This window comes from Mobula birostris, chromosome 3 (assembly GCF_030028105.1).
Source record: "Mobula birostris isolate sMobBir1 chromosome 3, sMobBir1.hap1, whole genome shotgun sequence".
Classification (NCBI taxonomy): Eukaryota; Metazoa; Chordata; class Chondrichthyes; order Myliobatiformes; family Myliobatidae; genus Mobula; species Mobula birostris.
Window position 1 is genome coordinate 69653390 of NC_092372.1, and position 251900 is coordinate 69905289.

The following is a 251900-nucleotide window of genomic DNA, read 5'->3' on the forward strand; positions in this document are numbered from 1 at the left end:
CAATTACTACATTAGAGGGCACTTCCTTATTTTATTTGGATTAAACAATTATATTCATCGCCTAGGAAAGGCATGTGATATTTCACTGAATGTTACAACTGCAAAAGGTTTAAGACTAGAGTCAAATTACTGGTACAATACAAAAATGTTATACATATGTGGTGGAGAATATATTGACGAATATATTGACTGGCTGCATCACAGCCTGGTATGGGAACACCAAAGTCTACGACCCAGTCCGCCCCCCCCCCCCCCCCGCCATTGAGCACAGCTACAGGAAGCGTTGTCGCCGGACAGCAGCATTTATAATCAGGGACCCCCACCACCAAATTTTCCCACAATCTATGGATTCATTTTCAAGGACTCTTCATTTCGTGTTCTCGATATTTATTGTTTTTTTTTGTACAGCTTGTCTTTTGCACACTGGTTCAACACTAGTTGGTGTGGTCTTTCATTGATTCTGATTATTCTAGCATATATTTGAAAATGAATCTCATTTGTATATGGCGACACAAATACTTTAATAATTTACATCGAGCTTTGAAAACACTTTTCTGAAACCGAAATATAGTGCCCGAATATTTCACTTGCCGGGTCTAAAAGGAACAACGTTTGAAACGAATTGCCTGGGCCTTAGGGCTCTATTCTTGCACTGTGTCACAACCTCTCGCTCCAGTTGCGGCGGCTTCCGCTGAAACTGAAACTGGGAAGAGCCAATCCCGATGGAAAACTCGGGGAGATTCTCCTGGTAAAGGTGGCTCTATTTTAATTTTGGAGGGAGGAGTGATGAATGAAAGTGGAAATGTTATTCTTTTTTAAGTATAAATCAAATTGCCGACTTTAACGCCTCTACTGAAGGAGGTGGAGTCGAGCATATGCGATAGGACACCGTAGGCCCAGAGAAAATCCAATTCCACCTCCGTTGCTCCGAGGTGTAGCAAATACACGTTTTCAGTTACCCAGAACCAGATGTCTGCAAAATACGGGGATGAAACAGAATATCAGATACAAGAGGAAAATAGTATTATCGCACATCACTAAACATCTGAAACTTAGTTACGTTGATATTTTACTTCAACAAATGTCATTGGCAATATTCTAAACAGAAAAAATATTGATTGTTCCATGCCTTATTGATTAAAACTAATGTCGAAATTTCTAAACTTCAGTCTATAGTTTTAGAATGAGAGTGGCTTGAAATCTAGAACCTTTGCTGTTTAAAGTAAAATCGGTATCTTTCGGTTAACTGCCACGAACAAATGGGGAAACAACCAGGGACGGACTTCAAAATATTTTACCTTTATATTTCGTACAGAAGGCCTTAACTCTATCATTTTATAACTGTAAAGAGAACTGGATAAAATGAGGCATGGCGGAGGAGGGGGGGAAGAGCAGTAAAATGAAATAGACGAATATGGTTCAGTAATCTAGCAGTGGCTGGTTCGTTGTTCATCCCTAACGCTGTTAAACAAGATTGCCTTAAGGTCTGTAACACCAGGACACATCTTTTACATTGTCACGTCGTAAATAAAGTTCGCAGAAAGAAAACAGGCCGTCTATTGTTTAAAAACAAAACGAATTTGCAAACAATTTTGAGACGAATTGAAAATATGAATTATGCTCATTATACTTTCAATTTTCAGCGTTATTTATCTGTTAGGCCATTGGAGGGAAATACGAACTGTCACACAAGTTACTTTGCTCAAAAAAAATGACAAAAAATCCATAAGAATGTGAGAAACACCAAAGAGATGTGTAAAATTGAGAAAGTGAAAATCGTTAAAGGGAAACCAGATTTCGAATCAATTACTTCTAGTTTAACCCAGTTTTCAGAACTAAGAATATTTTCAAATCCCAAGGGTAAATGGCAAATTTGACTAATAATAATGAAATTACCTGCAGTGTTTGGCTGCCTACGAACTAAACAATTTGCAATGTTAAAACCAATATACACTGATAATAACTGTCTGGAAAATATAGCTTGTAAATAGAAATTGTAAGGTGGGCGGCACATGACCTTGCAGAGGGTGGGGGTGGGGGTGGGGGTGGGGGTGGAAGAAACATGGGCCACGTGCAGACTAAACCGATTAAGTGTTATTAGTTTAATTAATTGGGCGCGGAATTTTGGGCCAATTTGCCTCTTCCTGTGCTTATTGTTCCATGATCCACAACAGTAGTAACTAAAACGACAGCAACTGCAAATATCCTTGTATCTGTATTCCATTACATTGCAAGATCGTTTTCTACCGTTTTCTGTACGAGGCTGTCTAAATTAGTCTAATATTTACATTTGTTCAATCTAAAGCTAAACCTTGTGATCTTTGTGTTGCGAACTTACCGCAATTTATAACCAATTAAGGTCTTTTCTCGCACTGTAATCGCCTCCTTAACGGATCGTTGAATAGTTGCCGTAAGTCAACGTTTCTGTATACCATTAGTCTGAGAGAATTTTTCGCATTTTAGATGACAATTAAGTACATTATTAACTAAAATCTAATACATTTAACATTACGAAGGCACATTTAAACTGTGATAGTGTGACTCCAACGCTGAACTTCTGCGTTCCAAACACAGACGCCAAATAACTTGGGGGGGGGGGGGTTGTTCGAATGAATTATTTTTACTGCCAATTCACTTATTTTCCGGAGTCACTACAGTGTCAGAGTTCATGAAAGCTCGGGAAGGTTTGTTACATGCAGAAAGCTTTGTCAAGTTCATCTGGTCACTGAAAAGGCTTAATGGTTCAAAAATTTAAATGGTTCACTCAATCTACTGCTATAATTCTTTATATACAATCCTGAACACTTGCCTTCAAATAAATGTAACTACGTCAAGTAAAGACGTCTAAAATGCCACATCATTGAAATAAAGAACTCTGATTCAACAACAATTCTCGCTATTTTGTAATAAACTGTACATGGGCCAAACAGCAGTCAGAACCATCTGGTGTTGTCACAAGCACCGCTTCTTACAGTAGCGGCCAGAAAAGGTGAAGTTTTCTTTCTGGTAATTCTCGAGGCTATATTTATACTTTTTAAACAGTTGTTTGCTTCATAATCAAGGCAACTCATAGATTCAAATTCCAATTCCCAACAGCGTTCAAAAAGGTGAGAAGTTGCAAAGATCATCAGTCGGAGAATTAATTGGGCAGCCGGTTTCCGATTAAACTGTGAAGTTCACAAATTTGAACATTCAAATACTCCACCGTAGTTTTTTTGTAAACGAAGAACGCGCCCTTTGAGGATTACTCCTCTCACAAATGAATAAAAGTGGATACTGTATTTAAAGCTTCAGAGCAAGAAATCTTAAAATATTCAGCAATAAAAAGCTTACAGCAACTAATAGGAACCCTAACAGAAAGATTACTCTTAGTCGAGAGTGTAACTGGTGCATCACTGGAAAGAGAGATTGAACAAAGAATCAGCTTACATTTTCCAAGCCATACCCGCTAGGACTTGAACCTGCAAGAGGCTTAATTATATAAACGAATATTGGTATGCTGTTTAAGAGGAAAATCGAAACAGCAGGCAGTTTCATTTTCTGGGGCATCTTTGTCCCCGTTGTAAAGGGATAGTTTTAGTCCTGCCTATTATCTTACTCTCCATTTCTTCCATTCACAATCATTTGTCTAAATTCTACAAAAGTCAATTATAGAAATAATCAATAAATATAACTGCCCATTACTTTTATACATCCCTTGCTAGACTTGCGGATAGTTCAAGTGTTAATATCAGCGAAGACTTTAGGACAAAATTACTTGCCAGTGGAAAATGAGAAACAACATCCTCTTATAAGAGGGCAGATAGAAAGTAGAACAAAAACATAAAATTAGAGTTAGAGCACTTAAAGGTTATCTTTGGCACCACTTTGCATAGTGGATGGTGGAAATCTGAAACTCCCTCCCAAAAAAAGTCACTAAAGTAGATCATTCATGTCATTTCAAAGTTCACCGATTTTGTTAGACAAGTATAAAACATGAAAAGGAATCAAGATACCCAACTAGAGTCTATTTCAGCCATGATTTAAAAGGACCAAAGGGATAGAAAGAAATTAATCCTGATAAGGACATGATGATGTCATTTGGGAGAACTAATAAGTGTACACAATGAATAGTCAAGGCTTGGGTAGTATTAAAGAAGAGGAACGTCCATTTAAAATTTCAAGGATCCCTAACAGTGGTGGCACAGGTAGGTAAGATGAAGCCATACAAGATATTTGCCTTCATTAACTGGGGTACAGAATACAAGAGCAGGGAGTTTATGGTACATTTATAAAAAATATTGTTTAGGTCACAGCTGGAGTACTATGAAGAGTTCTGATCACCACACTGTAGAAAGAATTTGAATGAACTGAAGGGCATGCAGAATAAATTATCAAGGTGATGCCTTGAATGGAGCATTTCAGTTACGAGCAGAGGCTTAGTTCCTTTGGCATGGAGGAGGCAGGGGGAGGAGTTCATAGAGGTATACAAAATTAAAAGTTGTTGGTAGAAAATTTATCCTATAGCACAGCTGACTACAACTAGAGGGTTTTAGTTCCTTAACAAAGGAAGAGTTTTTCTACCCAGTGTACTGCTAGAACCTGGAATGCACTGCCTGAGGCACGTGGACACAGAGACCCTCACAATATTTAAGCAATATTGAGATGAGCACTTGAATCACCAAGGCATGGAAGGCCACAGACCATGTTGCTGTAAATAAAATTAGCATAGAAGGTACAATGGTCAGCAAGAACAAACTGGCCAAAGGGGTAGTCTCTGTGATCCCAGACTTTAACATAGCTGCTCAAATGAATCTTTAGCAGCCAAACAGAGCAAAGGGGTGTTTGACTAAAGTGAAGATTTACAGGATGACACAGGAGTTGAAATTCAAATGTAATGTCAGATTTTCAGAGTTCCAGAGAATTAGTATAAATTGTCACCTATTACATTGAACAAGACTAACGGATCAAATCCCACGCCAGTTCAATTATTCCGATTGTATAGATTACAATCTGAAGTTTAGTGCTTACTTTTCACTTTCCCAATAACTATGTTTAAAAAGGTGCACTGTGCCTCACTTAAATAAGCAGAAATTCTTTTTAAAATTGGAATGACTACTGTTTCCAACAAGCACTAGTCGGCAAATAAAAATTCTTTCTGAAGATAGACACGTGCAACTTTAAAAAATTACAAGTTCTTCAATTCAACAAAATTGATACCTGTCTGAAATTCAGAAATTGATCATATTAAATAATCTCAATGTTAGTGGAAACTGGAGATGAAATATTTTAATACGAATAGAAAGCTTGGCTGTATATACAGGAACTATCCCATTACTGGAACTTTCAGAAATACTCAATAGAGTGCAGACAATCTGATCAATAACACACCTCTATTTCTAAGTGAACTTTAAATTATGTACAGCAAGAGAACAGCCACCATAGCTTCCAGAGAAAATGTCAATCACAAGCTGGGACTGCATATTGAAGCACCTGTTAAGTAAATCAAGGTGGCTACCACGTTACTTAACAGCTATAACCATAAAAAAAAACTTAGCATGTCAACACTTTTTGACTGTGTCATAGCAAAGACTTTTGGAAAACAATGCAACCATGGGAGAATAATCAAGTAATCTACTCATCATGAATATGCTTCAACCTTTGATTTGGCATCCTCAACGATTTAACTTTCAAAAATATCTCCACAGCACTCGTGTATTACTGCCACAATTAAAGAGTGACGCAGGCACTCACTAAATACCAAACTAAACAGAATCAGAAGTGCTCTGATCAGAAGGACTGGCTGCTAACAGCCATGACACATACAAAAAGTAGAAAACAACCATATTTTAAGATGTAGGCCACATTACATGTTTTTATCAAGAACAAATTGTTGCAGTTGAAAGCCTTGGTACTTTGTTAAACTGCACTAAAGCAGGTGTATTATGTCATCTTCGGGGATGAATGCAACTCAAACTCAGGATTCTTACAGTGCAGAGTAGGAAAAAAATTAAAAAGTATTTCACATTTCCCCTTTGTTTTAATTTACACAGATCTTTTGAGAGCTTTATTTACAGAGCATCGAATCCAGTCTTGTTTAAAGCAATTATCACATATTACAGTGATGTTTAAAATGGAATCTATGCAGAACCCAGTAAGAACAAAGGGCAGAGGTGCTTGTCAATGAATGGACATCAGAGCTATAGAAGCAATCCCAAATTCCTCAGTTACTGAGCAGTCGTTCTGTTGCACATTCCACATCCCAGGATTGTGAAGACAAGGCCACTATTACTGCATTCTGTAGAAGAAATACAATAGTCAAAAAATGAAGATGCCAGAGTAAAGATAATTTATTCTACACAAGGTATAATCATATATATCAGATCAACTACACACATTTGCACTCTATGTTAGATAATACTGCACAAAATTATACAGAATCCCATTACACAGCATGGTTAATTTACTCTGCTAATTCAGAGGAATACAAACTAAATATCAGAATGAAAATATATTCTGCAGAGGACACTTTTAAAACAATATTACACCACATTGTAACATAAAAATATGGTATTCTATCTTTTCATGCATATTAATTTGTAAAGCCACAAGAAGTCATTTCCAAATTGTATCAACTTTAACATCACATAATTACAAAATATGTATTGGTAATAGTAAAATCCCTAGTTTTCATGTTTCAGAGAATGAGAACCATGTTATGTTTACAAGTGGTACAATTCTAGCCATCACAGTAAACTCAAGTCTAAGATCATTTTGTTCTTTTTCCAATAAAAATAAAATCAAACATCTTTATTCTCAAGCAGCTCTTAAACAAAATGTTGAAGACCAAAAATAATGTTTGCATCACCCTTTTTCAACTAACACTGGAAATACTGTTCTAAAGGAGTACGTTTGAATCTAAACACCTTAAGAACTCAACTATTATGTCATAATAATGTTACTAACTCAAAGACCAAAGTACATCTGATTGCTGTAACACTGAGAGTACTTCTGAATGCAATGTATGCAAGTATTCCAGACCATACCTGAGCAACAATACAGAATGCTGAATCACAAATTGTATAATTGGGTTAACAGCATTAAGTTTTGTCAGAACAACAAAATGAGAACTACAGTAAGAATCAAGGTCAGCAAAGCAAACCAACACTTAAACAACACTTGGAAGATGTTGTACATGATCATCTTTCTCCCAACCACATTTGGAAGATAAACTTTCAGTGTCTTAGAATCCATCACAGTTCAGAAACCAGGCTTACAGCTCATCAGGTCTGTGCTAATCAAGCACCCATTTACACAACCCTACACTGAACCCATCATAGCTTGATTAAGTGCTGTATGACACCATGACTGAGCAATATAGGCCATGATAACACATATACACACCATTAAGCTACCTTCATCCTTATTCATACAATCAACAGCACAACTCTCCATTCCTTTATCTAATTATCTAGCTTCTCCTCAAATTTACAAAAATTTGGCAGAGTAATAGTTACATTTCTGGACCAATAACTCAGTGCCTGGGTTCAGGAACTTAAACAGGTAATATAAGAATTGTGTCTTCAGGGAATGGCAATTGCTCCTCCACTGTGAAAAGAATAGAGCTGGTAGCTCAAGTCTGACCAGCTACTGAGGACTGACCCACCCACAAATTAGCAGCAGAATTATGAACAACAATCACCTAGACCAGCAGTCCCCAACCACCGGGCCATGAGGAAACAATATGAGTGAGCTTCACCTTTCCTCATTCCCTGTCACGCACTGTTGAACTTGAACATAGGGTTGCCAACTGTCCCATATTTGCCGGGACATCCTGTATATTGGGCTAAATTGGTTTGTCCCATATGGGACCGCCCTTGTCCCGTATTCCCCCGCTAAGGTAGAGTGTTCCTATGAAACCTTTCATGCCGAAATGGCGTAAAGCGAAGAAGCAATTACCATTAATTTATATGGGAAAAAATTTTGAGCATTCCCACACCCAAAAAATAACCTAACAAGTCATACCAAATAACACATAAAACCGAAAATAAATAACACTAACATATAGTAACAGCAAGAATGATACGATACACAGCCTATATAAAGTAGAAATAATGTATGTACAGTATAGTCGGGAAGATGAAGGCAAAACTGATTTGTGGGGGGGGAAAATCGGCACATACGCGCATGTGCACACAGGTGCCCGCGCAAGGCTTCATGGTCATGGTAGTCTTTCGTGGTGTAAAGTGTCCCAGGATTTGACTTCTACTTTTGTCCCTTATTTGGGAGTGAGAAAGTTGGCAACCCTAACTGTAAAAGACATGTTGAGGTGAGTTTAACCAACACTCCCCCCCCCCCCCCCACTGGTCAGCCGGTCCACAAGAATATTGTCAATATTAAACCGGTCCGTGGTGCAAAAAAGGTTGGGGACCCCTGACCTAGACAAGCAGCAGCTGGGAGAGAAAAGGATGCTTTATGTTCAATCTCTCATTGCTGGAGTTGGAACTTCCCACCTGCTTCAAAAGGGAACCACCTGATGACATCTGCTCCTGGCTGAAGGCTACGGTTACCTTATGCACCCTAACAGGTGTATGTAACAAGTAATCTCTGGTATGTACCAGTGGCTTCCAGGAAAGACTGGATGGCAACCGGGCAAGATCAGTGACACTGGAGACAGGTGACCTCCAGGAAAGACTGGCAGGGGCTCACAAGGCTAGCAACCTTGTGGGCAACACTCGCAAGAGGGCACCACTCAAGCTACGATTGAAAAACGGAGAGCAATACCCCCAGAGTCTCCCGGGAGGGGGGTGGATGAGAGACTCAACAGGATGGTCATACCAGCAACGGCCAGGACAGGAAACATGACTACAAGGAAGCTAAAACAAACAACACTGACCGGAGAGGAATTCACAGTAAGGTGTCATTGCAGGAAAGTCTGCAAAAACATCAGAGGGCTCAAGATACACCAGAGCAGGTCTAGATGTGGATCAATGGTGACCCAAATGCAGCGCACAGATGTAGTGTCTGGTGAGACGAAGGAGAATTCCAGCCAGGAAGCACCCCACACCGCTGAAGATCTCTCCGCACTTGAGTCACCTCAGCACCAAACGACAGACCAAGTGAGTTCCTCTTCGGCTACCCCAATCCATTCGTCAAGGAAAGACAGGATCAATCAGCCGAGATTGTCAGATAATGTCGCCTGGATGCAGTTCGATGATGATCTAGACGGCATCCTGGAAGTTGCCTTAGCAGGTCCAGTACACAGAAAGATCGGCTCACTCACAGCCATAGCGTACAATCTAGTTAACGAATGATTTGGCCCAATGGAGTGGAGAAGCCAGCCTGAGTTACCGCAGCAACCAAATAGGAGGGAAATGGAAATTCCTCACTTGAGAGGCGCTTAACAAGACGTTTAAAACCAGCTCACTGGCCAAAAAAGGAAGCATCAAGGACTTAACCAGTATGCTGCGGGAAAAGCTGTGCAAACTCCGGAGGGCAGAACATCTATCACAGCAAAGAAGGAAGAAAGAGAAAAGGCAAGCGCAGTTTGTGAGAAATCCATTCAGCTTCACCAGGACTCTTCTTGGCTAACAAAGATCTGGTACACTATCCAGCTTGAAGCCAGAGGTAGAGGAGTTCCTGCGGGAGGCACACAGCCACCCACGGAGGGGTCAGGGACTAGGAACCAATCGGGCTGTGCATAGACTGGAAAAACCATCAATTGAGTTGAATGTAAAGGGGCCTAGATGGCAGGAAATCCAGGACATCATCTGGAAAGCTAAAGCATCAGCTGCCCCAGGCCCAAGTAGCATACCTTATAAGGTGTATAAGAAATGTGGGGTGTATGGGGCGTCAGGGAGGGGTAGCACCTCTGGTGGGGGGAACATGTCGTGTCCTTTTCAGGGCAGTTTGTCCACCTTTGGTCCCCACCTGGAACTCAGCTCTCACCTGTGGCTCCCCATAGCTGTTTGCATGCAATAGCGGCCACACCCCAGGCAACGGCTTCGACAAGCCGGCTAAACCAGGTGAGGGTAGCCGACGAGTCTCAAACCCTCAGTGAGATAGAGAGTTCTCTATCCCAGCATGTGAAGACAGACTCCGGCGAATTGAGCGGATGAGACACAGAAGACATCCTGGTCATCCACTGCGCCTAGTCCCGTCTCCAGCCGTCTCAACTCTTATCTTGCCACTGGATCCAGATGGGAATTGGGAAGAGAGAGTGAGGCTGACGCTGCGCAACTCTCTCTCAGTTAAATCCAAATCAAGCGCTAGTCTTGACACCATCAAGCCAGCTGGTGGCGCAGTGACATCAGCGCCGGACCCCAGGAGCGAAGGTTCCTGAGTTCAAATCCAGTCCAGCCGCTCCCAGGCATGCTTTCCATCCATGCCGGGTTGAGTGTCGAGTTAGCAACTCGACCTCGTAAAAAGTACTAATGGTGTCAAGGTCTTCATCGATGACGATGGACAAATCTTATAAGAAATGCCCAAAACTTCTTCGGAGGCTGCGGAAGGTCTTGAGAAAGGTCTGGGCCAAAGGTACGATTCCATCAAGTTGGAAATTGGTAGAGGGATGCTTTATTCCAAAGGAAGAGGATTCTTCCACAATTGCCCAGTTTAGGACAATTTCTCTCCTGGATGTGGAATGTAAGATTTTCTTTTCTGTGCTCGCAAGAAGGCTGACTTCTTACATGACGAAGAACCGCTATATCAACACATCCATCCAGAAAGGCGGTATTCCAGGCTTTTCGGGGTGCCTGGAGCACACCTCAATGACTAGCCATTTGAGCCATGAGGCCAAGCAGAAAAAAGGTGACCTAACAGTTGTCTGGTTAGACTTCGTGAACGCCTAGGGGTCTATTCCACATGACCTCATCCTAGAAGGACTCGACCACTACTACATCCCAGTGACTATTCGAGACATGATCACCAGCTACCTAGGAGGATTCAAACTCAGATTTACATCAGCCCATTTCACAACTAGTTGGCAGGACCTGCAGAAGGGGATTCCAACAGGGTGCACCATCTCCCCCGTCCTATTTATTATGGGAATGAACTTCCTAATATCAGTAGAAGATGTAACCTGTGGCCCGACACTGGAGTCGGGCATTGTTCAGCCGGCTCTACGGGGGTTCATCACGACATCACTATAACAACTGTGTCACATGTCCAAGCAAGATGGGTATTGGAAACCCCGGACAATGTAGCCACTTGGGCGAGGATGTCCTACAAGGCCAAGAAGTCCAGGTGCATGGTGATCAGAAAGGGCAAAGTTACTAGCAAGTTTAGCCTCCAAGTTCAGGGTGAGGTCATCCCTTCCATCGAAGATAACCCGTTAAAATGCTTAGGGAAGTGGTTTAATGTGTCACTGACAGATGGGGCCAATGTCACCAATGCTGTGAAGCAGACAGACGAATGGCTGAAGAAGATCGACAAATCCGGACTTCCTGGTAAATTCAAGACCTGGCTGTACCAATACGGCATTCTGCCCAGGCTTCTCTGGCTCTTCACACTTTATGAGTTCCCCATGACTGCCGTAGAGGGCATCGAGAGGAAAACCAACAAGCACCTGTGGAGATGGTTGGGAGTTCCCCCAAGCTTCCCTTCAGTGGGCCTCTATATTTGATCTGGGCAACTGCAGCTTCCCTTGTCATCTGTTGTGGAGGAATTTAAGGTGGCAAAATGCAGAGCCTTATTAAGCTTGAGAGATTCCAATGACATCTTGGTAAAGCAAGCAGGCTTTACAACCAGATCTGGGCGCAAGTGGGCAGCCAATGCAGCTGTGGAGGAGGCAGTATGTTCTCTGAAGCTGCAGATATCATCGGCCACTCCTGTGTTGGGCGGCAAGGCCTCGGCTCAGTTCACTTCCAGCAGTGGGGAAGTGCAAGCATAAGGAACAGGCGAAACATGATGCAGGCAGAAGTACGGATCGGTGAGGAAGAGAAGCGGATGTCACAGGCAGTGGAACAAGGGTCCCAGGGTGCCTGGACAAAATGGGATCTGCCCAAGCGCAAGATCTCATGGGCAGAGTTATGGAGACTGGAGCCCTTCCGTATTTCCTTCCTCTTGCGATCCGCGTATGACACCCTTCCTTCGCCATTACATCTGTACACATGGGGGTTGAGAGGGGACCCGAACTGTAAGCTCTGTGATCAAAAGGGGACACTGGCTCATATACAGTCCGGGTATAAAACAGCTCTAACTCAAGGATGGTATAGGTGGTGCCATGATAAGGTGCTTCTGGCTCTTGCTGACACACTAGAGCGGGAGAGATGCAACAAGAGGATGGCTGGCACAGATTTGAGGAAGGCCGTCACCTTCATCAAAGATGGAGCCAGGCCTTTCGTAACCAAACACCAAAGCATAATCTGCTGCTAACGGCCAGGTCCTAGGAGATGAGGGTCGATGTGGGAAGGAGGTTGCAGTTCCCGGATGTGGTGCACACAACCCTATGCCAGACACTGTACTGTGGTCAACCGAAGACAGGAAAATAATTCTGGTTGAGCTGACTGTGCCGTGGGAGGAAGGATGGGAAGAGGCCCACGAGAGAAAGGCCCTGAAGTACCAGCCCTTAGTGCAGGAGTGTAAAGACAAGGGATTGCAGGCATGGTTGTTCCCTGTGGAGATCGGCTGCAGAGGTTTCCCAGCCAAATCAACATGCCGGTTGTTGTCAGCTCTGGGCCTGGACGAAAGGAGCAAAAAACAAGCAGCTTGTAGGATGGGGGAAGAGGCAGAACGAGCCTCTTGTTGGATTTGGAGTAGGTGAGAGGATGGAAGCTGGAAGTCAGGAGCAGATGGGCAGTGATTTGGCCACCACTGCTGGCCGGCCCATCAACTGGAGAGTGTCATGGTTAAGGGTCAAAACACTCTGTGAAGGTTGGGAACCACCTGATGACATCTGCTCCTGGCTGAAGGCTACGGTTACCTTATAAGGTATCTGGAGAATGCACACTAACAGGTGTATGTAAGAAGTAACAAGTGCCTGGGTTCAGGAATTTAAACAGGTAATATAGGAATTGTCTTCAGGGAATGGCAAGGGCTCCTTCACTGTGAAAAGAATAGAGCTGGTAGCTCAAGTCTGACCAGCTACTGAGGACTGACCCACCTACAAATTAGCAGCAGAATTAAGAACAACAATCACCTAGACAAGCAGCAGCTGGGAGAGAAAAGGATGTTTTCTGTTCAATCTCTCATTGCTGGAGTTGGAACTTCCCACCTGCTTCAAAAGGGCAACAATTATACCAGTGCCCAAGAAGAGCAAGGCAAGTTGCCTTAAGGACTATCGTCCAGTAATACTTATGTTTACGGTGATGAAGTGCTTTGAGAGGTTGGTGATGGCTAGAATTAACTCCTGTCTCAGTAAGGACCTGGACCCACTGCAATTTGCCTATCACCACAATAGTTCCACAGTGGATGCGATCTCATTAGATTTTCACGCAGCTTGGATCACCTGGGCAATACTAATACTTACATCAGGCTGCTGTTTATTGACTACAGGTCAGCATCTAACACAATCATTCCTACAGTTCCGATCAAAAAGCTTCAAAACTGGGCCTCTGCAACTGAATCCTTGAGTTCCTAAGCGGAAGACCACAGGGATGTATGCTTAGCCCACTGTGCTACTCTCTCTACACCCATGATTACGTGGTTAGGCACTACTCTAATACCACCTATAAATTTGCTGACAATACAACCATCGTTAGCAGAATTTCAGATGGTGATGAGAGGATATACAAGAGTGAGATGTATCAGCTCATTGAGTGGTGTTGCAGCAACAAACTTTAGAAAGAAAAAGACGAGGGAATGCACAGTAGTCCACAAAGGGATCAGAAGTGGGAAGAGTGAGCAACTTCAAGTTCCTGGGTGTCAACATCTCTAAAGATCTATCCTGGACTCAACATATCAATGCGGCATGACAGTGGCTATGTTTCATTAAGAGTTTGAGGAGATTTGGTATATCACCAAAGACACTTACAAATTTCTACAGGTGTATCATGGACAGCATTCTAATTGGCTGCATTGCTGTCTAATATGGGGCGAGGGTGCTACTGCACAGCATTGAAATAAGCTGCAGAGAGTTGTAAACTTAGTCAGTTCCATCATGGCACTAGCCTCCATAATTAAGGACCCCCATCACCTAGGACATGGCCTCCTCACTGCTACCATCAGGAAGGAGCACACAATCAACAAATTAAGGAGAGTTTCTTCCCCTCTGCCATCTGATTTCTGAATGGACATTGAACCCATGAACACTATCTCACCATTTACATCATTATAAGTGGATCATCCTCACCTCAATGATTAATACAGGATAGTATGTTAGGAAATCGACCAAGAGTATCAAAAAAAAAGCCTAAAAATAAGGGCTAATGATGTAAAGCCAGATCTGGATAACATGCATCCTACAGACAATACTAAGCAAACCCAGAACCAAATGGATTAGGTCAAAGCTCTATGACTTGCCATATCTCGTCATAAATCATAATGGATGACTGAAACAACTGTTAGGAAAGATCTTCAATGGAGGAGCCCAAAAGACAAAAAGATAAAGCTGAATTGTCTGCAATCATGTTTAGATAGACATTTCCGTTTCCTCACGAGGTTCCCACAATTACAGATCCCAACATAATAAATTGTTACTGCACTAAGGCCAAACATCCAACTATCTTCAATCAGTGAGCTATTGAACCAAACACACTTCCATTTACGCAATCTCAAAACAGCAATAATGCGGGAATTTACCCTACAATGTGAAAAGTTGCTCCATTATGTCCACTAAAAGCAGGTAAAGGTAGTCTCAATGGTAAGAGTGATGGAAAATACTGCAGAGTTATTAAGTGTGTCAGCACAACAATAACCTGTTCACTGATGTCAAATTTGATACCAGCAAGACTAATGCTCCAGACAAGACTTGGGTCATACTCAAAACAAACATAGAAGAAAAGTCAAGTGACAGCAATATCAACATCATGCAGTGTTCCAGAGTATGACATCATGGAGTACTTATAAATTTGATGCAATAGGAGTCAGAACTTTAGACCGTGGAGAAGAAACTCTACAAGTTGGAGCCATACCTAACAGAAGGGAAATGGTTGTGTTTACAGACAACAAATTACATCAGCCCCTTCAAAGGCTCCTCAGAACAATAGCCGAATCAACCCTTTTTCTTCCTATGATGAGATGTGGGGCATTATATTTGGAAGCTGATGGAACATTAAACACTAATTATAATTTATAAAACAATGAGGCTACCTAAACGTTTCTGCATATAGCGCAATCTAGTTGACATTCCTTATTAGGTTGATAAAAACATTCACAGTGGACATAGCCACATCATTATTTCATCTAAACGTTTAACTGAATTCAAGTCACAGCTCCTGGCTCTACTTTGAGGCATTCAAAACTATTAATAGCTGCATATACATCTGTCTAATATCACCACAATTCAGACACTCCATAAGTGACCTAGGCTTTGAAGCCACAATGCTCACGACAAGCTGAAAAAAAACTATCCACAGTGCTTTCTCTGTTGTGGACTTCACTGCTGCGTGCCATTATTTCTTGTGGATTTTGTTATCCAGTAACTGTGACATCAAGCAGGCTACAACATGTGTAGCAGTTACTTAAAAATAAACCAAAACTGCTGAGAGACTAAGCTATATGTCATGCTTCCAAATAACAAATTTCCCAATCGATAAAGGTACATTTGATCCTTTATTACGAAAGTAACAAAGACGAACAATCTTGCAGTAATAAAAAACTAGCCAACTAAATGATCAATATCTTATAGCAATCTAAAGCAAGGTCTAATAGCAATATCAATATTAGTGTTCTATACGTATTTAAGCATTCCAATTAACAATCGAATAACAATCAATAGACTAAAAGACTAACGAAATGAGAATAGGCAATTTGGTTCTACCACACCCAGCTCAGGACAGAAAATAAATACAAAGCTCCTACAACATGGAAAGATTCACCCAGCAAACTAGAAACAAAAGCAATTCCCCAACTCTGAGATCTGCACGAAAATTATAAGGTTAAATGGACAAACTTAAACAAAAATAACAATTTTTAAGAAAACTTTTCTTGTACTGGAGCCTGAAGGTGTACTCAACGACTTAGAAACAGCTTCTTCTCTCTAACTCTGATACAGTCGACACAAAAGAATGTTTAAGAACCAACAAAATAGTTTCATAATTACACCATTAAAAACTCAAGTTACACCTAATTCAATGAGACATTTTCAGTTTGTTTATGACAAAAAAGTAGATCTGTTTGTAAATTATGAAGTTGCAATCAACTCATCAATTACATTGGAAATGGTTGAAATTCCACACTCCATTGATCAGCAATCCACTGACGGCATCTTCTGGATTGTACTTAATTCCACACTGTAGTATTCTAGAACTGTGTCGAAGTTCTTCCATTATCACAGCAGATGCTGATAATCACAGATCTCTGGCCACTAATTTGTAACAAAATTACAGCCAATTCTACATGCTGAAATTTGGCTGCTTAAAATGCCTTGTAAAACTACTTTGAATCATTAAATGCTGATGAAACTGTTTTAGAGTTTGACATACATGTAAGCAGATAAGAATTTAAGAATTTTACATAACTGATTAGTAGCACAGTGGCAGAAGTGTTCATATCAACACCCAAGAGAATAGACACAGACACCTAAGGCACAGATCAAGAAATGGGTTTCCAATCAACCCATCCACCAAACGGACTGATTTAAAAATATTTCAATTTGCTTAATAACGTTTTATTGTTTATATTTCAGATTCTTATGCAAATTCAGAATCACATTCACTAACCAGATCACATAAACATCTCATTTATAAATTTGCCAGAAGATTTCAAACCCATTATTGTCAACGAAATAAACGTACACACTTGGATCAATGGCATAATTTTAGTTCAAAACACAGGATTTTATCTATAGCTTACACAAATTATTTCAGAAACTAAGATGGTAAGTAGGGCATTTTAATCCTATACAAGAAAGAGAATTGTCTGCAGTTCATTATTATGATATTTATGCTAATTATTTATTTCGAAAAAGTGCTAACAACAAAGAGGCAGTGACCTCCTATTAGTTCTGCAGTGCCCACATGTTGAAGTTCATCACAGAGCCCATCCTTACTAACATTTTAAGTAGGAGTTGGCTGCTTGGCACCTCAAGTCCATTTCAGCATTTAAGATCATCGCTGACATTAATATAATCTAATCACCTCTTGCTTATCAAGAACCTGTCTACCTCTACCTTAAAACATTCAAAGACCCTATATTTTCTGCTCTTTGAGGAAGAGCTCCAAGGTTCCATGAAACTCCAAAGGAGAAAAAAAATCTTTGTCTTATCCACCTTAAGTGGAGGTCTCCTTGCTTTTAAACAGTAAACATGAGTTCCAATTTCACCTTCTCCACATCTCTGCTGCCAACACCCCTCAGGACCTTGTGCAGTACGTTTTAATTAAATTCTCACTTAGTCTTCTCAACTTTAGCAGATACAAGCCGAGCTTATTAAACCTCTCTTTACAAGCCAGTGCCATTTCAGGTATCAATCTAATAAATCCTCTCCGAACTGCTTTAAATGCTGAATGCAATTCTCCAGATGTAATCTTACCAAGAAAACCTTATATACTGAAGTATATTTTGCATTCAATTCCCCTAGTAATAAACAATAACCCTCTGTTAGGTTTCCTAATTATTTTCTGTTCCTGCATCCTAGACATTTGCAAATCATGCATGACAAATACACAAGATCCAAGATCCCCGAAGGTTGCAACATATATAAAAAGGGTATAAAGAAGTGATTCAAGGATACTTGCCTCTGTTAGTTGAGATACAAATAAAAATACATAGGAATCTTGGTGCAACTTTATAAAACACCGGTAAGACCACAGTTGTAGTGCTGTATGCAATTCTTCTCACTGAATCATAAGAGAGGCACGTCTGTACTTAAGTCTCAGAGAAGGTTCACCAAGGCTTTGACTGGGATGGAATGGTTCAGTTAAGAGGAGAGACTGGATAGGCTGAGTTTATATTCATTGGAGCAGATGGTACACAAAATAGCATAGAGAGATACACAAAAGAGAGATAGACAGACTTTTCCCGATGATAGAGGTGCACAAGGCCAGTGGGTTTGGGTTTAAGACAAATATTAAGTTTAGAAGGGATCAGAGGGTGGTTGCATTCTGGAGGGTACTAACTGAGCTGGGTGATGGGCACAGTTACTCATAACATTTAAGGAACACCTGCGTCACCAATGCATTGAAGACTATGGCCCAAATCCCCATTTTTATGGTCAGCATAGAAACAATGGGATCAATAGCCCGTTTCTGTGCTGCATGACTCTATACTCCCACCATTTAGGCTTCAGTCATTTTTCTTTATCAAGGTGGACAATTCTAATTTTCTCCAAATAAAACTTTACTTGCCAATTTTAACCCACTAACTTAACCTACCTATATCCCTTTGTAACTTCCTTACATGATCTTCACTAATCTTTCTACCTTTGCATTGTCAGTAAATTTAGCCAACATACTTTGTTTCTTTTGTGTGTAAATTGTAAGATTGAGGCCCAAACACTAATTGCAGTAGAATACTACTCGCTACACCTTGCTTTTTATGCCCACTACTTCTTGTTAACCAATCTTTCCACACTAATACAATATCCTTCATCGTAACCTTTATTTCCCACATTGCGTTAATGCTGTTATTATTAAAACCAACCAGCCTTTGCAACTTCATGTTGAAACTTAATCAAGAGACAGAAAACATTTCTTTTTCTTTAATACTTTTGGACAGACAATTTTTAATGTATCTCTGACGATACTTTTCAACACTTGTCCAAGCCAACCAAGATGCCAATATGCATTAGCCCTATCTGTCTGCATTAGTCCCATATTACTCTAGGCCTTTTCTATCCAGATAATGGAATAGATGGCTTTGTTGCCAAGTTTGCAGATGACATGAAGGTTGGCAGAGGGTCAGGTAGTGTTGAGGAAACAGGCAGGCTGCAGAAGGACTTACGACAGTTTAGGAAAACAGGCAAGAAAGTGGCAAATGCATGGTCATGCACTTTGGTAGTAGAAATAAATCTGTAATACTATTTTCTAAAAAGGGAAAAAAAAAATCCAAAAATCTGAGATGCTAAGGGACTTGACAGCCCTTATGCAGAACATCAAGGTTCCCTTGCGGGTTGAGTCGGTGGTGTAGAAGGTAAATGCAGTGTTAGCATTCATTTCAAGAGGTCTAGAATACAAGAGCAGGGATGTGATGCTGCAGCTTCATAAGGCACTGGTCAGGTCTCATATGGAGTATTGTGAACAGTTTTGGGCTCCTCATCTAAGAAAAGATGGGCTGGCATTGGAGAGGGTCCAGAGGAGCTTCACAAGGATGATTCCAGGAATGAAAGAGCTATCATTTGAGGGACATTTGATGGCTCTGGGTCTGTACTCACTGGAATTTAGATGGATGAGGGGGATCTCAATGAAACCTTTCGAATATTGAAAGGCCGAGACAGAGTAGATGTGGAAAGGATGTTTCCCATGTGGGGGAGTCTAGGACAAGAGGGCACAGTCTCAGGATAGAGGGATGTCTTTTTAAAACGAAGATGCAGAAAAATTTCTTTAGCCAGAGGGTAGCAAATTTGTGGGATTTATTACCACAGGCAGCTGTGGATCACTGGGTGTACTTAAAAGCAGAGAATGATAGGTTCTTGGTTAGACATGGCATCAAAGGTTACAGGGAGAAGGCCAGGGAGTTGGGCTGAGAAGGGGGAAAAGGATCAGCCACGATTGAATGTCTAAGCAGATTTGATGAGCCAAGTGGCCTAAATCTGCTCCTATGTCTTATATAGCAGGGGTGTCAAACTACCGGCACGCGAAGGGTCCAATCCGACCCGCCGGATGATTTGGGGGAAAAAAGTATATTCACGACCATTTATTATGTACCTGTACGGCAGCTGCTCTCTCTCCCACCGCTGTCTGTGCCGCCGGCAGCTTGTTGTGTGTACTTAGAAAACAATAGGCCACAGTTAACCACCCGCTGTGCATAAGCACCTACCACCCTGCACTGAAGACCACTAGGGCCCCACTTGCGTCGTCAAACACAGTATATACACACACAGAGTACTCAGGGAAGCAACACCTGTAGCAAGGCTGAGACTGTTTGCTGCTGTGGTTCAAAATACTTTCCAAGAAAAGAAAAGTTGACATCAAAGGTCGGATATTCAATGATAATTGGAAAGATCGTTTTTTCTTCTGTGAGGTCAACAGCAAACCTGTGTGTCTGATATGCTCGCAAGTGGCTGTGGCAAAAGAGTACAATATCAAACGACACTATGAGACATCACACGGAGAAAAATATGACAAGTAAGCAGGATGACTCAACGCATAAGGTAAACGAGCTTGAAGCAGCTCTGAAAAAAACAGCAATCAGTGTTCACCAAAAGTCGAGAGACTCATGATGGAGCTGTCAAGGCCAGCTATATTATTGCCAACAAAATAGCTGCTGCATTGAAGCCATACTCAGAGGGGGAATTCATCAAAGCATGCATGCTGACGGCGGCTGAGCTGGTGTGCCCTGAGAAGAGACAGGCTTCTGGTAATATCAGCTTGTCAAGAAATACTGTGGCAGAGAGAATCAGGGACCTTGCAGGAGATTTGAACAGTCAACTAAAAGACAAAGTGAAGTTGTTTATTGCCTTCTCTATTGCAATTGATGAGAGCACTGACGTGACTGATGTAGCTCAATTGGGAATATTTATTCGTGGTGTTGATGCGGTGTGATGCATCTTTGACCGTCACTGAGGAGTTTGTGGAGATGGTGCCCATGATAAACACCACAATGGCAAACGACGTTTTCTCCAGCCTCGTCAAGGCCCTGGACAGACTGGGAGTTGACTGGAGTCACGCTGTCAGTGTGGCAACAGATGGCGCACCATCCATGGTCGGGAAAAGGCAGGTCTTGTTGTGAAACTCAGAGAGAAAGTTCAGAGAATCCAGAGCAGGAATTCTGGAATTTTCATTGTATTATACACCAAGAGGCGTTATGTAGCAGGAGCCTGAAAATGGACAATGTCATGGATGTAGTAATCAAAACGGTTAATTTTATTAGAGCCAAGGGACTCAACCATTGGCAATTTGACACTTTTTTGTCCGAAAGTGATATTGGGCACGGCCTATCCTACCACACTGAAGTCCGCTGGTTGAGCAGGGGGGTTGTGCTCAAACGTTTTTTTCAATTACGTGTGGAAATTGAACTATTCATGAACGAGAAAGGGAAGCCAGTGGCAGAGTTGGATAACCCAGAGTGGCTTCATGATCTTGCTTTTTTGGTGGATATAACAGAGCACTTAAATGTGCTTAATGTTAACATGCAATGCCGCAACAAACTTGTGACGGAATACTACGACAGCGTTCGTGCCTTTCAAGTTAAGTTAGGCCCGTGGGAGATGCAACTATCCCAGAGCAACCCAGCTCATTTCCCCTCATTGCAGTCTGTGCGTGTCGCTCATGGGAATAATGACAACATGGACAGGTACAAGGACAAAATATCACAGCTGAAAAGAGAGTTTCAGAATTGTTTCCATGTCTTCACTCAGCACGAGAAGGAATTCTCACTATTTTGCTCGCCGTTTGCCGTCAACGCAGCATCAGATGTGCCGGAGGAACTCCAAATGGAACTAATTGAAATTCAGTGTAACACAGCTTTGAAATATAAATTTAAGACTTCTATCAATACCTGGGACCGATGTACCCCAAGATGACAAACTTTGCCTCAAAGATCCTTTGCGTAGTTGGGACAACATATCTCTGTGAGCAGGCGTTCTCCATAATGATCATTAACAAATCCAAACTGTGCTCGCAGCTGACACACAGACATCTAAATGACATTATGAAAATCACAACTGCCCAGAAACTGGTCCTTGATGTTGACAGGCTGGTTAAAGCCAAGAGATGTCAGGTGTCTGGAAGCAGCAAGTGAAAAATGAGTGACACTGTTTGATGCACTGCGACATGTAAGCAAAATGCATTGTGAAATATTGAGTGTCATAATATTATGATCCATTCATTTTCTGACTATTCCATTATTGTAAATGTGATCACTTCAATAAAAATTAGAGGCTAACTGTGTTCATTGTCTGAGTTTGATTGCTGGAAGCAGGCTAATAAAAATTAGGTGCAGTTGTATAGCCTACATTTACAATTTGTTTCATCAGGTCTACATTTTTGTCTGCTATTGTTTGATTTCAAATGGTTTATTAATGGAAAGGGTGTGGCTCCCAAAACAATCTTAGCCAAAATAGCATTGTTTTTTCTCTCTCTCATCACAACTTTCTTGTAGCCTATGACTGTAAGTTAATACCAATCATAAAAATAATGCTTGCTAGGCAATCTTCTTCATAAGAAACAGAATTCGTAAAGTGAAACACTTTGTAGTTATAGCAGAGACGGAGACAGATGAGCAGGTTGAAAAAACGAAGGCAACGAAAGCTGTGGGAGTTCGCGCGTGCACAACTGATCCAGCCCGCATGAAGTTGCATCTTGCCCAACCTGGCCCATGACCTAAAATGAGTTTGACACCCCTGTCTTATAGTCTTAACCATGGACTTATCCAAATGTCTTTTAAATGTTATAACTGTACCCACCACTGGTAGATCACTCCATATACCAAACACCCTCTGCATGAAAAGGTCTATTAGGTTTCTTAGAAACATAGAAAACCTACAGCACAACACAGGCCCTTCGGCCCACAAAGTTGTGCCGAACATGTCCCTACCTTAGAAATTACTAGGCTTACCTATAACCCTCTATTTTACTAAGCTCCATATACCTACTCTTAAAAGACCCTATCGTATCTGCCTCCACCACTGATGCCGGCAACCCATTCCACTCACTCACCACTCTCTGAGTAAAAAAGTTACCCGACATCTCCTCTGTACCTACTCCCCAGCACCTTAAACCTGTGTCCTCTTGTGGCAACCATTTCAGCCCTGAGAAAAAGCCTCTGACTATCCACATGATCAATGCCTCTCATCATCTTATAGACCTTTATCAGGTCACCTTTCATCTGCCGTCGCTCCAAGGAGAAAAGGCGAAGTTCACTCAACCTGTTTTCATAAGGCATGCTCCCCAATCCAGGCAACATCCCTGTAAATCTCCTCTGCACCCTTTCTATGGCTTCCACATCCTTCCTGTAGTAAGGCGACCAGAACTGAGCACAGTGCTCCAAGTCGGGTCTGACCAGGGTCCTATATAGCTGTAACATTACCTCTCGGCTCCGAAATTCAATTCCACGATCGATGAAGGCCAATACACTGTACACCTTCTTAACCACAGAGTCAACCTGCATAGCTGCTTTAAGCGTCCTATGGACTCAGACCCCAAGATCACTCTGATCCTCCACACTGCCAAGAGTCTTATCATTAATACTATATTCTGCCATCATATTTCACCTACCAAAATGAACCACTTCACACTTATCTGGGTTGAACTCCACCTGCCACTTCTCAGCCCAGTTTTGCATCCTATCAATGTCCCGCTATAACCTCTGACAGCCCTCCACACTATTATCCACAACACCCCCAACCTCCGTGTCATCAGCAAACTTACTAACCCATCCCTCCACTTCCTCATCCAGGTCATTTATAAAAATTACGAAGAGTAAGGGTCCCAGAACAGATCCCTGAGGCACCCTACTGGTGACTGACCTCCATGCAGAATATGACCCGTCTACAACCACTCTTTGCCTTCTGCGGGCAAGCCAGTTCTTTTAAATCTTTTTACTCTCATCTTAAATATATGCTACCTTTAGTCTCCCTAGTTCTAGGAAAAAAGATTGACCATCACTTTATCCAAGCCCTTCATGATTTTATCTCTCTACAAGGTCTATATAACAGGGAGACAAGAGCCCCAGCCTATCCAGCCTCTCCTTATAACTCAAATCCCACCCTCCCAGCCACCCCCAGTTCCAGTAATATCCTTGTGAATCTTTTCTGCAACATACTCCCAAACACACTCGATCACTTCTATACTATAATTTATTATACTATACTATGCCTACCTTACCATACCTGGACCACATTTCCAGATCACTTGGTTCTCCTCCTCCTACCTGCATACAGGCAGAGGCTAAAGAGCAAGGGTCTCAGAGATGAGGACAACAAAGAGGTGGTCACAGGAGCGGCTACACAATTGCTTTGAGTCAGTGCACTGAGCTGTGTTCAAGGTCTCAGAGGATGCGACATCGCTGACAACAAGGCTTTACTCACAGATTAGCTTAATGCCTTTCATGCTCGCTTCGACTATCAAAACATGGAGGGACTTTCACAAACTCCCATAGCCCCCAATGATCCTGTGATTTCAAACTCTGAGGCCGATGTGACAGAACCCTTCAGGAGGGTGAACCCATGGAAAGCAACTGGCCCAGTCACAGCACCCGGCCAGGTACTAAAGACCAGTGCTGATCAACTAGCTAGAGTGTTCATCGATACCTTTAACCTCTCGCTTCAGCAGTCTGGGGCACCAGCTTCAAGTTGGCTTCTTTTCTACTGGTGCCTGCTTCAATGATTTTCATCCAGCAGCACTTACATTACTGTGATGAAATGCTTTCAGAGGCTGGAGATGAAACACATCAACTCCTGCCTGAGAAGTGATTTGGATTTGCTCCAACTGCCTACCATCACAACAGGTCAACAGCCGATACCATTTCATTGGCTCTTCACTCAACCCTGGAGCATCTGAACAGCAAAGATGCATAAATCTGGATGCTCTTCATTGACTACAGCTCAGCATTCAATACGATCACCCACAAAGCTAATCAATAAGCTTCAAGACCTTGGTCTCAAAACCTCCTTGTGCATCTAGATCCTCGATTTCCTCACTTGGCAGATCACAGACAGTTCAGGTTGGCAACAACATCTCCTCCACAATCTCCATCAGCACAGGTGCACTACAAGGCTGTGTGCTTAGACCCCTCACAAACAAGAGAAAATATGCAATGCTGGAAATCCAAGCAACACACAAAATGCTGGAGGAACTCAGCAGGCCAGGCAGCATCTATGGAAAACAGTACAGTCAATGTTCCAAACAGAAACATTTCATCAGGTATGATGCTTTGCCCCCTGCTCTATTCATCTTATACTTACAACTGTGAGACTAAGCAAAGCTCCAATGCCATATTTACATTTGCTGACAACACCTAAATCATGGATGGTGATAAATCAGCATATAGAGGGAGACTGAAAATCTGGCTGAGTGATGCCACAACAACCTCTTACTCAATGTGGATGCTTACATCTTTGCTTTGTTCCAGGTGGTCTCAGGTGAGAACCATAGACCAACTAATAATTTGGAATTGGCTTATTGTCACATGTACTAAAATGTCAGTCACACCAAGGAGATAATCATTGACTTCAGGAGAAGGAAAATGGAGGTCCATGAGCCAGTCCTCATCAGGGGGAATCAGAGGTAGAGAAGATCAGCAACGTTATATTCCCTGGTATTATCATTTCAGACGAACTGCCCTGGGTCCAGTATATAAGTGCTATTACAAAAAAAGCACAGCAACACTTCTACTTTCTTAGAAGTTAGTGAAAATTTGGCACGTCAGCTAAAACTCTGATAAACTTCTACAGATGTGTGGTGGAGAGTACATTGACATGTTGTATTACGGCCTGGTATGGAAACACTAATGCTCTTGAATGGAAAAGCCTACAAAAAGTAGTGGATACATTCCAGTCCATCCCAAGTAAAGCCCTCCCCACCACCGAGTACATCCAGCTGTCGCAGGGGAGCAGCATCCATCATCGAGGACTGCCACCATTCAGGCCATGCAGTTGCCATCAGGAAGATGCTACAGGACCCACATCACCAGGTTCAGAAACAGCTATTACTCCTCAACAATCAGGCTCTTGAACCAGAGTAGATAACTTCACTCAACTTCAATCGCCACATCACTGAACTCTTTGCACAACCTATGGACTTAACTTTCACAGGCTCTTCATCTTCATGTTCTTGATATTTTTTACTTATTCATATTTTTCTCTTTCCTCCTTTTATATTTGCACAGCTTGTTGTATTTTGAACATTGCTTGAATGCCAGTTGGTGCAATCTTCCATTGATTATTATTCTATTATGGATTTATTGAGTATGTCTGCAAGAAAATGAATCTCAGGGTTGAAAATGGTGACATAATTTACTTGATAATAAATTTACTTTGAACTTTGCACTCTTTCCAGCATAATGATACCTTTCAGAAACCAGGCAGCTGGTACTGCACATAATACTCCATGGTCTCACCAATGACATGTACACTTGGAACATGATATCCCAGCTACTGTACTCAATGCTCTGACTGATTAAGGTAAGCATGCCAAGCACCTTCTTCACCAACCTGCCTGGCAGGGTACCATTTTCAGGAAACAATACAACTGTACCTCTAAGTATGTGACTTACAACACTCTCCATAGTCCTACCATTTACAAGTCCAAGTCCTGACTGATTTAACTGATCAAAATACCTCTCACTTGTCCGAGTTAAATTTCATTTGCTAGCTCTTTGCCCACTTTCCCATTTTATCTAGGTCATGTTGTAATCTTAAATAATCCTCATTGTCCACTACAACACCAGTGTTGATGTCATCAACAAACTTACAAGGTTTACAAAACTATTATCTAAATCATTAAAATACAGTAGATGACAGTTAACAATCGACTCAGCATCAATCCCTATGGCATACCATTATTACATGTCTGCCATGCGAGACTTTGTCAATGACACTGAAGTCCATGCAGTAATGTCTACCACCCTGCTCTTGTCAATCTTCATTGCCTCTACAAAAAAACTTGAATAAAACTCTTGAGATACGATTTCCCAACCATTAAGCCGTGCTGACCATTTCTAAACAGTCTTTACCTTTCCAAATGCTGATAGATCCTGTACCTCAGAATCCCCTCTAGTAAATTTTCCACCACTGACGTTATGTTCACTGGCATAGAGCTCCCTTGACCTTGCACCCCTTCTTAAATAAAGGCATAACACTAACCACCATCCAGTTTACCTCATACACATAGCTAAGGATGCAAATATCTTTGCCAGGGTCCCTGCAATTTCTTCACCAGCACACTATTCTCTGTAACTTCAGTCATCTACAAGGATCCTACCAATATGCACATCTTTCTCTAATCCCCCTCCCCACTCTCAGCTTTTCACAGGGATCACTCTCTACCTGACCTTTCCATTCATCCCTCCCCACTGATATCCCTCCTGGCACTTATCCTTGCAAGCGGAATAAGTGCTACAACAGCCCCTGCACCTCTTCCCTCACCAACATTCAGGACCCCAAACAGTCCTTCCAATACGTCACCTATGAGCCCATATCCAGTGCTCCCTTCTCTACATCCTTGAGACCAATGAAGATTGAGGACCTCTTTGTTGAGCACCTTTGCTCCATCTGCTACAAAAGGTGGGATTTCCCAATGTCCACCTGTTTCAATTTGGCTTCCCATTCCCATATGTCAGTCCATGGCCTCCACTACTGCCACAATTAGGCCACACTCAGGTTGGAGGAGCAACTTCTCATAATCCGTCTGGGTAGCCTCCAAACTGATGGCATGACCATCGATTTCGAGAACTTTTGGTAATTTCATTCTCTTCCCCCTTGTCTCTTTTTCTATCCCTATTCTGGATCCCACTTATCCATTCTCTTCTCCTCAGCTGTCCAACACCTCCCCCTGGTGCCCCTTCCTTCACTTTCATTGTCCAATCTCCTCTCCTATCAGATTCCTTCTTCTCCAGCCCTTTACCTCTTCCAGCTATCAACACCCAGGTTCTTATTACAATTCCCCTTCCCAACCCACGTACCTGTTAGAACTGTTAAGATGGGAAGCAGCTTCATCCCCTAGGCCATAAGACTACTGAACTCTCTGCCACCACCCAAGTCAAATCAGGCATGAAGCACCAGTAGTATTACACTTTTAACTTGTGTTACAAATATATCTTATTATTTGTTAATTTACTAGTGGTAATATTACTTTACATGTTAGGTGTGTGAGTTATACATACTGTGTTGTGCACCGTGGTCAGAGGAACGCTATTTCGTTTAGCAGTATACATGTGCAACACCATAAGGTCATTAGATATAGCTGGAGTATCAGACCACTTGGCCCATCAAGTCTGCTCCACCATTCAATCATGGCTGATTTATTATTCTTCTCAGACCCACTCTTCAGCCTTCTTGTAAGCTTTGATGTCCTAACTAACCAAGACCCTATCAAGCTCAGCTTTAAATATACTCAATGACTTAGCCTCCACAGGCATCCATTGCAATGAATATCACAGATTCACCAACCTCTGGCTAAAGACATTCTTTCTCATTTCTGCTCTAAGTCAACGTTCCTCTGTTCTTAGGCTGTGATCTCTGGTCCTTGGCTCACGTGATACAGGAAACATCCTCTCCACATTCACTCTATCTAAGCTTTTCAATACAGGTGTCCCCCACTTTCCGAACGTTCTCCTTACAACATTTCACTTTTACAAAAGAGCTACATTAGTACCTGTTTTCGTTTTCTGAAAGAGGATTTTCGCTTTTACGAAAAAAGACGCTCACTTTAAACTTGTGTTTACCCCGAGAAAGACTACCATGAAGCCTTGCACGGGCAGGTGTGTGCACATGCGTGACATGCCGATTTTTTTTTGACAAATCGATTTTGGCTCAAACTTCCCGATTCTGTTAAGTGAAACTACACTGTACATACATAATTTCTACTTTATGTAGGCTGTGTATTTATCATATCATTCCTGCTTTTACTATATGTTAGTGTTATTTTAGGTTTTATGTGCTATTTGGTATGATTTGGTAGGGTCTGGGGAGGCTCAAAAATTTTTCCCATATAAATTAATGGTAATTGCTTCTTTGCTTTACGCCATTTCGGCTTATGAACGGTTTCATAGGAACATTCTACCTTCGGATAGCGGTGGTAACCAGCTCAATAGGTTTCAATGAGATCCTCCCCACCCCAGTTCTGAACTCCAGCGAGCACATGCCCAGAGCCATCAAACACTCCTCATATGTTAATCATTTCATTTTTAGGATCATTCTCCTGAACGTCCTCTGGATCCTGTCCAATGCCTGCACATCTTTTCTTAGATAAGGGGCCCAAAACTGCTCACAATATTCTAAGTGTGGTCTGACCAATGCCTTATACAGCTTCAGCATCACATAAAGCCAGAGAGTCATGGAGAAGTTCAACACAGAAAAAGGCCCTATGGCCCATCTAATCAATGCCAAATTAATTTAACCTGCCTGCTCCCATCAACCTACACTAGGACCATGCTCCTTCATATCCATGTACCTATCCAAACTTCTCTTAAACGTTGAAATCAAGCTCAAGTACACCACTGTGCTGGCAGCTCATTCCACACTCTCATGACCCTCTGAGTGAAGTTTGCCATCATGTTCCTGTTAAAATTCCTCATCTTTCACCCTTAACCCATGACCTCTGGTTGTAGTCCCATCCAACCTCAGTGGAAAAAGCCTGCTTGCATATACCCTATCTATACCCCTCAAAATTTTGTATACCTCTATCAAGTCTCCTTTCAATCTTCTATGCTCTAAAGAATACAGTCCTAACCTATCCAATCTTTCCTTTCAACTCAGGTCCTCCAGACCTGGCAACATCCTTGTAAGTTTTCCCTGCACTCTTTCAACCTTGTTTACACCTTTCCTTTAGGTAGGTGACCAAACCTGCATATAATACTCCAAATAAGGTCTCATCAACATCTTATACAACTTCAATATAATATCCCATCTTCTTTACTCAATACATTGGCCAAAGTGCCAAAAGCTTGCTTTACAACCCTATCGACCTGTGATGCCACTTACAGTGAATTATATACCTGTATTTCTAGAACTGCTTTGTTCTACCACACTCTACAGTGCCTTACTTTTCACTGTGTAAGACCCACCTTGGTTGGTCCCTACTGAAGTACAAAACCTCATCTGACTGCATTAAATTCTATCCCTGATCTTATATTCTAATTGTTTCAAAATGAATGTTAATATTGCATTTGCCTTCACTGACTCAGCCTGCAAGTTAACCTTTAGGGAATACTGCACGTGGACTCCCAAGTCCCCTGCACGTCTTATTTTTGAATTTTCTCCCTGTTTAGAAAATAGTCTATACCTTTACTCCTTCTACCAAAGTGCATAACCATACACTTCCATACACCATATTCATCTACCACTCATTCTCCCATTCTGTCCAAGTCCATCTGCAGATTCCCCGTTTCCTTAACACTACCCGCCCCTCCAACTACATTTATATCATCTACAAAATTAGACACAAAGCCACCAATTCCATCATCCAAATTGTTGATATATAGCATGAAAAGAAGCAGTTCTAATACTGACCCCTGCAGAACACCACTGGTCACTGACAGCCAACCAGAATAGGCCCCCTTTATTACCACTCTTTGCCTCTTAACAGTCAGCCAAACTTCTACCGGTGCTAGTATTTATGCAGCAATACCTATCTTGTTAAGCAGTCTCATGTGAGACACCTTGTTGAAGGTTTTCTGAAAATCCAATTCAACAACATTCACTGATTCTCCTTTGTTTATCCTACCAGTTATTTCCCCAAAGAATTCCAACAGTTTTGTCACGCAAGATTTCCCCTTAAGGAAATCATGATGACTTTGGCCTACTTTATCATGCACCTCCAAGTACCCCAAAACTTAATAATAATTTCAACATCTTCTGAACTACTGAAATCAGGATAACTGGCCTATAATTTCTTCTGCATTCCTCCCTTCTTAAAGAGTAGAGTGACATTTGCAATTTTTTATTCCTCTAGGACCATTCTAGTGATTCTTGACAGATCATTGCTAGTGCCTCTGCAATCTCTTCAGCTACCTCTTTCAAAACTCTGGGATGTAGTACATCTGGTTCAAGTGACTTATCTACCTTCAAATCTTTCAGCTTCCCAAGCACCTTCTCCTTAGTAATAGTAACTACACTCACTTCTGCCCTCTTGACACTCTCCCATTTCCGGCATACAGCTAGTGTCTTCCACAGTGAAGACTGACACAAAATACTTATTACATTCCTCTGCCATTTCTTTGTCCCTCACTCCAGGGTCATTTTCCAGCATTCCAAAATTCACTCCCGCCTTCTACTCTGTATCTGAAAAATATTTTGGTATTCTCTTTGAAATTATTATCTCACCTTCATATTTCATATTTTCTCTCCTTATGGTTGTTATTTTTAGTTGCCTTCCGTTGGTTTTTAAAAGCTTCTCAATCCTCTAACTTACCACTAATTTTTGCTGTATTCATATGCCATCTCTTTTGCTTATATGCTGAATTTCACTTCCCTTTTTATCCACAGTTGCTGCATCCTCTCTTTAGAACATTTCTTCATCTTTGTGATGTATCTATTCCATGCATTCAAAATGCCCCCAGAAACTCCAGCCTTTTGGCCAGCTCCTCTCTCATGCGTATGTAATTCCCTTTACAGGTGTCCCCCGCTTTTCGAACGTTCGCTTTACGAAACCTCACTGTTACGAAAGACCTACATTAGTTCCCTGTTTTTGCTAACAGAAGGTGTTTTCACTGTTACGAAAAAAGCAGCGCGCAATAAAAGGCAGCACGCGGCCTGAGCAGCCGCTCTCCCCTGGATTTGGAAAGGCATTCTAGCTGGTATTGCTTAAACACGTGCCCGTGAGCAGCCGTTAGCAAGGTGAGTTCTAAGGTATCGGAAAAGCCTAAAAGAGCTCATAAGGGTGTTACACTTAGTGTAAAACTAGACATAATTAAGCATTTCGATCGTGGTGAACTAAGTAAGGACAAAGTGAGTTTGGCTGGTGGAAGCTGACGAAGATGATGTTGAAGAGGTTTTGGCATCTCATGACCAAGAACTGATAGATGAAGAGCTGATGCAATTGGAAGAGGAAAGGATAACAATTGAAACCAAATGCAGTAGCAAACGGACCGAAAGTGAAGTCATCCAGGAACTGAACGTGAAGCAACTGCGTGAGATTTTTGCTGCAATGATAAAAGTCCAACTTTAATTTTGAAAGGGTACGTCGGTTTAGGGCATGTTTGCAGGATGGTTTGAGTGCTTACAAAGAACTGTATGATAGAAAAATGCGCGAGGCTAAGCAGCCAAGCAAGCCTTCCACATCAGCCACAGCAGATGACGAACCTCGACCTTCGACATCGAGGCAGGCAGACATAGAGGAAGATGATCTGCCTACCCTCATGGAAACAGACCACACATCAGTGTCCCACCACCCCAACCCCCAGGCCGCGGACAGATAACGATCCACAAAGAATGCAGCGGTAGCCGGAACGCACCCAGCACATCTTTAAGAAAAAAAGCTGAAATAAACAAGCTAATTAATTAGGTGCCGCCCAGCACGTAAATGTCGGCCCAGATCAGAGACGATTGCTAATTGCGTCGCCTCTAATCTGGGCCGACATTTATGTGCCGGGCGGCACCTAATTAATTAGCTTCACGGATCGGTATCGGTTCGCTGCCCGGAGGGTGGGGGCCACTGCACCACCCCAACCTCCGACGACTCAGCCTAACAAACCATCAGTGTGCTCGGCGCTGTCTTCCCAATTTCAGTAAGTGATACTACACTGTACATACATTATTTATACTTTATATCGGCTGTGTATTTTTACATGTTATTTGGTATGATTTGGCAGCTTCATAGCTTAAAGGTTACTGGAGAGCGCTTGCGCCGTGTTTTTGCTGAGAGCGCTTGTGTGAGATTTTCACCATGGAGATCAGTGCAGCAATGATTGTAGAGAAGTATTTCTACTTTATATAGGCTGTGTATTCATCATATCATTCCTGCTTTTACTATATGTTACTATTATCTTAGGTTTTGTGTGTTACTTGGCATGATTTGGTAGGTTATTTTTGGGTCTGCAAACGCTCACAAATTTTTCCCATATAAATTAATGGTAATTGCTTTTTCGCTTTACGACATTCCGGCTTACAAACTGTTTCATAGGAACACTCTACCTTCGGATGGCGGGGGAAACCTGTATTCCACTGTAATACTGATACATCTAACTATCTTCTCCCTCTCAAACTGCAGGTGAATTCTATCATATTACGGTCACTGCTCCCAAGCGTTCCCTTACTTAAGCTCCCTAATCAATTCTGGTTCATTACACAACACCAGGTTCATAGTTATCTTTCCCCTAGTGGGCTCACCACAAGCTGCTCTAAAAAGTCATCTTGTAGGCATTCTACAAATTCCCTCTCTTGGGATCTAGTAACAACCAGATTTTCCCAATCTCCCTGCATATTGAAATCTCCCATGACTATTTTAACAAGCCTTATCCAAGCCTTTTCTACTTCCAGTTGAAATTTATACCCTACATTCTGGTTACTGCTTGAGTGTACAAGTTGAATGACAATAAACTTTCCCCCTCACTGGTTTCACCTATGATCTGCCAGCTTGTATTCCTTCACTTTCTTATGCTGGCATATGTCCCCTTCTTGTCCAATCCTGATGAATGGTCTGGCCCAAAATGGCAACTTTTATTCCCCCCCCCCTTAGATGCTGCCTGACTTACTGAGCTTCTCCAGCATTTTGTGTAATGCTCAAGATTTCCAGCATCTGCAGAATCTGTTGAGTTTATTTTTCCCTAGCTTCCTACAATGCCCTAGGATGCACTTGATCAAGCCCTGGAGATATATACAATTTTAAATGCCTTAAGACCGCCAGCAATGTTTTTGTAATATGGATATGTTCTGATACATCATTTCCCGTACTTCCTTAGCCTCCATGACCACCTTCACAGTAAATACAAATAAGAAATGTGTATTTAACATTTCCTGTTGCTCAGCACATATTGTTCCTTAAGGAGACATGTTCTCTCTGTTTATTCTTTTGCTCTTAATATACTTGTAGAATCTCTTAGCATTCTCCTCTACTTTATCTGGCAATGCTACATGTCTGCTTTTTGCCTTCTTGATTTCATTCTTAAATGTACTCCTACTTCTCTTCTACACCTCTAAATATTTGCTTGATCACAGCTGCCACTAACTGAAGCATATCTCCTTTTGCCTTCATAACCAGTGCCTCAATGATCCTCATGAACCAGGGCACCCTAATCCTGCCAGCCTTGGCTTTCACTCCAGCAGAAACTCTCCCTATCTCACTTTTAATATCCTTTGCAGGTAGAGGGACACTTACCAGATGACCCTCTATCTGCAAAGAGCCTCTCCCAAACAAACTTTGCAAGTTCCTATCTAATGCCTTCAAATTTTGCTTTGCCTAAATTTAAGACTTTAATCTCTGGACAAGTCTTATCGATGCCTGTAACTATCTTGAAAGTAGAACTATGATCACTGTTCCCAAAGTGCTCCGCGCTAAAACTTCAGTCAGTTGTGCCACTTCTCCCAATATAAGATCCGTTGCTACCCCTTCTTTAGTGCTGCCATCTAAACATCATTTAAAATAACTCTTCTGGACACATTTAACTTAATTCTACCCAATCCAAGCCCTTTGCATTATGGCTGACCACAGAGGGGGTCCATGTGATAAAGTTTAAGGGAATGGGGGATTCTCAGATTCCTGTAAACAATGGATTAAGTACTGACTATATCTGTGACTGCAGTGTGCTTGAATAATGTCTCACAGCTGCCTTCTTTGGAGCAAGATAAGGGTTAAAGTTCACCCAGATCCACGTAAGATGTCTCTGGGCTTTTCACACCTTTTGATTTTGACAAAAAGCAGTACCTGATGGAAATTAGACAGAACATTCCTTTCTTAATTAAAGCACAAATTTGACGGACGTTCTTATCTTTGTAATGAAGTTGTGGCTCCAGCAAACCAGGTAGGACATTCCTTTCTTTAATTAATGTGGCTGGAGTGTCTAACAAATGGATCGTACTTTTGTATCAATAGTCCATTGACTTGGCCGGAATGGTTATCAAACTGATTGTTTTTTGTATCAAAAGTCTATTGACTTTGCTGGAATGCTTATCAAATTGATTGTCCTTTTGTATTGCTGGCCTTATAACTTCTGACAATTCTGACATCAGACAGTGAACTTGTTTAACCGCCGGGGAGATGAGAAAGATTCTCTCCCTGATGTCGGGTCCAAGTTCACTGGCCGGCTGAGCTCTAAGAAATAAATGGGTGAAAAGAATCTTTTTGTGCTGTTGCTATTTGATCCAACAAAGTTACGTTTACACATGAGATTGATCCTGAGAATGAAAGGGTTAACATATGTGGAGCATTTGACGATTCTGGGCCTGTACTCTCTGGAATTTGGAAAAGGGGTGGAGGTGGGGTGGAATCTCACTGAAGCCGATTAAATATTGAAAGGCCTAGGTAGAGTGGATGTTAAGAGTGGATCTGTAGAGATTGTTCCTAAGAGTGGGGGAGTCTAGGTCCGCAGGTCACGGCCTTAGAATACAAGGATGTCCCTTTAAAACAGAGATGAAGAGGAACGTCTTTAGCCAGAGGTGGTGAATCTGTGGAATTCATTGCTACAGACAAGCCTATAGCACAAGTTGTTGAGTATATTTAAAGTGGTGGTTGACAGGTTCTGAATTAGTAAGGGTGCCAAAGGTTACAAGGAGAAGGCAGGAGAATAATAGGGTTGAAAGGGAATAATAAATCAGTCATGATCAAATGGTGGAGCAGACTCACTGGGCCAAATGGTCAAATTTTGCTGTTATGTCTTATGACTAATTCAATACAAGGGACGTTTTACTATAACAGAGTTAAGCACAGAAAACAATATTAAAATTCAGGCAGAGATTTTGAAATCAACATGTTGCAAGGTTGGATATAAGGGTTTGTTATGGAGAATCAGATGCAATTGGGTAATCCAAGTCCAGAAGTGACAAGACTAGTCAAGATTTCACTAGGAGAGATGCAAGTGTATGTACGTGTTTGCAGAGGTGAATGAAAATAGAGTTAGTGATAATTCAGCATGAATCATCTGAATGAAACAAATTGAACAGATTATAATTCTTGTTCTTTGCAATGCAGTTGTAATAGATTCAAGACTTTTCACTGCATAAGCACTTGAAAACTTGAAATAATAAAAATTGAAAAAATAAAACTTGAATAAGTGGTAAAAAGGTACAGCTACATAACAAACCTGCAACTAAAAGCTGACATAATTGCTTGTCTACAATGTCACCAAATGGCAGGATGTAAATTTAAGAGAAAGAAGGCAAGGATAGATCTATGGGATCCTGGAAGTGAAAGCATAGGCTAAAGAAGAACAGCCATGTTGGAGCTGCAGTGAAGGAACATGGATTGGTAGATATGTAAGCATACAGTATCAAGGAACTGGAAAGTGGGAACAAAACAGATTTACGCAAACATAATTCATCACTAAAGATATCAAGCAATTTGATGTACAAGCCAATTAATTAATAAGCACTAGAGGAGAATCACTAAAATAATAACTTTAAATGTGAATTTCCTTCCATCTAAGAGGAAAACGTATGTAACAGGATTTTTTTTAAAGAAACCACTGCCATCCTCTGGCCTAAATCAGGACACTAAGAAACAAGTATCCGCAGCATTATATTTCAAATTCAGTTTTCAATGCATTCTTTTCCCAGCACTTCATTTTGTTAAACACAGGCAATTCAACAGAGTCTGAGCCATATAAAATGTAGGCACATTACCAATGCAGAACTAGAATAAAACTGCTAAAATTAAATTATATGTGAGAAATTGCTTATAAATTAACTATTATTGCATATTGGTTCAAATTCCTTATATTACTCACTTTATCAAAGCCCATAGCACACAATTTGTCTACTTTTCTAGTGTACTCGGGGCTAGGAACGGGTGCTCCAGCATACACGTGCGCCCAGAGTCTGGCTGTCTGTTTGAACATCTCTGGATTTTGCTTGTACTGCAGAAAGAATGTAAACCATAAGTATACAGCTTAAATGAAGGTGGTAAGAAAATACATTACTGTTGCTATGATGAGGAGTTTAAAGATATAATGGATCAAAAAAATCAATCTGGTTCATACTTAATGATCATAACACCCTTCTCTGAAATCTACAAAAAGTTTAGGATCAAATTATTTACAGCCAAAAACTCATCCCATCAAGTACAAAAAAGCAGTCTATAAAGACAAAAAGAAAGAATCACATCAGAATGAAACAAAATGAAATGGCAAAAATATAATTGAACAATTTTCCACAAATTTTCAAGCAAATGAAGTTTCACTGCTAGACAATAAGAATTTCATTATTAATACTCAATTCCTGCTCAACTCCAGGGATAAGAATGTCCTCACTCCACAAACTCCAAGAAAAACGTGCTTCTAGAATTAAAATTTTATTTGAATGAATATAAAAGAAATAGCTTCACAAAACTTTTAAATTTAGCAGCAGATTGAAGCTATTATTTTTAAATATGTCAAATTGGAGTCCTCGAGCAACATCATTGGACAGGTTATGTGATTACTGCTTTTTGTGGGTACTTGCACTATGGAAATTGACTTTAGGACCCCCTACTCACTTCCAAAGTACTTCACTGTTAGCTAAGTATTTGAGACATACATGGGACAAAAAGGGCAGTGCAATAATGCAATTATTTGCAATTAATTAATAATTTTTAAAGTATTTTGTTATTCTGATGTGCCAGACTATATCAAACTAATCAAACAAATGTGCCTTTTTGTAACATTTAATGAATATTGATCAAAATTTTCACGTCCTTCATACTTCCAAAGACAAGTCATGCAGTTTCAGGTAATATGAATTAGCCATTCCTCACATAAGGCATAGTTAACTGAGTGGAGAAGGATCAGACCAGGAAGGAGAAGGAAAAGGATCAACAAAACTAAGCTTAATTTTATCTTGTCATTAGATTGCCAACATTGTATTCCAACAACAGGGAGAGATTGCAAATAGAATTTATTAATGCCTGTTGGAGGAAGGGTCACAAGCCCAACAAAGGAGCAGCATTTGCTCCATCAACAAGCCTTTTTAAATGTAGAGATTGTGCAAAATGATTTTTAAAAATATAAACTGGAATCTCTCAGTTTTACATTCCCAAAATCTGATCATTAAACTCTAAAGGCAATGTGCAAAATTATAGGAACAAATATATTAAACTTTTTTCTATGAGGGTATATTATTGCCCACTCCTATCAGGAAAGTGGATACATTTTGCCCATCCATCCTTAAAAACTCCGTCCTTCTCTATATAGAGGCTTTTTGGTCAATCTCTCAAATTTATATGTGCTTATCCCCAAGCAAAAGGAAAAATCTGGGCAAAAGGGCCAGTACATGTATGGTAATTGAAATGCAACATTTTATTCCTTTAAAAGTTCTTTTAGAAAGATCATTAATTTTGCGGTTATTATAGTCCGAGGGGTGAGTCAAGACCCAGGCTCATCATAAAGTGTACCCCAGAGATCAGACAGACAGCAGAGGATGTTGAATCCTCTCTCATTTTCAGCCATAATCTTTACTGCAGACTCTTGGCTTATGAGATAGATGGTTTTCTTTTCAGATATGCAAAGTCCAGTTCAAAAATGTTGGCAACCCTGCATGTCATCCACAATTTCTGGAACAAGGGGCAATGTTGATTAATCTGAGTTCAACCTTAATCTCAACAATAAAGTCAATTGCAACAGCTGCTGCCAGCAGGAATCATCCTGGTGTGCACTGCTCAAAGTCACCTTATTATAAAAGGCACTTCACATTAGAACAAGCATTTATTGCCTCACTGTGCAGAGGACTGTCCAGTGTACTGTCTGTCCTTGGGGGGCGGGGGGGGGGGCATGCCTTATTCTGATTGTTCAAAACCCTTCCATTGTGATTGGATAGTTTAGAAGCTGCAGCTGCTTTTCACATTGGATAACTGCCTGGTGTCCTGGGTATATAAAATAGCATGTGAAAGGGACTTGCTCCCTCTTTGTTCCCGGGATGAGTGCTCACATCATAAAGCTTACCACAGTGTGATACATGATATCAGAAGAATGAGAGGAGATCTTAGAGAAACAGATAAAATTATGAAAGGGATAGATAAGACAGAGGCCGGAAAGTTGTTTCCACTGGTAGGTGGACTAGAACTAGCGGACATAGCCTTAAGATTTGGGGGAGTAAACTTAGGACGGAGATGAAGAGGAACTGCTTTTCCCAAAGAGTTGTGAATCTGTGGAATTCTCTGCCCAATGAAACAGTGTTGCCTACCTCTGTAAAATAAACTTACGAGGAGGTTGGATAGATTTTTGCATAGCAGAGGAATTAAGGGTTATGGGGAAAAGGCAGATAGGTGGAGACGAGTCCATGGTCTGATCAGCCATGAACTTATTGAATGGCAGAGCAGGCCTGATGGGCCAGATGGCCTACTCCTGCTCCTATTTCTTATGTTCTTCCTTTAAGACGAGACAACTAGGAAAGTATGCTCTGCGCGCACTTTTAAATAAGTATGCTTATTGAGTATTCAGCTTTGTAGTGTCTGTAATTTTGGGAACATGAATGTTTGGTCGTATTTTTACTGTTTGTAAATAAATTATTAATATACCTATTCAAAGTCACTGCATTTCCTGTCTCATTTGCAGGACCCACAAACCTGATTGAACATTACACTTGGCGCTGTGAGCAGTGTCTGGCTTATTCAGCAAAAATGCATTTCTTTAAGAGGTTATTTAAAAGAGAGGACCCACTGTTTGAGAGATGCAGAGTCCCAGAGTGGACAGGTAATAGCGCAGGTTTTGGAAGTCTCACTAACTTACTAATAGGTTATGGAATGTTGGTAGTTAGGTCACAGCAGTTAAATTTCACTGGGGTTGAAATTGGACATCATATTGTTTCCATACTTAAATCGTTGGGTTTTCCCAGGAGGAAAGTTAGCCAGCAGGATGCTTTCTGGCTATTTGCAGCGATTGTAAGTCATCAGTATAAAACAATAGCAAGTCTTAAGAATGAGTTGGAAGATCTCAGCCAGTGCTGTATTATTCTGAGCAAATCACGACTGATGGCTCAGAGTAGGGCTACGAATTTCGGAGAAATGAATATATAAATAGCCTGTCGGCTAATGAAAGTACAGAATTTAGAGGCAGCTTGAAGGGCCAGTCGGGAACCTGATCCCGTTAAGGTTCGAGCCATTTTGAGACGGGGCGATGATCCTATCGTGAGGCTGGGAGATAGGGATGTTTGACTGGATGATGAAAATGAGGGAGAGAGAATACATGGACCCCTCAGTTTAATCCTCGAGGTGATCACCCTTGAGAGTCCAAAACAGTATGGGCCAGTCCAGTAATTACACTTTCCCACAGCTGCTGTGGGGGCTATCAATCTGCAGCTTCCTCCTCTCAGGAGGGGGAGGGGAGGAGGCTCAGGAATGTAGGGGAGATGTGTAATGGACAGCTCTGAGACAACAGCTTCTGTTGTGATATGTTATAACTGGATATATACCTGTACACTGCAGAATCAGAATCTGGTTTAATATCACCGGCATATGTCATGAAATTCATTGCTTTTGACAGCAGTACTTAATAGTTAAAACCTGTATATTACAGTAAGTATATATAAAAACATAGGTAGTGGCTCCATATGTCACTACTACAGGGCGTGAAGACCCTGCCTTACACGAGTCCTGGGCTCAGCTGGCTCCGGCTGACAGTACCCGGTATGGGCCCCTATCCAGGGTTACGGATTCCACTGCCTTGTGGGCATCTTCGGGAGAAGAGAAGGCTAAGGAGTAAATCTTACACAAATCTGGAGTGGAGCCCCTAAGGTGGTTGGATGACGTATCACATCACCTCCCAACAGTTCCTGCAGCCAAGCTGATGCCAAATGTACTGCTTCACATTCCTTTGGACCACATCCGAGAGGGGGATCTTGATGCCTGGGCAGCCCAGGATCTCCATATTCATCGCCCCAGTCTGCACCCCAAGGGGCGCACCCATTGTCTACTTAGACAGACTGAGCCGTTGTGTGAGACAACAGAGCTCAGAGAATTCTCAGTTGAGGATTTAGCGAGTTTAGGGGATAGGTACGGACAAAAGGCTGGGGAGTCTTTGGCTGTTTGGTTATTGGGAATATGGGATGAAGGGGATACCAGAGTGATTGTATCTGACAGAAAGCTGGGTACATTAGGGAGCCTATCATCCCAACATGCTATCAATAACACCCTGAGAACACTGCTTGCTTCCCCTGAGCATAATGTATCACTATGGATTCAGGTAACGGCAGCAGTTAAACTTAGGTATCTCACTCTTACTGAATGGAATTTAAAACCCCAAGCGGAGTGAAGCACAGTAGAGAAGGGTACTAAAGTTCTTTGCCAGTGGTCTCTTTTCACAGAAATATTCTGCTATAGTGGTATCCGACTAGAAGATACAAATTAACTTCTGGAATGGTAGGACACATGGTTATGGAGGCAGTTTTCCCAATAAAAGGGATAGTGCTGTCTTTAATGGCACCAGCTGTTGGTCATCCTATAAACACAGTGGTTCAATTATTACAAGGATTAGAGTATGTTGAAGAGGGTGCCCAGAGCCGGGTATAGAAGTGAGATAAGCAGACAGGGTGTGGGGATTCTGTATAACCCGTAAAGGGATGGCTTTAGCTGCTTAAAACTGGGGTTCCTGAGGAGCAAGCAAATGGGGTTCCTACCCCACCCCCACCGATGAACATGGAGGAAGTTCTATATGGAAAAGCAAAGAAGGGAGACTGTTGAGGGGGAAGGGTCCTTCTTCAAGTCCACTGCAGAAAAGCGTTCCTTTTTGTCCTCTGCCAAATTCCTTGCATTCCATTCAGGGTTCCCTGCAAAGGATATCGGCTAACGTTCGCCAGCAGTGGGAATTTGGGGGCAGTTAGTATATTTGTGCCTCGTAGTAGGAAGGGGGTCATTCAGCCTGCACCTCTTCCCTGTAAATAGAGCATGAATGATCTGAATGCGAAGAAATGTGAGGTGTGGCCACACGCATGTTTGCGTGTGCATTGTGTGTGGACTTTGCCTTTAAGAGTTGGGTCCCGCTCAGAAGGTTTTTTTTATTAGTTGTTCTTTGATAAGTATGCTGTTTCTCTGAGAAATTAACTGTCTGTTTTAAGTTTTTGCAGTTCCAAAGGAAGTTTTAAAGAAAAGGAGTACTGTCTGGGCTTTATGATTTGTGTTTTGTGTTTAATCTGTTACTTTGTTTCTTGTTTTCTAAATCTGTTATGTGTTTATTGTTTCTTAATATGTTACTTCGTTACTTGTTTCCCCATTTAGGGATGACTCATTTCATACTGGCCACGTAAAATTTGAGTTGAAATCTGTTAGAAATTTGTGCAACTTTATTCCCGATATGAGAATCCTACATTTCAAAGGGAATTGAGCATTTGGGGAGCAATTCTTGTAGTTGAGTTGTTTTTGTGTTTTATAAATATCTAGTGACTGATCAGGAGTGAGTGCATTTCTATATCCCTGCATTACAGAATGGCAAGTGCTGAATGCTGATTTGTGGTAAGAGATCCTGTGGATGACGTTTGAATTTGCACACTGAATCAGATTGCGGAGTTTGTGTGAAAATTCCTTACTACATCACAGATGTAGATATTGATCCCTCTGACAAAGATTGTGGGGGAATTATCAGGCTTCTTGGGTTTTGGTATTCTGTTTTAGGGGAGCTGGGAGGGAGCAGTCTTCCAGCCAAACCCTCACCCAGAGTATGGTAACAACCTTATTAGACATGAGCCTCAATAGCCCTGGTAGAGTGAGTGACCCTCAATGATTTCCCTACCTGACAGTGTTGGTGTAGGTGGTATGCTGAGTACAAGTATAAGGCGCACAGTGGATAGCAAGTGTGAACAGGAACAGTATCCTGGGATAGCTGTGTCTAAGCCAAATGGTGTTGTGAGGCTGGCCACTTAGAAGCTGTATGGCACTTACTGGATATGCAGTTTCTAGGCCTACCCGTTGTTCCCACAGGGTGGTGCAGTTGATAATGTGGTGCTGTATGTATGCCACCCCAGTGCCAAGAATGAGCACCTTACTCATGCTGGTTGGTAAGAGGGCTATTACAAAGGACGGATGTTTTAAACGATAGCTTTTCTCAGTATGGTACGGCCAGACTGCCCTGGGAACTGATTTTGATGACCTTGGATTACCTGCTCACAAAGGAAGGTGGCACCTGTACTGTTATTGGTCAAAAATGCTGCCCCTACATTCCTGCACCTAACATCACTCACCTGGTTGATCGTATCTAAGAGTTAGTGCATAAAATTAAGTGGGGACCAGCTCATTGGCTATTACACTCCAAGGTGGGGCTGGTGGCCTCTTGGGGCACAGGGAGGCTGGTGGACTACGGTGGTACACTGGGAGGTGACTACTGGGTTTATAGTACCGGGTATTGTACTCTTGTGATCTATGTATAACTTAGTTGGGTGTTCGTGAGAGTCAGACTAGTTTGAGGGTTGGATCACCATGTTTGCATCTTTCAAGGGGTGGGGTGTCCTGTGGGGGGGGGGGGGGGGCGGGGGCATGCCTAATTCTGATTGTTGGAAGTTTCTTCCGTTGTGATTGGATAGTTTAGAAGCTGCAGCTGCTTTTCCCATTGGATGACTGCCTGGTGTCTCGTTTCAAATATCCTGAGTATATAAAATAGCACGTGGAAGGGGCTTACTCTCTTCTTCCTTTGTTTAAAGCAAAGCCATTGGGGATTCTGCACGCACTTTCATCAAAGTATGGTTGTTGAATGTATGTATGTTTGTTGAGTATTCAGTAGTGTCTGTAACTTCGGGAACATGAATGGTTGAATTTTTACTGTTTGTAAATAAATTATTAATATACTTATTCAAAATCAGTGAATTTCCTGTCTCACTTGCCAGACCCGTGAACCTGATTCAACATTACACCGTCTTAAGGCTAATATTAGGCTGGAAGGTGGTGTATCAAAGGTTGAACCGACCGACTCCAAAGATAAGGAATTTTGTCTCAATAGGATTGATGGAGCAAAACAAGTTTGGAAGACTGAAGTGATCTCATTTAAACAAATTTGATGAAAGATGAAGCTTTAACAGTTTCCCTCTCCACAACTAGCTGGCCCGCCTGGTATTCCAGTGACTCCAGTTGAGTACAAAAGTCAGATCAGCTTAATGTTATTCCATGGCACAGCAGAATCAAGGAACCATGTGGCTTACTCTTGCTTCTCAATTTTCTCTAATTAAGTTAATAGGCATGGTATTGTGGAAACATAGCCTATTTTGCCTTTATTAAATTTTATTCAAGACATTTTGGTGAAGTAAATTAAATTTTAATTCGAACATTAAAAGTACAGAAACATGACCCAAATTTTCACATTTTCCATTGATATCAATAGGTAGAGGTGAATGGCAACTTATAACATGGGAAGTGTTCCCTCGATGTCATTAATAAAAGTGATGCTGCACTGTAATTCAATGTGTCGAAGTTACCTATTCTTGTATATTTGCTATTCTAGTTCTTTTGACTGATTCTTGGATAAGCTTTCATTGCATAATACTGGAACACTGGATAGTGAAGATGAATAAGAGCACTACTTAACTTCTTAATAAATCTGTCAATTAAAAAAAACATGTCATCTATTCACATTGGCTGTTGGCAAATATCTGCTAACCTGTTGTGCGACTACTGCATCTTGTGGATCATCTGGTTCAGCTGCTGCCAATAAGGCTTGTAACGATAACAAAACTGTCCGTAGAGTCATAGCAGCTGCCCTAGAGAAATGAGAATTTAAAAATTTGTTTGATGACTGAACAAAGTTTAAAGCTCCATTAATTTAAAATTCCTAGTTTCTATACAGTTCACTCAACAATTCCTGAACAATTCAATAGTCTTTAAAAATATTGAAAAGGACATTATTAAATAATTGATACTAGAAGGTTTCAGAGTACAAAAGGCTCAGCAACCTCTCTCTTAGCATAAACGATCAAGATATGCCACTCAAATAATGCCTACAATACATAGAAGAAAAACAGCGTTCATCTAATGTCTCTTTGTGCTGTTAAAGTGCATCTTCCTACATGGAAAAGCCAATGTTAAGGACAACTTCAATCTGCACAGTTGATCATAAAATATTGCACTAAACATCTTTCATTGTTGGAAAGCAGCCATTACTGCACATTTTAATAACATAGAGGAACAGGGAGCTTCACATTAAAAGTTAATCTGTTTTCTGCATCCCATATTAGGAAAGATATAAATGTCTACAGAGGGCAAAGAAGGGCTTTACTGAAGCACTTCCAGAAATGAAGGCCTTCAGTTGTGTGGATAGATGATGGAAACTAAACCAATTTCTGTGGGACAGAGGCAGCTGCAAGGTGATCTGCTGAATATATTAGTGTGCAGACAGAGCAGATAGAGAGAGAATATTCCCATTGATGGAAGGATCAAGAATTAGGAGACAATGAAGATGAATTTTATTTTTAAATCCAACAACTGGTTGAGATCTAGTATGCACTAGCCAAAGCAGCAATGGACAGAGATGTCACATGCCAGTGATAATAAACCTGATTCTGATTCTGAATCAACTGCAGTATTCAAATGGAAGTTGGATAAGTACCTTAAAGGAAAAGATTTGCAGGGCTGAAGGAAGAGGGCAGGTAAAGTTTTTATAAGAATGCTGTAAAAAGAATAAAATCAGACTGGCAATTAAAGGAAATGCAACAAATTCACACAAGTAATGAAATTTACTTCAGTAATTACTAATTAAAACCACCACCAAAGGGCTTGATGCCCCAATCAGTTGCAGTACCTTCAAATAAAGACTGAAATTTACTGCACGCTGCCCTGATAATTGCTTAGCTCCAGTTAAATATATTCCAAGTTATGAAAACACAAGTGGCAGCAATCAACTTTAAATATAAATAAAACACTCAATAGCAGCAAGTCTGAAAAAATGTCCAATTAAAAATGCCTTCAACTTCACTAAAGATATTTTTACTTTCCTCAGTAGTGAGGGATGTATCTACAAAAATCCAAAGTAACGCTGACCCAAAAAAACCACAAATTCAGTCCTTGGCTAGTGATACTTTGCTGCAATAGATGAACATCACAGGTCAGAGAAAAAGCCCCCCACTTGTGAACAAACAGGAAGAACTGGAAGGACAGAGGTAGGTGGAGGAAACTAACAAATATGCAAGGCAGACCTGATGGAAAAGTTAAAAATGTAAATAGTTCAACTGAGAAGAAAATTTTACAACTACCAGCTGTTCTGTGCCAGTTTCTATTTAGTGCCCCCAGAGACTTCTCCTATCCCTACATCTGCAAACTGAAATTCTTCTAACTTTTTTTTTGCATTTTACTCCATGCATTTAGTCATTTACTAGCATTTGTTTAAAATCCATTTTCCAGATTGGGATGTTAGGCAAGCAAGTTTATTGAACATCTCTATCTACCCGAGATGTGGATGACTGGCCCTCCTTTAGAATCACCAAATTCACTGTAGTGAAGCTACTGCCATAGAACTGAAATGGAGCTCTGGTCTTTATACATAGCAACAACAGCCAATCAAAAATACATTCCTAAGCCAAGGTAGTGACTAAAATGGGAGGTGTAGGTTTAAAGCCTGTAGATGGTTACATTGCCAGATGCCTGCTGTCTTTATCCCAGGTGGTAGAAGTCAAAGGCTGAGTAGTCTAGTTGAGTAGATAGCGCACAATGCAGCCATGGGGTGTCTGTGGACGGACGAACGTGCATGCCCACAGCGGCAGCACACACACCCCCCCCCCCCCCATCAAGAAGACTTTCCTGGAGAGTTGGTGAAAACACATTTCATCCAGACATAAGTAGTATATTCCAGCACACTCCTGGAAAAGTTTTAAGGTTCAGGAGGCAAGTCAAATGACACAGAACACCCATACTCTGATATGGTTCTTAAAGCCATAGCATCTATGTGGTTGTTAAAGATTACAGTCAACGGTGATTGATGTTGAGCACTCAGTAATGATAATGCTGTTGATCGTCAATAGCAAGTGATTTAAAATGGGCATTAATGTGATGTGTATGTTATTTACCACGTATCAACCACAGCTGAATATGACTTGGATCTTCCTGGATCTTCTGCTTCTGACCCCATGGAGTGAAGATTCATGACGATTTTCAAGATGGCGCCGGTATCTGGCGACTCTGCGCGTGCTCTCCCGAAAAACTGCCCTCTACACTATCCTATACCCGAGAAACCCTTCTAAACCTCCAATCTGCTACATCTAGCAAAATCAACAACACCCTGGCAAAGCTACTGACCCAGCTGGAGATCACCGCACCAGAATTGCTTCTTCAACTCCGGACCGTACCTGGACCCGACCAGCGAGGCCTGGTCCGAGGCCCACCACGTTCCCAGAGACCCGCGGTCTGCTACCGTGCCAGAGCACTTGGAGACATGGCCCATTCCGACCAGCACCTCTCCCGAGCAGATGACCACACAGAAGTGACATCGGAGACCTCAAGGTGCCCCAGATGCTTCCCCGGAGTGACCACCGTAAAGCCCCGTTGGTGGACACCCACAGCTGCCGGAAGTGAGGCCTCCAACGCCGACCTCAGAAATTGAACCTGAGGCTCAGCTGCAGCGGAGGCCTCTGCAACCGTGACTTAGCTCACGGACTTGTTTCAGCCAGGACCCCGACCCTCTGGGATTAAGTGTCGGCTTCGGGGCCTGACCCAATCGACAGCCCGGGCCCCCGGCAGCTAGAAGTGGCAGTGGAGCCTCCCCCTTCACTCAGCCCGACCTGGAGCACCCGACGACACGACCCGCCAATCGATCCCCGTGGGATGCGTCCACCAACCTCAAAGAGTTGACAACAACACACTGCATCAATGGAAACCTGGAAAGATGCACTATTTACTGAGGAAGCGTGGGAAAAGAGCTGGGCTGCTGGTCAGATTGAAGCTGAGGGGCTTCAGGGTCCTTATGCCCACCATCCTACTAGCTAATGTGTAAGCCATAGAGAACAACGTGGATGATCTTAAAGGGAGACTCACCTACTGCAGGGAGATGCAGAACTGCTGTGTATTCTGTTTCACCGAGACCTGGCTCTCCCCTGCCACCCCGACTGTGCCATCCGACCAGAGAGATTTTCGATCCATCGGATGGACCACATGGTGTCTTCGGGCAAGACGAGGGGAGGTGGTGTCCGCCTACTGATCAACACCGTGTGGTGCTCAGACACAGTGGCACTGACAAGCTCCTGCAGCCCGGACCTGGAACACCTGTCGGTGAAGTGTCGTCCCTACTATCTATCACGGGAATTCACCTCGGTCATACTGACAGCGGTCTACATTCCCCCCCAGGCGGACGTGGAGTATGCTCTGAACATACTGTATGGCAACATCAGTGAACTTGAGACCAGGTATCCAGAGGCTTTGCTCATTACAGCTGGGGACTTTAACCAAGCCAACCTCGGAAAGGCACTGCCAAAGTTACAACAACATGTCTCTTGCCCCACTAGAGGCCCGAATATATTTGACCACTTCTACACAGCAGTCAAGGATGTCTACCATTCCGTCCCACAACCTCACTTCTGAAAATCGGACCATCAGGCCGTACTCCTCCTCCCGGCTTACAAACAGAAACTGAAGCAGGAGATCACGGTGTCAAAAGTGGTGTCGCGTTGGACGGAGGAAACGGATGAGGTCCTCTGTGTCTGCATTGAATCGGTGGACTGGTTAGTATTCAAGGACTTGGCAGCTAAGCTCGATGAGTATGCCTCAGCTGTCACGGACTTTATCTGGAAATGCACAGAGGACTGTGTGTCTCGCAGGACGATCCGGGTATTCCCTAATCGGAAACCTTGGATGAATTATGAGGTCAAGTCCCTTTGAAAGGCTAGAGTTGCGGCTTTTAGGTTCGGGGATACCAGTCGCTACACGGAATCCAGGCGTGAACTTCGGAAAGCCATTAAGGGCGCCAAGAGGCAATATCCAGCCAAGTTGGAAGCCCAGACTAACCAGAGGGATGCCGGTAGACCATGGCAGGGTCTAAATGAGATCACTGGGTGCAGAGAAACGGCTGGGAATATCAATAACTGTGGCGCTTCTCTTCCTGACGAACTTAACGTATTCTACACAAGATTTGAACAGAAGAAGAGTGTCCGCTCCCTCCAGATGAACAGGACCTGGTGGCATCGAGATTCATCATCACTGAGGAGGACTTTAGAGGGCCTTCCTGAAGATAAATCCAAGGAAGGCGACGGGCCCAGATGGCGTCCCAGGATGGGTTCTCCAGGCCTGTACAAGCGAGCTAGCTGGAGTGTTTGCAGACATCTTCAACTACTCCTTGCTTCAGTCTAAGATCCCCTTGTGTTTTAAGAAGGCAACGATAATCCCGGTGCCGAAGAAGAGCAAGGTGGCATGCCTGAATGACTATTGACCTGTGGCTCTGACATCAATTGCTATGAAGTGCTTTGAGCGATTGGTTATGGCACACATCAACCACAGCCTAACGGTCAACCTCAACGCTTTGCAATTCGCCTACCGGAGCAACAGGTCAACGGCAGATGCCATTTCTCTGGCCCTACATTCCTCCTTAGAACACCTGGAGAATAAAGACGCATATGTAAGGCTCCTTTTCATTGACTACAGCTCTGCCTTTAGTACCATCATTCCAAATAAACTGATTCCTCAGCTCCGGAACCTGGGCCTTAGCACTCAGATCTGCAGCTGGACCTTCAACTTCCTCACAGACAGGACCCAGGCTGTGAAAATAGGGGACAAGCTCTCCTCTACAATCACTCTGAGCACCAGTGCCCCACAAGGCTGTGTACTCAGCCCCCTGCTGTATTCAATGTACACCCATGATTGTGTAGCCAAGTTTCCATCAAACTCAATACCATATCTCGGGTAATGATGTGTTTGAGTACAGAGAGGAAATTAAGAACCTGGTGGCATGGTGCGAAGACAATAACCTACCCTCAATGTCAGCAAGACGAAGGAATTGGTTGTTGACTTCAGAAGGAGTAGCGGACCGCACGACCCCATTTACATCGGTGGTGCGCAAGTGGAACAGGTCAAAAGCTTTAAGTTCCTCGGGGTCAATATCACAAATGACCTGACTTGGTCCAACCAAGCAGAGTCCACTGCCAAGAAGGGCCACCAGCGCCTTTACTTCCTGAGAAAGCTAAAGAAATTTGGCCTGTCCCCTAAAACCCTCACTAATTTTTACAAATGCACCATAGAAAGCATTCTTCTGGGGTGCATCACAACCTGGTATGGAAGTTGTCCTGTCCAAGACAGGAAGAAGCTGCAGAAGATCGTGAACACAGCCCAGCAAATTACACAAGCCAATCTTCCGTCCTTGGAGTCACTTTATAGCGCACGCTGTCGAAGCAGTGCTGCCAAGATAATCAAGGGCACGACCCACCCAGCCACACACTTTTCATTCCTCTTCTCTCCGGGAGAAGGCTCAGGAGCTTGAAGACTCGTACAGCCAGATTTGGGAACAGCTTCTTTCCAACTGTGATAAGACTGCTGAACGGATCCTGACCCGGATCTGAGCCATACCCTCCAAATATCCAGACCTGCCTCTCAGTTTTTTTGCACTACCTTACTTCCCCTTTTCTATTTTCTATTTATGATTTATAATTTAAATTTTTAACATTTACTATCGATTTGTACACCAGGGAGCGCGAAGCGCAGAATCAAATGTCACTGTGATGATTGTACGCTCTAGTATCAATTGTTTGACAACAATAAAGTATAAATAGAACACGCCATATCAAAGTGTTTTAACTTGTTATATGTAAAATCAAAGTTAGAATCAAAACTTTCCCATTCATTTCCATCAACACATTTTATTTTTCTACCTTACGTAGAGTTCAAGCATACAAGAACATAAAAAATAGGAGCAGGAGTAGGCCATCTGGCCCGTCCAGCCTGCTCCGCCATTCAACAACTTCATGGCTGATTTGACCGACCATGGACTCATCTCCACCTACTTGCCTTTTCCCCATAACCCTTAATTCCCCTACTATGCAAAAATCTACCCAGCCTTGTCTTAAATACAAACCCCATTTCCAGAAAAGTTGGGATATTTTCCAAAATGCAATGAAAAAAAACTGTGATATGTTAATTCACGTGAACAATTAACTGACAAAAGTACAAAGAAAAGATTTTCAATAGTTTTACTGACCAACTTAATTGTATTTTGTAAACATACACAAATTTAGAATTTGATGGCTGCAACACACTCAACAAAAATTGGGACAGAGGCATGTTTACCACTGTGTTACATCACCTTTCCTTTTAATAACACTTTTCAATCGTTTTGGAACTGAGGATACTAATTGTAGTAGATTTACAATTGGAAATTTTGTCCATTCTTGCTTGATATAAGACTTCAGCTGCTCAACAGTCCGTGGTCTCCGTTGTCTGATTCTCCTCTTCATGATGCGCCATACATTTTCAACAGGAGATAGATTTGGACTGGCAGCAGGCCAGTCAAACACATGCACTCTGTGTCTACAAAGCCACGATGGTGTAGCCCGTGCAGAATGTGGTTGGCATTGTCCTGCTGAAATAAGCATGGGCGTCCCGGGAAGAAACGTCACCTTGATGGCAACATATGTCTAAAATCCTAATATACGCCTCAGAGTCAATGGTAACCTTCACGTACATGCAACTCATCCATGCTGTAGGCACTGATGCACCCCCATACCATCACAGATGCTGGCTTTTGCACCTTTCGCTGATAACAATCTGGATGGTCGTTTTCATCTTTGGCACGGAGAACACTACGCCCGTTTTTTCTGAAAACTAGCTGAAATGTGGACTCATCTGACCACTGCACACGGTTCCACAGTCTTTCGGTCCATCTGAGATGAGCTCGGGCCCAGAGAACTCGCCGGCGTTTCTGCATGGAGTTGATGTATGGCTTCCTCCTTCCGCAATAGTTTCAAGTTGCATTTCTGGATGCAGCGATGGACTGTGTTGAGTGACAATGGTTTTCTGAAGTACTCCCGAGCCCAGGTGGCTATAATTGTCACAGTAGCATGACAGTTTCTTAGGCAGTGCCGCCTGAGGGCTCAAAGATCACGCGCATTCAACAGTGGTTTCCGACCTTGCCCTTTACGCACTGAGATCTCTCTGAATTCTCTGAATCTTTTCACAATATTATGTACAGTAGATGTTGAAAGACCTAAATTCTCTGCAATCTTGCATTGAGAAATGTTCCTTTTGAACTGATACTTGAATATTCTGTGTACTTTTCAATATTATTTTAACTCTGTCCCAACTTTTGTTGAGTGTGTTGCAGCCATCAAATTCTAAATTTGTGTATGTTTACAAAATACAATTAAGTTGGTCAGTAGAACTATTGAAAATCTTTTTTTTGTACTTTTGTCAGTTAAATAAAGGGTTATGCGAACTAACATATCACAGATTTTTGTTTTTATTGCATTTTGGAAAATATCTCAACTTTTCTGGAAATGGGGTTTGTATATTTACTAAGGTAGCCTCCACTGCGTCACTGGCAGAGAATTCCACAGGTTCACCATTCTTTGGGAAAAGCAGTTCCTCCTCCTCTCCATCCTAAATTCACTCCCCCCAAATCTTGAGGCTACGTCTCCTAGTTCTAGTCCCACTTACCAGTGGAAACAACTGTTCTGCCTCTATCTTATCTATTCCTTTCATAATTTTATATGTTTCTATAAGATCTCCTCTCATTCTTCGGATATCATGTATAACACTGTGGTAAGTTTTATGATGTGGGCACTCATCCTGGGAACAATGGTTGTGCAGCCCAAATTTATGTACAGTAAAACTCCAATAATCTGGTATTCAACTGTTCAGAAATCCAGATGGCTCAGCAACCCACACACCTTTAAATATTATTGGGTTCACAGAAAAATGTATTACATTACCATACAATGTGTTTAAAAAAATGTAAAATTGTGTTGAGGTAACATCCAATAGTCTGGAAGGTGCTGGATTACTGGAATTTCACAAATGGTTTAGAAAGGAAACCTGTCCCATGTGTTTAACAGATAGGTAGAAAATAAAAATGCAGTGAATAAAATATAATATCACTGAAATTTCAAAGGCTAATCCAAAGTAAGTAATAAGCATTAATGTTTTAAAGTGTAATTTAAAGAAAAGAAATTTTAAATTTAGAAATATAATTGTGGTCAATTGGCAAGTTACTAGATGTAAAGTTAGGAAAATTTGCACCAACAACATCTGGAAGCAAACAGCAAACTCCAAAAAACCAAAGATGTCAAACTTCAGTGTCAGAAAAATTGCAGATGTAGGAGGAGAAATAATGGTGGCACTTGAATCTATATGCACAAGGCAATTAGATTCAGAATGACACAAAACAGGCAAGTTTACTGAAACAACACACAAAAAGCTGGCAGAATTCAACAAGACTGGCAATATTTATAGAGAGAAATGGGCAGTGTATGTTTTGGGTTGAAACCCTTTCATCAAGTCTTAATCAGCGGAGTTTACTGAGAGCAGCGTCAAGAACAGGGATTACAGGCAGAATTTCTTGCACTCTTCTCAATTATATACAATCTACTCTACAAAGTCCTATCATCCAGATCTAACAGACCTGGTACACTTACATTTGACAACAAATCAGACATACAAATCTAGCGCACACCAAATGACTGCCAACAAGATCGATTTAAAAGTGATAGATTTTGTTACTTTGTCTTTCTTTCAGCCCTTTGATAATGCAAAGATAGAAGATGAATAAAAAAAACTGACAGAATAAAAGTCCAGTTTTCAAAGTAGAATATGCCTAACAATGCTCAGGGAAAATTATGTTCTGTCCTTGGTGGGGCAATATAACTCCCCTGTTCAGGATTTCAAACTCAAATTGTTACAAACATATTCTAATCTCAAATTTATAAGCGAATATATTAATACCAAAAAAGAACAAAAAATACACTATTAATTACTTCATAAAATACAACTTTAAAATGACTTGAAAATAGTCCCCAAGAGCACCAGTTAATTGTGAAGAAAATACTTCACAATTTTGTGATGGAGACTTCAAAATAAATAATACAACTCCCTAAAACCTACATGCACATTTACAACAAACAATAGACTACTGGCTAAAAATCTAGATTAATTGCAAAAATAAAGGCAGAGAAACTCACCACTGATCTTTCAGAATATCCAAACAAATGGCTCCCGTTACTGAACTAATATTTGGATGCCAAATTTTTGTGATAAACCGAACCTGCAAAATACAACCATTTTCATCAATATTTCATAGAAAGTGGAAAGATTAAATCTAATTCCTAATACATAATCATGAAAAACTGAAGAATTCTTTTCTGAGCACAGTTGAACTAATACCTACAATGCCAAATGTCTGCAATAATCCCAAATGACAATAATCAATATTCCTCATACTAAAGTTTCTAGGCTAAAGTTTCTGATCAACAATGCCAATATTTAAGACACCCTTACTTGATTCCCAAATATTTAAGGGTGGTTGAAAGCTCCTGAACAAAGAAACAATTGATACTGGCAACAAAAATTAAATTCTGCAATTAATATCCAATATACTCAGACATCCCAGCTCTCCCGGAAGTTCTAGGAGTCTCCCGCATATTAATAGTGGCTCCCTGATGCCCGCAAATTATATACAATATCACGGAAATCAATTTTTTTGAGAGCGAGTGAGAGAAAGCAAGAGAGAGCGCGAGCGACCACGAGAGAGAGAGCGAGAGCGTAAGCGTGCCATGGCAGAGTGTTCCAAAAAAAATAATACGTACGTCACCCCAGACTACACTAAAGTGTACCCCTGCCTAATAGGGGTCAAAATAATGACAGTGTTGCTCGCTGCACTGTTTGCAACAGTGACTTTTCTATTGCCCATGGTGGGTTAAGACTGTAAAAGACGTGTTCAGGTGAGTTTAACAGGTGTCATTCATTCATTAGCATAGCTAACGTTATTTAAACTAACTGGCCAGCTGCTAAGGAGCTACTCTATTGCAGACATCCCACCTCTCCCGGGAGTCTCCCACAAATTGATGATGCTACCTCCCTGAAATGAGTTTTTGCAGGGTGGGATGTCTGTATACTGAACTGGTCTCAGGTCATCAAGCTACAACAGCAATTGTTAATAAGTTATCAACAACCCTTAAACTTTTAAAATCCAGGTTATTTTTGGTACTGCAATTGACATGCAAGACTAAAATCGAAAATTACCAATAAAACTTAAAATATAAACTTTCCAAAACACAACTTCACTTATTAAATCCTTCTTTGGTTAAAAAATATTTTAATTTTTTAAATCCTAACACAATCATTTAAATATATTCGCCACACTACTTCCATTATTTGAAAATGAACAAAATTTGTCTTGTCATGAGAACACAAGGCAAGCTAGGACACTAGAAACAGAAAATCACAAAAGTATATGACTTAGATAAATCTATCTTGATAAACAAAGTTAATGAGGCAAGAAATTACACAGCATTACCAAACAGCAAGAGGATCCTAAAAATGTGTAAGTTTTATTGCTTCTACTTATTGTAATTAGCAAACACAAGGCTTTGGTGAAGAAGCAGATAGTAAGAAAAACAAAATTAACTGGGAAGTGTACAATTTTTCACTAAAGATGTATCAGTGGAATACTATTTTGCACTATATCTGAGTGTCAGTCCAATGGTCTCAGTATTTCCAGCAGAAAGCAAGCAAGGTTTCTGACCACTTGCAACAAAATGAAGCACCTCTTCCGAGTGGAAACAAACAGAAATTCAACATTCCCCCACCCCCACCAAGTTGTGACCATATGTTTTTAGATCTCTGTGACATTTAGTCATAGTCATACTTCATTACAGAACACACCAAACACCATTTCTGATTTACATTTATGATATATTGCATCATACAAAGAACACCTTATGGTTGAGATAATGGGCAAACAGCAGAGTGAATACAGAGACAAGAGCACATTAAAAATCTTAAAGGAATCAAACAAGAAAATAATAGAAGAGCAATACACACAAAATGCTGGAGGAACTCAGCTGACCAGGCTGCATCTATGGAAAAGAGTAAACAGTTGTCACTTCAGGCCAAGACCCTTCATCAGGGCTGGGGGAAAAAAGAGATTGGACTTCCCATTTCTTCTTTCCCCCAGTCCTGAAGAAGGGCCTCAGCCTGAAATGTCGACTGTTTGCTCTTTCCATAGATGTTGCCTGACCTGCTAGCAGAGGTGTGTATTACTTTGATTCCAGCATCTGCAGATTTTCTCTTGTTTGAAATAACAGAATGACCTTAGGATGTCCCAAAATATTTTATACCAATAAAGCATTTCTGGAACCATCGTAACACTACATCCTATTTCTACATCTCAAGATCCTATGAATAACAATTAAATGATCCGTTTTTAGCAATGTTAAGTATGGATGTATAAAAAAAATTAGCTAATCTACCAAAGGAATTCTCAAGGTCTTTTACACCCATCCTTTAAGTTCAAATAAATTTAATGTCTCATAAAAAGGAAGCAAGCCCTCAACACTTCTAATAACTTGTTAGCTTACATCTCAGTATGCATTTTTTAGACTACAACTATTACACTGATAGCAGCTATTTTCATGAGCAGAATGAGCACAAAACTATATTCTTTAAAAGCTGTTAGAAAATTTTAAAAACATAACATTCATTTGAAAATACAATAAGTGTTCAAGGATCAACAATGTTTAATACTAGCTATAAAAAGGCTAATCAAGACAATCAAGTTAAAAGTATAATTCTATACTACTTTCAAAATTACAAGTTCAGCAATTCTTCCCATTAACTTATCTACAACCATATAGCCATGTCTCACCTTTGGAGGATTAAATGGATATGTTTCTGGAATTTTAATTTCTAGTTGATATCGCCCTCCTGCATAAATACAAAGTAGATATATTGGAAAAAGATTTCACACTATACTATTTTCACCAACTTTAACAATGTACACAATTAAATGTAAACTGTAAATTGCCCCTGTTTTATATAATAATAGTAACCAAAATTGGTTTTTTTCCCCAAAATACCAATGGTTCAACCTGAAGTACTTTTTGGACTTTAAACAACAGAGATTAACTCAAGCCATTCAGAAATTCAGGATTAAAGATTACCCTATAAAAATACCCACATTCAGAACACAAATAAGAAGCACCCAGCTAGTACCAGTGGTGTCAACTTAAAACAATCTTGAATTCATGGAATGAATGCATCACACCCAAATACTGAACATAATTTGATCCTACTTATGGTTTTATTCAATACTGCAGTTATCATAGATTTATTAATCATCCTGAAAATAAATAATTGGCACAAGAATGAAATTAATATTAAGGAACACAAAACTCATAATCAAGTCTATTTGGTTTACATTTCATTTATAAGTATAAAATATTGTTTTTACTTGTATAGTTATTTTTCTATATACCAAATAATTCAACATGGAAAATATTGAGAATGATTTCAAGAATGGGATCTGTTTTAGTAATTATTCTGTAAATTTAACCAGTGGGGATGAATAACTATAGATAACAAATTCATTTTAACCCCTTTTACAAATGTAGCTTTCAGAAATACCACAAAATTTTAAGTTTATAAAGGTTAACATCTCTGATTATTGAGCTAATAGAGGAAAAAAAAATTCAAACACTCATGAAAGCGCTGCAAATCCACTAATCACAGGAAAAAAAGAAATATCATCATGGCTGCTTTTCAAATACAACTGCTTTAACAGGGGATACTTTTAAGAGCCACAACTAAATTGATACTACTGAAAATTGTCAGGTTTTAACACGGTAACAAACTATAGTATTAAACAATTACATTTTGTTCTTTTTTTTAAAAGAGCATTTCCCCATAAGAAATTTTAAACACTCATTAACAATTTGCATTTCAAAAAAGCTTCATACAGCATTTCCCAAAAGCATTTACTAAATTTAACAAATTCACACAAGATAAAGGACCAAGTTTTAGGTCAAATGTCTGTATGGGCAAAGTCTTAGAGAGCATCATAAAGGATGACAGAAAAATTATTTTTTAAAAATTGGGTTCTGGAAAACAAACTGAAAGAAAGAAATTAATAATTGGTCTAGAGCTCAACATTAAAGCAGCACAGTTTTGAGGTTACCAGGGTGAGAGCAAGCTCATGGAAAGACTGAACACAAGTACAAATATGAATAGGAGATTTAATATACATATGTACAATATTGAGGTCACTTGATACCTTGGCTATATTGAAACTTTAAAAATGATTCACTTTAGCATTCTATCTACTTTCCTTTGCAGATCTCAATCAATATGTTACCACTGCAATTAGACTGCATCAGGAAACAGGAAACAGGTGACACCAGGAATATGAAAAACACTGAAAATGCTGTAAAGGTGCAAGTCAGACAGCAGCTGCAAAGAAGGTTCAGGGCAATGATACTTCAGCTCTGGCAAATAGGCATAACCCAAAGTATTAACTTTTTTCTCTCTTCACTGATGCTGACCAGCCAGTTGGTTATTTCTACCATTCTGCTTTTATTTCACATACAATGTACCCTTTCTATTTCAAACAATGGTAAGCAAGATGAAGCTGGATAGAGGTAATTATTTGAGATTAATAGGCACTTGGAATGACATCCCTTGTGTTAAGTAAAATTCCAAAAGAGGATAAAAATTGAACTCTCACTGATTGTGGCGACTGGTGCACTGCAAAAATCAAAAACGTTTATCACTTGCAAGAAACATGAAAAGATAAAATGAGGTCAGGCAAATGACTAAAATTTATTGTATGAAACCTCTCCACTGACAATGAATTTTGGATTGGTATAAATAAAAAATGCTTTCACACAGAAGTAGATAGCACATATATAACTTTAGGTTAGAGAAATAAAATACCTAATACACAATTTCAAAAATCACAAACATGCAGAAATGCATGCCTCATGCGATCGCATAAAAGTCAGTTCATTCATAACCTGAGCCCCTGTATTAATGAATCACAGCAATCTAAAAGGTTTTAAAGCTGGAAAAGAAGTGGGGGAAAGAATCACAAAATCACAAATAGATGTATAAATAAAAGTTGTAAGGTTGAGAATTCTGACATTATCAGAACGCGAATTAGTTTAAGTCATAATGGGCGTGGAGTAAATTGGATAAAAAGCTGAATGTGAGGAAAGGCAGAGTCAAAGAGGTGACCATATATGCAAAATAGAAGATGAGACATGAGAGGGCATAAATGCAAGTTACAAGTAGCAAAGTAAAACAGAATAATGGTACAAAAGATGAACTCAAAAGCTCAAGTAAAGGAATAAGTACAGTAAAAATTAAATAATCCCGCACTTTGGTGGAGGTGGAAGCTAGATTTTCTAGACTAATAATTTATTCCACACTTTAAATTCATTTTTAAGTGTGTTACATATTATAGCAAATTTTCCAGCAAACCAAGTGAGTTTAAGCTGAGTGCATAAGCCAATGTTAAACCATCAGAATTCAAAACAATCAGATAGCTGATACCAGACTTTCATCATACAATGCCTATATAAAGTATTCACCCACTATGGAATTTTTCATGTTTTATTGTTTTACAACATTGAATTACACTGGATTTAATTCGGCTTTTTTTTACATTGATCAACAGAAAAAGACTCTTGTGTCAAAGTGAAAACAGATCTCTACAAAGTTATCTAAATTAATTACAAATATAAAACATAAAATAATTGACTTCATAAGTTTTCACCCCTTTCAAGTCAGTATTTAGAAGATTCACCTTTGGCACCAATTACAGCCTTGAGTCTGTGTGGATAGGTCTCTATCAACCTTGCATATCTGGACACAGCAATTTTTCCCCATTCTTCTTTGCAAAACTGCTCAAGCTTTGTCAGATTGCATGGGGGTTATGAGTGAACAGGCCATTTCAAGTTCAGCCACAAATTCTCAATTAGATTGAGGTCAGATTCTCACCTGGCCACTCTGGGACATTAACTTTGTTGTTTTTAAGCCATTCCTATGTAGCTTTTGGCTTTATGCTTGGGGTCAATGTTTTGCAGGAAAAGAAATCTTCTCGCAAGTTGCAGTTCTCTTGTAGACTGCATCAGGTTTTCCTCCAGGATTTCCCTGTATTTTGCTGTATTCATTTTACCCTCTACCTTCACAACTCTTCCGGGTCCTGCTGCAGTGAAGCAACCCCACAGCATGATGTAGCCACCACCACGCTTCAGGTGTGTTTATGATGGCCAAAAAGCTCAGTTTTGGTTTCATCAGACCATAGAACCTTCTACCAGCTGACTTCAGAGTCTCCCACGTGCCTTCTGGAAAACTAGCTGAGATTTCGTGAGTTTTTTTTCCAACAGTAGCTTTCACTTTGCTACTCACACATAAAGCTACAACCGGTGAAGCACCCAGACAACAGTTGTTGTGTGTGCAGTCTCTCCCATCTCAGCCACTGAAGCTTGTAACTCCTCCAGAGTTGTCAATGGTTTCTTGGTGGCCTCCCTCACTAGTCCCCTTCTTGCACACTCATTCAGATTTTGAGGACAGCCTGCTCCAGGCAGATTTACACTGTGCCATATTCTTTCCATTTCTTGATGATTGACCTAACTGTACTCCAAGAGACATTCAGCGACTTGGAAATTTTCTTGTATTTTCTTGAGCTTTTCAATAACCTTTTCACAGTTGCTTGGAGTGTTGTTTTGTCTTCATGGTGAGGTCTTTCAGGATACTGACTCGCCAGCAGATGGATAGAAACATAGAAAATAGGCGCAGGCATAGGCCACTCGGCCCTTCGAGCCTGCTCCGCCATTCAGTACGATCATGGCTGATCATCCAACTCAGAACCCTATACCTGTCTTCTCTCCATACCACCAATCCCTTTAGCCACAACGGCCTTATCTAACTCCCTCTTAAATATAGCCAATGAACTGGCCTCAACTGTTTCCTGTGGCAGAGAATTCCACAGATTCACCACTCTCTGTGTGAAGAAGTTTATCCTCATCTCGGTCCTAAAAGGCTTCCCCTTTATCCTCAAACTGTAACCCCTCGTTCTGGACTTCCCCAACATCGGGAACAATCTTCCTGCATCTAGCCTGTCCAATCCCTTTAGAATTTTATATGTTTCAATCAGATCCCCCCTCAATCTTCTAAATTCCAGAGAGTATAAGCCTAGTCGATCCAGTCTTTCATCATATGAAAGTCCTACCATCCCAGGAATCAATCTGGTGAACGTTCTTTGTACCCCCTCTATGGCAAGAATGCCTTTCCTCAGATTAGTGGACCAAAACTGCACACAATACTCTAGGTGTGGTCTCACCAAGGCCTTGTACAGCTGCAGTAGTACCTCCCTGCTCCTGTACTCGAATCCTCTTGCTATGAATGCCAGCATACCATTTGCCTTTTTCACCACCTGCTGTACCTGCATGCCCACTTTCAATGACTGGTGTACAATGACACCCAGGTCTCGTTGCACCTCCCCTTTTCCTAATCGGTCACCATTCAGATAATAATCTGTTTTCCTGTTCTTGCCACCAAAGTGGATAACCTCACATTTACCCACATTAAATTGCATCTGCCATGAATTTGCCCACTCACCTAACCTATCCAAGTCACCCTGCATCCTCTTAGCATCCTCCTCACAGCTAACACTGCCGCCCAGCTTCGTGTCATCTGCAAACATGGAGATGCTGCATTTAATTCCCTTGTCTAAGTCATTAATATATATTGTAAACAACTGTGGTCCCAGCACTGAGCCTTGCGGTACCCCACTTGTCACTGCCTGCCATTCTGAAAAGGTCCCGTTTATTCCCACTCTTTGCTTCCTGTCTGCCAACTAATTCTCTATCCACATCAATACCATACCCCCAATACCATGTGCTTTAAGTTTGCACACTAATCTCCTGTGTGGGACCTTGTCAAAAGCCTTTTGAAAATCCAAATATACCACATCCACTGGTTCTCCCCTATCCACTCTACTACTTACATCCTCAAAAAAATTCTATGAGATTCGTCAGACGTGATTTTCCTTTCACAAATCCATGCTGACTTTGTCCGATGATCTCACCGCTTTCCAAATATGCTGTTATCACATCTTTGATAACTGACTCTAGCATTTTCCCCACCACCGATGTCAGGCTTACCGGTCTATAATTTCCTGGTTTCTCTCTCCCTCCTTTTTTAAAAAGTGGGGTTACATTAGCCACCCTTCAATCCTCAGAAACTAATCCAGAATTTTTGAAAAATTATCACTAATGCGTCCACTATTTCTTGGGCTACTTCCTTAAGCACTCTGGGATGCAGACCATCCCCTGGGGATTTATCTGCCTTCAATCCCTTCAATTTACCTAACACCACTTCCCTACTAACATGTATTTCTCTCAGTTGCTCCATCTCACTAGACCCTTGGTCCCCTACTATTTCTGGAAGATTATTTATGTCCTCCTTAGTGAAGACAGAACCAAAGTAGTTATTCAATTGGTCTGCCATGTCCTTGTTCCCCATGATCAATTCACCTGTTTCTGACTGTAAGGGGCCTACATTTGTCTTAACCAATCTTTTTCTTTTCACATATCTATAAAAGCTTTTACAGTCAGTTTTTATGTTCCCTGCCAGCTTTCTCTCATAACCTTTTTTCCCTTTCCTAATTAAGCCCTTTGTCCTCCTCTGCTGGACTCTGAATTTCTCGCAGTCCTCAGGTGTACTGCTTTTTCTGGCTAATTTGTATGTTTCTTCTTTGGAATTGATACTATCCCTAATTTCCCTTGGCAGCCACAGGTGCACTACCTTCCCTGGTTTATTCTTTTGCCAAACTGGGATGAACAATTGTTGTAGTTCATCCATGCAATCTTTAAATGCTTGCTATTGCATATCCACCGTCAACCCTTTAAGTATCATTTGTCAGTCTATCTTCCAGATACAGGTGTATTTTTACTACAACACCTGGACTGCACACGGTGATCTCCATTTAACTAATTATGTAACTTCTAAAACCAAATGACTGCACCAGTGATGACTTGTGTGTCCTATCTAAGGAGGTGAATACTTATGCAATCAATTATTTTGTGTTTTATATTTGTAATTAATTTTGATCATTTTATAGAGATTTGTTTTCACTTTGACACAAAAGTGTTTTTTTCTGCTGATCAGTGTCAAAAAAAACCCAAATTAAATCAACTGTAATTCAATGTTAAAACATAGAAAATCCACAGCACAATACAGGCCCTTCAGCCCATAAAGCTGTGCCGACCATGTCCTTACCTTAGAAATTACCTAGGGTTACCCATAGCCGTTTATTGTTCTGAGCTCCATGTACCTGTCCAGGAGTCTCTTAAAAGACCCTATCGTATCTGCCTCCACCGCTGTCGTCAGCAGCACATTCCATGCACTCACCACTCTCTGCGTAAAAAACTTACTCCTGACATCGCCTCTGAACCTATGTTGTAAAACAATAAAACATGAAAATTTCCGGGGGGGGGGGGATACTTTTTATAGGCACTGTATGTGAACAAAAACTCACTTCTAACACAATGCTGTGAAAAATCAGGCTTGGCTTCAATTTCCTGGGACAGACCAAGAGAGGGCACAGGAGGGGCTGATCATAAGTTTTTTGGTATTCCAAACAGAATAAAACCCTAATGATCTAATATTGCTTAGAAATCCCAACAGCTCAGCATCTGGCACCCTGGGTGCTAATTCCCCCCTTCCCTACAACAGACCAAGGTCCCAGCTCCTGTCCTCTCATTAAACTGAATGGCACTCCATGTCTAAACTCTTTTGGAAATAAGTGAGCTCTCTCAGCCATCTCCTGAAACTCACCAGGTTGCATTTCCTGTCTTCCTTTGAAATTCTCTGGGATTCCATTTCTCAATCTGCCTAGAAATTTAGCAGGTTTGCAGGAATCTTTAATACACAATTATATATTATATTTTTTAATAAAAGTGAATTCAAGTGCTGGACTGGAAATTAAAATAACATCCAATAAGCTCGAAAATCTAGGTAGTACACACAAAATATGGGAGGAACTCAGCAGGCTAGGCAGATCAATGGAAAAAAGTAGTTGACGTTTCGCGCTGAGACCCTTTGGCAGGACTGCATCTAGCCGTTCAGTATTGAAATTCCAAGTGTGCAGGTGTAATGAAATCATATTGTGGTTAGAAAATTCTTTCTCACTCAAATCTGGATGCTGTAGAAATGATTGTGTCAAATGCTGAGCTGTAGTCAATAAACAGCAGCCTGACATAAGTATTAGTATTGTCCAGATAATCCAAAACTGCCTGCAGATCCAGTGAGATTGCATCACTGCAGACCTGTTGCAGCAACAGGTCCAGGTCCTTGTTCAGGCAGGAATTGATTCTAGCCATACAAGCCTCTCAAAGCACTTCATCACGGTAGATGTGAGTGCTACAGGACAATAGTCGCTAAGGCAGCTCTCCCTGCTCTTCTTAGGCACTGGTATGATTGTTACCCTTTTGAAGCAGCTGGGAACTTCCTAATGTAGCAATGAGAGATTGAAAATGTCTTTGAACACACCTGCCAGTTTGTTGGCACAGGTTTCAGAGCCCTACCAAAAAAGGATGATAGTACAGATGAATGAGTGGCTGAGGAAGCAGTGCAGAGGGGAGGGTTTCAGATTCTTGGATAACTGGAACCTTTTCTGGGTAGGGATGACTATACAAGAAGGATAGGTTACACCTAAACTGGAGGGGAATCAATATCCTGGCTGGGAGGTTCACTTGTGCTACTCAGGAGCGTTTAAAGTACTTTGATAGGGAACACACATAAAAGTTGCTGGTGAACACAGCAGGCCAGGCAGCATCTCTAGGAAGAGGTACAGTCGACGTTTCAGGCCGAGACCCTTCGTCAGGACTAACTGAAGCAAGAGTGAGTAAGGGATTTGAAAGTTGGAGGGGGAGGGGGAGATCCAAAATGATAGGAGAAGACAGGAGGGGGAGGGATGGAGCCAAGAGCTGGACAGGTGATAGGCAAAAGGGATACGAGAGGATCATGGGACAGGAGGTCTGGGAAGAAAGACAAGGGGGGGGGACCCAGAGGATGGGCAAGGGGTATATTCAGAGGGACAGAAGGAGAAAAAGGAGAGTGAGAGAAAGAATGTGTGTATAAAAATAAGTAACAGATGGGGTACGAGGGGGAGGTGGGGCATTAGCGGAAGTTAGAGAAGTCGATGTTCATGCCATCAGGTTGGAGGCTACCCAGACGGAATATAAGGTGTTGTTCCTCCAACCTGAGTGTGGTTTCATCTTTACAGTAGAGGAGGCCGTGGATAGACATGTCCATGCCATCAGGTTGGAGGCTACCCAGACGGAATATAAGGTGCTGTTCCTCCAACACCCAGACAGAATATAAGGTGTTGTTCCTCCAACTTTGATAGGGAGTTGGGAAACAGAGCATCAGGTCAGAAAGTGGAGGGATGGACAGGAAAGTAGACAGCAGAACCAGTACAAGCAGGTAGGTGCAAAGTAATAGATACAGTCGGATGGATAGTTTGAAGTGTTTGTATTATGGGTAAAGATAATGAACCCAGACCATGGATCAATACATGGAACTACGATGTTGTGGCATTACAGAGACTTAGTTGATAGGAACAGGAATGGGTGCTTAGTGTACTGGGGGTTCAATGCTTTTAGAAAAGATAGAGAGGGAGCTAAAAGAGGTGGAGGAGTTGCATTACTAATCAGGGACAATGTCATATCTGCACCCAGAGAGGTCATAATGAAGGGCTCGTCTACTGAGTCTGTAAGGGTAGAACTCAAAAATATGAAGGGTGCAATTACTCTGATGGGATTGTACTACAGATCCCCTAATGGCCACCAGGACATTGAGGAACAAATATGTAAAAAGATTAAGGAAAGGTGTAAAAACAAAAGGATTGCCATGGGGGACTTCAACCTCCCTCATATAAACTGACACCTTCTAAGTGCAAAAGGTTTAGATGGGGCAGAATTTGTTAAGTTCATCCAGGAGAGTGTCTTAAATCATTATGTAGATAGTCCAACAAAAGGTGAGCCTGGCCAGGTGACTTGACCTTTCAGTGGGTGAACTGTGACTACAGCTTCTAGGGTTTTAAGATAACTATAGATAAGGATTTGGATGGTGGGGTTGAGATCCGTCTCCATGGGGGAGGGGTGGTGGAGGGTGAAGTAAAGAATTGGGAAGTTGATTGGTGAAAGAGACACAGGGCTGGTGAAGGGGGAATCTAATAGAAGAGGACCAATGCCCATAGAAGAAAGAAAAGGGGGAGGAGCTCCAGAAGGTGGTGATGGGCAGGCAAGGAGATAAGGTGAGAGAGGGAAAAGGGGATGGGGAATGGTGGGTGGGGGGGGGGGGGGTGTTTGCATTACAGGAAGTCCGAAAAATTGATGTTCATGTCATCAGGTTGGAGGCTACCCAGAAGGAACACAAGGCATTGCTCCTCCAACCTGAGCATGGCCTCATCATGACAGTAGAGGCCATGGACTGAAATCCCCTCCACCACCACTCTCCTCCGTCTAGCAGAGCTTGTTCTCACTCTCAATAATTTCTCCTTTGGCTCCTCCCACTTCCTTCAAACAAAAGGTGTAGCTACGGGTACTTGCATGGTTCCCAGCTATGCCTGCCTTTTTGTCAGCTACGTGGAACAGTCCGTGTTCCAAGCCTAGACTGGTATCACTCACCCACTTTTCCTACGCTACATTGATGACTGCATTGCACCCAAGCTGAGCTCGTCAACTGCATCAACTTTGCTTCCAACTTACACCCTGCCCTCAAATTTACCTGGTCTATTTCTGACACCTCCCTCCCCTTTCTCGATCTCTCTTTTTTTCTATCTCTGGAGACAGCTTATGTCTATTATAAACCCATTGACTCTCACAGCTACCTGGACTATACCTCTTCCCACCCTGTTACTTTTAAAAATGCCATCCCCTTCTTTCAATTCCTCCATCTCCATCACATCTGTTCTCAGGATGAGGCTTTTCATTCCAGAACGAAGGAGATGTCCCCCTTCTTCAAAGAAAGGAGCTTCCCTTCCTCCACTATCAATGTTGCCCTCAACAACATCTCTCCCATTTCGCGTACGTCTGCCCTCACCCCATTCTCCTGCCCCCTCACCAGGGATAGGGTTCCTCTTGTCCTCACCTACCACCCCACCAGCTTCCATGCCCAGCACATAATTATCGATAACTTCCACCATCTCTAACAGGATCCCAACACCAAGCACATCTTCCCCTCCACCCCCCCCATAGGGATTTCTCCCTACGCAACTCCCTTGTCCATTCGTCTCTCTCTAGGCACTTATTTTTGCAAGTGGAATAAGTACTACACCTGCCCCTACACCTCCTCCCTCACTACCATTCAAGGGCCCAACCAGTCCTTCCAGGTGAGGCGACACTTCACCTGTGAGTCTGTTGGGGTTGCCTACAGTATTGGGTGCTCCCAGTGCCTCCTGTATATCGGTGAGACCCAACATAGATCGAGAGCCCAACTTTGCCGAGCACCTATACTCCGTCCGCCAGAAAATGCAGGATTTTCCAGTGGCCACACATTTTCATTCCACTTCCCATTCCCATTCCAACATGTCAATCCATGGCCTCCACCTTGTGATGAGGCCGCACTCAGGTTGGAGGAGCAACACCTTGTGTTCCATATAACCATACAACAATTACAGCATGGAAACATGCCATCTCGGCCCTTCTAGTCCATGCCAAACTCTTACTCTCACCTAGTCCCACTGACCTGCACTCGGCCCATAATCCTCCATTCCTTTCCTGGCCATATATCTATCTAATTTAACTTTAAATGACAACATCGAACCTGCCTCAACCACTTCTGCTGGAAGCTCGTTCCACACAGCTACCACTCTCTGAGTAAAGAAGTTTCCCCTCATGTTACCCCTAAACTTTTGCCCTTTAACTTTCAACTCATATCCTCTTGTTTGAATCTTCCCCACTCTCAACGGAAAAAGCCTACCCACATCAACTCTATCAATCCCCCTCATTATTTTAAACACCTCTACCAAGTCCCCCCTCAGCCTTCTACACTCCAAAGAATAAAGACCTAACTTGTTCAACCTTTCTCTGTAACTTAGGAGATGAAACCCAGGCAACATTTTAATAAACCTCCTCTGTACTCTCTCAAGTTTATTGACATCTTTCCTATAATTTGGTGACCAGAACTGTACACAATACTCCAAATTTGGCCTTACCAATGCCCTATACAATTTCAACATTACATCCCAACTCCTATACTCAATGCTCTGATAAATAAATGCCAGCAAACCAAAAGCTTTCTTCACCACCCTATCCACATGAGATTCCACCTTCAGGAAACTATGCACCATTATTCCTAGATCCCTCTGTTTTACAACATTCTTGAATGCCCTACCATTTACCATGTATATCCTATTTTGATTAGTCCTACCAAAATGTAGCACCTCATATTTTTCAACATTAAACTCCATCTGCCATCTTTCAGCCCACTCTTCTAACTGTCCTAAATGTCTCTGCAAGCTTTGTACACCTACCTCATCATCCACAACGCCACCTATCTTAGTATCATCTGCATACTTACTAATCCAATTTACCACCCCATCATCCAGATCATTAATATATATGACAAACAACTTTGGACCCAGTACATATCCCTGAGGCACATCGCTACACACTGCCCTCCAATCTGACACACAGTTATCCACCACTACTCTCTGGCGTCTCCCATCTAGCCACTGCTGAATCCATTTTACTACTTCCGTATTAATGCCTAACGATTGAACCTTCCTAACTAACCTTCCGTATGGAACCTTGTCAAAGGCCTTACTGAAGTCCATATAGACAACATCCACCGCTTTACCCTCGTCAACTTTCCTAGTAACCTCATCAAAAAATTCAATAAGATTTGTCAAACATGACCTTCCACGCACAAATCCATGTTGATTGTTCCTAATCAGACCCTGCCTATCCAGATAATTATATATACCATCTCTAAGAATACTTTCCATCAATTTACCCACCACTGACATCAAACTCACAGGCCGATAAGAACCCTTTTTAAACAATGGAACCACATAAGCAATACGCCAATCCATCTGGACAGCCTCCGAACTGATGGTATGAACATCGATTTCTCTAAATTCCTGTAATGCCACCTCCCCCTTCATCATTCCCCATCTCCTTTTTCCTCTCTCACCTATCTCCTTGCCTGTCCATTGCCTGCCTCTGGTGCTTCTCCCCCTTTTCTTCCTTCCATGGCCTTCTGTCCTTTCCCATTAGATTCCCCCTTCTCCTGCCATGTATCTCTTTCACCAATCAACTTCCCATCTCTTTACTTCACTCCTTCCCTACCCTACCCCCCCGTTTCACCAATCAACTTGTATTTCTTCCTCCACTCCACCCCCACCTTCTAACCCTATCTTTTTTCTCTCCAGTCCTGCTGAAGGGTCTCGGCCTGAAACGTTGATTGTACTCTTTATCATAGTTGCTGCCTGGCCTGCAGAGTTCTTCCAGCATTTTGTGTGTGTTACTTGGATTTCCAATGTCTGCAGATTTTCTCTTGTTTATATGTCTTATTGTTATTTTTAGTGTATTTCAGGTAGTGCGCTGTATTGCTGCCACAAAACAACAAATCTCACAACGTATGCCAAAATGTTAAGAGATCCAATTTGGATTCGGATTCTGCCGCATAAAATTTGTCAATCTACATCATTTGTCCAATAACCTTATATCTGTGGTTTTGGGCCCTTCCATTTACCAGGAGCAACTTCCCACTTATTGCCCCAAAACCCTTCATAATCTTAAACAAGTCTTAAATATCCTCTTTACGTTCCCATGAAATTATTGCCCAATGTGAAATACAGACCTATGAAAAATACTATAAAGCACTATGGATGAACGAGAAAACAAATAAAGTGTGGTGTGCAAATTCAAGTGAAGACCTGTGTTGAATCAATCAGGACAATCAGAGTCATGGAAACTCAGATGCATGAATACGAGCCTTTTCTATCCAACCTGTAATCTAGTCTATTAAGGTTAAACAGATGGGGATCATGTGTATAAAATCATACAATGCAACCTGGTTCCCAACACAAACCTGACAAAAATCAACTGTGTGTCAGGACTGGGTGAGCTTTGAACAAAAAAAATTCTTGCACTGGGATTGAACTAATCCAACTCTTCATAAATAAATCAGAACTGCATAATATAATTTCATGGTGATAGTTACTAATTCATTTAAGTGTTTTTTGAATGTTTCTTAATATCACAAACAGGTGGAAATATTACATTATGGCTAAGATGAAGGCACGATCCCTGTGAAAGGAGTTGGGGGGAGGGGGAGTGAACAGAAATTTGACTGTTTTTACCTGTTTACAGAAAGAGACAAATAAATGCACCAGAAAAAGAGAGGGGATAAGATCATGACTAACACTAGAACAAAGAATACTTCAAGTATATTATTAAAAGGGCACCATTGCCAATACCCATGTGGATGCCTCGAACAATTTTATTCATGTGTAAGAAACAAGGGGAAATCAAAGGAACTAGTACTCTGTAGAACAACATTCAGGCAATTAAGAGTAGACTATGATGGATTACTTAGGCTTGCATTCATGAAGGTAAAGTGTCAGATTTGCGTCTCGCATCTCCTGGGAAAAGATTAAGGTTAAATCCAGACATCTGGAATCAAAAAAGTAGCAGTGGCATCAGATCAGTTGTGGCACAGGTCAGAAAAATAGCTGCCCTAGTAAGAACACAAACACGAGGAAATCTGCAGATGCTGGAAATTAAAGCAACACACATCAAAGTTGCTGGTGAACGCAGCAGGCCTGACGAAGGGTCTCGGCCCGAAACGTTGACTGTACTTCTTCCTAGAGATGCTGCCTGGCCTGCTGCATTCACCAGCAACTTTGACGTGTGTTGCCCTAGTAAGAACTTTTGTGTAGGCAAATGAGAGATATTAGTGTATATGTTAGCTTGATAGGATGATGGTGCAGATAGTACATTTGTCTTGCAGTTCTAGTGACACATGTTCAGTTCTCACTTCTCCTGCTGTCAGCATATAGCTTGCACTCTCCCTGTGATTTCAGGCATTGACTACCGACGCTCCCATTTCCTCCCACACTCAAAGACATGTTGGTTGTTAGGTTAATTGGCAAAGTAAGATGCTCCTAACCTAAGTGGGTGGCAGCATAATGCAAACTGTTAATGGGTATATGTGAGAGAATAAGTTACAGAGATGTATAGAAGAATAGGATTGCTCAATGCTGGTGTAGAGTCAATGGGGCAGATATTTCCTTACGTCAAATGGAAATATAAAATTACAAAACTCACAACGCCCCATGTATATTTCTCTGTGCACATTAATGCATGATTTTCTCAGTGTGAATTTTTCCTGTGCACATCTAGTAGTACTATACATAAAATATGTATGCAAATTTCTTTCCAGTTAAATTTTGACATTGCATTCCTAATTTTTGGGGGTGAGGCAACTTAATAGGATTTTTTAAAACAATGTGTTTATTGTTTGTAGGCCCTATTAATGCAATAGATGTGACAATGTAACAGAGAGCACAATTTGTTTACAACACTAACCTCTCCTCTTAACTCACTTGGAAAATCAGAATTTCACTACTGACTGTCTGAACTGCTCTGATTAACCTGATCAATTCACAGAAATGCACAAGAGGCAAAAAGAGCCTGCTCAAATTGCACCCCCACAATGATATACGAGGACTAAAATAGAACCAAATTTCTTATAACACTGTGGGCAGAACACTACTCCTGTAGCAGATCTTCATTTCTACGGTTCTGATATTGTTCCAAAGAAAGGTTTTAAAAATCACTAGTTAATGAACAAATTATCAATACTTTGGCAACATAAGTTAAAAAATTGATGTGGGGCTCTAATTCAATCATGAGTAGGAAATCAGAAATAGAACTTTTTAACCCACTTTGTCCACGCCAGTTATGAACCCTATCTACATTCTTTCTCCTCTTACAGTTTTCCTATACAAGTACCTGTCCAAACACCTTTTAAATGTAATTGTATCTGCCTTCACTACCTCCTGTGGAAGCTCATTCCATATATTCATCATCCTCTGATTGAAAAACTTACTTCTCCAATATCTTTTAAAAAAATTTTCCCCCATCTTCCCTTAAATCTGTGCCCTCCAGCTTTCGATTCCTCTGCCCTGAAGATTATGACTATCAATCCTACCTCTGCTCCTAAATTTTATAAACCTCTCAGCATTCTATGTTCCAGTGAGAATAAAGCCAGCCTATTCAATCTCTCCATATAACTATAGCCATCCATTAATCCAAAATCCTGAAAAATGCTTTAGAGCTCTCTATTGCTATTATCTCCCTCTTGTAGTGGGGTCACCAGAACTCTACACGAATTGCAGTCTAACCAATAGTTCATATAACTACAACATGAAGTTCCAACTCTTATAATCATTACCTCAACTTGAAGACAATTGTACAAAATACCCTTTTCACTACGCAATCTACCTTTTTTTGCGACTTTTGCAGAGCTATGGACTTGCAAACAACCTTCACCAAAAAGGCCCATTCAATTTACAGAGGGAAGAGGAGTTAGAATTTTAAATGAAACATTAAAAACTAACCCTGTGGACAAAAATTAAGACCTGTCAATTGCAGCCTGAGAATTTACAGTGCAAGGTGTTGCCATTCAGCTCATAACAGCCCCTTCAATCTTTGTCCACTGTTCAATAAGGTTGTGGCATATCATGATCCCCATAGCTTCTACCTCCAAAACACTATCCTTCTCAACTTTGAATGTACTCAAGGGACATAGTGAATGAGCAGCCACAGCCCCTAAGTATCTGGTTTCTGAATCCCACTCCAATGAAATAGCCTTTATTAATCAAACACTTGTACCATAATACCGCAAAAAAGCACCTCCAGTTCACATGGCTCTGCTCTGCATATTTAACTTAATGTGCTAAAACTCAAGTTAAGTTTAGTACAGTTAACGAAGCAATTCTAAAATTCCACATTGAATTACTGCATTTGAATTTTATCCTTGAATCTTCAGTCTCTCAGTAGAAACACACTCCTATCTCCACCTCCATTACTGGAACACGACAGCTAGGTTCTACTCCTACTCCATTTTTCTACAGCTCTAGACTTACACCCTTTTTACCAAAGGAAACGCATCCTACAGTTCTTTCTGGATATTGCTGCAGAGAATGCATTTATTCCTTCCCACTGTTTCATTGCTCTTCACTTTCCCCAGTTAAACGGTTCCCTTTATCAGTAACAAGATCAGACTGTCCACTCTCCTGAACATATTTGTTCACATCCCAATACACACGCATTATACTTCATGCATTTGTTTAAGTTCAATTGCCAGGCTCATGTGACATTACATCCTAGATACCCTTATTTGTTTGACACAAATCACATCTGTTAGTATCTAACCATTGTCTAGATCCAGCATACTTGGCAATTTAACAGACAAGACTGCCACCTGGACCAAGCTACCACAGGTAAGCTGCCCTTCCAGATGCTCCTTACATCTGATGCTTGGACTCCAACTCAACTCCTGAACTGAAGAATCTCAAGAAACTGGGAGTAAGTGTTTGAAGACCTCATTGGTCTCCACAAACCCCAATAAACTAAAAACATCTATTCTGCAAGGTGCAGAAAATTTTGCTTTTGATTAGTTGTGGTTTCCTATTTACTTAACATTTAAGTTTGTTTTCAAATAATTTATCCACTAGAAGTTAATTAGCCAACTGTAACTTTCTTAAAGAATACAACAAACATTGGATAAAGTTTAAATACTTGCTGAAGTCTCCAGAAACCACAAGTAATGGAAACACCAAGTGGAACTTCCTTCCTCTATTTTCACCAAATTCCCAACTTTGGCATAGTGCTTTAGCTGCACGCTTTTAAAAGAGGAAATGATGGAATGGAGGTATGCAATATTTCTGAAGTTACTGTCAACTGAGTAAAATTGAACCTGCATGCAACAGGTTTCTCAGGCTACATGCACAACATGCCACTGTCTTAAAATATCTTACATTTATCTAATGTACATTATCTGGCACAGTCTGAGTTAGGCACAGAAATAGCTTACAGTTTGCAGATTGTTCTTTTCTCCTCATTGACCTTTCCACCTCACCCCTGACAGCCTTTCTCTAAACAGGGGTATAAAATTTGTCACTCTCCCAATTCTTAAGGGCAATCAGCATTTCCAAACAGTTTTGAAAATTTACAGTTAAATTACTCTTACTGCCACTGCTATTTCTCTGCCATAATCATTGACTATGTACTAACTGGGACTAAGTTTTTCTATTTTCTCTCTCACTTTTCCATTAGTTCAATATCTCCCAATAAACTATAATGTTATCTTTTAAATAATTTCATATAATTTAACAAACCTTTCACCTACAAATATTGATCCCAAGAAAAATTTATTTTCTAAACACAGAGTAACAGACAAAAGGCTTACAAACCTCATCTTAAACAAGGTACAACAACTTAGTTAATTTAATTTACCCTACCACATTCAGAGCTAAAATTTCACAGAATAACACTGTCACCTACCTTCATATGGTGTATCAGGAGGCCCTGCAATCTCCCCTCTCAATTCTGTAAAGTTTTCATCTACGAGTTCTACTTTTATTTGATTCTTGCTGGTCTTCAAAAGAAAACACAAAAAAAGAGTAAGTTCCAGAACACTAAAGTAACATTTTTAATCAAAGTTTTAAATAGCATCGAAGAAGGTCTTTCAGTCCAATTTGTCCATGTTGACCAAGCTGTCTACTTGAAGTAGTCCAATTTTCCTGCACCTGGCCCATATCCCATCGTTCCTATCCATGTACCAGTCTCAATGTCTTTTAAACATTGTCTACCACTAACTCAGGCAGCTCATTTCATATACCCATGACCTTCTATGAGTAAAACGTTGCCCCTCAGACCCCTTTAAAATTTTCCCCACACCCTTACTTTAACCCTATGCCATTGAATGTTAAGACTCCCCTAAACTAGGGAAAAGACTGACCAGTCACCTTACCTATGCCTCTCAATTTTATAAGCTACTATAAGTTCCTCAGCCTCCTACACTTCAAGTAAAAAAAAAATTCAGGTTATTCAGTCACTTCTCTAAAACTGGAACCTAAGCCCTCCAGTCCCTGTAAAATCATTATAAATCTTTTCTGCACCTTTTCCATCTTAATGACATCCTTCCTATACCAATTGACCAGAACTGCACACATCATTCCAAGTGTGGTCTCATAAATATCTTGCACAGATTTAACATGATGCCCCTGCTGATGCATCATAACAACTAACCTAATTTTAAACCACAATGAAATACATTCCTGAGAGAGGCAAGAGGGGAGATTGCTAGGGCTTTCACTATGATCTCCATCCTCTCTTGTCACAGGTGAGGTCTCAGTGGACTGGACAGCAGCCATAGTGGTTCCTTTAAGAACAGAAATTATAGATAATATAAGCTATAAGCCGTTGAGTCTCACAGTGTTAGGGATGTTATTAGAGACGTTTCTTATGAATAGGATTTACTAACATTTAGAAGAACATAGAATAATCAGAGACAGTTAATATGGCGTTGTGCAGGACAGGTTACATTGTACAAACATGGTTTTCCTTTGGAGGAGGTAGGTGACCAAGGTGATTGATGAGGGTAGCGATTGGGTCATCTACATGAACTTTACTAAGGCATTTGACAAGGTCCCTCATAATAGGCTGATCAGAAAGATTAAGATGGGTGGGATCCATAGTGCCTTGATAATTTGAGAATTAACTTCCCACAGAAGACAGAGGGACAGGTGTAATTCTGGCTGAAAGTTTGTGACCAGTGGCATTTTACAGGAATCAATGCTGAGACGCCTTGAATGAAAATACAGATGGGTTGATATATTGAATACTAGATTCAGATTTATTACATGTACATCAAAACATTGAATGAAATGTATTGTTTGCGTTAACAACCAACACACCCAAAGTTGTGCTAGAGCAGCCCGCAGGTGTCACCACACATTCCAGCACTAACATAGCATGCTTACAATCTTCAGCAGGCCAAACCAGGCAGTAATTAGAACATCCGAACAAAACAAGACAACAGCAAAACAAGCCGCTTTTCCACCCTTCCACCACTCCTCACACACACATAGGCAGGTCTCCAACCCCAGACTGGCTGCCTCTGGGACACCTGTCCTTGTTCTTGCACTCAGAGACATTGGCCTCCAAACTACAGTCCATGGCCTGGATTCGTCGCCTCAACCCTTGGGTTTCTACCTCCAGACTCACCAAGCCCTGGACTTCAACCTTCGGCTCTGCACTCCAGACCTCACTGACTTCTGGGTAATAACCTCAGGACCTGCTGGTTATGAGTTTGCCCTTTGGGTGTCAACCCCTCAGGCCTGCTCCACCATTCAATAAGATACTACATTTGATCTTAGCCAAACGGCTGAGAAGCAACCATTCTAGTTCAAATTACCCTGCATGTCCTCTTTAATCTTCTCCCTTCTCATCTTAAAGCTATGTCCTCTAATATCCAACACATTTTTACCCTGGGGTTAAAATTCTGGCCATCTGTCCCATCTATGCCTGGCATAATTTTATGACCTTTTATCTGATATCCCCTTAGTCGCTATACAAAAGATGGAATGGCAATGGGAAGTGCATAGAGAAGACTCAACCTGGAATGGAGTGGTAAAATAAGGAAAAGAGACTGGATAGACTGGGTTTGTTTTGAGCTCAAGGCAGAACTCGATATACAAAATTATGACAGCTATAGATATGGGGAAAATATGCTACCTAAAAAATCTAGAGGACATAGATTTAGGGGAACAACTTTAGAGATGATCTGAAGAACTTTTTCCACCTCGAGGATGGATGCAATTTGATTGGATGGTGATGTAGGTACTCTCAACATTTTAATTATCTAGATGAAACACCCTGGTTGACATTTTTACTGCTGTGCTGTAGATATTTCATTTTAGCAGTTATGTAAGAGCAGTCTGCTCGGCTTTCAGCCTGTTTGGATTATTGTTCCTGGCCTTGAAGTGGGCTGTGATTGATAAGCTAAGTAACTATCTATATGGTGCCAAGTTTGAGATGAGGATGGACAACAACCCATTAACTCATACCCTGACCTCAGCGAGATTGGATACCACAGGCCACTGGTGGCTGGTAGCATTGTCTGCCTATGATTTCAGCCTGAAGTACCGGCCAGGGAGTCAGAACATTGATGCCGATGCTTCGTCCCGATGTATGCACGAAAGACTGGACAGGGACGGAGAGTGGGATAGCGTTCCTGCCCTGGGAGTCAAAGCCATGTGCCAGTTTTCCATCATCGGGAAGGCAGAGAAAGGGATGGGCAGAATCGAATGGCTGATCATTTGGGAGCTTCTAATGGTGTCATTCCACAGGCTTACTGCAATCCAACTGCTCTGAAGACAAAGCAGTTGCCAGAATTGAGTCCTGGGGAAGTGGCAGCCGCTCAGCAAGATGGCCCATGCATAGGCACCGCTTGGTTAGCGATTGTGGAACAGGACATGGCCCAAGTGGACAAAATGAAACACTCTGCAGTGTCTCTGCTACTGAGAGAATGGCCCAGATTGGAGTGAGGAACCAGATCCTATACCGGGTCACGTCACCTCACCTCCAGACAGCCTCGGCATTCCCAGCTGGTTCTATCTGAGAAGTATTGGAGGATTGTGTTGAAGCCACTACATGATGACTCCAGTCATTTGGGGTTGGGAAGACCTATGGATTGTTCAGAGATCAGTTCTACTAGCCCCGAATGAAGCTGAAGGTCAAAGAGTACTGCAAGTCGTGCATTTGATATTTACAGAGGAAGACACTGCCTACAAGGGCCGCTCCATTATCCCACCTGCACAGTGTGAGGCCACTGGATCTGGTTGGCACGGATTTCCTATCAATAGAGCCTGATGCGCCGGCTGTGGTGCAACGACATCGGCGCCCAACCCGGGAGCAGAGGTTCCCGGGTTTGAAACCAGTCAGGTCTGCTCCCGAGTACGCTTTCCATCTGTGCCGGGTTGAGTGTTGAGATCGCAACTCGACCTCGTAAGATAAAGGGAAAAATACTGTGAAAATGTCTGTGTGAGGAGTGGCACACCACAGCCTCTCTCTCTCGCTCCATGCCTTGTAAAAAGCCATGAAAAAGACATCATCACGGACGCACACACGCAGACGCACACACAGACTCGCACGCACAAAGGCACATGCCAAAAAAAAAAAATCAATAGAGCCTGATGCCAGCAACATGGCGAATGTCTTGGTTATTATGGATCACACCAGATATACGCTAGCCTTCCCTACCAAAGACCAGAGGGTGCCCACCATGGCCAAAGTGTTATGGGAGAAGTATTTCATTTATTATGGCCTCCCCAGGTGGATGCTTAGCAATCAGGGATGGGATTTTGAGAGTAGGCTCATACATGAGTTACTGAGCATGCTTGGAATCGAGAAGTCAAGGACTACGCCTATTAATCGCAGGGTGATCCCCAGCCCAAGAGGTTCAATCAGACCTTCACAGAAATGCTCAGAACCTTAGAGATCAGTAAAAGCAACAAGTGGAGTCAACATATTGGACATCTGGTCCACTGCTACAACTGTACACAGAATGAAGCTACCGGGTACTCGCCGCGTTATCTGATTTGGACGCAAAGTGAGGCTGCCTGTTCACTTCTGTTTTGGGACTGGTGGGGAAGATCTACTATAGAAGGCTTACCTGAAGTATGTGCCTGATATGAGAAAGCAGCTGAAAAAGTCTTAAGAATGAGGTGAGGTCTTGGCTACCAAGCAGAATCAAGGAAAAAAAAAAGGAGGTATAATCAAAAGATTAGGTTCTCCCAACTAATGCCTGGAGACAGAGTCCTCAAAGAATTTGGGGCTACTTAGGAAGCATAAATTGCCTGACCACTGGGCGGCTATGTCCTTCGTAGTGGAGAATCAGATGCCAAACGTACCAGTTTTCTGGGTGAAACCAGAGGATGGGATGGCCCTGTCAAAATTTTCCGTCGGAACCACCTTCTACCTCTGGGACAAGAGGTGCGTGTTGACCCAGAGCCTGACCTGGACCCTACACCCTATACCTAGTAAGAGGTCTCTGCAGCAACGTGAGGGAACCGAAGGACCAGCAGCAGGAAGGATTAGACTGGACCCCAGCCCTGAATGTGATATGGACTTGGGAGGATGAGGAAATGGAGGTGTGGTATATGCTGCCCTTCTCAAACTCTCCAATAATTGAAGAGATTCCTAACCTTTCTCATGCTGAGACAGGTGAAATGGGGGGGAGGGGGGGCGACTAGCAGTGGACAATGAAGGCAGACTGGGCTCTAAAGTAACTGGGAATGAAACTGAGGTCAGCCAAGTGACAGAGGGATCTGAATTGCCAGATGGCACAGGTAATGGGTAGGGGAGGCCTTGCCATGTAGACAAGAAAGATCCCAAGGAGTATCTGAAACTGAAAAAGTAGATGACAGGATAAGGAGGTCTCAAAGAGTCAGGAGACCCCCAGATACACTGGCCTATGTCGCACTGGGGAAACAGAGTGTTGTGCCTATCCCCCTAGTGAAATATATCACTACCATTTACAAATGGATTGGAGGTCCTGACATCATGAATTTCCTTTGAAAACTGTGTTGCCTGGATTGGGGATAATAAATTAGTTCTAAGTCATGAGGACATGACTATTTTTCGTAGGGGTAGAGTATAACATCCTGGCTCACATTTTTACTGCTGTGCTGTAGGTATTTCATTTCACTAGTTCTGTAAGAGCAGTCTGTTCTGCTTTCAGTCTGTTTGGGTTACTGTTCAAGATAAAGGAGGCTGAGGAATGTGTGTCATCCAATTAGGATGGTGGAACTGGGAGAAGGTTCAAGAAAACACACGGGGGGGGAGGTTTTGTGAGGGGCACTAAGGTTGGTCTTGGGGTTTTTTTTTATTTGGCAGGAGATGAAGAGAGAAGAAGCTGAAAAGAACCAGTTGTAGGATTTGACCTGGTGGAGCAAGGTGCCGGGGTCTACTGAGGATCAGTGATTATGTATGATATTTGGAAGAGTTGAGCTCCAACTTGTGCACATTTGACTGTTTAATTTTAATAGGTCCTTTTTGGGTTTTTTTCTTTTCTTTACTAACCCTTTAGTTAAGATTCATAAATATAATTCCTTTAATCGTATGCAGTGTGCTGTCTGTTATTTCCTGGCACTGAGTTGTAATAGGGTAGCAAATTACACAGCATCCACACAAACCAGGGTTTAGGGTGGGAAAACCGTCTCAATCTCATGGGTTTGGTGGGACCAGAGTGTGTATTCCCTTGACTTAAGCAGCCAAGGAAACCAATGGGTTTCATTGACATTCATTTGAATCACCAATGGATATGGACCAAGTACTGATAAATGGGATTAGTACACATTGAAACTCAATGGTCAGGATGAACATGGTGAGCCTCAGGCTGTTTTGGTGTTTATGACTTTGATTCTAAAAACATGGTTTCAACATTACCTTCCTGCTGTGTTACCATACCTACTTATTTCTTCTCTGCTTTGAATATGTTCAATCATTGTCTTCACAGTTCTCTTGGGTAGAGAATTCAATACCCCCTCCAAGGAAAAGACAATCCCCTTTAATAGTCAGCCTTGTTTTCTGGAATTATGTCCCCTAGTTCTAGATACTCCTAGCAGAAGCACATGTTTCAAGGATAGAGAGGGTATGACAGGCCAATTGACAAACTAGTGCTTCTGTGTATTACGTTTCTAATATATCATAGATTTATACAGCACAGAATCAGGCTGACCAAAATGTCTTCCCGAGCTTGTGGCATCCTTTCAGCATCCACATCATCTTGCTCGTTTTTCGATATTCTGTAGGCCCAAGATGTTCAACTTTCTTTCATGTAACTCCTTTTGAATGATGTAGCTACTTGATGAACTTTCACTATACTGTCTCCAATGCAAGGATGCCCTTTCTTAAACATAACCAAAAGCTGAATTAGTATAAAATTTTGGTCAGGCTACATTTGGAACAAGGTATGCAGTTCTAGTTGCCCCATTATAGGAATGAAGTGGAAGCTTTGGACAGCACGCAAAAGAGGTTCACCAAGATGTTCAATCACAAACAAGAGAAAATCTGCAGATGCTGGAATTCCAGGTAACACACACAAAATGCTAGGACACACAGTCCTGCCAAAGGGTTCCGATCCGAAACATCAAATGTATTCTTTTCCATAGATGCTGCCTGGTCTGCTAAGTTCCTCCAGCATTTTCTGTGTGTTACTCACCAAGATGTTGCCTGGATTGGAGAGTATTAGCTATATGAAGTTAGACAAACTTAGGATTGTTCCCTTTGGAGTTTGGAAGATGGAGGAGAGACGATACAAGTTTATAAAAATGTAAGATGCATAGATAGGATAGACAGTCAGCCTTTATTCTCATAGGGCAGAGCTTTAAAGCGTGTGTGTGAAAGAGAGCGAGAGCCCCAGCACTACTTGGTGGGGGGGGGGGGCAGGGGAGTGAACAAGGGGGTGTGGTTGCACAGATACAATATTTACATTTAAGAGCATTTAGACAGGCACATCAACATGCAAGGAATGGAGGAAGATGGCTCATATTCAGGCACATGGAATTAGTTTAACTTTGCATCACAGTTGGCACGGCAATAAAAACCAAAGTTCCATTAAATTTCCTATCAATTGCTATCTTTGTACGTTTTCCAAACTGATATCTGATCCCTCATACCATTAAGTTTTACAATCTCATTCCAGTTAAAAAATATTTTTCCTCTCTTCCTTCCAAAGAGAATAGCCTCATATTTTTACCATATTATACTCAATCTGCTAACTTCTTGCTTACTCACTTAACCTATCTATAGCCCTTTGCATTTTCGTCGCAACTTGCCAAACCATCTATTTTTGTATCATCAACAATGTGGACACAGGATACTCAGTCCCTTCATTCCATTTATTAATATAGGTTAGAAACAGATGAGACTCCAGAATTAATTTGCGTGACTCCCCATTTGTTACTGATTGTCAAATTGAAAATGACTCATCCCAATTCTTTTGTGTTAGCTAGCTTCTCCTGCATCCATACTATTAATCCTTAAACTCATTTGCAAGTTTGTTGAACACAATTTCTTTTGCATAAAACCTATGGTAATGCATTCCACAGATTCATCACCCTCTGGCTAAAGAAAAAGGGTTGTTCTAAAGGAAGTTCCCTCTAACCTGACGTTTTACCCTCTGGTCGTTGACTCCTCAAAACAGGAAACATTCTCTCCAAATCCACTCAGTCTAAACCTTTCAAGATTCAATAGGTTTCAGTGAGATCCCCCTCATTCTCTAAACTCCAGTGAGTACAGGTCCAGTCATCAAATGCTCCTCATATGTTAACCATTTCATTCCAAGAATCATTCTCATTAACCTCCCCTGGGGACCCTTTTCAATGCCAGCACATCTTTTCTTCAATAGTGGGCCCAAACTGCTCACAATACTCCGAGGTCTGATCAATGCCTTATAAAATCTCAGCTCTTACATTTAGTCCTCTCAAAATAAATGCTAATATTGCATTTGACTTCCTTACCATCGACTCCATCTGCAGGTTAAGCTTCAGGGAATCCAACATGAGGACTCCTTTGCATTTCTGATTTCTAAATTTTCTTCCCATTTAGAGAAGTGCTAATCACACACTTCTTTCCACTGCATTCTATCTGCCACTTCTTTGCCCAGTCTCCTAATCTGTCTAAATCCTTCTAGAGATATCCTGTTTCCTCAACACTAGCTGCCCCTCCACCCATCTTCATATCATACACAACCTGGCCACAAGGCCTTCAATTCCGTCATTCAAATCATTGATATAAAATGTGAATAGAAGCAGTCCCAACACCAAGCCCTATGGATCACCATTGGTCACTGGCAGACAACCAGACTAGGCCCCTTTTATTCCCACACTTTGCCTCCTGCCATTCAACCAATGCTCTATCCATGCTAGAATTTTTCGTGCAATGCCATGGGCTCTTGCCTTGTTTAGTAGCCTCAAGTACAGCATCTTGTCAAAGGCCTTTTAAAAATTAAGGTAAATAACATACACCGACTCGTCTATCCAGCCTGTTTTTTCCCTCAAAAAAAATTCTAACAGATTAATCAGGCAAGATTTCCCTGAAGGAAATCATGCTGACATTGATCTATTTTATCATGACCCTCCAAGTATCCCAAAACCTCATCTTTAATAATGGACTCCAACATCTTACCAACCACTGAAGTCAGGCTAGCAGGCTGATAATTTCCTTTCTTTTGCCTCCTTCCCTCTTGAAGAGTGCAGTAATATTTGCAATTTTCTAGTCCTCCAGAACCATTCCAGAATCTGGTGATTCTTGAAAGACCACTACTAACGCCGCTATTATTACCATTATTGTTGGGATGTCCTATTATGAAGGCCAATTCAAAATAATTTATAATCTTTTATAATCTGATCCCAGCATCTGCAGATTATTTTGTGTTTATAATTTATAATCTGTCATTTTTCCATTTCCTATTATTATTTCCTCAAGATGATCCAACCTTTACTTTAACTACTCTCTGCCCTTTTACATAGCTACAGTTCTGTCTGTTTTTATTTTATTTACCAATGTAATCTCCCTCTTTATAAATCTTTGCAGCAGACTGAAAAAAGCATACAATCTTTAAGTTTCTTAGTTTGCCATTGAACTCCTGTCTCTGGAATAGAGTTTGGTTGAGATTTGTGAAATACAGCTCCTCCCGAAGTAATGGCAGTTTGCAAGTCAAAAACACAGCTGCGAATTGAGTTCCCTGATCTATTGTGCCAAACTATTATTCTGCCTAGTTCCATCCACCTGCACCTGGACCATGGTCCTCCATATCCCTCCCATCAAACTTCTTTTAAATGTTGAAGTGGACCCTGCATCCATCTCTTCCACTGGCAGCTTATTTCACACTCTTGTTACCCTGAATGAAGAAGTTCCCTCTTGTTAAACATTTCACCATTTACTCTTAACCCATGACCTCCAGTTCCAGTCTCATCCAACCTCAGTGGCCTGCTTGCATGTGCACAATCTATATCCCTCATAATTTTATATACCTTTCACAAATATCCTCTCATTCTCCTATATTCCAGCAAATAACTATTTAACCATTCACAATAACTCAGATCCTCAAGTTCTGGCAATATCCTTGTAAATATTCTTTGTACTTTTTCAATCTTTTTGATATTTGTCCTACTGGTAGGTGACCAGAACTGCACACAGGGAGTATTTTACTCAATAAAATACTAAAAAGATATTTGGAATTTACATTGTCTGATTTAGACAATTTGGCAATGCTGAATCACACACAAATAAAGTTATATGTGAACAAATAGTTCATGATAACTCAGCATCATATGGTTCTAACCATGCATTTTATCTAGTTTCTTCAAAGCAAGCTACTTAAGTTTTCAAAATCACAGAAAATATATACTGGACTTTATGCATTCAGCATTCCTACCATTTCTTGGTTTTGAGATTGTCACCCACAGCGTTTTATTTAAACACTGATGTCCTTCTAATCTTTTACTTGTATCTGAAAATGACTCTAGACTGAGAGGTCAGAATTCTAATAAAATAACAAATGCTAATTCCATTATTAATTTCCATAATTTAGCTTGCATAGTTAACATTTCAATAAACTAAATTTCCTATGAAAACTGAAGAACTCAAGCTTCGTTCACTCTGGTTTGGAAGTGTTCCAGTTTCTAATGAAGTGACTTGCCTCAACCTCTCCACTAGCTTGTTTTAATGGTTCACTGTTGAAATCACAGAATTAAGTTGGTCCTTCTATGCCCCAAATAATTCCACCCTTCTCTCTCAAATCAGTTGCCAAATTTGGACAAATAAATTAATTGAATTGGAAAGTGAAAAAGTAAAATAAACAATTGCAAAACTGCTCTGATCACCCACACTCAAAAGTAGACGTTAAAATAGGATAATACTTATCGGAGCTGCTGACCTACAAGCATTCAAACCTCTGCTTCCACAAGGGAATATATCAAGGACTAGTAATATCTACAAAACTAGCATATATTCATGAGCAAGGAGAGAAAAACAAAATACATGTAAACTCTCAGCAAGTTTTTTTAGAAAGTTCTTGAATGAACTAGGGAGATTACTTTAGAATAGGTTTTTGGAAGCACTTCATTGGTACACCCTATCCTCGTTATATGCGTCTTCAGACAATGCGGATTCAGTTATGCAAGGAACCTATTTCTACTAACTTCTCCTTATATGCGTCCAAAACTCTCAGTTATGCGAGGAGCACTGCTTTCCCGCCAATACAAGTCACGTGCGCACGCCTCACAGTCTCACTCCCGCCAGTCTCGCATTGGTTTTGGCAAGGTGTGGATGTGCGATCTTGCGATCTTAAACTTTTGTTGTTTTTACCTATGGTGCAGTGGTTTTGTGCTTGAAATATTTAACTATGCCTCCTAAGCGTCCAATGTCAAGTCCTGGGCCATCAGCCAAGCGGCAGAGAACCGCTTTAACACTTGAAAAAAAGTAGGAAATTATAAACAGGGCGACGTCAGGTGAAGATAACACGGCTCTGGGACGCTACCCTGCGTGGTTGCGGGCTATAAGAGCTGAGTTAGGCATCACACCAAAGCTAGTGTTTAATGCAGACGAGACCGGGCTTTTTTGGAAGAGTATGCCGAAATGCATTTACATAAGTAACGATGAAAAAACTGCGTCAGGTTTCAAGACAGCAAAGGATAGATTGACTTTGCTTATGTGTTCCAATGCCGAAGGAGACTGTAAGATGAAGCCTCTCTTAGTTTACCATTCACTAAACACCCGTGCTCTTAAGGGTTTGAGCAAGAAGCCTCTCAATGGAGCATGGAAATCAATTTGGGCGGAGTGTGTGCACACCCTCAAGGGGCTTCCTGCCTTCACTGCAGCTGTCCAGGGCTGTGTGGCCCTGGGCCATAAAGTTGGTGGGGAAGGATTCTCAGATCTCGAGACTGCTGACGTGGTAGAACTCCTGGATTCTCATGAAGAAAAATAAAGTGTGGATGACCTTCTGCGTGAACTCAGACTGAAGGTGATAACAATGAAGAAGAAAGTGTCGAGTTGCAGGTGAAGGATTTTATGGTGAAGCAACTGGCAGAATTTTTTAAGGCTGCGGAACACTTGGCACAAATGGCAACAGATATGGACCCAAGTTTAGAACGGAGTCAGCATTTCAGTCATTCCCTGCAGTCAACCCTTCTTCCTTACAAGCAAATTTATGCTGAAAAACAAAATGCTGCCAAGCAAACAACCCTCACTACTTTTTTCAAACCGGTGTCATCTCCTGCTGCCGGCAGTTCTGAGAGTTCTGTGAGTCTTCCTTCACCCTTTGCTGTCCTTGATGATCCTGACGACACACAACCATCCACCTCATCCATGTAAAGCTGCCCAACACCACAACAATCACTCATCTCCCGGAGCGAACACACCTGCCACTGTTGGTGAGTACTGCACACCCTAGGATGTTAACTTTCTATGATTTATTACATTGAATATTACCTTAAATTGATGAAATCTAATATGAATGTTGCCTTGTGGTACTGCTTTTGCGTTGTATTGGTATGAAAATGTGAATAAATTACAGACAAAACATACTTAGGAAGCCCTCCAGAACACATCCCTATTTTCTTCATTTAAATAATTATTCACATTATGCGTCGACTTCAAGGAACGTATCCCCTGCATTTAACGAGGATAGGGTGTATTGATAAAAATGGAAAACACGGGACCAAACTATTTAGCTCACTGGATTTGAAGGACATTTATCCAGCAATTTGCAAAACTGACTTGGATTTGTGGGGATTAATTTTGTTATGAGTGCATTGTTACATCACAACTACATAAAGATCATTCTAATGTTCCAAAATTTACAATAAACAAGTGGACTGACAACCAATAAGAAAACATTAAAGTTTTCCTAACTTGCCTTTTGGTCAAACAGCAATAATTCAGGTTTGACTGTTTACACAAGCAGTTCTGCACCAAACTGCCACTAGACTTTTTAATATATCTTTAATTTTGCTACAAGCTGAAGTGGTGATGCTAAATACAGTTTGTGAATGCAACTCAAAAAAAATCTGAAATCTAAGACTAAAATAGTTTCGGGGACAGTAAAACTGATCATCTGAACTTTGTGGTGTACCAGACCAGCAAATTTTCTGGACAATTTTGATGTTGCTCACACTACCCAATATATTTTTACATCACTTTTTTAAAAAAAATACCAAGCAACATAATAAATTTTTCAGTGAACCCACCAAGTTTTAAAGGAGTGCGGGAAACAGAACCCAGCGAGCTTCAGTTTATTGATCTAGATGTCACACGCAAGCACTCCAGACTCCAGCCCGAGTAACAAATGCACTCACATTCCTGTCCCTGACTGCATACCCACCCAACAAAGCCAACCTCATAATTACTTCAAAATGTAGGAATGAGGACTTCGTATACTAATGAATGTGCCAGATGCTGAATCAATCACAAGGATTTCCAAATAATCAGCTAATAGATTTGCAGGGTTTCATTGTGCTTTAAATATATGTTGTAAATAGTAGATGTGAAACATTTTAAAGTGCACAAATAGAAAGATACCCTTTTTGTTAACTACTTAGATTTCTTAAACGATGCAGAGCACCTGACAACCTCTGGAAACTTCCAACACTGATTAGCCTCTAACTGATCTCAGGACATGCTTAGCGCACCCTTTTCTCACACCTCTAAACCAATAAATTTTAAATTGAAGGCCAAGTTAGCAACAAAACATCACACCAAGGGGAATTATGTCATTTATATGCAAAATTAATCCAAAAATTATACAGTAGGATCCAAAACAATTTTATTACTTTACAAAATACAAGCAGCATTTTAAAATTGTGCTTAAAATAGATACAATAGTAGAAAATGGATGATAAAATAACTGCAAGCTAAATTAGTTTGAAAGTATCAGGTTATCCCTATAAATTCCAAAAACAATGAAATATTGCTGCCAATTTTGTGAAAGAAATCTATACCCCCACAAAAAGATTTAATCACAATAATTCAGAAAATAAGTTGGGTTCTTAAAAATTGTAAGACTCCAAAATTACAATATTCAATTCTCTGAAGGCCAACATTAAAAACAGCCAGCTGCAAATTCAAAAATCAGATCAGTAATAATACAAAATAAGAAAATATTAATTTAATAGCTGCATTAGTTTAAGCATACAAAAGTGTTCCAAGTGATAAAATAATTCTAATCCCAAATTTTAAAAACTTACAATTTATAATTTGTCCCGCAATCTCACTGAAAAAAATAAGGCACTTTAGGACTACAAGAAAGGCAAGATGCACAGTGGAGAGTATCCTGACTGGTTGCCATCATGGCCTGTTTTACAATACTAATGACCAAGAACAGAAAAGCCAACAAAAAGTAGTAGATACAACCCAGTACTTCACAGGATAAGCCCTCCCCAACAGTGAGCTGCCTACAAGGAGGGCTGCCATAAGAAAGCAGCATCCATCATCAAGAACCGCCACTATCTAAGCCATCTACTCTTCTCGCTGCTGCCATCAGAAAGGAGGTGAAGGAGCACTAGGTCCCACACATTATCCTTCGACCATCAGGCTTGTGAGCCAGCATGGATCACTTCATTCACCTCAATACTGAATTGATTCCATGAGCTATAGACTCACCGTCAAGGATTCTACAATTTATATTCTGAATACTATTTATTTATTATTACTATTTTTGCAGTTTATCTTCTTTTACACATTGGTTGTTTGCGTGTAGTTTTTATTGATTATTATTTTTGTTCTACTCTGAATGCCTACAAGAAAATGAATCTCAGGGTAATATATAATGACATACAAATACTTTGATAATAGATTTACTTTGAACTTTAAACGAGGTTCCCCTAGCAGACAAAAAGAATCCCATGGGCTTCTACAGATATAATTAAAAGCAAAACACCAAGAGACAATTGTTCCACTTGAAGATCAGCGTGGTCATCTATGCATGGGGCAAAGGAGATAGGGAAGATCTTAATCGTTTTTGCATCTGTATTTACTCAGGAGGCAGACAAAATCAGGAGAACTGAGGCATATTGGTATCATAGAAGAGGAGATGCTTGCTGTCTTGATGCAAGTTAGGGTGGTTAAGTTCCCAGGGCCTGACAAAATATCATTTTGACCTGTGAGAGGATAGTGCAGAAATTGCATGGGGTCCGGCAGAGGTATTTAAAACGTCCCTAGCCACAAGTGAGGTGGTGAATAACTGAAAGATAGTTGATGTTTTTTCCATTATTCAACAAAGGCTCTAAGAATAAGATAGGAAATTATAGGTTGACAAGCCTGACGTCAGCAGCAGGTAAATTATTGGAAGGTATACAAGTCTATGGACAGAGAAGGTCTGATTAGGGATAGTCAACACAGTTTTGTGTGTGGTAGGTCATGTCTAACTAATCTTAAGAGTTTTTTTTGAGGAGATTACCAGGAAAATTGATGAAGGAAAGGCAGTGGATATTATCTACATGGATTTAGCTAGGCCTTTGACAAGGTCCTGCATGAGAGGCTGGTCCAGAAGGTTCAAATGCTTGGCATTCAGGATGAAAAAGTAAATTGGATTTAATAATGACCTACAGGGATATTGGCAGTAAGTAGATGGTTGCCACTCTGACTGAAGGCCTGTGAATAGTGGTATGCCACAGGGCTCGGTGCTAGGTCCATTGCTGTTTGTCATTTATATTAATAGTTTGGATGATTATGCTGAATTTATTTATTAACATAAATAAATGATTATGCACTATGCACTGCATCAGCAAGTGAAAAAGAATCTAGTGCTTTCCTAGCATATATGACGAATAAACTCTTCTCAGGCTTTCAGCTGGGTACAGGTATCAATTTTAACCAACGTTTTGATGATAAACTCTGCCATCTTACTCAGAGATGATGCCTGGGCATGTCTAGTCCAGTGGTACTTATACCCCCACTGTCCGTCCCCCCGACTGGTTAGTCCTCACAGGGAATCCTGTAAACACTTATGTGGGTCAAAAATGGGCTGGATGGCTACCACTTACAGGATTCCCTGTGAATGCAGAGCAGTGTATATCGGCCAAAGTAGAAACAAGCCTCAAGGAGCACATGAGTTGTATGCTTTCGGGTTACCTGGAGAAATTGGCGATAGCAGAACATTGCATTCGCAATGGCCACAGGATTGGCTTTAACAACACAAAATAATTTGCTACTTCTCTGGCTTTTGGGACAGCTTAGTGAAGGAAGCCATTGAAATAAAATTACAGAAAAAGAATTTTAACAAAGATCAAGGTTTTGCTCTAAATACAAACTGGAATTTAATGTAAACAAGGTAGGACAGCAGAAACCTGACTGGATGAGGACTAACCAATCAGAAGAGATGGATAACGGGGGTATAAATACCACTGGACTAGACATGCCCAGACATCATCCCTGATGAAGATGGCAGAGTACGTCATCGAAATGTTGGTTAAAATTGATACCTGTACCTTGCTGGAAGCCTGAGAAGAGTTTATTCACCTGCATCAGCAAATTTGCTGATGACACCAAGACTGAGGGTGCAATGGATAGCGAGGAAGGCTCTCAAACCTTGGGAGTGGGATTTGGACCCGCTGAAAAATGGCAGATGGAATTGAATGCACGCATGTGTGAGATTTTGCACTTTGGGAGGACAAATCGGGGTATGATTACATGGTGCCTGGTAAGGCTCTGAGGAGTGTGTTAAAACAAGGGGATCTGGGAATACAGGCCCTAATTCCTTGAAAATGGTATGACAGGTAGATATGGTCAAAGAGAGAGCTTTTGGCACATTAGCATTCATAAATCATGTACAGGAGTTGGGATATCATGTTTAAATTGTATACAACATCGGTGGGGCCAAATGTGGGGTATTGAATGCAGTTTTAGTCATCTACCAACAGGACAGATATCAAGATCAGAAGAATTCAGAGAAAATTTACAAGAATTTTGCCAGGACTTGAGGACCTAAATTAAAGTTGAATTTGTTTGGACTTTATTCCCTGGAGCATGGGAGAATCAAGGCAGATTTGATAGAGGTATAACCAAATTGAGGGATATAGATAGAGTAATTAAAAACAGACTTTTCCCACTGATATTGGGTGAAACTAGAACTAGTCATAGCTTAAGGGTGAAAGGCGAAATATTTAAGGGATAACTGAGGAGGAATTTCTTTACTCAAAGGGTGGTGCAAGTCTGGATAAAGCTGCCGGCAGAAGTGGTGGATGTGAATTCAAGTGGAACATTTACACCATAAGATATAGGAGCAGAATTAAGTCATTTGGCCTATTGAGTCTGATCCACCATTCAATCATGGGCTGATCTAATTCTTCCAGTCATCCCCACACCCATGTCTTCACCCCATACCCTTTCATCCCCTGGCTAATCAAGAACCTATCTATCTCTGCCTTAAATACACCCAAAGACCTGACCTCCACAGCCACTCGTGGCAACAAATTCCACAGATTTACCACTTCCTGACGAAAGTAATTTCTCCGCATCTCAGTTCTAAATGGATGTCCTTCAATCCTGAAGTCGTGCTCTCTTGTCCTAGGATCCCCTACCATGAGAAATAATTTTGCCACATCTGTTCAGGTAATCATTCAGAATGTTTCTATGAGATCCCTCCCTCATTCTCCTGAACTCCAGGGAATACAGCCCAAGAGCTGCCAGACATTCTCATACAGTAACCCTTTTATTCCTCTCAGCCCCAATCTCCTGCCTTTTCCACATATCAATTCATATCCCGAATAATCAAGAATGTATCTACCTCTGCCTTAAATATACTCAATGATTTGGCCTCCACAGCCACCTGTGGCAATGAATTCCTGAGAGTCACTCCCCTCTGGCTAAAGAAATTCCTCCTCACCGCCGTTCTAAATGGACTTCCCTCTATGCTGAGGCTGTCCCCTCTGGTCTTAAGCTCCCCCCACCACAGGAAACATCCTCTCCAAATCCACTCTATCCAGCCTTTCAACATTCAACAGGTTTCAACGAGATTCCCCCCCGCCCCATTCTTCTGAATTCCAGTGACTAGAGGCCCAAAGTCATCAAATGCTTCTCATATAAGCCTTTCAATCCCAGAATCATTTTCGTGAACCTCCTTTGAACTCTCTCCAATGTCAGCATATCCTTTCTTGGATAAGGGGCCCAAAACTGCTCACAATACTCCAAGTGAGCCCTCACCAGTGTCTTATAAATCCTTAATATTATTACATCCTTGCTTTTATATTCTAATCTTTTCTAAATGAATGCTAACATTGTATTTGCCTTCCTCACCACTGACTCAGCCTTCAAATTAACCTTTAAGGAATCCTGCACAAGGACTCTCAAGTCCCTTTGCACCTCAGATTTTTGAATTTTCTCTCCATTTATAAAATAGCCTACACTTTTATTTCTTCTACCAGAGTGCATGACCATACACTTCCCGACACTGTATTCCATCTGCTACTTATTTTCCAATTCTCCTAATCCATCTAAGTCCTTCTGTAGCCTCTCCGCTTCTCCATGCCCCTCCGTGCATCTTCATATTGTCCACAAACTTGGCCTCAAAAGCATCTATTCCATCAACCACATCATTGATGTAAAATGTAAAAAGCGGTTCGAGCACAGACCCCTGTAGAACACGAGTCACAGACAGCCAACAAAAAAACGCTTCCTTTATTCCAGCTCTTTTTCCTCTTGCCAATGCTCTATCCATGCTTGTATCTTTCCTGTAAATACCTTGGCCTCTTATCGTGTTAAGCAGTCTCATGTATGGCACCTTGTCAAAGGCCTTCCGAAAATCCAAGTAAATAACATCCACTGATTCTCATATATCTGTCCTGTTCGTTATTTCTTCAAAGAATTCCAACAGATTTGTCAGGCAATATTTTCCCCTTAAGGAAGCCATGCTGACTTTGGCCTAATTTATTATGAGCCTCCAAGTGCCTCAAAACCACATTCTTAACCATCGACTCCAACATCAATCCAACCATTGAGGTCAGACTAACTGGCCTGAATTTCCTTTTTTGTGTCTCTCCCTTCCTGAAGAGCGGAGTAACATCTGTAATTGTCCAGTTCACCAGAACAAAGGCAGAATCTAGTGATTCTTGAAAGATCTACTAATGCCTCTACGATCTCTTCATCTACTTCTTTCAGAACGCTGGGTGTAGTCCATCTGGTCCAGGTGACTTATCTATTCTCCCTTTCAGCTTCCCAAGGACCTTGTCCCTAGTAATAGTAATTGCACTCACTTCTGCCCCCACTCTCGAACTTCCAGCTTACTGCTAGTACCCTCCACAGAGAAGACTGATGCAAAGTACGTATTCAGTTCATCCACCATTTCCTTGTCCCCCATTACTACCTCTCCAACGTCATTTCCTAATGGTCCAATGTCTACTCTTGTCTCTCTTTACTCTTTATATATCAGAAGAAACCATATGTATCCTCTTTAACATTATTGACTAGCTTACCTTCGTATTCCATCGTTTCCTTCTTTACGACGTTTTTACTTGGTTTTTTAAAGCTTCCAGTCCTCTAACGTCCCACTAATTTTTGCTCTATTATATGCCCTCTCTTTGGCTTTTGTGTTGACTTTGACTTCTCGTCAGCCATGGTTGCATCATTCTGCCTTTAAAAAACGCCGCCTTCTGCCAGATGTATCTATTCTGTGCCTTCCAAATTGCTCCCAGAAATCCCAGCCATTGCTGCTCTGCCGTCATCCCTGCTAGTGTTTTCTTCTAATCAATTTTGGCCAGGTCCTCCCTCGTGCTTCTATAATACCCTTTACTCCACTGTAATATGGATACACCTGACTTTAGCTTCTCATTCTCAAATTGCAGGGTGAATTCTATTATATTATGATCACTGCCTTGTTAGGGTTCCTTTACCTTAAACTCTATAATCAATTCTGGTTCGTTGCACAACACCCAATCCAGAATAGCTGATCCTCTCGTGGGCTCAACCACAAGCTACTCTAAAAAGCCATCTCACAGGCATTCTACAAACTCCCTCTCTTGGGATCCAGCCCGATTTTCCAAATCAACCTGCATATTGAAATCCCCCATGACTTTCGTAATATTGCTCTTTTGATGTGTGTTTTGTATCTCTCGTTGTAATTCATAAACCACATATTTACTACTGCTTGGAGATCTGTATACAACTCCCATCAGTGGCTTTCTAACTTTGCAATTTCTTAGCTGAACCCATGATGATTCTACACCTTCTGATCCTATGACAACTCTTTCTCATAATCTGATTTCATTTTTTTTTACCAGAGCTACCCCAACCCCTCTGCCTACCTGCCTGTCCTTTCAATACAATGTGTATCCTTGGATGTTAAGCTCCCAGCTATAATTTTCTTTCAGCCATGACTCAGTGATACCCACAACATCATACAGATTGATCTGTGCTACAAGTTCATCTACCTTATTTCATATACTGTGTGTATTCAAATATAACACCTTCAGTACCGCTTCATCATTCTTTTCAATTTTGTCCCCCTTTTACATTGCAGCTCATCCCGCTGACTACAACTTTGTCCTATCATCAGCCTGTCTTTTCCAGTAGTCTCACTACACATTGCCTGCTTGTAAATCAACTGACTTGTCCTCAGCCCTGTCACTCCGGTTCCCACCCCCTGCCAAATTAGTTTAAACCCTCCCAAACAGCTCTTGCAAACCTACCTGTAAGGATATTGGTCCCTCCTCAGTTCAGGTGCAACCAGCCCCTTTTGTACAGGTCGTACCTTCCCCAAAAAGGATCCCAATGATCCATTAATTTTAACCCCTGTCCCTTGCACCAGTTCCTCAGCCACGCACTCATCTGCCAAATCATCTTATTCTCACTATCACTGGTGCAAGGCACGGGCAGCAATCTAGAGATTACTACCCTAGAGGTCCTGCTTTTCAGTTTCTACTTAGCTGCCTAAAATCTCTCGTCAGGACTTCCTCACCTTGTCTACCTACGTCATTGGTGCCAATATGTACCAGGACTCCTGGCTACTCACCTTCCCCCTTTAGAATGCCGTGGACCCAATCCGAGACATCCTTGACCCTGGCACCAGAGAGGCAACATGCCATCCAGGTGTTTCTATCATGCCTGCAGAACCTTGTCTCTGTTCACCTGATTATGGAATCTCCCATCACTACTGTATCCTCCTCACCTCTCTTCTCTTCTGGAGGAATTTATGGTGGGGACTTATATGGGAGGCAGGGTTTGAAGGTCGGCACAATATTGTGGGCCGAAGAGCCTGTACTGTGCTGTACTATTCTAAGTTCTATGTTCTTCTGAGCCACAGCACCAAAGTGCCAGAGACCCAGTCATTGCGGCTCCCCCCCACCCCCCGGTAGGTCATCCCCCTCAACAGTATCCAAAGTGGTAAACTTATTATTTAGGGGAATGGCCACAGGGGTGCCCTGTACTAGCTGCCCATTTCCTTTCCTCCTCCTGATAGTCACGCAGTTACCTGCCTCCTGCAACCTAGGGGTGAATATCTCCCTGTAGCTCCTATCTATCAGAAGTTAGATAAGTACATGAATGGGAAGGCTATGGGAGGCGATGGTGAGGATTCAAGTTGATGTGATTAGCAGAATAACAATTCAGCACGAACTGGATGGACTAAAGCTCCTGTTTCTGTGCTGTAGTACTGAGTCCATGGGTCCAAAGGTGGAACAGGTCTCAGAAAGCAAGTCACTAAATGCAATGCTCATAAAAGACCCCTGAGCACTTTAGAATGATAGGTAACAAAATGAATCTAAGCAGATGGAAAACATGAGGGAAAAACTGAAGAGAGTTTAAGAACCTTCTGAGGTAGGAGTGAAAGTAAAGTGAAGTTAATGAAAAATTCTTAAAAGTGGTGGTAAAGTAGCTGAAAAGCAAATAAGCTTTAGGGGCTGCCCGTGGAGACATACAATTGAAATAAGAGTCACGGAGGACAAGTAAGAAGTACAGCACCAAAGTAGATAAATTTCTGTTCTAGAAGAAACACAGACCACTGACCCAGAGGCTCAAGTTCAAATACGATTACGACAGCTTGAGATTTAAATTTGGACATCTAAAGCCTTGATAACAGTAACATAGATTGTTGCTTAAAACCCATTTTGTTCACAAATGTCCTTCAGTGATGTCCTTAAGGCAGCACAGTAACACAGCAGTTGGTGGTGCTGTAGCACAGCTCCATCAGACCAGTTTCAATCCAGTTTGCTGTCTGCAAGAAGCTTGTCTGTTCTGTGACCACATGGTTATCTTTCAGGTGCTCTGGTTTCCTCTCTTACCCCAAAGACCTACTAGTATGTAATTAACTATTATTATTTGCCCTTAATGTAGGTAGCTGCCATACAAATCAGGAGGGAGTTAATGCGTATAACAAGGGAGAACAAGCTCCAGGGAAATACGGTGGCATGGAACTGGTGGGAGTGCTCCAAGATGGACCTTATAGCCCCCCGATACAGTGAAAAATCTATCATCCTTGTCTGGTCTCATCTACATTTGATTTCAGAACCACGAATGTCATAGACTTTAACTGACTCTTTAATTTACAGGCAATTAGGGTTGGAAAATACTCACTGACATTGTCAGAATGCACACATCCTATGAACTTTTTTTAAAGAAAACCTTGAGAGAAAAGGATATAACCTTAAATTCATTCCTGTATCACAAGGATACATCGGTGCTTGTCAAAGATGAGAGAACTTCAGATTTCTGATGTAGGATTATAAAATTATGATTTGTATAGTTAGGGGAGACATCCAGAATCTCTCCCCCCCCCCCCCCGGGTAGAGAAGTTAAATATTAGAGGGCAAACCTTAAGGTGAGAGGGGTAAACTTAAAGAGATTTGCAGAGCAGTTTGTTGTTTTTTTTTTTACACAGAGAGAGGTAGGTGACTGGAATGTGTGCCAGGTTGATAGTGGAAGTAAATAGTGGTGTTGAAGAGACTTTCAGAAAGCACCTGAATATGGTGGGATACGGATCATGTACAAGCAGAGGGATTAGTTTAGTTTGGCATCATGCTCGGTACAGGTATTGTGAGCCATGGGGCCTATTCCTAAGCTGTAGTGTTCTGTGTTCTAAATCAGGCTTGTTGGATGCACGTCAACTTCAACAGGGTTTGCAGTCCATCACTTTCTACATCATGAATGATGGCAATGCTCAACTACCAGGCGAGCTCAATATCTTATATGCTTCCTTTGAAAGGGAGAATAAAACCACACTTAGTGGACCCTTGCAGCATCTGGTGACCCTCTGATCTTTGTCTCGGAGACCGACATCAAGCTGTCTTTCAAGAGGGTGAATCCTCGCAAGGCAGCAGGGCCTGATGGAGTACCTGGTAAGGCTCTGAAAACCTGTCCCAACCAATTGCCATGGGTATTCAAAGACACCTTCAACCTCTTATCGCTACAATTAGAAGTTTCCACTTACTTCAAAAGGGCAATAATTAGAGCAGAATGTGTTGTCTTAACAACTATCGTCCAGTAGCACTCACATCTACGGTGATGAAATATTTTGAGAGATTGGTCATGGCTAGAATCAATACTTGTCTCAGGAAGGACCTGCACTCACTGTAACTTGCCTATCGCCACAATAGGTCTACAGCAGAAGTGATCTTAATGGCTCTCCATGTGGCCTTGGATACCTTGGACAATACCTATGTCAGGATGCTGTTTATTGACTATAGTTCAGCATTTAAAACCATTATTCTTGCAGTCCTGACTGAAAAGCTACAGAACCTGGGCCTCTGTACCTCCCTCTGCAACTGGATCCTCAACTTCCTAACCGGACGACTACAATCTGTGCAGATTGGAAATAACATCTCCACCTTGCTGACAATCAACACTGGCGCAGCACAGAGATGTGTGCTTAGCCCTCTGTTTTACTCTCTTTACGTCCTTGACCGCGTGGCCAGGCATAGCTCAAAGCCATGTATAAGTTTGCTGATGATACAACCATTGTTGGCAGAATTTCAGATAGTAACGAAAAGGTGTACAGGAGCGAGATATACCAGTTGGTTGAGTGGTGTCACAGCAACAAACTTGCACTCAACATCAGCAAGTCTAAAGAGCTGATTGTGGACTTCAGAAAGGGTAATACAAGAGAACATAAACCAATCCTCATAGAGCAATCAGAAATGGAGAGAGTGAGCAATTTCAAGTTCCTGGGTGTCAATATGTCAATATCTCTAAGGACCTAATCTGGATGCAACATATTGATGCAGCTAAAAAGAAGGCAAGACAGCGACTATACTTTATTCGGAGTTTGGTATAGTTCATCAACTACAACACTTGAAAACTTCTACAAACGCACCATGGAAAGCATTCTGACTGGTTGCATCACATCTGGTAAGGGGGTGGGGGGGGTGGCGTGCTACTGAACAAGATCGAAGTAAGTTGCAGAAACTTGTAAGATTAGTCAGCTTCATCACAGGTACTAACTAGCCTCCATAGTATCCAAGACATCTTCAAGGAGTGATGCCTTAGGAAGGCGGCATTCATCATAAAGGGTCTCCACCACCCAGGACATGCCCTCTTCTCATTGTTACCATCAGGAAAGAGGTACAGAAGCCTGAAGGCACACACTCAGCGATCCAGGAACAGCTTCTTCCCCTCTGCCATCCGATTTCTAAATGGACATTGATCCCATGAACACAACTTTCTTTTATTAGTTTTTTTGCACTACTTATTTTAACTCAACTATTTAATAGACACACGCACACGCACCATAATTCAGTATTTTTCTCTATATTTATCATGTACTGCTGCCGTAAAGTTAACAAATTTCATGACATATGCCAGTGATATTAAACCTGATTCTGATGGATGGACTTTAAGGGGCTTGATGTAAAAGCAATGCAAGGAATGTAATCAATATCATTTAAAAAAAATAAGTAGCATTAAATTTGGATGAGAGATTCAACTTCATGCCTCAAAATAAATTATTCCAAATATTGAACAGAACTACAGCAGATCACTATCCAAAATCTTAGTACTTTTTCTCAAGATGAAATACAACTACAATTGTCTCAAACAATATTTTGCTTCCACTGTTGGTTTCTAAAATTTCAATTACTTCATACTTGGAACAATGGGCAGACCTTATCGTAGAACATAGAATAGTACAGCACATTACAGGCCCTTCAGCCCACAATGTTGTGCTGACCCTCAAATCCTGCCTCCCACATAACCCCCCCCCTTAAATTCCTCCATTTACCTGCCTAGTAGTCTCTTAAACTTCACTAGTGTATCTGCATCCACCACTGACTAAGGCAGTGCATTCCACGCACCAACCACTCTCTGCGTGAAAAACCTTCCTCTAATATCCCCTCTGAACTTCCCACCCCTTACCTTAAAGCCATGTCCTCTTGTATTGAGCAGTGGTGCCCTGGGGAAGAGGAGCTGGCTATCCACTCTATCTATTCTTATTATCTTGTACACCTCTATCATGTCTCCTCTCATCCTCCTTCTCTCCAAAGAGTAAAGCCCTAGCTCCCTTAATCTCTGATCATAATCCATACTCTCTAAACCAGGCAGCATCCTGGTAAATCTCTATACCCTTTCCAATGCTTCCACATCCTTCCTATAGTGAGGCGACTAGAACTGGACACAGTCCTCCAAGTGTGGCCTAACCAGAGTTTTATAGAGCTGCATCATTACTTCGTGACTCTTAAACTCTATCCCTCGACTTATGAAAGTTAACACCCCATAAGCTTTCTTAACTACCCTATCTACCTGTGAGACAACTTTCAGGGATCTATGGACATGTACCCCCAGATCCCTCTGCTCTTCCACACTACAAAGTATCCTGCCATTTACTTTGTACTCTACCTTGGAGTTTGTCCTTCCAAAGTGTACCACCTCACACTTCTCCAGGTTGCACTCCATCTGTCCATTCTCAGCCCACTTCTGCATCCTATCAATGTCTCTCTGCAATCTTCGACAATCCTCTACACTATCTACAACACCACCAACCTTTGTGTCGTCTGCAAACTTGCCAACCCACTCTTTTACCCCTACATCCAGGTCGTTAATAAAAATCATGAAAAGTAGAGGTCCCAGAACCGACCCTTGTGGGACACCACTAGTCACAACCCTCCAATCTGAATGTACTTCCTCCACCATGACCCTCTGCCTTCTACAGGTAAGCCAATTCTGAATCCACCTGGCCAAACTTCCCTGGATCCCATGCCTTCTGACTTTCTGAATAAGCCTACCATGTGGAACCTTGTCAAATGCCTTACTAAAAGATCCATATAGATCACATCCACTGCACTACCCTCATCTATATGCCTGGTCACCTCCTCAAAGAACTCTATCAGGCTTGTTAGACACGATCTGCCCTTCACAAAGCCATGCTGACTGTCCCTGATCAAACCATGATTCTCTAAACGCCCATAGATCCTACCGCTAAGAATCTTTTCCCACAGCTTTCCCACCACAGACGTAAGGCTCACTGGTCTATAATTACCCAGACTATCCCTACTACCTTTTTTGAACAAGGGGACAACATTCGCCTCCCTTCAATCCTGCGGTACCATTCCCGTAGACAACGAGGACATAAAGATCCTAGCCAGAGGCTCAGCAATCTCTTCCCTCGCCTTGTGGAGTAGCCTGGGGAATATTCCATCAGGCCCCGGGGACTTACCCATCCTAATGTATTTTAACAACTCCAACACCTCCTCTCCCTTAATATCAACATGCTCCAGAACACCAACCTCACTCATATTGTCCTCACCGTCATCAAGTTCCCTCTCATTGGTGAATACCAAAGAGAAGTTTTCATTGAGGACCTCGCTCACTTCCACAGCCTCCAGCACATCTTCCCACCTTTATCTCTAATCGGTCCTACCTTCACTCCTGTCATCCTTTTGTTCTTCACATAATTGAAGAATGCCTTGGGGTTTTCCTTTACCCTACTCGCCAAGGCCTTCTAATGTCCCCTTCTTGCTCTCCGCAGCCCCTTCTTAAGCTCCTTTCTTGCTACCCTATATTCCTCAATAGACCCATCTGATCCTTGCTTCCTTAACCTCCTGTATGCTGCCTTCTTCCACCTGACTAGATTTTCCACATCACTTGTCATCCATGGTTCCTTCACCCTACCATTCTTTATCTTCCTCACCGGGACAAATTTATCCCTTACATCCTGCAAGAGATCGCTGAACATCGACCACATGTCCATAGTACATTCCCCTGCAAAAACATCATCCCAATTCACACCCGCAAGTTCTAGCCTTATACCCTCATAATTTGCCCTTCCCCAATTAAAAATTTTCCTGTCCTCTCTGATTCTACCCTTTTCCACGATAATGCTAAAAGCCAGGGCACGGTGGTCATTGTCCCCCAGATGCTCACCCACTGAGAGATCTGTGACCTGACCCAGTTCGTTATCCAATACTAGATCTAGTATGGCATTTCCCCTAATCGGCCTGTCTACATACACTTGTCCTGTCCTGTCCTGGACACACTTAACAAACTCTGCCCCATCTAAACCCTTGGAACTAATCAGGTGCCAATCAATATTAGGGAAGTTAAAGTCACCCATGATAACAACCCTGTTATTTTTGCACCTTTCCAAAATCTGCCTCCCAATCTGCTCCTCAGTATCTCTGCTGCTACCAGGGGGCCTATAGAATACTCCCAATAGATAACTGCTCCCTTCCTGTTCCTGACTTCCACCCATACTGACTGAAAAGAGGATCCTGCTACATTACCCACCCTTTCTGTAGCAGTAATAGTATCCCTGACCAGAAATGCCACCCCTCCTCCCTTCCCTCCCCCTCTATCCCTTTTAAAGCACTGAAATCCAGGAATATTGAGACTCCATTCCTGCCTTTGATATCTTATCAAAGCAGGACAATACTTTTACAATGACAAGAGACATGTGAAATTTAACTACGCAACATATCTCACACTTAACTGTTAATAAAGAGTTACACTCAATTCAGAGTCAAAGTTGGAAGAGCAAGGCCACTCCATTGCAGGCCAAAGTACAATTGCCAAATGTTGTACTGTCAGAGGTGACATTTTAAACAAGAAACTGAGTTAATGTTAATCAGGTTTATTATCTCTGACTTACCTCATGAAATTTGCTGTTTTGTAACAGTAGTAAAGTATAATACATAAAATATACTATAAATTCTAAGAAATATATAAAAGATCAAAGTACAAGAAAAGAGCAAAAAATAGTGAGGTAGCATTCATGGATTCATTGTCTGTTCAGAAATCTGATGGTGGAGAGGAAGAAGCTGATCCTAAAACATTGAATGTGGGTCTTCAGGCTTCTAGTTGATGGAGGACCTTAATGATGACGCCACCTTTTTGAGACATTGCCTTTTGAAGATGTCCTTAATAGCAATGAGGCTAATGCCAAGTTTACAATCCTCTGCAGCTTTTGCCGATCCTAAGCAGTAACCCCTCCATATCAGATGGTGATGCAACCAGTTAGAATGCTCTCCACCGTACATCTGTAGAAATCTGCTACAGTCTTTGGTGACATACCAAATCTCCAAACTCCTAACGTAATATAGCCACTGGCACGCCAATTTTCTTCATAATTGCATCTTCAGATGTTGACACTCAAGAACTTGAAATTGCTTACACTACTGACCCCTTGATGAGAACTGATGAGGGTTCCTTCGACTTCCCCTTCCTGAACTCCACAATCAATTCCTTGGTCTTACTGACATTGATTGTTGTTGTGACACCACTAAACCAGCTGATCTGTCTCACTCCTGTACACCGCCTGAGATTTTGCCAACAACAGCTGTGTCATTGGCAAATTTATAGATGGCATTTGCGCTGTGCCTAGCCACACAATCATGTGTGTAGAGAGTAGAACCGTGGGCTAAGCACGCATCCTTGAGTGCATTGATTTTGATTAACTTTGGTCTCCTAATGTGGTCCTGTCTGGTTGTTCCAGTTCAGACAGGCATAAAATGTCTCTACCTAAAACATTAACTGTTACCCTCTCCTTTAATGCTGCCTGATCTATTTCCAGCTTTTTCATTTTAATTTCAAATATCTATAGTATTTTTAGTTTTGAAAGGTAGAATATTACTATTCATAAAAGATAATGTACTGGTCAATATCTCCAAAACATATTAGCCACTTAATATTCATTTCATTTGTTGTTTGAGAAACTGAACAAAACTGTTATCATATTTCAAAACCTGGCTGAGCCACTGCAAAATAGGTTCAGATATATTCACTGTTAACAAGCTCAAAATTAATTTTGTGAAATCTTTCATTTAAAGACCCAGGTCTACATAATTGCGGTGACACACAAAGTAGTGATGCAAGCAAGGTATCAACCACTGAACTATAAAGGATTCAATACGTCATACTGTGCGTTAGCGTGGTAATAGTTCCCCAAAATGATTAGCTAGTTTATAATAAATAAGAACGCTGGTAAAACTTTGATAATCACTAAGATTCTACAATATGCATAAAGTACTGAAACCAACTTACAAGTAAAATCCGTCATAACTATCATAAAACTTTACGCAAGTTTTGTTTAATCGTGTAATTGAAATGCATTACCGTGCATTTTTAACTGAAGTTACCTATGAGGAAGTAAAAGTAATCGAAAGAATGCTACCATAGCAAAATAACCAAATATCATTCGTACTAACCCAACTGTTACTCAAGTAGATGATTATATTAATACACTTTCCTTTGTTTCGAACTGTAAAGACGACTATCAGCAAAAGGTACAAATAAAATCACACCTCCTAATCTCACCTACGATCAGTGGCACTAAATGTATAGACTTCACAAATTTTAATGGGGAGTCGTCACCATAGGTTAGTACCTCTCACTATGGTACAAGAATCCTACACACCTACAACCCCTAGCTACAACCTGAGTATTCAAGGCATCACCCGGCCGATCTTCCAAAATCCGGAATTTCACCGGCTTTACCGCGATTCATTTCGACCTGACCCTCCCCAGGATGCCGTTAAAGAGATGTGACGTTTCAGATGCATCTAAAAGGACCTGTGCTGAGCCGCGCAACCGCACCCTGAGCTTTCCCGAAACACCGCCGGCGCTTGTCCGTCACCCCGGTCCCGTGTCCATCACCATGAACCCACTCTCCCCACCCGCTTCCCGTCAGCAGCCGGTCAACGAAGAGAAGGTGAAACCAGATTAGGGCAGGGAGCATCGCGCAAATCTCACCTCTTCGCTCTTCAAGACCTCCTTGAACTCTCTTTTAATTCGCTGCACTGCAATATTGGCCATTTCGCGACACGCTGCTCGGCCTTGGCTCAGCCTTCCTTACAACATCAGACTATCAGCACGGCCAAAATGGCGGCGCTTCCGCGCAGGCGCACTGCAGCTGTATGTCGGTCCGCAAGAAGCGCTGCTCACAGATTGACTGCAAAATGTTGTAGCAGTTTTCCTGTTGTAATCTTCATTCACTAGACTTAGGCCGCCAGTAATACCGTCCAGTGTACACCTGGACAGGGCCAGATCTCCACCCCTCACCCACACCCGTGTCAAATGACAGCTGGTATAAGGGTATCTGTCATAATACTCATCCACTTACTCCCCGACTTGTTGATGTAGATCATATACAAGCTTATTGCAGCACAGAGGTTAAGATGTTACGTAGTGTAGGCCATATGCATCTGATGGCAGCCATTACTTACGATGATTCTTGTCTCGAATATTCATCGGAAAGAATTCAGCTTGTTAATCGCCAGGACCTGTTCAAATATCAATCTTCTGTGCTATTCTAAATTGATTGTCCTAGTAGGATAAATTATTTTACTGCGAGACTACGTTTTATTATATTGTCAGCAAAACGTTAAACTTTATTACATTCTAGTATTAATCATTTTACAACCATTTGAAGTACTATACTTCTGTGAATTCGAGATTTAAATTGACTTTTCCCAAACTTCAGCCTCTTATGACAAGGCAATCTGAATGTGCAATCGCTTTCCGTACCTTTATTTAGAAAGGGCACCCTAACTACCAGTTCAAAAGGAAACAGGAGTCACACCAGATGCTATTTTTAATCGTGGCTTCTGGTTAGCTTGATTTAAAAAAAAACAATGCTGTAAAATCTTGTAAATAGGATTACACTACATCATTAAATGGATACCTCCCACCAGAGCATGAAACCCCATGCTCTGGTGGGAAGGTCTTATAAAAAGACCCAAATTAGTATAACCAAAAATGTCAGGATGTCCAAATCACTTCATAGCCTATGAATTCAGCTTAATTCTCTGAATTATAAATTACCTTACTTAAATCAGACTTTATGCAAATAATCCACAATTCCAAAGCATTTAACCTAGCTATAAAAATAACTATAAATATCCCACTATATTTGTTAATGACAGCTCCACTGCTACTTTCAAGTTTGCTGATGACACCACTGTTGAAGGCCAAATCAAAGGTGGTGATGAATCAGCATATAGGAGGGAGATTGAAAACTTGGCTAAGTGGTGATACAACTACAACCTCTTCCTCAATTCTGCAATACCAAGGAGCTGATTATTGACTTCATTTGGAGGAAACCAGAGATCCATGAGCCAGTCTTCATTGGAGGATTAGAGGTGGAGACGGTCAGCAACTTTAAATTCCTGTGTTATCATTTCTGAAGGCCTGTCCTGGGCCCGACATATAAGTGTATTAACCAAGAAAGCATAGCAGCATCTCTACTTCCTTAGGAGTTTGTGAAGATTTGGTCTGACATCTAAAACGTTGACAAACCTCTATAGATGTGTGATGCAGAGTAAATTGATTGGCTGTATCACAGCCTGATATGAAATCACTAATGCCATTGAACAGAAAATCCTACAAAAAGGTAGTGGATACAGCCTAGTCACAGGTAAAGCCCTCCCTCTATGAACACAAAAACACATAATGTTGTCGCAGAAAAGCAGCATTCATCAAGAAGGAAACTCACCACCAAGGTCATGCTCTCTTCTCACTGCTGCCATCAGGAAGAAGGTACAAAAGTCTTAGGACCCTCACCACCAGGTTCAGGAATAGTTATTGGCCCTAACCATCAGGCTCTTAAACCAAAGGGGATAACTTCACTAAAGTTCACTTGCCCTTCACTGAACTGTTTCCACAAGCTATGAGCTCACTTTCAAGGGCTCTTCATCTCATATTCTCGATATTGTTTATTTATTATTATTCTTTCTTTTTGTATTTGCACAGCTTGTTGTCTTATGCACACTGGTTGAAAACCCATTTGGTGCCCATTGATTCTATTATGGTTATAATTCTATTATGGATTTACTGAGTATGCTCACAACAAAATGAATCTCTGGGCTGAATGTGATGACATATATGTACTTAAATAATAAATTTACTTTGAACTTTGACTGGTGACGATATATATTTCATTAGTTTAATTATAGTAGTGTTCCTATGACTATTCAATGAAGTGAAAGAATTTTTGCAGGGATGTATGCAGACCAATATGATATCCATAGCTATAGAAAATGGACATTTTTAACTTACCAAGAAACAAACCTATGGACAATTCTCAGGAACAGAACCCTTATGTAACATGTGAACTATCTGCAGTCAATATGGTAATGTAGAAAATAGCCAATTTATTTATATGAAACTCCTACTAAGAACAAGTGTGATAACAGCTAGATAACATGATTTTGTGTGTACAGAATTATAAACAATGGCAGTATACTCCTCTATTCATCTTCATAATAGTTCCACGAAACCTTTTATAGCTTCCTAAATAAATAGAAATAGCCCAGTTATCATAGAAGACTTAATTAAGTGATAATGGGCTCAAATCCAATAATGCACCCCAAAAATGGACCATGAAAACTGTCAAGTTATAGTAAAAGCTCAAATGGTTCATTAATACTTCTCAGGGGAGTGGCATTGGCATCATTACATGACGTGTAACTAATTTTTAATGTTCCATAACAATGCAGCAGCTTTAAAAACTTTTTTTTAAATAAAACATTGAACATTGCATTTGAATAATAAGTAGAAATGATTACTAAGATTCAGTGAATGGATACTATTTTAGTAATTCATGATTTAAGCTTACAAATTCAAATAACGTATCTTTTGAGATATAGACCAGTGAATGTGAAATAAATATTTTGTACATACTTAACATTCACTTCCTTTACAAAATACTCAAAGGACCACCACACAACCTAACATTAGTTTTTTTTAAATAATGGACCATTCACTTTACAATTCTGTTTGTATTTTTAGTAACACTTCATATTCAATGTCATGCAGTTTAGTCAGCGCACTTGATACATTTTTACAGATGTCCTTGAATTTAATCTCCTTCCCTAGAACATCCTGCATTGTCACACAATTTAGGAACAATTTTGGTCATTGTCTATGTTTATGTAAATGATTTTGAAATGGCACGTATCACCCACTTTCTGTGGAGCAAAATACATTTATATAGTGTTCTGATATATGCTCTGATGAAGGGCCTTAGCCCAAAATGTTAACTGTTTATTCATTTCCATAGATGCTGCCCGACCTGCTGAGTTCCTCCAGCATTTTGTGTGTGTTGCTTTGGATTTTCAGTTTATATAGTACGGCAGTATTTTTAGCATGTCCATGGAAGCAAGGTCATGACAGGCTTCAACCCATTTATCACTATATCAATAAGGTTTTAAATATAGGGTTGGACATCAATTTCAAAATATTTAAAGTAGAAAACATTATTTATTTCATTTGGGTTTCTTCAGAATTTAGTTAAGTTTTGATTGAAAACAATAATTAATCCTAGAGCTTAAAATTGTCCACATGTAACAGTTAGATTTTATGAACTTAAAGGTCAGTTTAATGCAAATACACTGGCAGCAAAGTATTACATTTTTACTTGGCTCAACACAGCAATTCCTGATGTTAAAATAATTAATCAAATTAACCCTTAACAGTGTCACATGAGGTCTGCTAGTTATAAAATATTTTTATAAGGATTTCTATTTTTACCTTTTACTTTTTGTCATGTTCGAAGATAACCAATCGGATCACAGACTTAAAACACCATGGAGCAGATGTTCAATAGGGATTTCCTCAATCTACATGAGCTTCCATTCAAAAGATAAACCTGAATATAAAAAAGCCAGTGCATGGAAAGAAATGAACTTGGCTGCTATTCTTCTGAGTTTACATAGATGAGGTGTACTTAATTTGCTTAAAATGAGTGATGGATTTGTGCAGAATAGATATTGTATATGTAGAAAAGTTATTACTTCTTGTATGAAAATGCAGAGAGAAAAAAACACAATATTAAAATTACAATGAGGCCACCTAGGAATGAGACAGGAATCACTTTTCCCCACAATATTATGTAAACCTTGTGCATTCTCAATCCATTTAAATCTTAAAGAATAAAATCAATAGATTTCTGTTCAGCAAGTGTGTTATAACCAGGTGAGCTGATCATGCTGAATGTAGAACATCACAAGGGAACAAGAATGTATTCTTGCTCCTATGTCAGTTTGTCATTTAGTTCATTAAATGCACCTATAAAACAAATGAATAACATTATTAAGATATAAAACAATGTTTAAAAATTAAAATACCTATTTGTAAAGTTATCAAATTTACATTAATTTCCCACAAAATTCCAACCATCTCTTTAGTGCTTAGACTGTATTCCCAGAGCTATCATATTTGCCCACACATTTCTAAATAATTTAACAAACATTAAATGAAGTAGTTACTGCTCTTAGAGTGCTCCAATATAATTTTTCAATACATACAGTATGCATTGTGGAATAATATTTCAAAATTTGTAGAGGACACCACTCAAAATCATGAGGTAAATTAACCTTCATATCAGATTGCAAAAGGACATAGATACCTTAGTAGAGTGGGTAGGGAATCAGCAGATGAAATTGCTGATAAAGTGCAAGTTGAGTAGGTAGTAAGAAATACAAGTGCAATGTTATAGAATATAAAAGCAAGGATGTAATGCTGAGGCTTTATAAGGCATTGATCAGATTACATCTGGAATATTGTGAACAGTTTTGGGCCACTTATTTAAGAAAGGATGTGTTGGCATTGTAGGGGGCCCAGAGGAGGTTTACAAGAATGATCCTAGGAATGAAAAGGTTAATGTCTGAGAAGTGTTTGATAGCTCAGGATATTTCCTATAGTAGAAGAGTCTTGGACCAGAGGACACAGCCTCAGAATAGATAAACATCCCCTTAGAGCAGAGATGAGGAAGAATTTCTACTGGTGAATCTGTGTAATTAATTGCCACAGATAGCTGTGAAGGCCAAGTCTATTTAAAGTGGAGTTTGATAGGTTCCTGATTAGTAAGGATGTCAAAGGTTTCAGGGAGAAGGCAGGAGAATAGGGTTGAGAAGAAAAACATACTATACATAACCAAGTACTGGAACAGACTCATCGAGCAAATGGCCTAATTGTGTTCTTGTGTCTCATGGAAATGTAATATATAGAAGCATTAGTAATCTTGGCAGAAAGAATAAAGAGACACAACATAGGTTGAATGGTGACTAATAGATATATATATATATAAACAGAACAGGTGTATATGTGCATATATCTTTGAAAATTCCACAACAGAATCAGTTTAGAAAACATAAAGTAAAAGGTATAGAACCTTGGTATATGTTAAAAATGTACAGGTCACAATTCTGGTCACTACATTTAAGGGTGAATTTGAAGGTCTTTGAGGTGGTGCAGAGAAGATTTACTAGTATGGTTGTAGTGAAGGCAGTTCTCAGCTAAATTGTCAAATAGAAGCTGGGGGTTGAGGTGTTAGGTAGAATTTTCTTTGAAGGATTTAGATAGACTAAGCAATGAGAAGCAGTTCTTGTATTGGATGGTTCAGGGATGCACCCCTAGTTTTAATATGATAGGCAGAAGATTCAGGGGAAATCTGAGAAATACTTTATTTTATGTAATGAAACATAGGAGGGCTCATGTCTCTGCTTAACATTCATGGAGACATTCAGTAGTTATGGATTTTCAGGTGCTCAAATAGATACTTTTTAAATGTGATGAGGGTTTTTCAAGTTGTATTGTCTAGACTCCCAGTACTTCGAGAGATAAAATAATCCTCAACCCTTTTATTATTACACCAATTAACTTCAATCTATGTCCTCTAGTTTTCAAACTCTCTGAGTAAAGTTCATTTTGTTCACTCTGGCTACACTCTTCATAACTTTGTACACTTCATTTACACTTTTCCCTGAATTTTCCTTGTTCCAAAGAAATAACCCCCAACCTATTCAAGTTCTCCCATCATAAGTTGCCAGTCCTGTCAATATTCTTAGACATCTTTTCTGCACTTCTGCAGTGCTATCACATTCTTCCTGTAATGAGGCGACCAGTTACTCACAGTACTCTAACATCTAATAAAGGGCATCCCATATGCTTTCTTAACCCCATACATATGGGAACTCTGAGGTGCAAGATATACTTGTTCCTCTACGTGTCTTACCTCCCAACCATTTTTTTAATATATATTCACTCATTTTCAGTACAGGAGACCATTTGGCCCATCATAACTACACCATTTCTTTGCCAGAACTCACTTAGTTCACATTACACTCGATTTCTCCATAGCCTATCAAATATTTTATCATGTATTTATCTAATTCACTTGTCACGATGGAAATTGCCTCCACCATATCTGCAGGCAGTGCATTCCTCCTCACCTGCCTATCACCTCCCCCGGTGCCCCTCCTCCTTCCCTTTCTCACATGATCCACTTTCCTCTCCAATCAGAGTCCTCCTTCTCTAGCCCTTTGCCTTTTCCACGTATCACTTCCCAGCTTCTTACTTCATCCCCCTCACCCACCCAACTAGTATCACCTTTCACTTTCAAACTTGCCTTCTTTCCCCTCCCCCTACTTATTCTGGCATCTTCCCCCTTCCTTTCCTGTCCTGATGAAGGGCCTCGGCCCAAAACTACAACTGTTTATTCATTTCTATAGATGCTGCCTGACCTGTTGAGTTTCTCCAGCATTTTTGTGTGTGTTGCTCTGGATTTCCAGCACCTGCAGGATCTCTTGTACTTATCAATAATGAAAATCAACATTGCTTTCAATGCACCAGCACAGCATTTTGTTGACTGGGGAAAAGGGTGTCCGAGGTCAAAATCTCAGATCTTAACATTGATCTCATGATCTATCGGTCAGCAGTAATTCTTGCTGTCCTATAAGCTTCTGGGAGCTATGCTACCTACAGCAAGTACTGAAAATATAGTTTACATTGTCTTTGTAAATTCACTGGAAGGATAAGGAAACTAATATCAATGCCTTTTCCCAAGCCAATATCTTCAGTACAGATACCCTATTTTTACTCGTTTCCACTGTTTGGCTCATCAGGCTCCGGCAAGGTAAGTTTCTTCTTCTTCCTCTGTAATTACATAGTACATTGAGGAAGGCTCCAGCGGCTGTGTTATTCTTTGAGTGAGATGTGGGAATTTTGGGAGACCTCCAGCCTTCCAGATAACCACATCTGCACCAGTTGCACTGAGTGGCAACTCCTCTGAGAATGAACTTGAACTGCAGCTTGATGAACTTCAGCTCATACAGGAAACTGAAGAGGTGATAGACGGGAGCTACAAGGAGGATGTTACCCCTAAGTTGCAGCAGGCAGGTACCTGGGTGACTGTCAGGAGAGGGAAAGGGAATAGGCAGCCAGTGCAGAGTACCCCAGTGGCTGTTGGTCTCAATAATAAATATACCATTTTGGATACCACTGGGGGAGATGACCTACCTGAGGGAAACTACAGCGGTCAGGTCTCTGGCACTGAGTCTGCCACTGTGGCTCAGAAGGGGTAGAAGAGGACTGCATAAGAGGATTCCATAGTTAGAGGAGTAGACACGAGTTTCTCTGGACATGATAGAGATACCCAGATGTTGCCTCCCAGGTGCCAGGGTCAGGGACGTCTCAGATCAGGTCCACAGCATTCTAAAGGAGGAGGGTGAGCATCCAAAATGCTTGGTACATATTGGCACTAATAATATAAGTAGGAAAAGAGAGGAGATCCTAAAGAGAGAATTTAGGGAGCTACATAGAAAGCTGAAAAGCAGGACTTCCAGGGTAGTAATCTCTGGTTTGCTGCCTGGGCCACGCACCAGTAAGGGTAATAGGATGACTTGGCAGATGAATGCATGGCTGAGGAACTGGTACAGGGGGCAGGGTTTCAGATTTCTAGATCATTGATATCTCTTCTGGGGAAGGTATGACCTGTAAACAAGGGACAGATAGTACCAATACCTTTGCAGACAGATTTGCCAGAACTGTTAAGAAGGGTTTAAACTAATTTTGGAAGGGGGTGGGATGATAGGGCTGAGGATGGGGCAGTTGGTATACAAGCAGAGGTATTGTGTAGTGAGACTGTCAATAAGGACAGGCAGATGATAGGGCAAAATTGCTGTCAGTGGAATGAGTTGCAGTGTAACAAGGACAATGATTTTGTTGGCATCACTGAGCTGTCGCTGAAAGAAGATTATAGTTGGGAGCTTAACATCACAAGGATACCTATTGTATCGATAATGCAAGCAGGTAGACAGAGGGGGTGCTGTGGCACTGTGGTAAAAATATGAAATCAAATCCTTAGAAAGAGGTGACATAGGATCGGAAAACGTAGAATCATTGTGAGTAGAGTTAAAGAACTCCTGATAGGAGTTATATACAAAGGCCTCCAAAAAGTACCCAGGATGTGGGGTAAAAGTTACAACTGGAGACAGAAAATGCATGTCAAAAGGACAATGTTACAATAGTCATGGGGATTTCAATATGCAGGTAGATTGGAAAAATCAGGTTAGTGTTGATTTTGGATCCCAAGAGAAAGAATTTGTAGAATACCTTCAAGTTAGCTTTCTTAAAGCATCATAGCCCACTAAGGGATCAGTTATTCTGGATTGGTTGTTCAGTAATGAACCAGATTTGATTAGGGATGTTAACTTAAAGGAGCCCTTAGGATTCAGTGATCATATGATAGACTTCACCTTGCAATTTGAGAGGGAGAAGCTGAAGTCAGAAATATCAGTATTACAGTAGAGTAAAGGGAATTACAGAGGCATGAGAGAGGAATGGCTAAAGTTGATTGGAAAGGGACACAAGCAGGATGACGACAGAGCAGCAATGGCTAGTTTCTGGGAGCAATTCGGAAGGTACAGGATAGATACATTCCAAAGATGGAGAAGTATTCTAAAGGCATGATGATGCAACCGTAGCTGAAAAGGGAAGTCAAAGGCAACACAAAATCAAGAGAAGCCGCATAATAGAGCAAAAATTAGTGAGAAGTTAGAGGATTGGGAAGTTTTTAAACACCAACAGAAGTCAGCTAAAAAATCCATAACCAGCAAAAAAGTTAAATATGAAGCTAGCCAATAATATCAATGAAGATACCAAAAATGTTTTTCAGATACATATAAAGAGTAAAAGAGAGGTGAGAGTCACTATTGAACTGCTGGAAAATGATGCTGAAGAGGTCGTAATGGGAGACAAGGAAATAGCAGATGAGCTGAGTAAGTATTTTGCACCAGCCTTCACTGTAGAAGACACTAGCTGTATGCAAGAAGTTTGAATGTCAGAGGTCAAAAGTGAGTGGAGTTGCTATTACTGTGCTTGGGAAGCCAAAAGGTCTGAAGGTAGATAAATCACCTGGACCAGATGGACTACACCCAGGGTTCTGAAAGAAGTAGATGAAGAGATTGTGGAGGCATTATTAATAATCTTTCAAGAATCATTAGATTCTGCCTTGGTTCCAGAGAATTAGCAAGTAGCAAATATTATTCCACTCTTCAAGAAGGAAGGGAAGCAGAAGCCAGGATCAGTTAGCCTGAACTCAGTGGTTGGGAAGATGTTGGAGTCGACTCCTTAGGATAAGGCTTCGGGGTACTAGGAGGCATATGATAAAATGGGTCAAAGTCAGCATAGTTTTCTTAAGGAAAAATCTTGCCTGACAAATCTGTAGGAATCTTTTGAGAAAATAACAAGCAGGATAGGCAAAGGAGAAATGGTGGATGTTGTGTACTTGGATTTTCAAAAGACCTCTGACAAAGTGCCAAACATGAGGCTGATTAGCAAGATAAGAGGCCATAGTATTACATGAAAGATACTAGCATGGATAGGGCATTGGCTGATTTTCAGGGGGCAAAGAATGGGAATAAAGTGAGCCTCTTCTGATTGGCTGCCAGTGACTGGAGGTGTTCCGTGGGAGTTGGTGTTGGGACTGCTTCATTTTACATTGTATGTCAATAATGGAATTGATTGCTTTGTGGCCAATTTTGTGGACGATGCAAAAATAGGTGGAGGGGCAGGCAGTGTAGAGGAAGCAGCAAGGCTGCAAGACTTAGACAGATTAGGAGAATGGGCAAAAATATGGCAGATGGAATACAGTGTTGGGAAGTATATGGTCATGCACTTTGGCAGAAGGAATAAAAGCAGACTAATTTCTAAACCGGGGGAAAATTCAAAAATCCGAGGTGCATTGGGACTTGGGAATCCTCATGCAGGGTTCTCTGAAGGTTAACTTGCAGGTTGAGCTGGTGGTGAGGAAGGCAAATGCAATGTTAGCATTCATTTTGAGAGGACTAAAATACAAAAACAAGGATGTAATGCTGAGGCTTTATAAGGCACTTTTGAGGCCTCACTTGGACTATTGTGAGCAGTTTTGGGCCCTTCATTAAGAAGAACGTGATGACATGAGAAAGAGTTCAAAGGAGGTTCACAAAAATGATTCCGGGATTGAAAGGCTTATCATATGAGGTGCATTTGATGGCTCTGCACCTGTACATCCTAGTATTTAGAAGAATGAGGTGGGATCTTATTGAAACTTATCAAATGTTGAAAGGCCTAGGTAGAGTGGATATGGAGAGGATGTTTCCTATAGTAGGGGAGTCTTGGACCAGAGAACACAAGCTCAGAATAGAGGAACATTCTTTTAGAATGGAGATGAAGAGGAATTTCCTTAACCAAAAGGTGGTGAATTTGTGGAATTTGTTGCCACAGGCATCTTTAGAGGCAGGTCATTGAGTGTACTTAAGGTGGATGTTGATCGATTCTTGATAAACCCGGGTGTGAAAAATTACGGGGAGAAGACGGATTAGGATTAAGAGGAAAATTGAATAGCCATGATCAAATGGAGGAGCAGAATCACTGGACCAAACAGCCTAATTCTGCATCTAGTCCGTGCATCAGCACACAGGATTCTGGAATTAACAGTAGAACACCACCATCTGACAAATTACACATCTACTTATCCCAGCTGTCAAGTCCTTGCAGTCCACATTGATGTTATTACTAATTTCAGAAGTCACAAAACTGGACATAGGTGACAAATGATCCCAAGGAACAGATAATATGATAAATATATTATAGCCAAAACCTAAAAAAAATACTGTATCAGAGCATAATTGGTATATTCTGGGGAAGGTGTGCAATAAAATTGCTGTGCCTATAGTCTGATGAAGTGTCCGACCAAAATGTTGACTGTTTACTTCCCTCCATAAGACCACCAGATATAGGAGTAAAATTAGGCCACTTGGCCCATTCAGGCTGCTCCACCATTCATCATGGCCGATCCAATTTTCCTCTCAGCCCTATCTCCTGTTTTCTTCCTGTATCCCTCACGCCCTGACCAACCAAGAATCTATCAATTTCTGCCTTGAGGATACATAAAGACTTGGCCTCCACAGCTGCCTGGGATAAGTAGTGGTGAATTCCACAGATTCACCACTCTCTGGCTAAAGAAATCCCTCTTCATCCCCTTTCTCAAAGGACACCCTGTATTCTGAGGCTGTGTCCTCTGGTCTTAGATTCTTCCACCATAGGAAACATCCTCTCCACATCCACTCTATCAAGACCTTTCACCATTCAATGGGTTTCAATGAGGTCACCCCTCATTCTTCTGAATTCTAGTGAACACAGGCCCAGAGCCATCAAACACTCTTCATGACAAGTCATTCAACCTTGGAATCATTTTTGTGAATCTCCTCCAAGCCCTCTCCAGTTTCAGCACATCCCTTCTAAGACACAGGGCCCAAAACTGCTCACAATAATCCAAATGAGATCTCACCAGTGCTTAAAAAATCAGAATCCGAGTCAGGTTTATTATCACCGGCATGTTTCCTGAAATTTGTTAACTCAGCAGCAAAAGTACAATATAAAAAGAAAAAAGTAATAATAGATCAATTATTTATGTAAATTAAATAGAATAAAAACAGTGCAAAACAGAAATATATATATTTTTTTAAACTGAGATAGTATTCATAGGTTCCATGTCCATTTGGGAATCATGTGGCAGAGGAGAAGACGCGGTTCCTGAATATTTGAGTGTGTGCCTTCAGGTTTCTGCATCTTCTTCCTGATGTAACAATGAGAACAGGTATGTCCTGAGTGATGAGGTAAGGGTCCTTAATAATGGACGTCACCTTTCTGAGGCACCAGTCCTTGAAGTTGTCTTGGATACTACAGAGGCTAGTACCCAAGATGGAGCTGACTAATTTCACAACACTCTGCAGTTTCTTTCGGTCCTATGCAGTAGCCACCCGCCCCCCCCCCCCCATACCAGACAGTGATGCAGCCTGTCAGAATAGTCTTCACAGTACATCTATACAAGTTTTTGAGTTTTAGATGACAAGCCAAATCACTTCAAACACCTAATGAAATATAGCCACTGTCTTGCCTTCTTTAGAGCTGCATCGATACGTTCAGACCAGGTTAGATCCTCAAAGGCTTGACACCCAGGAACTTGAAATTGCTCACTTGAAGAGTCTCAACATTACATCCTTGCTTTTATATTCTAGTCCTTTTCAAATGAATGCTAACATCACATTTGTCTCCCCCACCAAAGATTCAACCTGCAAATTAACCTTTAGTTGCACAAGGATATCCAACTCCCTTTACACCTCAGTTTTTTGTATTTTCTCTTCATTTAGAAAATTGTCTATCATTTCTTCTATCAAGAATGCATGATCATACACTTCCTGACACTGTATTCCATCTGCCATTTCTTTGCCCATATTCCTAATCTAAGTCCTTCTGTAACATCTGCTTCCTCAAAACTGCCTGTCCCTCCACCCATCTTCATATCAACTGCAAACTTCGCAACAAAGCCAAATCATTGACATATAATGTAAAAAGAATCAGTCCCAACACAGACCCCTGTGAACACCACTAATCCCTGGAAGCCAAATAGAAAAGGTTCCCTTTATTCCCACTCATTGTCTCCTGCTAGTCAGCCACTGCTTTATCCTTGCTAGAAACTACTCTGTAATACAATGAGTTTGTAGCTTGTTAAACAGCTTCATATGTGGCACCTTTTTAAAGGCCTTCTGAAAATCCAAGGATACATCAACCGATTCTCCTTTGTCTATCCTGCTGGTTATTTCTTCAAAGAATTCCAACAGATTTGTCAGGTAAGATTTTCCCTTGAGAAAATCATGCTAATCACAGCCTATTTTATCCAACCTGATGGCATGAACATTGACTTCTCTAACTTCTGCTAATGCCCCACCTCCCCCTCGTACCCCATTCGTTATTTTTATGCACACATTCTTTCTCTCACTCTCCTTTTTCTCCCTGTCCCTCTGACTATACCCCTTGCCCATCCTCTGGGTTCCCCCCCACCCCCCCGTCTTTCTCCCCGGACCTCCTGTCCCATGATCCTCTCATATTCCTTTTGCCTATCACCTGTCCAGCTCTTGGCTCCATCCCTCCCTCTCCCGTCTTCTCCTATCATTTTGGATCTCCCCCTCCCCCTCCCCCTCCCACTTTCAAATCTCTTACTCACTCTCCCTTCAGTTAGTCCTGACGAAAGGTCTCGGCCTGAAACGTCAACTGTACCTCCTCCTAGAGATGCTACCTGGCCTGCTGCGTTCACCAGCAACTTTGATGTGTGTTGCCTATTTTATCATGTGCCTCCAAGTATCCCGAGACCTCATCCTTAATAATCGACTCTAACATCTTCCCATTCACTGAAGTCAGGCTAACTGACTTATAGTTTCCTTTCTTCTGCCTCTCTCCCTTCCAGAAGAGTGGAGTGACATTTGCCATTTTCCAGTCTTCTGAACCATTCCAGAATCTAGGGATTCTTGAAAGATTATTATTAATGCCTCCACAATTTCCTCAGCCACCTTTTTCAAATAGTTGCCATTCACCAGCAACTTTGATGTGTGTTGCTTGAATTTCCAGCATCTGCAGAGTTCCTCGTGTTTTGGTCCAAGTGACCTTTCAGTTTTCCAAGAACCTTCTCTCTAGAAATGGTAATTTCACACACTTCATGACCCCTGACACTTGGAACTTCCACCACACTGCCAGTGTCTGTCACAGTGAAGAATGATCAAAATGTAAACACTGTCTGACCTGCTGAGCTCTTCCAGCATTTATATGCTGATAACGACTACAGAATGTTACAGCAGTTTATCGAGGACATCAGATTTTAACTTTATGTAGTACCAGTATCTGAATTAAATAGATAATGTTGGAAACACACAGCATCTGTGGAAAGAGAAACAGGATTATTATTTCAAATTGAAGAGTCTGTTTGACCTCCCGACTCTTCCGGCATTTTCATTTATTTTATTTCGAAAGTCATTAAAAGATAAGCGACAGCGCCAACGCAATTTGAGAAGGATGTTCATCCATTTCAGTTTATAAATGCATTCAGTATTGCAATCTGGTCAGCAATTGATTCGAATTTACCAAGTAAAAGTGTGCAAGATAATGTTAACGAAGGCACCCTCCTGACATTTTTCCCTCCCTCGAACCAACATATGCAATTTACTCGTTGGCTTTCTTTTGGGATATGTTGTGATCTACCTGCATTTCACACAAGTCTCGCTGTGCCTCCACATTCTAGTCTTTCCAGTCAGTACGCATTCCAGTTCTGACTTTCTTCCTAAATGTATGTAATAGCTCACTAGTCCGCATGTAAATTATTTCATCCACCGTTGCCCGCACCCCGCCGGCCGGCCGGCATCACGAGAGCCGCCAGCAGCTCGCGCCGCCTAGCGCTAACGGTCGCCTGTTCCACGAACTTCCGGCCACCTCGACGGCGCTGCTCGCACGCAACCTTTCTCGCGTCCGCACGTCACCGCTCCCCACCAGCATCCAACTGACGCCGCGCGCACCGGGCCAACCGAATACAGACACGACCTCGGCTTCGGGCGCCGGAACAACCCTCCCAAGATGGCGCCCCCTAACGGGTTGCACCGCGTCTTACTTCGCACGGGAAATGCTACCTGCGTATTCGATTGATCGCTCTAAATAAATCCTAGAAATTGCAAGGCCTATGAGTTGGATAATAAAATAACAACAATCCGGCCTCTCTCCCCTGACTGATGCATTCTCCCGTAAAGTAGCGCCGAATATTCGACTTCTATCTCCCAGTAAAACACCACGAGCGCTTGGTGCGCGCGCGTGCGCGCCGCCGAAGAAGGCCAGGTGGCAAAGATCCGGGTACTGCGGCCCCGCCTCCTTGTGACGTAGCGCGGTGTTTATTGTGTCAAAACAGTGGCGAGGTGCGACCGGGCGGGAGGAGCGGTGCGGGCTGTCTGTCTGTCGAGAACGGCAACACCAACACGGATACGGATACGGATACGGATACGGGTAAGGAAACGCGGGCCCGGAGCGCTGCAGTCTTATTCTGCCGGCCTGGGATTGCGCTACGGCCTGTGTCGCCCTGGGAAATCATTCAGCTCGGGGGAAAGGGATGAATTTTATCAAAGGACCCAGCTTTGTCAACAAATTGCCGTCATATCTGAAGGGATCCCCATTTTATGCTTGATTCCGGTGCCAGCGATACGAGCTGTAACGATATTGTGTTTTCTAAACGCGATCAAATAATTCAGGAGGAAAAGCTAAAGTCTCGTCTACTTCTATTTTCGACCTTTTTTCATTTCTATTCAGGTTGTTTTAGGATTTACATTTCTAAACTTAGCCGTATTGACAATGGATGACGGAAGTTTATATAATTAACATCATTTCGCAGATACCTTGATTTTAAAAGTGTGCCCCGGTTGTAGCTGTGTAATTAGTGTAAATTGACCAAAGCCATCAGTGTAAGTTGCCTTCCTTGCCGTTTTGTGTTTTCCCCCGATATAAAGCAATTAACAGATTCAGTTTAGAATGAAGGTTACATATGTTAAGTTCAAGATTTTGTATAAACCACGAGCTGTAAATTCTGTTTCTACAGCAATTAACCCACGAACCAAATGTGTGTCTTAGATTAGTGACATACTTAACTACAGTTCGTCATGTGCGTTCATGAGTCTGGTCACTTTTTGATCGTTAATAGTTGGAATTGTTTAAATAAAGATAACACTTCTATTATTATTGCACGAAATAGTAAAATCACAAATTTTAGAAAGTAAAGTTGAATAAGTACTGGTGAAAGTGATTCATTTCTATTTCGATTGTATGTCTGGTGCGGAAGCAGATTTAAAAATAGATGACTAGATATTTACTTACCTACCAGCTGTTTTGAAAGCTTCAGTGCACTATGCAAATGTCTTATTTTGCTTGTACTTCCTCAGCTGCAATTTTTCCACAAACCATTTAATATAGTTTTGTAAAAATGCGATGTGAGATAATTTTTAAATACACGTAAACCACTTTTTTCAGTTAGTATATAATTGGTTTTGTTTTATGCCGCCAAGTGTTAACACACCTTCTCCAGGTTCAAAAAAGTCCATAAGTTAAACACTATAGGAAAATGGAAAATCCAAGAGATGAAGGTATGCTGTGATAGTGTTGCCCAATAAAATAAATTACTTTGATAACGATTACTTGATTACCTGCATTAGTTGATATTGAAAGACCTAGATAGGTTGAATATAGTGGATAAGTCGAGGACCAGAGGGCACAGCCTCGGAATAGAGGGACATCCATTTAGGACAGAGATGAGGTATTTCTTTAGGCAGAGGGTAATGAATCTGTGGAACTCATGCTACAGACAGCTGTGAAGGCCAAGTCATTAAGGTGGAGGTTGATAGATTCTTTATTAATCAGGGCGTCAAAGATTATGGGGAGAAGGCATGAGAATGGGGTTGAGAAAAATAATGGGTTAGGCATGATGGAATGGCAGCAGATTTGATGGGCGGAATGGCAGCAGATTTGATGGGCAGAATGGCCTAATTCTGCCTGTATGTCTTCTAGTCTTATAATTCATTTTTACATTCCAAGCTACAGAATTTTGTTTGTCAAAATAGCCACAGATATTTCAGTGTAAGTCCTTATAACTAGTAATCTTCTGTCACATTAATTGTCAAGGCCAGAGAAGGAAAAACAAAATGCCAAGTGGTATTGATTCAGTGGCCATCTGAAACTAGTGATTTAGATAGCTTCCTTGTAATCAATATGGTGCTCCTTTCTCGTATGTTTAAATGTTGCAGCAAATCAATAGTGCAATTGCAGAGCATGAAAAAAAAACAAAGTGAACTTTTCAAAATCTCAAATTACACGTCATGCAAAAATAACAATGCTGTTGCATCCCTTATCACTGGAACCTGGCACAAGCTGAGTATCAGATCAATATTTGCATTTTGGTTCTATCCGTTCCACAATATTGAACCAATGAAGGTGAAGAACATAAACTGGTTGAATATTTAATAATTTGCAAAGAGATGAGCTGGTATCATGAGTTTCTATGTACACTGTATTTTTATGTACTTCAAAACATTTGTTGATGGAGAACCTACAAAGGGTTTTTAAAATTAGGTTATACTTTGAATAAGGACTGCCCCTGTTAAATATATTATAATTGTTTTCATTTGACAATTAACAGAGACTAGCTGGACAATCTTTATCCTATAATGGCGGAAGGAGGTTTTGACCCATGTGAATGCATCTGCTCACATGAATATGCTATGAGAAGGCTGATAAATTTGGTAAGAGCCTTATAATCAATTATTGCATAAACATTTCTCCATTATTTATATGAATGATTGAAGTTGAATATCACTTGTATATGGTATTGTAAAGCAGCAATGATGACTTGCGTTAATTGAGTTCTTTGACATAGCAAAATACCCCAAGACATGTCACAGGAGTTTACTTACAAACTTTTACAGTGAGCCAGGGAGATTTAGAGTTGTTCCAAAGAGGGACTAGAGGCTGAGGATGGATCTCAACAGCACAGCATTGATAGCAGAGGTCACGTTCACCAGTAATGGTGTGATTTGAATTTGGGTGATGAGGACCAACACCGGAATACTGAAGAATCTGAGGCTTGTAGCACTGGAGTAAAAGGCCAGAATTTTAAACTTTGCTCCTGTTAAACTTTGAATCAATGATATTTAGTGTTGTTAGGACAGGAGAATCTTGGATGATCATAAACTTACAGGACAAGAGAGGTGGAGTAGCCAAGTCTGAAGGTAATAGTCATGGATGAGAATTTTCAGAAACAAAAAGCTGAGGTAGGGACAGAATGTAAGTAACGTTGCGGAGCTGAAAGTAGTTGGTCTTGGTATTGGTGTAATTACGATACCTAGATTGGAAAGAGTTTGCTTCTTTGTATTTTGTATATGAGAAATGGGAAGTGACCAAGGCTAAAATATTTAAGAATTCCAAAAGCACTGATGTGGGTGCTGGAAGGCAAACTATTACAGGTGGTCCTCTGGAGGTACTATACATATAATTAACAAAAATAAGTATTGTAGCAAAAAACTAAAGGGGAATAGTGAAGTCAACCATATCAGAGGCTGAAGGTAAATTGGAAGACCTAGGATCACCTTTGTCACAATCACAAAAGATATTGTTAGTGCGATTGGTGAGACCTGTTTCAGTACTTTATAAAGAAAGAAACCTGAATAGGAAGACTCAAGTAAGGTTCGAACAACACCTTATATTCCGTCTGGGTAGCCTCCAACCTGATGGCATGAACATTGACTTCTCTAACTTCCGCTAATGCCCCACCTCCCCCTCGTACCCCATCCGTTATTTATATACACACATTCTTTCTCTCGCTCTCCTTTTTCTCCCTCTGTCCCTCTGACTATACCCCTTGCCCGTCCTCTGGGTCCCCCCCCGCTTTTCCTTCTCCCTGTGCCTCCTGTCCCATGATCCTCTCATATCCCTTTTGCCAATCACCTGTCCAGCTCATGGCTCCATCCCTCCCACTCCTGTCCTCTCCTATCATTTTGGATCTCCCCTCCCCCTCCCATTTTCAAATCTCTTACTAGCTCTTCCTTCAGTTAGTCCTGATGAAGGGTGTCGGCCCGAAACGTCGACTGTACCTCTTCCTAGAGATGCTGCCTGGCCTCCTGCATTCACCAGCAACTTTGATGTGTGTTGCTTGAATTTCCAGCATCTGCAGAATTCCTCGTGTTTGCGTGACCTGTTCTGTGAGGTGGTCTTGTCAAGCAAAAAATAGAGAAAAATAAACAATTTTATCTTAACATTGTTATCATTGCTGTCAATTCTCACTTGCATTTTAGATAAAATGGCAAGGTGTTTCTTCATTTACCTGTATATACTGAGCACAATAACTTCCACATCTCTGTCACCACCTCTTTCAAGAGCTCCGGGCTGTACCACTGGCATAAGACCACCTGGACAGCAGCACTATGTATGTCAAGCTGCTATTTATTGATTACATCAGATCAGTTAGCAGGCTCATTAGCAAAGAAATGATCTTCAGGTTTACAGGTTTTTTCTGGCAAGTTTCTAAGCCTTTTCTTGTATTTAAAGCTACCTCTAATTTATTTTAACCAATGGTTGGACATTTCCTGTTGTGTCTCTGGTGCCTTATGGAATTGTATATCGATTGCAAGTAATACACTGGACAATTTTTTTCAAAAGTGTTGCTTCCTTAAAATTTTGTTTTTGCTTAAAACTGAACACAAATATAATTTCAGACTACTTGTATCGTCTAAGAATTTGGAGAAATAAGAAATTAACATTTATTGAATATAATGCATTTTAATTGCATAACTGTACTGACGCCTTGCAAGTGTTCAACTGAACTAAAAATGTTTTGTTAATGATTTTTGTTTGTACTTGGTGTCTGAGGTTCCTTGCTTAAGTGTCCAACAATAATCAGCCAGCATTGATTGATCCCAGTCACCCTGATACCATTTCTCCATGACTGCTCGTCACTGACAGTGTCAAGATTTGCAGGGGAAAAGTCTAAATGGGAATGCAGAAAATGAATCTTCAGTGACATGTTGCACTTCAAGTTTTTGTATGCTTGAAGCATGTTGTCAACCAGCTGCACATAGTTTGGTGCTCTGTAGCTGCCAAGAAAATTTTCAACAACATCCTTGAATGCCTTCTATGTGATTTTTCTCCAGTCCAACTAGAAGTTCTTCAGATTGCCTGCCATTGATGATCTGTTTAATTTGGGGACCAACAAACATGCTTTCCTTGATTTCCATTAGTTATTCTGGGAAACATATGTCCCAAATATTGAAAGCCTTCATGGAAATTTATAGCCTTTCTCAAACCCATCCTGTCATGCAGAATTCACCCCATCTAAGCATGCCCAGGCATGCCTGGACAAAATAGAAAATGTTTCAGCTTACATCATGGGCAACATTTTAAATTGAGTTGAATTATGAATTGACGTAACAAATGTGTGTGATTTTGGTCTTAAAATGGTACTTGATAGGGAAATTTCATGGTGACTTTCATGATTATTCATTCAGGTGCCTTGCTGTTTGGCATGGGCGATCATGTCTCTCCATCCATCACGGTCCCTGACCCTCCGAATTGTAGTTGTTGCCTCCCCTGTTTCTAACCATGATGTTACTCCATCTATCATTTTCATTCTCTGTCTGCCTCTGCTTCTTTTTCCTTCCAGCTTTCCAGTTGTAACTAGATGTTCTAATGTCTCTCTTCGCATGATGTGTCCAAAGAATCTTGATTGCTGTTTTCTGAATTTTTTTTTTTAAGTAATGTACATTTTGTTTTCGTTCTCTGTAGAACTTCTTTGTTGATTATCCTGTCCATATATGATATGCATAGCATTCTTCTGAGGAACCACGGCTCTGCTGCATTGATTCTTTTTTCCATTGCATTTGTGATGGTCCATGACTCGCAGCCATACATCAATGTAGGAAGAATGTAGCAGCTGAAAGTTCTGAGGCGGATGTCAATTGCTATTTTCTTGTTCGTTAGGATGTTTCTCATTTCTGTAAATGCTGTTCTTGCCATTGCTATTCTTGCTTTTATGTCTGTTTCACATTTGCAATTAAATGTTACCCATGATCCAAGGTACTTGAAGTTGTGAACTTGTTTCAGGATTTCATTTCCCAATACGATCCTACAGTTTGGGATATCAGGTTTCTTCAATATTACCATTACTTCAGTTTTCTTTTTGTTTAAGGTTAGGCCAAGTCTTTCGCTCTCTGTTGATGGTAGATACTAGTTTCTGTAAATTTACTTCAGTTTGCTGTCGGTACTGTATCATTCGCATAGCGGAGGTTGTTGATATTGTATCCTCCTATACTTGTTCCAGATAGGTCTTGTATGGTTCTCATGATGCTTTCACTGTACAGGGAGAACAGGTCTGGTGATAGAACACAACCCTGTCTGACTCCTCGCTTTATTGGCTGATATTCACCAATCTCGTTGTCTATCCGTATGGCTGCACTTTGTTGCCAGTAGAGATTCCTGATTATTCTTAGATCTTTTCCATCGATATAAATATCTTTAAGCATTTTCATGATGACTTGGTGTTTCACTGTGTCAAAGGCTTTTGTGTAGTCAATGCAACAGAAGTATAGGTCTTCTTGTACTTCTATTGACCTTTCGATAATATTCCTGAGAATATAAGTGGCGTTTGATGTTCCCTTGCCTTCGACAAAGCCGCACTGTTCTTCACTGATCTATGGTTTAATTTTGTTTCTTATTCTGATGATTCTAAGTAGAATTTTTGTGAGGTGGCTCATTAAACTAATTGTTCTGTGTTGTCCACACTCTGTTGCATCTGGTTTCTTTGGCAGTGCAATGAATACTGTCTTTAAAAGATCTTCTGGTACTTTGCCAGTGTTGTATACTCTATTCAATAAGATTGTTAATTTCTCTACACCAAAGTCTTCTAGCGCTTCATACAGTTCAACGGAAATGTTATCTGGTCCTGATGATTTTCCCCTTCGCATTTTCTTCATAGCATGTTCCACTTCTTCTTTCAGTATTGCTGGGCCTTTGTTGTTGTTGCCAACGTCAAAGTTCTCCTATTGGTCTTTGTCATCGTATAGGTCCTTGATGTATTCTGACCATCTTTGCATTATTTTCCTTTTTCCATAATTGTAGAGCCGTCTTTTGCTTTTATACATCCTGTTGTTGCCCTGCTTTTCTTTCGATTTGTGACCTCGTTGATCTCATCGTGCATACGTTTGCTGCTGTTGGTCTTCTGCAATTGTTCTATTAACTCACATTTGTCCTTAAGCCACTTTTCCTTTGCTTCCTTGCACTTGGTTGTTATCTGTGCATGCAAGGATACGTAGGCTTTTTCGTTTTCTTTACACTTTCTTCTTTGTTCCATGAGATTCAGAATTTCTTCTGTCATCCATTTCTTTTTAGCTTTTTTCTGTTGTTTGGGAATCACCTCTTGTGCTGCTTGTGTTATGCTGTCTCTGAGGTTTTCCCAATGCTGTTCTATAATAGTGATGTTTTGTAGAGCCTCGAATTTGTTCTTCACTGTTATTTGGAATTCATTTTTGATGTCGCTGTTTTTTCTCAAAAGTCTCAAATTCAGCTTTGGCTCTACTCTTGGTCCTTTAAGCTTTCCGAGTCTCAGGCACATCACGCTGATTATTGGTACGTGATCACTGTATCAGTCTGCACCTGGATATGTTTTGCATGATTTCAGAGCATTTCTATACCTTCTCCTTATAAGCACGTAATCAATCTGGTTTCTGGTGTTATCCCCTGGGCTCTTCCATGTCCATAGTTTTCTCGGGTGTTGCTTGAAGACGGTATTACCGACTATGTAATCTTTTTCTGTGACCCATGTAGCTAGTCGTTCACCCCTCTCATTTCTCTCACCTATGCCGTAAATGCCCAATATTGTCCTCGTTCCTGGTCTTGCCTACTTTTGCGTTGAAGTCACCTTGAATAATGGTATTTTCTGAACTTTTACACTGTCTTAATGCTGTTTCTAGTTCGTCATAAAATTGATCGATGCTTTCTTCACTCCTTTCTGCTGTTGGGGCATAAACTTGAACGATGTTAATGTCAAAAGGTTTTGCATGTAGTTTCACAAGTAACATTCGATCTGATATTGTCCAATAGCCTTTTATCGATTTTGCATGTTCTTCATCGAAGATAATTCCAACACCTTTTTCATGTATTTCTCCTCCTAAGTAAATGATGGTATATCCCTCTGAGCTTGTTTTACCAGCTCCTTTCCACCCCATCTCGCACATTCCCAAGATGTTGATTTTTAATCTTTCCATTTCCTGTTTGATGTTGTCTAGTTTACCAGGTTGTTAAGGGTTCTTACATTCCAGGTTGCTAGTCTGATCTTCTTTTCTTTATAATCTGCCGACAGTGGCTGGATAACGGTTGAGGTTCACCTGTGGCGCATGAGATCCTCTACCGGATGAGGCTCCCTCAGGCTGAGACCGTAGTTGATTTGAGTTCATGATTGTACAAAGGAGGAATACTGAAGTGGTTTCCCATTGCCTTCTTCAGTTATAGTGTCCATACTGGACGGGTAACCCTGGCCATTGATCAGCGGATTCATCTGCCCGGCGTTTTCAGTTTTACAACCATAAATTCCAATTGTAGAATCTGCTTGTAAGAACATCCACCACCTGCAAACCATGACTTCATATGACCCTGATTGGGAGGCTAAACAGGTACAGGTCGACCTTCACTAATCCAACTGCCTGTAATCTGGTTCCTTCGATAAACTGGCACTGATTATGCTTAATGTGATCCTTCTGTAATTCGGCATTTTCACTAATCCAGCACTCTTCAGGTCCCAATGGTGCTGGATTAGTGAAGGGCGACCTGTACTACATCTTGCCCAAGGGTGACCTGTAGGCTATCGGACGGAAGGAGTGCCTTACACCTCCTTTCACCTAAAATCCACAAGATACACCCAAAAGTAATCAGGAAGCAAAGTGTTTGTTGTCCAGTGTTATTTCCTTAAAATGCATCAATAGACTGATTTTTGTTTTGATGTAATTTGCCTAATCTATCATTGCCAAACCGCACCTTGTGTTTTCACAGTTTTTGCTTGAGTTACACCCCTTTTAAACAAGTAAGGTTCTACATGAGCATGCAAATTAGGAGCAGGCAAAGGCTATTGGGCCCATTGAACTCACTGCTCCAATGAATAAGATCATGGCTAATGAAACTGTGACCTCAACTATTTATTTACTACTGCCCGCAGTAACCTTTTATCTTTGCTTAAAAATCACTCAAAACTCTTCTTATACTGTCCTTTGTGCCTCATCTCTGCCTTAACTACGCAGCCCATTATTTTTATATAGTGACACCCTGTCACATTATAGTCATGTTCCTATCTCAGCCAGAGGCTGGACTGTGAGGCAATGGGAAATTACTTTTATTCATTGGCTTTGTACCCTACTATTCACCATTTCTAAGGAGTGGAAGTTGTTCTCAAGAGTTCAGTACTAGGTACAGTATAGGGTTCACAGAGGGATTTCATGGTTCGAGGCGGGGGTGGCAGCAGAGATCCATGTTTGCTTTACATGGTTCAGAGTTCATACTTGTGTTTTTCAAGCATTAGAACTGCATTGGAAACAGTGCAATTATAAGGTCCCATTCACAAAGATTCCACCTGATTCAGCTAGTTTCTGCCTGTTTGAATGGCTGATCAGAATTTCTTATTAAATTTCTAATAGCTTTGATAAGAAGGCTGTCCATAGATACAAATTCCTGAAGTACTTGCAGACTGTATCTTAAATTACTATTGCTTCCAAATTTTGGAGTCATTTGCTTGAATAGTTGGTTTTGTTAATTCAAAACAGAGAAGTTAAAAGCAGAAAATGTTGGAATAGTTCAGGTCAGTGAGCTCTGATGAAAAGATGTTGGCCTGAAATGATAGCTTTGCTAGTTTCTCTGTAATTATTTTTAATAATAAAAAATAACAAAAATAAGTATTTTTATTTCAGATTTCTGGAAAATACTGTTCTATGTTTCTCAGTTATAGCAGAGTAATATTTGTTTCTCGGTTATAACAGAGTAGTCTTTGTAGATCTGCCTAAACGTGTTAAGGCCACATGCTGTTAATACTAAGTGTTCAGTGATACTTGATTTCCAATAATAACAGTTCTGGTCTCCATTTTTTGACTGCCCAAACCACATGAAAAAGGGAACTTGTTAATCATTGTTTCAGGAGGGAATTTACATATGTAAATTTGTATCTGAAAATATGAAAATGTTACGTAAGTATATAGACTATAGTCTGAGTCAAAAGAAAAGGAAGAACAAAGCTAAAGAAAGTTAGAAAATAACTTTCATTCCCAGTAGATGAACTGAAACTGAAGAGGATTGTTTCCTTTTGATGTGTTAGCTTGCAGTTCTGAAATTAAAAATCTAAGAAATAGAAGCAGGAGTAAGCCACTCAGTCCCTTCTGCCTTCTCCAAATTGTTGAATGAAATCATTCCTTACCTTATTCCTTGAATGCCTTTGCTTTTCTTGCACCTGCACTTGAATATTGCTTCATTTCCTTGATATTTTAAAAACCTGTTAATACTGTGCCATGTTGTTCCTGTGACATATATCATTTTAAAAACCTGCAGCAAAGTTTGGATAGTTGCTATCAGCTCAGAATACTGCTACCACAAAACAAATTTCATGACATACGTCAGTGATAAATCTGATTTCGATGCTGAAATTATCAGTAGCTTTTAGACTTGCAAAGCTGCAGCAACAGCCGACCTGTGCAATCTCATTAAATTTGGTAATTAAGCACCTTCAATAAGATGATGGCAGATGTCCTGTAGTTTACATCTCTGCATTAATATTCATGGGTAGGTACAAAATTAAATGTGCAGATAACAGGAGAGGTTTGTGTTCTTTGCAATTTCTAAGTTGTTTCATCTTTGTCTGACAAAAATATAGCCATTAAGCTAAAATAAACAGAGAACATCCTTAATCGATATATAGAGGCCCCAATTAGAGCGTGATACTGGATCTCCTACCAGGGAATGAGACAGGGCAGAAGCATGTGTAGGAGAACACTTTGACTAATGATCATGATTCTATTAGATTTGAGGTAATTATGTAGGACAGGACTGGCCCTCGGATTGATTTTCTAAATGGAAAAAGGTCAATTTTGTTGGTATCAGGAAGGAGTGGATTGGGATAGGTTGTTTTCCTGGCAAAGGGATGCTTGATAAGTGGGAAGCTTTCAAAAGTGTAATATTAAGAGGGCGTTATTCGTATATTCCTGTTAGAATAAAAGGTAAGGCTAACAGGTTTAGGGAACCTTGGTTTTCAAGGGATATTCTTTGTGGTTTGTGAAGTGCTGCCAAAGGGTTTTGGCCCAAAATGTTGACTGTACTTTTTTCCATAGATGCTGCCTGGCCTGCTGAGTTCCTCAGCATTTTGTGTGCATTGCTTGTTTTTCTAGCATCTGCGGATTTTCTCTTGTTTGTGAGGTCTTTACCCATGATGGACGGGGCCATATCAACTACCTTTTGTCACATTTTCTAATCAAAGGCTTTGTTGTTTCCATACTAGGCTGTGATGCAGCCAGTCAATATACTCTCCACCACATATCTATAGAAGTTTGTCAAAGCTTTAGATATCATGCCAAATCTAGGGACAGTTGATATTCTCAATGCTGGGGAGACTAGTCCCCATGATGAAGCTGGTTGAGTTTGCAACTTTCTGTAGATTTTCTTGATCCTATGCCTCCTCCATATCAGATGGTGATGCAATCAGTTAGAATGCTGTCCACGGTACATCTGTAGAAATTTGCTAGAGTCTTTGGTGCCATACCAAATCTCCTCCAAACTCCTATTGAAATATAGTCCTCTTCTTTGCAGTTCCATTAAAATGTTGGGCCCAGGACATATCTTGGGAGATGTTGGCACCCAGGTTGGAACTGCTTACCTGATGAAGACTGGTGTGCAGTTCTGGCCTACTATCCATGGGAAAGATATCAATAAGGTTGAAAGAGAGCAGATGTTGCCGTGACTTGTGGACCTGAGTTAGAGGGAATGGTTGAATAAGTTAGCACTTTATTCGCTGGAGCATAGAAGAATGAGAGGAGATTTGATAGGTGTACACAGTTGAGGGGTATAGATACCGTAAATACAAGCAGCCGTTCTCTACTGAAGTTGGGTGAAACAAACTAGAGGTCATGGGTTAAGAGTGAAAGCTGAAATATTTATGGTGAACACGATGGGGATCTCCCACACTCAGAGGATGGCAAGAATGTGGAATGAGCTGCCGGCAGAAATGGTAGATGTGGTTTTGATTGCAACATTTAAGAGAAGTTTGGATAAATATATGGATGGCATTGGTCTAGATGCAGGTCAATGGGACTAAGCAGAATAACAGCTCAGCACAGACTATGTGAGTAAACAAACTGTTTCTGTGCTATAGTGATTTGTGACTATAGGACATGATGAGTGGAAAGAAATGAAACATAGGTCATAAAATTTAACCATAACACTGGAAGAAACTCTTGTAGCAACAACGATAATGTAATGAATGCTATATGTCTATTCCATTAAATCTCTGCTTGTTTTACCTGTTTTACTACAAATAATGTGCTGAACCCTTGTGGAATTTCAGTGTATGATATCAGCTATAGGTTTCTGTTTAGGCAATTACTGTACACAGGAAATAATTACAAGCAAATATTTCACAATGGAAACAAATATAATAAAAATCATTCATGAGCTGAGGAGTGAAGATATTTCAATGTACCTTAAAGTCAATTAAATACTTTTGAAGCACATTCACTGTTGGCTGCAGACACTCATCCATGTAGGGCTCTTTTAGGGACAAACTGCCTCCTATTTGAGACAAAACATTCAAATTCTGACTCATCAGTCCAGAGCACTTACTGCCAGTGTTCAATACCCTCAGTCCTTGTGTTTTTGTGCATAGATGTTTTTGGCTTTGTTTCCACTTCAGAGGAATGGCTTTTTGGCAGCAGCTGTTCCATGAACACCACTTCTGACAAGACTTCTGCGGACTGTAGGGGGATGTACTTGGGTTCCAGTGGTTTCTGTAAGTTCAGAGCTGATAGCAGTGCTGGACTTCTTCCAATTTAGAAGGGACATCAGTTTTGATGAATCTGTTGTCTTTTGCACCTAGTTTCCATGGCTGACCTATGCATTTCAGGTCCTGAACCTTGCCTGTTTCTTTGTGCTTCTTCAGAAGAACTTGGACAGCACATCTTGGAACTCTGCCGTGAAATATTTGTTTAGGGGGACCTTCCTGATGCAGGATAACCATCTTATGTTTTGTTGCTATGCTCACTCTTGTCATGGTATAAGAACTGATGATTTGAAGGTTAAACTGTCACATTTGCCACACCTTCACCTTTTAGTTTGATTGTTGCTTTAAAGTCTTCATGACCCAGCTTCTTAGCTAGCTTCTCTGACATGATTTTTAACTTTGGTCCACTGACACGCACAGTTACAATGGAAAACCATTGATTGACGGCCTCTTCAACATCTGGATCCTTGCCTTTACTCTTTTGTTTTTGGGATGTTCCCCATTGTCCCCTGCATAATGCCCTTTCTTCTCGCAGTTTATCTTACTGATATATGAAGCATATAATTATAAATTTCAGCACTCCTGTTATCTCTGCCGGCTAATGATGAGTGGTGTTAGGCGGAAGGCTTTTAATTTGGTCCAGTAGGGTAATTTTTGTTTTGGTTAGTGTCAAATCTGTTTTGTGGCATCTTGGTGAGGGTCTCTAAGCTTTTTTAAAGTTAAAATTTAAAAAAATCACTAATCACTGCTTTTTGAATCTGTGTACATTTATCCAAACGGATAACATAACACAAGCACGTGCAACTGGCACAACTGTTCACTCTAAGCGCAGTATAATGTCTAATGGCTACATAAGTGCACTTGACTAGCTGTTTCCTGTCCCAATTAAGCAGCATATTGTCCCAAATAGACCAAGGGAATCCCGGCTATTTTTTCAAATTGTTTTTTGATTAAGAGGTGTCCCAAATAAGTCACTGCCCTGATTAACCAATGGCCCAATTAACCGGAGTCCATTGTATATTGTCTCTACAGGTAAATGGAAGCAGACCTTGTTCTTGACTCTTGCACTCTAGTCTGATGCTAAAACTGAAGCAATGTTTGAAATTGGAAAATATATTTTTTGTTCAAGATCTTGTACCTCTTTGTTTTGCATTTAATCATTGAGGTTATATAGTTTGGCTATCAGTACCCCTTGGCAGAAATCTGACTGGGTGGTACGAAAAGCGTATGCTAGAATAAAATACTAGGGATACAGCATCTGTGCAGTGGGAAACAGAATTAATATTTCAGGTTGGTCCCATCAGATGAAAATTGCAAATTAGGCAGGTGGGGAGGGGTAAACAGAACAAAGGCAATGCCTGTGTTAATGTGAAGATCAAGACAATCCAGGTGAAATAAGCGTTGATATTATCCAAGAGATGGTAGTGAATGCTTGTACATTGCTCCTATCTATTTGTAGAAGGTGTAAAGGAAAGATGAATGCAATATTTGAACAAAACACTTCCTGGAAAAATTGAAATAAAAGAGAACTTTGGAAATGCTCAACAGATCGGATGGCACCTATGGAGAGAGGGAGATAAACAGATAATATGATGAATTGATGAATTTGCATTAAAACTAACCAGCCATTCTGCTTATTTGGGCCTCATTAGAATCTAAATAAAGAAGTTAGAATGGGATGGAAAATTAAAATGACAAGCAAGTGAAAACTCAGGGTTACCTTTTCAGTTTGAATGGAGGTCTCCTGCAAGGTTTTGCCTGGTTTGCATTAGGTTTCTTCAGTATAGCCAGATAGTGAGCACTAATTTGCAGGAGTGCAAGTGAATCACTCCTTCACTTGGAAAGACCATTTAGGCTACTGGATGATGCTAGGAGTTAAAATGGCAGGTTTACATCTCCTGCAACGCACACAAAAATGCTGGAGGAACTCATCAGGCCAGACTCCATCCATGGAAAAGAGTAAATGATCAGCATTTTAGGCTGAGACGCTTCATCAAGATTTGCTTGGATTTCCGGCATCTGCAGATCTTCTCGTGTTTGTCTTGTGTCTCCTGCGCTTTCATGGGAAGGTACTCTGAGAAGTGGATGTTTGTTGGTGGAGATGGAAGAGCACCAGGGAATTGGAGAGGAATGGTCCCTTTTGGAATGTTGAAATGGGGGTGGAGGTGGAGGGGAGGGGAGGAAGGTGTGCCTGATGGCAACATCTTTTGAAGTTGGTGGAGCATATGGAGGATCATCTGTTGAATGTGGAGGCTGGTGGTTGAGGACATGGGGAACCTTATCTGTATTCTGCGTAGGGGAAGAGGATGTGAGAAAAGAAGTGCAGAAAATAGAGTAGATGCAGTTGAGAGCCCTTTCAACTTTGGTAGAGGGAAAACTATAGTGCTAATTAAGCCTGCTGTTGATTTAGGAGATCGTAGAGTTTTTCATTAAATTTAAGTTTGTCTGTTCCTTACACTGCATGTTTTGTAAATTGAAGTTGGAGGTTAAAACTTAGATTAAAGTGAATTTGTTGTACTGCTGCCAGGTTTTATGAAATACAATGTGAAGAATGAATTAGAAATGTATAGAAATTAGAATTTTTTAAAATTTGGAAACTATGAATAGATGAGATAAGGCAGATAGAAACAAACTGTTGGCAGTTATAACTAAATTTATTTCTTATCACATTTATTGAGGTACTGTCATCGCTGATAAAGTAACTAAAATAACTGGGCCCTGAACACATGCATTCTTATGACTCAGTATGTGGTCCCTGTCACCCACACTGTTCAGAAGTCTGAACAGAAAGCTGCTGCTTTTATACAGAAGTGACATATCAGTTACGGATATTGATCATTGTATATGTTTGGATTCCTTTCTAACAAGATCACTCGCCGTTCACAATAGAAGTCAATCGAAACTTCAAGCAGGCGACCAATTATATTTTGAAGTTAGTAAAGACAATAGAATCTTGGGTATTGTCTGGAAGATGCTTGGGTATTAGTTACTGGGTATGTTTCTTCTGTTATCTTGTCTGTCTCTGGCAATCTTACTGCAATGGTCTCACTCGTTTGGCTTGAGTACATACTGCCTCAGTCAGTCCAGCCTATCTTGTCTGTGGTGTTGATCTCTGTTTAATTTCTGATCCTTGGGGTTCCTCCGGGAGTCAAAAATGGCAAGCAGTCTTAACTCCAAGATTTCAGTTTATTTTAGAGTACAAACAAACATACAAAAATAACTCAGCAAACTAAAGAGCTGAGAAACGATGCTAAGAGGGAAATTAGTGTTAAGGGGGTTAAAACTGGCACTTCTGGAAAAATCTCACTTTCATAGATAGATTTTAAAAAATCCCTGGATAGAAATGAATTAATTAATCAGCTACATAGTTCTTCATCATAGCTTGTCGCACCAGACAGCCAGCCACTCTAGTGTTGTTTGGTTGATGTTGATCAGGTCAGTGTCAGCTAAATCAGGTGAGAGTGGGCAGTTGCACAGAACATGTTCAATGTTCTGCACCCTTTCACCACATTCACAGGATCGCTGGTCTTTAAACCCCACTTCACCATGTGTCTCCCGTCCTACAAACTCCCGATCTCGCTCTGTTGAGAGTGCACCACTTCCGTCTGTCAAGCAGCGCCCCGTCTGGTAACATTTCTGTGGGGTCTTGCACTGTATTGTTTGGTGGGGTTCTGGCTTCTGTTTGTTGCCAGAGGTCAATCCTGTATGTTTGGAGGGATGTTCTGTGTGGTAGTTCCTCCACTGTAGCAAAGCTTTTCCTCGATTTTAGACGGTTGGAAACTGGCACATGATGATGTAGTGGGTGCCGTGGATCCGAGTTCTGTTTACCTTATTCAATTTTTGTTGTAGTGTGTCTTCGGATCTCTGGGCGAGCAATGCATGCAAGTCTGTAAATGATATTAGTGGATGTGGGGCGCAGTGTGCCCGTGATTATTCGGCAGGTTTCGTTAAGCAATGGGTCTATTTTCTTCGCATGGGCTGATCTGCCCCACGCAGGTGCACAGTATTCTGCAGGTGCATAGCAGAGTGCTAGGGCAGTTGATCTAAGTGTGTGAAAGTAAAGGCTTCATAGTTAAAACAATTACATCACGTGGGTAATGTGTTAATACTTAGCCAATAAAAATGAGAATGGTGATAAACCTAGTTTAGCTGCTATACCACTTTCGCCTGTGAGTGGGAAAAATTCATGTTTGTTTAAAAAGTACAAATCTTATAAAAGTGTTACTTTAAAAAGTGGTTTCCAACAGTAGTAAGCAGAGGTGTCTCTGGCAGTCTCTCTTCAAAAGTCTCACTTGATGACAACTGCACCAGGCTATCCTTGCTTTAACCTTTGTCTTACTGTAATTTCCACAGTACAGTGGAAAAAGTTGTCTTACATACTATTACTATAATGCATAGAGGTAGTACCAAGTAAAACAGTATCGGTGCAGAATAAAGTTGTAGAGAAAATACAATGCAGATACACAATAAGATGCATGTCTTAATCATTAGACTGTGAGGTCAAGAGTCCAGCGAGGTAGAAGCTGTCCTTGATGGTATGTGTTTTCAGGCTTTGTATCTTGTGCCCAATGGGAGAGGGGAAGAAGGGAGAATGTCCAAGGTCATTGGGATCGTTGATTATACTGGCTTCTTTACAGAAACAGTAAGAAGTGTACATACAGCCAAGGTGGGGAGGCTGATTTCCATGATGTAGAGAGTTGTGTCCGCAACTCCCTATAGTTTCTTAAGGTCATAGCCAGTGCAGTTGCCGTTACAAGCCTGATTGATCCAGAGAGGATACTTTCTATGGTGCATTGATTAAAAATTAGTGAGGTTTTATTGGGGAAATGCCAAATTTCCTTATCGCCACCCAAACAAGTAGAGGTGCTAGTGAGCTTCCTTCACTTGGTGTCTACATGGTTGGACCAGGACAGGCTATCGGTGATGTCAACAACTAGGAGCTCGAAGCTCTCAACCTTCTTGACCTCAGCACCATTGATGTGTATAGGAGTTTGTGCATTGCTCCCCTTCCTGAAGTTAATGATCACCAGCTCTTTTGTTTTGCTGACATGGAGGGAAAGATTGTTGTCATAACACTATGTTAGTAGGCTCTCTATCTCCTTTCTATATTCTGACTCATCATCATTTGCGATGCATCCCACTATAAAAGTATCATTTGCAAAGTAGAATAGAGGGCTGAGGATGCATTGTTGAGGATAATAATGGCAGACGTGTTCCTGTTTATCCTTACTGATTATGGCTTCTTGGTGAGGAAGTCAAAGATCCATTTGCAAAAGGAGGTGTTGAGACTCAGGACTAGGAGTTTAAAGATGAAGTGATTGAGTAATTATAGAACAATGGATTATGTAGGATACACAAAACAGATACAGGTCATTTGGGCCAGTCAGTCTGGGCCAGTGTTTTTGCTCCACTTGAGCTTTCTAAATCTCTTTTTAAACTTGTCCATCCTCCACATTAAGGCAACCATTCCTTGTAGTAGTAAGTTCCACATTCTTGCCACTCCTAGGGATTTTTTTGATTTCCCTAGTGGATTTCTTGGCGACTTTCATTTGTTGAAAGACTCTAGAATTGTTCTTCTCCCTCTATCCACTGCACCAGAACCTTAAATGGCAGGTTTTTTTTGATCTTCGATTATGTTACCCCTCAGTTTTCTTCAGATTCTTGTTTTCCATATGTTCATCTTTGCAGTACTATTCTTATCTTAAATCTTGTCTGCACCTCTTCATAATGTGACCAGAACGGTACTTTGTACTGTAATTGTAGTTTAACACATATTTAGTACTTTTCAGTTCCATCCTTCTGAAAATAATCTCTAGTTTTTGGTTTGTTTTCTTTATGGCAGGTGGTGCAACATTTTATTGTGTGTATTTGTGATCTGAGATCCCTTTGTTCCTCTCTTCTATTTAGACACCCACCTTCCCGAAGTGATCCCCCTGTAGATCCTACAAAATGTACTTTCTTTTCACATTATCTCTTTGGAACTTCAAATGTTCTTTATTTTTCTATTCAGCAGGTTTATTTATGCCCTTCTGTAATTTATTGTAGCCCTTTTCAATTTTCAAAGATTCAAAATACATTTATTATCAACGTATGCATGCAGTATACAACCCTGATATTCATCTGCTCGCAAACAGCCAAGAAATACCATGGAACCCATTCAAAGAAACATCTTAACACTCAACATGCCAGAAAAGGAACAAATCATGCAAATGGCAAAAAATGAGTGAATAACAAACAGAATATTAAACATCAAACCACAGAGTCCTTGAAATAGTCTAGGAATGTTCAGTTTAGCTTGGTTCATTTTGGCACTGTGTCATTCATTGACTGCAGGATGCAGAGCCAATCTGCCCTGATCAGAATTGCCCAAAATAACAATAAAAAAGAGAAACCAAAAACTAGACACATGCCTAACATGAACTGCAGAGTCCTCTAAAATTGAGTCTAATCCACAAACCATGCTGATCAAACCTTGCCCAAGACCCAAGACTCCTGCACCTTCGTTCAGCAGCAGCGAGCAAACCGGAGAGAGAATTCGGTCAAGTGCAGGCAGATGGCACTGAACACACACTCACCTTCCACTCTCGTCCTTGTTGATTTCAATCTTGCTTGATGCTTTAAGCAGCAAGAAATGAAGCCAAACGTGAATAAACAAACACAATCTGCCTACATAATAACACAAACAATTGTACTTTTCATGTCTTTACTGAACACATTGTTTAATCATTCACAGTCTAGGCTGGAAAAAGTATGTGATCCATTGTATTTAATAAGTGGTAGAACCTTGTTTAACAGCAATAACCTTCGCCAAACTTGATCAGACTTGCGCAACGGCAAGGAGGAAATTTAGGACATTCCTCCATACAAAACTATTTCTGTTCATCGGTATTTCTGGGATACCTTACATGAACAGCCCTCTGCAGGTCATGCCACAGCATCTCAGTTGGGTTAAGGTCTAGAATCTGACTAGGCCATTCCAGAACATAAATTTTCTTCTTTTTAAACCATTCTGTTGTTGATTTACTCTTGTGTTTTGGATCATTGCCTTGCTGCATCATCCAACTTCTGTTAAGCTTCAGGTGATGGACTGCTACCCTGCCACTCTCCTGTAAAAATGTCTTGATACCATTTTGAATTCGTAGTTCCCTCAACGATTGCAAGCTGTTCAGGCCCTGAGACAGTAAAACAGCCCAAACCATGATGCTCCTTCCACCATGGTTCTCAGTAGGGATGAGGTTCTGGTGTTGGTGTGCAGTTGCCTTTTTCCTCCAAACATAGTGGTGTACATTTGTAACCCAGGTTAATTAAACCCAAAGATATAATGTTAGAAATCTCCACCCATGGAGGGATGAAAACGGGGAGGTTGACCAATATATTTATTTCTAAAAATAAAACTGGAGTGGGCGGAAGCTATGTGAGGACAAGGAGTGGCTGATGCAGGTGCGGATAAGTGAGAGACGCAGCAAACTATTAGAAACTAAAGATGTAAACTGTTAAAAGTGGATTTAGTACTGTGTATCTCTATCCTACTTATTTGAAAACCTCAGGGTAAAATCTGGAAGGAGAGACAATAGCGATTAAAAGGTTTATTGAAGTTGCGGCTATAACAAGCAGCAGCTATAGCGAGACAATATCGGCAGAGATGAGTGTCTAAGATCTCTACCATGTAACTGAGAATTAGTTCTGTTGAATCATACCAAGGGATTTGGTGAGTTATAACACTTTTACTGTTCCGAGTATATAATTTGTGAAATATGTTCCACAGTGTTGTAACTGAGAAATGTTTGGAGATTTTGGAAAAAAAAATAAAATGCATATATAATCCTGTTGTATACAGAACAGGTTTTTTGTTTAAATTTTGTGAATTGACTTACTGTGGATGAGCCACACTATTTCATCCAACAAACATAGAACATAGAATAGTACAGCACAGTACAGGCCCTTCGGCCCACAATGTTGTACCGATCCTCAAACCCTACCTCCCATATAAGCCCCCACCTTAAATTCCTCCATTTACCTGTCTAGTAGTCTCTTAAACTTCACTAGTGTATCTGCCTCCACCACTGACTCAGGCAGTGCATTCCACGCACCAATCACTCTCTGAGTAAAAACCTTCCTCTAATATCCCCCTTGAACTTCCCACCCCTTACCTTAAAGCCATGTCCTCTTGTATTGAGCGGTGGTGCCCTGGGGAAGAGGCGGTGGCTATCCACTCTATCTATTCCTCTTATTATCTTGTACACCTCTATCATGTATCCTCTCATCCTCCTTCTCTCCAATTAGTAAAGCCCTAGCTCCCTTAATCTCTGATCATAATGCATACTCTCTAAACCAGGCAGCATCCTGATAAATCTCTGTACCCTTTCCAATGCTTCCACATCCTTCCTATAGTGGGGCGACCAGAACTGGACACAGTACTCCAAGGTAACCAAGAAACAAGATGGCAAGCATCCAAGATTGAAGAGCTAGTGCAGGAATGAAATGTTTCAAGATGTAAAGGATTTAATACAGTTGGATGTGTAAGTTTTATTTTTCATTTAAAGGGTCTGAATTTGATTTCATGGAAGAACTGATTATTTTTGCAAAGACTTTGATAAGTTTCAGAATGAGATCTACTTTGTTAAAGTTGTGATATTGGAGAATTGTCGTGAAAGGAGTTGTATAAAAAAATACTTTGATGTTTGATTTGTTGACATACTGACCTGAACTGAAACTGAAGTTAACCATAATACTTAAGAATAGGAATTCAATTAGTTTCCTAACTAACTAGGGATAAATAGAAAGGCAGTGGTTAGTCTGTAAACTTTTAAATAGGGAATAATACTAGATCTAATTAGTTTGAGAAATTGGAGTAATAAAGGTTATTCTAATGAATCTCAGTGATTCTAACTAAAAAGGAATTTGTTTTTATTAATATCTGAGATTGGGAGACTAAGACAGAATGTTGGAATTTTGAATTGTTCTTACTCATGTAAATATTTTATAAACAAACATCTCTAGAAATGTGTGTTTTTTTAATTCACTGCCTCCTTCTGATGGCCTTTTAGCCTTTTGTGTAGTACTATGTAATTTGATTTTCCTATAAAGAGTGTGGCAACCAGTCACATGAAATAAGATGCGCACTACACAGGTGTTACACACTTCTGCCAAATGTTGAACTTTTCTCTTACCTGTCCACAGAGCATTGTCCCAGAAGCGTTGTGGAACATCGCAAATTTGAGATGTGCAGCAATGTTTTTTTGGAGAGCAGTAGTTTCCTCTGTGGTGTCCTTTCATAAACACTATTCTTGTTCAGTATTTTCTTACAGTGGACACATGAACAGTTACTTTAGCAAGCTCTAGAAATTCCCGCAGGTTTTTTTTGCTGCTTCCGTGGGGTTCTTTTTCACCTCTTTCAGAATTGCATCTTGTGCTCTTGGTGTGATCTTTGCTGGACGCCCATCCCTAGGGAGAGTAGCAACGGTACTGAATTTCCTCCATTTGTAGACGATTGCTTTTACTGTGCACTGATGAACACTCGGGTCTTTAGAAATGCTTTTGTAGCCTTTTCTAGCTTTATGCATCTCTACAATTCTTTTTCTAAGCTCCTCTGAAAGTTGTTTTGATCAAGGCTTGGTGCACATAAACAGATCCTTCATGAGAAGAGCAGGCTTTGTCAGTAGTCTAACTTAGTGTGTCTTTTATTATAGGCCAGGGCACCTCTACAACCTACATCTCCAATCTCATCTCATTGATTGGAACACCTGACTCCAAATAGCTTTTGTAGAAGGCATTATCCCAAAGGCTCACATACTTTTTCGAACCTAGACTGTGATTGTTTAAATGCTGTACTCAGTATAGACAATAAGTAGTCCAGTCGTTTACGTGTTATTAGTTTAGGCAGATTGTGTTTGTCTATTATTGAGACTTGGATGAGGATCAGACTACATTTTATGAGTAATTAATGTAGAAAACCAGGTAATTGCAAAGGGTTCACAAACTTTTGCTTGCAACTGTATATACAAGAAACATATTTCTGGTATATGAGGGTGTGAATGCATGAAAGAATTTTTTTCAAAAATTAATTGAACACATGATTGTAAGAGCATTCCAACATCAATGAATGACATAAACTAATAAGGAAGGTAGAAATTGAGATACTTAAAATACAACTTGCACTTGTTTGGAGAATAATTGCCTACTTGATTGGTTGGGTATGATGCCCAATTCCACGTTGTCGATATTGTTTTAGTTATTTCTCTCCGTGCCCTGTGATGCACTGGGCAGCAACTTTGCTGTTTCTTTAGCATTTTGTCTGTTTTTTATGAGGCTGAATTGCTGGCTCGACGTTCAACCAAGCACAGACGGAAAGTATGCGGGGAGCTGGCCGGATTCAAATCTGGGACCACTCACTTCGAAGTCCAGTGTTTATGCCACTACACCACTGGCCGACTCATCAATATTAGTTGGGCAGATTCATTTCATGCAATAACACATGATTTTAAAATCAATGACTGGCCCGAAATGGATGAAACTGCAAGTGTTAAATTACTTTAGATATGGACCTTGTCTTGAAATATAATACAAATCCTATTTGAAAGGTGGAGAAACAATAATTTATTTGGTAGGGAAATTACTCCTGCATCCATTCTTGCTTTACTGAATGCTAATTGCAGCAAAACCTGGTCATTTCCTCTTCCTCCTCCTGATTAGATTGTCTTTCTTTCTATGGAAGAAAACTTGTTTTGAGAGTGACATTGTCTCCGGTTTGTTCTTTAGATGTGTATTATGGACATGTTGCCTCACCACAACACTGACCTGATCATTGGAAAAAAAAACTATGGACTCACTTTCAATGACTCTACAGCTCATGTTCTCAGTATTATTTATTTACTTATTTATGTACATTTATTTATTATTGTTTCATGTATTTGCACAGTTTGTCAGTCTTTGTCGTTTTTTATGGATTGTATTATACTTTCTTCTGTGAATGTTTGTAAGAAAATGAATCTCAGGGTAGTATTTGTTGAAATCTACATCCTTTGATAATTTACTTTTGAATTTTTTACTTGGATATCCCAATAATGCAATGCACCTCATCCACTCCATCACTACAAAATAATGGTGGCTATTCAACTGAGATACTGTAATCATGGACTGGTAGCTGGGTGTAATCTGATCTTGTTGAATTTCTGGGCCTTGTTTTGTTGGTTTAAAATAATATAATTGTTGGATGTTTGCATTGATGTCTAATGTACCATCGTAATCTCTATTGAAAGACAGTCAGAGGGGGGAAAGCGAAGGTGAGCAGACAGGTAGTGCAGAGCACCCCTATAGCCATTCCCCTGAATAATAAGTTTACCGTCCTGGATACTGTCGGCGGGGACGACCGACCAGGTGTGAGCCACGGTGGCAGGGCCTCCGGCACTGAGTCTGACCCTGTGGTGCAGAAGGGTGGGACGGAGAAGAGGAGAGCTGTCGTCATTGGAGACTCTATAGTCAGGGGAGCAGACAGGAGATTTTGTGGACGTGAAAAGGACACCCGCATGGTTTGTTGCCTCCCGGGTGCCAGGGTCCAGGATGTCTCTGACCGGGTGCACGACATCCTGGTATGAGAGGGAAAGCAACCAGAAGTCGTGATACATGTTGGGACCAATGACATAGGCAGGAAGAGGGATGAGGTCCTGAAGTGTGAGTTTCGGGAATTAGGCAGAAGGCTGAAGAACAGGACCTCAAGGGTGACGTTCTCAGGATTGCTGCCAGTGCTACGTGACAGAGATGGTAAGAATTGGAGGAGATGGCAGTTGAATGCATGGCTGAGGAGTTGGTGCAGGGAGCAGAGTTTTAGATTTTTAGATCATTGGGATCTCTTCTGGGGAAGGTGGGACCTGTACAGATTGGATGGGTTGCACCTGAACTCGAGGGGGAGCAATATCCTTGCAGGTAGGTTTGCTAGCATGGTTCGGGAGGGTTTAAACTAATTTGCGAGGGGGATGGGACCCAGAGCGATAGAGCAGTGAAAGAAGTGCATGGAGTAAAGCCAGATCTAACATACAGAGAGGCTTTGAGGAAAGAGAAGCAGAATAAACGGTGTAGAGACAGTAAGGTAGAAGGGCTGAAATGTGTGTACCTCAATGCAAGAAGCATCAGGATCAAAGGTGATGAACTGAGAGCTTGGGTACATACATGGAATTATGATATAGTGGCCATTACAGAGACTTGGCTGGCACCAGGGCAGGAATGGATTCTCAATATTCCTGGATTTCAGTGCTTTAAAAGAGATAGAGAGGGCAGAAAAAGGGGAGGACGGGTGGCATTACTGGTCAGGGATACTATTACAGCTACAGAAAGGGTGGGTAATGTAGCAGGATCCTCTTTGAGTCAATATGGGTGGAAGTCAGGAACAGGAAGGGAGCAGTTACTCTACTGGGGGAGTTCTATAGGCCCCCTGGTAGCAGCAGAGATACAGAGGAGCAGATTGGGAGGCAGATTTTGGAAAGGTGCAAAAATAACAAGGTTGTTATCATGGGTGACTTTAACTTCCCTAATATTGATTGGCACCTGATTAATTCCAAGGGTTTAGATGGGGCAGAATTTGTTAAGTGTGTCCAGGATGGATTCCTGTAACAGTATGTGGACAGGCCGACCAGGGGGAATGCCATACTAGATCTAGTATTAGGTAATGAACCGGGTCAGGTCACAGATCTCTCAGTGGGTGAGCATCTGGGGGACAGTGACCACTGCTCCCTGGCCTTTATAATTATCATGGAAAAGGATAGGATCAAAGAGGACAGGAAAATTTTTAATTGGGGAAAGGCAAATTATGAGGCTATAAGGCTAGAACTTGTGGGTGTGAATTGGGATGATGTTTTTGCAGGGAAATGTACTATGGACATGTGGTCGATGTTTAGAGATCTCTTGCGGGATGTAAGGGATAAATTTGTCCCGGTGAGGAAGATAAAGAATGGTAGGGTGAAGGAACCATGGGTGACAAGTGAGGTGGAAAATCTAGTCAGGAGGAAGAAGGCAGCAGACATGAGGTTTAGGAAGCAAGGATCAGCTGGGTCTATTGAGGAATATAGGGAAGCAAGAAAGGTGCTTAAGAAGGGGCTGAGAAGAGCAAGAAGGGGGCATGAGAAGGCCTTGGCGAGTAGGGTAAAGGAAAACCCCAAGGCATTCTTCAATTATGTGAAGAAAAAAAGGATGACAGGAGTGAAGGTAGAACCAATTAGAGATAAAGGTGGGAAGATGTGCCTGGAGGCTGTGGAAGTGAGCGAGGTCCTCAATGAATACTTCTCTTCGGTACTCACCAATGAGAGGGAACTTGATGATAGTGAGGACAATATGAGTGAGGTTGATGTTCTGGAGCATGCTGATATTAAGGGAGAGGAGGTGTTGGAGTTGTTAAAATACATTAGGACATATAAGTCCCCGGGGCCTGACGGAATATTCCCCAGGCTGCTCCACGAGGCGAGGGAAGAGATTGCGGAGCCCCTGGCTAGGATCTTTATGTCCTCGTTGTCCATGGGAATGGTACCGGAGGATTGGAGGGAGGCGAATATTGTTCCCTTGTTCAAAAAAGGTAGTAGGGATAGTCGGGCTAATTATAGACCAGTGAACCTTGCGTCTGTGGTGGGAAAGCTGTTGGAAAAGATTCTTAGAGATAGGATCTATAGGCATTTAGAGAATCATGGTCTGATCAAGGACAGTCAGCATGGCTTTGTGAAGGGCAGATCGTGTCTAACAAGCCTGATAGAGTTCTTTGAGGAGGTGACCAGGCATATAGATGAGAGTAGTGCAGTGGGTGTGATCTATATGGATTTTAGTAAGGCATTTGACAAGGTTCCACACGGTAGGCTTATTCAGAAAGTCAGAAGGCATGGGATCCAGGGAAGTTTGGCCAGGTGGATTCAGAATTGGCTTGCTTGCAGAAGGCAGAGGGTGGTGGTGGAGGGAGTACATTCAGATTGGAGGGTTGTGACTAGTGGTGTCCCACAAGGGTCGGTTCTGGGACCTCTACTTTTCGTGATTTTTATTAACGACCTGGATGTGGGGGTAGAAGGGTGGGTTGGCAAGTTTGCAGACGACACAAAGGTTGGTGGTGTTGTAGATAGTGTAGAGGATTTTCAAAGATTGCAGAGAGACATTGGTAGGATGCAGAAGTGGCAGATGGAGTTCAACCTGGAGAAGTGTGAGGTGGTACACTTTGGAAGGACAAACTCCAAGGCAGAGTACAAAGTAAATGGCAGGATACTTGGTAGTGTGGAAGAGCAGAGGGATCTCAGGGTACATGTCCACAATCCCTGAAAGTTGCCTCACAGATGGATAGGGTAGTTAAGAAAGCTTCTGGGGTGTTAGCTTTCATAAGTCGAGGGATAGAGTTTAAGAGTCGCGATGTAATGATGCAGCTCTATAAAACTCTGGTTAGGCCATACTTGGAGTATTGTGTCCAGTTCTGGTCACCTCACTATAGGAAGGATGTGGAAGCATTGGAAAGGGTACAGAGGAGATTTACCAGGATGCTGCCTGGTTTAGAAAGTATGCATTATGATCAGAGATTAAGGGAGCTAGGGCTTTACTCTTTGGAGAGGAGGAGGATGAGAGGAGACATGATAGAGGTGTACAAGATAATAAGAGGAATAGATAGAGTGGATAGCCACAGCCTCTTCCCCAGGGCACCACTGCTCAATACAAGAGGACATGGCTTTAAGGTAAGGGGTGGGAAGTTCAAGGGGGATATTAGAGGAAGGTTTTTTTACTGAGAGAGTGGTTGGTGCGTGGAATGCACTACCTGGGTCAGTGGTGGAGGCAGATACACTAGTGAAGTTTAAGAGACTACTAGACAGGTATATGGAGGAATCTAAGGTGGGGGCTTATATGGGAGGCAGGGTTTGAGGGTCGGCACAACATTGTGGGCCGAAGGGCCTGTACTGTGCTGTACTATTCTATGTTCTATTTGTAAGCCACAGTCAGTATTGTGCTGTGTACTTCTCAGTTGAACTAGGCATTTTGAATCTAGAGGCACATGGGTCATCATCACTGTGAATTGTATATAATTTGTGCGCACTCACAAAGAAAACAGTATAACCCTGTCCTGTTGAATTCAAGGATGTATTTTTATTTCAATTAAGTTACAAGTTAGAGGCTATCTAATGCAAAATTAAACCAATTTAAAAATCCCGTCATGCCGTTGAAACTTCCAGTTGATATAGTGTAAGAATTAATGTATACACACAAGGAACTGGGGTAAGTAGTGGTTCTATTCAGAAGTTTTCTGATGACTCTGCCATAGTTGGATGCATCAGCAAGGGAGATGAGGCTGAGTACAGGGCTACCGTAGGAAACTTTGTCACATGGTGTGAGCAGAATTATCTGCAGCTTAATGTGAAAAAGACTAAGGAGCTAGTGGTAGACCTGAGGAGAGCTAAGGTACCGGTGACTCCTGTTTCCATCCAGGGGGTCAGTGTGGATATGGTGGAGGATTACAAATACCTGGGGATACAAATTGACAATAAACTGGACTGGTCAAAGAACACTGAGGCCGTCTACAAGAAGGGTCAGAGCCGTCTCTATTTCCTGAGGAGACTGAGGTCCTTTAACATCTGCCGGACGATGCTGAGGATGTTCTACGAGTCTGTGGTGGCCAGTGCTATCATGTTTGCTGTTGTGTGCTGGAGCAGCAGGCTGAGGGTAGCAGACACCAACAGAATCAATAAACTCATTCGTAAGGCCAGTGATGTTGTGGGGATGGAGCTGGACTCTCTGACGGTGGTGTCTGAAAAGAGGATGCTGTCCAAGTTGCATGCCATCTTGGACAATGTCTCCCATCCACTACATAATGTACTGGTTGGGCACAGGAGTACATTCAGCTAGAGACTCATTCCACCGAGATGCAGCACAGAGCGTCATAGGAAGTCATTCCTGCCTGTGGCCATCAAACTTTACAACTCCTCCCTTGGAGGGTCAGACACCCTGAGCAAATAGGCTGGTCCTGGACTTATTTCCTGGCATAATTTACATATTACTATTTAACTATTTATGGTTTTATTACTATTATTTAAGGTGCAACTGTAACGAAAATCAATTTTCCCCGGGATCAATAAAGTATGACTATGACAAGCAACATTACCCACATTTCATGACTGTGACCAGGAAATTTAAATATTTAATTAAGTATATCTGGATTAGAGGGCTGCTAGTAGTACTGAAAATCATGAAACTTTTAAGCTGTTGTAAAGTAAAAATCCTTGTGCTAGAAATAACAGACCAGGCAGCATTCTATTAAAAGGGAAACAGTTAACGTTTCAAGACAATGATTTTTCATCGTTTAACTTACCAAATTACCAAGGTCTTTTTAAGGAGAAGCATCAGTTCCCTTATATTTAGTCTGGCCCAAGTGCAACTCTAAACCAAAGCAATATGGTTGTCACTTAACTATCTTCAGAAATGGAATACCTGTAGCAATCCACTCAGTGTACCAAAATGCTATAAACAAGTACAGGAATAAACCAAAATAATAAACCACTTTTGAGCCAGCCTTTTACTCCAGAGTTGCTTAACTGCACAAGTTTTAATTTCTTAGCTGCTGTAGTGAAATTGTGAACATTGCAGGCTGTGTGTGTATTTCCATTGTCCTCCTCCACAAATATTTGAGGACTGATAAGTAAATTAGGAGAGCTGGTCCACACCCTAGGGATTTAATAGTCTGACATTACCATACATTGTAAAATTAATCATTTTAGCCAGCCATCACAATTTTGTTTACATCCTGTCACCTGGCTTGACAGATCAACAAAGACCCAGAGATTGTTACCCTTCTCCTTCAGCAGATGCACCAGTACTCCTCCACTTGGCAGTGGCACTGAAACCTACATCCTGTAAATGAATAAAATAAATATGATGCTGCTCCACACAGTGTAAACTACCCCAGAACCAGCAGATAATACAGATCTTACAATGTCCAGTTTTGAATAATGATGGATAATTAATCTCTCAGAATATGTCAAAATACAAAGTTATGTGAGAAATTCCAGGCATAATTAATGGCAACCAATTTGAAGTGCTGCGTAGATAATTGATCTTGATGTTCCCCTGGAATGGAAGTCAATGCAGAATAATCTAAAGTAGCTGGGAGTATTTGATTTTGGAGATTCGTGTATCCTGAAAATGTGCTTTGTCATGTGTTGTAGTCCAAGTTCAAGCTTAATTGTCATTCAACTATATATGAATAATCACAAATACAGCCAAATGGAACAGCGTTACTCCAGGACCAAGGTGTAAAACACCTTACCAACAGTCACACACAGCACAAGGCACATATAACACATCACAAACATGAGAAACTCTGCAAATGCTGGAAGTCTAAAGCAACACAGACAAAATGCTGCAGGAACTTAGCAGGTCAGACAGCATCTATGGAAATGAATAAACAGTTGACGTTTTGGGCCGAGGACCTTCTTGAAGACTGGAAAGGAAGGCGATAAGTGCTGAGAGGGAGATAATTGGGAAGGGACGTATAAGGTAACAAGAACATTTAAGATATCAGTAAAACAGTCACAAAAAAAAACATAGTCCAAGACCCTGAGTCCATGAACGTTGCAGAAATCTGCAGTCAAACATCCTATAGCTTGCCTTTTGCTGACCAAACACTGCGAGATAGCATCAACCCTAGCTTGGACAGTGTACCACACCAGTTCTGGTGGAGCGCACCGATTCCAACGTCTCTCTCCTAAGCGGCCATACATGGGCGACAGTGCAGCTTGAGGCCTAGTCGTCGCTACAACTGAGGCCATGCAAATCCCCCACCATCCACCAATAAATCAGTGTATCAGAAGAATCACAAGAAAAGCAATTAAAACGTTGTTGGGCTACATACCATCTTTACTCCTTTGATGCGTGCTGACGCAGCATCAGCACGATCTGCACCAAGTCCTGCTCCTTCAGTTTTTTTGCCAATAAGCAACTCGCTGCCGGGGTAGACCTGCAGTACTTTAAGTTCTTAATGTCCAGCAGGGTCTTGCAATCATACAAAATATGTTCATAAAGGACAATAACACTTTTGTTTAACCCCATAGAAGCCATTGCGATTGAATGTGCCACCATCTTACTGGAAGACTCGTAATGTAGAGTAAACCATGACTATAGCCAACATTGGTGCCAATGTGAAAAGTGATAAGTCCAATAATTTGCTTTTTGATGGTCAATTTGGGTCTAGCTTTAGGGTCTCTGACACATGACAAAATAGCTGAATTGTATAGAGATGGTGAGAGTCATTGTTGTTGTGTTGCAAGGTTGGTGTCAATGAGGATGCAAGTGGGGTGGAGGGAAATCTTTCCACTAGAACTATAGTTTCTGGTAGTTATGAACATGGTTGCAATTTTTAAAAAGCCAGTCATCTCATGCCTGCACCCCCTGAGGTGTCACACTTTGCCTCCCCCAGCTCTGCGGAATTCTAGGCATGCCAGATTGAGCGAATTAAGCAGATACTGTTAATAGTGCATGATAAGGAGTTTGCATTGTCAAAAAAAAACAATGACCATGTGATGGTAGAACAAAGTTTGTGGAATACTGTATGGGAATGCTTTCAAATGGTTGAATGTGCTTCACATAAAGAATTTTCTTGTACATTCTTTACTCATTCACCCCCTATTGTTCTTGAGTTACTGACTCAATTTTTAAAATGAAATCATGTTCATCTCTTATTCCGTGGAAATTGTTTCAGTAACTTGTCTTTTCTTTAAAGCTGTAATTACCCATCTCTTTCATTATCTTGGTGTATGAATCTATGCCAAATACTTTCCCAGGATTCGGTGTCCTTTCTGTGATGCAGTAACTAGCCTAAATAATTAGATGTGCAAAGTTACCTTTAGTAGTTCAGTCTTTTTATGCTCCTACTTATAAAATGACATTGATCTCTTTGAGGCCTTTTAGGCGGATTAATTCCCTTTCCTCCAGCCTTGTGTCATTTTATCACCGTACTTCATTGTTTTTGCCTTATGTAGGTTCACCATTTCCTGCCAATATAGTAATTGGTATGCACTGTTTAATCCAGAGGTGCCGAAACCTTTGTAGTTTGAAGCTCATTTACAGGTCACACCAGAGGACAGAGGCAGAAATTGCTGTCAGCACTACAGGTGACATTCAGGGCATGAGTCTTTTTGGCATTCACAGGAACAACATACAATACAGGTTCCCCCCGCCCCCCCCCCCCCACCCGAAGGTAGAGCGTTCCTATGAAATGGTTCGTAAGCCGAAATGTTGTAAAGTGAATAAGGAATTACCATTTATTAATATGGGAAAAAATTTTTGAGCATTCCCAGACCCAAAAAATACCCTACAAAATCATGTCAAATAACACATAAAACCTAAGATGACAGTAACGTATAGTAAAAGCAGGAATGATATGATAAATACACAGCCTATATAAAGTAGAAATACTTTTCAGCACTGCCTAGCGCAGTGAAAATCTCATGTCAGCACCCTCGGCGGAAGCACTCTCGGCAGAAACACTCCCTCCAGTAACCTTTAAGCTATGAAGCTGCCAAATCATATCAAATAACGCATAAAAATACACAGCCTATATAAAGTAGAAATAATGTATGTACAGTAGCCAAACTCACTATTGCCATATTTATTGTTGATGGTTCGAAGCCCTTAAAATAGTTCTGCTTCGGGACACAGTTTCCTCCAAATGCCATTTCTCATCGAGACTGTTAGCCTATCGAGAGCACCTCCAATGTTGGTGATTGCCAATTTTATATTGTATTCTTTCCAGATCTCTCGCAAAGACGCTTCAGAGTTGTCCTCTCTGTCAATGGTACTTACAATAAAACGCATCACATTTTGCCTTAATTGTGGCTATTAGGCCTTGGTCGCACGGCTGCAGCAACGATGTTGTATTCAGCGGTAAGAACACAACAGGAATGTTACTGCCATACTCGGTAATGCCAGGTGGATGAGCAGCACAATTATCGACAATCACAAGACACCTTTATCAACGTTATTTTCTCTACAGTATTTTTCAACAAAAGGACTAACGTATCCACTCATGTACTCAGAGAAAAGCACTTGGGTATTCCAACCACTTGGATGTGAACAGAACACAACAGGAAGTGTTTTCTTATCAACGCTTTTAAGTGCCCTCGGATTTTCTGAATGGTACACTAGTAGAGGCTTAAGGACAGCATCACCAGTGGCATTAATAATAGGCATTAGGATAAACCTGTCCTTCAATGCCTTTTGTCCCTTAGCCTGCTTTTCTTCCATCGAAATAAACGTCTTGCTCGGCAATTTTTTCCAGTAAATTGCAGTTTCGTCACAATTAAACACTTGCTTATACGAATAACCAAACGCCATTTCTCTCTGCGTATAAATAGCGCGAATGGTGGACACAGGCAAGTTCAACACGCAGACAATGTCCTTACTTCATTCACCACGATCGAAACACTTAATTATGTCTAGTTTTACGTTAAGTGTAACACCCTTACGAGGTCTCTTAGGCTTTTCCGATACCTTAGAACTCATCTTGCTAACGGATGCACAAGATAAATCGAGATAAAGCACGTGTTTAAGCAATGGTGGCTAGAATGCAGTTCCGATGGAGGAGCTTGCTGTTCAGGCGCGCACTGCCTTTTTTCGTAACAGTGAAAACACCTTCTGTTAGCGAAAACAGGTAATTAATGTAGGTCTTTCGTAACAGCGAGGTATCATAAAGCGAACATTTGGAAAACGGGGGCCACCTGTCTGCAAAACTTCCCTTTGGTCTCAGCTGTTTGGTTGAAGTTTGTTTTGGCATCAGTTTAATGGCTTGAACTTAACTGGCGCATTGCTAAAATACCAGCATTTCTAATCACCACCCCCTCATTACTGCCAATATTCTCTGTTTAAGCTCCCTCTCGTGTCTCTGTTCCCTCTCAGATCATTGGCCCTGCGTACTCCACTCCGTCCCTGGCAATCTAACCCACAACTCCAATTCGCATTGTTCTCCAATTCTTCAATTTTCACTTTGAGTCCTTTCCAAGATGGTGCCAAGCTACAACCTTTTTTGAGTCCCAGCTCAGATTGAGTTGCTTTTGAATTGTTTAATTTTATTTTAGGGTTTAAGGATAGTTTTGGGGACAGGAAGGGGAGTTGGGGATTAGGTTAGGGTTTAGAGACAGGGATGTGGAGGAATTAGAGGTCAGGCCGGAGTTCAAGTCTCCGCTCCACATTCGAAGACCAGTGACGTGGACATGGGACATCTTTGATCGTATGCCAGACCTGCAGAGAGTGGACGAGGCTCACCCAGGTCAGTGAGTTGTTGGTGGGTTCCAGAGTCAGAGTTTGTGTGGGCAGGAAGATTGAGTTCAGGTGACCCTGGGTTCACAAAATAGTGAGACCAGAATTCAAGGCCCAGGGTTTGGGGTCCCATCATTGGCAAGTCAACAGTTCAAGGCCTAGTGTTCAGTGATCAATGCCTGAGGGTCAAACCAGAAGTTGAGGCCCATTGACAGAGCTGAGTCTGTGAATATCTGCAAATCTGCTGGGAAGGTTGAAACCTGGTGTCTGCAGGCCTGAGTCCATGTCCACCAGAGCCTGCCCTGCTCTTGAAGGACTGTATGTTCATGGGTGGGAGGAAAGAACAGAGCTTATTTTTGCTGCTGTTGTTTGTTGCTTGGTTTAAGACAGTGCTGGAGAAGCACAGTGATGACTTGCTATCAGCAAACAAAGCTAATAATTACTTTATTAATCACTGTTTTTCTTGAAACGATCACTGCAATCAGTAGTCTAAACTTCCCTTTCAGAGTGGAGTTTTTGAATCACCTGTATGACCTTGCATTTTTGCAATGTGAACTGAAGTTTTGGAGGTGCAGGACTGTTGCAGCGTGGCATGTATGGGCCAAATTGTGGTGTCAGGCCCTGCGCCCGAGAGCGAGGAGCAAGCCGATGTTTGACCGATTTTAGTGCCAGGCCGGATTGGAAAGCTTGAGTATGTGCCAAATCGAGGTGGCAGGTGCCAGGTCTCAGCATGTATCGAAGTGGCAGGGCCCAATTCTGAGAGTGAGGAATAACCTGCCATTTGGCCATTTTAAAGATTGGAATGGTCAGAGTGTCAGGGCTTAGAGGCCATTTTCAGCTCACTGCTCAATGAGGTTTACTCATCTCTGTGCTGAACTGGAACTGTAGCCTGCAACTAAAGGGCTCCTGAATCAGCTGGCTTCATGACAGTGAACCGATTTTCGTGAACTTCAGTTCTGAGTGTTATTTGCTTACTTCTATTGTTTTGTTTTCTGCACATTAGGTGTATGGCGGTCTTTTTAATGGGTTCTATTGGGTTTCTTTGTTTTATGGCTGCCTGTAAGGAGCAAGGTTGTATATAGTGTACATGCTTCGATAATAAATGTACCTTGAACTTTGTTGTGTTGTGTCGTTCTGCTGAGCATTGTGAACATGCTATGTTGGTGTGGGAATGTGCGGCGACACTTGCAGGCTGCCCCCCAGCACAGCCTCTGGAACCCTCACTCTAGTTACAGCAGTCATTGCTATAAGCTAGAATTGGTTTTTGAATTTATGTATCACAAAAAAATGAGTTTTACCCCCCCCCTTCTCTTGTATTTCAGCTGCGACAGTCACAGTCTTATTGCACAGACAACGAGTGTCTGCAAGAACGTAAGTTATGTTTTAATTTAAATTCAATCGGTAAAATCTTGCAAATTTTAGTCACATTTGAAAAGTCAGTGACCTTGAGTTATTCACATGAACAAACTTCAAAAATTATCCAGCTACAGTTTAGGAATTAGTAATCTTGAACCAAATTACTAATCTTGCCTTTAATCTTCTAATCTTCCCTTTTCCTGATGCCAATATGTTAGTTACTAGGAGTGCAAACAGGTTATGTAAGAGTTCCATTTCTCTAAGTCAGAAACGTGGATTTCGATAGTAACCCAGACATTTTTATATATAACTTGCTGTAATTCTTTCATTTCATTTAATAATCACCGTAACACTACGCAAAATTAAACCAATGGAATATATACTATAAAAGGACATTATCGAAAACCAAGAAAAATCTTATTGTTATCTGGAAAAATGCTTTAAAATGTTTTTGGAGAATTTGTACAAAGTCAAATTTCGGTAAATCAGGTCATGCGCAACCCCTTAGAAACTCTGTAGTCATAAAAGTAACTGACAAACATGCTGTTTTATTTGTAAATTCATGGTATCAAAAGGGAACACTATTACAAATTATAGTTATTTGAATAACTTTTATAGCTGGAAACCTCTGTATTGCTATTAATGTAAGAAAGGTACTGTACATCTAGTAAATGAAACTTGCAGCAACATCATAGCCTGATGTAATTGGAAGACTGGCTACAATCATAATCCACATCATTCTGACCTTGGAGTTATTGGACTGTTCATTGAATATTCCATTTACTTAGACCATAATGTTTCATGTTTAATATTAAAAATAGTCAAGTTCTTTACACAAAGTGATTATACCACCACCAAAGCCACATTAGCAGCTTGCTTTTTAAAAGTTTTCTTACTATAATATTCCAAGGGAGTTGATAGGAAAGTCATCAAAAAGCCATTTGAAAGACTCTCTAACTAGTATTCAATTCAGAGGACAGGAGTATAGGATCCAAGAGCAGGAAGGCAGTTTCATACCTGAATTAGAAATGAAGAGGTTTCTCTTGAGTGGCCTTGTGCACCAGTCACCGAAGGCAATTAAGAAGTCAAGTTATATGTTGGCCCTCGAGGCAAGAGGATTTGAGAATAGGAACAGTGATGTCATTATGCAATATTACAGAGCCTTGATGAAACTATACTTTGAGTATTCTGCGCAGTTTTGATCTCCTATCTGAGGAAGGATGTTCTTGCTATGGAAGGAATTCAGTGAAGATTTTGGAGACGAATTCCTGAGATGGCAGGACTGATGTATTAAGGGAGTTGAAGTCAATTAAGGTTATGCTCACTAGAAATCTGAAGAATTATAATAGGACTGCATAGCCGAGATGCAGGAAGAATGCTCCAATGGCTGGGAAGTCTAGGACAAAAGGTGATAGTCTAAGGAGAAGGAGTCAGCCATTTAAGAACGAGACAAGGAAAATGTTCACCACCTTCTGGGAGATGAAAATGTGGAATACTTTTATGACAGAAGGCAATTGAAGCCAAATCATTAACTATATTTAAAGGATTTAGACCTTGTTCTTGGATCTAGATTTGTACAAAAAACTAGAACAGAGTACTTAGTTTGAATGACAAACCTTGATTATGTTGAAAGGTGGAGCAGGTTTGAAGGGACAACTTTCCAATCATTCTCCTATTTTTTATGTTTCTAAGTTTTAAACAAGAATGCATTCTTACTGACCCAAAAATATATAATCATAGTATTGTGAGGATTCTATGGTTCTATTTGCTGTATTGCCAGCCATGAATGAATTAATGTAGTTAGGAAGGAAATACATGCTGGAAATACTCAGCGGGTCAGGTTATATCTGAGGAAGGAAACCATTAATGTTTCAAGTCAAGAATCCTTTGTGAGAACGGGGGAAGAGAGAAAATAAGTGTGTTTTAAGTTTCAAGGAGGGTAGGGGAAGGACTGACAGGTCAAAGGGAATATATCTGATATGGTAGGAGCAGTGTTGCTGTGAGTATAAACTGAGATGTCATCCTGTCAATGAGTTAAACAATTAGGAATTTACTTCTAATGCAATGAAATTAAACAGTATTATCAGGTAATATTAAATATTACCTTTTTTGGAAAAAAATTGTTGAATTTGAAAGCTTTAGAGATGAGTGACTCAAATTGTTGATGTACCCACTTCAATTCTATTTCCCATTTCCACAGCAACATGTTTGCCCATGGCCTAATCTTTTGCCAAGAAGAGGGCACAGTGCAAGTTGGAGGAGCAACACCTCATATTCCATCTTGGTAGTCTCCCTCCTGATGGCATGAACATTAATGTCTGTAACTTGCAGTAACCACTCTCCTTTCTCTTCCACACCCCCCACCTTTGTTTTACTTCATCTGGTGGCCCTCTCACTCCTTCTCTTCCCCTTTCCCCACCCTCATGACATGCCCATCACCTCCCTCTGGTTCCCTGGCTTCCTTCTATTCCATCATCTACTCTCCTCTTCTGTCAAATTCCTTTTTCAGCCTTTTACCTCTTCTGCCTCTCACCTCCAAGCTTCTCATTTCATTTCCTTTCACCACCCCTCCCCCACCCACTTTCCTCCCTTTTTTATTTGGAGTTGCCTATCACCTGCCAGCTTGTGCTCCTTCCCCACCCCCACCCACCTTTTTATGCTGCCTTCTACTCCCTTCCTTTCAAGTCCTGATGAAGAGTCTCAGCCCAAGATGTTAGCTGTTAATTTCCCTTCCTAGATGATGCCTGATCTATGTTTTGTGTGTGTGTCTCAAGATTTCCAGCATCTGCAGAAACTCTTGTGTATAACTAAATTCACCCCTAGATTTTACCAGATCTGCAGAATATACTGTCAGTTGGTATATATTCTCTCTGCACAGACATATATTTGAGATTTACTGCATACAATATATATTATTGTATGTGCTTAACCACAAATACAGTTTACACTTCCTGTAAACATAGTTTATTGGGTAAAGTCAATTTAGGCCTGTGAAGCCTCTTCATTATTTTTTCAAACAAGATAAACTTGGAAACTATGTACAATGATGTAAATGATTCAGTATTTTCTCACCCCTATGCACAAGCCTGCACACACAATCTGATTTTAAAACTTTGGGAATAATTTTAAACTAATTGGCTGGGTGAGCAAAAAAATACTGTACAAGATTGTGTGAAACACCGCTTTATACCCTACCCAAAATATTTTTTCTTTGTCTTCAGTTGAAAGTAACATCAAAAAGGATGCAGACCAATGTTGCAGGTGTCCTTTTTTTTTCCCGGGGCTGATTAGATTAAATTGCCCCATACCATCTTTTGGCACAGTAATTTCAAGATCCACTCTTTCTCTCCAGTGCCTGGACCAAACTCTACCAATGACGGCAGTCTAACGTTTTCAATGATTATGATGGCTTGGATAATCATTGCCCTTGTGTTGTTCCTGATGAGACCTGCTAGCCTGAGAGGATATCCAACAGGTGGCAAATCACAAGGGCCCCACAATGTAAGTTGGTAAAGCTTTACTTGCACAACAGCCAAGTTTAAAATGTACATCTCTTTCAAAACATTAAGTTAAACAAATCACAGCTGCATTAGCTAGTATTTTATTATATTTTCTGGATATATCTGATGTTTTAATTCCATGTTTGTTATTCAATAGCAATGATTCTGAATCTGATAAACAAAGTTGCCCCATATTCCAATGTTGATCATTTGTCCTGATCATTAGGTGGCCAACAAAATTTTGATTTTGAAAGATAGGCCGGGGAATTTGCTGCATCAATTTTCAGATATGAAGCACAACACCTTGCATTTATGGAACACCTTTAAAGTATTTGAATGTTCCAACGTGCTTTGCAAGACCATTATCAAAACTTAATATAACATGAGTGCATGTAGGGAGATGTTAGAATCAAGGTCAGGTTCATTGTCACTGACGTGGTGAAATTGTTTTTGTGGCACCAGTACGGTGCAGAACATCAACATATTACAAGAAACAAATAAATAGTACAAAAGAGGAATGGCGAGGTACTGTTCATGATTTATGGACCACTCAGAAATCTGATGGCAGAGTGGAAGAAGCTGTTCCTATAAAGCTGAGTGTGTGTCTTCAGGGCTCCTGTACCTTCTCCCTGATGGTATTAATGAGAAGACGACATATCCCAGGTGCTGAGGGTCCTTGATAATGAATGCCACCTTCTCGAGGGACCACCTCTTGCAGATGGCATCAATGGTGGGTTAGGCATGTTCCTATGATGGAGCTGGCTGAGTCTACAACCCATAAATTAGGAAGGAGATTCCAGAGCTGTAAGCCTTGATGGCTAAAGGAACACAACCAGTTAATGGAGCAAATAAAATTGGGTATGTGTCGAAGAAGAAATTAGATGTCATAGAACACTGTTGGGATAAAGCCACGTGAGTATTTGAAAAGGCACTCTCGACCAATATCCTTCATAGGTCAGCAAGCACATAGGATACAGATGAATGGAGCTTGATGCAAATTGGAATACACTTGCACATATTGTGAATTATTTAGGATTTATGGAAAGAGAATGAGTCTGCTTGGCCGCAATTATACTAGAGTAATCACTTTGGAGGCAGGAAAGAGATGGCTGAGGATTTATCAGTAGCAAAATTGATGGGAAAGAGGCGAAAATAATGTTGATCCTCTTGAGTCATTAAAAGGGCTCTAGGAGACAGTTGATTGTGCGGGGGGGGGGGGGAGTAAGATTGGCCAGGGAGCGGGTCAACTGATGGCCCAAGGAACATCAGGAATAAAGGTTATTTCAAATGCGAGCTGGCACTGATAATGAAGGCCTAGAGCAGCATTGCTGTTCCACCAAGTTTTATATCCAGAATCTTTTCAACAACTGGGTGTTTCATCAGAAAATGCATATTTCTGTATTTATTCACCCTTTTGGTCAGAGGTAGTTCAAAAGGTACTGGAATTTTTTGCTGCTTTAACTTGTAGTTGGCTCACACAGGATATCAAATACTTTGCACTGTATTTTAATCCATTATATAGCCATTCTGCAGGTTGATCACTGTAATGACTTGGAAATCAGTCTTGTTTTCTTGTTTCATCCTTGCTTTAATCTGACTTGTTTCAGTTTGTTGTACATCAGAAAGCTGCATTGAATCCCTTCAAAGTCAACAGTGAGCAATTGTATCTTAGCCTTTACATAGTTTAACTAGGAAAGGCTTTTTTTTTGTAATTATTTTCTGTAATATTACAAGAACAGGTCATTATGGATCAATTTATTCCACTTGCACATTGCAATTCCTTCATTTATGTATTTAGTTATGAAACCAATTGAACCCGAATGGCATACTGTGAACATACACAAATGAACTAGTATTCGTAATGATTTGTACTTAATGCCATTCTATTTATTTTTCAGAATCCAAGGCAAGAACCTCCTGCTCCTCCAGTGGATTAGATTTATGGAAGTGGATTTCTTATCATTACCAGCTAAGAAACCAACTGACCAAACCAATAACTGTGGCCTGAAATACTCTCAAAACAGTTAGTTTACTGATATATATTTTACCAATATTTTCATAAAAAATCAATATTCCCAATATAGTTATTACAATAGTTGAACAGTTAATTGCACTACTTTAAAAAAATTAAACTCTTACATTTTAGACAAATGGACACATTTTCTGTTACAAAGCGATTGGGAAAGATGCACATTCCTACACTGATCTCTGCCAGCTTTGTTACTAACATATTGTACATAAAAAGTGCAGGGATCATGGGATAGATCACTATTACTTCTGTCACTGTACCTGACACTGGGGTACAGTGCTAGCAGGTTATCCAAATCATTTGTACTTTACCCTAATAAGGTTATAATATTAACTTTTATTTATGCCTGTTTATGGATGGTAATTGGTCAAGAAATGGCTTGCGCATTATTGTATCGTTTTGACTGCTCCTTTAAGATTTTGATGCCAGTAGGTTTTAGCTGTAACTTGTTTGAAGTAGTTATTTTAAAATCCTTTTCTGTAACATGCAGACTTTTTGGAAATCCTTATTTCCTTTCTATACAGTGCATACATTCCATATACCTTTTGGCTTATCAGTATGTTTCATTTAAATGTTCTGGTATTCATAATTCAGTATGATGTATACTAGTGCCAATCGATATTGCATATGTATTATTTTATTGTACACCAGCATCCTTCATTCGCTAGGATGCACCACTGAATTCTTTGCAACTCCAGTGCCAATATTGCTCTCTTATTTAAATGCCAATTTATAATGTTCTGTAGAAGGCAATCTGATTGCCTTAATCCTAATTCCAGGGAAAGACTTCTCTACCATGATGTTTCTCACATAACATTTGACCAGGACCTGAGAATTTTATTACACACTAGACTCAAAAGTAATTGTACAGTAGTACCTGTTCATTGTATGAAAGGATTGTTGCTGTGTCTATTCAGATTGTGTTGTATAACAGAAAATCTTTGCACTTAAGGAAGCAATGCCTGAATTAGGCTTTAAAATGTGTATGTGAATATCTTTCTTCATCATTTTCATAATTGTGGGCATTTGAGAATGGTATTTTTGATTTTATATGAGTGAATGGTTCTAACTGAAAGACTAATGTATGATGAATGTGGAGCAGTAACACTTAACTCATGGCCACAATTCCTTATTCAGCTCTGTGTCTTTTATGAGTATTGTTATAAAATGCATAATATGGGTAGTTTAGTAAATCTAATAATAATTGGAGCTCCACTTGTACATTCCTAAAATATATTATAGTATTACATAGGTGAAGCCCCAGGAATAGGAAGGAAAATAAGAAACTTCTTTGTACTCAATTTCATCTTGTGGAATTGGTCAACCTGCTTGGATGCAAGCACACTAGATCATGTAAGTTCACATTATCTTAGTTCGGAATAATGCTGATATTCTCCCTGCCCCCTCCCCCCCCCATTTTAATTAATGGAATAGCTCTATTAGTACTTTTTTCTGATTGAGTGTACCACTGTCTTTAGTAGATTGTGCATTGAAAACTGAGGTAATTTCTATCTCTTAGTCATTCAAGTCAGCAAAGCTCAGCTCATGGACTGTGCTGCAGAAACATATTTCAGCCAATTTAGGGACAGGGTTGCTACAATTAGACATAACTCTCATGAATGAAGAAGAGCAAAGTTATTGTATAGAATTACCACTAAAATATATATAATGTGAAGGGCATAGTTGAGTTTAGCTTGGATAATCCTTGAGGGTGAATAACCAAAGTACATTCACCAACAGTTGGGTACTGCATGTTGAGGCAAATTACTGAAAGACAAACTGCCACCAGTGGAAATATCTCTGCAGTATTGGCACAAAGACTGATAAATAATGTTAAAACTGAAGGAAATTAAAATGTTGTGGCTTTGCTGAAGTTGCCTATTTTTCAGTTGATCAGTAGAACAGTCTCCATATGACATTGTCATTTTAGTAGAAAATGTAGAATTATTAATAAAACTCCCTAAGTTTTGAGACTTATTAATGAAAATGTTTTTCAATGCAACATTTGTAAACCATATAAATGACCTAGCAAAATGTGGTGTTGGGGAGAAATAAAATATAAACCTTTCCAAAGAAGGTTTCAATATTCATAACTAATTATAGAAATCCATGTCTAGGTTTGTAGCCAATCACTATTTGTCAAACAGTGGGACATCCTCTGCCTTTTGAATTTCTTCTGACAGTGAAATGTGGACATGTACCATAATGAGGAATTTGTTCTTTTCATTAAATTACAAACTTTTCACTTATGATTTCCTTAATGTTAAGTTATTGATTTCTTAAATCAGCAGATTCAGAATTCCAGACAAAATTAATTGCCTATGGAAGGGTAGCTAGAGTTTAACCTGTAGAGTGATATGGTGAGGAGAATTCATTGCTATTGATCAACTTTTACCAAAATAAATTTTGCTCCAATTGGTTGACAATTAAACTTTGCTATTTAAATCAATCTGGGAAAATAATCTTTTGATCTATATGAATAGTGAAATTGGATTGGTGTAACACTTGGCCCTAACAGCTATGTCCAGATTGATTCACCGCTTCTGCTTTTTTAATATTATATTTTTCCTCCTATAGAACTTTACCTTCTATGTCATTTGCTCAGATGGGAATGGAAACCAACATTTTAATGGTTCAATGCTTCCATTTAATATCAGAGAATGTATACAGTATACAACCTGAAATTCTCACACTCTGCAGACACACAAAACAAGGAAAAACCCCACAGAATGAATGACGGGGAAAAAAATGTAAGAATCCCAAAGCCTCCTACCCCTCCCATGCAGAAGATGCAACAAGCAACATCAATTCTCTCCCCCTCCACCCACTTTTTCTAGCATAAAGCATTTTCAATCCCAGCACCCACCATGCAAACATCAATAAAGCCCTCACAGAGAGACCATGGTCTACAGCCCATCAAAAACTCCCAACATTTCAACATCCCTTAGGCTCTCTCTCACTAACAAGGGAGAGATAGATATTGCTCTTTCCACAGTGAGAGGGGAGACAAACAATCGCTGTTTTGATGAGAAATATTACAAAATACACATTTTCACTGTTTTCTCAAATCATTTAAAATTTGTTTTTATTGATGCTGTTAGGTTGGCTAATTTCATTGGAAAGTAATGCCACTTGGAGAGTTTTTTAACCTTTTGAACATTATTGAAGGGTTATTTTGTTGCAACATCACTTCTGAATAACAGTTTGCCAGTGTAAATTTGTGGTGCTAGAAAGAAAATCTCTCAGATTAGAATTGTTATCAAACAAAATGACCTACGATTAACATACAGATAACTGAGACATAATTGTTTTCCATCAAAGTCTGTGTCTTTTTTTTTCATTTTACTCAAGGAAAAAGAATTCCAGTGTTAATATGGAGAGTAATATCATCTATGTATACATGAGGATATATTGTTTGGATTTAGTTTTCATTGCTACTTTTAATTTAAAGGAATACATTGTTAATTAAAATATTCCCACTGATCTAATTTGTTATAAAGGTTTATCCATGACTAGCGTATATGATTCACCTCCTTTCTGTCTCCATGCCTAATATCCACACTGGACTAGAACCATTTGGGAACAATTGAAGGGGAGTTATGTCATCAAATCTAATGCAAAATAAAATTACATTTAAGCTTGTAAACTACTGTGGAGCCAGAAACCTAACATAGGCCAGATGCAATCATACAAGGAAGAGTGCAAAAACAGAAAGGACATGATCAGAAGTTGGCTGCCAAACTTCTTGGCCACAAAGGGTGAAATGATGCCAGAAAAAAAGTAAAAGGGTAATATGGCCTTTAGCAAATTTGCAATATTATTTTTATTGCTGTCACAAGTTATGGGATGCATTGCTTTCTTTTCCAAAATGCTGTAAATTAGATTTCTAAATATGTCAATAAAAAGTTGCTGTCATGTTAAATTTATGTAAATAGTTGTAAGACTCTTGATTTCTGCTTATGTACTGTAATTAGTGCCATTCAAGGCTTTTTAAAAACTTTAAGGAATTGTCACTGGGATGATGGCTTCTATTTTGCACTTTCTTGTTTCTATTAAAGGTTTATATGGTTATAAGCATGGAATTAATTGTATTTTTTCTTTAAAGTGCATAAAGACAAAAACCTTTTTCAACCATTTAATTTACATTAAAATCTAGCTACTATTATTGACCTTTAAGAGGTAGTAACTTTCATCTATGTGATCTTCCCAGTTATGTGTGACCTATTTAATGTATATATAAAATATTGACTTTAATTTTAAATACTTTTTAAACTCATTCATTCAATAGTTTGAAGCAAGTTTGGCAAATCAAAAAAGTAGTTTAAAAATTAGTATCAGACCACACTTTTTTCATTTTGCCAATAAAGAGTAATATATTGTCAGTTTTTAGCAATCCTATAATAGGTTTTGTGTAAAACATACCTTGTGATCTTTATCTGAAGGGAATGTGGCACGTATCCATGAGCATGTCAGTGACTGGAAGATGTAATCAGTCAGAATGTTACAGTAAATGGAACATTTTAAAATACCAACTGCATCTACTGGAGGTTAGTCACCTACCATTACAAAAAAAAGGACAATCTTGCTGAAATCCTTGTTTAAATGAAAAATATCCCTTGTTAGAAATAATTGAAAATACTAACTTTTTTTTGCCTATGGTAATTCCATAAATTGCAAATGCATAAGTTGTGGCTGAAGCCTTCAAGTGCGTGCTGTAGTTGCTGATCGTGCCTGCATGGCATGTTAGCATTATAGCAGTTAGCATAATGATTTATGGTACCAGTGACATGGATTCAATTCACGCCACTGTCTGTAAAGAGTTTTTACGTTCTCCCCATGATCATCTGGGTTTCCTACATTCCAAAGGTGTATTGGTTAGTAAGTTGTGGGCATGCTGTGTCGGTGCCAGAAGCATAGTGACACTTGAGAGTTGTCTCCATCACATCCTCAGACTGTGTTGGTCGTTGACACAACATATTTATACTGCACATATGACAAATAAAGCTAATCTATCTCTTTTCTGTGATAATAGCAATTTTCAAAATCAATTGAAAGAAAACGCAAATATAATTAATGAATGCTGACAAATTTTAATATGAACATGACCTCTTCACTGGAGTCAAGTTTTTTTGGCATAAATTGAGTAGAGTTAATTCAAAGCAGCCAGTCATTTGGGAAGTAGTAACACCTGCTCCATTATTGCCTTGAAACGATGACATATTCTGTACATTCATTCAGTGTTATTCATGTTTGATGCTGGAATTGTAAAATCATCAGCTGCTTGGACAGGGACAAGAAATTAATGCAAAAGGCTGATGAGTTCTGGTTAAATCCCATTTGGAGCACAGTATTTGACTCTGGCCAATTAATTCCAGAAAGTTTATATTGTATAGGATGCAACGAAGATTTGCCAGAATGATACTGGACTAAAGTATTGGAGATACTCGGTTTAGGCTGCCTCTGGAAAGAGAAATGCATTTAATGTTTTAGTTCAAAGACTCTTTGTCAGGACTGGGAATGGGAGAAAAAAAATTGGTTTTAAGTTGCAGTCATGGTAGGTGGAAACTGAATTGGGCAAAGAATATCCCTGAGATGGTGAAGCCAGAGTTGTGAGGTTAAGCTGCAAAACAAGTCACATAGTTGATGGGATAATGGGGGACAATTAGAACTACCATGAACAAAACAGCATAAAAGCTACGAAACAAAAGCAATACACAGAGGAACGTGAGTTTATCAGCTTGAAAGTCTCAGTTAAATTCAAGTTGTCCATCTGTCTAACTTTAGTTTAATTCTGTTTTTGAAGGGGCATTATTAGGGAAGAATTATCCTTTAGGTTAGACATGGAATGAATTATACAAATTATAATTTCTGAAAACCAATTTTCTTTATCAAGTTATTTCATGGGCTGGTGCCATAAAATATTTTCTATTTCAGGGTGGTTGTACTCTCTTAATTTTCTTACCTGTCACATTAAGAAAGACTTTATTTCATAACTTTCACAAGTCCATGGCATCCAAAGGTAGCCAATAAAATACTTATGAGGTATAGTTACTATTGTAATCTGAGAAATGCAACAACTAATTTCTGCCTTCAGAAATACACAAAGGGATGTAGAAATACTGTACATACTTGCACCACTGCTGAAAATCTTATCTGTATTACAACAGAACAGTGACAAGTGATTCTTTTGTCCAGCTGAGTGCTGAAGATCTTAACATTCTTCTGAAAAGATTAGCATTGTTATTTATCACCTAGACATCAGACATTGAAACATATAGTGAAGTGTATCATTTGCATCAATGACAACCACAGTCCGAATATACGCTGGGGGCAACCCGCAAGTGTCACCATGGAAATGTAGCATGCCCACAACTTACTAACCCTTACTAACCTTGTATTTCTTTGGAATGTGGGAGGAAACCAAAGAACCTGGAGGAAATCCACACAGTTATGCTAGAACATAGAAACTCCTTACAGACAGCATTAGAGATTGAACTCTAATTGCTAATGGCTGGTCCTATAATAGAGTAACACCGACCACTGCACTACCATGCTGCCCTTAAAAGACAAAGTGTGGCAAGTCTGAAAGTGGAGTTAGCCTTCGGGATTGCATCAGTGTCAGGCTGGATCATGTGTCTTTCATTTGCATTCAAATCCAATTCCACAATCTTCTAACATGGAGGAAGTTAGCTGCTATGGAGCATGGCAAACACTGGTACCACTGCACCTTGTCACTCACCTGAAAACGGTTACGTTTAGCAATTCAAGTGGAAGATACAGTCTCCAATGAATGGGAGACTGGGATAATGGGAATTTGGTGAGTGAGATAATTTATCGACAAGCTGAACAGATTTATTTTCAGTCTTCTGTTGAGAGTTAAAATTGGGATAAAATAGTATCCCATGTGATAAGGAAATGGAATAAAAACAATCACAAGTTATTCCTTCTTCTGTATGGATACTTGTTGCATATCAGGTACATTGCAGAAGAGGCCTGAAAATGTTTTAAAGAATATACAATCGTCTACTGCATACTGACATAAAACAAATGCATTAAGAACGTAATAGTATTTATAATTGATTCTATAAACCAAACCAAAGCAAATAAAATTAGACTAATCAATTAAGTACAAAGGCACCTCCTTCAGTATATCTGGCCAGTCACTTAATCAATGATTGGGATTTTTTAATAAAGCAATTGATTATTTGTCAACACTGCTCCACCCTTAAGAAAATAAAACTATTTTCAATGATTTGGTCATGCCACTTAATTTGCCCAGCAGTGAATCATTTTTGTATACCGAACTGTGAAGTGCTTTAATGGTTCTTTAATGTACCTTATGAATTGCCATCACATTAGTAACCATCTATAGTAGAATAGTCTACTTTTGGGAGGAAAAACTTACTTGAAGAAGGTGATAGCTAAAAGATGTTTTAAAATTGGAATTGCCTGACTCAGTAACAGTTGATACTGAGATAACAACCATATAGATAATTGTTCTTTAAGATGGAGACAATAAAATGTCTGACGAGTGCTGGTATTGGTATGTACAATTAATGATGCTTCTGGCAACAAGCTGAAATTAGTTCAGGTGACAGCAAAAGGCTAAAGTGGGATTAATAGAGTGGAGAGATAGATGTTATTATATCTCTCTGACCCACAAATCTATACACAATGAGATAGGAATGCTAATACTATTTTAAAAATACATAGTTGAAAAAAGTTGAAAGATCTGGTAAAAGACCAGAGTACATTATCGAGACCATGTAGTGCTGACAGAATGTTGAACTCCCAGATGAGATATTACAATGGTTTTCTCTGCCCTTCCATTGAAATATTTACATAGACTCTATGACCAGTATTATCCTTAAACCATAATCATAAAAATAGATAAGCAATCATTTACTCCAATCTTTAATTCTTCCAAAGCAAAACACCCCAGCTGGGGCATAGGCCACTGAAAGCAGCTCACCAAAGAACTCTGTCCAGGCCAAAGATTGACTGCTTTCACCACATGATTTCATATGTCTTCTAAACAAGTGTCCTTCCTCTCCCAGGGATGAAGTCGTTGGAGCATCTGTTAGTGTCTCTGTAACTCTGGGTTTATATGGGATGGGGTTGACAGCCCCATGCCCAACCTCCTCCCTTTCCACCCATGGCGGAGTTACAGTCTTTAATAATGAGTATGTAATTGGTGAATAATCTTCAACATAACTGTGTGAAGATGAACAAGGAGGCCACCTATGTTTTGGAGAATGTCGAGACAGATGAATAGACTGATTTGAGGTAGAGATCGTTGGAAGTAATGTGCAGATCAATAAGATCAGAATACAAAACCAAACCAAATGCCTGTTAACACACACAAAATGCTGGAGGAACTCAGCAGGCGAGGTAGTATCTATAGAAAAAAGTACTGTCACCATTTCAGGCCGAACCCCTTCGGCAGGATTCAGAAGTCCTACTGAGGGGTTTTGGCCTGAAATGTCAACTAATTTTTTCTACAGATGCTGCCTGGCCTGCTGAGTTCCTCCAGCATTCTGTGTGTGTTACTTGGATTTCCAACATCTGGAGATTTTCTCTTGTTTGTGCCAAACACCTGTTGATTCCTAAAGATAAGAAATAAAAATTAAGAGAGAAGTAATGCCAAACTTGTCTCAAATCTTTTTTGGAAAGCAATGGAGATGTCATAGGTAAGCTGAAATTGGAGAAGCTGCAAAAACAAATGATTAAAATAAGATATGTATCTGTAAAGTTATGAGAAATAACAAGTGGGGCAATAAGTATTTGATAGTCATTATCAAAGTCAGGAGATAGTGGTTAGAATATGAAACTTGCAACCACAGTGAACAATTGAAGCAAAACATTGTGTTCAAGAGGAAATTCATGAGAGCTAAAGGAGTAAAACAACATGTTGACAGAGTTGTGTGAAATGGAGTGAAAGGAAACTCCATATACACCAGTTGTGACCTATTGGGTCAAATAGGCTATTTCTGTGGCATAGACTGTCTGCCATATTAGCAAATTAGCTACCAGAGTTCAATCCATTACAACATCAGTGCATTGACTTTTGGGGTGTTCTGAGATAGTGATAGGTGTAAATGTACCAAAATGTATAGCCTGGAGCTGGGATGGCATACCCAAGATGACACACGCAAAATATTATGTTGGTGCGTGACATGCAATACCCCCCTCAATTCTTTAAACCCCATCTATAATGATTCTCTTTACTGCCAAATAAAACAACAAATGATTTTTTTTTTTAACCTGACAGCAGCGAGATGTTTTCACAGAAATGTCTCACACCAGCTTGGTGCCAGCTAGAGAGTTGCGAGAACAAATGACATTGGATGAAACATTTTGAAATAGTGTATATATCAGTATTTGGATAGTAAAAAGTTACAATAATGTTACTATTTAGAAATGATGTTCTTTTTCCAATTGTCTTTTTAAAAGATTAATATTAATCACTTTTGAACAGGTTTTGTAAAATGTTTCATGTACTTCAATGTCCCTTAGAATTTTATTAATAATAAAACAATGAACACATAAATAAACAACAGTACTCATCCTTTTTCCTTAAAAAAGTTCATAATTATTGCTACTAGTTTATGAATCAATGATAATCCCTGTTCAAAATTACCGTGGCACGTGTGATAGTTTTTTCAGAAGATTATTGCCAAAAAGATTTGCCAGCCCTGGCCTAGAAGAAATACCAAGGCTAGATCTTAAACACAAGAAATCCTGCAAATGCTGGAAATCCAAAGCAACAGACACAAAATGCTAGAGGAACTCAGCAGGTCAGGCAGCATCTATGGAAATGAACAGTTGATATTTTGGGCTGAAACCCTTCTCCAGGATTGGAAAGGAAGAGGGAAGATGCCAGAGTAAAAAAGTGGGGAAGGAGAAGGTTAGCCAGAAGGTGATAGGTGAAGCCAAGTGGTGGGAAAGGTAAAGGGCTGGAGACGAAGGAATCTGATAGGACAGGACAGTGGAACATATGAGAAACTAGGAGAGGCACCAGGGTGAGGTAATAGGCAGAGAAGAGACCAGAGAGGGAAATAGAAGAAGGGAGAGGGAGGGATTTTTTTTTACCAGAAGGAGAAATTGATATTCATGCCATCAAGTTGCAGGCTACCCAAACAGAATATAAGGTGTTACTCCTCTACCCTGAGGATGGCCTCATCATGGCACAAGAGGAGGCCATGGACTAAGATGTTGGAAAAGGAATGGGAATCAGAATCAAACTGTTCCGCTGTTGGTGGATGGAACAGTGGTGCTCAATGAAGTGGTCCCCTAATTGACAATGGGTTTCACCAGTGTAGAGGAGGCCGCATCAGGAGCACTGGATACAATAGACAACCCCAGCAGATTTGCAGATGACGTGTTGTCTCACCCGAAAGGGCTGTTTGGGGCCCTGAATGGAGGTGAGTAATGAGGTGACTGGACAGGTGTCACACTTTGGTTGCTTGTAGGCTTAACTGTCAGGAGGGAGATTGGGGGGGCAGGATGAATGGACAAGGGAATTACCAAAGGAATTCCCTGTGGAAAGCTGAAAGTGGGGGGAAGAGGTTAAGATGTGTTTACTAGTAGGATCCCTTTGGAGATGGTAGAAGTTGCAGAGAATGATAGGTTCATACAGAAGGTGTTGCATTGACCGAATGAAACAAACCCAAGTGCAGGACACAGGTACGGAGATTGAGTTAGGATGCTTACACGGATGCGAATGTCAAACAGCAAACAGGAGGGATCTTGACAGGGAGCCTCGACACAGAAAGACTGAGTTTCATAGGTAAACCTTGAAACTGGAGCAAAACTTAGAACACACGGTCCAAAGCAGCTGGGAAACATTAATTACCACACAGGCAAAACCAACAATCTGGTGACTAGTGGTTGTAACACCGGGCTTCTAATGCTGCAGGTCTTGATGGAAACCAGGTGTGCCATCATCAAAGAGAATTAGAAGCAATTGGGAAATTAATGGTCAGAACCATGGAACAATCAAAGGAAATTAGGAGAAAGATGGGGAATTAATGATCAGGAACTTGACAATACACCCCACCCCCCCAAAATGGGAGCCTCCAGGTGAACTACCAGGCTTGTCCGGATTGTCTCGATGGAAATCACGGATGAGGGAAGGGTCTAGGATGAAGGAGCGGGGAATCCAGGAGTGTTCCTCTGGGCCGTATCCTTCCCAATCGACCAGGTACTGGAGACCCCTGACTCGGCAGCACACATCCAGTATTTGCCGGACGGCGTACACTGGGTGATCATCAATGATCCTGGCGTATGGAGGGGGTTCAGCAGGAGGGCACAAAGGGCTGACAGATACAGGTTTCAATTGGGAGACGTAGAATGTGGGATGAATGTGCATGGATCTGGGCAGTTTGAGTCTGACCACCGAGGGGTTGAAGACACTCTCAATCTCGAATGGTCCCAGGTAGCAAGGGGCGAGTTTCTTGGGTTCATTCTTGAGGGGGATGTCTTTTGATGAGAGCCAAACTATCAACCTGATAGTTTGGTGCAGCAATTCAATGGCAATCGGCAATGCTCCAGTTGTGGTTGGCTGAGCGGAGCAGGGCCGCACGTGCATCCTTCCAGATCTTGCGGCACCGGCAGAGATGGGCCTGAACTGAAGGCACAGCAATGTCATCTTCATGTGCAGGAAACAGGGGAGCTGGTAACTGAGGGGGCATTCAAAGGGAGACATTCCGGTGGCAGTGCTGACCAGGGAGTTGTGGGCATACTCCACCCAAGTGAGATGGGTGCTCCAGGATGACAGGTTGTTGGCGGTTATGCAGCGCAGTGCTGCTTCCAAATTCTGGTTTGCTCAGGCTGTTTGACCATTAGTCTGTGGATGGAAGCCAGAAGGCAGGTTTACTGAGGCTCCAAGGGCTTGATCTCCACACCTGAGAGATGAATTGGGGACCCCGGTCAGAAATAATGTCAGAGGAAATTCCATGAAGGCGGAAGATGTGATGAACAAGGAGGTCGGCTGTCTCACGGCTGTAGGGAGTTGGGAAGGGTTACGAAATGCAGAGCTTTGGAGAAGCGGTCCACCACGGTGAGTACAGCAGTGTTCCCTTGTAAAGGGGGTAGTCCAGTAACAAAATCCAGCGCAATGTGAGGCCAAGGGCGGCCAGGGACAGGTAGGGGACGAAGCAACCCAGCAGGTGGTTGGTGGAAAGCTTTTCCACGAGCACAAACAGAACAGGCAGCGACGAAAGAACTGGTGTCAGTGTCCATGGAGGGCCACCAGAAATGTCTCTCCAGAAGGGACAGAGTCCGATCGATTCCAGGATGGCAGGCAAAACAGGAAGTGTGCCCCCACTGGAGAACCTGAGACCCAACTGAGTCAGGCACGAAGAGGCGAATTGGGGGGGGGGGGGTCCAGTGCCTAGGTCAGGTTGAGTCCATTGGGCCTCCTTGACTATGGATTCGATCTCCCAGGTGAGGGCAGCCGCTACACAGGATGATCTCGGGGTCAGAAGGGCCCTCCTCAGAGACGTATTGATGAGAGAGAGCATCGGGCTTCCCATTCTTGGACCCCCGCCGATAGGTGAGTGTGAATCCAAAACAGCCAAAAAATAATGCCCAACAGGCTTGGCGGGAATTCAGGCTTTTGGCGGTTTGGATGTATGCGAGATTCTTGTGATCAGTCCAGCGATGAATGGATGTTCCGCTCCCTCCACTCCTCCAAAGCAAATTTGACGGTCAGTAACTCCCGGTTCCCTACATCGTAGTTCCGTTTGGCAGGGCATAGCCGGCATGAAGAGGCGCAGGGATGGAGTTTTAGGTTGGGCCGGAGCGTTGGGAGAGGACCGCTCCCACGCTAGAGTCCGAGGCATCGACTTCCACAATGAGTTAGCGAGAGGGGTCTGGTTGGACCAGGATGGGAGTGAGGGTGAAACGCCTCTTCAGCTCCGAGAAGGCTAAGTCTGCTTCGGGATCCCAGTGAAAATTAGAGGTGAGTCGAGTAAGGGGCCCTACCACCCGGCTGTAATCCCTGATAAGCGACGATAAAAGTTTGCGAACCCCAGAAATCGCTGGAGTTGCTTGAGCGTCGTGAGTCTTGGTCACTCTACCACCGCCTGGATCTTTTTGGGATCTGCTCTCACTTGCCCGCTCTCAATGATGTACCCCAGGAAACTGATGGAAGGGACTTCTCAGCCTTCACGAATAGTTTGTTCTCCCAAAGCCTCTGCAGAACCTGATGGACATGGTGGATGTGTTCCTGAAGACTGCGGGAGAAGATTAAGATGTCGTCGAAATAAAGAAAAATCAAACGGTTAATAAAGTCCCTAAGGACATCGTTTATCAGAGCTTGGAAAACAGCGGGGGCATTGGTGAGACCGAATAGCATGATCAGGTATTCGAAGTGACCAAGAAGGGTGTTAAAAGCTGATTTCCACTTATCTCCCTCCCTTATCCTGACCAAGTGGTAGGCACTTCGTAGGTCCAACTTAGAGAAGATGGTGGCTCCATAAAGGGGTTCGAAAGCAGAGTTGATAAGGGGCAGTGGATACTTATTCTTTATGGTTATGCTACTCAGGCCACGGTAGTCAATGCAGGGGTGCAGTGAGCCGTCTTTCTTCCCCACAAATAAGAAATCTGTGCCTACAGGGGAAGATGAGGGTCGGATAATGCCTGCTGCAAGAGAGTCATCTAGGTATCCTCCATTGCTTCCCTTTCTGGCCAGGACAGGTTATACAGCCGACTGGTGGGTAGAGGGGCTCCGGGGAGGTGGTCAATTGCGCAATCGTAAGGGCGGTGTGGAGGCAGGGCAAGAGCCCATTCTTTGCAAAATACTTCTCCGAGATCATGATACTCTGCTGGAACCTTGGATAAGTTGGTTTCAGCGGCAGACAAGGTCGCGGTGACTTCCACAGGGGAAAGGGCCAATTGTAGACAAGTGGAGAGACAGAACAGACTCCAGCTTTCTATCTTCCCGGTGGACCAGTCAATGTGGGGATTATGGCAGTTTAACCAGGGGTACCCAAGAACTATAGGAGCTTGAGGAGAGGAAATTAGGTTAAATCGTACCTGTTCCCAATGGTTCCCAGAGAGAATAAGAGACACGGGTGGTGTGCAGTGTGTGACTCGGGCCAGAAGGCTTCCATCCAGTGCCCGGGCTTCCAGAGGGGTACTCACCAGCTCCCGAGGAATTCCAGCCTGGGAAGCTATGTTTTCATCCAAAAGGTTTCCCTCAGCGCCGGAGTCCACCAGAGCTGACAGAGGCAGGGACTGTGGGTTGTAACATAAAGTAACCAGGATCTGCATCTGGGTTCGGGGGACGAAAGGGAATGTTGTCTGGCTCACCAGGGTCCCCCTTTCTACTGGTGAGCCTTCCCTTTTGGCCAAAGGGGACAGGTAGCATGGAAGTGGCCGGACTGGCTGCAATAGAGACACTCCCCTGCTCTCAATCTCCGGAATTGCTCTGAGGGAGAAAGACAGTTCCCTCCCAACTGCACAGGTTCCTCTCTCAGGGCGGTGGAAACAGCCGGGTTGGGAGCTATTCCAGAAGCAGGAGGAGAAGAGAGGCTTGTGCTGGTGGGAGACGGTAATGAATCCCGTGGAGTGGCCAAACGTGGAGGACGACCTTGGGAAGGGGTGACAGCGATAGTTGGAGCGGGTGGGGGCATTAATATTACAACCTGGGCCAGTGCAAGGTTATACACGGTTACCACATCATTTCTGACTTCACGCAAACCCTGTTCTCACCGCTCCCTGTTGATCCTCCCAACCTGGAGGCGCCAGTCCGACGTTGAGCGAACGAGGATTGGTTGTGGCCGTCACTTCATTATAATTCACTTCATCTTTCAGGTCAAAAGTCGATCACGCGCCATCAAACGCGGAAGAGGTATTAAACACTGAGTAGAGCCTCAACGCTGAAACTTGACGGAAGGTAAATCTCTGCTTATACTCCAGCGGAACAGAGACAGTGCTCTGAAGTTCGCCTGACTTCTAGATGTAGGACTGGGGATGCGTGCGGGAGATTCACCGAGCGTCTCTACAGGAGGAGCAAAGTTACTGCTCTCGCAACTCCTGTCCCGTGCAGTTACCATATACTGACAGGAAATCCCGTCGTTCCGCTGTCACTGAATGCGACGTGCACATTTCCAACTAGGGCATCCGTTAAAGATAGTCAGGCAGATTGGTCCCTTTTAAGGCAGTTTGAAGTTCATCAGTTTTTTTTTCTAAAATATGTTTAACAAAAGTTCCTTGATGCGATGAAATGTCCTGCTGGTTTATAAAATGTTTGAACTCTTGTCAGAGGTTCATTAGGGAACATTAGGGAAAATTAAGAGACTCTTAGATAGGCACATGGCTGATAGAAAATGAGTGGGGGAGGGCTTATTGGGAGGGAAAGGTGGTGGGGTGGAGATACATTTCTACCAAAGGAGGAAGAAGGTGCTCCCTTCCATTAGCCTGCAGGCTACCCTTGGGCAAGGTGGAGCACCTGCTTAGCCCCCTGGCCCCACACGAGGGTCATGTGAAGCTGTGTGAGCAGGCGGTGGATGGTCTATGAGCAGCCGGTGCACGTCACAAGTCCTGGCTATGTGGCCACTAATGCTAGGTGCTCAATCTGTGAAGACTGTTGATAATGGGTGGGATCACCTGTCTTGTAAAGACACTCCCCAGAAGAAGACAATGGCAAACCACTTCTGCAGGGAAAAAAATGCCGGGGGGGGCAGTAGGTACATTTACAACATTTAAGAGACATTTCAATAGAAACATAGTTTGGGAAATTTAGGAGAATGTGGGGCAAATGGGTTAGGGTTAGGTTGGTTGGCTTGAACATGTTGAGCCTTCTGTACTGTATCACTATGTATGACTATAGGCGTTGCCTTGTATGGATTTTCCACTCAGACTGTGAACGTGAGAAGGTAAGACAACAGGCTATTAGCCTGGACTTAAGATTGAAAATTTACTTGGAAATATTTTTTCTCCTACGGAAATCTAGGCGATAGAAAAGTAGTTAGGTAGTTAAACTAATTTAAGCAAACTAACCTTCTGATATAAAAGACGTTCAAATGGAACATACACATGGACATGGACCAAATTACAATATCTATGTCTATGCCATGCATCCTTTGTAAATTAGGGAGATCTGTCTTGTTTATTATTTGGTATGCTTACACACTGATGAGTTGTACTGTCCAGAGAGTCATACAGCATAGAAAAAGGCCCATCAGCCCAACTCATCCATACCCGGAAAGATGTCCATCTAAGCTAGTCTCATTTGCCTGCATTTTACCCTTATCCCTCTAAACCTTTCCTGTGGTGCCACGGTGGCATAGCGGTTAACGAGACTTCATTGCAGTTTGGGGCATTGAATTTTGGAGTTCAGTTCCGGCATCCTCGGTAAGGAATTTCTACGTACTCGTTGTAAGTGTGTGGGTTTTCTCGGGATGCTCCAGTTTCCTTCCACAGTCCACCAAAGACGTGCCCCTAGCATGTTAATTGGTCGGTGTAAATTGTCCTGTGATCAGGCAAGGGTTAAATAGGTGGGCTGCTGGGCAGTGTGGTTTACTGGGCCGAAAAGGCCTGTTTTGCGCTGTATCCCTAAATAATAAATAATGAAATCCCTATCTAAACATCCTTTAACCATTGTTATTGTAGCTGCCTCAACCACCTCCTTTCACAGCTCAATCGATATACACACCACCCTCTGTATGAAAAAATGCCTTTCAGGCTTCTATTAAATCTGTACCTGTCATCTTTTCAGCATAATTGTAAAAGGACTAAGAGAGTTGTAAATGAGCGCCTGAAGGCTTTGTGTGTCAATGCAAGGAGCATTCGTAATAAGGTGGATGAATTGAAAGTGCAGATTGTTATTAATGATTATGATATAGTTGGGATCACAGAGACATGGCTCCAGGGTGACCAGGGATGGGAGCTCAACGTTCAGGGATATTCAATATTCAGGAGGGATAGACATGAAGGGAGGGGAGGTGGGGTGGCGTTGCTGTTTAAAGAAGAGATTAACGCAATAGAAAGGAAGGACATAAGCCGGGAAGATGTGGAATCGATATGGGTAGAGCTGCGTAACACTAAGGGGCAGAAGACGCTGGTGGGAGTTGTGTACAGGCCACCTAACAGTAGTAGTGAGGTCGGAGATGGTATTAAACAGGAAATTAGAAATGTGTGCAATAAAGGAACAGCAGTTATAATGGGTGACTTCAATCTACATGTAGATTGGGTGAACCAAATTGGTAAAGGTGCTGAGGAAGAGGATTTCTTGGAATGTATGCGGGATGGTTTTTTGAACCAACATGTCGAGGAACTAACTAGAGAGCAGGCTATTCTGGACTGGGTTTTGAGCAATGAGGAAGGGTTAATTAGCGATCTTGTCGTGAGAGGCCCCTTGGGTAAGAGTGACCATAATATGGTGGAATTCTTCATTAAGATGGAGAGTGACATAGTTAATTCAGAAACAAAGGTTCTAAACTTAAAGAGGGGTAACTTTGAAGGTATGAGACGTGAATTAGCTAAGATAGACTGGCAAATGACACTTAAAGGATTGACGGTGGATAGGCAATGGCAAGCATTTAAAGGTTGCATGGATGAACTACAACAATTGTTCATCCCAGTTTGGCAAAAGAATAAATCAAGGAAGGTAGTGCACCCGTGGCTGACAAGAGAAATTAGGGATAGTATCAATTCCAAAGAAGAAGCATACAAATTAGCCAGAGAAAGTGGATCACCTGAGGACTGGGAGAAATTCAGAGTTCAGCAGAGGAGGACAAAGGGCTTAATTAGGAAGGGGAAAAAAGATTATGAGAGAAAACTGGCAGGAAACATAAAAACGGACTGTAAAAGCTTTTATAGATATGTGAAAAGGAAAAGACTGGTAAAGACAAATGTAGGTCCCCTGCAGACAGAAACAGGTGAATTGATTATGGGGAGCAAGGACATGGCAGACCAATTGAATAATTACTTTGGTTCTCTCTTCACTAAGGAGGACATAAATAATCTTCCAGAAATAGTAGGGGACAGAGGGTCCAGTGAGATGGAGGAACTGAGCGAAATACATGTTAGTAGGGAAGTGGTGTTAGGTAAATTGAAGGGATTGAAGGCAGGTAAATCCCCAGGGCCAGATGGTCTGCATCCCAGGGTGCTTAAGGAAGTAGCCCAAGAAATAGTGGATGCATTAGTGATAATTTTTCAAAACTCGTTAGATTCTGGACTAGTTCCTGAGGATTGGAGGGTGGCTAATGTAACTCCACTTTTTAAAAAAGGAGGGAGAGAGAAACCGGGAAATTATAGACCGGTTAGCCTAACGTCGGTGGTGGGGAAACTGCTGGAGTCAGTTATCAAGGATGTAATAACAGCACATTTGGAAAGCGGTGAAATGATCGGACAAAGTCAGCATGGATTTGTGAAAGGAAAATCATGTCTGACGAATCTCATAGAATTTTTTGAGGATGTAACTAGTAGAGTGGATAGGGGAGAACCAGTGGACGTGGTATATTTGGATTTTCAGAAGGCTTTTGACAAGGTCCCACACAGGAGATTAGTGTGCAAACTTAAAGCACACGGTATTGCGGGTAAGCTATTGGTGTGGGTGGGGAGTTGGTTAGCAGACAGGAAGCAAAGAGTGGGAATAAACGGGACCTTTTCAGAATGGCAGGCAGTGACTAGTGGGGTACCGCAATGCTCAGTGCTGGGACCTCAGTTGTTTACAATATATATTAATGACTTGGATGAGGGAATTAAATGCAGCATCTCCAAGTTTGCGGATGACACGAAGCTGGGTGGCAGTGTTAGCTGTGAGGAGGATGCTAAGAGGATGCAGGGTGACTTGGATAGGTTGGGTGAGTGGGCAAATTCATGGCAGATGCAATTTAATGTGGATAAATGTGAAGTTGTCCACTTTGGTGGCAAAAATAGGAAAACAGATTATTATCTGAATGGTGGCCGATTAGGAAAAGGGGAGGTGCAACGAGACCTGGGTGTCATTATACACCAGTCATTGAAAGTGGGCATGCAGGTACAGCAGGTGGTGAAAGAGGCGAATGGTATGCTGGCATTTATAGCGAGAGGATTCGAGTACAGGAGCAGGGAGGTACTACTGCAGTTGTACAAGGCCTTGGTGAGACCACACCTGGAGTATTATGTGCAGTTTTGGTCCCCTAATCTGAGGAAAGACATCCTTGCCATAGAGGGAGTACAAAGAAGGTTCACCAGATTGATTCCTGGGATGGCAGGACTTTCATATGAAGAAAGACTGGATGAACTGGGCTTGTACTCGTTGGAATTTAGAAGATTGAGGGGGGATCTGATTGAAACGTATAAGATCCTAAAGGGATTGGACAGGCTAGATGCAGGAAGATTGTTCCCGATGTTGGAGAAGTCCAGAACGAGGGGCCACAGTTTGAGGATAGAGGGGAAGCCTTTTAGGACCGAGATTAGGAAAAACTTCTTCACACAGAGTGGTGAATCTGTGGAATTCTCTGCCACAGGAAACAGTTGAGGCCAGTTCATTGGCTATATTTAAGAGGGAGTTAGATATGGCCCTTGTGGCTACGGGGGTCAGGGGGTATGGAGGGAAGGTTGGGGCGGGGTTCTGAGTTGGATGATCAGCCATGATCATAATAAATGGCGGTGCAGGCTCGAAGGTCCGAATGGCCTACTCCTGCACCTATTTTCTATGTATGTTTCTATGTATGTTTCTATCTTAAACCTATTCCTCTAGTTCTTGATCTTTTCTGAACTCTGCTCAGCTTAATAGCATCTTTCCTATAACAGAATGACCAGAGCTGAACATGATACTCCAAGTGCAGTCTCACCAACATCTTGTACAACCTCAGTATAACATCTTAACTTCTATACCCAGTGCCCTGACTAATAAAGGCTCTTATGCCAAAAGCCTTCCTCAATACTTTGTCTACCTGTGATGCCTCTTTCAGGAAACCATATACTTGTAGTCCTATATCCCTCTGTTCCACAACAATCATGACCATTGTTCTTTGGTTTTATTGATGGCTTAACATAAAGTAACATGAAGGTTTGAAACTTCTGATTACAGAATTGAACAATCTCATTTCCATGTTGACAACACTTTTCCTGCAGGAATGTTTGAAATTAAGAAGATCTGTTGTATTGGAGCTGGATATGTTGGGGGTCCAACATGCAGTGTTATTGCTCACATGTGTCCCGAGATTCACATTACAGTTGTAGATGTTAACCAAGCAAGAATAGAAGCCTGGAACTCAAATACACTTCCAATTTATGAGGTATACTACTGAAATATTCATCCAATGTATTGTTTCATAAATTCTTTGCTGCATGTCATTCTGATGGTATATATATTTAGTTGCTATTTTCAATTTTGTTTTTTTTTTGCAGCCTGGTTTAAAGGAAGTGGTAGAGTCATGCAGAGGGAAGAACCTTTTTTTCTCAGCTGACATCGATACTGCCATTCAAGAATCTGACCTTATATTTATTTCGGTAATTTTTATCATCAACAACACACACATTGTGCTTTCAATGTAGCAAAACTCTCCAAGAATTTAAGAGTATAATTTATTAAGTCATGCATGAAATCAAGACATACAAGGAGACAGCAGAGTGAACAAGCAGAATCGTGGGCAAAGAGCTAGGTTTTATGTTGTGAAAGAAAATTAGAGAGGCAAAGATTTGTAAGATGGGGGGCGCGATTAGCCGCAGTAGCTTCTACGGGGTCGACCAGAGAGGTTATTGTATTTTTTAAAGTATCTTTTACGATCACAAGACCCTGGTGGACATTGAACATAAAATACCACAGGTCTACCCCTCAGCGAGTTGCTCGTTGGCGGAAAGACTGAAGGAGCTGGACTTGGTACAGACTGCAATGCTGTCTACCACAGAGAGGCATCAGTGTGCAAAGGAGGTGTGCAGTCTAACAGCGAGTGATTATCTTAGACTCTTTTCTTGTGATCGCAAGGGCCTTCCAGCTGCAGCTCCTTGAAGACCGTCTTAGGGATCTGGAGCAGCAGCTGATGACCTTTGGCTTGTACAGGAGAGCGAGGAGAGGATCAGAGTTACAGGGAAGTAGTCACCCCTAAGTTGCATGAGGCAGGTAGCTGGGTGTCTGTCAGGAGACATGGAAATGTGAATTAGGCAGTTAGCGCAGAGCACCCCTGTGGCCTTTCCCCTCAATAATAAATATACTGTTCTGGATACTGTTGTGGGGGATGACCTCCCAGGGGAATGCCACAGAGAGCAGGTTACTGGAGCTGAGCATGGGTCTGTGGTGCAGAAGGGAAAGAGGGAGAAGAGGGGAATGGTAGTGATAGGGGACTTGATAGTGAGGGAAACAGACAGGAGATACTGTGGATGTGAACGGGACACCCAGATGGTGTGAGGCCTCCCAGGTGACAGGGTCAGGGATGTCTCAGATCTCATCTGCAACATTTTGGAGAGGGAAGGAGAACAGCCAGGTGTCTTGGTACATATTGGTACCTATGACATAGGAAGGAAAAGCAATGAGATCCTGAAAAGAGAATTTAGAGATCTAGGTAGAAAGTTGAGAAGTAGGGCCTCCTGGGTAGTGATTTCTGGATTGCTGGCCGTGCCATGCGCCAGTGAGGGTAGAAACAGAGTGATTTGTCAGACAATGCATGGCTGAGAAGCTGGTGCAGGGTGCAGGGTGCAGGGCTTCAGGTTCTTGGATCAATGGCGTCTCCTCTGGGGGGCGGTGTGACCTGTTCAAAAGTGACGGGTTGCACCTGAACCCAAGTGGGACCAATATTCTCGTGGGCAGGTTTGTTAGAGCTGTTGGGGAGGGTTTAAACTAATTTGGCAGGGGGTTGGGAACTGGAGTAAAGGGTCGCAAGATAGGACGGATGGTAAAAAGCAAAGATAGTGTGCAGTCAGACTGTCAGGAAGGGCAGGCAGATGATAGGATATAAATGCAGCCAGCAGGGTGAGTATCAGTGCATTAGGGTTGCAGAATCAGAAAGGATAGCAAATACGGTACTCGAGATGTTGTATCTAAATGCGTGTAGTATAAGGAATAAGGTGGATGATCTTGTTGCACTATTGCAGATTGTCAGGTATGATGTTGTGGCCGTCACTCAATCGTGACTGAAGGATGGTTGTAGTTGGGAGCTAAATATCCAAGGTTACACATTGTATCAGAGTGATAGGAAGGTAGGCAGAGGGGGTGGCATGGGTCTGCTGGTAAAGAATGGCATCAAATCAGTAGAAAGCTGTGACACAGGATCAGAAGATGTTGAATCCTTGTGAGTTGAGTTAAGAAACTGCAAGGATAAAAGGATCCTGATAGCAATTATATATATAGGCCTCCCAACAGTAGCTAGGATGTGAACCACAGATTGCAACAGGAAATAGAAAAGGTGTGTCAAAAGGACAATGTTATGATAGTCATAAGAGATTTCAACATGCAGGTCGATTGGGAAAATCAGGTTAGAAATGGATTTCAAGAGAGTGAGTTGTTGAATGGCTACAAGATAGCTTTTTAGAGCAGTTTGTCATTGAGCCTACTAGGGGATCAGCTATAGTGGAATGGGTATTGTATAATGAACTGGTGGTGATTAGGGAGCTTAAGGTAAAGGAACCCTTAGGAAACAGTGATCACAATATGACTAAGTTCAATTTGAAATTTTAAAGGAGAAAGTAAAGTTTGATGTAGCAGTATTTCAGTGGAGTAAAGGAAATTACAGAGGTATGAGAGAGAAGTTCACCAAAGTAAACTGGAAGGAGATGTTAGCAGGGATGACAGTAGAGCAGCAATGGCATGAGTTTCTGAGCAAAGTGAGGAAGGTTCAGAATAGGTGTATTCCAAAAGTGAAGAAACACTCAAATGGCAAAATAGTGCGACTGTGGCTGATATGGGAAGTCAAAGCTAATGTAAAACCAAGAGAGGGCATACAACAAAGCAAAAATTAGTGGGAAGACAGAGGATTGGAAGCAACACTCACAGCACGCTGGAGGAACTCAGCTGGTTGGGCAGCATCAGTGGAAACGATGAGTCGACGTTTTGGGCCAGAGCCCTTTGTCAGGACTGAAGATAGAAGGAGGGGGAAGGATTTGAAGAATGCTTATAGGTTCAGTTGAAAGACCAGTAATTTGAAAGACAAAGGGGTAGGGTAGGGAAAGCAGGGATGACATAGGTAGGAAAACAATAGGTAGTAGAAGGGGGAGGTGAGAGGCAGCTGGGGGAGGGGGCAGAGTGAAATAGGGATAGAGGAAGGGAGGGGGAGGGAATTACCGGAAGCTGGAGAATTCTATGTTCATACCAAGGGGCTGGAGACTACCTAGAAGGTATATGAGGTGTTGCTCCTCCAACCTGGGTTTAGCCTTATCACGGCAGTAGAGGAGGCCATGTATGGACATATCCGAATGGGAAACAGAGTTGAAGTGGGTGGCTACCGGGAGATCCTGTCTGTTGTGGTGGACGAAGTGGAGGTGCTCGACGAAGCGATCCCCCAATCTGCGTCGGGTTTCACCGATGTAGAGGAGGCCACAACGGGAGCACCGGATTCAATAGATGACCCCAACAGACTCACAAGTGAAGTGTTCCGGTGCGGCCTCCTCTACATCGGTGAAACCCGACGCAGATTGGGGGACCGCTTCGTCGAGCACCTCCACTCCGTCCGCCACAACAGACAGGATCTCCCGGTAGCCACCCACTTCAACTCTGCTTCCCATTCCCATTCGGATATGTCCATACATGGCCTCCTCTACTGCCATGATGAGGCTAAACTCAGGTTGGAGGAGCAACACCTCATATACCGTCTAGGTAGTCTCCAGCCCCTTGGTCTGAACATAGAATTCTCCAGCTTCCGGTAATTCCCTCCCCCTCCCTTCCTCTATCCATATTTCACTCTGCCCCCTCCCCCAGCTGCCTCTCATCTCCCTCATGGTTCCGCCTTCTTCTACTACTATCCATTGTTTTCCTACCTATGGCGTCCCTGCTTTCGTCTTTCAAATTACTGGTCTTTCAACTGAACCTACAAGCATTCTTCAAATCCTTCCGCCTCCTTCTTTCTTCAGTCCTGACGAAGGGTTCCAGCCCGAAATGTCGACTCATCGTTTCCACGGATGCTGCCCGACCTGCTGAGTTCCTCCAGCGTGCTGTGAGTGTTGCTTTGATCCCAGCATCTGCAGATTATTTTGTGTTTACAGAGGATTGGAAACCTTTAAAAACCTACAGAGAGCAACTGGAAAAAACTATTAGGAGGGAAAAGAAGAAATATGAAAGTAAGCTAGCAAACAATATAAAAGCTTTTTCAATTATGTAAAAAAAAAATAGAGTTGAGAGTGGATATAGGACTGCTAGAAAATGAAGCTGAAGAAATAATGGGGGACAAGGAGATGGCAGATGAACTAAATGAACATTTTGCATCAGTCTTCACTGTGAAAGACACTAGCAGTGTGTCAGATGTTGAAGGTGTGAGGGAAGAGAAGTGAGTGAAGTTACTATTACAAGGGAGAAGGTGCTCAAAAAGCTGATAGACCTAAGGGTACATACATCACATGGACCAGATGAACCGCACCTAGGACTCTGATAAAGGTAGCGATGAAGATTGTGGAGGCATTAGTAATGATCTTTCAAAAATCATTGGACCCTGGCATGGTGCCAAAGGACTGGTAAATTGCAAATGTCACTCCACTCTTTAAGAAGGGGGGAAGGCAGCAGAAAGGAAATTATAGACCAGTTAGCCTGACCCCAGTGGTTGGGAAGAGGTTGGAGTCAATTTTTAAGGATGAGGTTATGGAGTACTTGGTGACATAGGACATAGTCAGTGCGGTTTCCTTAAGGGAAAATCTTGTCTGACAAACCTGTTGGAGTTCTTTGTAGATTGTTAAAGGGGATGCAGTGGATGCTGTATATTTGGGCTTTCAGAAGGCCTTTGACAAGGTGCCACACATGAGACTGCTTACCAAGTTAAGAGCCCATGGTATTACAGGAAAGTTGCTGGCACAGTTAGAGCATTGGCTGATTGGTAGGAGGCAGCAAGTGGGACTAAAAGGATCCTTTACTGGTTGGCTGCCAGTGACGACTGGTGTTCCACGGCATTGGTGTTGGGTGCGCTTCTTTTTATGCTGTATGTCAACGATGTAGATGATGAAATAGATGGCTTTGTTGCCAAGTTTGCAGATGATACGAAGATTGGTGGAGGGGCAGGTGGTGTTGAGGAAACCGGTAGGGTGCAGAAGGACTTAGACAGATTAGGAGAATGGGCGAGAGAGTGGCAAATGAAATAAAATGTTGGAAAATGCATGGTCATGGCGAATGAAGGAGAAACTGCATGGGCACTGTCGAGGGAGGACTTGGCCTCGAGTTGTAGTGTCAGTCACCCGTGGGAGGGGTTAGAGCCAGGCGCTTCATTGGAGGCAGTGTGGCCACGCTGGAGTCGCCGCTGTCTCCTAGTGTTCACTCAGCAGAAGACAAGCAGTAATGTGTTTGACTGCAGACTGCTGCAACATTCATGGACTCAGGGATTTTGGACTATTTTTGTGTGATTGTATTTTACTGTTATCTTACATGTGCTTGCTCTCTTATATGCGTTATATGTGCCTTAAGCTATGTATAACTGTTCATACTGTGTCTTGCATCTTGTCCCGGAGTATAACGCTCTTTTGTTTGGCAAATACTTTGAGAGGCTGGTCAAGGACTACATCTGCAGCATGCTACCACCTACAACCACACTGGACCCCCTACAATTCGCCTACCAACACAACCGCTCGGCAGATGATGCAATAGTCACAGTTCTACACACCGTTCTTACACATCTGGAGAAGAAGGATGCTGTTCTTGGACTACAGTTCAGCATTCAACACTATAATTCTGTCCAGGGCCTGACAAGAAGCTCAGAGACCTCAGTCTTCACTCTGTCTTGTGTAACTGGATCCCGGACTTCCTGTTAGATCTCCGGCAGGTGGTAAGAGTGGGCTCCCTCACCTCTCCCCCGACCCTCAACACAGGTGCCCCTCAGGGCTGTGTCCTAAGCCCCCTCCTTTACACTCTGTATACCCATGACTGTGTCGCCACCCACAGCTTCAAACTGCTAATTAAATTTGCTGATGACACTACACTGATTGGCTAATCTCAAATAATAATGAGGTGGCCTATAGAGAAGAAGTCACCACCCTGACACAGTGGTGTCAAGAAAACAACCTCTCCCTCAATGTCACAAAAACAAAGGAGCTGGTTGTGGACTACAGGAGGAACGGAGACAGGCTAACCCCTATTGACATCAATGGATCTGGGGTTGAGAGGGTGAACAGCTTTAAGTTCCTCGGCATAAACATCACCAAGGATCTCACGTGGTCTGTACATACCAGCTGTGTGGTGAAAAAGGCAACACAGCACCTCTTTCACCTCAGATGGTTGAAGAAGTTTGGTGTGGGCCCCCAAATCCTAAGAACTTTTTTTAGGGGCACAATTGAGAGCATCCTGACTGGCTGCATCACTGCCTGGTATGGGAACTGTACCTCCCTCAATCGCAGGACTCTGCAGAGAGTGGTGCAGACAGCCCAGCGCATCTGTAGATGTGAACTTCCCATGATTCAGGACATTTACAAAGATGGGTGTGTAAGAAGCACCCGAAGAATCATTGGGGACCCCAGTCACTCCAACCACAAACAGTTCCGTCTGCTACCATCCGGGAAATGGTACCGCAGCATAAAATCCAGGACCAACAGGCTCCAGGACAGCTTCTTCCACCAGGCCATCAGACTGCTTAACTCATGCTGACACAACTGTATTTCTATGTTATATTGACTAGCCTGTTGTACATACTATTTATTATAAATGGCACATTGCACATTTAGACAGAGACGTAGCGTAAAGATTTTTACTCCTCTGTATGTGAAGGATGTAAGAAATAAAGTCAATTCAATGTATTCATGTACGGTTGAATGACAATTAAATTTGAACTTGAACAAAAGTTTCAGAAATTCCAGAGCTGAAGGCATAGTTGACAATGAGCACTTGGCTTATTTTTCTGCAAGGATAATGTAGGTGAGTTATAGGTACCTTGACAGTTCACAGGACTGGTGGAGATTACAGCGACAGGGAGAGAGAGGCCATGGAGGTTAAATCTCAATATTGCTTAAGCAGGAGCTAATCCAGTTGAGTAAACACAGACTAATATTTAAAAAAAAACTAGGACAGAAGTAGCAACATTTTGAATGGCAAACTTACAGAAGTAGATTGAAGGAAACTGACCTGCATTGAAGTAAAAAGCAACACACACACACACACACACACACACACACACACACACACACACACACACACACACACACACAAATGTTGGAGAAACTCAGCAGGTCAGGCAGCATCCATGGAGGGAAATAAACTGTTGACATTTCAGGCTGGGACCCTTCACCCGGGATCCTGATGAATTCCCGATGAAGGGTCTGAGCCTGAAACAGGAACTGTTCATTTCCCTCCATAAATGCAGCCTGAACTGCTGAGTCCCCCCAGTATTTTATGTGTGTTGTTCAAGTTTTCCAGCATCTGCAGAATCTCTTGTGCCTCCAGGGATAACAAGGCAGCAGATATTAGGCAGAACTGGAATTGAGTGATAAGGAGATGAAAATAGATAGCTTTAACAATTGCATGGTTATGTGATCAGGAACTCGACTCTGGGTCATATATCATAGCAAGGTTGGGAACAGACGTGTTTAGTTTCACAAATTCCAGGAAGGGGTTTGGAATTGGTGGGATAGAGAGTTGCACTGGGACATCTCCCTAGCTAAGACTTCGGCCTTCCTATTATTTAAGAGCAGTTGGTTTCCTCTCATCCAGTGTTGAATGTTGGAAAGGAATCAGACAATTTGGAGACAGTGGAGTGGTCAAGCAGTGCTAGGGTTAGAGCTGGCTGTTGCATATATAGAAACTGATGCAGTGTTTTGATGACATACAATAATGAGAGGCATCGATCGTGTAGATGGTCGGAGGCTTTTTCCCAGGCCTGAAATGGCTAACACGAGAAGACACAGTTTTAAGGTGCTTGGAAGAAGGTATAGAGGAAATGCCAGGGGTAAGTTTTTTACACAGAGAGTGGTGAGCGCATGGAATGGGCTGCCAGTGACTGTGGTGGAGGCAGATAGAATAGGGTCCTTTAAGAGACTCCTGGATAAGTACATGGAGCTTAGAAAAATAGAGGGCTATAGGTAACCCGAGGTAATTTCTAAAGTAAGTGCATGTTCAGCACAGCGTTGTGCTGTAGGTTTTCTATGTTTCAATGATGCAGTACAATAGGCACCACAGTATCATAGTGGTTAGCACGATGCAATTACAACTCGGGGTGACCGAGTTTGGAGTTCAATTCCAGCATCCTCTGGAAGGCATCCATGGAATATGTGGGTTTTTCCCAGAAGTTCCGGTTTCCTCCCATAGTCCAAAGACATGCCGGGTAGTAGGTTAGTTTGTCATCATAAATTGTCCCGTGATTAGGCTAGGGTTAGCTTGGTGGTCACTGGGCAGTGCAGCTCAGGGATACCAGGGGTGACAGCAAGTAGGAAGAAACGCCATTGCAAACTGTTCTAATCCTATATCTGGGTAGAACAGAATAAATGGAGTTCCACCCAAATGGGGAGACATTGGAGGGGATTAGTTAAGGCCAAGATTCTTACAGGTGAGCAGTTGACCAGGTGATCTTTGATCATGTGTAAATTCATCCAGCAGGTTAGAAAGGGACTACAACTTCATCAAGTCCTACTACTCAAGCCAAAATACATCACCTCATGTTTCTGAGCTGGAATCACCAGTTGGTGATCCAGGATTGAAGATCTGGATCACCACATGATGTCTCTGAGCTGGAATCACTCATCAGTGATCCAAGATCAAAGATTTGGATCAGCACATGATGTCTCTGAGCTGGAATCACCAGTTGGTGATCCAGGAGTGAAGATCTGGATCACCACATGATGTCTCTGAGTTGGAATCACTCGCCAGTGATCCAGGATTGAAGATCTGGATCACCACATGATGTTTCTGAGCTGGAATCACTCATCAGTGATCCAGGATTGAAGATCTGGCTAAAATGAAACAAAAAAATGGTAGAAATACTCAGGTGTTCAGGGAGCATTTATGGAGGGAGAAACATATATAATGTTTCAGATTGATATCCTTTCACTAGAACTAAAAAATAGGGATGTAATGGATTTTAAGAAAATGAAGAGACAGCAAAACCAATGTCAGTGGGGAAGGAAAGAAAGTTGTGATTAGCAAAAAGTGAAGAGAAGCTAAATAACAAGGGATGATGGGAGAGGTCACAACAGGTTACCGGGCAATAAAACGACAAGAGCATCTGCAGGAGCTGAAGATGACAAAGGCAGAATCTTTGCCAACAACTGTCGCGTGAAATAACTGGGAGCAGTGCTCATGATCTGAAAATGTTTAATACAGTGTAAAGCCGTTGAAGCTGTAAACTGCATAATTGAAAAAATAAAAATCATACGTGTTGACTTGCAGTGAATACAAGGCAAGTTCTAACTTTAAATATTCTTCTGACTTTGTAATAGGTAAACACACCCACAAAAGTTTATGGAATGGGAAAAGGTCGGGCTGCAGATCTGAAATATATTGAATCCTGCGCGCGAAGGATCGTAGCAGTGTCAAACGGGTACAAAATAGTCACTGAGAAAAGCACTGTGCCTGTGCGAGCTGCTGAGAGTATTCGCAGAATATTCCAGTCAAACACAAAGCCAGATCTAACTCTTCAGGTGAGCCGAGGCAGTATTCTACTGGGTAATGCTGCAGGTCAAAAACACACTTACTGTACCAGAAGAAGCTCTGCAACCTGGCTATTGCTAGGGAGGCACATGAAATTATTTAATGTGTATGTTGAATGAAGGAGATAAATGCCTCTCTGCATTAGGTATGAAATGTTAGCAAAGTATAGATCTACAATTTACTGAACTTATTAGGAAAGAAGTTTTAACCCAATAATTAAAAAGGGCAGTCAGCCCTTGGTCTGGTATTTGTTTTGCCACAAATTTCCTCAGACATTTTGCACTGATACTAATCATGAGCCCATTTACCATGTAGGTACTATCGAACCCAGAATTTCTGGCCGAAGGGACAGCTATTAGCAATCTGATGAACCCAGACCGTGTGCTGATTGGTGGTGATGAGACGCCCGAAGGTCAGGAGGCGATTCAGGCACTTTGTGCGGTGTATGAGCGCTGGGTACCAAGAAGCAAAATCATCACAACTAACACATGGTCCTCGGAACTTTCCAAGCTGGTATTCTCACTTTTAAGTTTGCCAAAATCTGCTGTCCTAACGTGTTGGTAGACTGCATTCTTATGAAGCAGTTTTTCTCAGATAGAGAAGTTTGATAAGTCCAAGTTGTTATATTCTGAAAATTCCTATTTTCTAAGATTGATTTACAATTAGATCTCGCTGTTAACTTGTGCTGCTCGACAATTCATGCAATCTCTTACTGAACTGGATAATTTATACATGAGCCAGCTGTAATTCCAAGTCATTGAGGCCCTCGGTTGGTTGAGGTCGACCATGGAAGTCCTAGCTGTCTATGTGATACACTAGCCAGTACGCAAGCCAGGCCATTATGATATGCAGAGCAAGTTGTTGTCCATCTAGCAGGCTCGCCCACTCCACTCAGCTAATGAATCTAAAGGAATGGTAGAGACTGAAAGGTTTGGCACCGGTGGTGTCACAGGGTTTGCCAGTCAGCTTCGAACTCAACGTAGGACTGTCCTAGGGACTCCAGCTCTGGATTTTTCCTTGGGGTTCACTCCCAAAGCTTTCCTCATGAGTGGAAATAGTCGCAAGGCAGTGGAGACTTGAGATCACTTTTCCTTCTCCAATACCAACTGCCAACCATAGCTGACAAGCCCCATCTGCCCGAACAAGTAATTAAATTGTCATTAATAAAACAGTTTTTCTTTTATTTATGTAATAGTCTCATTTTACAACATGATGACAGACTTTCTGAAGATCTCTTTCCAATATTTCAAGTGTAACTTTAAAATTACTTTTGAATTGTATTAGTTAACAAACTTGTTGTCACTGTTCAAAATTAATTTATGACCCATCCTGTGGCAGGATTTTTTTTTTGTTTTAATTGTTATGATTTCTTTTAATAATGAAAAACTAAGCTTGCCAAACTTTTCTTTATCACTCTGCTTCCTAAAATTGGGAATTTCGTGCTGAATTCTGCACCATTTTGGCACTTTGATTGGCCCCTATATTCCAGCAAGCCAAGTTATATGCAGCCCCTGGACAGTTTCAGCATTAATGCCAGCAATTTGGCTGAATAAATGCACATAGACACTAAGCAGATCAATAACTTATATTTATCTAGGTGTCTGTAAAATAAAGTAAACCACCCTGAAGTGAGAGGGTTATCAACCAAAACCCGATTTAAACCTCTTAAGGCAATGTTAGGGCAAAAGCTCAGTCAAACAGATAGTTTTTTAAGGAATATCAGTGGGAAAAGGAGTGGTCAGAGCACAGGGGAGGAATTCCAGAGCTTAACACCATGGCAGCTGAAGCCACAAAAGCCATCAATGGAGGAATTACACTCAAGAATGATTCGGTTTACAGAATTAGAATAATACAAATGTTTTTGAAGATTGTAGCGTTGGAGGAGAACAAAAATAAAGAGGGAGAGAAAATTTTAAAAACTACAGATGCTATACATTTGAAATAAATATTGAAAATGCTGGAAACACTCAGCAGGTCAGGTAACATTTGTGGAAGGAGAAACAAAACCAATACTTTAGTTCAAAGACCCTTTATCAGTTTCTCTTTCCACAGATATTGCCTGGTCTGTTGTGTGTTCCCAGCATTTTCTGTTTTCATGCAGAGTGGGTCAAGACTGATTTGTAAAATTGGATGAAAGTTTCAAAATCAAGGCAGTCAATCTAGGACAATGAGCACAGGAGATATTTGTGAGTGGGACAGTGCAAGTTAGGACATAGGCCTTAGAGTTTTGGGCTGCTTCTCGATTATGGAGGATAAAATGAAAGAAGATAACCACACACAAACAAACAAATCTGGTGGCTACAAAAGGCACGGATGAAGTTCTTGGCAGGCAATGAGATGAGGCAGATGAAACATTAGTCATATTTATTGTTTTTCCTTTTCATAAGGCATCCAATGCATTTCTTGCTCAGCGAATAAGCAGTATTAACTCAATCAGTGCTCTGTGTGAGGCAACTGGTGCTGATGTTGAGGAAGTTGCTCGTGCTGTGGGCATGGATCACAGAATTGGAAGCAAATTTCTCAAAGCCAGTGTTGGTTAGTAATTTGTTTTTGTGATACAAAGATCCAGATCTTTCATTTGCAGATATGGTTGAGATTTGCAGACATTTATTAAAATTCAGGGCTTTTGATCTATTTCAGGATTTGGGGGGAGCTGTTTCCAGAAAGATGTTCTAAACCTCGTGTATTTATGTGAAGCATTAAACTTACCTGAAGTGGCCCAATACTGGCAGCAGGTAACTTAATGAGATTTACTAGAATATATTTGCTTGAAAGCTCAGATGCCAGTATGCTGCTTTTTTATTGATGTGCAATTGAAAATCAATTTTTATTCATAAATGAGTCATGAAAGTAATCATTTCTAGGTCCGCTCAGAAAATTTAACTGATTTCCTGTCAGCCATGCACATGATGACATTATTCCCCATGCAATATTTCCTTTTGAAAACTTTAATCCATTTCAAGGTTTCAAGGTAACTGTTTCCGAAAAGATTTGCTGATTCAAGTGTAGAAGTGGACGAACAGTAAGCATTCTGCCTACTAAACAGGCCTCTGATGCCCAAGACTTGATCTTTTATGGATCTGTTGAAGCTTTACTTCTACACCAGTCCAGTGTAACTTGATGAGTGTTCTCGAATTTGCAGGTTGGGTCTTGATTTCTTCATTAGTGTCTTGAACTGAATATATCCAATCAATGCACCACAAGTAATATTTGCATCTGTTTCTTGGAATTCGCACCCAGATTCACTTCTCTGGAAATAATTAGCCTGTAGTTAAATGTTGTGGAATATGAGGCAGCTGAACTGCCTGCAATATGTCAATATTTTTACTTTTCTAAACCTTTATGTTTGCCTTACCAAGGATTTTAGTGCTGTACAAATACATTTATATAAATATAACATTCAAATAATAGTGACTATGTATGTATTTCATTGAAAATTTGTTACCTTTCAGGTGATTGACATGAATGATTACCAACGGAGAAGGTTTGCTTCCCGAATTATTGACTGTCTCTTCAATACTGCCACAGATAAAAAGATAGCCCTTTTAGGCTTTGCTTTCAAAAAAGACACTGGGGACACACGGTAATTTTATTGCTGTGATATCATTCAGCTTTTCTGTGCTGACTTGTAGGCATAGTGTGCTGTAGGCGTAATGTTGAGAAAGGATCTTATATTAATTTTAAATTTCTTTAGAAAATATTTATGACAGAAGTACGGGCTGTGAATATGTTTCACTGAGGTATTCACTCAATAGCAGTTTATATGTGTTATCAAAAATCTGTAAAACAAACGCTGATTAAAGGAGCATATTTTTTGATACACCTGTTAGAGTTAATCATGAAATCAAAATAATCTTACAGCTGCTGGTTGCTTTCGCCACTACTGTTAATCAGAATCAGGTTTAATATCATTGGCATATGATGTGAAATTTGTTGTTACACAGCAGCAGTACAATGCAATACATAATAATCAAAACTGAATTACAACGGAAAGTATATTCAGCTGTTCCTGGATCAGGCTTCTGTACCTCCTCCTTGATGGTAGCAATGAGTACAGGGCATGTCCTGAGTGATGGGGATCCTTAATATTAGATGCCACCTTTTTGAGGCATCGCTCCTTGAAGATGTCCTGGATGCTGGGGAATCTAGTGCCCATGATGGAGCTGATTGAGCTTACAACTTTCTGCAGCTTATTTCAGTCCTGTGCATTTTCCACCGCTACCCCCCTCCCCACACCAGACTGTGATGCAGCCAGTTAGAATGCTCTCCACGGAACATCTATAGAAATTTATGAGTGCCTTTGGTGACATACCAAATCTCCTCAAACTGCTAAGTAAATATAGCTGATATCGTGCCTGCATTGATATGTTTAGCCCAGAATAGACCTTCAGAGATGTTGCCAACCAAGAACTTGAAATTGCTCATCCTTTCCACTTCTGATCCATCTATGAGAACCAGTGTGTGTTCCATTGTCTTACCCTTTCTGAAGTTCACAATCAATTCTTTGGTCTTACAGACATTGAGCGTAAGGTTGTTGCTGCAACTCCACTCAACTAGCTGATAACTCACTACTGTGTGCCTTCTTGTCACCATCTGATATTCTGCCAACAATAGTTGTGTTGTCAGCAAATTTATAGATGGCATTTGAGCTATGCTTAGCCACACAGTCATGGGTGTAGAGAGAGTAGAGCAGTGGGCTAAGCACAGATTCTTGATGTGCACCAGTGTTGATTGCTAGCAAGGTGGAGATGTTATTTTTGATCCACACAGATTGTGGTCTTCCAGTGAGGAAATCAAGGATCCCGTTGCAGAGGGAGGTACGGAGGCCCAGGTTTTGGAGCTTTTTGATCAGACCTGTAGGAATGATCATGTCAAATGCTGAGCTGTAGTCAATAAATAGCAGCCTGACATAAGTATTAGTATTGTCCAGGTAATCCAAGGCCATGTGAAGAGCCAATGAGATCGTATCCACTGTAGACCTATCATGGTGATAGGCAAGTTGCAGGGAGTCCAGGTCCTTGCTGAGGCAGGAGTTGATTATAGCCATGACCAACCTCCCAAAGCATTCCATCATCATAGATGTCAGTGCTACTGGATGGTAGTTGTTAAGGCATCTCACCCTGCTCCTCCTGGGCACTGGTATGATTGTTGCCCTTTTGAGGCAGCTGGGAACTTCTGACTATAGCAGTGAGAGATTGAAAATGTCTTTGAACACCCCCGCCAGTTAGTTGGCACAGATTGTAAGAGCCCTACCAGGTACCCCATCAGGGGCTGTTGCCTTGCGAGGGTTCGCCCTCCTGAAAGGCAATCTGACATCAGTCTCTGGCACAGAGGTCACAGGGTCTCCTGGTGCTGCAGAGATCCTCATAGCCATAGTTTTATTCTCCCCTTGAAACCACGCATAAAAGGCATTGAGCTCATCAGGTGGTGAAGCATAACTGCTATTCATGATGTTAGGTTTCACTTTGCAGGAAGTAATGGCCTGCAAACCCTTCTAGAGCTAACCTGCAAATGATTTCCCCTGTAACCTCAGTCAGAGCTGTTCTCTTGCTTTTGAGATAGCCCTCTGTAAACTGTACCTGGCCTCCTTATATAGTCCTGGTTTACCAGTCTTGAATGCCATAGATCTAGCCCTTTAGCAGACTACGTATCTCCTGCTTCATCCATGACTTTTGATTTGGGTGTGTACAGTGTGTTCTTGTAGGCACGCACTCATCCACACAGGTTTTAATGAAGTCAATGACAGCTGTGGTGTACTCATTCAGACCCGAAGATGAATCCCTCAATACATTCCAGTCCACTAATTCAAAGCAGTCCTGTAAGTGCTCCTGCACCATGCTGTTATACTTTCTTGGTCCTCTCTGCTGGTGCTGCAGTTGTCCATCTCTGCCTAAGCTCAGGGTGTAGAAGTACAGCCAGGAGATCAGAATTTCCAAAGTGTGGCATGGGATAGCATGGTAAGCACTCTTGATGGTGACGTAATAGTGGGCAAGTGTATTGGCTCCTCTGGTTCCACAAATGTTATGTTGGTGATAATCACTAATCAGGAGTTGGTTTCATTGATGTACTAGTAAATAAGAGAACCAGTCTGTGTCATTCATGAAGTTGCTTTGGGTCCAACATTACTGAGAATCACTTATCTCAAAAACAGAACTTCTGAATGAGGATTGTTTTGCATTGAAAACGTTGGTACTCTACCTGAATATCATGAGATTCTTTCTGAGTGAATTTAAAATTTTTAATCTCATTCTGCAGGATTTGAAATTGGCTCACAGCTTGTAACATTTTTCTTTTAATTTTAGGGAGAGTTCCAGTATCTACATTAGCAAGTACCTATTGGATGAAGGTGCAAATCTTCACATCTTTGACCCCAAGGTTCTTAAAGAACAGATCATTCATGACCTGTCACATCCCAACATAACTCAGGATAACTCTGGTCAAGGTATAATATAACACAACATTTCTCCTTTACCCATTCATCTTTACTACTGAAAACATAATGTGTTTTTAAAATAGACTCAGTCTTTCTCATATTTTTAAGTTTAGTCTTCTATTGACTAATATGGAGCCAGTACTGGCCTTTTGGCAAACTTTCTCCACTCTGTACAACATCCACTTACACCAACCCTGCTTCCTGTCAACAAGTCATCTTCCTATCCAACTGGTTCAATTCTTCCTATTGTTTATGCTTGTTTTTTTAAAATATCTAGCACCATTTATGTATCCAGATACAATGCTAGCCTTAATTTCGGTAAAGTATTTCCACCAATCTCTCACTTAATTTAAATGCAATGTACTGACTTCTGACAACCAATAAAAGAAAACTGAATTGTGGGTAAAATTGCTTCAGTTTCAGAAAGATGGAGAAGGATGAACTGGAAAAAGGATTTCATTTATTACATATAGAATTTTTATTTCTATATTTGTTGTCTCTGGCACAGGATATCATAGTAATTCAGTTCAGTTTATCATTACACAATTAACCTACATTTTTAAAGCAGTAGTCAGAATAATTTCTTATCCCTAAAGCAAACAAAAAATCCTATGGATGCTGGAAATCTGAAACAAAAACAGAAAATAGCAGAAATACTCAGCAGGTCAGGCAGAATCTGTAGAGAGAGAAATAAAGTCAATGTCATTGACCTCTCATCATCATTTCCACCTCTGTCTGACAACTTACTGTATTTTACGTGTAAGATTGTTTTGTGCTTTTCTGTGTTGTTTGTTCATTATTCTCCATGAAGGCTCAGTCAACTCAGTTTTAGACAACTGTTGCATTCCTGATTTTATTGAAATTGGTACATAATTAAACTGACTAAAGTAGCCTTTAATCTCATTAAATTATTCAACCTATAGAATATTGAATGATTTCTAAAACAAGCAATTTTACTAATGATTAGAAATGCTTACAATGCACAAATAATGTATGTGTAGGTCTATTTCAATTCACTGAACTAAATTTGTCCTTGTGTACAGTCTCTCGCTTGGTCACAATCTGCAATGATGCATATGAAGCCTGTGACAAAGCTCACGCCATTGTCATCTGTACTGAGTGGGATGAGTTCAAGGTAAAAGGAAAGATCTCGCCTAATAAAATTCTACTCGGAGCATTTCCAGTTCTCTTGTACGTGAGATATTTAATAAAAATCGTCTAGTCATCACAGCTTCAGAAGTTAAGATCAATTGGAGAACATGAGGATTTTCAAGAAGGCAGAAAAGAACTAGAGAAGTGAATTAGGAAAGCCAGGAGGAGCTATCAAAAGTCCTTGGCAAGTAGGATTAAGGTGAATCCCAAGGCATTCTATACATACATAAAGAGCAAGAGGGTAAGGCCACCCAAGGATAAAGAGGGGGATATTTGCTTGGACGCGGAGAATGTGAGTGAAGTACTTATTGATTTCTTTGCTTCAGTATTTAGCAAGGAAAAGGATCCAGAGGACCAGGAGATCAGTACTGAGTGTATAAATATGTTAGAGTGTTTTGAGGACAAGAAGGAGGAAGTGTGGGCCTCTTAATGAGTATTAGGTTGGATAAGTCCCCAGAGCCTGATGGAATTTACCCCAGGGAGCAAGAGACAAGATTGCTGGGCCCTTAACCAGTATCTTCATGTCCTCTAGGCATAGGTGAGGTCCTGGAGGATAGGTGAGTGGCTAATGTTGTACCTCTGTTTAAGAAGGGAACAAGGGAAGGTCTTGGGAACCATAGACCAGTGAGTTTCACATCAGTTGTAGGAAAATTGCTGGAGAAAATTCTTAGGGATAGGATATATAAGCATTTGGAAATCTATGGCCTAATTAGGGAGAGTCAGCATGGCTTTGTGTGGGGCAGGTCATGTCTTACCAACTTTTTGACAAGGTGACTATAGAGATTGATGAGGGTAGGGCAGTGAATGTTGTCTGTGTGAATTTTAATAAGGCATTTGACCAAGTTCTTCATGGGAGGCTCATCAAGAAGATTGAGATGCATGGGGTCCACAGCAAATTGGCTGCTTGAATTCAGAAGTGGCTTCCCCATAGAAGACGGCGTAATGACTGAAGAGACTTAGTCAAGCTGGAGGTCTGTGATTAGTGGTGTTCTGCAGGGATCTGTGCTGGGACCTCTGCTGTTTGTGATGTATGTAAATGACCTGAATGAAAATGCAGATGGGTGGGTTAGTAAGTTTGCAGGTGATATGAAGACATGGATAGCGTAGAAGACTGGCAAAAATTACAGCGTGATATAGATCAGTTGCAGATATGAGCAGAAAAATGGCAGACAGAGTTTAACCCAGATACATTTGAGGTGTTGCACTTTGGTAGGGAAAATGCAAGGACACAGTACACTCTTAATAGTAAGACCCTTAAAAGTGTTGCTGAGCAGAGAGATATTGGGATCCAAGTTCATAGCTGCATGAAAGTGGTTACACAGTTGATAGGGTGGTTAAGAATGCTTATGGAATACTTGCTTTTATTAGTCAAGCCATTGAGTTCAAATGTCAAGAGGCTATGTTGCAACTTTATAAAACTCTGGTTAGGCCGCATCTGGAGTACTGCATGCAGTCCTGCTCACCCCACTATAGAAAGGATATTGGGGCTTTGGAGAGGGTGCAGAAGAGGCTTACCAGGATGCTGCCTGGTTTAGAGGGCATGTGCTATCATGAGAGGCTGAACAAACTTGTTTTTTTTCCTTTGGAGCAGCAGAAGCTGAAGGGAGATCTGATATGGAGTTTTATAAGATTATGAGAGGCATAGATAGAGTAGACAGGGAATATCTGTTTGCCAGGGTAGAGATGCCTAATACCAGAGGGCATGTATTGAAGGTGAGAGGGGAAAGGTTCAAAAGTGATGTGAGGGTTAAGTTTTTTACTTGGAGAGTGGTGGATGCTTGGAATGTGCAGCCTGGTATGGTGGCAGAGGCAAAGAAGCTTTTAAGAGACATTTAGATGGACACATAGATGTGAGGAAGATGGAGGGATATGGACATTGTGTAGGTAGGAGGGATTAGTTTTTAACTTTTTAGCTGGTTCGGCACAACATTATGGGCTGAAGCGCCTGTTCCTGTGCTGTGCTGTTCTATGTTCTGTTATAAGGCACTGGGAACAGACAAGATGCCTCAGAAATATCAAGGAAATTATAGAGGAAACAGGCAATTGAAAGGGTTAACAAGTTCATGAGCTACATAAATCTTAAGTTTTTTTTAGAGATGAGGAACTGATGATACACTTTCATAAAACACTAACAAGGATAGAATTTCTAGATATATAAAAGTCAAGCTGTGTAATACAATGGGTTAAAGACTAATTTTATTTCTGGATCAGGCTCTGATTAAATAAGACTTCCCTTCTGTCTGCTGAAAGGGCACAGTGTGTAATAAATTTATAGTATCACACTGCCCCAATTTTGCATTAAATTAATAATCTTTGCAGTAATATAAGATGAAAAAGCATCACTGTGGTATATTCTGGATAGTGTTGGAAAGGGCTTAGATTGAGACATATTGATATTGTTAATGTTCCTTGATGTCACTAAAGTTCTGTTTACTTAATGACTACATTATTCTAGGAAGTATATATTGGAAATCGTACATTGGGAAGGAAAGCAGGGATCATAAAGTTATCAGCAATAGAAGAAGTAATAAGGATCTTTTATAAATTTGTTGGGAAGTTAAATGTTTTACTAGCAACAGTGGTGGAATCAGTATTGATGATAACTTAAAAATTGGAGACGTTTTGGAGAATTAAAACTAAAGAGTGTGGATAAAGAGAATGAACAAGGTATATGTTTCTTCACATAAATTCCCCAGGTTTTTTGAATAAATTAGCAACCTCCATTCCTGTAACATTCTTTAATAGCTGGATCAATATGTGTTGAAAGTTAGTTCTTGTTTCTGTGTCTTGTCAGTTTTTAGTGATGACAGTAGAAAACAGCCTTTGTTTTTGATTGAGGGCAAGAATTACTAAGCAATGAGAAATAATTTTATATTATTTTCCAAAATTTATACAAATTGATTGTTTTCCCCCTTTTGCAGTGTAAATATAAATCCATATTTCAGACAGTGAAGAGTAGGATGGATTAGGACAATTGCTTCAGAGCTAGAACCTTTGGAAGAACTGATATTAGGTAATATTTCAGAGAAGGAGAATCAGAGAGTATTACAAATCATTGCTTTCTGCCAGGTGTACGAACCAAAAGCAAAGACCTAGAATTAAAGAATACTTAATGAGTACTTTGCTTCAGTATTCACTAAGGAAAAGGATCTTGGAAATTGTAGGGAAGACTTGCAGCGGACTGAAAAGCTTGAGCATGTAGATATTAAGGAAGAGGATCTGCTGTAGCTTTTGGAAAGCATCAAGTTGGATAAGTCACCGGGACCAGACGGGATGTAACCCAGGCTATCATGGGAAGTGAGGGAGCAAATTGCTGAGCCTCTAGTGGTGATCTTTGCATCATCAATGAGGACTGGAGAGGTTCCGGAGGATTGGAGGGTTGCAGATGCTGTTCCTTTATTCAAGAGAGGGAGTAGAGATAGCCCAGGAAATTGTAGACCAGTGAGTCTTACTTCAGTGGTTGGTAAGTTGATGGAGAAGATCCTGAGAGGCAGGATTTATGAATAGTTGGAGAGGCATAATATGATCAGGAATAGTTAGCATGGTTTTGTCAAAGACAGTTCGTGCCTTACAAACCCGATGAAAAAATATTTTGAGGATGTGACAAAACACATTGATGAAGGTAGAGTCATAGATGTAGTGTATATGGATTTCAGCAAGGCATTTGATAAGGTACCCCATGCCAGGCTTATTGAAAAAGTAAGGAGGCATGGGATCCAAGGGGACATTGTTTTGTGGATCCAGAACTGGCTTGCCCTCAAAAAGCAAAGAGCGGTTGTAGACAGGCCATATTCTGCATGGAGGTCGGTGACCAGTGGTGTGCCTCAGGGATCTGCTCTGGGACCCCTACTCTTTGCAGTTTTTATAAATGACCTGGATGAGGAAGTGGAGGGAGGGTTAGTAAATTTGCTGATGACACAAAGGTTGGGGTGTTGTGGATAGTGTGGAGGGCTGTTGGAGGTTACAAGGGGACATTGATAGTTGCAAAATTGGGCTGAGAAGTGGCAGATGGAGTTCAACCCAGATAAGTGTGAGGTGGTTAATTTCGGTAGGTCAAATATGATGGCAGAATATAGCATTAATGGTAAGACTCTTTGCAGTGTGGAGGATCAGAGGGATCTTGGGGTCTGAGTCCATAGGATGCTCAAAGCAACTGCGCAGGTTGACTCTGTGGTTAAGAAGGCATATGGTGCATTGGCCTTCATCAACCATGGGATTGAGTTTAAGAGCTGAGAGGTAACGTTGCAGCTATATAGGATCCTGGTCAGACCCCACTTGGAGTACCATGCTCAATTCTGGTCGTCTCACTACAGGAAGGACATGGAAACCATAGAAAGGGTGCAGAGGAGATTTACAATGATGTTGCCTGGATTGGGGAGCATGCCTTATGAGAATAGGTTGAGTGAACTCGGCCTTTTCTCCTCGGAGCGACGGAGGATGAGAGGTGACCTGATAAAGGTGTACAAGATAATGAGAGGCATTGATTGTGTGGATAGCCAGAGGCTTTTCCCCAGGTCTGAAATGGCTAGCATGAGAGGACATAGTTTTAAGGTGCTTAGAAGTAGGTACAGAGAAGACGTAAGGGGCAAGTTTTTTACGCAGGGAGTGGTGAGTGTGTGGAATGGGCTGCTGGCAGCGGTGCTGGAGGTGGATATGATAGGGTCTTTTAAGAGACTCCTGGATGGATACATGGAGCATAGAAAAATAGAGAGCTATGGGTAAGCCTAGGTAGTTCTAAGATAGGGACATGTTCGGCACAGCTTTGAGGGCTGAAGGGCCTGTATTGAGCTGTACATTTTCTATGTTTCTATGAATATATCAGAATGCCATTGCTTTACCTTGTGAATGGTCAGTGCAAAGGAGAACAAAAATTACTTTGAACAAAGTGAAGTGGGAAATTGATAATCATTAATTTAGACGAATGGAGTTTTTTGGGTAGCAGGTCCAGAAATTGCGAAAGTGACAGGTGGTAACACAAACTTGAAAATTGCCTTCATAGTTTAGAATTCTTCTGATGTGTATGTATCTTTGCTTCACAGCTGCTGGATTATGAACTCATTCATAAGAACATGCTAAAGCCAGCTTTTATCTTTGATGGCAGGCGTGTTCTAGATGATCTACATCCAAAACTTCAGAAACTAGGATTCCAGGTATAAAGAAATTGAATTTCTCTCACTAATAGGAAAACATATTTTACAGATTATCTCTTTACTGAACAGTATTGAAATCTTTTTGAAGCAGAAGTCAGACCATCTTGAATTTGTCTGTTTCATGAAATGTTGTTTGAACCTTCACTTCCAGGTGGAGACCATTGGCAAAAAGGTCACAGTTCAGAGGATTCCTTTCACACCCACGGCTGAAGTCCCTAAGTTCAGTCTACAGGAACCTCCACCGAAGAAAGTCAAGTTGTAAATTCAGAGAAATATGCTGATTTGTCTTTTTATGAGTAATTTGTCTTGTATACATATAGGATAAATGTTAAACTTTATTTTTAAAATGAAATTTTAATAAAACAAAATACAAGAAACTATTAAAAGACAAACACTTGCTAGTATATTTTTACCCTGATTGTAGATTTATACTGACTGGACTGATGTTTTCCTTCCTATAACTTTTCTTCTCTCTAAAGTTGCTGATTTGCAGGTGCTACCTACTTCATCCTAATTCTTTGGCAGACATTTCCAGCAGGCTGATTCCATATATTTACACTTTCCAGCACGAACACTTGAATTTTCTCTCTTTCCTCATCCAGGGATTCTGAGGAATGTAGTGCCCTTACTGCCATTATATAAACAGAAAATGCTGGAAATGCTAAATCGGTCAGGAGGGATTCCCAAATTAATACCCCCTCTCTTTGCTTCTTGTAGGGATTGTTCTCTCCATGATTCCCTTGTCCATCCACCCCTACCCACTAATCTCCTTCCTGACATTTATCCCTGCAAGCAGCCAAAGTGCTACACCTGCCCATTCACCTCCTCTCTCACCCCTATTCACCTCCCTTCTCACCCCCATTCACCTCCCTTCTCACCCCCATTCACCTCCCTTCTCACCCCCATTCACCTCCTCTCTCACCCCCATTCACCTCCCTTCTCACCCCCATTCACCTCCCTTCTCACCCCCATTCACCTCCCTTCTCACCCCCATTCACCTCCTCTCTCGCCCCCATTCACCTCCTCTCTCATCCCCATTCACCTCCTCTCTCACCCCCATTCACCTCCTCTCTCATCCCCATTCACCTCCCTTCTCACCCCCATTCACCTCCTCTCACCCCCATTCACCTCCTCTCTCACCCCCATTCACCTCTCTTATCCCCATTCACCTCCTCTCTCACCCCCATTCACCTCCTCTCTCACCCCCATTCACCTCTCTCACCCCATTCACCTCCTCTCTCACCCCCATTCACCTTCTCTCTCACCCCCATTCACCTTCTCTCTCACCCCCATTCACCTCCCTTCTCACCCCCATTCACCTCCCTTCTCACCCCCATTCACCTCCCTTTTCATCTCCTCTCTCACCCCCATTCACCTCCTCTCACCCCCATTCACCTCCTCTCTCACCCCCATTCACCTCCTCTCACCCCCATTCACCTCCCTTCTCACCGCCAATCACCTCCTCTGTCACCCCATTCACCTCTCTCATCCCCATTCATCACCTCTCTCATCCCCATTCATCTCCTCTCTCACCCCCATTCATCTCCTCTCTCACCTCCATTCACCTCCTCTCTCACCTCCATTCACCTCCTCTCTCACCCCCATTTAAGGCCTCAAATAGTCTGTCCAGGTGAGGCAACACTTCACCTGCAGATCTGCTGGGATCATCTATTGTGTCCGGTCCGGTGCTCCCGATGCGGCCTCCACTGTTGAGTCTAGTTGTAAATTGGAGGACTGCTTCATCGAGTACCTCCATTCCATCGGCCGAAAGCAACTTCCCAGTGGCCAAACATTTTAATTCCGATTCCCGTTCTGATGTGTTGGTCCATGACCTCTTCTCGTACCACAATGAGGCCACCCTCAGGGTGAAGAAGCATTACTTTATATTCCATCTGGGTAGGCCCCAACCTGATGGCATGAATATCAATTTCTCCTTCTGGTAAAGAAATGTTTCCCTCCCCCTCTTTGGCCTCTTACCTCTTCTCACCTGCCTTTCACCTCCCTCTGGGTCCACTCTCCTCTCCTATCAGATTGCTTCATCTCCAGCCCTTTACCTTTCCCACAACCTGGCTTCACCTATCACTTTCTAGCTTTCTTCTTTCCCTCCTGCCACTTCTTAATTCTGTCATTTTCCCCTTCCTTTCCAGTCCTGAAGAAGGGTCTCAGCCCGAAATGCCGACTGTTTATTCATTTCCACGGATGCACCCTAACCTGCTGAGTTCCTCCAGCATTTTGTGTGAGTTATCCTGGAAAGGAAATGCAGTGAATTAAACCACAATCGGAAAGCAGATTAAATTTTAAATCGAACAAGCAGGAAGATGGTCAGCAGGCTGGGCAACATTTCCATAGATGCTGGCCTTCCTGTTTTTATTTCAGTTTCACCATTTGTAGTTTACAGCAACCTGGACTGAAATCAAATGATTCACACATGGAGCTTCCCAGCCTATATGATGCCACAGTACCAAATTAACCCATTATTTGTGTAACACTTAATGTGTAATTAGTCTTGTTAAATCCTGAATGTAATACTTACTTTAAAGTTGCCATCTTGTCCATAATGTAAACACAACTTTGGATATTTTAAATGATTTCAGAATTCAAGTTAGAAATCGAAGAAAGGCTAGTGATGACATCTCTAAAATCTGAATTAATACTACACAGACTCTGATTGTGGTTTGATTAAGTGGTAGCAATCACCAACCTGTTTACTGAATTGGCCAATATAGGGTGTGAGATAAATACAATGAATGGATTCATTAGATAAACATCACAGCCATGCTCTAAACACCTAAACATGGAGAAATGGTTTAAAAGTCAGCCTTTTTCTCTTTTTTAAAGCAGCTTTTAAACCATAACTTTGTATTTGAGTGTGGAAAACTGGAAATGATACTTTGTTAACATCAGTAACTAGTCATACAGAATTTTCCACACATGTGATGAGACTCAGCCATTTGGAACTAGTATTTCAACATCACCAGTCCCCATGGTTAGCATTCAGTTTAAAGATCCAACCACACCATTGAAACAATTGTATCATTTGCTGACAGTTTTCACTGAGATGATCTTATGAAGCCACTTTGTGTTTAACCTTGTTCATCGGGAATACATTTAGAGGAATGAAGCAGTAATTTTAAATGGATATAAAGCCATGGCTAGCAGTTCATGATTTCCTGATAGGCAGTTCCTGCCATAAAGCCATCTGCTGTGAGCACATTTTGTAACATTTTTCTCATTGATGGAATAATTCTGGGAAACCAGTTCTGTTTCAACTGATGGGCACTCAGGGTACAAGAATTTCTATTATGTGACATTAATTCACTCAAGATACATGGATTTGAGACTCTTCAAAAACAGATTGTTGTAACATTAATCAGTATTATCACCTCTAAATCAACATTTATATGACTGTGAAATGGTCATAACATTAAACTTCATTAAAACGTCCTAATAACTATTTTCATATCCAATGATAGAATTGTTTTGTTCAATTCTTGCTAACATGAAGGGTGTCATTTGCATGGAAGGTCCATTTATTAACTCTAACTTGAAGGAGAATGGCTACAGATGCTCAGCTGGGGACATGTAAATGCCATTGTAGCAAATAAAACAACTTTGAATCTCCAACACCAGTCTTATTCATATTATTGTTAATTAGGGCTGATATAAACTTTCAATTTTTTGATCACTTTCTACCATTGGTCTTTTGATCAATGTAATTATGAACCAATCATCTTACTATTTCATAAAAGTAATTGAAAAACTGCAGTCAAAGATCAAAAGTGAAAAGGAGATCAAATCAAAATTAATTATTGTGTCTCAGGATGTTGAGAAAAATTTGTTGTGTTTTATAGTCAGGTCCATTCAGATTAGAATCGCCTTCCACATGAGAAAAGTATTGATGACTTCATTATCACATTCTGAAAGTGTTGACTCAGATATACAGTAGTGGTATCTATGAAAATCAATCATAACTGATTTGGAAAACAGATGTACCTTAGTACCTCAAATTCTGTGTTCAGACTTCTCCAGCCAAGTTATGAGTTCGTAATATTCTGTATTATGGTTACATGGAGCTTAGAAAAATAGAGGGCTATGGGTAACCCTAGGTAATTTCTAAAGTAAGTACATATTCGGCACAGCATTGTGGGCCAGAGGGCCTGTATTGTGCTGTAGGTTTTCTATGTTTCTAATTTACACTAGTGCACTTAGTGAATATGACTTGCACTTCATTCATTTTTCTAAAGGATTATAAATGTATTTGGCGTCAGTTCTTTATGAAATAGCAGACTGGATCTTGTTGGCTATTGTGAAACCACTGGCATTTAACCACTTAGACAGGAGGAGTCCCAGACCTCTGCATGTGTGGCAGTTCTGGATTTACTGGCAAACTCAATACACCAAATTTACAATCTGTATTTTACCAGGAGTCTTCACCACAGAAAGTAAGCATTTTTCCCTGTCTTCAGAAGTTCTGGTCCAACTGGAACCTCTCTATACTCTCTCATCCTTTCTAGTTCCATTCATCATGAACTGCTGACATCCACTTACTCCAGCTCTCCTTCCGAACATATAGCTTTCCACTCAGTAAGGTCAACCCAAATATGATCATTAAACCTGCAGACAAGTTTGTGAATTGACCTCTACCTTGCAAAGGAAGAATTCTAACTATATAAAACTTACACACCTCACTCTGACCATAAATCCATCACAGGTCATTAAGCCATCTTTTTCCCAGTCAGTGAACAATTTCTTTCGGAGATCTTCCCTTCATCATTCTAATGATTCCCTGAACATCATTTGTTTTGAGTTCCTTGCCTCTATTCACACACAGTAGTGTCCCAATGGACCTTTTATATGTCTGTCTTTGTCCCTCAAAACTTTCATCTTGCTTTCACAACATTGTGATATTATTCATTCTCCCTTTGTCCAGTCTCTTCACTCCATTTGTAATGGTTTTCATGTCCTCAGTCATCTATTTTCCTGGACCAAATCTGCTTCTTTCCACTGTGCATATCCAATCCCTCTACACCTTATCCCATATCAGGAGACCTCTTTCTTATTCCTTGAACAGAGGTCCAATCAGTCATGCTACTCCACCATCCTCCTCTGGTGGAACCACCAACATGTCATCTGATCTCCACAAGCCTCCTTTTTAGTTCCCTTTGACTCTGTTGAATTCTTTACAATTTAACACTGGTTATATTGCTCATTTTTCCTAGCTCTAATTAATGGTTTTGGACCTGACCTTAATTAGCCTCTCTACAGAAGCTGCAAGACCTGTTGTATGCTTCCAACATTTTCTGCTTTCATCTCCTTCTTCTTCTTCTTCTTTCTTCTTCTTACAGAAACATCTGCATGATGCTAAGCTAGGGCACATCATCAGTGATGTTACCTGGGATCATCAGGTGTTTCGGGTCTTTCAACATCATGCACCCTCGCCCAGGCGACCCGACCGGGGTTGATCAGGCCCCGGTCTGTGCCCCAGCAGTAACCCACGAATCTGCCCCCTTTATCCAGAGCCATCTTTACGCTTTCTCTGCTGTATCTGTGGTGGTAGAAATGGCTCTCCTTCATCTCTCTCCCATGATTCCAGGTGCAGTGTATACTCTGCGGAGCGACTGGCCTGTAAAGCCACGACACCCGACCTCCATGGGCCAACACTTTGCTCTCCAGGCTCTTCTTTGGCATTTGTTCTTCCGATCATCATACTTGGTTCTTTTTGGCTCGTAGGCCTCTTCCATGCGTTCTTCTCATGGCACGGTAAGCTAAAGCATAAGAACGTTGTTATCCTGGGGTGTCACTTTTCAGATATATTTAAAAACCTCTAAAATATGTAACAAGAGGATTGAGCCTCCTCACTGCATTGTCAGAGGTGCTGGCTGTACTCAAGTCTATGCCTCTAGACTCTGTGATATGGAGGACCAGCAAGAATGACTCTCCATTCATTTGAGAAGACTATTATTGTAATAAATTTGAATTATGATGCACTTTCCCTTGATAATTTGCTTCTTTCTCCTGCCTGAGGGTTTAAAATTTGTTGCCGAAACATAATTCTACTGATTCTAATCAACTACAAGGCCTCTCCAAATAAGTGAGCCTAGGCAGGGAATACCACATATAGGGGAATAGTTACAGGTGTGATGGATATGCACTTCCTATACTCCTTGATCGTTAGCCAATCTTGGCTTTCTAAACAGAGCATCTGCCACTTGTAAGATCAAAACTGTTGTGAATAAACTTCTAACTATATTGCTTTGTTTAACTCATTGTCATTAACGGAAGTCAGTCTTTAGTTCTTAAAATGAAAATGGAAAGCAATAATCAGTTTGAAGTTAAAACTAAATACTGTCTATAGAGCAGCTTTGCAAATTAGCTGTATGGAGCCTCAGACTTGCTGGCTCATACTACAAGTCTTACTGCTTGAGAGATGCAATATAAGACAATGGGTTGTTTAATTTGAATTGTTTTGAAACGAAAACCTTGTCTCTAAGTTGCTTTGTTCAAGAAAACTTATAGGCAAGATGGATAATAACATTTAGCACATCAGTAACTGATGTGCTTATAGTTGGGAATTTTACGTACTCAATTTAGCTTTACAGCATTAGCTGATATCAATGCCTCCAGAAAGGATATTTGAGAAAATATATGTGTGAAGTCACCCAAGTGGAAGAAAAACAGTATGAATCTAAAGACCAATTTAGGATTATGAGGAAAGGAGTAAAGAATATAAACTTGGAAGAAAAATAGGGTGAACTAGAATTGATTCCTCCAGCCTCAGTTTTTATGACAATTTGTTCGTCTGCAATTTGTTGGTATGTCTTCTTATAGGAATAGTATCTTGCTTTGAAATTCCTTTGTGAAATTTGTGTTTAAGAAATGATTTGTGATCTGGATGTGTTTAACATAGAAATTTTCTAGGAGTTTTAAATTTGTTTTAAGCGTGTTGCTTGGATTTAAATGTGCGTTGCTGAAAATAAATGAACTGTGTTTTAAACAACCTTGTTAGTTGGAAGTATCTTCTCCTTGGTAGGGAGAGGAAACCCACCACTTGAATATTGGGTATAGGCAGCTAAACTCACCATGGAGAATAAACAGAGGGAAGTGAACAAGTCTCTGAAGATCGGGTAGATGCAGTATAGTCTCCTTTTAGTGAGAGTATTCATGGCTATTTATATCTGACAGAGCTGAAGGTCTTCGCCTGAGTTTAGAACTTTATGGACAGCACACCCAATACAATCACACAAAGATGTAATAAGTATAGCAGAAGTATAAAGAAGAGATTGCATTTTATATAATTTATACTTTTGCCAGAGTCATATAGCACTATGGCTCAGAAGTCTGTGGCGAACTGTTATTCTGTTTTGTCCCATCGGCCCACACCTGGACCATAGCTCTCCATACCCATCCTATCAATACACTTGCACAAAATTCTCTTAAATGTTGCAATCAAGCCCACATCTACTATTTCACTATTTCGTTGGTAGCTCATTCCGCACTTGCACCACTCTCTGAGTGAAGAAGTTCCCCCTCAGGTTCCCCTTAAGTTTTTCACCCCTTTAACCCATGACGTCTAGTTCAAGTCTTACTCAACCTTGGTGGAAAGAGCCTTCTTGTTTTTGTCTTATCTATACCCCTCATAATTTTATATCCTCTTTCAAAACTCCTCTCGTTCTCCTACACTCTGGGGAAAAGTCCTAACCCACTTAACCTTTCCCTATAACTCAGGTTCTCAAGTCCTTGTAAGTTTTCTCTCTACTCTTTCATTCTTATTGATATCTTTCCTGTAGGTTGGTGACCAGAACTGCACACAGGAAGGAGGTCAAGACCGCGTGAATCTCTTCTAAAAAATTAAGAATATTCTTAAGAGGAAAATCAAGGGGGCAAAGAGTGTACGAGGTGGATCTGACAGGTAAAGTTAAAGAAAATCCCCATAGCTATAATAGGAGTAAAAGGATGGCAAGGGAAAGAGATCAGCAGGGCCTCTTGTCTTGAGCTGCAGGAGACAGCATCTGCCATGAGCTTCCAGCACCGCAAACTTGCCGGTGCAGCATCCTGGAAGCACCCGACCATAGCCGACTCTTGAGTCCGTCCGAAAACTTCGAGCCTCCGATCAGCCCTCCGACACCAAGCACCAGCTCTGCCGAGCGCTTCGACCCTGACCTGGCAACAGGCAATGTGCAAAGCCGAGGATTTGGGGCCTTCCCCTCCAGAGATTCTCAATCGCACAGTAGCAGTGGCAGCGAAGCAGGCATTTCATAAGTTTCTCCAGGTGTCCCTCCGTACTTCTCACGTTCGTCTCCATCAAATCAGGATTGTGCACAGCCCCTAGTTAACACATACAATATCATTTTGGAGCAACCAAGCACGCTGTGTCACGCCGCCATCTTCTCCTCACATCAGTACATAAATGATTTGGATGCAAATACACAAGGTTTGATCAGTAAGCTTGCAGAATCCCCTTCAATCTATAATAATCTTTAGTATTGTCGATAGTAAAGATTATTATTTGTAGATCAAGGTGGAGCTTGATCAGTTACAGAAGTGAGCTAAGGAGTGGCAAATGGATTTCAATACAGATAAGTAAGGTGATACATTTTGGAAAGTCAAACCAACATAGGATTGAGACTATGAATGTTAAAGCATTAGGGAGTGTAATGACACTAAGAGATCTTGGAGTAAAAGTGCAGAGTTTGTTGAATGTGGCATTACAAGTAGACAGGGTTAAAAAGGCATTTAGCATGCTGGCCTTCCAGTCAGGGCATTGAGTTTAGAAGTTAGGACATGTCATAATAGTCATTTGTTACACTACTCTTGGAGTAGTACGTAGAGTTTTGGTCATCCTATCATTGGAAAGTATGTAGCTAAACTGCAGTAAAGATTTGATGTTGTCAGGACTGGAGGGCCTGAGTTATAGGGAGAAGTTGGCCAGGTTAGGTCTTTATTCACAGAGTGTAGGAAAATGAGGGGCAACCTTACAGACAACATGGATAGTCAATCTCTTCCCCAAGGTGGGCAAGTCCAATACTAGGGAGCATAGACTTGGCAGTGAGAGGGCAAAGATTTAAAAGGGACCCCAAAGGGCAACTATTTCATGAATTGGCTGGTGAGTACAGTAAACAAGCTGCCAGGAGAAGTGGTTGAAACAGATACACCTGGAAAGTGGTTCTAGTGGTAAAGAAGGGGCAGGGTTTAGAGGAATATGGGCCAAATACAGGAAATTGGGACCAGCTGCCATGGATTCATTGAGCCAAAGGGCCTGTATCTGTGCTATATTGCTCTCTGAATTTTACATGTTCAGAAAGTACAGTACAAATCTTTAACGTAGTTTTACTGAATACAGCCAAGATGTATTGTTCATTCACATGTATGTTGCACACATCCAGGATTTAATTGATTACAGTGCACATCTCCTGACTCAAGCATATGAAAACATCACTTCTGTATTTTACAGCAAATTTATTCCAACCTTTAGTAATATGGTGGCAAAGGAGTTCAATTACAATATAGATAGTAGGACAAATTTAGAACAGTAGCTGAACACTTCAGATAGGAATACATTATTTATTGTGGTGTTTTCCACAATATTATATTGATCAAATCTTCAGTCTGCAGTGTTGCAGAAAAAAATGTATTTTAAAATGGTTGGTCTCATAAATGATTTACAGAATTGCTAAATTTCCCAACAAATCAATATTTATTACTGCCCAGGACACAGAGGCATAGCTGTCTTGTACTCCACATTCACGTCACAAACTCTTGTGCAATGTCCCAAAATCAACCGGAAAAAAATCCATGGCCAGAGAAGTTTTCGTGGAATGCACCTTCTCAATTGCAGTCAAAATTTAAATGAAGTCTTTTTAGTGGGGGAAAAATTATCTCGAGAAGAAACTGCACGTGAAGCAGATCCACAAGGCATTTACATGATGGCAGATAACCGATATATATATCAACATATGATCACCATCAAGTGGTTCAGTGCCATCTGTCGGTTTTCTCAGAGCAAACTTTGCACAGATCGAAATCCCATAAACAAATTCAAGGACAGTAAATTAAGTGTTCTTGGAAGTACAAAGTTCTAAAAGCTAAGTGGTCAAGAGTTTTCAGCGTCATCTAACTTGGCTTAGCTGTTCATTTATTTAGGAGCTGCTTCATGAAATATTCACCTGAAAAAAATAGAAAAAGGATAAATTAAGTTATTTCTAGTATTTTCTTTCATTATATAGAGGCTGGAGATGTTGGAGAATAGCTGGTGACTGTTCTCCAACCCAAACCTTGTTTCCAAAAATCTATCATTCCCAGACCTGCACATGCTCAAGAAGATGCATATACAGGTAGAATTCCAAATATTTATAAACACTCTGTCTAAAGAAATTTTGCTTCACATCAGTTCTCAATAACCAATCTCTCTTCCTAAACCAATACTCCCTATTCATGGACTCTTCCAGGCTGAGGAAATAGTTCTTTAAACCTGCATGGAACTTTATTTCAATAAGACCACTTTAATTCTTATCTATAGTTTTCCTAGACTAATATCAATCTCTAATGTCTCTAATGTAAATGTATCTTTCTTCAGCTCTGAAGAACAATCCCTACAGTTCTCTGGGTGCAGTCTGAAAGGCTTGTAACAATTCCAATAAGACTGAATTACTTTCATACTTCAACCCCCACTGAACACTAAAAGATCATTTGATTTTTAGATTACGAACTGTAGATAAATATCAATTTTGAGCCTCAAACCAGGGCACAAGATCCATCCATAGAGAATGATTTCCCCTACTTAAAAAACTATACGTTCTTAAAGTAAATTATTTCACTCTGTCAGGTTCAAGCCACCTTTCAACTTGCTTGCTTTTATGGTTGATATCCATTTACAGACATATTGTGTCCATACAGTTCATTTTCCCACCTAGCTCAGTATTATCAGCAAACCTACAGGTAGCACAGTGGTACAACTGGTAGCGCTGCTGCCTTAAAGGCCCAGCAATCTGTGCTCAATCTTGATCCCTGCGGTCCACCTGGAATTCACACTCTCCCCCGATCACGTGAGTTTACCTGTCTGCTCCAGTTTCTTCCCATATTCCAGAGATGTACTAGTGGCCACCTAATGTTGTTTTATGGTAGAATTAGGGTGGAGCTGATCAGTGAGAGAGAAGAAATTATAGTAAAATGAGTAGAGGAATGGGAGTAGTAATGACTAGATGTCAAATCTTTAGAAAGAGGTGACATACGATCAGACGGTGTTGAACCATTGTGGATAGAGCTAAGGAAATGCAAGGGTAAAAAGATCCTAATGGGAGTTGTATACAGATTCCCAAACAGTAATAGAGATAAGATCTACAAATTAAAATGGGAGGTAGAAAATGCATGCCAAAACGGCAATGTTACAATAGTGATGGGGGATTTCAATATGTAGGTAGATTGGGAAATTCAGGTTGGTGCTGGATTCCAAGAGGGAGGAATTTATAGAATGCCTACGAAATGGCTTCTTAGAGTAGCTTGTGGCTGAGCCTGCTAGGGGCTCAATTATTCTGGATTGGGTGTTGTACAATGAACCAGAATTGATTAGAAAGCTAATGTAAAAACCTTAGGGGCAAGTGAGCATAATACAATCGAATTCACCCTGAAATCTGAGAAAGAAAAGCTGAAGTCAGATGTATCAGTATTACAGTGGGGTAAAGGGAATTACAGAGGCATGAGAGAGGAGTTGGCCAGAATTGATTGGAAAAGAACACTGGCAGGAAAGACGGCAGAGCAGCAATGGCTGCAATTTATGGACGCAATTCTGAAGGCACAGGATATAAACATCCCAAAGAGGAAGAAATATTCTAAAGGCAAGATGACACAACCGTGACTAACAACAGAAGTCAAAGTTGACATAAAAACCTAAGAGGACATATAATAGAGCAAAAATTAGTAGGAAGTTAGAGGATTGGGAAGCTTATAAAAAAAAATCATAGAAAACAACTAAAAAAGTAATTAAGGTAAAGATGAAATACGAAAGTAAACTAGCCAATAAAATTAAAGAAGATACTAGAAGTTTCTTCAGATACATAAAGAGTAAAAGAGAGATGAGAGTGGGTATCAGACCGCTGGAAAACGATGCTGGAGAGGTAGTTAGTGGGGGGACAAGGAAACAGTGGACAAACTGAATAAGTATTTTCTATCAGTCTTTACTGTGAAAGAGACTAGCAGTGTGATGCAAGTTCCAGGTGTCAGGGGTCATGGAGTATGTAAAGTTACCATTTCTAGAGAGAAAGTTCTTGGGAAACAAAGATCTGAAGGTAGATAAATCACCTGGACCAGATGGTGTACACCCCAGGGTTCTGAAAGAGGTGGCTGAAGAGATTGTGGAGGCATTAGTAATGATCTTTCAAGAATCACTAGATTCTGGAATGATACCGAATGACTGGAAATAATTGCAAATATCACTCCACTCTTCAAAAAGGAAGAGAGGCAGAAGAAAGGAAACTATAGGCCAGTTAGCATGACCTGAATGAATGGGAAGATGTTGAAGTCAATTATTAAGGATGAGGTCTCAGGGTATTTGCAGGCACATGATAAAATAGGCCATAGTCAGCATGGTTTCCTCAAGGGAAAATCCCACCTGACAAATCTGTTGGAATTATTAGAAGAAATAACAAGCAGGATAGACAAAGGAGAACCGGTTGATGTTGTGTACTTGGATTTTCAGAAGGCCCTTGAAAAGGTGCCACACGTAAAGCTGCTTAACAAGCTACAACAGGAAAGACTCGAGCGTGGATAAAGCAGTGGCTGATTGGCAGGATGGCTCTGGGCCTGTATTCAATAGAATTCACAAGAACAAGGGGTGACCTCATTGAACCTATCAAACAGTGAAAGGCTTTGATAGAGTGGATGTGGAGAGAATATTTCCTGTGGTGGGAGAGTCTAAGACCAGAGGATATAGCCTTCGAATAGAGGGGCGTTCTTTCAGAATAGAGATGAGCAGGAATTTCTTTAGCCAGAGTGGTGAATCTGTGGAATTCTTTGCCACAGGCAGCTCTGGAGGCCAAGATTTATATATATTTAAGGCAGAGGTTGATAGATTCTTGATTGGTCACGGCATGAAGGGATACATAGGGAAAGCAAAGGAAAGCAGGAGATTAGGGCCCTGAGGAAAATTGGACTAGCTATGAGCAAATGATGGAGCAGACTGATGGGCCAAATGGCTTAATTCTGCTCCTATATTTTTTGGTCTTATATGCCTTTAATGTTGTAAGAAAATTGGCGAAGCTAGCTCCTCACCTGCTTTATATGAAGAGCGTACCAAGGGTCCACTGGCAGTAAATAAGAATCCAAGTTCATTACCCACATTTTCCCAGTATTTAAACTTCTCTGGTGTTATGTACTCATCCACCTAATGAAAATGAACGAAATGGTTAATGGAAAAGAATCAACAAGACTACATTATTTAACATTAATGAATTGATGATAATGTTTGGCTCACTGTTGGAATTGTTTCTTGGAAATGTGGTAATTATAGCAGTATAAACCTTAAATGGCTCCAAAACTGAAGCTTCTGGTAACTTGTTTTCAGAGCATTCACTTGAATTTAAGTCTGTACTGGATTGTATCGAATTCGTTTTTTTTTTGAGAAGGTAAGCAATTAGAATCTAAGTGTGAGTACCTAAAAAATGACACTCAACCAACAAATCAAGGATCCGAAGACATCAGAAAGAACTGTTTTTGGTTACTGAAACAATTATACACACAGCAGTTTGAAAATAACTACAGACTTCTGACTATTCTTGCTAATGGAGGTCATAACAGCAAGTGCCTGCTTGCAGAAATAACAAGCAGAAATCCCTTTTTAAGCTGTTTTTTAATTACGTTAGCAAAATTGGAGATATGGCACAATGCTATATTTAGAAAATTAAAAACACGAAACATTTAGGTTGAAATTTGTCCATTATTGACTAATACTATCTCGGAAATTCATTCCTGAACAACTTAAGATGAGGTTCAAAGTTACAGAAATGTAGACCAGTGAGAATGTAAATAGATTGATCATGTATTAAAACAATGTGCCTTACTGCAGTCAAGATTTTAACATTTCTTCAGAAGTTCTTTGGTTCAGAAAATAAATACAACTTAAAAATTGTGTCTTTTTATTCCTGTCAGCTGTTGCTCAAATCCAAATTAAACTCATAAAATGAAATTTTGACTAGTTGCTGACTGTCTCAAAATGAAATTAGTGTGTTGTTTCAACTAACATCTATTAGGTACATTTCAAAAACTGTCCCAAATTTGCCAGGAACTCCAATCGAAAGAGGTAAGAAATAAGGGGGTGGGGGGGGGGGGGAGGAGAGAATTGCATTCTGACACTGGAGTTTATTGCTGAGGCTGAATTAAAGTAGGTTTAATTCTACATTTAGCTGAGAAACATGGGAGCTCTTGACATTAACAGCAATAAAAGATAGTTAATCCAAAGTATCAACATAGATCACATTCTGCAGTATGTGTACTTCGGGTTAATTAGGAACAACAGCACAGCGTCTATACCAGCTCATCAAAATGGTCTTAACTTAGCAGAAAATTATTTTCCAAAACTGACATAAGCTTCCAATTATTTAATTTTTTCAACATGTGCAGTACAAGTATATATACCTTTAGATGCCGTTTTGTTGGTTGCATGTACTGTCCCAAGGTCAGACAATCCACACCAGCCTCCCGTAATTCTGTGAGGAACACAAATGATCTGTGGATTCAGTATCAGAGGCCAAAAGTGTTGTAGTTTCATTGCTCACACAATGCACTTCTGGTTCAGAGTTGAAAACAACTATTATCCTTTTATGCTCATGTTTTGAGTTATCGTTCTTTTAAAAGACCAATGATAGGATACTCTCTATTTGCCAGCATGAATTCAATTCCAAGAGCACTCAAAGTTTTGGATGGTATTGAGCAGGATTCATTGGCTGCAATACATCCTAAAGGTACAACGTAGTAACTTGTTAAGGCTTTGACCACTTCTCTAAAAGCCACAATGTCTACCACCTTGAAGCACAAGGACCTCCAAGTTCCTCTCCACATTATCTGCCATACTGACCTGCAAGTAATGCTGTTAACTCTATCACTGTTTACTCAAAGTACAGGAATGCCCCCTCTAACATTATGGTGAGGTTATCTTCACCAAATGTACTGCAGATCAAAACAGTGCTTCACCAAGATCAACAATAAAATCTTGACTTTGCCTGCAAGTCTGCATCTCACAAATGAACAGAGGCAGAGCTCACACTCATGTGGTAAATGTTTTTGAAATGAGTACACCGACATCACAATTCAACAATAACAACAACCTGCAGTAATACTTTTACAAAGTAAAATGTCCCAGGCACTTCACAGATCCACTGTTCAGTACAATTCAGCAATGGCATCATGTCTGGTGTACCTCAGTGCCACTTTCATGGGACAATCTCATACTCCTTGATTGGAAATAATGACATCTAGGAGTTAACAAATGCATGCATGAGGAAGGAATAGAGTTGGACCACTGTTATGGTGGTGGAACGAGACAAATACGAGGATCTGGGCTGGGAAGAGAGCTGGGGATGCAAACAATGACAATAACTTTTGTTCTCACTGTGTTAATTTGGAAAAACATTCAGAAAACCAATAATGGATGTCAGACAAACATTCTGATAATTTAGTATCAGTGGAAAACTGACAAATAGGGACTCTAAAAACATGAAAAACAATTAACTGAAATGAAAGGATGCTTTAAAAATTTGGCATTAACAAAGTTCAAAGTAAAATTTATTATTAGAGTACGTGAATGTCACCACATACACACCTGAGATTCCTTTTCTGCGGGCATACTTAGCAAATCTATAGGACAGTAACTGTAAACATCAGAAACTGAAAACAAATTGTGTAAATGCAGATATAAATAAATAGCGAGCATGAAATAATATAACAGTACTTAAATGAGGGTAGCTATCGCCTTTTGTTCAAGAGCCTGATGGTTGAGGGGTAGTAACTGTTCTTGAACTTGGTGTGATTCCTGAGGCACCTGTACCTTCTGCCTGATGGCAGCAGAGAGAAAAGAGTATTGCCCGAGGATCTCTGATGATGGATGCTGCATTTCTACAGCAATGTTTCATGGAAATGTGCTCAATGGTTGGAAGGCTTTTACCTGTGACGTACTAGGCCAAATTCACTACCTTTTGTAGGATTTTCTACTCAAAGGCACTGGTGTTCCCATACCAGGCTGTAATGCAGCCAGTCAGCATACTTTCCACGACACACTGATGAAGGATCTTGGCCCGAAATGTTGACGGAACTCTTTTCCATGGATGCTGCTTGGCCTGCTGAGTTCCTCCAGCATTTTGTATGTGTTGCCTGAAAATCATTAAACCTTCTGGCCAGATAGCTGTGTCCAGTGTGTTCGCTGTTAACCAAGTCTCAATGCAACTAACAATTGAGATCAGCCTCTGATGCAGCAACGTTGCTGTGAGATCATCAATCTTATTTTCAAGTGACTACACATTTGATAACAAGATGGTAGGCAGTGGAGGCCTCATCCCCCTACGCTTTAACCTGGTTTGAATCCCGCATCTACTGCTACGTTTTCGGCCTTGGCCTTGACCCTTAAAGGCACCGCGCTTAACTGCTCCGAATTTAACCATCAAAGGTGAGATCTGAAGATCATTGAGGTTACTTTGTAGTCCCTTGTCAGCAGGAAAGCTTCATGCTGCAGATTGTAGAGAAAGTAGTTAAAAGGGAGTATATTTAAGAGAAGAACTGGTACAAATTCCTGCAGCCCACAGACAGTCACCAATGTACACCAGCGCCATCTTTCAAAAATAATATGCAAATAAATTAGCATATGAGATGGTTTGTACAATTTCTAATTAGCATGAATTGTTTAAGTTAAAAACCTAAAAGGAATAATTCATGAAATTGAAAGTACTGCAGATGCTAAAAATCTGACCAAAAACCAAAAATGCTGGAAACACTCAGCAGGATCTGACAAGGGGCTGTCAACTTGAGACAACAACTCTACTTTTCTTTCTAGAAATGCTGTGTAACCAGCATTTTCTGTTTTTAATGAAAGGAATGATTCTGTGATCTTAAACAAAATAATCTGATTGCTGAAAAATAATCTTTCATGATGAGACTAATTACAGTATATTATTCTTGAAACTGGATATTAACGAATTAAAGTAACTGATATGTAGTAAAATAGAACAGCTCACACTTACGTTGAATGGCTTTGTATTATGTCCTCACCTTTCAGCGTTGTGTACACCTGTTCATCTGTCTCACCAAGTCCCAACATTATGGATGTTTTTGAAAGAAGACCAGATTTCACTTTCTTTGCATGTTTTAATACATTCAGCGATTGATCAAAATTTGCCCGAGGATCCCGCACATACCTAAGGAGATAAACAGAACAATGGCTTGCCTCTTTCACCTCTATTCACTCAGAGACATCCATAACTATCTGGCTGTGATTATCTGTACAAGGGGTCGCTGTCTCAAAGAAAGGAGTTGGCCAATCAGGACAGATGTGAAGAATTTCTTCAGGTGGAGGGTGTGAATCCTTAGAATTCTCTAATCAACAGGACCATGAAAACTCAGATGCTTAGCAAACAGAGACAGATTTTTGGAGGGGAATTATGAACTAGCTAAAGATGACTTGTGATGTCCAATACACCTCCGGATGTAGAATAAGGCTTCAAAAATGTTTTTTTCTTCACATCTGTATTCCAGTCTCACTGTGTTAAAAATCAACATTCCATTAGCCTTGCTGTACTTATGTAGAACTGATGTAGAAAACCAACAAAACGTCTTTCCTCTTTCATAGCTCATAGGCTATCCCCCAAAATGTTACGTGACATTGCACTCCATCTGTTATAGCTGCTTCTTAGGTCCCTCCGTTAGTCGCATCCAAGCTGAAGTCAATACGCACGCCAGTACGCAAGCAGTCGCCCATGCAGAAAGCTCCCCCTACCCACTCAGCTGATGAATCCAAAGGAATGACAGAGATTGATACAGTTTGACAACAACTCCTACCAGTCAGCGTTGAGTTCAATGTAGGTCTGCCTTAGGGACTCCAGCTCTGAATTATTCCTCAGGGTTTACTCCCAGAGCCTTCCCCATGAGTGGATTTTTTCCTTGGAGTTTACTCTGGAAGTCTTCTCAAAAGCTGCTTCTAATCATTGAACAGTGTCATTTAAAAATTTCATTGGCTAACAGGATACAAACTAAGATTTGCATGTCTGCATTCCCTTGAATATGAGGGATCAGTATTCGTCTGTGGGTTTTAACATTTTGATGAGACCAACAATAATGTTCAGAGTAGACTCATCTTTGGCTTCACCATCTTTTCTATGATGCTTTATTTCAGGGGTGGCCAACCTTTTACATTCCAAGCGTCAATTTTTTCACGCATGAGTTCAGACGCACCATTCAACTCTTGTACCCCCATTCAATTCTTGTAAAAGTATGTTAATATAGACATATTCAGCATTTTTACATGATATGTTGATTTAATATAAAAACAAGAGAAACATTACTTACCTTGATGAGACTTTTAACAAATATATTTTGTCTTCTTTTGATTTCTTCCTTTTTCTTAATCACATATTCTTTCCGTAACTCAGACCCAAGCACTAGCTTCAGTTTTCCTTCTATTTCAGTCTGATGTTGTGTTTTATAGTGTCTATTAAGATCATGTCTTCTATTATGTGAGAAAGTGTTTTCACAAACAATACACAACCGTTTTCCTGATGGACCCACTATAAATAAGAACTCATTTTCCCACTGTTCATTGAATTCACGCTTACTATCACTTTCTGCTTTGCTTTTGCTCATTTTCTTTTGCACAGTGATGGGTAACTGAATGTAAAAACAAGGCTTAATTTTCAAAGAAGTACAAAGCTACAAATGTTCACAAAGGACGAACAAAGCACAACGCCGTAGCGCACGAGTGTCAATTGTAAACTGACTGGCAAAAACCTGTGACACACTGCTGGTGCAGACGCCTCCGGATCAAACAAGTATCAAACGTGTATTGAACAGTTATGGAACGACTGCAGAACAGAAGTCCTTCTTTCCTAGTTTGACTCTTTGAACATTTTTAATTGAAAACACATTAATGTGAAAGAAGATAACACTCACCAAAAGATGTGCACGAAATAATAAAATCACTAAAAATAATTGCTAAGTTTAGATTTATTCTCAGTAATACCCGTTTCTAGCTCTAAGCTACTTGAATTCCCGTTATTTTTTTTTTCCACAAATGAGTCTTTGGTTAAAACTTTTTGCATGAGTAGGCTTACTTTTTTATTATTATCACTGGGGGGCAATGCACCACTTTTGGCGCATGTGCCATAGGTTGGCCATCCCTGCTTTACCTAATGCTTCAGGTTCTTGTGACATCAGTACCGTTGTTTGCTGTGTTTTCACTGATTCCCCTGTGTTATTTATGATTATTGCTGTCACCACACAGGGCACTGATTAAATTTCCAACTTTAGTTAATATATTAAAAACAAATAATTAAACACTTTAGTACAATTATTTCAGGCTTTTAATATTACTGCTACCATGTGGATTTCTCCAAGTTCCATTTTTATTCCACAAATTATGTAAAATAGCTTATGAAACCAATAAGCCAATGGAATTAACAATAGAAATATTGAAAACAAATTTTTTTTAAAAAAAAGACTATGAATTTGAAATTAGCTGGTGCTGAGTTCCTCCAGCATTTTGTGTGTGTTGTTTCAAATTACATGCTATCTTTCTGGGCCAATGTCCTTTAAATAAAATTCTTCTTAGGTTGATTATAAAAATTGAATAAAAATACTATTCACATCATCACATTTGCCATGTGATAGCAATTATATTTCTCACTTCTCTTAACTTTTTAATGGGAAATCAATAACTGTAAACATCATATTTGTGGGATAGATGAATAGAGCTGTGGTTTGATATAGTTGTTTTTCAGGAAGATTATATGCACTGTTGTGCACAGACACCAAAAGTAAATGCATAGGGGATGGAGGGCTGTACTGAGGTGGTGGTAGTAGTAGAACAGTTTGACTAAATAGTACACAACATCCACACGTCCATACCTCTGCAATTCCCTGACAGTCTCCACATTGTGTGCGTAGACATCAAGTCCTGAAACTGCAACTGCTTCCACAGCTTTTAGGTCACCTCTGAAGTCAGGGGTCAGGCATTCCACTATAATTTTGGGATGTCTACAGAAATATTTGTAACATTACACTGTATAGATGACCGACAAATTACAAGAATAAACATCTGCAATGGAAAACCTATTTACAAATACTAATTACCATAGTACTTAAAATGAAATAATTTTTTAAAAACTACTTTACCTCTGTTAATAAAAGCAGCTCCATAAGATAATTACTGAATGTGAGCAAATTCACCAGACTTGCAAATGAAACATGACCACAGGTATAGGGTTAAGTAAAACATAAGGAGATCTTCAACTTGCTGATGAAATGTTAGCTAAAACTGATCCAATTTGACTAAGCTTATCCCTAAAACATAAAAGCACCTGTTCTTGCACTAGGTAAATGAAGTTAACCTGCATAGTAATAAAACTTGCAAGTGAATGAAACTGCTTCACCTTTCTTTTAACTGTGATACTGTAGCTGCAAAATGTTTCGCTCCACCATCTGGAAGATCTGTGGAAAAACAGGACATGTAACAGTTGTGGTTCTGACATCATAACCTGACTTAGTGCAATAACAAAAAGTATTGTGCAAAAGTCTTAAATATATATATATATATATAAAACTATAGCTAAGGTGCCTAAGACTTTTATACAGTACCGTACTGTACTAAGTTTATGGATTGCACTGTACTGCTGCCCTAAAATAAAAACCATGACATACATTAGTAATGATAAATCTGGGTTCAGATATGGGTCTCTATTGTGGACTGAGAGTGGGAGGGCGAAGGGAGAGGAGAATCATGGTTGGGAAAAAAGTAAAGATGAAGGGAGGGAGCAGGAAGCACCAGAGGGACATTCTGTAATTATTAATACACCCTATCCTCGTTATATGCGTCTTCAGACTATGCAAATTCACAGTTATGCGAGGAGCAGTGCTTTCCCGCCAATACAAGTCATGTGCACATGCCTCACAGTCTCACTCCCGCCAGTCTTGCATTAGTTTTGGCAACCTGTGGATGTGCGATCTTGCGCTCTTAAAATTTTGTTGTTTTTACCTACGGTTGCACTGATTTTGTGCCTTAAGTATTTAACTATGCCTCCTAAGCGTCCGATGTCATGTCCTGGGCCATCAGCCAAGCGGCAGAGAACCGCTTTAACACTTGAAAGAAAGTTGGAAATTATAAACATCTTCGTGTGAAAGCTTTGGAAATTTATGGTCACCTTTGTTCAGAGGCTAGTGAGGAAGTGTCAAGTGATATTGTTAGCTTTAATGCAAGTAGGGGATAGTTTTCTATGTTTGTTAATCGTCACAGGCTTCAGAACCTAGCTGTGCGTGGTGAGCAAGTCAGTGCTGACCATGAAGCTGCTGAACTTTACCCTGAGCAGTTGTAAGCTTTGATACCCGAGTTAGGCATCACACCAAAGCAGGTGTTTAATGCAGATGAGACCCGGCTTTATTGAAAGCATATGCCAAAACGCACTTACATAAGTAAGGCTGAAAAGACTGCATCGGGTTTCAAGGCAGCAAAGGATAGATTGACTTTGCTTATGTGTTCCAATGCCGAAGGAGACTGTAAGATGAAGCCTCTCTTAGTTTACCATTCACTAAACCCCCATGCTCTTAAGGGATTGAATAAGAATATGCTTCCTGTCCACTGGGCAGCTAACAAGAAAGCACAGGTCACTGGTCAAATCTTTGAAGATTGGTTTGCTAATCATTTTGCTGTTGAGGCTGAACATTACTGCCGGGAACAGAATCTTGCCGTTAAAGTTCTTTTGTTGCTTGACAATGCGCCAGCCCATCCTAAACATTTGGACAGCATTCATCCTAACATAACAGTGTGTTTCCTGCCACCTAACACAACATCGCTGATTCAACCACTCGACCAAAGTGTGATCTACATTCAAGGCGTATTTTTTTTACGGTGAACTATCTCTCAGGTGCAGCAAGCAACAGACGATTTTGAAAATTCCGGGAGTTTACCAACGGTGAGGGAATGGTGGAAGTCTTTCAACATCAGACATGCCATCAACAGCATTGATGAATCCTGGAAAGAGGTCAGGTCTTCCACTCTGAATGGAGCGTGGAAATCAATTTGGGCGGAGTGTGTGCACACCCTCAAGGGGTTTCCTGCCTTCACTGCAGCTGTCCAGGGCTGTGTGGCCCTGGGCCATAAAGTTGGTGGGGAAGGATTCTCAGATCTCGAGACTGCTGACGTGGTAGGACTCCTGGATTCTCATGATGAAAAATAAAGTGTGGATGACCTTCTGCGTGTAACTCAGACTGAAGGTGATAACAATGAAGAAGAAAGTGTCGAGTTGCAGGTGAAGGATTTTATGGTGAAGCAACCGACAGAATTTTTTAAGGCTGTGGAACACTTGGCACAAATGGCGATGAACATGGACCCAAGTTTAGATCGGAGTCAACATTTCAGTCAACCCTGTCCCTGCCGTCAACCCTTCTTCCCTACAAGCAAATTTATGCTGAAAAACAAAATGCTGCCAAGCAAACAACCCTCACCACTTTCTTCAAATCGGTGTCATCTCCTGCTGCCGGCAGTACTGAGAGTTCTGTGAGTCTTCCTTCACCCCTTGCTGTCCTTGATGATCCTGATGACCCACAACCATCCACCTCATCCATGTAAAGCTGCCCAACACCACAACAATCACTCATCTCCCGGAGCGAACACACCTGCCACTGTTGGTGAGTACTGTTAACTTTCTATGATTTATTACATTGAATATTACCTTAAATTGATTAAATATAATACAAATGTTGTCTTGTAGTACTGCTTTTGTGTCGTATTGGTATAAAAATGTGAATAAGTTACAGATAAAACATATTTAGGAAGCCCTCTGGACGCATCCCTATTTTCTCCATTTAAATAATTTTTCACATTATGCGACAACTTCGAGGAACGTATCCCTCACATATAACAAGGATAGGGTGTAAACCAATTGCTTGGAATCAAATGTCCTTGCCTAGTGTCTCAGGGCTGGGTGTGTCTGCACCCACACCAACCCCTACCCCTGGCACAACATCTCTACCACCTGCCCTACACCCTTCCCTCGCCATTCCCAACATCTTTTGCTCCTGCCAGATTTACGAACTCGCTCTCCACGCCACTTTGACAAATACAGTACTGTGTAAAAGTCTTTGGCACCCTAGCTATATCTATATGTGACTTTTGCACAGTACTGTATACACACTTACTTAAGCAATACACCAAATACAGGCAGTCTAAAATTCCACCAATTCTTATTGTTATCCACCCTATCAACAGCGCATTGAACAAACAACTACCACGTTTGGGTATATCTCCATTCTCATATGCAAGTCACTGAGCTTTCTAGAACTGATTATAGAGCAGTACAGGTACTTCAATCAATTCATTTTAATATCATTAACATGCAGCGTGATGGAGATGCGAGTACTGGATAACTCACTTGTTAGCAATCTGGGGAGAATAAAACCCAGAAAAGCCTTAAAAGATCAAGGATCAGTGCTATGTCCAATACTTATACAGTGTAAATTATTTTAATGCATTAGGTGATACCCTGCTTCAATTCTCGGAGTATGGAGCTTTCGCATAGAGTCTAGGTGCTGGGCTCTAATTGCTAGGTTTGAAGATGATTGTAAAGCAATGCTGAAAAAGACAAATGTATCAAGGACTAATTTGTCACATGTTTCTTTTAATCCTCCTGAGATTTTAAGACATAGGAGCAGAATTAGGCCATTCAGCCCATCAAGTCTGCCCTGCCATTCCATCATGGCTGATTGCAGATCCCACTCAACCACATACATCCACCTTCTCGCCATATCCTTTGATGCCCTGACCAATCAGGAAATGACCAACTTTCGCCTTAAATATTTGCACGGACTTGGCCTCCACCGCAGTTTGTGGCAGATCATTCCACAGATTTACTACTCTCTGGCTAAAAAAAATTCCTCCTTACCTCTGTTTAAATCAATTTTGAGGCTGATTTTATGATATCTCCACTTCTATTAATGCTTTTTTTTGTCTCGCTTCTATCTGGATATTTGACTGTACCCCAATAATATTGCCAGTTAAAGTATTGGTGGTTTTGCATATGTATACATAAGAACTTTTTTTTGCTAAATAATCAAACTATGCTTCAGAAACAAAACTTAAATAGAGTCTAATATATGTTTTAACAAATGTTTTAATATGTTTTGTGAACTAAGTGAGAATTCTCTTATTAAAATTGGTCATGTAATGGGAGAAACCTTTTATCGCTTAACTAAAATTATTTTATCTGAAGCCTCGCAGCTAGATTTGAGTTTCTGTTCATAACTATTTTGAAAAGTTCTATCTCTTTTTGACAAACAGAATAAAGTAGAAAAAGCATTTCAGGATGTATATTGTATACATTTCTCTGATATTAAATGTACCTTTGAAACCTTTGGAAGTAGCAAAGGATGAAAAAAATATTTTTTAAGTTTCAGTTTTGGTAGTAGGTATCACCAGAGAGGCCACTTATTAACCAGATATTGCTTCTCTCTTAAACTGCTACAGGTTGTGGTGAAGATAATTCCAAAGGTGATGTTGTGTAAAGGGATTTGGAATACTGTACTGGCAATGAGGAACAGGGTGTTTTTTTGGATTGAGGGAGGGCTTAAGAATGGTAGTGATTATAAGGGGAACTTGGAGGCAATGGTGTCTCAGTGGGCCTACTGAAGCGACATCACATTGCACAGTGCTTCCTGTGGACCACATACACACATGCAACCGCTGTGTGAAGCTAATGAAAATGTAAAGGAAGAACCAGATAGAAAATGAAAAGGCAGAGAGAACATGCATGGCTGCATGGAGAGTAAACAATGATAAAACAATGATAAAAACGCAAAAAAAAATTTAAAACTGTGAATTCATTACCTCTTCCAAAGCTACAAATGCATAAATTTTATTTGGGGTTCTCAATTGAGACTTTTCTGTCCACTATCTAATAACAGTAACACAATGGTATTATTGCTCATATAACGTCAAAACAATATCTATTCCAAATTCCTCACAATGAATAAACAAGTGAATAATTATCGATCATTTTTGAGCCAACTTACCATCTCTGTCAACAGAAGTCAGCACAACATAGTCAAGACCCCACTCTGCTATTGCATTTGCTGTGTTGATAGGCTCATCCGGATCTAAAGGTGGAGGCTTTCGACTGGTTTTCACGGAACAGAACCTGCAGCCTCTTGTGCAGGTATCGCCCATTAACTAAAAGGGGAAAACGATGGACAAAATCTGTTAACTTGGAACTTTTATTTATCAATGTCAAGTGTACTCCTTCAATGCTTTGAAATGCATCCCAAATAAAATATTAAAAGTATATTTAATAACAAATCCCTATGAACTGAGGTAGATAAATATCTAACTCAGGTAGCTAAATATGTTTAATGAATTCACATTATACTTCAAAAGATTTAAACTCCATATATAGCTCCAAATTAACACCAGAATACATCAATGTCACATTCACCTACTTTTCAATATGGCATCATCATTGAGAGATTAAACCTAAACTAGGCATAAAATTAAGCTCTGCTAAAGGTTCAAAGGATTTCTGGATCCCAGATTTCCTCACTTGTAGACCCCAGATTGGATTGGCAACATCTCCTCCAAGATCTCCATCAACACAGGTGCACTACAGGGCTGTATACCTAGCCCTCTGCTCTATTCTTTTTACACCTATGACTGTGTGGCTAAGCACAGCTCCAATGCCATATTCAAGTTTGCTGAAGAAACCACGGTCATTGGGCAAATCAACGGTGGTGATGATTCAGCATATAGGAGAGAGAATGAAAATTTGGCTGAGTGGTGTAATAACAACCATCTCTCACTCAATGTCAGCAAGGTGAAGCAACCGATTGTAGACTTCAGGAAAGGGATACCAGAGGTCCATGAGCCAGTCCTCATCAGAGGATCAGAAGTGGGGGTGGTGAACAGTTTTAAATTCCTGGGCGTTACTATTTCAGAGGACCTGTCCTGGACCCAGCATGTAAATGCGATTGTGAAGGAAGCTCGGGAGCACCTCTACTTCCTTAGGAGTCTGTGGAGATTCAGCATGGCATCTAAAACTCTGACAAGCTTCTATATATGTGTAGTGGAGAGTATATTAACTGGCTGCATCATGGCCTGGTATGGAAACACCAATGCCTTTGAACAGAAAATCCTACAAAAGTTAGTGGATTCGGCCCAGTACATCACAGGCAAAGCCCTCCCAACCATTGAGCACATCTACATGAAACACTGTCATAGAAAAGCAGCATCCATCATCAGAGATCCCCACCACCTAGGCCAGGGGCCGGCAACCTTTTTGCCTCTGTGGGCTGGATCGCGTATTAATGAGTGGACGGTGGGCCAGATAAATGCCATAAAAAACTTGAAATATGGGAATTATCCATTTAAATACATCTAAGACTCAGATCATCTATCAACCGTCACCAATTAAGACAAATCGGATAGAACCATCAATTCAGCTTGGCGAAACAACCCTGGAAAATGTGGACCACTTTCCGTATGTTGGAAGTCATCTCTCCTCCAATGTCCACCTTAATGATGAGATCCAACATTGACTTAAATGCGCTGGAACAGCTTTTGGACATCTCCGAACAAGAGTCTTTCATGATTGTGACATCCGAACAGACACCAAAATGTTAGTGTACAAAGCAGTGGTAATCCCAACGCTCCTGTATGCATCAGAAACCTGGACAACATACCGACGACATCTGAAGGCACTTGAAAAGTTCCATCAACGCTGTCTTCGAAACAACTTAAATATCAGCTGGGAAGCTAGAAGAACCAATGTCAGTGTGCTAAATGAAGCAAAAACAACAAGCGTTGAAGCCTACGTCATCAAGAACTGACTAAGATGGAGTGGTCATGTTCAGGTGAAAGACGAACGTCTGCCGAAACAAATCTCCTACTCCCAGCTTAAAGAAGACAAACATAAAAGAGGCAGACAACAGAAGAGACTCAAAGACGTCTTAAAAGCCAACATGAAGAAATGTAACATTGACATCAACAATTGGGAAACCAATGGCAAGGGCAGGAAACTCTGGCAAGCCATCATCCGAGAAGGAACAGCAACTTTTGAAACTAAAAGATGTGCAGAATTAAAAGAAAAGAGAAGAAAATGGAAAGAGAGGCAGCAACAACCAAAGCCTGATCTGCCATCTGGAACTATCTGTCCTGAATGCGGAAGAACTTTCAGAGCCAAGATTGGACTCATAAGCCACTTGAGAGCCCATAAATAGATCAACGGAATGAAGACCATCATCCTCGACCTCGAGGGATAGCCACGAGTTATGTTTTGCCTCAAATTAATGAATAACACATGCTAGAAAATCATTTGTGCTTAACCAAGGATGCCAATTAGTAATCAAAGAACTCAGTTTAGTTGCAATTTATTTCAATCAAGGCATCTTTTGAATCTATTAAAAGGACACAAAGAATCTTTAAATATAAAACATATGAACATGATGCATTGAATGGTGATAAATTAAGTAAAATAAAAAAGAAAATGTTAATGCAAACAGTCGATAAATCAATGTGAAACTTGATGCTGTTTGTTGCTTGAAAGCTTCTCAATATTGGCTGTCAGACTTGTTGATGCCAAGAGCAAGACATTATCCAGATGGGCATCAGTCAATCTTGTTCTCAGATGGTTCTTGGTGTGCTTCAGTTTTGAAAATAATTGCTCACACAGATAAGTGCTGCCAAACAATGATGCCATCTTTTTTGCATGGTCCGTTAAGTTTAGGATACCTCCCACTTGGATGAATATATTTTCTATAGAAATCAAGCACTGACACATCTTCAAAATTAAATTTCGATCTCAATATGTCATCACACTGCATCTCAATCAATTCCATTTGAAAAATTTCTGATGCAGTGTCCACTTCCACATCAAATGGAGTAGCAAACAGCTTGAACTCATTTTCATGCAAGCGAAAATCAGCAAAACGAGATGAAAACTCTTCTCTCAATTCTTGGACCATATTCACAAAAATGCCTGGATCTTGTGCTTTATTTTTTTGAAAAGTGGGAAAATCTGCACAATTTCCTTTTTGAAGCTGGTACTCCCACAATTGCAGCTTTCTTTCAAAGGCCACAATATCACCATACATCTTATGTATCAGCTGATTTTTTTTCCTTGAAGTTGTAAATTCAAGTTATTTAAATGAGATGTAATGTCCACAAGAAATGCCAGTAAACATTCTTTGACGAATTCTCCATCTGTAAAAGGCTTCATCCTTTCTGCAATATGTTTTGAGACTTCATAGTTGGCACGGGTATTTCCTTCATTTCCACTGCTTTTCTTGGCAAAAAATGATGTTTGTTTTCCGAAACTAGCCTTCATTCGCTCAACTTCATCTTTCCTTGCTTGCCCAGTAAACTTGTTAAAATTTCCACTATGGCAGGTCTTCTAATGTCGCCTGATATTTACCACCTTACTCACAGCAACATTTTCTAGGTAAATGAGACAAATTGTTTTCCCAGCTTGCTAGATGAAGAAGTAATCTAGTGTCCAAGTGTCTTGGAAATTTTGGCACTCAGAGTCTACCTTCCTGCGTTTTGCATTCATTGCCATTGGAATCTTTTTCTTCGATTTTATTTCGAAATGCGAGTTATTCAACAAGTTATCGTAGCACATGTAAATATCTGGATATTTAGCGTGGATTTCTTGTTAAAACACAGTGAAGCTGTTTCTGTTTACAAATTTGAACGATCCCATCCGAAAACCTGCGCGTGCACGGAGAGTATCTAATACATATTAATAAGGTAGTCTGCCTTCCCGTCATTCGAATGAATAGTAACTGGTCTTGAATCTGGTGGTGTGCAACCTGAGGCTCTTGAACTTTCCACCTGATGGCAGCATCGAGAAGAGAGCATGGCCTAGGTCAGGGGTAGGTAACCTACAGCCCGCGGGCCAGATCCGGCCCGCAAAGGTATTTTGACCAGCCTGCAAACAAATATTGGGATACTATGCTTATCCAGCCTACGAGCGATTTTTCCTAATTCTGAGTGTTTCACGTGACCACACTGATGGACATGCATGGCGTCTTGTTCACTGGCCCCAGATTCCGTTTTGTTCCAAACCAAACACAGATCAGATTATATATTATTAAAGGGATGGCGCAACTAGAAAAGGTGGAAAGACAAAAAAATTTTTAACATAAAAATTAAGAACTTTTAACAAGCAGGAGCCTTGTAGAGAAGCTTCAAATTAAAGGCCAGTGATTAGAAAAAAAATGCTGAAGTTAACACACAAGTCTGCTGGAAACATATAAAAATAAGAAAAATAGAGGGAGACATAAAAGGCATTAATCCGCAATTTCTCTAGAAAGCGTTTTTTCACTATTCCTTTGTTAGCTGTGTAAATCATGTTTATACCCCCATCTGAAGGTAAAGTGATGGAGCAAAAGACTCCCAACTAAGCAAGTCCAGGAATTGCCTAGGTTGTCTGTGTCAGCATCCACTACTCTGATCTTCCACAACTACCAGCAGTCAGAGCCACAATGTTGACAACAATCTTTTAAGGGAACAGGCATATATGACAGACCACACTCTTCCAGCTACGGGGGAGTGTTTCTGCTTAAATAATTACTGCTGCAATGATGCCTAAGGAAATGTGAAGCCATTTACAGGAAATGTTCACAGTGGAATAGGGATCTGAACAAAGAAATGATGCTCTTCTCAAAAATTCACGAAGCAGAATTGAGCACAAACAAGGTGTCTTGATAGATAACATGATTGTCCATGACCACCTCTTCTGCCTCAATGAGACCACTCTCAAGTTGGAAGAGCATCATCTCATATTCCACCTGAATAGCCTCCGATCTGATGGCATGAAGATAAATTTCTCCAACTTCTGGTAATTTTCCCCTCTCTCTTCTTCTATTCTTCACTCTGGTCTCTTACCTATTTTCCTCACCTGTCTTCTCCTCCCCTTGGTGCCCCTCCTCCTTCCCTTTCTCCCATGGTCCACTCTCTCCTCCTATCAGATTCCTCCTTCTCCAGACCTTTATCTTTTCCACCCCTCACCTCCAAGCTTCTTACTTCATCCCCTCCCCACCCAGCTTCACCTTCTACCTTGTCTCCCTTCCCCCCTCCCTTCTTATTCTGGCATCTTCCCCCTTCCTTTCCAGTCCTGATGAAGGGTCTCAGCCCAAAACATCAACTATTTATTCATTTCCATAAATGCTGCCTGATCTGCTGAGTTCCTCCAGCATTTTGTGTGTTCTCTTGATGGAGGTTCATATGGTTCTAATGTCACTGGAAAAGGGAAGGAGAAACAATAATTCAGCCTTATTTTGAAATCAATTTTTTTTTAAATAGGTTACTGCATCTCACCATTATAGTGGCTGTAGCTGTGCCTTTTTCTCCTCCCCAGCATTCTCCAATATTTGGACACCTTGCCTCTTCACATACCTGAAAGCAGGAAGCTGATTTAAAACGAGTACAGTGTGTAAGGATCACACACCAAGGACCTATGGACTCACTCAAATTGCTTACGTTTGTATCAAAAGCTGCAATGACTTTCAAACTGAATACCAGTGAGACCAGCTCAACCATTAGTTAGGAGTAGTCAGTGATAATTCACTTGAAACTGTCATTACAATAAAAGTCAGCTGAAAGTAAAAGTCCAGGTAAAGATATTTATACTATTCAGAAGATAATCAAAAGAGTTACAATTATGGAGCAAACAAAATTATGCTGGTTATAAAATTTGCCAAAACAAGGCCTTCTCACAGGATGACTGGCGCAGATCTTTAAGTTTTTACTGGACCCCTCATATTTGGTGCAGCTATAGCGGATTTTCTGGAGTGGAGAACACTGTTTTTATCATTATTGTGACTGCACTGCATGCTAATTGAAAATACAGAAGGATTTGGGAAACAATGTTTGACTTCAAGTATCTTTGAGAATGAGTGCCCATTGATAAAACACCTTGGTCTAATCATTTCCTTGCATCCATTATTTGTTTGTTCCAAGTTGTTTCTCCAAGATAATTTATGCTGGTGTCTAGTACTCAATTTTCTAAGCCAATAATTTTGAATGAATGGATGAGTTACAAGAGTAATTACATTTCAAGAAATACATCACTATGTACAAAATAGTTTAGGACATCTCAAATCAGTAAAAGGCACCATATAAATGGAAGCTTTTCTTCAACTTAAAGTTGCTTAGAAACAAACAGATTTAAGGATCAACGGATTGTGCCAAAAAGAGTGATGAAGCACAGAACACATCTACATTAGAAAACAGGTGTTACCCCAATAAGTTAGAGATAACGGGGACAATTCTTCAAATTATCTCATCCCCACAAATTCCATCCGAACCTCCAGAATGTATTATTAGCACATCTTTGTACATTTCCCAATTTGTTAATTTCATACAGGGTACAGAAAACAAGAGTTGCCAGAAACATTTCAAAACTTATTGTACACTAACAGCTTCCAGCAGTAGAGGTAATGCAAGCAATCTGAAGTCAATGGTTTACAGTAAAAGTACTTGGACTGCAAGAAGGAAAAAATTAGTAGTTATGGCTCCAACAGATAAATTGCTAGTTCCTTACAATTAAGATATGGAAATTAATTACAGAAATGCAAACTACTTATATAATGCACTCATTAACTACGTATGTTCCTTTAACTTAATTATGGTTAGTGCTCAATGAAATGAAATCACAGGAAGTACAATGAGTGGCCATGTTATCAGGTACACTTATACATTAATGCAAATATCTAAACAGCCAATCATGTGGCAACAACTCAATGCATAAAAATATTCAGACATGGTCAAGAGTTCAGTAGTTGTTCAGACAAAACATCAGAATGGGGAAGAAGTATGATCTAAGTGACTTTGACCGTGGAATGATGGTTGGTGGCAAATGGGGTTTGAGTATTTTGAGTATCTCAGAAACCGCTGACTTCCTGGCATTTTCACACACAAGAGGCTCTGGAGTTTACAGAGAATGATGGAAAAAACAAAAAAAAATATCCAGTGAGTGGCAGTTCTGTGGGCAAAAAGGCCTTTTTAATGGGAGATAGCAGATGAGATTGGCCAGGTTGGTTCAAACTGACAGGAAGGCAACAGTAACTCAAATAACCATGCATTACAACAGTGGTGTGCAGAAGAGCACGTATGAATGCACAACATATCAAACCCTGAAATGGATAGGCTACAGCAGCAGCAGATCACAAATATACACTCTGGCTACTTTGTTAAATAAAGTACAGAATCATACGATATGAATAGCTGTAGAAAATGGACAACAGTGCAATGTAGTACTCAGGGAAGGAGTGTACAATTGGCACATCAGAAAGGGAAGGTTCAACTATTTTGGGCAATGTGTTTTTAAGCTTGGTTTTGGGGAAAACTGGTTTGGACTAATGGAACAATCAGTTTACTGCCACTTCTCAGGACAAAGCTCTTGTGTAATGTGAAGCCTCAGAAAGTACTTACAGTGTGCAGATTCAAATTCCGAAGAGTATTTTTCAATTTATTGTAATTTTTCCCAAGAGGAATCTCTGTCTTCAACCATGGAGGCAATCTTAATCTATAATTGTAAATAATATCACAAAATACATTATTTCAGTAGTATTTTAGAAAGTAAGCTATGTGATGTCTTGCAAATGTGAACAGGCTCACAAGTAGCTTGCCAAACACTGAACTAAGAGCTCTGTTCAGAGGTCTTCAAAGAAGGATGAAAGTATTAAGGAAAAGCCACCACGCATCACTGGGACACACTGCAGTATCAATGAAAGGTAATGCATCAACTGATATTCACAAGTAACTTGCTTTCTCTTCCACCTTCTCTTGGTCACACAAACCTCCCTTCCACTTGATGCCAACAAATGCCTGAAAGCACTGGATACAGTGAAGGCTCCAGAAACAAATCAACATACCAAAAGCTTGTGCTTCAAAACTAATTGTGCTTTTATCCAAGCTGGTTTACTATAGCTACAATATTGACATCTACCTGACAACGTAGAAAACTGCCCAGGTATGTCCTGCTCATGGCAAGTAGGACAAACCAATTCAGATGATTACTGCCCAATCAGATTTCTATCAATCATCAGGAAAGTAATGGAAGATGGCTTCAACAGTGCCAATAAGTATACTTATATCCCAATAACCGGTTTGCTTGGAAAATCTGACACTGCAGTACTAATCATAGCCTTGGACCAATCATAAATAGAGCTCCAGAAAGGAAGCAAGGCATCCTTGATGTCAGGGGACTATTTGGCCAAACACTGCATCATGAAGGCCTGTATGAAGGGGAAAACACTCCAGTGGCTGGAGACATACCCAATATAATGAAGATGATTGTGCTTATTGGAAATCAATCATCCTGGCTACATGACATTGCTGCAGGAGTTCCCTAACAAGTATCTTAACACCATTTTCAAAAAAAGAATGCTTAGACTTGTACCTTTCTCCTTTTTGGCGCTTCAGGTTGCCTTTATACTCTTCCCATGTTCCCTTATCTGATAATTCGCCAGATATAAACTCCCGCAGGTCAGGACCCTCTTCCAAAAGTTGTTTCTTTTTGTCTGGCAGTGTACTGAAAGACTTTAGCTGATTGCAGAGGACACGAACATAAACCTAAAATATTTTGCACAACATCAGTCCAAACTCCACATAGATAAATGTTTTGAAACCAAGTGTATAAAAGATAGTTCAAAAATTACAATTTCTAACATACACTATTGGCTCACACATTAATATAGACAAACTACTCCCACTATCCACAGAAAATGGAATGACACCCAACAAACGAAAAAGAAACGTATATAATCCATTCTATTATGGGCTCGACCAGATCCATCATGTGGAAGATGTAAGACTGAACAGACACTCTGGTGTTAGCACAGAAAGTAAGGTATCAAACTTATTCTACTTAGAGCAAAAGCTTTAAAAATTACATTTATCCAACCAAGACTTCCTGGTTCCTGCAAAGCTACAGGACCTGTGCCTCTGTACCTCTCACTGCAACTGGATCCTTGAGTTCCTAACTAGATCACAAACTATGTTGATTCAAAATAACATCACCACCTTACTGACAATCAACACTGGTGCACCTCAGGGGTGTGTGCTTGACCCACTGCTCTACTCTCTCTATACCCATGACTGTGTGTTTAGGCGTAGCTCAAATACTATCTATAAATTTGATACAACCATTGTTGGCAGAATCTCAGGTGGACTTCAGAAAGGGTAAGAAAACACACACCAGTTCTCAGAGGGATTAACAGCAGAGAAAGTGAACAATTTCAAGTTCCTGGTGTTAATATCTGACGACCTAACCTGGTCCCAACATATCAATGCAGCTATAAAGGCGGCAAGACAACGGCTATATTTCATGAGGAGTTTGAGGAGATCTGGGATGTCATCTGAAACACTCGCACATTTCTACAGATGTACCGTGGAAAGCATTCTAACTAGCTGCTTCACTGTCTGGTATGGGGTTGGGGGGGAGGAACTGCACAGGATTGAAGTAGGCTGCAGAGAGTTGTACAATTAGTCAGCTCCATCGTGGGCACTAGCCTCTGCAGTATCCAAGACAGCTTCAAGAAGCAGTGCCTCGAAAAGGCGGTATTCATCATTAAGGGCCTCCAACACCCAGGACATGCCCTCTTCTCATTGTTACTGTCAGGAAGGAGGTACACAGGCCTGAAGGCACACACTCAGTGATTCAGGAATAGCTTCTTCTCCCCTACCATCGATTTCTGAATGGACATTGAACCCATGACATATACTTAGGGTAACTCACAGTTTTTCCCCCTGTGCTATCATATACTGCACTGTACTGTTGCTGCAAAGTTAACAAATGTCATGATACATGCCGGTGCCGGTGATATTAAACCTGATTCTGGTTCCGATTTCCAATAAGCAGAAATGTTTGGAACTCTTCACATCAAAAGATTAGGAGAATGAGCAAAGAAGTGGCAGAGGGAAGCGTATGGTCATGCATTTTGGTAGAAGAAATAAAAGCATAGACTATATTGTAAACAGGGAGCACATTCAAAAATCAGAGGTGCAAAGGGACCTAATACAGGATCCCCTGAAGTTTAACTTGCAGGTAGAGTCAGTAGTAAGGAAGGTTAGCATTCATTTTGCGAGGACTAGAATATAGTTATGCTGAGATCTTATAATATTTGGAGTATTGTGAGCTGTTTTCTGCTCCATATCTAAGAAAAGATGTGCTGGCTTTGAAAAGGGTGCAGAAGAGGTTTACAAGAATGATCCTGGGAATGAAAAGGTTGAGGTATGTGCAGTGTTTGGGCCGTAACTCGCTGGAGTTTAGAATAATGAGGATAATTGGGGAAAGCATCTCATTGAAACGTATTGAATATTGAAAGGCCTACATAAAGTGGATATGGAGAGAATGTTTTCTATAATGGGAGTGTCTAGGACCAGAGAGTACAGCCTCAGAATAGAAGGACATCCCTTTGGAACAGAGATGAGGAAGAATTTCTTTTGACAGAGATTGGTGAATCTATGTAATTCATTGTCACATACAGCAGTAAAGGTCAAGTTACTGGATGTATCTTATTGATAATACTTCATTAGTAAGGGTGGGTCAAAGGTTACAGGGAGAAGGCAGGAGAATGGGGTTGAGAGGAAAAGATAGCTGAATGTCTTTAGCGTTTGGTTTGGCGCACAAACCTAAGTGCTGGGGAGGGAGGTCTCCCTCCCCCAAGGAGCAGGTACTCTGTCTGACCACAGCTGATGTGAGGAAGACCCTCGCCAGGGTTAACCCACGTAAAGCTACGACGCCTGATAACATACCTGATCAGGTGCCGAGGGATTATGCAGTCCAGGTAACAGATATTTTAACAAAAGGATAGACATCTTCAACATCTCTCTGGAACATTTCTGTGTCCCTTCATACTTCAAGGCAGCCACCATCATCCCGGTGCGCAAGGAGGTGACAGAAACCTGCCTCAGCGACTACTGTCTAGTGGCACTGACCTCAACAATAATGAAATGCTTTCAGCAGCTGGTTACGGATTGCATTAAATCTCATCTTCCTGCCACATTGGACCCTTTCCAGTTTGCTTATCCCTCAAATCGATCCACTGATGAAGTCATAGCCTCTGCTTTCCACTCCGTCCTGTCCCACCTGTAAAATCATGCCTCACGTGCCAGGATGCTGCTAATCAACTTCAGCTTGGCGTTTGATATGATCATCCCTCGGAAGCTGGTGGGTAAAATGAACTCATTGTGTCTCAACACCACTTTGTAACTGGATCCTGGATTTCTTCATAGAAAGCCTCAGCGACTCCATATTGACAGTAACTTCTCTAGCTCCATCACGCTGAACACTGGCGCTCCCCAGGGCTGCAAGCTCAAGCCTGCTGCTATTCACGTTGCTGATGCATGAGTGTACTGCTAGATCCAGTTCAAACTGAATCAAATTCGCTGACTTAACAGTGTCTGGCTTCATCAACGACGACAAGGAGACTGTGTATGGAGAGAAGGTGGAGCAGCTGGTAGAGTGGTACGAGCACAACAGCTTGAGTCTCAGTGTGGATAAGACCAAAGGACTTGCTGATCACCCCTCACTGCATATACCCGGCTCCTCTGTGGGAGCACCAACACCAAGTTTCTGAGAGTGTGCACGTAACAGACAATTTCACCTGCTCCCTCAAGGCCACCTCTTTGGTCAAGAAAGCACAGCGTCATCTCCATTTCCCGAGGAGGGTGAAGATCCCTCCCCAAAATTCTAACCAATTTTTTACAGGAGCACCATACAGGAATTGCAAGGCACCTGATTGTGAAAACTGCTGAGAGGATCACTGGGATTGCTCTTCCACCCATCAGAGATATTTATCAGGAGCGCTATGTTGACAGGGCCGTTAGCATTGTCAATCACCCCTCCCATCTGTCCAACGATCTCGTTGACCTGCTACAATCAGGCAGGAGGTACCGCAGCATTAGGACAAGAACTCTGAGGATGGAGAGCAGTTTCCTTCCTCCAGGCTGTAAGACTACTGAACTCCCTGCCACCACACAGGTCTCATCATACATGAGGCGTCAGTAGCGTTTAACTTTCAGCTCGTGTTGGAAGTGCATCTTATTATTTGTTACTTTATTTGTGGTGATATTACTTTCTGTGTACGTGTGTGAGTTATATGCACTGTGTTGTGCTACTTGGTCTGGAGGAACGTTGTTTTATTTGGTGGTACACAGGTGTATGGGTGAATGACAATAAACTGAACTTGAAATTAGCCATGACCGAATGGCAGAGCAAACTCAATGGGCTGAATGGCCTAATTCAGATCCTGTCCTATTATGATCTTACCATGGTATGGACCAACAGATGAACATCTCCTCGCAGACAAAGGTGCAATTTGGGGATGTATGCTTAACCACTGCTCTACTCTCTCAACTCACGATTGTTCAAATGCCATCTATAAACTCACCGATGACACCACAGTTGTTGGCAGAAATTTAGATGGTGATGAAAATTCATACGTAAGTGAGTTAGATCGATTAGTGGTGTCGCAACAACAATCTTACACTCAACATCAGCAAGACCAAGGAATTCATTGTGAACTTCATGAATAGGAAATCTGGAGAACACACGCCAGTCATCATTGCAGCTTCAAGTTCCTGGGCGTCAATATGTCAGAGGATAATCCTGGGCCAGCATATTGATACAATCACAATGTTGTGCTTCATTTGAGTTTGAGGAGATTCATTATGTCACCGAAGTCTCTTGTAGATTTCTGTAGATCTACAATCAACTGCAATCAGCTGGCTGCGTCACAGCCCAGTGTGGAGGCTCCAATGCACAGAAGGACAAGCAGCTGCCGACTCAGCCAGCTCCATCACAGTCACAACCCTCCCCACCACCGAGATTGCCTTCAAAAGGTGGTGCCTCAAGAAGGCGGCATCCATGACCAAGGATTCCCACCATCCAGGGCAGGCGTGCCTCTTCTTTTCCCTACCACTGGGGAGGAGGTACAGCAGCCAGACTAACACTCACTCAGTGACTTAGGAACAGTGGAGGAGGTGGTACATGAGCCAGCAGACTAACACTCACTCAGTGATTTAGGAACAGCTCCTTTCGTCTCCACCACCACGTTTTTCAATGGCCCATGAAATCCATGAACACCATATCAAATTTTCTTTTCTTTACACTATTTTTGTAAGTTATAGTATTTTTGTATATTTGCACTGTATTGCTGCACAAAGCAACACAATTATAAAATACACCAGTCAGAGATTATAAATCTGATTCTGAACTGACGTCATCCACACCTTTCCTACAATTCCACTTTTCTCTATCAAAGTTCCCACACTTGAAAGTCATATTTTTTTGAAAGTTAGTTAAATATATGGACCCCGGGGTGAAAATTATTGTGTAAGTATCTATTTTTCTTCTTTGCAAAACAGAAACTTGTCAAGCAGCAAAAGATTAATAACAACTAGACAGCAAGCCAGCCAAGCCGAGGAGAAGCTCTGGAATCCCAGGATAGTGAACTTGGAATAGAGCGGAGAATGAACTGAAGCACCTACAGAAGGGTAAAATATATGCACTGGCAGGTTAAAGAGCTTTTTTTGAATCGGCTTAGTGCAAGTGAGTCAGTGTAGCACGAAAGAGTGTGGATTATGGGGAAATAAGAGGTGACATACAAGACTGACGGAAGTGTTCATTGCAGCAGGTGTAAACCAGAAGGGCGGAATGGTCTCCCCGTTTTGTAACACATTCAAACCCCGCATATTCCCATCCATGTCCCAGACTCTTCGCCTCCCTGACGTTCTCCAACCCTGGATAAATTCCCAATTTCCCTCTTTTCCCCACCGCAACCATTCCCACCCCCGGCCACAGCCTCACACAAACCGGTCCCAGGCGACCACCGCCGAGCAGGAGCCACTTCATGTCCGCCACCGACACAACGACGTGGAAAATCACTGACAATCTTCAGCGACAATACTGTGACCGACCTCCACACAGACGAGACCTGTTCTCGGCCGCGACAATACTGCGGCTGCGTTCGTCCTCCAGTGACAGCGCCGACCACCGGCCCTAACAGTACTGCGAGTAGTCGCCAGTGACAGCGCCGACCACCGGCCCTAACTGCACTGCGTGTGGTCGCCAGTGACAGCGCCGACCACCGGCCCTAACAGTACTGCGAGTAGTCGCCAGTGACAGCGCCGACCACCGGCCCTAACTGCACTGCGAGTAGTCGCCAGTGACAGCGCAGACCACCAGCCCAAACAGTACTGCGTGTGGTCGCCAGTGACAGCGCCGACCACCGGCCCTAACTGCACTGCGAGTAGTCGCCAGTGACAGCGCCGACCACCGGCCCTAACTGCACTGCGAGTAGTCGCCAGTGACAGCGCCGACCACCGGCCCTAACAGTACTGCGAGTAGTCGCCAGTGACAGCGCCGACCACCGGCCCTAACTGCACTGCGTGTGGTCGCCAGTGACAGCGCCGACCACCGGCCCTAACAGTACTGCGAGTAGTCGCCAGTGACAGCGCCGACCACCGGCCCTAACTGCACTGCGTGTGGTCGCCAGTGACAGCGCAGACCACCGGCCCTAACAGTACTGCGTGTGGTCGCCAGTGACAGCGCCGACCACCGGCCCTAACTGCACTGCGAGTAGTCGCCAGTGACAGCGCCGACCACCGGCCCTAACAGTACTGCGTGTGGTCGCCAGTGACAGCGCCGACCACCGGCCCTAACTGCACTGCGAGGAGTCTCTAGTGATAGCGCCACCCCCTGGCCCTAACAGTACTGCGTGTGGTCTCCAGTGACAGCGCCGCCCCCTGGCCCTAACAGTACTGCGTGTGGTCTCCACTGACAGCGCCGCCCCCTGGCCGTAACCGCACTGCGAATCGTCTCCAGTGACAGCGCAGACCACCGGCCCTAACAGTACTGCGTGTGGTCGCCAGTGACAGCGCAGACCACCGGCCCTAACAGTACTGCGTGTGGTCGCCAGTGACAGCGCCGACCACCGGCCCTAACAGTACTGCGTGTGGTCGCCAGTGACAGCGCAGACCACCGGCCCTAACAGTACTGCATGTGGTCGCCAGTGACAGCGCCGACCACCGGCCCTAACTGCACTGCGAGTAGTCTCCAGTGACAGCGCCGCCCCCTGGCCCTAACAGTACTGCGTGTGGTCTCCAGTGACAGCGCCGCCCCCTGGCCCTAACAGTACTGCGTGTGGTCTCCAGTGACAGCGCCGACCACCGGCCCTAACAGTACTGCGTGTGGTCGCCAGTGACAGCGCAGACCACCGGCCCTAACAGTACTGCATGTGGTCGCCAGTGACAGCGCCGACCACCGGCCCTAACTGCACTGCAAGTAGTCTCCAGTGACAGCGCTGCCCCCTGGCCCTAACAGTACTGCGTGTGGTCTCCAGTGACAGCGCCGCCCCCTGGCCCTAACAGTACTGCGTGTGGTCTCCAGTGACAGCGCCGCCCCCTGGCCCTAACAGTACTGCGTGTGGTCTCCACTGACAGCGCCGCCCCCTGGCCGTAACCGCACTGCGAATCGTCTCCAGTGACAGCGCTGCCCCCTGGCCCTAACAGTACTGCGTGTGGTCACCAGTGACAACGCCGACCACCGGCCCTAACAGTACTGCGTGTGGTCTCCAGTGACAGCGCCAACCACCGGCCCTAACCGCACTGTGAGTAGTCTCCAGTGACAGCGCCGCCCCCTGGCCCTAACTGCACTGCGAATCATCTCCAGTGACAGCGCCGCCCCCTGGCCCTAACAGTACTGCGTGTGGTCGCCAGTGACAGCGCCGACCACCGGCCCTAACCGCACTGCGAGGAGTCTCTAGTGATAGCGCCACCCCCTGGCCCTAACCGCACTGCGAGTAGTCTCCAGTGACAGCGCCACCCCTGGCCCTAACCGCACTGCGAGTAGTCTCCAGTGACAGCACTGCCCCCTGGCCCTAACAGTACTGCGAGTTGTCTCCAGTGACAGCGCCACCCCTGGCCCTAACCGCACTGCGAGTAGTCTTCAGTGACAGCACTGCCCCCTGGCCCTAACAGTACTGCGAGTTGTCTCCAGTGACAGCGCCACCCCCTGGCCCTAACCGCACTGTGAATCGTCTCCAGTGACAGCGCCACTCCCTGGCCCTAACCACACTGCGAATCGTCTCCCGTGACAGCGCCACCCCCTGGCCCTAACAGTACTGTGTGTGGTCTCCAGTGACAGCGCTACCCCTTGGCCCTAACCGCACTGCGAATAGTCTCCAGTGACAGTGCTGCCCCCCTGGCCCTAACCACACTGCGAGTAGTCTCCAGTGACATCGCCACCCCCTGGCCCTGACATCACTGCGGCTACCGGCAGCGCCCCCGGTCACAGTATCACGCTCTAGCCCTGACCACCTTTTTATGTCATCGGGCTCTGATGACAATAACAGCTACCAGCTGCACCTCCAGTGACAATGTCGCTATGTGGTGGGAGCTGATTAATACAAAACGCGAGGTTCTCTTGGATTGGAAGATCCAAAGGAAAAGAACTGTGGCCAAGGAGTAGCCACTTCATGTCAACTATTGAAGCAGTGACACAGTGAACAACCAGTGCTGCTGCAATGATAGATAGCACATGGGCAGATATCCAGCACCAATCTTATGTCCTTAACAATGGACAGTGCGTAGAATGAGCACAGGAGGCCCAGCAGTTCAATGGCAACCATGACTTCTTCCAATTTATTTTACTGCACTAATATGTTGTTGGTGAGGCCCCACCTCTTGGGACTACTGTGTGTACAGTTTGGCCACAAGGGGTTGCAAACTCAGCCGGCTCCATCATGAGCACTGCTCTCCCCACCACCAAAGAGATCTTCAAAAGGCAACATCAATCATTAAGGACCCCCAACACCCAGGACATGCCCTCTACTCATTGCTAGCACCAGGGAGGAGGTACAGGAGCCCAAAGACACACACCAATGTTTAATGAGGCTTTTCATTCTAGGACGAGGGAGATGTCTTCCTTTTTTAAAGAAGGGGGCTTCTCTTCCTCCACTATCAACTCTGCTCTTGAACGCATCTCCCCCATTTCACGTACATCTGCTCTCACTCCATCCTCTCGCCACCCCACTAGGAATAGGGTTCCCCTGGTCCTCACCTACCACCCCACCAGCCTCCAGGTCCAACATATTATTCTCCGTAACTTCCGCCACCTCCAACGGGATCCCACAACTAAGCACATCTTTCCCTCCCCCCTCTCTCTGCATTCCGCAGGGATCACTCCCTACACAACTCCCTTGTCCATTCGTCCCCCCCATCCCTCCCCACTGATCTCCCTCCTGGCACTTATCCGTGTAAGCGGAACAAGTGCTACACATGCCCTTACACTTCCTCCCTTACCACCATTCAGGGCCCAAACAGTCCTTCCAGGTGAGGCAACACTTCACCTGTGAGTCGACTGGGGTGATATACTGCGTCCGGTGCTCCCGATGTGGCCTTTTATATATTGGCGAGACCCGACGCAGACTGGGAGACCGCTTTGCTGAACATCTACGCTCTGTCCGCCAGAGAAAGCAGAATCTCCCAGTGGCCACACATTTTAATTCCACATCCCATTCCCATTCTGACATGTCCATCCATGGCCTCCCCTACTGTAAAGATGAGGCCACACTCAGGCTGGAGGAACAACACCTTATATTCCGTCTGGGTAGCCTCCAACCTGATGGCATGAACATCGACTTCTCAAACTCCCCCTCGTATCCCATCTGTTACTCATTTTTATGCACACATTCTTTCTCTCACTCTCCTTTTTCTCCCTCTGTCTCTCTGAATATACCTCTTGCCCATCCTCTGGGTCCCCCCCCCCTTGTCTTTCTTCCCGGACCTCCTGTCCCATGATCCTCTCGTATCCCCTTTTGCCTATCACCTGTCCAGCTCTTGGCTCCATCCCTCCCCCTCCTGTCTTCTCCTATCATTTTGGATCTCCCCCTCTCCCTCCAACTTTCAAATCCCTTACTCACTCTTCCTTCAGTTAGTCCTGACGAAGGGTCTCGGCCTGAAACGTCGACTGTACCTCTTCCTACAGATGCTGCCTGGCCTGCTGCGTTCACCAGCAACTTTGATGTGTGTTGCTCCAATGTTTAATGAACTGTTTTTGCTCTCTACTTGCTCTACTGTACCTGTGTTCATTAATTTATGCTTTAGATATCTATAATTGTAATTTATAGTTTGTTTTTATGTTCTGCACTGTACTGCTGCCACAAAACAACAAATTTCACAGCATATGTCACTGATTTTAAAACTAATCCTGATTCTGATTCTCTGGCTCTCCCTGCTCTGCTTAGAGGTCCTAGACAACAGTAAAACATACATCAAGCTACTGTCAATTGCGGCTCAGCATTCAACACTATCATCCCCTCAGTACTAACTCTAACTCTGAACAATTGTACCTTCCTCCGCAACTGTATCCTCATCTTCCTTATCAGCAGACCATAGTTAATATGGACAAATAGATAGATAGATACTTTACTGATCCTAAAGGAAATTAACATGTCACAGTAGCAGCAGAAGTGCACAGATGTAAATATTAGCAGATAAGAATAAAAATAAGTTACCTCGAACAGTCTAACGGGAGGGGGTCATCAGTTCCTTGGCTATAGGTTGACTCATTATAGAGCCTAATGGCCGAGGGCAACAATGACCTCATATAGTGCTGTTTGGATCAGCACAATTGTCTTAGTTTATTACTAAAAGTGCTCCTCTGTGGCATACAGAGGGTGAGAAACATTGTCCAGAATTGCCAGGATTCTCCATAGGGTTCTTTGTTCCACCACAGCCTCCAGTGTCCAGTTTGACTCCTATAACAGAGCCAGCCTTTCTAGTCAGTTCATTGAGTCTGTTGGCATCACCTGTGTTGATGCCATTGCCCCAGCACACCACTATATAGAAGGTTGTCCTGGCAACAACATAGTGGTAGAACATATGAAGGAGAGGCCTGCATTCTCCGAAGGATCCCAGTCTCCTCAGGAAGTAGAGGTGACTCTGGCCCTTCTTGTACACAGCCTCTGTGTTGGCGATCCACTCAAGTCTGTCATCCAGGTGCATCCCCAGAAATTGTAGGTCCTCACCACATCCACGTCCTCACCATCAATAGTAACAGGGAGCAGTGCAGATCTAGTCTCCCTAAAGTCCATCACCATCTCCTGTGTCTGACTGATGTTGAGCTGCAGATGATTCAGCTTGCATCATTCGACAAAGTCCTCCACCAGGGCCCTGTATTCATCCTCCCATCCTCCCTTTATACTCTCAACTATCTAGTTATATAGAGAATTTCTGTAGATGACATGACTCAGCGTTGTATCTAAAGTCTGATGTATGCAGGATAAACAGGAAGGGAGCCAATACAGTCCCCTGTGGGGCCCCAGTGCTGTTTATAGCCATGTCTGACACACAGCTCTGAAGCTGCACAGACTGTGGTCTGTCATTCAGGTAGTCCATTATCTAGGATACAATGGAAGAGCCAACCTGCATTGAAGAAAGCTTTTCCCCCAGCAATGAGAAATCACAAAAATCACAATCCCCACAATGCTTCCCTGCTTATCCAAACGGGAGTAGGCTCTGTTCAGTGGGTAGATGACAGTATTGCCAACTCCAATGTGCTTCTGGCAGGCAAACAACAAGAGATCAAAGGCTGATCTGACCAGGGGTCGGAGGTGAGCCAGGACCAGCCTCTCTCGGGTCTTTACGATGTGTGAGATCAGGGCCACTGGATGCTAGTCATTCAAAACTTTTGGTCAGCCCTACTTGGGTACTGGGATTACACGTGATGTTTGCCACACAGTCCGGACCCTTTCCAGGCTGAGACTCAGACTGAAAATGGGCTGGAGAACTCCACACAGCTGCTCAGCACACTCCCTCAGGACCCTAGGGTTCACACCATCCGGTCCCGGTGCTTTGTCATGTCTGAATTTCCCCAAAGCCCTTCCCACCTGCTCAGTGGTGAAGGTGAGTCCATGGTGACTGGGGAGTTGATGGAAGGTGGGGGCTGGAGGAGAAGATTGGTGATAACGACTTCTCACTGACAATCAACCCAGGCTCTCCTCAAGGATACTTGCTTAGCCCACTGCTTTCTACTCTGTCTACATTCATGACCGTATGGCTAAGCACAGCTCAAATGCCATCTGTAAACTGGCAGATGACACTACTGTTGTTGTCAAAACCTCGGACAGCAATGAGGAATTGTACAGGAGTGAGATATATTTGCTGACTGACTGAGTGGTGTTGCAATAACAGTCTTGCACTCGATGTCATCACGACCAAGGAATTGACTGTAGTCTTCAGGAAGGTGAAGTGGGGAGGTCACGCATCCATCCTCATCAAAGGGTCACCACTGGAAAGTTCCTGGGCGTCGCTTGGGATTTCTCCTGGACCTGACACAATCACGAAGAAGGCACAGTAACGGCTGTACTTCATTTAGTTTTATCACGTCACCAAAGGCTGTTACATATTTGTACAGTGGAGAGCGTTCTGACTGGCTGCGTCACGGCCTGGTATGGAGGCTGAAATGCACAGGATCACAGGAGGCTGCAAAGGGTTATGGGCTCAGCAAGTCCATCATGGGAACAGCATTCCCTGCCATCAAGGACACGTGTAGGAAGTGGTGCCTCGAGAAGACAGCATCCATTGTTAAGAACCCCCACCACGTGAGCCAGGACCTCTTCTCATTACTAGCATCAGAGCAGAGGTACAGGGGCATGAAGATCCCCTCAACAATTCAGAAACAGTTCTTCCCTTCCGCCGTCAGATTTCTGAAGAGTCCATGAACTGACACACACTATTCCTTTGTGTTGTGCTGTTCATTTATTTCACAATTCATTGTAATTTTTTGTCTCTGGCCTGCTCTGCTGCCAGAAAACAGCAAAGTTCACACCAAATAAGACAATGCTAATAAACCTGATTCTGAAATCTAAGCAACACACACCAAAGTTGCTGGTGAACGCAGCAGGCCGGGCAGCATCTCTAGGAAGAGGTACAGTCGATGTTTCGGGCCGAGACCCTTCGTCAGGACTAACTGAAGGAAGAGTTAGTAAGAGATTTGAAAGTGGGAGGGGCAGGGGGAGATACAAAATGATAGGAGAAGACAGGAGGGGGAGGGATGGAGCCAAGAGCTGGACAGGTGATTGACAAAGGGGATATGAGAGGATCATGGGACAGGAGGCCCAGGGAGAAAGACAAGGGGGGGGGGAACCCAGAGGATGGGCAAGGGGTATAGTCAGAGGGACAGAGGGAGAAAAAGGAGAGTGAGAGAAAGAATGTGTGTATAAAAATAAATAATGGATGGGGTACAATGGGGAGGTGGGGCATTAGCGGAAGTTAGAGAAGTCAATGTTCATGCCATCAGGTTGGAGGCTACCCAGACGGAAGATAAGCTGTTGTTCCTCCAACCTGAGTGTGCCTTCATCTTTACAGTAGAGGAGTCCGTGGATAGACATATTAGAATGGGAATGGGATGTGGAATTAAAATGTGTGGCCACTGGGAGATCCTGCTTTCTCTGGCGGACAGAGCGTAGGTGTTCAGCAAAGCGGTCTCCCAGTCTGCGTCGGGTCTCGCCAATATATGGAAGGCCACATCGGGAGCACCGAACGCACTATATCACCCCAGCCGACTCACAGGTGAAGTGTCGCCTCACCTGGAAGGACTGTCTGGGGCCCTGAATGGTGGTAAGGGAGGAAGTGTAAGGGCATGTGTAGCACTTGTTCCGCTTACAAGGATAAGTGCCAGGAGGGAGATCAGTGGGGAGGGATGGGGGGGTCGAATGGACAAGGGAGTCGCGTTAGGGAGTGATCCCTGTGGAATGCAGAGAGAGGGGGGAGGGAAAGATGTGCTTAGTGGTGGGATCCCGTTGGAGGTGGCGGAAGTTACGGAGAATAATATGTTGGACCCGGAGGCTGGTGGGGTGGTAGGTGAGGACCAGGGGAACCCTATTCCTAGTGGGGTGGTGGGAGGATGGAGTGAGAGCAGATGTGCGTGTAATGGGGGAGATGCGTTTGAGAGCAGAGTTGATGGTGGAGGAATGGAAGCCCCTTTTTTTAAAAAAGGAGGACATCTCCCTCGTCCTAGAATGAAAAGCCTCATCCTGAGAGCAAATGCGGCGGAGATGGATGAATTGCGAGAACTTCCGCTAATGCCCCACCTCCCCCTTGTACCCCATCTGTTATTTATTTTTATACACACATTCTTTCTCTCACTCTCCTTTTTCTCCCTCTGTCCCTCTGAATATACCCCTTGCCCATTCTCTGGTTCCCCCCCCCCCCACTTTTCCTTCTCCCTGGGCCTCCCGTCCCATGATCCTCTCATATCCCCTTTGCCAATCATCTGTCCAGCTCTTGGCTCCATCCTTCCCCTTCCTGTCTTCTCCTATCATTTTGTATCTCCTCCTCCCCCTCCCACTTTCAAATCTCTTACTAGCTCTTCCTTCAGTTAGTCCTGATGAAGAGTCTCAGCCTGAAACGTCGACTGTACCTCTTCCTAGAGATGCTGCCTGGTCTGCTGCGTTCACCAGCAACTTTGATGTGTGTTGCTTGAATTTCCAGCATCTGCAGAATTCCTGTTGTTTCTGAAATCCAATTGGGACATTTACTTTTCTGACTTGCCTATCAAGTGGGGCCTTGACAGAATTCTTGCGAAAATCCATGTAGACTGCCTCAAACTCACCCCCCTCATAAACACAAGTGACTCTGCAGATGCTGGAAATCTCAGGTAACACAGACAAAATGCTGGAGGAATTCGGCACCCAGGCAGTGTCTCTGGAGAGAAATAAAGAGTCAATGTCTCAGGCCGAGACCCTTCATCAGGACTGGAGAGAAGGGTGAAAGCCAGAAAAGGAAGGTTGGGGGAGGAGAGGGCATGGGCAGGTATGAGGTAAGAGACCAGGTGGGGGGGGGCGGGGTGAAGTTAGAAGCTCATTAACTATTCTTGTAACTTCCTCAGAAAAAGTAAGCAATTTAGTTAGACACAATGTTCCCGTAACAAATCGACACTGGCTGTTCTGGATTAATCTGTGCCCCCCCATAAATATTTTTACTGTCATTTAGAGCGGATTCCAATAAATTGCTCTCCACTATTACCTAACTGACTCATAATTTTTGACATATCCCTTCCTCATTTTTTTAAACAACGGTGCAGTGTCGGGAGACCTCGGGCACCAGTCCTTTACCTAGAAAGGACTGAGAAAACTGTAGCCTGATACTTCACAATTTTCTTCTGTGCTTCTTTTAAAAGCCCAGGTTGCATTTTGGCACAATGTGGGAGTTGGATCATTTTTAACGAAGATAACCCTTTATCATTTCTTCCTTTTCTGAATATCTGTCATCCAACACTTCACTCCTGAGTGTCCTTATTACAACATTGGCAGCATCCTGGTCTTTTATGAAGACAGTTGCAAATTATTCTTGAAGAACTTTAGCAAAATGCTCATAGGAATTTTTACATTCGCCCGTTCAGAAAATGCAACATTTTTGTTGGATGCCAGCAATTTCGGCTTCTGCTAGTGAAGATTTACTATTGGATCCTAGTGCAGAGCTCCGTTTGGTTTGCTGTGTTTTAAAGTGGTAGCCATTTTGTTGTGTTATTTTTAAAATTTAGAGATACAATGCAGTAAAGGGCCCTTCTGAACTGATGAGCCCACACCATCCATTACACCAACGTGACCAATTAAACTCTTTGTCTTTGGAATGTGGGAGGAAAGGCACAGGTTCATGGGGAGAACATGCAAGTTCCTTACAGACAGCGGCAGAATTGAACCCAAGTTGCTGCCACTGTAATAGTGTTACACTAACCACTCTGCTACCATCTCGCCTATCTGTACCAAAGAAATCCAGACGAGGCTGCACGCCTGCCTTTTCAGAGTCATTCCCTGAATCGGTGCCCCTCCGAAACCTGACAAAATTGGATTCCTGCACCTGCCTCCCGAATCAGGAGAAGTGTGAGATGGTAGGTTCAGTGAGGTCAAACAGGATCAGGGTGGAGGAAAGATTTACTCAGAAGAAGAGTTGGTGAAATAGATTTTGGAGCGAATTCTCACATTTCCTGGACAATAATAGATTCAGAATCAGT

At 41.5% G+C, this 251900-nt stretch overlaps 4 protein-coding genes and 1 long non-coding RNA gene across 10 annotated transcripts; 2 read left to right on the forward strand and 3 right to left on the reverse strand.

Moving 5' to 3' along the window:
* Positions 1-5250: 5250 nt before the first annotated feature.
* ube2kb (ubiquitin-conjugating enzyme E2Kb (UBC1 homolog, yeast)) lies at positions 5251-104297 on the reverse strand. Its single transcript, XM_072252842.1, has 7 exons — positions 104141-104297; positions 74474-74567; positions 56758-56816; positions 54074-54156; positions 44593-44692; positions 36772-36900; positions 5251-6277 (listed from the first exon to the last, which is right to left on the reverse strand). The coding sequence occupies exons 1-7, from the start codon at positions 104201-104203 to the stop codon at positions 6203-6205; spliced, it is 603 nt and encodes a 200-aa protein (XP_072108943.1). The 5' UTR covers positions 104204-104297; the 3' UTR covers positions 5251-6202.
* A 2244-nt stretch (positions 104298-106541) lies between these two features.
* Positions 106542-119170, reverse strand: LOC140195108 (uncharacterized). Its single transcript, XR_011885368.1, has 3 exons — positions 118742-119170; positions 118286-118420; positions 106542-108454 (listed from the first exon to the last, which is right to left on the reverse strand). It is a non-coding gene; the product is annotated as an uncharacterized lncRNA (long non-coding RNA).
* Positions 119171-119346: 176 nt separating this feature from the next.
* smim14 (small integral membrane protein 14) lies at positions 119347-164143 on the forward strand. 3 transcript variants are annotated; one of them, XM_072252846.1, is made up of 5 exons: positions 119347-119530; positions 121707-121809; positions 154655-154703; positions 158041-158189; positions 160087-164143. In XM_072252846.1, exons 2-5 carry the CDS (start codon positions 121735-121737, stop codon positions 160123-160125), a joined length of 312 nt encoding a protein of 103 aa, XP_072108947.1. In that variant the 5' UTR covers positions 119347-119530; positions 121707-121734; the 3' UTR covers positions 160126-164143. The 3 variants fall into 3 exon arrangements, with proteins under 3 accessions (XP_072108947.1, XP_072108948.1, XP_072108949.1); XM_072252847.1 differs by lacking the exon at positions 119347-119530 and adding an exon at positions 119548-119830; XM_072252848.1 differs by lacking the exon at positions 119347-119530 and adding an exon at positions 119851-119982.
* A 524-nt stretch (positions 164144-164667) lies between these two features.
* On the forward strand, positions 164668-203033 carry ugdh (UDP-glucose 6-dehydrogenase). Of its 3 annotated transcripts, none has more exons than XM_072252843.1 (13): positions 164668-164764; positions 175038-175119; positions 180291-180454; positions 180567-180668; positions 189705-189905; positions 190231-190428; positions 192303-192450; positions 192556-192650; positions 193368-193498; positions 196218-196357; positions 197392-197483; positions 202540-202650; positions 202802-203033. In XM_072252843.1, exons 3-13 carry the CDS (start codon positions 180293-180295, stop codon positions 202910-202912), a joined length of 1491 nt encoding a protein of 496 aa, XP_072108944.1. In that variant the 5' UTR covers positions 164668-164764; positions 175038-175119; positions 180291-180292; the 3' UTR covers positions 202913-203033. The 3 variants fall into 3 exon arrangements, with proteins under 3 accessions (XP_072108944.1, XP_072108946.1, XP_072108945.1); XM_072252844.1 differs by lacking the exon at positions 164668-164764 and adding an exon at positions 174716-174774; XM_072252845.1 differs by lacking the exon at positions 180291-180454 and having other exon boundaries at positions 164670-164764.
* Positions 203034-212007: 8974 nt separating this feature from the next.
* Positions 212008-241850, reverse strand: lias (lipoic acid synthetase). 2 transcript variants are annotated; one of them, XM_072252850.1, is made up of 11 exons: positions 241692-241850; positions 236280-236452; positions 235310-235403; positions 233195-233272; positions 227899-228055; positions 223269-223326; positions 222745-222873; positions 219898-220043; positions 217276-217346; positions 215914-216025; positions 212008-212813 (listed from the first exon to the last, which is right to left on the reverse strand). In XM_072252850.1, the coding sequence occupies exons 1-11, from the start codon at positions 241734-241736 to the stop codon at positions 212779-212781; spliced, it is 1098 nt and encodes a 365-aa protein (XP_072108951.1). In that variant the 5' UTR covers positions 241737-241850; the 3' UTR covers positions 212008-212778. The 2 variants fall into 2 exon arrangements, with proteins under 2 accessions (XP_072108951.1, XP_072108952.1); XM_072252851.1 differs by lacking the exon at positions 212008-212813 and having other exon boundaries at positions 215937-216025; positions 219870-220043.
* Positions 241851-251900: the final 10050 nt, after the last annotated feature.

Coding starts and splice junctions, on each gene's coding strand:
- lias (XM_072252850.1), bottom strand. CDS start 241,736: ATGAAGTGGCTCCTGCTCGGCGGTGGTCGCCTGGGACCGGTTTGT. Junction 228,056..233,194: donor CAGCTACAGCCACTATAATG/GTGAGATGCAGT, acceptor TTCCCCTTTTAG/TTAATGGGCGATACCTGCAC. Junction 217,347..219,897: donor GGTGTACACAACGCTGAAAG/GTGAGGACATAA, acceptor TGTTCCTCACAG/AATTACGGGAGGCTGGTGTG.
- smim14 (XM_072252846.1), top strand. CDS start 121,735: ATGGCGGAAGGAGGTTTTGACCCATGTGAATGCATCTGCTCACATGAA. Junction 121,810..154,654: donor TGAGAAGGCTGATAAATTTG/GTAAGAGCCTTA, acceptor CTTGTATTTCAG/CTGCGACAGTCACAGTCTTA. Junction 154,704..158,040: donor CAACGAGTGTCTGCAAGAAC/GTAAGTTATGTT, acceptor CTTTCTCTCCAG/TGCCTGGACCAAACTCTACC.
- ube2kb (XM_072252842.1), bottom strand. CDS start 104,203: ATGGCCAATATTGCAGTGCAGCGAATTAAAAGAGAGTTCAAGGAGGTC. Junction 56,817..74,473: donor TCCTGATACACCATATGAAG/GTAGGTGACAGT, acceptor GTATTTATGCAG/GAGGGCGATATCAACTAGAA. Junction 6,278..36,771: donor GTGCTATGGGCTTTGATAAA/GTGAGTAATATA, acceptor TTTCTTCTACAG/AATGCAGTAATAGTGGCCTT.
- ugdh (XM_072252843.1), top strand. CDS start 180,293: ATGTTTGAAATTAAGAAGATCTGTTGTATTGGAGCTGGATATGTTGGG. Junction 189,906..190,230: donor AGCCAGATCTAACTCTTCAG/GTGAGCCGAGGC, acceptor TTTACCATGTAG/GTACTATCGAACCCAGAATT. Junction 192,651..193,367: donor TGGCCCAATACTGGCAGCAG/GTAACTTAATGA, acceptor GTTACCTTTCAG/GTGATTGACATGAATGATTA.